Source organism: Bos javanicus, chromosome 7, assembly GCF_032452875.1.
Source record: "Bos javanicus breed banteng chromosome 7, ARS-OSU_banteng_1.0, whole genome shotgun sequence".
Lineage (NCBI taxonomy): Eukaryota > Metazoa > Chordata > Mammalia > Artiodactyla > Bovidae > Bos > Bos javanicus.
In genome coordinates this window covers 37,877,875-38,165,603 of record NC_083874.1, presented here as the reverse complement: position 1 = coordinate 38,165,603, position 287,729 = coordinate 37,877,875, and the positions used below count along the sequence as shown (strand labels likewise).

The following is a 287,729-nucleotide window of genomic DNA, read 5'->3' as shown; positions in this document are numbered from 1 at the left end:
TGTGTGTACTGGTATTCTGAAATGCTGCCAACATATTAACAGTGTTTCTCTCTTGGTGGTAGGATTTGAGTGGTATTTACTCTTCTCTTTGTACCTTTTGCATTGTTTGAACTAGAAGTAACAATGAGGAGTATGCATTGTTTTTATAAAAACAATAAAGTTAAAGTATTTTACATTTATATACATAAGCTAGACACACATAAAACAAATATAGACACAGATATACACACATACACATAACAAAAGATTATAGGAGAAATAGTACTCCAAAATGTTAACAGTGGTTGTCTTTGAATGGTAAAATTATGGGTATTTTTCTTTCCATTTATCTATGTTTTCCATACTTTCTACAATATGCTTGTATTACTTTTACATTAGAGAAATGTTTACTTTCAGAAATATAGTTATAAACTCATGTAATAGCATGGAAATGTGCTCTAACTACAAAATTAAAAGTTAATGCAAGATACAAATGGTACATGAACTATGATTATAACTATATAAAAACACATCTGTTATGTGGCAAGGGCCAAAAGTAAATATGAAAAATAAACTCTTCGATATGGAATCTTTGGTCCAGGAATATTCCAGGGAATTTTCCCATTTATGTAAAGACAAGTTCATATAAATCTAAAGATAAGTGATCTTACAAAGTTCTGTTCTTAAGCTAGTTTCCTTTGGCCTAATGTTTTGGTACCATAAATGGTACCAACAGTGACTTCACAAAAAAAACAACTAGTACTAGTATAACTTAATGACGAACAAATTGGAAGCAAGGCCAATGACATGCTCTGGGTGGTGAATGCCTGACCAACCGCTGCATTTTATGTGGGGATTCCACTCACTATCGTGGTTGTGCTGCTAATACCGACAATAGAATCTGCTGGGTACTCTCTGGCAGTCCAGTGGTTAGGACTTGGCGCTCTCACTGCTGGGGCCCAGATTCAATCCCTACTTGGGATTGAATCCCTGCAAGCCGTGCAGCACGGCCCAAAGACAAAACAAAACAAAAAAATCCTAAAATGTCATTTACTGAACATCTATTATGTCTCAGGGCCCTTATATGCATTATTTCATCCTCATAACGTATGAAGTAGATGATATTATCAACATTTTATACGTGAGAAAATTCATGCATTAAGTTCAGTCATACAGATGGTAAATAGCAGTGCCAGGATTTAAACTTGGGCATCCATGACTTCATCTGCTGTTTTATTGCTAGAATACTAGATTTGGGTGTGGTAAGACAGTATAATTATGAGTGATTTTTTTTTTTTACCCTATTCTTCAAAGTCTTCTAAAACATAATTGTCTTGTTTTCATAATACAGCAATTCAAAAAAGGACAAGTATTACAGATAGTATAGTCTACCTCTTGGTCCAAAATAGAGAAGAAAAATTACTGAGAAAAAAATGATATAAAGATCAAAGAACCTTCAGTCTGCTAATTAACTGCTAACTAACTGCAGTTAGGAGAGATGTAAAATCCTAAAAAGTCAAAGAACCTTCAGTCTGCTAACCAACTGCTAACTAACTGCAGTTAGCAGAGATGTAAAATCCTAAAAAGTCAGTAGTTAATGAGATGAAAATGAAGGCTGAGCCCCAGTGGTGACAAGATAAAGGGGGTTATTTTAGAAGTCACTGCCCTGGGAATGGATTCATGGCAGCTGCAAACACTGTTTGTTGGGCAGTACTGGCAGTGCTGAAGTCTTCAGCTTTGAAAGGCAGGTCCTTGTCTTGAGGAGAACAGGCAGCTTAGAGGATTAAAGTGAACAGGGCATAACCTGAGCACACAAAAAAGACAAAAATCTAACTTTTAACTTGGAATACATGGTAATAAGGGCAGGTGGATGCTAGGAGGGAAAAATCTAAGTGAAAGAGGCAGGAGACAGAATGCTCTCCTGGTGTGCATAGCCTGGAGGACTTAGGCACTCCCGAGTTATAATTATTTGTCAGGACAAAAGCTCAGGGCTAAGAAGCTTCTACAGAGAAAGACTGATATAACCAAAGAAAGGAAGGTTAGGTGAGTAGGACTCTGAGGCTGCATTTCAATGAAGCTGTGTCTACTCTGATATTTTTAAGGGCTCTCAAAAGCAGTTCAACCTCTTCAAGTCTGCGGCCCCAGTGAGCATTTCTGGGAGCACCTGGCATTGGTGCCTTGAGGACGGGAGGGGTCCCGATATAGCACCACTCAGGAAAACCAGTACCTTCCACCTTAGTGGATTGCTGCTTCAGCTTTAAGTTCTTTGCGTGGGTCTTCCCCAGGTAGTGCGACTGGGCCACGACAGGGGAGGAAAAGGTCATGTTACAGATGGGGCAGCACTGGTTCTTGTCTTTGCTTCTGCTGCTCTTCTGGTTAGGAGAAAGAACACAGGTCTGATCACGCCACTGCCCGGCCAGAAAATCTTCACTGGTTCCCCACTGCCCATAGGAGAATGGGCCTTCAAGGCCCTCTTCACACACTGACCCCAACCTACCTTTCTGGATTCTTTCTGAGCTACTTCATCTCATGCTCTACTCACCACTCCCCGTTTTGTTCGCTGCTACTTCCACGTTTTACTTGGGCCGTTCCTACTGCCTAGAATGGTCCTCCTTTCTTTCCTGCCTGGCGTATGTCTGCTTAGCCTTCAAGGCCCGATTAAATATCATCTCTTCTGAGAGACTTTTACTCAAGAAAATTACTCAGTAAAGAATTATCAACCTGCTTTGTGTGATTATTCCAGGAAGAATTAGCTTTATTCTTCCTCTATACTCCTGGAATACATTAAACAGACCTCTATCATACCACGTGCCACCCTAAACTGACAGTGTTGTAGCTTAGGAGACTTTCCTGTGGACTCAAGTTCAACGTCTGGGCAAAGACCGTTAGACTCACGTATGTTTCCTATCCTTAGCACCCTGGGGGAGACTGGCACACAGCAGATGTTCAGGGTTTATTGAACAAGCCCATTGGATATTATTTGATGATTATGACTAGGCTAGAAAACAATGTATTTCAAGCCTATATTAAGGGCTTCCAGGATCTCTTTCAGGTCTGCTCTCTGAATAAAATATTCATTCTAAGATAGGATTTTTCAATTTTGGTACTATTAACACTTGGGGCTGAATAATTCTTTGTTGGATGTGGAGGAGTCTGTGATCTCATTTGAACTACTGGACCACCCCGAGAGTTGAGGGATTGGAGATATAAAGAGGTAAAGTGACTTGCCCAGGGCCACAGAGTTGATACTGTCTTTCTGAATTCCACATCATAAGGAAGGCAACTAGGGGGTTAGTGCAGTGAATGTGGAGAAAGGATGAGCAACGCCCTTCCAAACCTGTGGCCCCTGTGATAGGGAGGCACAGTTTGTAGTGTAAAGTCTAACTCACTGAACATCCACTAGGAATTGTAATTTGACTTTACAATACCCTTACAAGGTAGCAACTATTATCTCTACAGAGAGGTTAAGTGACTTGTCCAAGGTCACCCAACCAGTAAGTTCTAGAGCTAGTATTTGGCCCTAGTCTGCTGACTTATCATCCCATGATATTTGCACAGCCTGCTATGGAACAAAAATAATGGTACACCTGAGGGACTGGGGTTGTTTCAGCATAATTCTCACAGTATTGCTAAGGCAAAAGCAAACATGTTTACATCTTGATCAGAGCAAGAATTTGGAAAAGTGTTCCTTCCACTTGTTTATTCCCAATATTCAAGTGCTAAACTCAGTTCTTTCCATTGGATCTCAAGAACGTAAGCATTCTGGTTTCCTTCCTTTCTCTTCCTGAGTAGGGCATGGACAGTGGTCCTACTCTGACAAACCATTCAACGTAATATATAACAATGGCTCCATTTACTGAGCCCCTACTATGTGCCAGGCTCTGTGTTGGGTGCTTTAATAAACCTTCCTTCATTTTTGTTTGGAAAAATCCTGAAAGGTAGTTGATATTAGCATCCTCATTATTACAGAGGAAGAAATCAAGCCTCAGAAAGGATCAAGACTTGCCCAAGTCACACAACAGGGCCAGGATTTGAAGCCCAGTCAGTCTGACTCAAAGCCCACGCCCTTTCCACCACACCAACCTGCCTGCTGGCTTCATCAGGAAGTGAGTGGTCTCAACATGGCAGCTGGATTACCTGATCTGAGTCTAGCCTCTTCATTTCCCCCTTTAGTGTCTCCATTCCATGGATTGCTAGGTATCTCTTCACTTTGTTGGCATGTTTTTTGCTCTGTAAGAACCCAGGAAAAAGATCAAAGATACCCAAATGCCATTTCATACCTAAGGCACTCAAAAATATCTACTAGATTTTCAGTGGTTCATCCTCACAGAAACTTTTGAGGAGGAGAGGGTAGGGGGAAAATATAGTTTATTGAATTCCTACTTTGTATAACGTACTTAAATGCTGTCCAATCTAATCATAAACATTTATGAGAAAATTATCATCATCTCAATCTTATAGATGAGGTAACTGAGGCTGAAGATAATGAGGTTTCTTGACCAAGAGGAGTAGCAGAGTTGTGATTCAACTACAGGTTTATTTAAAGCATAGACTTTCTACTACACCAAGCTGTAAGGGAAGATATAAGTACAATGATCTTGATTTGGATGGAGAAATGAGACTCAGAAAAATTAAGCAACTCAGTCAAATTAAGACAATCAGTCAAATTAAGACTCAGTCAAAAATTAAGCCAACATGCATGGAGGCAACATCTGGGTGGCTAAGAAGGAATTCACTGTGCAAGCCAGAGAGAAGAGGGGACGTGGCACTGGGTCTAGAAAGTACTAAGGTCCAAGGGCATACCTGATAGTGTGCCAGCTTCTGGGACTCAGAAATGAGCAAGGCGCAGCAAACCTTACACTGGGTGTTGGTGAAGAGACACTGGTTCTTCTGGATCATGTGTTCCACTACAGAGAGAAAAATAAACACTCTGTGAGTTAAAAACCTGCCTCAATAGCACTGTCTTTGAACACTGCCTCAAATGCAGGCACTGAATAATGGAATGCCATGCTATTAAATCTGCCACCCCTCCCCTAAGGGCTTTCATGACTCAGGCTATATTCTTGTGCCACCAAACCTATAACTTACTTTATAATTTTATGTAGGCTAACTTTCTTCACTAAATTCTTTTAAAAAGGAGTCTTTAAATTACAAACTTAAGTAAAAACCAATAAAAATGAATACATTAAAAAAGAAACAATTCTAGCTAGATACTGGTGTGAGAAGCTTGCAGAGCTTCCTAAAAGGAACATCAAGAGAGTGGCAACTGTGAGGAGACGTGTTAAGACATGGTAGCAACCAACTGACACGTCTTCTCAGGTAGAACTGGAAGGACTGAAAGACTTGAAAAGGAAATAATTCTCTTACTGTTCTTGATCTGAAATCAAGATTTTGAAATATCTAAAATTACTCAATATGTCATGTAAGTTCCACACGGCAGGAAACCACAGTATTAACCTGTACTTAATTGTTGCACCTGGAAAACAAGGCCTTACTTTTTGAAGAGGGAGTAAAATCTCACTCCAGACATTTCTATTACCATGGCATTGATAATCTGAGGCAGGGATAAGTCTAGAAAACCATGATGAGATGGCAAATCCATGTTTTTTATCTTCTACTCTGGATCAAAAAGTGGACAAGATTTCCTGGAGGGAACTTTTGGGTGGGGAACTTTTAAGGTTCTTCTCCTGCAAGAACGAAAGCTTATTTATAACAGCCCTTTTGGGAAGAAGGGGTGTTGTCTGGCTATATTTCTGCTCCTTGGAGTCCCTTGTTTATTTCCCCATTTTTCTCCTACAGTGTTTGGTAAATTTTTCTGAAAGACTTTGGCTGCCTCAGCCATTCTCAGAGAAACAAAAGGAAGTGGTTGCGTGAATAGATCTGGGACAGAGCTTTTTAATTTTTATTTATTTATCTTTGGCTGTGCTGGGTCTTCACTGCTGTGCGCGGGCTTTCTCTAGTCACAGCAAGCAGGGGCTACTTGTTGCAGTGTGAAGGCTTCTTATTGCAGTGGCTTCTCTTGTTGCAGAGCACAGGCTCTAGGGTGCATGGGCTTCAGCAGTGGCAGCACATGGGCTCAGTAGTTGTGGCTTCCAGACTCTAGAGCACAGGCTCAATAGTTGTGGCACATGGGCTCAGTTGCTGTGTGGCATGTGGGATCTTCCTGGATCAGGGATTGAACCCGTGTCTCCTGCATTGGCAGGTGGATTCTTTACCACTAAACCACCAGGGAAGCCCCTGAGAGCTTTTTAAAGGGAGGGTGAGAGGCTCCTCAGAATGCAAAGCCCACAAGAGGAAAATGTTACCCAGGGTCCAGGCATCCTCTCCTTGCCTGGAGATGTTGGATTATTTTATTAAAGGAGATGGGGTTTCCTCTCAAGAATATTCAGAATCTGATTCCCAGAGACTAAACAGTCTATGTTTATGTCTTTTATGTCATTTATGACTTTGTATCCCCAATATCTAATAAAATGCATGACCCAGAATGGTCATCATTAAAAAGTCTACAAATAACACATGCTGAATGAGGGTGACTCTCTAGGGACTCTCTTACATTGCTGGTGGGAACGTAAATTGGTACAATCACTACGGAAAACACCATGGAGGTTCTTTAAAAATTGAAAAAAATAGAGTTGCCATATGATCCAGCAATCCCACTCCTGGGTGTATATCCAGACAAAACTATAATTCAAAAAGATACATGTACCTCTATGTTCATAGCAGCACTATTCACAATAGCCAAGACATGGAAACAACCTATATGTCCATCAACAGATGAACAGATAAAGAAGATGTGATACCTACACACAATAGAGTATTACTCAGCCATAAAAAAGAATGAAATAATGTCATATGCAGCAATATGGATGCACCTAGAGATTATCATACTGAGTGAAGTCAGACAGAGAAAGACAAATAACATATATCACTTACATGCAGAATCTCAAAATACGACACAAATGAACCTATCTATGAAACAGAGACAGACTCACGGACATAGAGAACAGACTTGTCATTACCAAGGGGAGGGAGTGGGAGAGGGATGTATTGGGAGTTTGGGATTAGGAGATGCAAACCACTGTATGTCGAATGAATTAAACAAAAAGGTCCTACTGTATAGCACAGGGAACTATATTTAATATCCCATGATAAAACCATAATGGAAAATAATATGAAAAAAATATCACTTTGCTGTACAGCAGAAACGTATTCAATATTATAAATCAGTTACACTTCAACAAATAAATTAATCAAGTCTCTGAGGCACGAATGTCTGGCATATGCAAGAAATGAAGAGAAGGACACTGTGGATACAGTATGGTGAATGAGTGAATAGTGGTAGGAAATGAAGTTGGGAAAAACAGCTTGAGGCCTGCCAGATAATGCTTGAACCAGTATAGGCCTCATAAACCATGATCTGAACTATGGATTTTATTCATAGTGCAATGAGAAGTGATAAGATATGGCTTACGTTTTGAAAAGATTAGTCTGTTCATTGTGTCAGCAGACTGTATGGGAATAGGAACAGAAGCAGGGAGAGCAGGGAGGAGGCTGCTGCAGTCTTCTAGGCAGCACATGACAGAAATCTGGACCAGGTAGGTTGTCAGTGGAGGCGAGGAAAAGTGGATGGATTTGGAATTATGTTCTGGAAGTAGATCTGACATCCACTTTCTCTGACTGGATGGAGAGGGTGAAGTAGGACAGGAGTCAGGGATAACTCCTAGGTTTTGAATTTGAGCAACAAGTAGATGAGAAGTGGAGGAAGACAGTGTTGGAGGGGAAATTAAGACTTTTCCTTCAGCTATATTAAACATGAGTGGTCTAACATACACATGGGTAGAGATATCAAGTAGTCACCTAGAGATGCAAGCCTGGAGTTCAAGGGAAAGGTCAGAGCTGGAGATACAAATTGAGAATCATCAGTGTATTTATCATGTTTAAAGCGGTGGACTAGAAGAGGATGCCTAATGTAGATGGAAAAGCAAAGAGTTCTTGGGATTTTAATATTTATTTATTTATTTTGACTGTGCTGGGTCTCTGTTGCTGTGTGGGTTTTTTCTCCAGGTGCGGAGGGTGCGGGCTTCTCACTGCAGTGGCTTCTCTTATTGCAGAGCACAGGCTCTAGGGTGCACAGGCCTCAGTAGCTGCATCTTGTGGGCTCAGTAGTTGTGGTTCTCAGGCTCTAGAGCACAAGCTCGTTACTTGTGCCATACAGGCACAGTTGCTCTGCAGCATGTGGAATCTTCCTGGATCAGGGATTGAACTAGTGTCTTCGGCACTGGCAGATGGATTCTTTACCTCTGAGTGGACTGGATTCTTTACCAATCCCAGGGAAGCCCCTGGGATTTTGAGTCCTGAACCCCCCAAATTTAGAAGTCAGGCAGAGAAAGTGAAATTGGACATAAAATAAGTAGAAGGTAGAGCTTGCAGCTATAGTAGAGTGAGGAATCATCTTCACCCAGAGCAACTAAAACTGGACAAAGTTGACAGAAACAATCCCTTCAGTGCTCTGGAAACTGATCAAAGGTACTTAACAATCTGGGAAGCAGTTATGCTTGCACAACTGCTGAACTCTGGATGAGAAGAGCAGGGATCTGGGACTGCTCTTATCACCTCCCGCACTCAGTCAGAGCAGAGGTTCTACCAGGAAGAGGCAGGATGTGAGAAGCAACAGCTTCCCCATGAAAGAGGAAATTACTTGAGTTGGAGTGGTACACAATGCCCTGATCTTTTGATAATGTCGGTGCAAGTGATGGTCTCAGAGGCAGGTGAGCAGGAAAGGCCAAAGGCTCTACTATAACCCGAGGTTAGTCATGTCTGTGGCTGAGACTGTGTGGCAGTGGGGACCTAAAAGGGCCTAAGGTGGCTAAATACTCCTGGCCAACTCTGGTAGTTCACATGAACCTAACTGATGCAAAAGAGCCTGACAGAAAATAAAAGTTAGGGCTGACTTTAAAATGGCCTGAACTTTGAATGCCCTTTCCTACATACCCACAGATCCAACTGCAGAGGACTAAGGCCTTACTGACTCCAGGTGTTACTGAATCACTGTCTGACCACTAAGCAACATACAGACATGTGGAAGACATATCATAAAAATGAACCAAAGTGGGAATATTTGCTCTTCAAGTCTTTTTTTTAAATATGGAATGCTTCACGAATTTGTGTGTCATTCTTAAGCAGGGGCCATGCTAATCTTCTCTGTATTGTTCTAATTTTAGTATATGTGCTGCCGAAGCGAGCACTGTTCTTCAAGTCTTAAGCCACTACATAAGCAGTTTTCTTCCAAGCTTGGAGGAAGTCCTAACTATTCCATCATGAAATCACATGGAGAGACCAAGACTACATGAAAAAAAGAGATACCTAGTCAGCCTCCAGAAGTTCCATCCACTATTGTTTCAGCTCTAGCCACCATCTGATTACAATTGCAAAAGGGACCTTGAGTCAGAACTGTCCAGTCAACCCTTTCCTGAATTCCTGACTTACAAAAATCTGCAAGAAGTTCATGAGGCTGGAGGAAGCTAAGGTCCACAGAGGGGAAAAAGACTTACATGAGTTATCAGAATTCTGAGAAGGTGGCCTGAATGTGCATCTCTGTTGGTCAGATACAACTCTAATCCATCTACCACAATTACCACAGGGGACAGGTTTGATACAAGCAATTAGGTGCTTAGAAAATATTGGAAAGACTGAGGTACTAGGCTGAGCCTTCCGGAAATGTCTCCAGGAACAATGCACGCATTACTCTTCCAACATGTGAGATAGTCTCTTAGGCCTGTACCGCAGCCTTGCTGAAGTAAGAAGCTCCATGTCACTGAACAGGCCTCTTAACCTATGAAGCTGGAGAATGGATGGTGGAACACTGATGTGGGAAGACCTTATAGTTTTACAGTTTTTCTTGATAGTACCAATAGTCTCAGGAATGTGATTTTCACCACATTTCTACCTTCCAAATCTTATGAGAAAGCACCTAATTGGTAGGATTTATTTTGTATCTATATTGTAGATAATCAGAAGATGTATGGGGCAGAGGCTGAGAGATCTAGAATGTGAAACAAAGGGCTGATTTTCACAAGGTCATGAAGGAGGGACAGCAAATCTAGTCATATCAACAACTAAATTAAATGTCAATAGTTTAAACAGCCCACTTGAAAGGCATAGATCATTAGAGGATAAAAAAGCAAGAATCATACAATGGAATTTTATTTAACAATAAAAAGGAATAAAGTATTAATACTCACTACAATTTGGCTAAACCTCAAAAACATGCTGAGTGAGAGAAACAAAATGCAAAAGACTATGTACTATATGTTCCATTTATGTGAAAAGTTCGGAGAGGGCAAATTTATAGAGACAGAAAACAGATTAGTGGTTGCCAAGGGCAGGAGGTGAGAGTGGGGATTTAATGTAAAAGAGCACAAAAGAGGGACTTCCCCGGTGGTTCAGTGGCTAAGACTCCACACTCCCAATGCAGGTGCCCCGAGTTTGATCCCTGGTCAGAGAACTAGATCCCACATACCGCAACTAAGAGTTGGCACAGCCAAAAAAAAAAAAAAAAAAGCACAAAGGAACTAATTGGAGTGATGGAAATATTCTAAGTTGGCCTAGGGTTATACAACTCTATACTTTTACTACAAATCATTGAATTGTACAGTTATAATGGGTGAATTTTATGGTGTATAAATTACAACTCAATGAGAAAACAAAAATTATAACTAAGAGAAAACAAAAAACCCAAAGTGAGTAGGACTTGGTTTTATAGGTATCTATCTAGACCTCAAACAAATCCTTGGACAAAGTGAGATCAGAGAAATGAATTGGTCTTTAAGTGATTGTGTGCCCTCACACACACATAAACAGTTCACTTTCCAGAGCACAGCTGCTGTGTTCTCTGCTTCAAGGTCCAGAGCATGCCTGCTCTGTCCCCTGAGGACAAAGGTCACTTCCTCTTTGTGTACCCCCAACTTTTAGACTTTCTTACTGCACCCACTACATTATACTGCAACTGTCTTGGCGTCTGCTTCCGGGACTAGACCACAAGCCCCTCCAGAGCAAGGACAGTATTTTCATCTCTGCAGCTTTGATTTCCAGCCAATCCTGGGAAGAGAGTATTTGTCAAATTAATGAAAGGAAAATTGTAACTGTGTGCCAAACAAGTTTGAAAGTATAAGAATGAGGGAGATAGGAGCCTCATATTAATTTAAGAGTCACACAAGACTAGTTTAACTGGTAGAGTATATATAGGGTATAGGTCTGTCATGTGTACCACCCCAAATTTAAACATATCTTCCTTGGATGTGGTCAAAAATTTCATTTTATCCCATGGCAATCAGTTCACAAGCAATATATTAACTTCCAAGATTAGTCTGCTCAGCAAGCAAACAATTTAGAGAAATCTGATTTCTCTGCAGATTACCTGACAGGATTAGCACAAAAGCCCAGTTTGTGTACTTCTGGGTTAGAGTTAAGCAGCTAGCTCTGCTAAGAACTGTGAAGTGGGTCACAAAACGGGGTCACAGCAGCTCTTTCTATTCTCCTCTTTCTATCTCCATCTTATCCAGGGCCAGGTCAAGTGCAGAGCAAGCTGGGAAGCTCAGAAATGCCCTTCTAGGTGGCCTTATGTATTCCATTCTCAACTTTGGGTCAAGCGTGGGATACAAACAAGAAGCTGGAGCCAAAGAATGCCCTGACCAGCTTCTCAGGCTCCTGGCCCCCATATTAGAAAAAGGACCCAGCTGGTGGAGACAAGAGAAGAGACACCAAAAAACAAAAGAGGTAAGCCAGGACTCAGTCACCAAGTCCAGAAGGAACACTGAGGTAAGGAGGCGGCCTTCTACAGCCCTCGGAAGTGCAGGGCATGAAAAAAGGAGGCAAAAGACACTAGGGATGGGAGAACCTGGAAACTGGGACGATGAAGGGGCTACGAGGCTGGCAGGGAAGGTTCTGGGGGTCTCCGAGATGGCCTAGACGGCAAGCCTAGAGATTCCAGTCCTCGAATTCAGGAAGAGGTGAGCTCTGGTACGTGACGAAGGCGGGGGAAAGAAGCCCACGGCGAGCGTGAGAAGGCCACTGACCATCTGCGCGCGATTCTTGGGGTGCCGCAGCCTGGATTTTTCAGGGGAGCTGGCCCACGGCGCCCGGGCCATAGCGTGGTGCACGAGTCAGGGAGTCCCCTGGCGCCTCGCGCAAGGGGGCGGGCCGAGCGCCAGGGGGTGTGACGGTAGACCTGGGGGCCGGTCCATGTCCCCGCCCCCCGCTTCCGCCACTCCCCGCGAAACTAGCAGGCGGGCGAGGGGCTTCCAGCCTCTGAAGCCCCCGGACTCACCTTCCTCCCTCCCCACTGGTTGCGACCCGGACACTGCTTCCCAGAGGCGGCGCGCCCTCTCGCGGTCGAAGCGCAGCCCATCCGGTTCCCGGCCCTCCCGCTCCTCCGAATTGTTGTACGACCTGGCCCCGCCGCTGTCCGCATTCTCCACCGTGCCCAATGCAGGATACTCCATCTTCCCCGCAAGCTCTAACCGGCCGATAGCTGCTCATGAATCTTGATCTCGCGAGATGTGGCTGGGAAGATGACTTTGCCAAGAAATCTCGCGAGGTTTGGGCACCGCAAGGCTCCTTTGCGACTTTGGCAGGAGCGCTTCTTTCTTGTCGCTGCGGAGCTCGTGCGGTGGATTCGAAAGTCGGTTGTTCCACGGCAGCCCCCTTCTCTGGGGCAGGGCCGTGCGGTCCTTGGCTCAGGGTTCTCACCTTGCTCACGGCCAGCTTTGACACTTCTCATTTTGTTCTCATGAAGGCCCTGTTATATGGGAATATCCTTTTCATTTCACTAGTAGTGCAGCAGAGGCTCAGAACCTAGAAATGATTAACTCACGAGTTTGCTACTAGTAAGTGGCAGAGCTGGGACTCGATTACTTTTATATTAGGTACCATTTGAGTTCCAGGTGCTGACGCCTAGGTCACAACTCTCTCTAAACTCCACTCCAAAGTAACTGTCAAAAGTCAAAATGTAATCTTCCAACCCCACACCTCCTCCTTCCCTAGTCTTTCGGAGCCCCGATCTCTTGCTATGGTATTTGTAATGTCCTTACTGATCCCTTCACTTACCTTTCAGGTATTCCCCAAACAGCAGACCCAGAGATTCTCTTAAAGCAAACCATATCATGATACCCCATGCTTAAATTCTCCAAAACCTTCTCATAATTCTTTTGTAAAAGTCAAAGTCCTTGGTTTAGTCGATAGGGCACTATGCAATATGAATTTTCTTAACCTCCTGACCTTATCACCTACTGTGTTAGCCTCCAACCCCTTCATTCCTGTCCCACTTACCCTGTTCTGGAATGCACTTCCCCCACATATCCTCATGGCTCAGTCTCATTTTTGTGTGCCCCTCCACATACACTTCATATCCTCCTTTACTGCTCTCTTTTTCTCCTTAAAACTTACTATCAGATACAGCATGTACTTCACTTTTTATCTTATTTGTTGTTTGTTTCCCCACTAGAAGGCAAGCCCCAAGAAAGCAGGAATTTTGTCTGTTTTGTTCTCAGTTGAATCTCCACCACTTTGAAATAAAGCCTGAATCCTCATAGATGCATACAAAATATTTGTTGAATAAATGAAACTTTTGATATAAAGTTATTTCAGTCTTATTTATTCAAATGTTTGTTGAGAGTTTTCTATAAGCTACATGTTTTGGGGCATTGGAATACAGTGGTGAACAAGACAGACATAGGAGGGACTTCCCTGGTGGTTCAGTGGTTAAGACTTTGCACCCCTAATGCAGGGGGCTCAGGTTCAATTCCTGGTCAGGGAACTAGATCCCTAGCTGCAACTAAAGAACCACCATGCTGCAATGAATATCTAATATCCCACATGCCACAACTAAGACCTGGTACAGCCAAACAAATAAATTATTAAAAAAAAAAAAAGACAAGGAATCTCTAGTAGAGTGTTTTTTATTCTTGTGAAGGAGAGTGTAATAAGTTAATAGGTAGAGAAAATAAAACAGGAGTATATATTGAGTGAATGATAGGAGAGGAACATTAGTTAGGGTGGTAAGAGAAAGCCTCTGAAGAAATGACAGTTGGCTTAAGACCTGACTGAGGAGAATGGAATGGCTGTGCAAAGAGCTGAGGAAGCGTGATCCAGGCAGAGGAAAGAGTAGGTACAAAGGCCCTGAGGCAGGAGTAAGCTCACTGTTTAGGAGGACAAGAAAATGGACAGTATGACTGTAGTCCAGTGAACAAGGGTGACAGCGATATCAAAGGAGATGGAGGAGGACGTAGAGAAGAGATTTTTGTTGCCTGAGATCACAGAACTCATCAGTTACTCATTTAGCTCTATGAATTTTGAATTCTAGCTCTGTGTCAGGTCTCATGCTAGGCTCTGGAGCTTCCAGTGCAAGAGATGACTGATGTTTGTGCAGTGCTTTATAGTTTATGAAGCACCTTTAACATTAAAATAAAATGATTTTATTTACAGTTGACTTACACATAAAATCTTGGGTTCTGAATCTGTGATGCCTCCAAGGTCTCTTGATCAAATGGGGCAGCAGCCATCAGGGAAGCCTCCAGAGGGGCCGATCCAAGTTATCTTACTCAAGAGTATCATATCAAACAAGGGAAGGCCTGCAGTGGCAGAGGTAGAGGGTCTGAGATTCAGTCTCCCTCTGGACTAAATCTCCCCACACTGTGAGATCACCAGAGGCAGCTTGGTCTTATTGTTGGGGCCTGTGGGAACATTCTCAATATTTCTCATCACCAAAAGTCCATCAATGATTTTTCCAAACACCATGAGCTTCCCATCTAGCCAATCACACTCAGAGCAGGTGATGAAAAGCTGGCAGCCATTTGTACTGGGACCGCTGTTTGTCATGGAAAGCAGGCCTGGAGCTGAGTATCTAAGTTTAAAATTATCATCTGCGAATGGCCCCCAGTAGATACTGGTGACTCAAGTACCATCTCCATTAACAAAATCTCCACCCTGAATCATGAAATCTTTTATGACCCTGTGGAAGGTGCTCCCTTCGTAGCTTATTGGAACCCCATCTTTTCTGAATTCTGTGTAGAACTGCCTAAAATTCTCGGCAGTCTTAGGCACAATGTCTACAAAGAGTTCAGTCTTCATGTGGCCAACTTCCTGGCCGCCAATGCTGTCATCAAAGAATACCATGGGATTGACAGGGCTTGAATTTGCCACTGCCATGGCTCTCACCCAGAAGCAGATGAAGCACCTTTAACATTTAATCGTCAGGGTAGTTCTCTTATGATAGATTCTTATTTGTCAATAAAGGCAGAGAGGTAAAGGTTTTATCAGGGTCACACAGCTGATTAGTGACAGAGCCTAGTCACTCTTGTACTTGAACATACCAGTCCTCAAACTGCAAATCCATGGCTTTTTGCCAATACCAGATGACCTAAAAACCAACGACTGCATGTTACTTATTTATCTTAAAGAGGATTTCTAGATATTTATATTTGCATTTTGCTGCTTGCTAAGTTGCTTTAGTCATGTCTGACTCTGCAACCCTGTGGACTGTAGCCCACCAAGCTCCTCTGTCCATGGGATTTTCCAGGCAAGAATACTAGAGTGGTTTGCCATCTCCATCTCCAGGGGATCTGAATTATTCAGTTAGAAATACCAAGGGATAGAGAGCATCTCTGTTTAAGTCCCAGAACTCAAGCATATGTAATTTAAAAAACACAATGGAACAAATCTTGAGAATGGGATAGTTAAGATGCTTTAGGTTTTTGAAAAACAATCCCCAGTTCCTCACTGTCAATCCAGTTAGATACTCAAAATAATTTCCATTTATTCTCCAATGAATGCTGTCATGATTTGTCTCCTGTGTCGTTACTGACGCAGAGTCCTGAGCCACAGCACTGAGTATCTAAACAGCCGTGTTACCAGTTTTCTGCTTTGTCTCCGTGTAAATGCCTCTAATATTGGTCTAGGCCTGGACTCCTTATTGGGACCCAGCAGTCTAGGTAATGCCTTGTGTTTGTGGGGCTGGCTTTTTTATTTCTTCCCTGTGGAAAATGAGAACCACTTCTCTGCATATCCTACGGTGTACTGTTGCTATGGGAGAAGAACAGTCACAAGGAAATGGCTTTGCCAAGGGATAGGAATTGACCACAGTTCAGCAAATCAGTTGGATAAACACTGATTGTGTACATTCTCAGGCATGTAAACCCACACTACAGAGCTTTTTAATAAAATATGGTTCCTGCTCTCAGGAAGGTTAGACTCTGGAGATGAAAGTATCTACTATATACATAATATCTGAGACTATATGTTAACTGCTATAACGGAAGTGACAGATGTTTTGATTGTGCCCAGTACTTAATTTATAGAGGTGACTGAGTTATGACACAGGAGTTCAATGCCATTGAAAGTTTTATTATGCAGAGTTCCCAAGAGGCACATACAGGGGCCTAAGACCGAAAGTTGGCCAGGAGGCAGAAGGTGTGTGGAGAAAGCTTTGGCCAAAGACTTTATTACAGTTTCCACAAGAAGGAATGGGTGAGGCAAGGAAAGAGGTTGAGTTGGCTACTTTTGAAGAATTTATTTTTCTTTTTTTTAAAAAGAATTTTGTTATTTTAAAATATTTATTTATTTTTATTTTTGGCTGTGCTGGGTCTTAGTTGTGTGTGGGCTTCCTCTAGCTGTGGTGATCGGGGGCTACTCTTTACTTGTGGTGTGTGGGCTTCTCATAGTGGTGGCTTCTCTTGTGGCAGAGCACGGGCTCTTAGGGCACACAGGCTTCAGTAGTTATGGTGCATGAGCTCAGTAGCTGTAGCACACGGGCTTAGTTGCCCTGTGGCACGTGTGATCCTCTCCCATCAGGGATTGAACCCATGTCTCCTGCATTGGCAGGTGGATTCTTAACCACTGGACCATCAGGAAAGTCCCAGTTTGAATAATCTCAACAGGGCTCTGGGTCATACAGGTGATCCCTAGTTTTCTGGTACCTGGCCTGGGTGATTTAGGGCAGTGAGAATATTGGTTTGGTGCATGAGAGTCCATAAAGGAGGTGGTTAGGCATACTGGTTTGGATTGGTTGGTTTGCACAAAAAAGTGTGATTGAAGGCAAGTTGTTTTCTGTCTCTATAAATTAGCAAACCCTGAGAGGGACAGTTCCATCCTGGTCTACAATGCCCAAGACGTCAAAGCATCAATAAAATAAAACAGAAAACAAACAAACAAACATGTCTAGTGTGGATAGGGTGGAACAATGAAGCCACAGTTGTGGGGATCATGATGGTTTCTGGGTTACCCTATATAAGGCAGACACATCTCTAGCTGTTAGAAGTGGCCATAGATTAATTTTTTTTTTAAACAGGATATTAACAAGTGTTATCTCAAACCTGAAAAATTAATCTAAAAAACAGCGTGGGTGTTCCTGAGGGAAATGGTGGAAAAAATCACACTCTGGGAATGATCTTTGCCACAATCCTAATCTATTTCTCAGGCTGGGTCATTTTTATTAGTGTCTTCTGGGAAGCAGTGTCTTCAGCAGATGCCAAATTTTAATTAGTGGCTTTCAAAGGATAGATTGAGGGTATAGTGGAGTTTGCTGATCCTAGATTGGGATTTCCGGACGATTTTGAGAGGAGGAAGATTAGGAAGATTAGGTTTCAAGTAGAGCTGCTCAACTTTTTCAGTGTCATAACCCACTTAGAAAATGAGCATGTCTGTATGGCAAGTTAGCGTAAACAGCTAAGACTGCTGCTTCTCATCACCCTCATGGCAGTCTAGGGATTCTAACCATTTTAAGCTCTACCAAGTCACCCTTTGGGAAGAAGAGGTGGATAGTCAGAGCCATATGAGGGGCAGTGGATGGTCATGATGTTTTGGACCTAGGTGATATCGGAGGCAAGCAGCTGGGTATTAACCTCAATAATCTCTGAGGAAAAAAACAAACCAACAGGCAGTCATTTAAAGCTGTGAGGTTCTCAGCTTGACATCAACTGCTCCATTCTGCTCCCATGACTTATGTGACCTTAAGTAAATTGTTTCACATTTGTAAATCGGCTTCTTCATCTGTAAATGAAAAAATGATAATCATTTTAAATGGTGGTGGTTGTGAAGATTAACGAAAATAATCTCAAACTACCCTGCACATTGCCTGGCACATAATACATGGTAGTTGTTACCGGTTTATTCCAAGACCCACATTTTCCTGTAATTTAACAAATTGATACTACACTGTAGTCTCCATCTCGGTAAGACTATATCACTTCAATCCTGCTTTTCTAGAGCCAGTTTTAGATCCTATAATTCTGAGAACCAGTTTCAGCTAATAGTCTGTACATTTGATTGTGAGTCAGACTGATATAGTCTAGTTAATGTATCTAATGAAATCTAGAAAGGCTTAAAATGATCAATGAAGTTCTGTCATCTCTCTACCAAAGGATTTCCAAGAAATCAGTATGGATCTTGAACTGGCATAGTAGTTTTAGTCACATCAGGTAAGCAGGCTTTATTTAGAGCCTACTACACTATGTGCCAGTGTCTTAGTCCATTTGGGCTGTTATAACAAACTACGATAGATTGAGCAGCTTAAATGACAAACATTTATTTCTTATAGTTCTTGAGGCTGGAATGTCCAAGACTGAAGTGCTGGCAGAGCTGGTGTCAGGTGGGGGCCTTTTTCCTGGTTCATAGATAGTCTGTCCTCACACGGAAGACAGGGTGAGGGAGCTCTCTAGGATCTCTTTTATAAGGGCACTAATCCCATTAATAAGGGTACCATCCTCATCACCTATTCACCTCCCAAAGGGCCCACCTCCAAGTACCATAACAGAGATATTAGGATTTCAACATCATAATTTTGTAAGGACATATACAGTCTGTTTCAGCCAGGCATTGTACTATACCCCCTCACTGACAAAACTTTTGACTCCCCATTGCTTTCAGGACAGAGTTAAAATGGCCCACTGTGGTGTAAGAGGTCCATTATAGTCTGACTCTTTCCCTCTCCACTTCCTTATTCTGGTATTTTCTCAAGCACCTTGTTCATTTCAGTCACTCAGTTGTATCCAATTCTTTGTGAACCCATGGACTGCAGCATTTCAGACCTCCCTGTCCATCACCAACACCCAGAGCATACTCAAACTCATGTCCATTAAGTTGGTGATGCCATCCAACCATCTCATCCTCTGTCATCCCCTTCTCTTCATGCCTTCACTCTTTCCCAGCATCAGGGAGGGTCTTTTCCAATGAGTCAGTTCTTTGCATCAGGCAGCCTAAGTATTGGAGCTTCAGCCTCAGCATCAGTCCTTCCAATGTATATTCAGGACTGATTTCCTTTAGGATGGACTGGTTGGATCTCCTTGCAGTCCAAGAGACTCTCAAGAGTCTTCTCCAACACGACAGTTTAAAAGCATCAATTCTTTGGCGCTCAGCTTTCTTTATAGTCCAACTTTCACATCCATATATGACTATTGGAAAAACCATAGCTTCGACTAGACGGATCTTTGTTGGCAAAGTAATGTCTCTGCTTTTTAATATTCTGTCTAGGTTGGTCATAGCTTTTCTTCCAAGGAGCAAGTGTCTTTTAATTTCATGGCTGTGGTCACCATCTGCAGTGATTTTGGAGCCCCAAAAATAAAGTCTGTCACTGTTTCCTCGTATATTTGCCATGAAGTGATGGGACTGGATGTCATGATCTTAGTTTTTTGACTGTTGAGGTTCTTTTTTTTTTTTTTTTGAAAAACTGATTGACATTTTAATAAAAATTTGCAATCATCTAAGTTGCTCAGTCGTGTCCGACTCTTTGCAACCCCATGGACTATAACCTACCAGGCTCTTCCCATGGGATTTTCCAGGCAAGAGTACTGGAGTGGGTTGCCATTTCCTTCTCCAGAGGATCTTTCCCACCCAGGGATTGAACCCGGGTCTCCCACATTGTAGGCAGACGCTTAACTGTCTGAGCCACCAGGGAAGTCTACAATCATCTCCATGGAGTATATAAAATTTTGCCTTTTGCTTTTCTTACTTATATTCAATTCACATTTTCAGTAAGCTGGTCAGAAAGGACCTAATGTCTTATTCTGGCATGAATTACAGTAGAACCCCTACTTGTGTATGTCTGTATTCAAACATTAATAGGCCTGAATCAAAAAATGCACAAATATGAGTCCCATCATGCCTTCAGATTTGTATCCAATCTCCTGTGAATCTGTATGACCACGATGTATGTACATCATCAATGATTTGTAGATCTGTAACTGTATGCATGTATGTCTGTATATGTGAAGGAGGTTTTCAGGTTTTCTGACTGTTGAGTTTTAAGCCAACTTTTTCACTCTCCTCTTTCACTTTCATTAAGAAACTCTTTAGTTCTTCTTCGCTTTCTGCCATAAGGGTGGTGTCACCTGCATATCTGAGGTTATTGATATTTCTCCCGGCAATCTTGATTCCAGCTTGTGCTTCCTCCAGCCCAGTGTTTCTCATGATGTACTCTGCATAGAAGTTAAGTAAGCAGGATGACAATATACAGCCTTGATGTACTCCGTTTCCTATTTGGAACCAGTCTGTTGTTCCATGTCCAGTTTTAACTGTTGCTTCCTGACCTGCATACAAATTTCTCAAGAGGCAGGGCAGATGGTCTGGTATTCCCATCTCTTTCAGAATTTTCCACAGTTTGTTGTGATCCACACAGTCAAAGGCTTTGGCATAGTCAATAAAGCAGAAATAGATGTTTTTCTGGAACTCTTTTGCTTTTTTGATGATCCAGCGGATGTTAGCAATTTGATCTCTGGATCCTCTGCCTTTTGTAAAACCAACTTGAACATCTGGAGTTTTATGGTTACATACTGTTGAAGCCTGGCTTGGAGAATTTTGAGGATTACTTTATTAGTGTGTGAGATGAGTACAACTGTGTGGTAGTTTGAGCATTCTTTGGCATTGCCTTTATTTGGGATTGGAATGAAGGCTGACCTTTTCCAGTCCTGTGGCCATTGCTGAGTTTTCCAAATTTGCTGGCATATTGAGTGCAGCACTTTCACAGCATCATCTTTCAGGATTTGGAATAGCTCAACTGGAATTCCATCACCTCCACCAGCTTTGTTCATAATGATGCTTCCTGAGGAGGCCCACTTGACTTTGCATTCCAGAATGTCTGACTCTAGGTGAGTGATCACACCATCATGATTATCTGGGTCATGAAGATTATGAATTCTTCTGTGTATTCTTGCCACCTCTTCTGTTAGGTCCACACCATTTCTGTCCTTTATTAAGCCCATCTTTTGCATGAAATGTTCTCTTGGTATCTCTAATGTTCTTGAAGAAATCTCTAGTCTTTCCTATTCTATTGTTTTCCTCTATTTCTTTTCACTGATCACTGAGGAAGGCTTTCTTATCTCTCTTTGCTATTCTTTGGAACTCTGCATTCAAATGGGTATATCTTTCCTTTTCTCCTTTGCTTTTCACTTCTCTTCTTTTCACAGCTATTTGTAAGGCCTCCTCAGACAGCCATTTTGCTTTTTTGCATTTCTTTTTCTTTGGCATGGTCTTGATCCTTGTCTCCTGTACAATGTCACGAAACTCCATACATAGTTCTTCAGGCACTCTGTCTATTAGATCTAATCCCTTGACTCTATTTGTCACTTCCACTATATAATCGTAAGGGATTTGATTTAGGTCATGGACAGGGAGGCTTGGTGTGCTGTGATTCATGGGGTTGCAAAGAGTTGGACACGACTGAGTGACTGAACTGAACTGAACTGAATGATCTAGTGGTTTTCCCTACTTTCTTCAGTTTAAGTCTAACCATAACCCTAAGTACCTTGTGTTCCACCCGTATTGAAAGGACTTCCCCACTGTGGTTTTTTACCCAATTAGGGCATCTTTTCATACTTATTTACCTTAGCACATACTGTTCCTACTGGCTTTAATGCCCTTTCACCACATTACTTTATCCATTCGACATGTTTCTTGAAGTTTTACCTAAAATATCAGCCTCAGTATTACTAACGATGCAGAAAAAAGTTAATGTAGCAAGCCTGAGACTGTTGTTCTCTGAAAGTCCTGCTTTCAAGGTTGGCCTTTGGCTAGCATCTGGGAATTTGGATTTTAGGAGAGTTTCTAACTACCCTAACATATAGCAATGGATCACTGAGCCTAAACCATGCTAGCAATATGGTTTATGCTAAACACCTGCTTTCCTTTTGGGAGTCTGAAATTTTCGTACATGCTCGGCAGAGTGCCTACACTACTAACCTCTGATAAAAGCCATGGATGTCTAGGCTCAGGCAAGTTTCTCTGGTAGACAGCACCTCACAAGTGGGGTTATAGTTTCATTCTGGAGGAACTGATTATGTCCTGTGTGACTCTACTGGGAAGGGACTCTTGGATGTTTATGCTTGGTTTCCTTTGGACTTTTCCCCATGCCCCCTTTCCCTTTGTTGATTATTTTTGTCTTTTGGCTATAATATATCATAGCTATGAGTACAGTTATATACTGAGTCCTCTGAGGCCTTCTAGTGAATCACTGAACCTGGGGACTCCTGACACACCTACTAGATGAAATTCTTAATGTCTCCTCTCTTCCAGGAAGAAGTACACAACTCATTTTCTGCATACTCCTATAACACTTTCTACTGCCCTTTTCTTTATTTACAATATTTTGTTATCATATTTAATACATATAAAATATTACATATAAATTATAAAGAATGAAAATATAATGGACACTCACGAAGTCACCATCCAATCTGAACTAGGATGTTATCTTGTCTCCCCACCTCCTCCTAACTGTTATTTTGAATTTTGTATTTATAATTTCCTTGCTTTAAAAAAATTGCATATATGCTTAGAAAACATAATGTTCAATTTTGTTTGCATTTGAGCTTCATATGCATGGTATCATACAGTTTGTATTTTTTTCTGTGATTGTCCTTTTTCATTCAACATTAAATTTCTGATATCTATGTTGTTGCAAGCAACTATGTTTCATTCATAGTCACTGGGGGACAATATTTTATTGTGTGGATATACCATAATTGCTTTATCTGTTCTACTATTGATGGACATTTGAGATGTTTCCAGTTTTTGCTTTTCAGCAGAGCTACTACTAACATTCTTATAATTAATGCTTGGGGCACTTAGGCAGGAGCATCTTAGGATCCACACTTAGGAGCTGAATTGTCAGGTGGTGGAAGACTCTACACACGGACATCATCAGATGGTCAACAAACACCCAAATCAGATTGATTATATTCTTTGCAGCCAAAGATGGAGAAGCTCTATACAGTCAGCAAAAACAAGACCAGGAGCTGACTGTGGCTCAGACATTGAACTCCTTATTGCCAAATTCAGACTTAAATTGAAGAAAGTAGGGAAAACCACTAGACCATTCAGGTATGACCTAAATCAAATCCTTTATGATTATACAGTTGAAGTGAGAAATAGATTTAAGGGACTAGATCTGACAGACAGAGTACCTGATGAACTATGGATGGAGGTTCATGACATTGTCCAGGAAACAGAGATCAAGACCATTCCCATGGAAAAGAAATGCAAAAAAGCAAAATGGCTGTCTGAAGAGACCTTACAAATAGCTGTGAAAAGAAGAGAAGCGAAAGCAAAGGAGAAACGGAAAGATATTCCCATTTGAACATAGAGTTTCAAAGAATAGCAAGAAGAGATAAGAAAGCCTTCCTCAGTGATCAATGCAAAGAAATAGAGGAAAACAACAGAATGGGAAAGACTAGAGATCTCTTCAAGAAAATTAGAGATACCAAGGGAACATTTCATGCAAAGATGGGCTCGATAAAGGACAGAAATGGTATGGACCTAACAGAAGCAGAAGATATTAAGACCAGGTGGCAAGAATACACAGAAAAACTGTATAAAAAAGATCTTCACGACCCAGATAATCACGATGGTGTGATCACTCACCTAGAGTCAGACATCCTGGAATGTGAAGTCAAGTGGGCCTTAGAAAGCATCACTATGAACAAAGCTAATGGAGGTGATAGAATTCCAGTTGAGCTATTCCAAATCCTGAAAGATAATGCTGTGAAAGTGCTGCACTCAATATGCCAGCAAATTTGGAAAACTCAGCAATGGCCACAGGACTGGAAAAGGTCAGCTTTCATTCCAATCCCAAAGAAAGGCAATGCCAAAGAATGCTCAAACTATCGCACAGTTGTGCTCATCTCACATGCTAGTAAAGTAATGCTCAAAATTCTCCAAGCCAGGCTTCAGCAGTACATGAAATGTGAACTTCCAGATGTTCAAGCTGGTTTTAGAAAAGGCAGAGGAACCAGAGATTAAATTGCTAACATCTGTTGTATCATTAAAAAAGCAAGAGAGTTCCAGAAAAAACATCTATTTCTGCTTAATTTACTATACCAAAGCCTTTGACTGTGTGGATCACAACAAACTGTGGAAAATTCTGAAAGAGGTGGGAATACCAGACCATCTGCCCTGCCTCTTGAGAAATGTGTATGCATGTCAGGAAGCAACTGTTACAACTGGACTTGGAACAACAGACTGGTTCCAAATAGGAAAAGGAGTATGTTAAGGCTGTATATATTTTCACCCTGCTTATTTAACTTATATATAGAGTACATCATGAGAAACGCTGGGCTGAAGAAGCACAAGCTGGAATCAAGATTGCCAGGAGAAATATTGATAACCTCAGATATGCAGATGACACCACCTTTATGGCAGAAAGTGAAGAGGAACTAAAAAGCCTCTTGATGAAAGTGAAAGAGGAGAGTGAAAAAGTTGGCTTAAAGCTCAATCAGAAAACTAAGATCAGGGCATCTGGTCGCATCACTTCATGGGAAATAGATGGGGAAATAGTGTCAGACTTTATTTTTTTGGCCTCAAAATCACTGCGGATGGTAATTGCAGCCATGAAATTAAAAGATGCTTACTCCTTGGAAGGAAAGTTATGACCAACCTAGATAGCACATTAAAAAGCAGAGACATTACTTTGCCAACAAAGGTCCATCTGGTCAAGGTTATGGTTTTTCCAGTGGTCATGTATGGATGTAGGAGTTGGACTGTGAAGAAAGCTGAGCGCCAAAGAATTGATGCTTTTGAACTGTGGTGTTAGAGAAGACTCATGAGAGTCCCTTGGACTGCAAGGAGATCCAACCAGTCCATCCTAAAGGAGATCAGTCATGGGTGTTCATTGGAAGGACTGATGCTAAAGCTGAAACTCCAATATTTTGGCCACCTCATGTGAAGAGTTGACTCATTGGAAAAGACCCTGATGCTGGGAGGGGTTGGGGACAGGAGGAGAAGGGGACGACAGAGGATGAGATGGCTGGATGGCATCATTGACTCAATGGACACGAGTAAACTCCGGGCGTTGGTGATGGACAGGGAGGCCTGGCGTGCTGTAATTCATGGGGTTGCAAAGAGTCGGACATGACTGAGTGACTGAACTGAACTGAACTGAGAGTATGTGAATGATATACTTTATAAGCCAACACCTAATTGCTTTCTAAAGTGAATCAATGTATATTCTCATCAGCAAAGTATAAGGGTTTCCATTGATTTTCATTCTCTACAGCACTTGGTACTAGCCGACTTCTTTATCTCTTGCCAATCTAATTGGTGTAAATGGTATTAAAAGCATGTTAGACCTTTTCATTCTATTCTTTATTTCTCTCTCCTTTTTAAATTCATTAAACATTTATTTAGCATCCTCCATGAACTAGATGGCTTCCCAGGGGTTAAGAGCCCATCTGCCAATGCAGGAGACATAAAGAAATGCAGGTTTGATCCTTGGGTCAGGAAGATTCCCTTGGAGGAGGGCATGGCAACCCACTCCAGTATTCTTGCCTGGAGAATCCCTTGGCCAGAGGAACCTGGTGGGCCACAGTTTATGGGATCACAAAGAGTTAGACACAACTGAAGTGACTTAGAATGCAACCATAAACTAGATACTTTTTAGGTACTAGGGAATTTAATGTCTTTTTTCTTTATATGCTTTTTTTTTGGCTGCACCACATAGTTTGTGGGATCTTAGCTCCCTGACCAAGGATTGAACCCTGGGCCCTGGCAGTAAGAAGGCTGAGTTCTAACCACTGGACTTTCAGGGAATTCCCAATGTCTTTTATTCTAATTTACATTAAAAAAATTAGCAGCAATTGGTTTATTTTCTTTTAAATTAATTAATTAATTAATTCCTTTTTGGTTGCACTGGGTCTTTGCTGCTGTGCACGGGCTTTCTCTAGTTGCCTTAAGTGGAGGCTACCCTCTAGTTGAGGTGCATGGACTTCTCATGGTGGAGGCTTCTCTTGCTGAGAAGCACAGGCTGTGGGGCATGTAAGCTTTAAGCTTTAGTAGCTGTGGCACAGAGGCTCAGTAGTTGTGGCTCACGTGCTTAGTTGCCCTGCAGCACGTGGAATCTTCTCAGATCAGGGATCCAACCTGTGTCCCCTGCATTGGCAGGTGGATTCCTAACCACTGAACCAGCAGGGAAGTCCCTCTAATTTACATTTTTATATACAACTTACTTAAAGTGTATAAATACAAATCTTGAATGAATTTTATATGTAAATACACCTGTATAACCACTGCCTATATTAAGATATAGAACATTCAGAGTCTCAGAATGCTCACTGTCTCATCTTACCCAAAAGAAATTATCTTCAACTCTATTTCTGTGGATTAGTTTCGCCTGATCTTGAACTTTGTATAAATGAGTTGCTTAATTTCCATATATTTAGGGCTTCTTTTGATTTCTTGTTAATTTATTATTTAATTTATTGTGATCAGAGAACATACCGTGTCAGACTTCAGTCTTTTGAAGTCTCTTGAGATCTGTTTTATGGGCCAGCATATTGGTCTATTTGGTGAACATTTCACTTGTATTTAAAAAGAATGTATTTTGCAGTTGATGGGTATGCTGCTGCTAAGTCGCTTCAGTCATGTCTGACTCCGTGCAACCCCAGAGACAGCAGCCCACCAGGCTCCCCCATCCCTGGGATTCTCCAGGCAAGAATACTGGAGTGGGTTGCCATTTCCTTCTCCAATGGATGAAAGTGAAAAGTGAAAGTGAAGTCGCTGAGTCGTGTCTGACCCTGTGCGACCCCATGGACTGCAGCCTACCAGGCTTTTCCATCCATGGGGTTCTCCAGGCAAAAGTACTGGAGTGGGCTGCCATTGCCTTCTCCGGTTGATAGGTATAGTGTTGTGTAAATATTCAATTTTGTCAATATAGTTGATGGTAGGTTCAGATCTTCTGTATCCCTACTGATACTTTACTAGTTCTGTCAATTATTGAGACGTGTGTCTCCGACAATGATTGTGGGTTTGTTTACTTTTTCATTCTGTTATTTTTTGTTTCATATATTTTATTTCTAAAGATGCAATTAAAAGCTTGTATTTTCAGCTATACAGACACTTTTATCAGTGTGAACTTATCTTAAAGTCTATTTTGCCCAATAATAATTTAGCTAAGCCAGCTTTTTTCTGTTTGTATTTGTATGGCGCATCTTTTTTGATCCTGTTCTATTGTGTTCTTTTAACCTTGATGAGCTTATATTTAAAGTGTGTCACTTGTAAATAGCATATAGTTGTATTTTTAAAATCCGGTCTGATAATCTTTATTTTTTATTTAGAGTGTTTTACTTCATTTCCATTTAATTTTGTTATGATATAGTGTGTTTATTTCTACTATTTTGCTGTTTATTTTGTTCTATCTGTTCTTTGTTCCTTCATTCTTTCTCTTTTCTGGCCTTCTTTTGTATTGAACAATGACTTAAAATTTTTTAATATATTTATTTTTGGCTGTGCTGTGTCTTCGCTGCTGCGTGGGCTTTTCTCTAGTTGCAATGAGCGGGAGCTACTCTAGTTGCAGTGCACGAGCTTCTCATTGCGGTGGTTTCTCTTGTTGAAGAGCACAAGCTCCAGGGCATGTGGGCTCAGTAGTTGTGGTACACTGGCCCAGTTGCCCCAGGCATGTGGATTCTTCCTGGACCAGGGATAGAGTCTGTGTCACCTGCATTGGCAGGCAGATTCTTTACCTTTGAGCCACCAGGGAAGCCCTGAACAATGATTTTTATCATTCCACTTTTTAGTCTTTATTTTCATTAATATTTAACTATTTAGATATTTGATTATTATTTGATTACTCTTTTAGTGGCGTGAACTGTGGTGCTGGAGAAGACTCTTGAGAGTCTCTGGGACATCAAGGAGATCAAATTGGTCAATCCTAAAAGAAATCAACTCGGACTATTCATTGGAAGGACTGATGCTGAAGCTGAAGCTCCAATACTTGGGCCACCTGATGCGAAGAGTGGACTCATTAGAAAAGACCTTGATGCTGGGAAAGATTGAAGGCAAAAGAAGGAGGGGATGACAGAGTTTGGATGACATTGCTGACTCAATAGACATGAGTTTGAGCAAACTCTGAGAGATAGTGAAGGACAGAGAAGCCTGGCATACTGCAGTCCATGGGGTAGCAAAGAGTTGGACATGACTTAGTGACTGAACAACAACATCTAGGGATTATAATAAGCATTCTTAACTCACCATGCTGCTGCTGCTGCTGCTAAGTTGCTTCAGTCGTGTCCAACTCTGTGCGACCCCGTAGATGGCAGCCCACCAGGCTCCCCCATCCCTGGGATTCTCCAGGCAAGAATACTGGTGTGGGTTGCCATTTCCTTCTCCAATGCATGAAAGTGGAAAGTGAAAGTGAAGTTGCTCAGTCTTGTCCAACTCTTATCGACCCCATGGACTGCAGCCTACCAGGCTCCTCCGTCCATGGGATTTTCCAGGCAAGAGTACTAGAGTGGGGTGTCATTGCCTTAGTATTTTTCACACTTCTTGAATAATGCTAGAGACTTGAAATAATTTGATTCTAACAATTTTTGCTTTCTATGCTATTGTTTTACAATTAATTAATTAATTTTTGGTTACACCCCACATCATGGGGAACTTCCTTGACCAGGGATCCAATCTGTGCCCCTGCATGGAAAATGTGGAGTCTTAACCATTGGATGACCAGGGAATTCCTATATGTTTCAAAAATATATATAATTATTGAGCTGCCAACAATCAGTTCTTTTTTTGAAAAAAGTTTGTCTATTTATTTTGGAGAAAGAAATGGCAACCCACTCCAGTATTCTTGCCTGGGAGCCTGGTGGGCTACAGTCGATGGGGTCGCAAAGAGTTTTACATGACTGAAGCAACAGCATGGCAGCAGACTATTAGAGTCTGGGTCAGACAGACTCTTGTTTACTGTGGCCTTAGTACCTTGTATTATTCTTCCCTGGTGGGTCAGAGGGTAAAGAATCTGCCTGCAATGCAGGAGACCTGGGTTTGATCCCTGGGTCAGGAAGATCCCCTGGAGAAGGGAATGGCTACACACTCCAGTATTATTGCCTGGAGAATTCCATGGACAGAGGAGTACTAGGGCATATAGTTGGCTTTCAGTTTTTATTGACTGGCTGATGAAAGAAGCAACCAAGTGTCTTGAATGGAGAATCAGGGAGGAGATGTTGATTCTGAGCTTTGGAGGGTGATTACAAATTCTCTACATGAAGGAGAGAAAGTTAGTTTTAGATAATGGGAAAAGTATGTATAACAGAAGGTAAGTTAAGGCATGTATGTGTGACCCTAGGGAATGGGAGCTGGAGCCTAATGTGGAGACTGATAGGAGCAAGACGTAGAAAGTTATGCTGAGAATACTTTGAGAGCTATGCTTGTTCTGTGGGCAGTGATGAGTTATTAAATATTTTTATGCAGAAAAATGATAGGATTGGATTAGTGTTTTAAACATAAAGCTGGTGATAATGCATAAGCTATTGCAATATGGTACCTGGTCTCATCACTTCAGGGCAAATAGAAGGGGAAAAAGTGGAAGCAGCGAAAGATTTTATTTTCTTGGGCTCCCAAATCACAGTGAACAGTGACTGCAGTCATGAAATTAAGACACTTACTCCTTGGAAAGCTGTGATAAACCTAGACATCGTATTAAAAAGCAGAGACATCACTTTGCCAACCAAGGTCTGTATAGTCAAAGCTATGGTTTTTCCAGTAGTCATGTACAGATGTGAGAGCTGGACCATAAAGAAGGCTGAGCACCAAAGAATTAATGCTTTCTAACTGTGGTGTTGGAGAAGACTCTTGAAAGTCCCTTGGATAGCAAGGAGATCAAAACAGTTAGTCCTAAAGGAAATCAGTTCTGAATATTCATTGGAAGAACTGATGCTGAAGCTGAAGCTCCAATAGTTTGGCCACCTGATGTGAAGGGTCAACTTACCGGAAAAGACCCTTATGTAGGCAAAGATTAAGGGCAGAAGGAGAAAGGAGTGACAGCAAATGAGATGGTTGAATGACTGATGTTTTGAACCATCATTCAAAACTCTTTGCGACCCCATCATTTAGCATCACCGATTAAATGAACATGAATCTGAGCAAACTTCAGAGATAATGAAGGACAGGGGAGCTTGACATGCTGCAGCTCATGGGGTCGCAAAGGATCGGACATGACTTAGTGACTGAACAACAGCATGACATGAGAGGGACCTGAACCAAGGCAGAGGCAAAGGAGGGGGTGGATCAAAGTGTCTTTCTGAATTCAAGAGTCCATGACCCATAGAATGTGCCCAGGAGGGTGGTCCAAGAGGCTTCTAGCTTGAGGGAATATGCGCAATAGATAGTATGTAAACCCACTAATACAGATAAGGAATGTATTAGGTGTGCATGTTCAGAGGCAAAGACAAGGAATTTTTGTTTTTCTTCCAACTTTTTTATTGTGGTAAAATACACAGAACATAAAATTTCCTACTGTAACCATTAAATAATATATTTTTATTTGTTTATTTTGGCAGCTCTGTGAGGCTTGGGGGATCTTAGTTTCCCAACTGGGGATCAAACCCAGGCCCTTGGCAGTAAAACATGGAGTCCTAACCACTAGACTGCCAGAGAATTCCCCTATCTTAACCTTTTAAAAAAATATTTGAGAGCAGGGGCGGGCTCCCGGCGGTTGGTTGGAGCGTCGTAGCAGCCGAGAGGTCCGGGAAAGTTTCTTTGGAGGTGCGGCCGGGAGTGGCCATGTCCCACGGCCCCAAGCAGCCCGGCGCGGCCTCCGCGCCGGCGAGCGGCAAGGCTCCAGGACAGCATGGGGGCTTCGTGGTGGCTGTCAAGCCAGAGCGCGGCGAGGGCCCGCGGGCCGGAGAGAAGGGGTCCCATGAAGAGGAGCCGATGAAGAAGCGCGGCTGGCCCAAGGGCAAGAAGCGGAAGAAGAGCCTGCCGAATGGGCCCAAGGCACCTGTCACCGGCTAAGTGCGTTTCCTGAACGAGCGGCGCGAGCAGATCCGGACGCGCCACCCGGACCTGCCCTTTCCCGAGATCACCAAGATGCTGGGCGCCAAGTGGAGCAAGCTGCAGCCGGCGGAGAAACAGCGGTACTTGGACGAGGCTGAACGGGAGAAGCAGCAGTACATGAAGGAGCTGAGGGCCTACCAGCAGTCGGAAGCCTACAAGATGTGTGCGGAGAAGATCCAGGAAAAGATCAAGAAAGAGGATTCCAGCTCTGGGCTCATGAATACCCTTTTGAATGGACACAAGGGTGGGGACTGTGACGGCTTCTCGACTTTCGACGTCCGCATCTTCACTGAAGAGTTCTTGGACCAAAACAAAGCGCGGGAGGCGGAGCTGCGGCGCCTGCGGAAGATGAACGTGGCCTTCGAGGAGCAGAACGCTGTGCTGCAAAAGCACACGCAGAGCATGAGCAGCGCGCGCGAGCGTCTGGAGCAGGAGCTGGCGCTGGAGGAGCGGCGGACGCTGGCGCTGCAGCAGCAGCTCCAGGCGGTGCGCCAAGCGCTCACCGCCAGCTTCGCTTCGCTGCCAGTGCCTGGCACCGGCGAAACGCCCACGCTGAGCACCCTGGACTTCTACATGGCCCGGCTGCACGGCGCCATGGAGAGCGACCCCGCCTTAGCACGACAAGCTCATCGTCCGCATCAAGGAGATCCTGGCCCAGGTCGCCAGTGAGCATCTATGAGGGTGTTGGCCGCCCCACAGATCCAGAGAAGACCAAGCTCTGGTCATGGCCCCTCCCCCAGTTGCACCCCCTGGAGGAGGGGTGGGGGGTTCCATCCTCTGGGGCCAGGCCTGATCCTGCACCTTGGGGGCTCTAGCCCCCCTAAAATTAAATTTCTACAGCATCCCTCTAGCTTTGAATCTCCCCAGGTCCCCATCCCAGAAAACCCACCCCCCATGCACTGTGCAGACTCCCAGGGCCCAGCCAGGCCTGTTGGCCTCACAGGTCACATCACACTACACAGACGTGGGAACACACGAGGGGCAATGTAACTCGGGACAGGAGGAAACCCACAGCCGCTCACAGCTGGTGTGGGGAGAGTTACAAACCCTACACCCACTCCCCGGGACCAGCTCCCAGACCCAGGGCAGAGAAAACCCACATCCAATACACGGGGACTCCTGCCTGGCAGGCGTCACCCTAAGTACCCACACGGGCAGGCACCTTACAGGGACACACTCTCACACTCCTGGCAGAGCCATCTATCTGTCACCCTTGCATTCCTGCACCCCTGAATGGGGGTGCTGGCACCACCCCATGCTCGTTTAGCTGAGGAACCACCGTGGAGGCAGTTGTTTTGCCACCACTCGATCTGGACTTCTTAAATAATAATAATAAAAAAAAAAGGTGGAATTGAATTTCAAAAATATATATATATATTTGATTATTTATTTGGCTGCATAGGGTCAGAGGGAAAGAACCTGCATACAGTGTGGGAGACCTGGGTTCAATTCCTGGGTTGGGAAGATCCCCTGAAGAAGGCAATGGCAACCCACTCCAGTATTCTTGCCTGGAGAATCCCGTGGACTGAGGAGCCTGGCGGGCTATAGTCCAGAGCATAGCAAAGAGTTGGACACAACTGAGCAGCTAACATAGGGTCTCAGTTGTGGCACGTGGAAACTTTGTTCTGGCATGCAGGCTCCTTGTTGTGGCGCAGGGATGCTAGAATGTGTGCAGAGGCTCAGTAGTTGAGGTTCATAGTCTTAGTCCCCCTGCCGTATGTGGGATCTTAGTTCCCTGACCAAGAATTAAACCTAAGTCCCCTGCAACGGAAGGTGGATTCTTAACCACTGGACTACCAGGGAAGTTCCCTTAACCATTTTTAAGTGTCCAGTTCAGTGGCATTGCATACATTCATACTGTGTAATCATTACCACCATCATTTCTAGATCTTTTTTCACTTTGTAAAATGAAAATACACTAAACAATAACCTCCCATTTCCCCCTTCCCCTAACTCCTGGAAACCACCATTATACTTTCTTCTTTACGATTTTGACTACTTTAAGTACCTCATGTAAGTGGGATCATACAGTATTTGTCTTTTTGGGTTTTTTTGGCTTCACTAGGTCTTTGTTGGGGTATGCGAGATCTTTAGTTGTGTCATTTGAACTTCAGTTGCGGCATGTGGGATCTAGTTCCCTGACCAGGGATTGAACCCAGGCTCTCTGCATTCGGAACTCAGATTCTTAGCCACTGGACCACCATGGATGTCCCAGTATTTGTCTTTTAGTATCTGGCTTATTTCACTCAGCAGAATTCTTCAAGGTTCATCTGTGTTGTGGCATATGTCAGGATTTCCTTCCTTTTTAAGAGTCGATAATGTTTCACTGTATGGATGAATTGCAGCACGCCAGGCCTCCCTGTCCATTACCAACTCCCAGAGTCCACCCAAACCCATGTCCATCGAGTCGATGATGCCATCCAACCATCTCATCCTCTGTCGTCCCCTTCTCCTCCTACCCTCAATCTTTCCCAGCATCAGGGTCTTTTCAAGTGAGTCAGCTCTTCGCATCAGATAGCCGAAGTATTGGAGTTTCAGCTTCAACATCAGTCCTTCCAAAGAGCTCCCAGGGCTGATCTCCTTTAAGATGGACTGGTTGGATCTCCTTGCAGTCCAAGGGACTCTCAAGAGTCTTCTCCAACACCACAGTTCAAAAGCATCAATTCTTTGGCGCTCAGCTTTCTTTATAGTCCAACTCTCTCGAATCCATACATGACCACTGGAAAAACCATAGCCTTGACTAGACAGACCTTTGTTGGCAAAGTAATGTCTCTGCTTTTTAATGTGTTGTCTAGGTTGGTCATAACTTTCCTTCCAAGGAGTAAGCGTCTTTTAATTTCATGGCTTCAGTCACCATCTGCAGTGATTTTAGAGCCCCCCCAAATAGTCTCTCACTGTTTCCATTGTTTCCCCATCTATTGGCCATGAAGTGATGGGACCGGATGCCATGATCTTAGTTTTCTGAATGTTGAGCTTTAAGCCAACTTTTTCACTCTCCTCTTTCACTTTCATCAAGAGGCTCTTTAGTTCTTCTTCACTTTCTGCCATAAAGGTGGTGTCATCTGCATATCTGAGGTTATTAGACATCTGTATATCTTTGGTGAAATGCCTATTCAAGACTTTTGCTGGTTTTGGATTGGTGTTGTTTCCGTGTGCTTTTGTCCTTGAGATGTGAGTTTAAAATTCTAGACATTAATTCTTTACCAGATTTCAAAATTTTTCCCCTATTTCATGGGTTGTCTTTTCACTCTCTTGATGGTGTCCTTTCATGCACAAAATTTTTAAATTTTGATTGTCAGTTTAATTTTTGTTGCCTGTGCTTTTGATGTCTTATTAAAGTATCATTGCCAAATATAGGAACATGAAAATTCCCTCTGTGTTGTCTTCCAAGAGTTTTATAGTTTTACCTCTTAAGTTTAGATCTTTGATCAATTTTGAGTTAATTTTTGTATATTGTGTGAGATAAGTGTCTAATTCTAATTGTTCCTACACCATTTATTGAAAATACTGTTCTTTTCCCATTGATGGTCTTTGGACCATCCAACTTTGGTCCCAAGGTTGAACTTTGGGTTCAAATCAATTGATGCTAGATACATGGTTTTATTTTTGGTCACTCAATTCTATTCCATTGATCTGTGTGTTTGCTTTTTTCCTAGTACCAAATTGTCTTTATTATCATTGCTTTGTAATAAATTTGAAATGGGAAAGTGTGTTGTTTTGGCTATTCTTGGTTTTCTGTGCGAATCTTAGTGTTAGCTCATCAATTTCTACAAAGTAGATAGAGATGGTATTGAATCTGTAGATCAGTTTGGGAGTATTGTATATTAACCGTTAGTTCTGATCAGAACATGGGATGTTTTTTCCAGTTATTTAGATCTAGTTTAACTTTTTTTTCAACAGCATTTTGTAGTTCTCAGGGTATAAGTTCTATATGTCTTTTGTTAAAATTTTGCCTAAGTATTTTATTCCTTATGATGGTATCGTAATGCTATTTTTAATTTCATATTTAGATTGTTCATTGCAAATGTATAGAAGTATAATTTATTTTTATTGATCTTTTACAACTTTGCAGAACTTATTTATTAATTCTAATATATTTTTTAGTGGATACCTTAGGAATTCCTATATACAAGTTCATTCCATCTGAAAATGGAGATCATTTTACTCCTTTCTTTTCAATCTAGATATCTTTTATTTCTTTCTAATTGTCTTGGCTAGAACCTCTAAGATAATGTTGATTAGAGGTAGCAAGAGTGAACATTCTTGTCTTGTTCTAAATCTTAGTGGGAAAGCATCTAATTTTTTACTGTTAAGTGTGATGTTAACTGTGGTCTTTTTCATAAAAGTCTATTATGAGGTTAATTCCTTTATATTCCAAGTTTGTTGAGTTTTTTAATCATAAAAAAGTATTGGATGTGATGTCTTATATTACTGATGTGATGTACCATATTAATTGGTTTTCAGATATAAAACCAACCTTGCATTAGTAGAATAAATCCCAGTTGATCATAGTGAGCAAATCTCTTTTTATTAATTAATTATTTTATTTATTTATGTTTGGCTGCACTGGGTCTTTGTTGCTGTGCATGGGCTTTCTCTGGTTGTGGCAAGTGTGGGCCCCTCTCTAGTTGTGATGCACACACTTGTCATTGTGGTGGCTGCTCTCATTGCAGAGCACAGGCTCTCGGTGCAAATGTTCAGTAGTTGCATTGTGCAGTCTCAGTAGTTGTGGCTCACAGGCTTAGTTGCCCTGCAGCATGTGGGACCTTCCCCATTCAGGGATGGAACCTGTGTCCCCTGCACTGGCAGGCAGATTCTTAACTACCAGACCACCAGGGAAGCCTGAACAAATCTTTTTATAAAATGCTAAATTTTGTTGAGGATTATTGTGCGTGCGTGCTTGCTTAGTCACTTCAGTCGTGTCCTACTCTCTGCGACCCCGTGGACCATGGCCCGCAAACTCCTCTCTCCATGGGATTCTCGAGGCAAGAATACTGGAGTGGGTTGCCATTTCCTTCTTCAAGGATTATTGTAACCATATTCATAAGAGATATTGATCAGTAATTTTCTTTTCTTATGATGTCTTTGTTTTTGGCATAAGAGTTATATTGGTCCCATGAAATGACTTGGGAAATATTCTCTCAACTTCTATTTTTTGTTTAAAACTTTTAAAAAATTATTTTATTTTGGTCAAGCTATGTGGCATGAAGGATCTTAGTTCCCTGACCCAGAATTGAGCTTGTGCTCTCTTCAGTGGAAGCATAGAGCCCTAACCACTGAACTGCTAGAGAATTCCTTCTCCTTTTTTTGTGTTCTGTTTTTTAGAATAGTTTTTGAAGAATTGTTATGAATTCTTTATATGTTTGGTAGAATTCAGTGATGAAGCCATCTGAGCCTGGGCTTTTCTCTGTGGGAAGTTTTTAAATTACTATTTCAACCTCTTCACTGACTTAGATAAACTCAGATTGTCTATTTCTTCTTGAGCCAGTTTTGGTAGTTTGTGTCTTTCTGGGAATTTGTCCATTTCATCTAATTTATAGATTTTTGGCCTACAATTCATAGAATTCTTTTATGATTTTTTAAATTTCTCTAAGGTAAATGGTAATGTCCTTTCATTTCTGATACTGGTAATTTAAGTCATCTTTGTTTTTATCTTGGTTAATATTGCTAAATGTATATCAATTGTGTAGATCTTTTTGAAGGATCAGCATTTGGTTTCACTGATTTTCAGTGTTTTTTTTAGTCACTATTTTCATAATGTCTGCTGTATTCTTTATTATTTCCTTTTTTGCTTGCTTTAGGTTTAGAGTACTCTTCTTCCAGTGTGTTGAGGTAGAAGTTTAGGTTACTGATTTGTGATCTCTCTCTTTTTATTCATTTATTTATTTTTGGCCGCGCTAGGTCTTTGTTGCTACGTGTGGGCTTTTTCTAGTTGCCTGAACAGAGACATATTCTCCAGTTGCTGTGTGCAAACCTCTCATTGTGGTGGCTTCCTTTTTTGCAAAGGACGGGCGCAAAGGCACACAGGCTTCAGTAGCCGCGGCTCACAGAGTCTAGAGCAGGGGCTCAGTAGTTGTGGGGCACAGGCTTAGTTGCCCAGAGGCATGTGGAATCTTCCCGGATCAGGGATAGAACCTGTGTCCCCTACACTGGGAGATCAATTCTTTAGCAATGGACCACTAGGGAAGTCCTCTCTCCTTTCTTAATAACTCCATTACAGTTGTAAATTTCCTTCTAAGCACTGCTTTAATTGCATTTAACAAGTTTTGGTATGTTGTGTCTTGATTTTCATTCATCTCAAATAACTTCCTGATTTCCCTTTTGATTTCTTCTTAGACCCATTATTGTCTGGGAGCTCAATGTTTAATTTCCATGTATTTGTGAATTTCCCTTTTTTTTTTTTCCTGCAGTTGATTTCTAATTTCTTTTTATTATAGTGGAAAATATATCTTGAGTTATTTCTAGCCTTTTAGATTTACTGAGGTTTTTTTTTTAAAGGCCTAGTATAATATCTATCCTGGAGACTGTTCCCTGTTCCTTGAGAAGAGTATATATTCTGTTGTTGGAGGGTTTTATAGTTGTTTGTAAGGTCTAATTTTAGTGTTGTTGTTCAAGCTTTATTTTATCTCATTAAATGAGGGTTTGTTTTATCTGTAATTGAAAGTGGTGTATTGGATTCTCCAAATTTGATTGTTGAGTTGTGTATTTCTTCTTTCATTTCTGTCCGTTTTTTGCTTCATGTATTTTGATGATCTGCTCTTAGATGCATTTATGTTTGTAACTGTTATCTTCTGATGTGCTGATATTTTTATCATGATGCTATATCCTTCTGTGTCTCTAGTAAACTCTTTTTGTTTTAAGGTCTGTTTTGTATGATATTATTAATATTATAGCCATTTCAACTTTCTTGTGGTTGCTGGGTTTTTTTTGTTTTTTTTTTTTTTGACTGGGAAAATAACTTTATTTTGTTTGAGGCAGTGGGCAAGGGACCAGTCTCAGAACTTCTGGAACCACTTCATAGTTCCAGCAGCCTTGGTGGCCTTGAGCATGTTGAAGCACACAGTCTTGCTCAGCACTCACCCACTGTGACAGTGTTGCTGATCTGGACGTCCCTGAAGCAGGGGGAAAGGTGCACGGACATGTTCTTATGGTGCTTCTCAAAGTGGTTGTAGTGAAGGTAGTCTCGGCAGATGACAGTTGTCCTCTGCATCTTCATTTCTGTCACCGCACCAGACAGGATCTGCCCTCCAATGGAGACATTACCAGTAAAAGGGCATTGTTTGTCAATGTAGGTGCCTCGATGGCCTCATTTGGAGTCTTGAAGCCCAGTCCAATGTTCTTGTAGTATGGAGGGAGCTTTTCTTGGCCAGTTTCCCCAGGCAGGACCCTCTTCTTATTTGAAAGATGGTCGGTTGCTTTTGGTTCCCATGTTCATCTTCCAAGTTGCCTGAAAAAAGGCCCTGTTTTTCTAAATGCCCTCAGTTGCTCAGTCGTGTCCCTCTGTCTGCGACCCCATGGACTGTAACCTGCCAGGCTCCTCTGTCCGTGGAATTTTCCAGGCAAGAATATTGGAGTGCTGGAATGGGTGGCCATTTCCTTCTCCAGGGAATCTTCCCAACCTAGGGATCCAACTGTGTCTCTTGTGTCTCCTGCGTTGGCAGGCAGATTCTTTACCACTCTGTCACCTGGGAACTCCTTCCTACCCCTTTAAAAAAATATAGACAGTTGGAAATCTATTTTTTAAAAATATTTATTTATTTGGCTGCACCAGGTCTTAGTTGCATCATGTGGGATTTTCGATCTTTGTTGTGGCATGTGAGTTCTCTAGTTGTGGCACTCGGGATCTTTAGTAGTGGCATGCCAAATACACAGTACTGCTTCCCCATTTAAATAGATTTCATAACTCTGCTTGGTTGCCTGGCCCTTGGTATCAAGCCATTCTGTCTCTCTTTTTAAAAAAAATTATTTTTATTATTTTTGGCTGTGCTGGGTCTTCGTTGCTGCATGGTCTTTTTTTCTAGTTCCAGTGTGTGAGCTTCTCATTGCAGTGGCTTTTCTTGTTGTGGTTGCTATCCAACCATCTCATCCTCTGTCGTCTCCTTCTCCTCCTGCCTTCAATCTTTACCAGCATCAGGGTCTTTTCCAATGAGTTGGCTCTTTGCATCAGATGATCAAAGTATTGGAGTTTCAGCTTCAGCATCAGTCCTTCCAATGAATATTCACGACTGATTTCCTTTAGGATGGACTGGTTGGATCTCCTTGCAGTCCAAGGGACTCTCAAGAGTCTTCTCCAACACGACAGTTCAAAAGCATCAATTCTTCGTCGCTCAGCTTTCTTTATAGTCCAACTCTCACATCCATACATGACCACTGGAAAAACCATAGTTTTGACTAGACGGACCTTTGTTGGCAAAGTAATGTCTCTGCTTTTTAACATGATGTCTAGGTTGGTCATAGCTTTTCTTCCAACAAGCAAGCATCTTTTAATTTCATGGCTGCAGTCACCATCTGCAGTGATTTTGGAGCCCCCCAAAATAAAGTCAGCCACTGTTTCCACTGTTTCCCCATGTGTCTGCCATGAAGTGATGGAACCTGGTACCATGATCTTAGTTTTTTGAATGTTAAGCTTTAAGCCAACTTTTTCACTCTCTTCTTTCACTTTGAACAAGAGGCATTAGGTGATTGGTTAGGGCAGTATAGGGTGGCTACTGGGGTGGGCATTTTTACTTCATTTGGAGTCAGGAAGCCTGTTGGTGATGATCGGGGGAGGGGGGGACTTTGGCAATGGTTACAATTGGGTTTAGTCAGTTCTGGAGGTGGCCTTGGTTCTGGGCTCTGTGTCTGTGGCCTTGGTGCAAGGTGTCACAGCTCTGACCTTGGGGCAGGACTCTACATTCCCCCCACCTCTTTATCTGTGGATCAAATCTTTGGCCCTTTAGTACCCTGCTCATGTCTAACTGACTGACTATCCCCATCTTGGGTCATGAGGACCCAGGTCATTGGGGAAAGGGGCAAAGACTGCTCTCTGGCTTCGTTAGAATGGACAGGGGCACTGTGGGGTCTTGGTTCCCAGGGGCATTGTGGGTCCTGGGTCTCAATGCCCACTCTCTTTCAGGGTGCATTTATGGAGGGAGATGAAAGTCCACAAAATGACATAGCAGTTTGTTCTAGCATGTGTCAACTGGCTGATATCCTTATCGTAACAGCATCTGGAAATTCATTTGTTGTTTTTTGAAAGAAATAAACTTAACAAGAAGGTTAAAGATGACCTGAAGATTAATAGAGGTAGAAAAGCTGCCAAGGGGCCCAGAAGAGGGGCTAGCCAAGAGACCAGGACCATACATTCATCTATGATGTTAGTGTTTCTTTAGGTATGAGAAGATGCAAGAACTGGGGCTCATGAAAATACTTACCTGAAAACATCTAACTATCTGAAGTCCTGTCCTGCCCATTTTCCCCAGAGCACAGAGTGCCTCATTCCTGATCTTTATCTTGAACTCCTTTCAAGGGGTATTGAAGGTTGGCAACTGTAGCAGCCCTGATTTAATCTTTGTAGAGGCAGATGGCAAGTGCCAGTTTCTGGTTGGCAAAGCCCCTATGGCCATAAATTTGACCATTATTTAGGGGCATTTTACAACCATTTTATAACTGTTTAGAAATACTCATTCCCAGGTCTGGAGAAGATTTTTCTGATTGGCCACTTAATGTGCTGTTCCTGGACTAGGCAATTCTGGACCATACCTGCCTTGTAGTCTCTTACAGTACAGGAAAATATTCCCTCTTGTTGCTTATTCCTATATTCTAAAATTATATCTTTAGAATCATTGATCTTATATGCAACTATACATCATCATTTTATCAGAGGCTCAGTCACCCATTTAGTAGTGTAAGACACAACAACTTTCTGAAGCAGGCAATATAGAAAACAAACAATATAGCTAGTAGTAATAGTAAGGTCACAAGTAAGACTTGAAGAACTTTTACTAGGCACAGCCCAGTGTATACTTAGATTCCTGACTTTGTCTGTTAAATGACTATCGCCTGTTGTTAATCTTCTGGTTGTAGATCATGGAGCATCTGATCATTATGCAAAGACTGATTATGAAGCTAGGTTTCAGAAAAAAACTTATAATGTCCTTTATTAACTCAGTTAAATATTGTAATGATACAACATAACAGCAAGGAATTATCTCAGAAGTGAGTTTTTGGAAACACATATCTTAATTAATAAAACTAGAATTTAATATTTAGTGAAACATATTTTTTCTAAAATTTTCCCCATTTTTATTAAACACAGACAAGACTAATTTGCTTTTAAAATAAATTTGGTCCATTGACTACAGATGCCATAGACCTAGGTGAATTTTTTTCCCTCTAGAGTTTCCCAAAACCCTCTAGAGGTTTTGAGACTTCTGTATATTTCAGGAGACAGTCTTTTATTTACCTGATAAGACTATTCAGAACCCAAGTGTCTCCAATTTCTGGAGGGACAAGTTAGAGAAAAGAAAATAGAGAAAAGAAAAATGTTTTAATTTTGCCCACAGGTATAAATTACCAAATTGTTTTAAACCATAAGTAGCTTGAGGAGAAGAGCTTCTTTATATCTGAAAATGAAGATCAGAAGCCAATACTGTATCAGACAAAAACTCATGAAAATTTTAATCATATGTGGCAGTTTATTTAATCCCTTGTAATTAATCTTCATTCTATTGTCCTTGCCTGATGATTGAGGTTGATTGTAACAGTGATGGTTTTAAGAAGTTTGTGAAGTTTTTGTTAAGGCTTGTATGATTGTCCCATGAAGTGGGTGCCTTGATCACTGGAGATGGTAGAAAGTATACTCTAAGTGAAAGACACACTTTTAACTTTTTTTTTTCCTTTGTGAAGGCGTTAACCCTGCAGCAAGGAAAGGCTTTAACCCATCAAATAAAAAATGAAGTTTGTCTGGGAGCCAGAAAGCCAAGCGGCTGTCTTGGATTTCCCAGAGCCCTGACTGTTTTATTACAACTATTGTTTACCCATTTTAAATTCCCTGATTTACAAGTAGGCTGTTGCCATGTTACAAGGACATCAAGATGGTAAAAGTCTGACAATGAGGGGTTAATTTTTTGTAGAAGCAGAATGAAATTTATCTTCATAGATCATTTTGAAATAATATTTATTCATTTTTATCAAAGTAACAAAAGGTTTTAAAAACAAATATAAATCATTTAAAGGCAAAGAAATTCACACAGTCTTGTTATCAAAAGTCACATTCATTCCAAAAAAACTGTGTTCTCTTAATAAAAAAGAGAAAACCAAATAAATTCCAGTTTGGTACCAGCTTATATTCACTGTGAAACAATAGTTATTCACTTAGCCAAAGTAACAATCAGTTCAGTTCAGTTCAGTCACTCAATCGTGTCCAACTCTTTGCAACCCCATGAACCGCAGCACGCCAGGCCTCCCTGTCCATCACCAACTCCTGGAGTCCACCCAAACTCATGTCCATTGAGTCTTTGATGCCATCCAACCATCTCATCCTTTGTCATCCCCTTCTACTCCTGCCTCCAATCTTTCCCAGCATCAGGGTCTTTTCAGATGAGTCAGGTGACCAAAGTATTGGAGTTTCAGCTTCAACATCAGTCCTTCCAATGAACACCCAGGACTGATTTCCTTTAGGATGGACTGGTTGGATCTCCTTGCAGTCCAAGGGACTCTCAAGAGTCTTCTCCAACTTCTCCAACAGTTCAAAAGCATCAATTCTTCAGCGCTTAGCTTTCTTTATAGTCCAACTCTCACATCCACACATGACTACTGGAAAAACCATAGCCTTGACTAGACAGACCTTTGTTGACAAAGTAATGTCTCTGCTTTTTAATACGCTGTCTAGGTTGGTCATAACTTTCCTTCCAAGGAGTAAACGTCTTTTAATTTCATGGCTGCAATCACCATCTGCAGTGATTTTGGAGCCCCCAAAAATAAAGTCTGACACTGTTTCCACTGTTTCCCCATCTATTTCCCATGAAGTGATGGGACCAGATGCCATGATCTTCGTTTTCTGAGTGTTGAGCTTTAAGCCAACTTTTTCACTCTCCTCTCTCACTTTTATCAGGAGGCTTTTTAGTTTTTCACTTTCTGCCATAAGGGTGGTGTCATCTGCTATTGCTGCTGCTAATCTGAGGTTATCAATATTTCTCCTGGCAATCTTGATTCCAGCTTGTGCTTCTTCCAGCCCAGCGTTTCTCATGATGTACTCTGCATATAAGTTAAATAAGCAGGCTGACAATATACAGCCTTGATGTACTCCTTTTCCTATTTGGAACCAGTCTGTTGTTCCATGTCCAGTTCTAGCTGTTGCTTCCTGACGGCATATAGGTTTCTCAAGAAGCAGGTCAGGTGGTCTGGTATTCCCATCTCTTTCAAAATTTTCCACAGATTTTTGTGATTCACACAGTCAAAGGTTTTGGCATAGTCAATAAAGCAGAAATAAAAGATTTCAGAGGCAGTTCAACATCTCAGGAAAACTTGTACTATCCACAAAACTCTTTTCTCAGGATCCACTTTTCATAAAACTTTTTTTCACTTTCTGTATTTATCACTTTATTTGTCCATTCAGAGAACAGCCACCTGTAAGTCAGACTTACTTCCTTTTGTCTTAGTAAAATGTAATTCCACTCCTTATACCTTTTTAATAAAAGCACATGTCCTACTTTCCTTAAGCAACCATGAACTGTCCTTTATTTCACCACTCTATAGATCAGTAAACATAAATCACCTAAAGCTCTTATCTCATTTGCATTTTCTTTCCTTAAAAGTTTTTTTATATCAAGACTTTCCTTGTTGACAAATTTGCAATAGATATACTAAGATCTTATTTAGTTTATATTAAATCTAGGCATAATAAAAGTATTATACTTAATGTTGATGATTCTTAGATATGTCCATAATAATTAGATTAACAAACAAACATTAATATTGATACCAGGTATTAATTTAATATTGAATATTTCCCAGTTCATGTGAACCTGAAATTCATTCAGTTTAATTTATCTTGAATTGTTTGTTTTGTAAGCACTTACTTTTCTTTAAGCCAATTAATTTAGAGCTTATTTACAAATTAATTGTAGCAATATTATCAAAAGACAAGGACACACACTGATACCTACATATCCAGACAGACAGACAGAGATCTCATGTTTGAGATTTTAAATGTCCCTTTGCCTTTTTTTTTTTCTTGGCTTAAAGTTCTACTAATTTGCCCAAGTCTGAAGTTTCAAGTAGAGTGAGCTGTGTATTTAAAGGACATGATAAGAGTTAACTTCAGGCTTTTTCCAAGGTGACTTTCTGTTTTTCCAAGGTAGTATGTATCAATCCCAATCTCCTAATTTATCCTTTCTCCCCTTACTCTCTGGTGACTCTAAGTTTGTTTTCTACCTCTGTAACTCTATTTCTGTTTTATAAATATGTTCCTATATACTCTTTTAAAAAATATTCCACATATAAGCAATATCATATGATATGTCTTTCTCTGTCTGACTTCACTCTAGGTCCATCCATGTTGCTGCAAACAGCATTATTTCACTTTTTATGGCCAAGTAATATTCCATTGTATATATGTACCACATCTTTTTTATTCACTCCTCTGTTGATGGACATTTAGGTTGCTTCCATGTCCTGGCTATTATAAATGGTGCTGCAACGAACATTGGGGTGCTTTATCTTTTCAAATTATGGTTTTCTCTAGATACATGCCTAGGAGCAGGATTGGTGGATCATATAGTAGGTCTAATTTTAGTTTTTTAAGGAACTTTCAAACTGTTCTCCATAGTGGCTATACTAAGTCCCAATAGTCTTGTAACTGGATGTTTCATTCTCCTATGACTGAACATTTATTTTCAGTATTTTAAAATTACCAATGAGGGAGTTCCCTGGCAGTCCAGTGGTTAGGACTCAATGCTTCCATTGCAGGGGGCACAGGTTCAATCCCTGGTCAGGGAATTAAGATGCTGCAAGCCATGTGACACAGCCAAAAGAAAACCCCCCAAAATAAAACAAAATCACCAATGGATAAACTTATGTATATGTATTTTTGTATGCCTGAAGGCAGATGTTTCTTTAATCTGATTTATAATATCTAAAAAAATTAAGATTCAAATAGATGAGTATTTGTTAATTATATATATTTGTCGAAAAAAATAGCTTGCTTGCAATTTCAAGCTGTTCTTCAGTTAAACTGAAATGGAAGCTTTAAAAAAGAGAAGGAAAATTTTATTTCTAAATGGAATCAAGAACACTATCTAATGGTGTGTATTCCCTATAAATACAAATATTTCTATTTATAAATAAATAGAAATATAGATTTGAAAGAGCCAAATGGTATAATAAATGCTGAGGCCAAAAAATGAAAAAAAGAGAAATGAAAAGAAAAAAGAGAAGATTACATAATGACTAACCAAGTGCTGTATGCATATACTTGAGACTTTTCCAGCATTTTCTTGGATGCTGTGCACATGTGCTTTGGTACTGTTCTCTTTTGCTATAGTTTTACAGGAGTAGATAATTATATAGCCCTACAATTTTCTTTTTTAAAGAAAAGTAAAGAATTATCAGCTTCCTAATTATTGTGGTTTGAGGAGGTCAATAAATAACATTTCTGTTCTTTGGCCAAGATTGGAATGGATTGAAAGATTAGTGTGTTAACCAAGTGAGCTTGCTTATATTTCAATCCTGAAATGGATGGGCTTGCCATGTCATATGTGTGCATGTGCTAAGTTGCTTCAGTCATGTCTGACTCTTTGTGCAACCCTATGGACTGCAAGCCACCAGGCTCCCCTGTTGATGGAATTCACCAGGCAAGAATACAGGAGTGGGTTGCCATGCCCTCCTCCAGGGGATCTTCCTGACCCAAGGATCAAACCTACATCTCTTCTGCATTTGCAGGCAGATTCTTTACCACTAGTGCCACCTGGGAAGCCCTTGCCATGTTATGGTACATCTAAACAGTCTCAGCTTTTCTTGGTGTATACAGTAGAGGTGAGGGATGGTGTGATGTGCTGAAAAGTTATAGCAGAGAAGAGCAGAAAAAATGTGCTTCATGCAGGTGGGCAGATCTGAGAGAGAGTGAGGAAAGGACTGGGAAAAGCAAGTGCGGTTCCTTCTCTGAAACCTATCAGTCATATAAGTCTGTCCTACTCTGGGAGGTGTGAGGAAGGAGATAGAGAGGGGCCAGGCTTTTTACACTAACTGTAGTATTTCCACGTGGAACATGAGGAGTTGTAAACAAATGATTTTCCTAATGTTAATAAATAACCCACTTTATAAATGACAAGAAATGGCATGAAAAACTTTGGGAAAAAAAAGATCAACACAGAAAGATTAGATCCCTTGATGCAGCAATCATTAAATGGTCTCTAGTGATTGCTTATAAAGAAAGCTGAGCACCGAAGAATTGATGCTTTTGAACTGTGGTGTTGGAGAAGACTCTTGAGAGTCCCTTGGACTGCAAAGAGATCAAACCTGTCCATCCTAAAGGAGATCAGTCCTGAGTGTTCATTGGAAGGACTGATGTTGAAGCTGAAACTCCAGTACTTTGGCCATCTGATGTGAAGAGCTTACTCATTTGAAAAGACCTGGATGCTGGGAAAGATTTAAATACACCTGCTTTCTCCCCAGAAGGCAGGTCATAGTTTCCCAGACTCTAGTCTGCCACCCTCCTCATTTGGTGGCAAATCAATACATTTCTGGAGAAGGAAATGGCAATCCACTCCAGTGTTCTTGTCTGGAGAATCCCAGGGATGGCAGAGCCTGGTGGGCTGCCGTCTGTGGGGTCGCACAGAATCAGACACGACTGAACCAACTTAGCAGCAGCAGCAGCAGCAGGAGGAGGAGAAAGGGATGACAGAGGATGAGATGGTTGGATGACATCACCAACTCAATGTACATGAGTTTGGGTAGGCTCTGGGAGTTGGTGATGGACAGGGAGGTGCCGGGAGCCACCAAGGGAGATCCCACCCATGACAAAGGTCATGCGGAAGAGATCTGACAGGAAAAGGTGGATCAGGCCTCAAGGGACCCCCTGAATCTGCTCGAGCATCTACCCCAAAACCAAAATCTGTCTGTCTTACTATCTTGTGCCTTTCACCAACTCTTCTGACATTAACAGGGGGCTATCCCCAACCACCTTTCTCTGGAAAAAATCAACTTAGGGCTTTAGTTAATAAGTCTCCAGAACATGAAAGGAATATTTCTATTTTAACCCCTCTGTTGGCTTTCTAGTTTGCCTGACAGGTTTATCCATACTCTTGCAATTAACACACATGATTGTTCACAACTCCCCAACCTTGAAAGACACGGGAAGCCAAAACACTCTAAAAGTCCTAATGAGCATAGAGTCCTTTAAGGGATGAAAAATTATTAGAATAGATAGTATTGGTAAGGGGCTTCATTATTGGGCCAATGCTTGCTGCCAAGTGCCCATATCCCTTATCCATTGTGTACCCGGGAGTGCATTGGTTAACATAGTTGGAATGTAAGAAAAACAAGTAGCAGCCTTGGAATTAACCACACCAGACCTTTGAGCTAATTGGTTCTTTCTTTGTTGTGACCCACTGCACCTTTGCTCTGTGAGAATGTAACTTTATTTAGTATTTTCTGAGGCTGGGAGAAATAAAGAAAAAACACTTCAAGGGAAAATAAGTTTTCTGGCTGATCAGCCTTTATCAAAAAAGGGTCATAAAATGTCCACAGGCCTCCAAGGCCAGAAGATAATGTACACAACATTTTTTATGGGAAAGGTGTACAGAAAAAATCCTGGTTTTGATAAAGACAAAACAGATGTAATGTTCGGGCTGACTCTGTATGACTTTGCATCTTTCATTTCCCTCTATGTACAAGTCAAGGTATAAAAGTTCCTTTTGAAAATAAAGTTATGGACCTCGCTCACCGAAGCTTGGTCTCCCTGTGTCGTTCTTTTTTCCTTTTCCCTCCTTTTCTCTCTCTGTTGTTCTTTCAGGATGACTCCTTGGAACACAGGAGCTTTATTGGTTTTCTATGTTAATCAAGGAAGATCAAGCCCTGCTCTCCGCTTTGCTATCCTTATCGCCTAAGCCGTCATCCTGAGGGTACCCCTGGATCCTGCCGGGGTCCAGCCCCAGCAGAGGCTGGCGTGCTAGTCCATGGGTTTGCAAAGATTCAGACGTGACTGAGCTACTGAACTGAACTGAGTGATTGCTTTGTTTGTTTTATAAATATATGGTTTATTTATTTAAAATTATATAGAAGTTGTAAAAATAAAATGAGAACATTACAGATAAATTAAGGTTCTCTTTGTCTGAACACATATTTGGACTTCTAGCTCCCTTTCCAGAAGTAGTCTCTATTTTTGGCTTATTATGTATCCACCCACCCTCCCAGGCCTACGAACATATTTTAAAAAATTATTTATTTATTTATGTTATTTTTGGCTGCTCTAGGTCTTTGTTGCTTTGCTCTGACTTTCTCTAGTTGCAACAAGTGGGGGCTACTCTTCTTGTCGTATGCAGTCTTCTCATAGATGTGGCTTCTTTTATTGCAGAGCACAGGCTCTAGGTGCATGGGCTTTAGTAGTTGCAGCATGCAGGCTCAATAGTTGTGGCTCCTGGGCTCTAGAGCACAGGCTAAGTAGTTGTGGGCTTAGCTGCTCCCCAGCATGTGAGATCTTCCCCGATCAGGGATCAAAATGTGTCTGCTGCATTGGCAGGTGGATTCTTTACCACTGAGCCACAAGGGAAGCCCGCTCGAGTCTTTTTATAACCTAATTTTGGAAATGACATCCCAGCATTTCTCTCATATTATCTGTTTTTTGAAAGAGAGTCATTAAGTGTAGCCCACACTCAAAGGGAAGGAGGAATTCCATAAGAATGTGATTGCCAGGAGGCAGGATGTTTGGGGGCCATCTTAGAGGCTGCACGCCATAGGCTGGCTCTCTTTAGGCTTGCAAGATGGCTGTTAACAACAATTGATAAACATTTTTCTCTGAAGTAAGATGCTTCAAAAGGGCATTTCTGGCCCTATGCTGAAACCTTTTCTGATCTCCCCATTTCCCAATTCAATTCAATCAACAAGTTTTGGGTGTTTATTTTTGGCCAGGCTCTTTACTACTTGCTAGGGTTATATGGACCATATCTTCAGAAAGTCCACAAGTCATATTGTCATGGTGTGTATATACATATTCATCTCTGCTTGTTCCTCTTACCTTAACCCCAGCTTCAAGACTTTTCTTTAAATACACCTGCTTTCTCCCCAGAAGGCAGGTCATAGTTTCCCAGTCTCTAGTCTGCCACCCTCCTCATTTGGTGGCAAATCAATACATTTCTGGAGAAGGCAATGGCAACCCACTCCAGTACTCTTGCCTGGAAAATCCCATGGGAGGAGCCTGGTAGGCTGCAGTCCATGGGGTCGCTAAGAGTCGGACACAACTGAGCGACTTCACTTTCACTTTTCACTTTCATGCATTGGAGAAGGAAATGGCAACCCACTCCAGTGTTCTTGCCTGGAGAATCCCAGGGACGGGGGAGCCTGTGGGCTGCCATCTATGGGGTCATACAGAGTCGGACACGACTGACGTGACTTAGCAGCAGCAGCAGGAACAATACATTTCTTCTTCCTTTATCCTCAAAACCTTGTCCCCATCACTCTCATTTGGTGTGGTGACAAGGACCAAATTTTCAGTAACATATTTATTGACACATTACTATTCAACAACTCTTACGAGCTGTCAAATGTCCATATATATAGTACTCATTTATGAGTCTTATATGTAATATTTTATTATAGAGCATACCATTTTATTCATTCACATCTTATTGTACATTTCCTTTGTTTATATTTTTCACAAGGAAGCGGGCCTGAACATGAACACATCTTCTGCACACTTGTAGACATGAAATTGCTGGGTCATAAAAATGCAGATTTTAAATTTCACCACAGGTGGCTGTTCTTATTTTATGCTTCTACCTTGCATCTTTAAGAGTCTCCACTTCCCAGAGTCCGTTCTTCTCCTGAAATGGTCAGACTTTAATAACATTTACCATCCGGAGATTGTTTTCATTATCTTATGAACAGATAATTTCAGTGTAACTTAAGTTACACGCAAAAACAGGGCCAGACGACGCTTGATGTGGCAGAGAAGACTTTTAAGGTTCCACGGTAGGGTTTCGCGGACTCTGTTACTACTGCTCTTTGGTTTCCCTCAAAGTACTAGCAAATGGTAAAGCAAACGAACAAACTGCGAGACCACTGGGAGGTGCCCAGTCGACTCTTGGAGATGAAATCTGCCTCCCGTTGATGGCGACCCCCCACCTCACACAGTTGGTATGTTCTGTGGCAGCCTCCCCCGCTCAGTACGGGTTGGTTCCGTCCTTGGACGCCCGCGCATGCGCCCGCCCCGAGAGCCCGTCGCAACCCCGCGGTGTTTCAGGTTCGCGCGCGCTCGCCCGCCTCAGATTCCTGACGTGCTGCGGCCGCTCGCGACCAACAGGACTTGAGAGGAGGGGCTCATCCGCGCGGCGCGGACGGTCGGTGAGTACCAGCCGCTTCGGCACACCTCCAGCCGCCTTCTTCCAGCCTCCTCTTCTCCCTCAGTGGGGGCGCGGCCCACTCTTCTCCCGAGCGGAGCCTCTGACTTGGGGTTAGGACCCTCTCGATGCTGAGGCGGGTCTATTCGGACGCCAAGGTGGGCGCCTGCTGACAGGACGGCCCTTCGGGACGCCAGGGTAGGCCGTTAGGACACCGAGGATGGCCCCTCAGGATACTGGGCGCCTCGGGACGCCGGTGGGGCCTCTGGGGACCCCGGATGGTCTTCCTCCCTCGACTGCCGGGCCCGCTCCCCTCAAACCGAGGGTGCGGCCTTCATCCTCCTCGGGTCCCTTTCGGCCCTTCTGGGTCTCCTGCCACCGGCTCCGGTCCCCGCCCACCCCCGAAGGCGTCTTCCTCACGCTGAGCACCCAGGGAGAGGGCTCCGTCTGTGCCGCCTTCTTTCGTGGGGCCTCACAGCCGGGACCTCTCGGAGTCAGGTCGACTGGGTCCCCCACCCACTTTCTCTTCACACTCCCTATCTCCCCCAGGCTACTGTTTTCTGTTGGTTAGTGGTCTAGGTTATTTTGCCCAGAAATTAAGATTTTCCTTGGGAATCCTGATCGTCGTGTACCACTTCCCCCTGGCACAGAAGTAGTATGTTTCCGTTCTGTAGGATGATAGACAGTGTTTCAAGCCTCGTACACATACACATTTGTTGAACGTTCACGACAGTCTTACGCCATAGGTACTCTTACCGTCTTTAACTTATGTGTTAGATAACTGAGGATCAAAGACACACATGGTGTACGCGGTTGAGCTGGTTTTGAATCCAGCCAGCGTGACTCCAGTGTTCTTGTATATAGTCACTGAATATGAATAAGTGAAAGTCTACTGTCTTTATTTTTTCCTGTCAAAGACAGTGCGTTTTAGTTGAAGTAAAAAATGTCTTTTTGAAATCAGATACATTGTGCTTCAATTATCAGCATTCCCATTTTGAATTTAAGAAATTACCAGATGTTTGATTTTGAGTTTCCTAACGTGTAAAAATCATGATAAAAGTGTCCTAAAATCATGAAACCTAGCACATAGAGTTTTGGGGAGGAATAACCTCTATAATGCATTTGAGGTACCTAAAATAGTATCCAGTTCAGTTCAGTGGCTCAGTCGTGTCCGACTCTTTGCAACCCCATGAATTGCAGCACGCCAGGCCTCCCTGGGACCCAGTAAATAACTGTTACTCATTGTGTTTGGATTCTGTTTTTACACACTTGTCTTAAACTGAGGCTGAGTATAAACTGGGAAATAGAGCATCGGGGTGTGTGTGTGTGTAGGCATATAGAGCATCAGTGTGTGTGTGTAGGTGTGCATTTACTTTTTTTTAAATTGGAGAAACAGTAAAGCTCATGTGATCAGTTGATGAAGAGTTTGGTACCAGATTTCTTGAATAGTAGCTTATTTAGAAGTAAGAGTCAGTCAATCAGAGAGTACTGTTAAGGTCCCAGTGCCTCCAGGCTTTCAGAGCAATTTTGACAGGTTTGGTAGGTAGAATGTCAAGATTTTAAATTTTCTTGTCAGTGATTGTTCTTTGCATAGATCAAGATGATGGATGTGTTGAACAAAAATGACAAATAATATCTTACAAATTGGAGATTTTCAAGGACACTACCAACTGTAATGTAACGAGTCTCATTTTTTGGGTCACCTTTCCTGCCTTTGCATTCTTTTAGAGACGTTTTGTTTCTGTTACGATTGAGAAGAGAGTGTTGGTATCTAGACTCTATTTCTTCTTTGTAGACACTTAGTGATAATTCCTTCTGTAGCCTCTATTCAAGTAATTGAAGATAAGCCATTATTTTAGTGATTTTTTTTTTTTCATTTTGAAAGATGGCAACTTAAATAGGAGTTGAATTATGTTAGATTGCTTGTTTAAATTAGCTGAACAGTGACTTCTTTAGGGACTTCCCTGGTGGCTCAGCGGTAAAGAATCCACCTGCAGTTCAGGAGCCGCAGAAGACACGGGTTCAGTCCCTGGGTGGGGAAGATCCCTTAGAGGAGGAAATGGCAACCCACTCCAGTATTCTTGCCTGGAGAATCCCATGGACAGAAGAGTCTGTCAGGTTATAGTCCATGGGGTTGTAAAGAGTTAGACACAACTGAAGCAACTTAGCACACATGCACATGACCTTTTTTACTCTTAGAATTTCCATGGAAATAGTGTGGCTAAATGTCATGAAGCACTGGAATTTTGGAATCTGGCTGTGGGCTGCCTCTAACTTAATGCTTATTGATCCCTTATTTACTATGATTCTTTGAAAACACACTTTGAGCCTGTAGATGGTTCTGTGCTAAGGAGAACAGTTTTTATTTCTTTACATGTCTTTAAGAAATTAGATGTATTTGATGGTGTAGCACCATTGCTATCAGATTTGAACATATTGGTTTCAATAATTAAATGTACAGGAAAAGATGTGTTTCCTGTACATTTAATTATTGAAACCAATATGTTCAAATCTAACAAGATGTTTTCCTAGGGCACTATGATTCCTCCTGTCTGACCCCATACTTATCCCTACTTCCAAGTCCTGTTCAAGCTGTTCTCTTAGATTCAAGTATCACCTCAAGTCTTACTATTCTCCATATAGCAATAGTTTCCTTTGACCTGTAATTTAGCCTTTTGTGCCCTTATATAGCATTCAATAAGTTAAATATATATAATTTAAACATTTTATTGAATTATATTTTATAATTTAAATATATAGCATAAAGTATGCTAAGTCACTTCATTTGTGTCTGACTCTTTGCGATCCTATGGACTGGAACTCACCAGGCTCCTCTGTCCATGGGATTCTCCAGGTAAGAATACTGGAGTGGGTTGCTATTTCCTCCTCCAGGGGATCTTCCTGACCCAGGGATCGAACTCGTGTCTCTTAAATCTCCTGCATTGGCAGGCGGGTTCTTTACCACTAGTGCCACCAATTCATCTAATATTTATGTGTCATACCTTACATCAGAAATCCAAAGATTAAGTCATGGAATATTGGAGTTAGGATTTAGAGTTGAGAGATAGAAATGCAAGTGCCTGCCTTGTGACTTTGGGTAGGTTAGTGTTTTGAACCTATGTTTCCTCATAATAATTATATTTACTTCTTAGGTTTTTATAAGGATTAAATAAAATAGTCATTCAGTCACATTTATTATTAAAAAAGTATTGTTTGCATATAGTGAAGTGAACCAATCTTAATTGTATAGCTCATATGTACATCCATGTAACTGCCACCCAAATCAAGATATGAAACATTTCTGACACCTCAAAAGGATCCCCTGTGCCCCTTTTCATTTAGTACCCTCCAAAGGTAACTAAATCCAAAGGTAACTAGTATTCTGACTTGGTCACCATAACTTAATTTTTTTAAACAGCTTTATTGAGATATAATTCATATACCATAAAATTTACCCACTAAAAGGTACAATTCAGTGGCTTTTAGTATTTTCACAGTTGTATAACCATCACAACAATCAATTTTAGAACATTTCTTCACCCTAAAGAGAAATTCCACACCCCTAATTCATCAGTACCAATCCCCCTGAGCTGTAAGCAATCACTGATCTACTGTCTGTCTGTTTAGATTTACCGGTATGGGTATTTCATGTAAATGGAATCAGACAGTATGTGGTCCTTCTGACTTCTTTTTACTTATCATAATGTTTTCAAACTTCATCTGTGTTGTTGCATGTATCAGTGCTTCATTTCTTTTTATTGCTAGATAATTTTCCATTGTATGGATCTGATATACATTTTATTTATTCCTTCATCTGTTGATGGATATTTGGGTGGTTTCCATTTTGGGGCTGTCATGAGTAATGCTGCTTTGTGAATATTTACGTACAGGTTTTTGTGTGGACATAAACTGTAATTTCTTTCGGCTGTTTATGTAGGAGTGGAATTGCTGGGTTGCATGGTAATTCTAATTTCAACATTTTGAGGAGCTGCTAGACTGTTTTCCAGAGAGTCTTCTCTGTTTTACATATCTATCAGTAGTGTATGCAGGTTTAATTTCTCCACATCCTGGCCTACACTTGTCACTGTTTATCTTTTTGATTATACACCCATTCTGCTGGGTGTAAAGTGGTATCTCATTGTGATTTTGATTTGCATTTCCCTAATGGCTAATCATGTTGAGCATCTTTTTACCCATTTATTTGCTGTCTGTAAATAATCATTAAAGAAATGTGTACTTAGATTCTGTGACTAATTTTTATTGGGTTATTTGCTGTTTTATTTTTGAGTTATAAGACTATCTATGTATATATATTCTAAGTACAACTCCTTAACATATATGTGATTTGTAAGAATTGTCTCCAGTTCTGTGGACTGTCCCTTTGCTTTCTTGATAGTGTCTTTGAAGCACAGAATTTCTTGATTTTTGGTGTCCAGTTTATCTAGTTTTTCTTTTGTTGCTTGTGCTTTTGATGTCATATATAAGAAACCATTATTGAATTCAAGCTTGTAAAAATTTGTCTGTTTTCTTCTATGAGTTTTATAATTCTGGCTTCTACATTTAAGTATTTGATCTGTTTTGAGTTAATTTTTGTATGGTGTGAGGGTAGGGATCAATTTCATTCTTTTGCATCCGACTGTACAGTTTTTCCAGCACCATATATTAGAAAGATGATTCTTTTCCCTATTGAATGGTCTTGGCACTCTTGTTGAAAATAAGTTGACTGTAAACATGACCATATATTTCCAGACTGTCAGTTCTGTTCCATTGATTTGTGCATTCATTCTTAGCTCCAGTGCCACACTGTCTTGATTACTGTACCTTTGTACTAGATTTTGAAATCAGAATGTGTTAGTCCATCAACTTTTTTTTCCCAAGATAGTTTTGTTTCAATTATTATTTTGAATTTCCGTGCCAATTTTAGGATCAACTTGTCAGTTTTCACCAAAAAAATCAACTAGAATTTTATTAGGGATTGCACTGACTGTGTATGTCAATTTGGGAAGTATTGCCATGTTAGTATTGTCTGAGCTGCTGCTGCTGCTGCTAAGTCACTTCAGTATATGTGCTGCCGAAGTGAGCACTGCTAAGTTGCTTCAGTCGTGCCTGACACTGTGCGACCCCATAGACGGCAGACCACCAGGCTCCCCGTCCCTGGGATTCTCCAGGCAAGAATACTGGAGTGGGTTGCCATTTCCTTCTCCAATGCGCGAAAGTGAAGTCACTCAGTCGTGTCCGACTCCCAGCAACTCCATGGACTGCAGCCTACCAGGCTCCTCCGTCCATGGGATTTTCCAGGCAAGAGTTCTGGAGTGGGTTGCCAGTGCCTCCTCCGATTGTCTGAGCTAGTGGAGGTGATGGAATTCCAGCTCAGCTGTTTCAAATCCTAAAAGGTGATGCTGTTAAAATGCTACACTCCTTATACCAGCAAATTTGGAAAACTAAGCAATGGCCACAGTCCTGGAAAAGTTTTCATTCCAATCCCAAAGAAAGCCATGCCAAAGTATGTTCAAACTGCTGTAGAGTTGTGCTTATTTCACATGCTAGCAAGGTAATGCTCAAAATTCTTCAAGCTAGGCTTTAACAGTACGGGAGCTGAGAACTTCCAGGGATACCCGCTGTATCATAGAGAAAGCAAGAGAATTCCAGAAAAACATCTACTTCTGCTTCGTTGACTATGTTAAAGCCTTTATGTGGATTGCAACAAACTGTGGAAAATTCTTAAAGAGATGGGAATACCAGACTACCTTCCTGCCTCCTGCGAAACCTGTATGCGGGTCAAGAAGCAACAGTTAGAACTGGACATAAAACAACAGACTGGTTCAAAATTTAGAGAGGAGTACATCAAGACTGTGTATTGTCACCCTTTTTATTTAACTTCTATGCAGAGTACACCATGTGAAATGTTGGGCTGGATGAATCACAAGCTGGAATCAAGATTTCTGGGAGAAATATCAATAACCTCAGATATGCAGATACTACTACTCTAATGGCAGAAAGTGGAGAGGAACTAAAGAGCCTTTTGATGAGAGTGAAAGAGGAGAGTGAAAAGCTGGCTTAAAACTCAACATTCAAAAGACTAAGACCATGGTATCTGGTCCCATCACTTCATAGCAATTAGATGGGGAAAAAGTGGAAACAATGACAGATTTTATTTTCTTGGCCTCCCAAAACACTACAGACGGTGACTGCAGCCACAAAATTAAAAGACGCTTGCTCCATAGAAGAAAAGCTGTGGCAAATCTAGACAGTGTATTAAAAAGCAGAGATATCACTTTGCTGACAAAAGTCCGTCTAGTCAAAGCACTGGTTTTTCCAGTAGTCATATATGGATGTGAGAGTTGGACCATAAAGAAGGCTGAACACTGAAGAACTGATGCTTTTGAATTGTGGTGCTGGAGAAGACTCTTGATACCCACAGCAAGGATATCAAACCAGTCAATCCTAAAGGAAATTAATCCTGGTTATTCATTGGAAGGACTGATGCTGAAATTGAAGCTCCAATATTTTTGCTGCCTGATGCAAAGAGCCTACTCTTTGGAAAAGACTTTGATGCTGGGAAAGATTGAGGGCAGGAAGAGAAGAGGGTGACAGGATGAAATGGTTGAGTGGCATCATCGACTCAATGGATGTGAGTTTGAGCAAACTCTGGAAGATAGTAAAGGACAGGAAAGCCTGGCATGTTGCAGTCCATAGATTCTCAAAGAGTTGAGCACAACGACTGAACAACAACATTTGTTTCCTAGGCTGTCTTCACTCTTTTTCTTTCTGTTTGCTGTTGTGATTGGGTGAGTTCCAGTGCCCTGTCGTTAAGTGCAGTGATCCTTTTTTTTTCTTGCTTCATCTGGTCTGCTGTTGAACCTTCATGTTATATTTTCCATTTCAGTCATTGTATTCTTCAGCTCTGTGACTTCTATTTGGTGCTTCCTTTTATTTTCTGCCTCTGTTTTGAGATTCTCACTTTGTCCCTCCATTTTTCTCTTGAGCTTGGTGAATATCTTTATATCCATTCTTTTGTACTTTCATCAGGTTAAATCACTTATCTCTGTTTCATTAAGGTCTTTTTTTGAGGTGTTACCTTGTTCTTTCACCTGAAACATATTTGTCTGTTTTTTCATTTTCCCTGACTCTGTGTTGGTTAGATATGCATTAGTTGGTTATGCATTAGATGAAATAGCCACTGTTTAGTTTTGAAAGAGTGACCCTGTGTAGGGGATGAATCTTATCATTCAACTTTGCCTTAGCTCTTGGTTGTCTCTCAAACCTTTGTGAATGTCCAAGCAGCCTACTTTATTTTCAGTGGCCCCCAGTAGTTTAAGATGTGCCAAGACCTGTCAGTATCCCAAAGTGGAAGAACTCTGCTCCTAGATAAAGGCTGATTGGAAGCCAGACTCTTAGGCAGCTGCCTTTAAATTATGCAGATAGGGACTTCCCTGGTGGTCCAGTGGTTAAGAATCTGACTTCCAATGTAGGGGACATTGATTTGATCCTTGGTCAGGGAACCAAGATCTCATATGCTGCAGGACAACTAAGCCTGTGTACCACAACTACTGAGCCTCTGCATTAAAACAAGAGAAGCCCCTGCTACAACTAGAGAAAAGTCCATGTGTCTCAATGAAGAACCTGCACACCACAACGAAAGATCCTATATGTTGCAATGAAGATCCCATGTGCCATAACTAAGAACTGACACAGCCAAATAAATGTTAAAAAAATATGCAGATAGCTACAGTCCTGTGGGATTCTGAACGTAAGCCTTGTTGACCACTAGAATTTGGCAATCTAGAAGTGTCTTCTGGTGGCAACTGCAAAAATCAAGGCATCAGATGAGGGTACAAGCTCTATTCTGCGAGATACTGACAAGCTGGAACAAATCGGAGGAAGAGTGCAAAGATGTCACCCACTAGCCTTTGTCTCTGAATAATATTTCAGCAGGTGCTTAGATGTGTGTTAAGTTAGATGCCTGCTCGTCAGGCCAGTTCTTTATGATAAGCAAATAAACATTTTTCACAGAAAGTTTGGGTGTTTTTCAGTTGGCTTCTGTGCTGGGCTCTTGGTGGTTTTCTGTGTGTGTGAGCCCTTTGAGAACTGTTTCTCAGTTTACTGTAGCCTTGTGGGTTTCATGAATGCAAGTGCTGTCAGGTTTAAAGTTGGATGTATTGGGGGTCATCTCTCAGGTGCGTCTTAAAAGTTGGGCTGCCAGATACAGGGTTCAAACCCTTCACTCCTCAGGGAGAAGATTGGGATTTTGAGTTCCTTCCTGATTGTGGGTCACTACATGAGGGTGTGGGATTTACTTTGAAGTAAATTTTCTCTTGTTTGTCTCATGTGTAGGATTTGCTCAGCTATGGGGTTATGTGTGTATATGTATAATTTTTTATTTCTTCCCTGCAGGAAATTGTTCTGTATATAGCTGTAGATTTGTGGGAGGAAGCGAGTTCAAGATTCTGCAACATCACCATCTTGAACTGGAATTCCAAATTATCCTTTAATAACACAACCTTGATACTGACATTGGTATAACCCACTGACAGATTTCCCCCATTTTACTTATATTCATTTATGCGTTTCTGTGTATGTGTGTTAACTACTACAATTTTATCATTTATGTGTAAGTTCCTGTATTATCCACAACAATCGAGAAATTAAACAGTTCCAACACCACAGGAACCCCTTTTCTAACCAAACCCATGTCCTTCCTGCCCTCTCCTGTCCCTAACCCTTGACAACAATATGCTTGTTTTCTAAAATTTTGTCATTTCACGCATTTTTATAAATGGAATAATATAGAAAATAAAAAAGATTTATATATTTATTTATTTCATTTTTTGGCTGTGGTAGGGTCTTTGTTGTTGCATGCAGGCTTTCTCTAGTTGTGGTGAGCAGGGGCTACTCTTCATTGTCGTGTGTGGACTTCTCACTGAGGCGGCTTCTCTTATTCTGGAGCACAGGCTCTAGGTGCTCTGGCTTCAGTAGTTGCAGCATATGGGTTCTAGAGGGCTGGCTCAGTAGTTGTGGCACACAGGCTTAGTTGCTGTGCAGCATGTGGGATCTTCCTGGACCAAGAATCCAACTGGTGTCCCTCACATTGCAAGGTGGATTCTTAACTCCTGGACCACAAGGGAAGCCCTGTATAACATTTTTGTTGTTCAGTCAGTAAGTCATGTCTGACTATGACCCCATAAACTGGAGCATGCCAAGCTTCCTTGTCCTCCACTATCTCCTGGAGTTTGCTCAAATTTACATCCATTGAGTTAATGATGCTATCTAACCATCTTATCCTCTGTTACCCCCTTCTCCTTTTGCCTTCAGTCTTTTAGGATGGACTTTTTTTGCTCAACACAATTCCCTTAAGAGTCAACCAAGTTGTTGCATGTATCAGTAGTTCATTCTTTTTCTTTCTTTTTAACTTGTTTGCCTTTTTGGCTGTGCTGGGTCTTAGTTGTTGCATGTGGGATCTTCGATCTTTATTGTGACATGTGAACTCTTAGTTGCAGCATGTAGGATCTATTAAGATGGTGAAAAAGTAATTGTGGTTTCACAACCCAATCAAAAAGTGGGAAAAAGACCTAAGCAGACATATCTCCAAAGACATGCTGCTGCTGCTAAGTCGCTTCAGTTGTGTCCAACTCTGTGCTACCCCATAGACGGCAGCCCACCAGGCTCCTCTGTCCCTGGAATTCTCCAGGCAAGAATACTGGAGTGGGTTGCCGTTTCCTTCTCCCATGCATGCATGCATGCGAAGTCGCTTCAGTCGTGTCCGACTCTGTGCAACCCTGTGGATGGCAGCCCACCAGGCTCCTCTGTCCACAGGATTCTCTAGGCAAGAATACTGGAGTGGGTTGCTATTTCTTTCTCCCTCCAAAGACATACAGATGGCTAATAAACACAGATAAAAGATGCTCTATATCACTCATTATTAGAGAGATGCAAGTCAAAACTACAGTGAGATATCACTTCACACTGGTCAGAATGGCTATCATCAAAAAGTCTACAAACAATAAATTCTGGAGAGGGTGTGGAGAAAAGGGAACTCTCTTGCACTGTTGGTAGGAATGTAAATTGATACAGCCACAAAGAAAGACAGTATGGAGATTCCTTAAAAAACTAGGAATAAAACTAGCGTATGACTCAGTAATCCCACTACTAGGCATATACCCTGAGGAAACCAAAGTTGAAAAAGACACATGTACCCCAATGTTCATTGCCTGCAATAGCTAGGACGTGGAGGCAACCTAGATGTCCACTGATAGATGAATGGATAAAGCAGCTGTGATACATATATACAATGGACTATTAGTGATAAAAAGGATCACATTTGAGTCAGTTCTAATGAGATGGATGAACATAGAGTTTATTATACAGAGTGAGGTAAGTCAGAAAGAGGAAAACAGATATCGTATACTAATACATATAAATGGAATCTAGAAAGATGGTACTGATGAAATTATTTGAAGGAGTGGAGATAAGTCTCCACTCTCCAGCAGTGGAGACAACAGACATAGAGAATAGACTTATGGACATGGAGCAGGGGGGAAGGAAGGAGAGGATGGGTTGTATGGAGAGAGTAACATGGAAACATACATTACCATGTGTAAAATAGATATGGTAGCCAGTAGGAATTTGCTGTATAACTCAGAGAAAAACTGGGGCTCTGTAACAACCTAGAGGGGTGGGATGGGAAGGGAGGTGGCAGGGAGGTCCAAGAGGGAGGGGATATATGTACCTATGACTGATTCATGTTGATGTTTGACAGAAACTAACACAATACTGTGAAATAATTATCCTTCAATTAAAAATAAATAAATTTATATAAAATAGGTGCAGTTTTAGATCGTGAATTTTACGTCATTATAACTAGGCTCAAACACATCTTTATTAATCAAAATAGAAACCATTACCGTCAACACATTTTTACCAATGAGAAATAAGTTTTTTATTCCTTTAGCATAAAAATCCTTGCTTTGGGATTTGATGAACTCTTGGAAAGCATTTTCTGCCTCCTGCTGGTTATGGCGGAGAAGGCAATGGCACCCCACTCCAGTACTCTTGCCTGGAAAATCCCATGGACGGCGGAGCCTGGTAGGCTGCAGTCCATGGGATCACTGGGAGTGGGACACAACTGAGTGACTTAACTTTCACTTTTCACTTTCATGCATTGGAGAAGGAAATGGGAACCCACTCCAGTATTCTTGCCTGGAGAATCCCAGGGACCGGGGAGCCTGGTGGGCTTCCGTCTATGGGGTCACACAGAGTCGGCCACGACTGAAGTTATTTAGCAGTGGCAGCAGCAGCTGGTTATGGAAACATTTTCCCTTCAAAAAGTTGTTGAGAAGCTTAAAGAAGTGATCGTTGGTTGGTGAGAGGTCAGATGAATATGGCAGATGACACAAAATTTCGTAGCCTAATTTGTTCAACTTTTGAAGTGTTGGTTGTGGGAAGTGCGATGAGACGTTGTTGTGGAGAAGAATTGGGCCTATTCTGTTGACCAATGCCATCTGCAAGCCTTGAAGTTTTCGGTGCATCTCATCGATTTGCTGAGCATACTTCTCAGATGTAATGGTTTCACCAGGATTCAGAAAGCTGTAGTGGATTAGACAGGCAGCAGACCACCAGACAGTGACCATGACCTCTTTTTTGGTGCAAGTTTGGCTTTGGGAGGTGCTTTGGAGCTTCTTGATCCAGGCACTGAGCTGGTCGTTGCATAAAATCCACTTTTCGTCGCAATCTGATCGAGAAATGATTCATTGTTGTTGCACAGGATAAGAGAAGACAACACTTTAAAATGATAATATTTTTGATGTGTGGTCAATTCACAAGACACCCACTTATCGAGCTTTTTCACCTTTCCAATTTGTGAGGTTGAATTGTTTAGCAGTTTACTGTGGAATTATAAGAGGATCAACTTTGATGATCCTCTTAACTGGTCGTTGTCAACTTCTGAGGGCCAGCCACCGTGCTCCTTATCCTCAAGGCTCTTATTTCCTTTGCAAGACTTCTTGAACCACCACTGCACTGTATGTTTGTTAGCATTTCCTGGGCCAAAAGTGTTGTTGATGTTGTGAGTTGTCTTCACTGCTTTATGACCCATTTTGAACTCGAATAAGAAAGTTGCTTAAATTTACTTTTTGTCTAACATCATTTCAACAGTCTAAAATAAACAGCAGGTAATAATGTCATTAGCAAAAAAACTAAAGTGAAAAATGTGCATTAAAATGATGTTTTACATAACTACATTTATTTAAAAATGTATTCCAATATCAAACAGCAAATTCAGCAATGCAGAACTGCAATTACATTTGCACCAACCTAGTAGTTCCCATTGGAAGCATGGAGTCTTAGCTTCCATGGACCACCAGCGAAGTTATTCATTTTTCTTTTTCATTGCTGAATATGTTCCATAGTATATATATACTAGTTTGTTTAGCCACTCACCTACTGAAGGACTTTGAACTGTTTCCTCGATTTGCTATTACAAATAAAGCTGCTGTGGACATTTGTGTACAAGGTTTTCATGTGAATATAAAATTTTGTTTCTCTGGGATAAATACCCAGGAGTACAGTTATTGGGTTATGTGATAGTTAAGAAACTGCAGAACTCTTTTCAGAGTTGTACCATTTTACATTCCCACCAGCTTTGTATGAGTGATCCAGTTTCCCTGAATATTTGCCTGACTTTGGTGGTGTGACTTTTTAAATTTTATTCATTTTGATGGGTGTGTATTCAATAGTATTATCTCGTGGTTTTAATGGATTCATTTTGAGTTGATTTTGTATAAAGTGTTAGCTTGAGGTTTTCTTTTTTCTTTTTGCCAATGGATTTCTACTTGCTGTAACACCATTTATTGAAAAGACTTTCCCTACTAAATTAGGTTTGAGTATGTTGTGATGGTTTCTGAGTTCTTTTTTCTTCATTGATACATGTCTATTATTCTACCAATTCCACACTATTTTGATTACTGTATTCATATAATAACCCTTAATATGGAATAGTGTGATTCCTCTCACTTTATTCCTTTTTGTCAGGATTGTTTAAGTCTTTCTAGGGCCTGTGCTTTTCCATGTAAATTTTAGAATAAACTTGTCTAAGTCTACAAAAAGATACTGCAGGGATTTTTATAGGAATTATGTTAAATCTAAGATGAATTGGGGCTTAGATGGTGAAGAATCTGCCTGCAGTGTGGGAGACCCGGGTTCGATCCTTGGGTTGGGAAGATCCCCTGGAGAAGGGAATGGCTACCCACTCCAGTATTCTTGCCTGGAGAATTCCACGGACAGAGGAGCCTGGTGGGCTGTAGTCCATGGGATTGCAAAGACTTGGACATGGCTGAGAGACTGCACTAAGATGAATTTGGGATGAATTGACAGCATTATTATGTTGAGTCTTACAATCAATGAGCATGTATGTTCCACTGATTTAGATCTTGATTGGTTTCATTAATTACAAAGAGAAGTTCAGTTCAGTTTAGTCGCTCAGTTGTGTCTGACTCTTTGCAACCCCATGGACTGCAGCACACCAGGCCTCCCTGTCCATCACCAACTCTCGGAGTTAACTCAAACTCAGGTCCATTGAGTTGGTGATGCCATCCAGTCATCTCAAATATTTAGGCATAAATCTAACAAAATATGTACAGGACTTACAAGCTGAAAACTATAAAACACAGCTAGTTTTTTTTTTTTTTAATATTTAAAAATTTTAAGACTAGAAAGTTTGGATAAAGAGAAAAGTATAATTTCACCACTAAATTGTTCTAAATTTTGTATAAGTGATTTATTTAATAAGTATTTGATGATCATCTATTATTTACAGAGAATGTGCTAAGTCCTAGAGCTAGACCTATCCTTGTCTGTCTGAAACCTACAAATCTATTGGAAAAGACAGGTATTGCCTTAAAAAATCGCAAACATAAATATATAGTTACAGCTGTGATTACTTTGAGGGAAAGCTAATGCGTTGAGCATATGTGGTAAGAGATTTGATCAAGTTTGGCGGTCAAGGAAGACTTCTCTGAGATCATAGTTCAGCTGAGATCTCAAGGCTGAGAAGGAGTAAACTGGGTGAACCTAGTGTTGGAGGGAATCTTTCATGCAGAAGAAGTGTGTGGGAAGGCTTTGTGGCAGAAAAGTAGTATGGATGTAGCTTAAGAACTGAGGGAGTGGTTAGAGCAAGAGAAATCTGGCAGGAGGTCAGATAATACAGGGAATACCATGTAGACCATATTAAGAGAAAAATGTCTTAAATATGAAACAGTGAGATAATGAAGTTTTAAATAGTGGAATATTTTTTATTTTGTTTGTTTTGGCCTTGCCATGTGGATTGTGGGACCTTATTTCCCTGTCCAGGGATTGAACCTTCCCCTTCAGCAGTGAAAGTGTGGAGTCCTAACCCTGCTAGACTGCCAAGGAATTCCTAAATTGTGGAATAATTTAGTATTTGCAATTTTAAAAGGTGAAAGCTTCAGTGTGTAGAGCAAATTGGACAGGGGGTGGAGCAAGAGTGAAAGTAAGGGACCTAGTTAAGATATTGTCCACATGCAAGTTGCTGGTACTTTGGAACTAGGGTTGTAGTGAAAATGGACCATGAACTTCCAGATTTTCAAGTTGGATTTAGAAAAGGCAGAGGAACCAGAGATCAAATTGCCAACATCCATTGGCTCATTGAAAAAGTAAGAGAGTTCCAAAAAAACATCTACTTCTGCTTTATTGACTACACCAAAGCCTTTGACTGTGTGGATCACAACATACTATGGAAAATCCTTAAAGAGATGAGAATACCAGACCACCTTCCCTGCCTCCAGAGAAATTTGTATTCAGGTCAAGAAGCAACAGTTAGAACTGGACGTGGAACAACAGACTGGTTCCAAATTGGGAAAGGAGTATGTATATGTTATGTATGTATGTATATTGAGTTATGTATGTTATGTATATTGAGTATGTATATTGGGAAAGACTGTATATTGTTACCCTGCTTAATTAACTTACATGCAGAGTACTTAATGCAAAATGCTGGGCTGGATGAAGCACAAGCTAGAATCAAGATTGCTGGGAGAAATATCAATAACCTCAGATATGCAGGTGACACCACCCTTATGGCAGAAAGCGAAGAAGAACTAAAGAACCTCTTGATGAAAGTGAAAGAGGAGAGTGAAAAAGTTGGCTTTAAGCTCAACATTCAAAAAACTAAGACCATGGTATCCGGTTCCATCACTTCATGGCAAATAGAAACAATGAGAGACTGTACTTTTTGGTCTCCAAAATCACTGCAGATGGTAATTACAGCCATGAAATTAAAAGATGCTTTTTTCTCAGAAGAAAAGTTATGACAAACCTAGACAGCATATTAAAAAGCAGAGACATTACTTTGCCCATAAAGGTCCGCTTAGTCAAAGCTATGGTTTTTCCAGGAGTCATATATGGATGTGAGAGTTGGACTATAAAGAAAGCTGAGCACCGAAGAATGATACTTTTGAACTGTGGTGTTGGAGAAGACTCTTGAGAGTCCCTTAGACTGCAAGGAGATCCAACCAGTCCATCCTAAAGGAGATCAGTCCTGAATATTCATTGGAAGGACTGATGCTGAAGCTGAAGCTCCTGTACTTTGGCCACCTGATGTGAAGAGCTGACTCATTGGAAAAGACCCCGATGCTGGGAAAGATTAAAGGTGGGAGGATGAGACGACAGAAGATGAGATGGTTGGATGGCATCACTGACTTGTGGACATGAATTTGAGCAAGCTCCAGGAGTTGGTGATGAACAGGGAAGCCTGGTGTGCTGCAGTCCATGGGGTCGCAAAGAGTCAGACACAACTGAGTGACTGAATTGGAAATGGACAGACATGGATAAGTTAAAGAGAAATATAGGAGATGAAATCAGTAAGGCATGAGGATTAATTGAATGTGAAAAATGAGTGAAAGAGAATCAAAGATGATGTCTTAGTTCTGCATGGGATGGAACCTGAGTACTGGCTTTCAAGCTTGCCCCAGCGTTTACTGTCCTCAGGGGCTCTCAGATTCTGCTGTGTATGCACAGCGTCCTGCTGCCAGGTTTATGGAGGACACTTGGGTCTGCTGTGGTGTTTGCGTGTATGTACACAACCAGTCCATTCTGAAGGAGATCAGCCCTGGGATTTCTTTGGAGGGAATGATGCTGAAGCTGAAACTCCAGTAGTTTGGCCACCTCATGCGAAGAGTTGACTCATTGGAAAAGACTCTGATGCTGGGAGGGGTTGGGGGCAGGAGGAGAAGGGGACGACAGAGGATGAGATGGCTGGATGGCATCACCGACTTGATGGACATGAGTCTGAGTGAACTCTGGGCGTTGGTGATGGACAGGGAGGCCTGGCGTGCTGCAATTCATGGGTTGCAAAGAGTCGGACACGACTGAGCGACTGAACTGAACTGAACTGAACACAACCTTTCATCAGTCTGGGATATTTGGAGACTTTATGAATCCTCTTATGGCTGTCTGTCTTCTTGGAATTTCCTGATAAATCTTCGATTCATTCTCTGGTTTGTTGCTTGCCTCATATAGGACCCAACCACAGGGTATTAGCCACTAAGATAGACTAAAAATGTTCCTACCTAGTGAGTCCCCACCAGCTGTGAAAGTGAAATTGTTGATATTCATGTCCTTCCTTTCCTTGGTTGGTGAATCTAAGGGCGGGGGATATATGGGACATATCAAGCTCTTGGTATGAAGTGCAGAGATTCATGGTGTTCTTACTGAAAGTTAAGTAGTTTTCATGAATAAATATTTTTAATTTTGTTATATTCAGTTAGTTTCCAAGCTGAAATTTGTCAGCTTTTTAAGTTTCTTTTTGAGAAAAGATTTATTAACCTCTTTATTGTCATGACAAGTAGTCATGGGATTTCTTTGGAGGGAATGATGATTGAATTTTGATGATGATGAATCAAGTCTGTGATTGAATTTTGGTCAGAGTATCTACCTGTGTAACCACCTCCTTAATCAAGATACAGCACACTTATTTCAAGAGGTACCTTTATGCCTTTTACCAGCCATTTTTCTCCCTCCCCCATTCTGGCCTGAGGCAGTTACTTGTCTGGGTTTTCTTTTTTTTTTTTTTCACTGTTGATTTATTAGTCTTTTCTAGAATTTCAAACACAGTTATACCTCAAATACTGTGGTTCAGTTCCAGACCACTGCAGTAAATCAAAATAAAGTGAGTCAAGTGATTTTTTTTGTTTCCCAGTGCATATAAAAGTTATGTTTACACTCTACTGTAGTCTGTTAAGCTTGCAGAGTCTAAAAAAATAATTTGTTGTTGTTCAATTGCTTAGTCGTGTCTGACTCTTTGCGACCCCATGGACTGCAGCACACCAGGCTTCTCTGTCCTTCATTATCATCTGGAGTTTGCTCAAGCTCATGTCCATTGGATCCATCACCAATTGGTGATGCCATTCAACCATCTCATCCTCTGTTGTCCCCTTCTCTTTCTGCCCTCAATCTTTCCCAGCATCAGGGTCTTTTCCAGTGAGCTCTTTATATCAGGTGGCCAGAGTATTAGAGCTTCAGCTTCAGTATCAGTCCTTCCAGTGAATATTATGGGTTGACTTCCTTTAGGATTGATTGGTTTGATCTCCTTGCTGTCCAAGGAACTCTCAAGAGTCTTCTCTAGCACCACAGTTCAAAAGCATCAATTCTTTGGCTCTTAGCCTTCTTTATGGTCCAACTCTCACATCCATATAATGTATATATTTAATTAACGGGGAACTTTACCCAATACTCTGTAACGGCTTATATGGAAAAGGAATCTTAAGAGTGGATATATGTATAACTGATTAATTTTGCTGTACACTTGAAGCTATTAATAACAAAATTTATAAATTGACTATAATGAAAATGAAAAAGAAAACTTGATAAAAATTGCTGTCATCTGAATCTTCATTGAGTTATAGTAGTAACATAAAAAAATCACTCATCAAAAAAAAGAAAAAGAAAAATGAAAAAAAATCATTGAAAGTGGGTCACCTTGATAAATATAAAGAAAAAGTTTGAAATGTTGCAAGAATTACCAAAATGTGACATAGAGATACAAAGTGAGGAAAATGCTGTTGAGAGTCTTGCTCCACACACGATTGCCACAAACATTCAGTTTGTAAAAAAATGCAGTATCTGCAAAGTGCAAAAAATGAGGTATGCCTGTAAATGGAATCATATAGTATGTACTTATTTGTGTCTTGCTTCCTTTGCTCACCATAATGTTTTATGTAGTTTAATTGGTGAAGTAGTTTTCTATGGTATGGATAGACCACAATTTGTTTATCCATTCCCCTATTGGTGGCTATTTGGGCTGTTTAGAGATTTCGTCTATTATGAATAGGGTTACTATGAACGTGACTATTTCTTTTGGGTAAATACTTGAAATGGCTAGGTCATATAGTAGGTGTATGTTTTACTTTTTAAGAAAGTACCAAACTGTCTTTTCAGAGTGGTTGTACCACTTTATATTCCTAACAGCAATGTATTAGAGTTCTAGCTGCTCCTGTATTCTTATCAATGCCTGATCTTTTTAGTCTTTTAAATTTTAGCCATGCTAGTGGATGTATAGTGGTGTCTCATTTTATTTTTTCCTTATCAATTTTATTGCAAAATGATTTATGTGTAATAAACTGCATCTATTTGAAGCGTATAGTTTGATGAAATTTTCAAGTTGTATACACTTGTGAAACTGCTGCCAAAATCATGATACAGTAGGTTCCCATCACCCTCAAAAGCTTCCTCATGCTCTCTTCTGTCCTTCTCTTCTTACATTCCTGAACCTTAGTAACCAGTGATTTACTTTTTGTCACTATAGGTTAGGTTACATTTTATATAAATGGAATAATACAACCTTTACTCTTTGTGACTGGCTTATTTCTTTGGCTGTGCTGGGTCTTACTTGCTGTGTTTGAACTTAGTTGCAGGATGTGGGACCTAGTTCTCTGACCAGGGATTGAACCCGGGTCCCCTCCTTTGGGAGCATGGAGTCTTAACCACTGGACCACCAGGGAAATTTTTCATTCAGCAAAATGATTTTGAGGTTCACTTGTATTTTTGCCTGTGTCCTTTTTATTGCTGAGTAATGTTCTGTTGTATGAATAAATCACGATTTGTTTATTCATCTGTTGTTGGACATTTGGGTCATCTCGTGGGCTTCCCTGGTAGCTCAGAGGGTAAAGTGCCTGCCTGCAACGTGGGAGACCTGGGTTCAATCCCTGGGTTGGGAAGATCCCCTGGAGAAGGAAATGGCAACGCACTCCTGTACTCTTGCCTGGAAAATTCCATGGATGGAGGAGCTTCAGTCCATGGAATCGCAGAGTCGCACACGACTGAGCAACTTCACTTCTTAGTGCTTGACACTGTATGAAAAGCTTCTGTGAACATTACAAGTCTTTATGTGGTGATATGTTTTTGTTTCTGTTGAGTAAATAGTAGTGAGCAGAATGACTGGCCTGTATAGTCGTATACATTAAATTTTAAGAAACTGCCAGATAGTTTTCCAAAGTGGCTTATAACATTGTACATTTCCATTGGCAGTGTATGAGAGATCCATGTATTCCTTATTTCTGCCCACATTAGTGTTTTTAGTATTTTTAATTGTAACCATTATAATGGATGTGTAGTGTTATGTCATTGTGGCTTTAATTTCTATTTTGATAACTAATGATGCAGAGCGTCTTTTTCTGTTTGTTTTGCTTATTGGCTATGAGTGCATTTGCTTTTGTGTCCATATCTTGCTCATTTAAAAAATTGGTTTGTCTTTTTATTATTGCATTATGAGAGTTATTTGGGCTTCCCTGGTGGCTCCAGTTGGTAAAGAATCCGCCTGCAGTGCAGGAGACCCCCTGTAATGCAGGAGACCTGGGTTTGATCCCTGGGTTGGGGAAATACCCTGGAGAAGGAAATGGCAACCCACTCCAGTATTCTTGCCTGAGAAATCCCATGTACGGAGGGGCCTGGTGAGCTACAGTTAATGGGGTTGCAAGGTTGGACACGACTTAGCAACTAAACCATCACCACCATAAGAGTTCTTTATATATTGTGACTATGAGTCTTTTGCAAGATATATGCATTGCAAATATTTTCTCCCATTTTATGACTTGTCTTTTTGTTTTCTTATTGGTGTCTTTTGAAGAACATAAGTTTTAAGTTTCATTGAAGCCTAGTTTGTCAGTTTTTAAAAATTCTGTGTCTTTTACTCTTTGTATCCTGAGAAATCTTTGTTACTCAGGTCACAAAAATTTTACCTTTCAGTATTAGACGGCATGCAGACATTAAAAAAAACCCCAAAATGTAAAAAGGTGAAATAGTCATAATTCTTTTTTTATATATATATTTTATTTTATTTTTAACTTTACAATATTGTATTGGTTTTGCCATATATCAACATGAATCTGCCACAGGTATACACATGTTCCCCATCCTGAAGCCTCCTCCCTCCTCCCTCCCCGTACCAAGTCATAATTCTTAAACACAAAAATACTAGGAGACTGGTTATGCACATCAATTTAAATCTTCAGGTTGTTTCTGAAAATGAAGGGGTTTAGCTAGATCATTGGTAGTTCTAAACTCTTTTGGATTTTGAGCTCCTCTGAGAGTTGGATGAAAGCTATAAGAATTTTTCCCAGGGAGCATACAAAAACAAGACAGTTTTACACACAGTTTCAGGAGATTGTCAATCCCTTGAAGCCTAACCATAGGTCCTTTAAGGGCTTGTGGATTGGTTAAGAACCCTTAGTGAGCAGTTCTTTTCTTTAAGTATTTATCTAAGATTTATCTCTTTAATTTGCCAGATTCCATTATACTTTCCCCTCAGATGTCTTAGCTGTTTCTTTCTTGGTCTCCAAAAATATTTGTTTTGTTTTTCTTTGGGTAGTTTTCATTATGGCGGTAACAGACCTAAGTCTAAAAGGAGGGATAGAGCGAGTGGTTAAAACTGAAAACTTTAGTGATTTTAGTAATTTATATTAGAATATGGCACCATTTATACAAAGTTTTGTTGTGTGTGTGTTTTTTTAAATATCTGTTACAGTTTGGTGTTTGAAGAATTGCTCCCCCAACTGCAGGATTATCATTAAAATTAATTCATTTTACTTTAGGAAGTAAAAATGTGTCTAAAAATTTGTCTAAATAGTGTTATAGGTTAAATCCTTCCACATATTCATGTTTGTTAAATTTTTTTCCTTGCAAATTGACAGTTCATGTCTCGTTATCTAATGGGATGTTAATATTTTGTGTCAGTTTGTACTTTTTAAATATAATCAATAGCTTTTTTCATGTATTCTATAAATATTTCTCTAATTTTATTGTTGCTATATGTATTTAAATATATATAGACTCAAAAGTTTAGGTGGTGGGCGCCTGGACTGGTCCCTAGCTGAGCCACCGCCCGGCTGGCTGGTCCCTGAGGCGGCTGGCGGGGTGGGGGTGCCAGGCGTGCGGCCTTTCGCCATGTACACCTTTGTGGTGCGCGATGGGAACAGCAGCGTCTATGCCAATGAGGTGTTCTGGCTGCTGCTCGCCACAGGCCACTGGAAGCGGCTGCAATGGGATAACCCCAGGTTCAGCCTGATGCTGGAAGAAAGAAACCGGCTGCCCTTCAGGAGACTGGATCGTGAGCCTGGCTGATGCACTTGGTGGATTACTACAGAGGGGCCGACAAACTGTGTCGCAAAGCATCTTTAGTGAAGCTCATCAAAACCAGCCCAGAACAGGCTGAGCCCTGCACATGGTTCCGCGAGTCCTATGTGATTTATCCAACCAACCTTAAGACCCTAGTTGCTCCAGCTCAGAATGGAATCCATCCACTGCTCCGTAGTTCAAGGACAGACGACAGAGAATTTTTCCTGACTTAATAAAACAGAAAGAAAGAGGAGGGAGAGGGCAACGCTTGGATTGCAGAGTCATCAGCCGGAGCCAAAGGTGAAGGCATACTCATCTTCTCAGAAGCTACAGAACTGTTGGATTTCATAGACAACCAAGGCCAGATGCACGTGATCCAGAAATACCTGGAGCTCCCGCTGTTCCTGGAAGCCTGGTCATCGCAAGTTTGACATCCGAGGCTGGGTCTTGGTGGACTGTCAGTTTAATATCTACCTCTATAGTGAGGGTGTCCTGCAGACTGCTTCAGAACCGTTTCAGGTGGATTATTTCCAAGATAAAACCAGCCACTTGACTAATCACTGCATTCAAAAGGAGTACTCAGAGAACTATGGGAAGTATGAAGAAGGGGAACGCAATGTTCTTTGAGGAATTCAATCAGTACCTAACAAGTGCTTTGAACATCACCCTGGAAAGTAGTATCTTACTACAAATCAAAGGTATCATAGAGTTACCCAGTCCTTTCTCTTTCTGTTAAATGTCTCTTGATGGAGCTTTGGGAGTTTGTGCCTTTCAAGGAATTGTTCCATTTCAGTTGTCGAGTTTAAGGACAAAAATTATTTGTTATATCCCTGTATTATCCTTTTAATATCTATATAATCTGTAATGATGAAACTTTTTAAAATCCTTATGCTTAATCCTTCTGTTACCTTATATTGGTAATTTATATCTTCTCTCTTTCACTTGGGCAGATTGGTTAGAGGCTTATCAGTTTTATTAATCTCTTCTAAAGGTCAGCTTTTGGCTTTATAGATTTTCTCTGTCATTATTGTTTTCAATTTCTTCATGTTCTTTATTATTTTTATTCTTCTCCTTTTGAGGGGCTTGCTTTTCTTTTCTTTTTCTGGTTTCCTTAAAGTATAAGGTCAGGTCACTGATTTGAGATATTTAGTTTTTGAAAAAAATACAAGCATTTAAGGCCTTCAGCTTTTCTATAAGAACTTCTTAGCTGCATCCCACAGATTTTGCTTTTGTGTTTTTGTTTTCATTTTATTAAAATACTTTCTAGTTTCCCTTGTGGAAAAAAAAAGTTTATATGTAGCTTAAATTGTTAGAGAAATGTAAATCAGAACCATGATGAGGTATTACTTCATACCGGTCAGAATGACTAGCGAAAAGTCTACATATAACAAATGCTGGAGAGGGTGTGGAGGAAAGGGAACCCTTCTACTCTGTCAGTGGGAGTGTAAATTGGTGCAGCCACTATGGAAAACAGTATGGAAGTTCCTTAAATAAAAGTAGGCCTGCCATATGATCCAGTAACCCCACTCTTAGGCATATATCCAGAAAAGATGAAAACTCTTAATTTGAGAAGATACAGATACCCTAGTGTTCATAACAGCACTATTTACAGTAGCCAAGACGTGGAAACAACCCAGGTGCCAATCTGGTTGGTTGGTTTAAGAAGAAGATGTGCTGGTGGAGGAGTGGAAGCTGGGGGAGGGGGTGAGCATGCATGCATGTGTGTGTGTCTGTGTATAAATAAAATGGAGTATTACCCATAAGAATAAATGAAATAATGCCATTTTCAGCAACATGAATGGACTTAGAGATTATCATGCTAAGTGAAGTCAGATAAAGACAAAATATTATATAATAACACATATATGGAGTCTAGAAAATAATACAAGTGAATCTATATATAAAACAGAAACAGACTCACAGACATAGTAAACAAACTTATGGTTACCAAAGGGGAAAGGATAAATTAGGGGTAGGGGATTAACAGATATGAACTGCTATACATAAAATAGAGAAGCAGCAAAGATTTACTGTATATCACAGGGAACAACAATATTTGATATCTTGTAATAACCTGTAAGGGAAAATAATCTGAAAAAATAACTGAATCACTTTGCTGTATGCCTAGAACCAACACAGTATTGTAGGTCATCTATACTACAATAAAAAATTTATGTGTAGTTTAATATTTTCATCATTCTGTGTGATTTCTTCTATTTCTTCAAGACTTAAGTCATTTAAAAATAAACATTAAGAATAGAAAAGAAATTTGTGTTTAGCTTCTATTCTTAAGATAGGGAATGATATTATGAGTGACTAGATTGGAAGAGTTTGAGTGTGTCCTTTATTACTACCCTCCCTTACTACTCAGGTTGTCCAGATGTTTTTTGACAATGAGATGTGACACTTCTCTTAGGAGTAATTGAATGATTAAACAATTTGAGAAGTTTGTAACACGTTCTTTTAAAATCAGTATTTAAGTCAGTGAGTCTCTGCTTTGGTTATAATAGAAAATCATCTGGAAAGTTTTTTTTTTTTTTTTTAATTTAGGTAGATTGCTGCTGCTGCTGCTGCTGCTAAGTCGCTTTAGTCGTGTCCGACACTGTGCGACCCCAGACGGCAGCCCACCAGGCTCCCCGTCCCTAAAATTCTCCAGGCAAGAACACTGGAGTGGGTTGCCATTTCCTTCTCCAGTGCATGAAAGTGAAAAGTGAAAGTGAAGTCGCTCAGTCATGTCCGACTCTCAGCGACCCCACGGACTGCAGCCCACCAGGCTCCTCTGTCCATGGGATTTTCCAGGCAGGTAGATTTCATAGAATGTAAAATCCAGCAGTCATCTGTTTAAAGTGTATAATGGCTTTTTGTACATTCAAAATGTTGTGCAACTACCACTATGTTCTTTTTTTTTTTTTTTTTTGGCTTTGCTAGGTCTTTGTTGCTGTGTGCAGGCTTTCTCTAGCTGTGGCAAGCAGGGGTTATTCTTCATTGTGGTGCGCGGTCTTCTCATTGTGGTGGCTTCTTTTGTAGTAGAGCACGTGCTCTAGGTGCGTGGGCTCAGTAGTTGTGGTTTGCAGGCTCTAGAGTACTGGCTCAGTAGTTGTGGTGCACAGGCTTAGTTGCCTCAGAACCTGTGGAATCTTCCCAGGCCAGGGATTGAAACTGTGTCCCCTGCATTAGCAGGTGAATTCCCTGGACCACCAGGGAATTCCACTTTCTAATTCTGGACATTTTCATCACCCCAAAAAGAAACCCAAGGCCATTAAGTAGTTACTCTGTATTTCTGTCTCCTCAAACCTCTAGTTATCTTAATCTGCTTTCTGTCTCTGTAGATTAGTCCATTCAGGATGTTTCATATAGACAGAATCATACAATTTGTAGGCTTTTGTGTCTGGCTGCTTTCACTTAATGTGTTTTCAAGGTTTATCCATTTTGTAGCATGTATTAGTACTTTGTTTCTTTTTAAGGCTGACCAACATTCCATTGTATGGATGGATGTACCACATTTTGTGTATCCATTCATCATTTGGATTATTTCTGTTTTTGGCTATTATGATTAATGATGTTAAGAACATTTAAATGCAAGTCTTTGTTTGAATACTTGTTTTTAACTTTCTTGGATGTTTACTTGGAAGTAGAATTACTAGATGTATTTTAATTTCTTGAAAAATTGCCAAGCTGTTTTCCACAGCAGCTGCAGAATTTTATATTCACACTATGAATGAATGAAAGTTTTAATTTCTTTGCATCCTTGCCAATGTTTGCTGTTTTCTCTAAGAAAAAAATGCAACTTTATTGAGATATAATTCACTTATCATATAATCCATCCACTTAAAGCATACAGTTGAAATGAAGAAATAGAACTGCTGTATGATTCAGCAGTTTTACCTCTGAGTATTTACTCAAAGAAAACAAAACACTGATTTGAAAAGATATATGCATACCAGTGTTAATTACAGCATTATTAACAAAAACCCAAGAAACCCTTTTGCTATTGACTTGCAAGAGTTCTTTATTCTGTATACAATTTCTTTATTACATAGATGCTTTACAGTTACTTTTCTCATTCTTTATTTTTTTTTAAACTTGCCTTAATATTGTGGTTTGGAGCACAAGGTTTTTAATAAGATGAAGCCCTGTTTATTTTTTCTTTCGTTGCTTATGCTTTTGATAATATATTTAATAAACTCACCTATCCGAGATTACAAAGCTTTATGCTTATGTTCTGCCTTAGAATTTTATAGATTTTGCTCTTTCATTCAGGTCTTTGATCTGTTTCATGCAATTCTTTATTATGTGAGGTAGAGGTCCAATTTCATTCTTTTTGCATTTGGATATCTAGTTGTTAGAGTACCGTTTATTGGAAAGACTTATACTTTGTTCATTGAATTACCTTGGTACTTTTGTTGAAAGCAATTGACAGTAAATGTGTGGATGTTTTCTGAACTGCCTGGTCTTCTGTTCCATTGATCTTTATTTTTATTCTTGTGCCAGTGCCACACCGTCTTGATAATATAGCTTTGTAGCAAGTTTTGAAATTGAGATGTGTGAGTCCTTCAGCTTTGTTCTTTTTTTCAAGATTGTTTTGGCTGTTCTGGGACCTCTGTTTTTCCTCTGTTTTGCATTTCCTCTGTGAATTTTAGGATCAACTTGTCTATGTCAACAAAAAAGCCAGTAGGAATTTTATTAGGAATTATGTTGTATCTCTAGAGCAGTTTGGGAAATATTGCTGTCTTAACAGTGTCAAGTCTTCTAATTCATGAACATGGGATGTCTTTGCATTTATCTTTTGTATCTTCCAGCAGTAGTTTTTGGTTGCAAACCTTGCACTTTTGTTAAATTTTGTTAAGAATTTTTTTTATTTTTGGTGCTATTAAAATAGAATTTGAAAATTTAATTTTTGGATTATTTATTGCGTATAGATAGCTGTTCAGTTGATTTCTGTATATTAACCTTGTATCCAGCAATCTTACTGAACTTGTTCATTAGTTGTAATGGTTTTTTAGTGGATTTCTTAGGTTATTTTTAAATTCAAGATCATGTCATCTACAAAAGGCAGTAGTTTTACTTCTTCTTTTCCCATTTGGATTTTTTATTTCTTCTTATTCCATAATCGGCCTGTTTAGAACCTGTAGTATAATGTTCAGTAGAAATGATGAATGCAGACATGCTTGTTTTATTCCTATCCTAAGAGGAAAGTATTCAGTCTTTTACCTTTAAGTAGTTATGACCAACCTAGATAGCATATTCAAAAGCAGAGACATTACTTTGCCAACAAAGTTTCGTCTAGTCAAGGCTATGGTTTTTCCTGTGGTCATGTATGGATGTGAGAGTTGGACTGTGAAGAAAGCTGAGTGCCGAAGAATCGATGCTTTTGAACTGTGGTGTTGGAGAAGACTCTTAGAGTCCCTTGGACTGCAAGGAGATCCAACCAGTCCATTCTGAAGGAGATCAGCCCTGGGATTTCTTTGGAAGGAATGATGCTAAAGCTGCAACTCCAGGACTTTGACCACCTCATGCGAAGAGTTGACTCACTGGAAAAGACTCTGATGCTGGGAGGGATTGGGGGCAGGAGGAGAAGGGGACGGCAGAGGATGAGATGGCTGGATGGCATTACTGACTCGATGGACGTGAGTCTGTGTGAACTCCGGGAGTTGGTGATGGACAGGGAGGCCTGGCGTGCTGCGATTCATGGGGTCGCAAAGAGTTGGACACGACTGAGCGACTGATCTGATCTGATGATTATTTGCAGTGGATTTTTTAAAAAAGATGTCCTTTATTGGGTTGAGGCATTGATATTAAAAAAGAAAAAAGCTTTTAGATGAATAATAATACGCAGTTAGAGAACCAGTTATTTAAGTTAATGTTTAAGGAACTATGATAAATTATTATATTATTCCTATTGAAAAGTCATTAAAAAATGAGGATTTATATATATATTTTTTCCTTTATAGGAAAAATACAAATTTTAATTAGTAGAAGAGTTCAGAAATCCAATTTTACTTCTGTTAGATAGATATCTTTTTCTTTTATATGACCAAAAGATAAATAGCATCTAGAAAACTTATACTTTAAGCAAATTATTTTTCCTTTTGCTGCTGCTGCTGCTAAGTTGCTTCAGTCGTGTCTGACTGTGCGACCCCATAGACGGAAGCCCACCAGGCTCCCCGGTCCCTGGGATTCTCCAGGTAAGAATACTGGAGTGGGTTGCCATTTCCTTCTCCAATGCATGCATGCATGCTAAGTCGCTTCAGTCATGTCCGACTCTGTGCGACCCTATGGACAGCAGCCCACCAGGCTCCTTTGTCCATGGGATTCTCTAGGCAAGAATTCTGGAGTGGGTTGCCATTTCCTTCTCCAATTTTTTTTTTCCTTCTATTTCAGACAAAAGGATGCCACGGAGAAAGAAAAAAGTTAAAGAAGCCTCTGAAGCTCAGAACCTGGAGAAGAAAGATGTAGAAACTACCGGTTCTGTCAATGTGAAGAAGAAGCGTAGACTTGAGGATGCATACATTGTGATATCTGATAGTGATGGAGAGGTTAGTATTCTAAAGAGTAGAGCTCTAGGTCTCAAACTAGGCCTCCGTATCTGTGACTGGTTTGTTTGTGAGACTGAATTTTAATGACATCTTGCCAGACCATGCAGCTTTTACTCAGCTTCGTAAATGGAATTAAAAATTACTTAGAAGAAAGTAGTCATACAATTTGGCTGAGGATGGATGATAGCTCCTGAGTTTTATAATGTATTAACTGACGGTGATATTTTAAAACCATTTGAATAAATCAAATGGGAAAATTTTCATATGTCTATAAAGTGAGAGAAAGACAGCTTTATAAGTTTCTAGATATACTCTGTCCAGTGTGGTAGCAGCTAGCCACCTGTAGCTATTTAAATTTAAATTAATTAAAATTAAATAAAAGGAAAAATCAGTTCATCTCTTGGACTAGTCACATCTAGTGTCTGCTGTGTTATCGCAAGTATAGAACATTTCCCTTCATTATAGAAAGCTTTGTTGGATAGAGCTGTAATAGATTTTAAATCTTTCCTTTGATCTGTGTTTCCATTTTTTTATTGGAAGTTTCTGCCTGTTTGTAGGTCACATCCAGTAAGGCAGTGTAGTAAGTCACTGTGTTTTCATCTAAGTTTACCTCTCACTCTTCTTATCTTCTATCTCATTTGATGGTAGAACCACTCATTTGCCTCAGGTTATAAAGCTCAGAATTGTCTCTGACTCTTCCTTTTAAATTGAATTGCATTTGTGGCTGCCTTCTTTCACTTGATGTATGTTTTCAAGGTTCATCCATATTGTAGCATATAACAGTACTTAATCCCTGTTACAAAATTTTTATGTATTTATTTTTGGCTGAGCTGGGTCTTGCTGCACACGGGCTTTCTCTAGTTGAGGTAAGTAGGGGCTACTTTCTAGTTGTAGTGCAGGGCTTCTTATTGCTGTACCTTCTCTTGTTGCAGAGCACACAGGCTTTAGGGCGTGCAGGCTCAGTAGTTGTGGGCAGGGGATTAGTTGCCCTACTGCATGTGAAATCTTCCCAGATCAAGGATTGAACCTGTGTCCTCTGTGATAGCAGGCAGATTCTCAACCTCTGGACTACCAGGGAAGTCCTCTTCATGCCTTTTTCCCCCTACAGTGACTGCACCATTTTACATTCCCATCAGCAATATCCTGGGATTCCAGTTTCTCTACATTCTTGGTAACACTTGTTATTTTTAAATGTTTAATTTTTATATCACCCTAGTGAATGTGTAGTGGTTTCTCATTGTGGTTTTGACTTGCCTTTCCCTAATGGCTAATGAACTTGTGCATCTTTTTTGTACTTATTAGCCATTTGTATAGCTTCTTTGAAGAGATGTCTGTTCAAGTTCTCTGTTCTTGCACTTATACCTTGCACTTTTTGTTGTTGAGTGGTTAAGTTTTCTTTTTCTATTTTGCATATTAAACCTCTTATCAGATACATTATTTGCAAATATATTCTTCCATGCTAGCAGATGTCTTTTCACTTTCTTGATAATGTTCTTTGATGCACAACAGTTTTAAATATTGAAAAAGTCCAAGTTACCTTTTTTTTCTCCCTTTGGTTATTTAATGCTTTTGGTGTTGTAGCTAAAGAATTATTACCAAATCTAAAGTCATGAAGTTGATCCCTAAGAGTTTTCTAATTTTAGCTCTTACAGTTTGGTCTTTGTTCCATTTTGAAATAATTTTTGTGTATGGTATGAGATGGCGTGTGTGTGTGTGTGTATATGTAGTGGTAAAATATACATAACATAATTTAGGATTTTAACCATTTTTAGATTATATATATTCACATACATATTGTTGTTGAATGGTGAAAGTTGCTCAGTCGTGTCCAACTCTTTGCGACCCCATTGACTCTACAGTCCATGGAATTCACCAGGCCAGAATACCAGAGTGGGTAGCCTGGGGATCTTCCGAACCCAGGTCTCCCACATTGCAAGCAGATTTTTTACCAACTGAGCTATCAGAGAAGCCCTAAACATGTTTCTGCCTGTTTTCAAACCGGGGACCTTTTGTGTATAAGGTGAATGTGATAATCGCTACACTACAGAAATGCCCGTTGAATTGTAGGGGTTCTTTATATATTGTGGACAGTTAGCGCCTTGTCAGATATATGATTTGCACATATTTTCTCCCATTCCATAGGTTGCCTTTGTACTCTGTTAATAGTTTTTTTATGCAGAGTAGTTTTAAATTTAGTCCAGTTTATCTGGTTTTTGTATTACTGCGTGTGCTTTGGCGTCACATCCAAAAAGTCATGTGAAATCTTCCATGTCATGAAGCTTTTCCCCAATGTTTTCTTCTGTGTGTGCTCAGTCATGTCCAACTCTTTGTGATTCCATGCATTATGGCTGCCAGGCTCTGCTGTCCATGGAATTTTTCAGGCAAGAATACTGGAGTGGGTTCCCATTTCCTTCCCCATATTTTCTTCTAAGAGTTTTAAAATTTTAAGTGTTATATTTAGGTCTTTGAATGATTTTGCGTTATTAGCTTTCGTGTATGGTATAAAATAGGGATCTGACTTCTTTTTTGCTTGTGCATATCCAGATTTTCCAGCACCATTTGTTGGTATTTTAACTTTTAACCTAGGTATTTGTTTATATTTTATTTGGATTTCTTGTAGGTAGCACACGGTTTGAGGTTTCTAATTTTATACAGTCTGAGAATCTCTTTTTTAAATAGATGTGGTTAGATTATTTATCTGTAATAAAGTTACTGAGGTACTTTAAAAGGTACCATCCAACTGATTGTTTTTGCATTGGTTCTTTGTTTTCTTCCCATTCTTGTTGATTTAATTTTATTTTTGCATTATATAGAAAATTGCTTTATTGAATAAATTAAATGTATAGAGAAAGATATACACTCAAGTTATCTTGCTTCTCCATTCTATACACCCTATTCCACATCCTTTACACCACTGATAACCAATTTCATTGATTTTTTTTTTTATTCTTACAGCATTGCTTTAAAGCAAAAATAAGCCCATTCATGTTTTTTCTCTCTCTCTTTAAATATTTATTTATTTGGCAGTTCAGTTCAGTCGCTCAGTCGTGACCGACTCTTTGCGACCCCATGAATCACAGCACACCAGGCCTCCCTGTCCATCACCAGTTCCCAGAGTTCACTTAGACTCATGACTGTCGAGCCAGTGATGCCATCCAGCCATCTCATCCTCTGTCATCCCCTTCTCTTCCTGCCCTCAATCCCTCCCTGCATCAGGGTCTTTTCCAATGAGTCAACTCTTCACATGAGGTGGCCAAAGTATTGGAGTTGCAGCTTTAGCATCAGTCCTTCCAATGAACACCCAGGACTGATCTCCTTTAGAATGGACTGGTTGCATCTCCTTGCAGTCCAAGGGACTAAAGAGTCTTCTCCAACACCACAGTTCAAATCAATTCTTCGGTGCTCAGCTTTCTTCACAGTCCAACTCTCACATCCATACATGACCACTGGAAAAACCATAGCCTTGACTAGATGGACCTTTGTTGGCAAAGTAATGTCTCTGCTTTTGAATATGCTCTCTACGTTGGTCATAACTTTCCTTCCAAGGAGTAAGTGTCTTTTAATTTCATGGCTGCAGTCACCATCTGCAGTGATTTTGGAGCCCCCCAAAATAAAGTCTGACACTGTTTTCACTATTTCCCCATCTATTTCCCATGAAGTGATGGGACCGGATGGCTTGATCTTAGTTTTCTGAATGTTGTACTGCATCTTAGTTGTGGCACATGGGATTTTCGATCTTTGTTGTGACTTGAGGGATCTAGTTCCCTGACCAGGGATCAAACCCAGGCCCCTGGTACTGGGAGCACAGAGTCTTAGCCACTGGACTCCAGGGAAGTCCCCATTCATGTTTTCTTAATTCTGCTTCTTTTTATGTGAAATGTTGCATATCTATTTGCATCTTGTTCTTTTCTCAGAACAGTGTATGTTGTAGCTTATTCCTTTCATTTTCTCATTGTTTTCTTGTATTTCTTTAGTGGCTGTTTCAGATTTTTACTTGAATCTGTTTTCCTTTGGAGACCCCCTCCCCCACCTTTTTTTAAAAGGGAACCCTCTTGCATTGTTGGTGGGAATGTAAATGGATACAACTACTATGGAGAACAGTGTGGAGCATTCCAGATCAGCAGCAGCATGCAGAGTCTTAGTTGAGGCATGCACCAGGGATCAAACCTGGGCCCCCTGCATTGGGAACTCAGAGTCCTAGCTCCTGGACCACTGGGGAAGTCCCCATTTTTCTTTTTTGAGATGGTTTTATCTATTTTCAGTTTTGGTTTTATCAAGTTTCAATTTATTTGTTCCTTTTCTTGTTGGTTTATGGTTTGAGTTTTCTGATTCTAGGCTTTTCTTAATCTGTAGATGATTCTTTAAAATTTGTTTGGGATGTGTTAATTTCCTTTTCTGGGATAAACTTAAATGTTTTATTTACATTTTCTCTTTCTGTTTTATAGTTGCTTGGTTTGAAATTTCTTTTTTTATTCTTATATTTACTGGACAAAAGCTTCCCTTTTGTCTTTTTAGTGTACTTCATTTTAGTTTTTTTTATGGATGGTATTGTTGATATTAGAAGAGAGGTTGGCATGTTTATTTTTTTTCTTCAGGACCTGTCATTTTTTTCCTCCTTTCTTTTTCTTTTATGAAATCTGAGGGGGTACCATCTCTTTTTTGTGTATCTTCCTCTTTTCCATTGGTAGTACGTCTTTGAGGTTGCCACTTTTGTTCCTCTCACTTTCAAGCCCTTTAAGATATAGCTGATTATGTGAAATACCAGGTCTTGGACCATTGTTTGGTCTTAGTGTCAGACATTCTAATTTTGAAGGTGGTTTTGTCTGTGTTCTTAAGTTTTTCATTTCTTTTTCTTATTTTTCATATAGTCTCTTAAGCCTTCTCTTTCTTTGTTCTGTTTATTCATAGACTTGCAATAGCACTGTTAGAATTTGCTGTTTCTCTGCTCACTGGTTATTTGAATTCTGTGGTATGTTTTGTCTCCTAATAATGTTGAAGGCATTGGTCATAGGTGGTGTTATTTCTGGTCCTTATTGCATGCTAAGTTGCTTCAGTCGTGTCCAACTCTTTGTAACCCCATGGATTGTAGTCCATCAGGCTTCTCCGTCCATGGGATTTTCCAGGCAAGAATACTGGAGTGGGTTGCCATTTCCTCTTCCAGGGAATCTTCCTGACCCAGGGATGGAATCCAGGTCTCCTGCGCCTCCTGCATTGGCAGGCAGGTTCTTTACCACTAGTGCCACCTGGGAAGCCCTGTTGGTTTTGTGTTTTTTTCTGGGAAGATATATGGAGAGAGTCAATTTAGGTAGGTGGCTCAGTGGTAAAGAATCCAGTGCAGGAGATGCAGGGTAGATTCCTGGGTTGGGAAGATCTCCTGAAAGAGGAAATGGCAACTCACTCCGGTATTCTTGTCTGGAAAATCTCATAGACAGAGGAGCCTGGCTGGCTACAGTCCACAGGGTCACAAAGAGTCAGACACAGCTAAGTGACTGAGCATGCACACACAATTACTGTTATCTTCTAGATCTTTCATTTTCGGCCATTCTGGATCACTTTGTTATAACCCAGTCTCATAGCGTTGAGTTTAATTTTTTGTTATATTAATTTTATTTCTTTTTCTATATTCTTTGATTTTTGACTCTGCTTTTGGCATATATTTTGGTATGTCTTTTTTTAGAGTTTATATAAATGCTTTTCATAGTTCCTTCCTTTTTTTTTTAATTTAGCTTTCTGTAGTCTGGTTTGTCGGTTGTAAATAGTATCCTTTGACTTTCACTTATAGTGCATGCAGTAGAAAATGAACTTATTTTACTTTCCATTTCTGATTTCTCTCATTTATTAGGTGTGTCATTTCTGCATATAACATTTACATGTTTTCTTCTATTCTTATCTCTACTTTTGTTTTAGTCTTAGTTCTAAAATTAAATATGTTAAATATTTACTATCAATTCTTTTGGTTTTTTCTAATCATTTTTTAGTTGAATAGTGCTTGATTTTTACTAGATTTGTCAAGTAGGTCTTGTGACTATATTATTTCCTAAGTTATGTTTTTGATACTATTTTTCTGTAGTCTTGATATCTGAAAGACTGCTTAATAGGATCCAACGTCCTTGGTTTAAAATTTTCTTTTTTCCCTTGAGTTTCTTTAAAATGCTGCCTTCTTGATTTTTGCTTTGTATGTTATGTTTGGTAAGTCTGATTTATTTTCCTTTTTTTGTTAAGTGACTAGTCCTTTTTGTTAGTCTGAATGCTAAAAATTTTTCTTCAAGGTGAGATAGGTATATTATGTGTATGTGTTAGGAAACTGATTGGTCAGAGTGAACTTTCAATATGTCAGTTCAGTTCAATTGCTCCGTCATGTCCGACTCTTTGAAACCCCATGGACTGTAGCTTGTCAAGCTTCCCTTTCCATCACCAACTCCCAGAGCTTGCTCAAACTCATGTCCATTGAGTCGGTGATGCCATCGAACCATCTCATCCTCTGCCTTTTTTCCCTTGTAAATTTTATTTATTATAATCTTAATGTCAGTTTGTTTCATTGTTTGTTTTCTTCTTCAGAGATCCCAGTTATATATTTATGGGATCATCTTTGCCTGTATTCTTTTTTTTTTTTCATTTTTAATGACATTTATTGTTTTTATCTTAATTTTACAAGCAATACCTGTTGATTGTGGACAGAAACACGTAAAAGCGTAAACTAAAAAATCACAACCACCCATAATCCCCACCCTGTAGAGATGACCACCATTAGCATTTTGATGCATTTTCTCCTCGTCCCACCCCACACACACTGTAATTGAAGTATAATTTACCCACAACACTATATTAGTTCCAGATGCACAGAATAGTGATTTGCATCCATTTTATCCAACCTATGGTACTTGTTTCCTCACAATAAATATTTTATGAAATGTTTTCATTTTTACCATTGGTATAGATTAAAAAAAGATACCTATATAATTGTTGTGAATTGCATTTCCATATACATACAAGCTCTTTGTGGTATGTTTTTCTGTGAAGTGTCTTAACATATTTTTTGCCTGTGGGAGGCTGCTTTGTGTTGATTTGTAAGAGCTCTTTATATATAAGGAAAATTAGACCTTTATCTAATAAATATGTTACATACTTTTCCCTGATTGTTCTGTTGCTTTTTAAAGTACTGATTTAAAAGAAGTGAGTATGCACTGGGCTTAAACTTTATTACTGACTTTGAAACATTGAATCGAGCTTTCTCTGAACTTGGGTGCATACTTGCTGGTATTTTACAGATGGGTCAGTTTTTGTATGAGCTTGAATATGATATAATTATATCTGTATATTACAGTTTTTTATTTTTATTGGTTCTGAATCTACATTTTTCTTTTTCTACCGTAAAGATCTTTTTCTGATGTTTTCTTTGAACATTTACAAAGAATGTTACAAAACATTTACAAAAACACTGATTCTTTAGAGGTTTAGTGGCCTCTGTTAGCTGTAGAGGAAGGTAGAAAGAGTACTACTTTTAATGCCAATCAACCTGTTCATGTTTCTTGTTTTGCAACAGGAGCCAAAGGAGGAAAATGGATTGCAGAAAACGAAGGCAAAACAGTCAAATAGAGCAAAGTGTTTGGCTAAAAGAAAAATTGCACGTATGTTTTCATTTTTGTGTTGAGAATGGTTTGGAAGTTTCAGCAGTCATAGAATTGACACTAGTTTCTTCATTAAGAAAAGGTTTCTCTGAATAAGAATGTGTGTGGTTCTTGGTAATTCAGGATTCCATTAAAATTTGTGGGATCACAGTTACCTAGAGTGTATACAATTGATTATTAAAGGCAGCGTGTTGAAATTAAGAATGTGCCATTTCAGAGTTAGGCACACTTGGTTTTGAACCCTTCCTTCCACTTACTGTGTGGACTTTAGGCAAGCCACTACAGCCTACTGCTGTTACCTCATCAATAAAATGAAGATAACACGTAGAAAATCACTTAGTGAAAAAAAAAAAAAAGAAAATCACTTAGTGGCTCCAATAATGGTGTTACTGTTTTGATCACTAAAATTCTAAGTGTCTGCTCTACTCTCAGCACTTTATTCTGGTCATCAGATGTGTAAGGTTTTTTTTTTCTCCCCTTTACAAAGTACTTCTCCAACTCTTTGGACACTGGGTACCCTACAGTTTATGGAAATATGACACTGTCAGATCCCACAAGCTAAAGGCTTAGTTCTGTGTGAGTTCCCCTTCTTTTAGATGACAATTGCAAGTCCAGGTTGTTACCTGTGCTTCTGATCCACTGGCTATAAATCAGAGGTTCTTGTGACCCCTTTTTTGTGTTCAATTAATTTGCCAAAATGGCTCTCAGAATTTAGGGAAACAGTTTACTTATTAGATGACTGGTTTATTATAGAGGATATAACTCAGTAACAGCCAGATTGACTTCCTTTGTGGCTCAGACTGTAAAGTGTCTGCCTACAATGCAGGAGACCCTGGTTCAATCCCTGGGTCGGGAAGATCCACTGGAGAAGGAAATGGCAACCCACTCCAGTATTCTTGCCTGGAGAATCCTGTGGACTAAAGAGCCTGGTAGTCTACAATCCATGGGATCGCAAAGAGTTGGACATGACTGAGCAACTTCACTTTCACTTTTATTATAAAGGATGTAACTCAGTAACAACAAGATTGAAGATATAGGGCAAGATATAGGAGACCTGGGACCTCCTTGACCTACCCAGGTATGTCACCTTCTCGGTCCCTGTACATGTTCACCAACCTGGAGGCTCACCAAACATTATAGTTCAGGTTTTTTATGAAGGCTTCATTATACAGGTATGATTGATTAAATCATTGTTCATTGGTGATTGGTCCAACTTCCAGCCAGTCGCTCTTCCTTCCCTGGAGGTTGGGGAGTTGGAATAAAAGTTCTAATCCTCTAGTAGCTTGGTTGGTTTCCCTGGCAACCAGCCCCCATCCTTAGGGGCTTTCCAAAAGTAAGTTCATTAATAGAATCTCCGGTGTGCCTAAAAGGGAATTGTTATTAATAACAAAAGATATCTTTATTGCTCTTTTCATTTAGGAAATTCCAGTTGTTAGGAGCTGTTAGGAGTTGTTAAGAAATTCCAGGATTATTAGAAGCTCTGTGTCAGGTGCCAAGATTCAGTATATATTATTATAAATCACAATATCACAAAAATTATTTATTGTAAGGTTTTTCTCTTCTGACTTTGTTACTCAATTGTGAAGTTATTTAATAATGACTGTATTTTTGCATTTTAATATCATGTGAGATGTTTACGTATTTCAGTGAACTTGTTAAAAAGTATGTTAACTAGCTGAGATTATTATAAAACATTGAAGATAAAGCAGAATTTTTTTCACTATTAATTTGAATTTAGGTGATTTAAAGTATAATTCTCAGCCTTATAAAATTAACCATAATTGTTGTTGTTGCTAAATCATTGTGGTATATCTAGAGGTGGCTGTCACTGTGATCTCCATGAGGCAGCAGTGAGCAGTGGCGTGAAGTAAGATCTTAATTCCCTGCCCAGGAACTGAACCTGGGCAACATGGATAAAAACCAGGAGTCCAGACCAGCAAAGGCTAGAGGCTATTTTTTTTCCTGGATCTTTGTACCCAGTGAAAGATGCATTTATCATGGAGACAAAGACTGTTTTTTTAAATCCAGGTATAAAGTTTATTATTAGAGACATAGCATAAGAACAAGTGGGAGGAGCACACAGAGAAACAGTTTGTTAAGATAGAAGCAAGGCAGAGATGCACCTGGAGAGAAGGGGTGTGGGTGTCCCCCATAGTGAGGAGCACAGAAAATAGGCTGTTAAGTCATTTATATAGGACAGTTCTTCCTAGTCTTCTTTAGCCAATTATCTAGTTTCTTTTTCCACACCTGACCTGTCCTAACCCTCCCCTGGGTGTGTACAGACCTTTCAGTTAAAATGGATCCCACCGAAAAGGCTTATGGAAGGGGGTGGCAAGGCTTACTTTGGTCTGGCGTCCCCTGCCCTTTTGACCTCATGAAGGATTTTTGCGTATGCATAGTGTCTCCTTTGCCCTAAAGATGGGGGAGTGTGTGACCTCTTAATCTTTTAACAGGTTTTAGTCCCACTCTGTCCCTGCCCTAAAACTGCCCAATGTCCAGTTATTTACCCTGTTCTTATTGGTTTTTATATTGAGGTATAGATCTTGAAATATAAATAGGAGTCCAGTCATAAATATGTAGTCCTGGAGCCCATTTGTCTCTTACTTCAAGAAATGTAAATAGGGGCTGGTAATGAATGACCGGCCCTAGGAGATATGAACAGGAGGCCAGTTGTAGATTGCTGACCTGGGGCTCATCTATCTCCTGCCTCAACTATGATTGTGTATTAGTCACTCAGTTGTGTCTGACACTTTGTGATCTCATGGACTGTAGCCCACCAGGCTCCTCTGTCCATGGGATTCTCCAGGCAGGAATACTGGAGTGGATTGCCATGCCTTTCTCCAGGGGTCGAACGCAGGTCTCTTAAATCTGCCTTGACAGGTGAGTTCTTTACCACTGGTGTTACCTAGTAGCTCAGACAGTAAAGAAGCTTTATGTGTAGTAGGTTTTAAAGTCAGGTAGCATCAGTCCTCCTGCTTTGTTCCTTTCCTTCAATATTGTGTTGACTATTCCAGATCTTTTGCCCTTTCCATATAAACTTTTGTTTTTTTCATTTTGAATGTCTTAATTTATATTAGTCAATAAAATATGTAAAGATTTAAGTGGGCAGACAATTCCCATCATCTTAATAAAGATGTTTCCTTTGGAAAAGAAATTAGATTGAAATAGTTGTTATTACTTTTTATCTGAGCCTGGATAAAAGATTTATTTCTGACAAAGGAGTGAGAGAGGTCTCCACATACACAAAAAGGACTGTGATAAGGGAGACAGAAAATACAGCTTTTTTCCTGAGATGATTTAGAGGGCAGAACTAGGACACAGACCACAGGAAGATGATTTTGTTTTAAGAAAGAATTGTCTACTAGCTGAGCTGTCCAAAGATAGGGTGGGCCACTTGGCCAGGTAGGCAGAAAGCTGGCCTGGATGACTTTTAAGATTCTTTCCAGCTCTGATATTATATGAGGCTCTAATTAAGTATAGAAGGGGAAAAAAAAATAGACCACACTTTTTAAACAGAATATCACAATTCTGGGGGCAAAAGTTGCTGCTGATGGTTTTCTGTTGGCTGACAAATGAACATTGCCTATGGAATGTGGAAGAGACACATTCTTAGTAGTGAAAATTAGGTTTACTCTGGGCCAGACTGGAATCAGCTTCTTTTTACATGCAAAATCTTAAAAAAAAAATTCAACCATATACTTGGCGTATAGTGGGGGCTTTATAAATATTTGTTGAACATTAAGAACTGGTAGCTCTATTTAAGATTATCCCCCATTTTAGAGAAGAAGAAACAGGCTGAGACCAATTAAGTGACTTTTGTAAGATTAGCCAACCACTAAGTGGGTGAGTCTTTGTTCAAACAAGGACTATTAATCATCATACTCAGGTTCAGTGAATGAAAGTAAGTATTTGATATGAGTTTATCTCAAGCTGACATGTATGTGTGTGTGGACCTGATGGAGGCAGAGCAGTGGTCAGTGCCTTTGTCTGAGACCACATTTCTCTTGGGAGACAAACTCCAGAGAGCATGTACCAGGACCGGCCAGCTCTCCAGATGACCATACCTTCTTCTGACGTAATTGCTCAACTTAATCCAAATCGTTTCATTGATGTCTTAGCAAAAGCAGTATTTTCATTTCAGTCCAATGTTTAGTTTGGTGGGTTGGGGGTGTGGGGCTGCACTGGTTGGAGTAGGTGGTTTGCTTTTGTTGTTGTTGATTAGTTGTTCTGTTGTATCTGACTTTTTGTGACCCCATGGACTGTAGCCCGTCAGGCTCCTCTGTCCATGGATTACCCAGGCATGAGCACTGGAGTGGGTTGCCATTTCCTTCTCTCCATATAAACTTTAGAATGAGTTTTTTTGTATCTACAAAATTACTGGAATTTTTATTTCGATTATATTGAATCTACAGATCAGGTTTGTAAAATTGGTATCTTGACATTATATAAGTCTTTCTATTCCATGACATGGAATCCCTTTAGTTAGTTAATTTTTACTTGATTTTGTTAATCAGAGTTTTATAGCTTTCCTCATATAGATCTTGTACGTTATTTTATTACCAGTGTAAATGGTATTGTTTTAAATTTCAAATTCATGTGTGCATGTAGTGCCTGACTCTTTGCAACCCCTGGACTATAGCCCACCAGGCTCCTCTGTCAATGGAATTTTCTAGGCAAGAACATTAGAATGGGTTGCCATTTCCTATACGGGGGATCTTTCTGACTCAGAGATTGAACCTGTGTCTATTGCATCTGCTGCAGTGGCAGATGTATTCTTTACCATTGCACCACCTGGAAAGCATCAGATTTCAAATTACACTTGTTCATTTCTGGTATACGGAATGTGATTGACTACTATTCTTGTATATCATAACCTTAGTATAATTACTTCTAGGAATTTTGTTGATTCTGTTGGATTTTCTACTTAGATGATAGTGTGATTTGTGAACAAAGACAGTTTTACTTTTTCCCTTCCTTGTCTGTATGCCTTTTATTTCCTTTTCTTGTCTTATCACGTTAGCTGGTATGTCCAGTACAATGTTGAAAAGGAGTGATGAGAGGGCCATCGTAGCCTTTTTCCTATTTATAATGGGAATGCTTTGAGTTTTTTCCTTTTAGTATGATGTTAGCTATATGTTTTTCTTTATAGATTCAGTTCAGTTCAGTTCAGTTGCTCAGTCGTGTCCGACTCTTTGCAACCCCATGAATTGCAGCACGCCAGGCCTCTCTGTCCATCACCAACTCCCGGAGTTCACTGAGACTCACATCCATCAAGTCAGGGATGCCATCCAGCCGTCTTATCTTCTGCCATTCCCTTCTCCTACTGCCCCCAATCCCTCCCAGCATCAGAGTCTTTTCCAATGAGTCAACTCTTCACCTGAGGTGGCCAAAGTACTGGAGTTGCAGCTTTAGCATCATTCCTTCCAAAGAAATCCCAAGGCTGATCTCCTTCAGAATGGACTGGTTGGATCTCCTTGCAGTCCAAGGAACTCTCAAGAGTCTTTTCCAACACCACAGTTCAAAAGCATCAATTCTTCGGTGCTCAGCCTTCTTCACAGTCCAGCTCTCACATCCATACATGACCACAGGAAAAACCATAGCCTTGACTAGATGGACCTTTGTTGGCAAAGTAATGTCTCTGCTTTTGAATATGCTATCTAGGTTGGTCATAACGTTCCTTCCAAGGAGTAAGCGTCTTTTAATTTCATGGCTGCAGTCACCATCTGCAGTGATTTTGGAGCCCCCAAAAATAAAGTCTGACACTGTTTCCACTGTTTCCCCATCTATTTCCCATGAAGTGATGGGACCAGATGCCATGATCTTCGTTTTCTGAACGTTGAGCTTTAAGCCAACTTTTTCACTCTCCACTTTCACCTTCATCAAGAGGCTTTTTAGTTCCTCTTCGCTTTCTGCCATAAGGGTGGTGTCATCTGCATATCTGAGGTTATTGATATTTCTCTCGGCAATCTTGATTCCAGCTTGTGTTTCTTCCAGTCCAGCATTTCTCATGATGTACTCTGCATATAAGTTAAATAAGCAGGGTGACAATATACAGCCTTGACGAACTCCTTTTCCTATTTGGAACCAGTCTGTTGTTCCATGTCCAGTTCTAACTGTTGCTTCCTGACCTGCATATAGGTTTCTCAAGAGGCAGGTCAGGTGGTCTGGTATTCCCATCTCTTTCAGAATTTTCCACAGTTTATTGTGATCCACACAGTCAAAGGCTTTGGCATAGTCAATAAAGCAGAAATAGATATTTTTCTGGAACTCTCTTGCTTTTTCCATGATCCAGCAGATGTTGTTAATTTGATCTCTGGTTCCTCTGCCTTTTCTAAAACCATTATTCTCCATCAAATTGAGAAAATTCTGTATTCCTAATTTATCGAGAGGTTTTATCATGGATGAGTGATTTTATTCGCTGCTTTTTCTGAATCTATTGAATATGATCATATGATTTTTCTTTTTCATTCTGTTTATGCATTGCATTATGTTGATTAATTTTTGAATGTTGAACTAGCGTGCACATCTGGGATAAATTCCATTTGGTCATGGTGTATAATTCTTTTTATGTATTGTTAGGTTCAATTTGCTAATATTTTGTTAAGTTTTGCATCTGTGTTCATGAGATATATTGGTCTGTACTTTTCTTGTAACATTTTTGTCTAGTTTTAGTGTTAGGGTTAATGTGGTCACATGGAATAACTTACGTAGTATTCCCTGTGCTTCTATACTCTGAAACAGATTGTAGAGAATTTGTATAATTTCTTCCTTAAATGTTTGGTAGAATTTATTAGTGAATCCACCTGGGCCTGTTGCTTTTTGTTGTGCAAGGTTAATTATGAATTCTATTTCTTTAATAGGTATAGTCAGACTGTCTTTTTTTTTTTTTTAATGTGAGTGTTGGCAGATTGTGTCTTTCAAGAAAATTGATCTGTTCCGTTGAGGTTATCAATTTGTGGACATAAAGTTGTTCATGCTGCTGCTGCTGCTAGGTCGCTTCAGTTGTGTCCAACTCTGTGTGACCCCAGAGATGGCAGCCCACGAGGCTCCCCTGTTCCTGGGATTCTCCAGGGAAGAACACTGGAGTGGGTTGCCATTTCCTTCTCCAATGCATGAAAGTGAAAAGTGGAAGTGAAGTTGCTCAGTTGTGTCCAACTCCTAGTGACCCCATGGACTGCAGCCTACTAGGCTCCTCCATCCATGGGATTTGCCAGACAAGAGTACTGGAGTGGGTTGCCATTGCCTTCTCCGAAAGTTGTTCATAGTATTCCTTTATTATTCTTTTAATCTCCAAGAGGTCTGTAGTGATGTCCCCTCTTTCATTTCTGATACTAGAAATTTATGTCCTCTCTTTGTTTAGTCAGCCTAGCTAGTGGTTCATCAATGTTATTGATTAAAAAAAAATACATCAGTTTTTGTTTTGGTTCATTTTCTCTATTCACTTCTCAATTTCCATTTCATTGATTTCTGCTGTAGTTTTTATTATTTTTTCTTCTGCTTACTTTGTATTTAATTTGCTCTCTCTCGTTTTATTTATTTATTTTTTCTGGTTCCCTAAGGTTAGATGATTGATTTTAGATCTTTTTTCCCAGTGTATGCACTCAATGCTATAAATCCCCTCTAAGCATTGCTTTTGCTGCATCCCAGAAATTTTGATAAGTTGTGTTTTCATTTTCATTTGATTCAAAGTATTTTTATATTTCTCTTGAGATTTCTTCTTTGAGCCATGAGTTATTTAAGGTATGTTGCTTAATCTCCATTTATTTTGAGATTTTCCTGTTATTTTTCTAATTGATTTCTAGTTTAACTTCATTGTGGTCTGAGAGCAGACATTGCATGATTTCTCTTGCTTTAAATTTGTTAAGGTACCATGCCTGGTACGTTGTGGGAGTGACAGAGTCCTGTTTGTGGGAGGAGGCGGAGGACGCAAAGCAAACCGGTGAATCTATAAAGAAACCAGCCTCATAGGAGAGGGACGGGAGGAGCCCAACAGTGAGGTGTGTGGGCTCAAGAACCATGTCTGAGCGGGAGTACTTTAATCGGAAAAGTTATGAATTGGAAAACAGCTTCTGGTTAACTAGGTTCACTTAACTGAAGGGCTCTGGCTTCAAAGGCCTCTAAGATGTCCTGCAGAAATTGCTGGAGTCCTTACAGGAGAACCATTTCCAAGAAGAACAGTTTCTTGTAGCAGATATGCCAAGACTTAGCATTGGGATGGACACTTGTGTCTTTCCTCTGAGGCATGGCAGTCTTCCCTTGGTTCAAACTGCAGATTACATTTAGCCCATGGTCGCTGACCCTTATATGATGGGCAGGATAGCCTGTGCCAATGTCCTTAGTGACCTCTGTGTCATGTGGGGCACAGAATGTGACAACATGCTGATGCTTCTTGGAATCAGTCATAAAATGACCAACAGGGAAAGGGATAAAGTAATGCACCTAAATATACAGGGTTTTAAAGATGCAGCAGAGGAGGTGGGAACGTCTATAATGGGTGGCCAAACAGAGCTAAACCTCTGGATTGCTAAACCCATGGGTTGTTGTGGATACAACTGTCTGCCATCCCAACGGATTTATCATGCCAGATAATGCAGTGCTGGGTGTGCTTGTGCTGACAAAACGTTTGGGGATGCAAGTGATCATGGCCATGCACCAGTGGCTGGACATTCCTGAGAAATGGAATAAAATCAAGCTAGTGATTCCCCAGGAGGATGTGGAGCTGGAGTACCAGGAGGCAATGATGAACATGGCCAGGCTCAACAGGACAGTGTCAGGACTCATGTGTACATTAAATGCCCATGCGGCCACCAACATCACAGGCTTTGGGATTCTGGGCCACGCACAGAACCTGGCCAAACAGCAGAGAAACAAGGTGTCCTTTGTGATTCATAACCTTCCTATCCTGGCCAAGATGGCAGCTGTGAGCAAGGCCTGTGGAAACGTGTTTGGCCTTATGCATGGGACCTGTCCGGAGATGTCAAGAGGCCTCCTGATCTGTTTACTTTGTGAGCAAGTAGCTCAGTTCTCTGCAAAGATAAAGTCCCCCAAATACGGAGAAGCTCTATACAGTCAGCAAAAACAAGACCAGGAGCTGACTGTGGCTCAGACCATGAATTCCTTATTGCCAAATTCAGACTTAAATTGAAGAAAGTAGGGAACACCACTAGACCATTCAGGTATGACCCGAATCAAATCCCTTATGATTATACAGTGGAAGTGAGAAATAGATTTAAGGGACTAGATCTGATAGATAGAGTGCCTGATGAACTATGGAATGAGGTTTGTGACATTGTACAGGAGACAGAGATCAAGACCATCCCAATGGAAAAGAAATGCAAAAAAGCAAAATGGCTGTCTGGGGAGGCCTTACAAATAGCTGTGAAAAGAAGAGAAGTGAAAAGCAAAGGAGAAAAGGAAAGATATAAACATCTGAATGCAGAGTTCCAAAGAATAGCAAGAAGAGATAAGAAAACCTTTTCAGCAATCAATGCAAAGAAATAGAGGAAAACAACAGAATGGGAAAGACTAGAGATCTCTTCAAGAAAATCAGAGATACCAAAGGAATATTTCATGCAAAGATGGGCTCGATAAAGGACAGAAATGGTATGGATCTAACAGAAGCAGAAGATATTAAGAAGAGGTGGCAAGAATACACAGAAAAACTGTACAAAAAAGATCTTCACGACCCAGATAATCACGATGGTGTGACCACTGGCCTAGAGCCAGACGTCCTGGAATGTGAAGTCAAGTGGGCCTTAGAAAGCATCACTATGAACAAAGCTAGTGGAGGTGATAGAATTCCAGTTGAGCTCTTTCAAATCCTGAAAGATGATGCTGTGAAAGTGCTGCACTCAATATGCCAGCAAATTTGGAAAACTCAGCAGTGGCCACAGGACTGGAAAAGGTCAGTTTTCATTCCAGTCCCAAAGAAAAGCAATGCCAAAGAATGCTCAAACTACCACACAATTGCACTCATCTCACACACTAGCAAAGTAATGCTCAAAATTCTCCAAGCCAGGCTTCAGCAATACATGAACTGTGAACTTCCAGATGTTCAAGCTGGTTTTAGAAAAGGCAGAGGAACCAGAGATCAAATTGCCAACATCTGCTGAATCATGGAAAAAGCAAGAGAGTTCCAGAAAAACATGTATTTCTGCCTTATTGACTATGCCAAAGCCTTTGACTGTGTGGATCACAATAAACTGTGGAAAATTCTGAAAGAGATGGGAATGCCAGACCACCTGACCTGCCTCTTGAGAAACCTATATGCAGGTCAGGAAGCAACAGTTAGAACTGGACATGGAACAACAGACTGGTTCCAGATCTGGAAAGGAGTACGTCAAGGCTGTATATTGTCACCCTGCTTATTTAAATTATATGCAGAGTACATCATGAGAAACACTGGGCTGGAAGAAGCACAAGCTGGAATCAAGATTGCCGGGAGAAATATCAATAACCTCAGATATGCAGATGACACCACCCTTATGGCAGAAAGCGAAGAGGAACTAAAAAACCTCTTGATGAAAGTGAAAGTGGAGAGTGAAAAAGTTGGCTTAAAGCTCAACATTCAGAAAACGAAGATCATGGCATCTGGTCCCATCACTTCATGGGAAATAGATGGGGAAACAGTGGAAACAGTGTCAGACTTTATTTTTGGGGGCTCCAAAATCACTGCAGATGGTGACGGCAGCCATGAAATTAAAAGACGCTTACTCCTTGGAAGGAACGTTATGACCAACCTAGATAGCATATTCAAAAGCAGAGACATTACTTTTGTCAACAAAGGTCCGTCTAGTCAAGGCTATGGTTTTTCCTGTGGTCATGTATGGATGTGAGAGTTGGACTGTGAAGAAGGCTGAACGCCAAAGAATTGATGCTTTTGAACTGTGGTGTTGGAGAAGACTCTTGAGAGTCCCTTGGACTGCAAGGAGATCCAACCAGTCCATTCTGAAGGAGATCAGCCCTGGGATTTCTTTGGAAGGAATGATGCTAAAGCTGCAACTCCAGTACTTTGGCCACCTCAGGTGAAGAGTTGACTCATTGAAAAGACTCTGATGCTCGTAGGGATTGGGGGCAGGAGGAGAAGGGAATGGCAGAGGATGAGACAGCTGGATGGCATCCCTGACTTGATGGATGTGAGTCTCAGTGAACTCCGGGAGTTGGTGATGAACAGGGAGGCCTGGCATGCTGCGATTCATGGGGTCACAAGGAGTCTGACACGACTGAGTGACTGATCTGATCTGATCTGATCTGAAATACGGTGAAGGCCAACAGGTATGCATTGAGATTATGGAGAAGGGCAACCACACAGCCAGGATCATAGACAAACCCCAGATCAGTGAGGTTCCGTTGCAGTTGCCCACCCAGAATGTGAACCCCACACCTGGTGCCACCTCTTAATCTAGGCTGAAGCAGCTATGTGATTTTGTTTTAAATAGCTATTTCTTTTATTGTCATTTAAATTAAAGACTATGAACAAAGAAAGAATAAGAAAAATAAAAGTTTTTACTTTGTCTTCAATTATTCCTTCTTTGGTATTCTTTCTTTGTTAATGTAGATCTGAGTCTGACCTAGATAATATTCCTTCTGTCTAAAGAACATCTTTCAACAATATTTTACTCTACTTTCCTATTGCTTGAATGGTTTCTGAGAAGTCGGATGTAACTCTTATCTTTGGTGCTGTATAGGTAAGATGTTTTTTCCCTATGGCTTTTGTCAGCACTTTATCTTAGATTTTCAGCAGTTTGAAAACTATATGCCTTGGTATAGTTTTGGGGGTGCATTTTTGCTGGTTGTTTTTTTTTTTTTTAATTGAAGGATAATGGCTTTACAGTGTTGTGCTGGTCTTTACCGTACATCAACATGAATCGGTCATATTTTTATGACTTGATAAAAAGTCTTGAGTCTGTCCCTACCATTCCACCGCAATAGGTTATCACAGAGCACTAGGCTGGGCTCCCTGTGTTATAGAGCTGCTTCCTGCTAGTACCTGTTTACACTTGATAGTGTATAAAGGGGTAGGCTACCCACTCCTGTATTCATGGGCTTCCCTGGTGGCTCACACGGTAAAGAATCTGCCTGCAATGTGTGAGGCCAGGGTTCCGTTCCTGGGTTGGGAAGATCCCTTGGAGGAGGGCATGGCAACCCACTCCAGTATTCTCACCTGGAGAATCCCCATGGACAGAGGAGCTGGGCAGTCAATAGTCCATGGGGTTGCAAAGAGTTGGACAGGACTGTGTGAATAAGCATAGTGTATATATGTCAGTGATACTTTCTCAATTTGTCCTACCCTCTCTGTCCCCCTCTGTGTCTACCAGACTATTCTCTGTGTCTGCATAGAGAATAAATAAAAAGGTTCATCAGTACTATTTTTTAGATTCCTTATGTATGTGTTAATAATATACAGTATTAGTTTTTCTCTTTCTGACTTACTTCACTCTGTGTAACACGCTCTAGGTTCGTCCACCTCATTACACCTGACTCAAATTCATTACTTCTTATGGCTGAGTATTATGCCATTGTATATATATGCCACAACTTGTTTATCTATTCATCTGTTGATGGACATCTAGGTTGCTTCCCTGTCCTGGCTATTGTCAATAGTGCTGCAGTGAAGACTGGGGTGCTTGTGTCTTTTTGAATTGTGGTTTTCTCAGAGTATTTGCCCAGTAGTGGGATCGCTGGGTCATATAGTAGTTTTATTACTAGTTTGTTAAGGAATCTCCATACTGTTCTCCATAGTGGCTGTATCAATTTACATTCCCACCAAGAGGGCAGTAGGGTTCCCTTTTATCCACATCCTCTCCAGCATTTATTTTTGTAGTTTTTTTGTTGATGGTCATTCTGACTGGTATGAAGTGATACCTCATTGTAGTTTTGATTTGCATTTCTCTAAGTGATGTTGAGCAATTTTTTCATGTGTTTATTAGCTATCTGTATGTCTTCTTTGAAGAAATATCTGTTTCTGCTGCTCATTTTTTGATTGGGCTGTTCATTTTTTGATATTGAGCTGTATGAGTTGCATATATATTTTGGAGATTAATCCTTTGTCAGTTGCTTCATTTGCAGTTATTTTCTCCCATTCTGAGGGTTGTCTTTTAAAATTGTTTAATCTTTCCTTTCTTGTGCAAAAGCTTTTAATTTTAATTAGGTCTCATTGGTTATTTTTGTTTTTATTTCCATTACTCTAGGAGGTAGGTCAAATAGGATCTTGCTATAATTTGTGTTGAAGACTATACTGCCTATGTTTTCCTCTGAGAACTTTATAGTTTCTGGCCTTACATTTAAATCTTTGATCCATTTTGAGTTTATTTTGTGTATGATATTAGGAAGTGTTCTAGTTTCATTCTTTTACATGTAGCTGTCCAGTTTTCCCAGCACCACTTATTGAAGAGACTGTCTTTTCTCCATTGTATATATTCCTGCTTCCTTTGTCAAAGATAAGGTGCCCATAGGTGTGTGGGTTTATCTCTGGGCTTTTTATCTTGTTCCATTGGTCTATATTTCTGCTTTTGTGCCAATAGCATACTGTATTGATGACTGTAGCTTTGTAGTATAGTCTGAAGGCAGGAAAGTTGATTTCTCCAGGTATGTTTTTCTCAAGACTGCTTTGGCTGTTTGGGGTCTTTTGTGTTTCCATACAGATTGTGAAATTTTCTGTTCTAGTTCTGTGAAAAATGTAATTGGTAGTTGGATAGGGATTGCATTGAATCTGTAGATTGCTTTGGGTAGTGTTATCGTAATATTAATTCTTCCAATCCAAGAACATGTTATATCTCTCTATTTGTTTGTGTCATATTTGATTTCTTTCATCATGTCTTATAGTTTTATGCATAGAGGTCTTTTGTCTCTTTAGGTAAGTTTACTCTTAGGTATTTTATTCTTTTTGTTGCAGTAGTTAATGGAATTGTTTAATTTCTCTTTCTTATTTTTTATTGTTAGTGTATAGGAATGCAAGGGATTTCTGTGTGTTTGATATCTTGTGACTTTACTGTATTCATTGATTAGCTCTAGTAATTTTCTGGTGGCGTCTTTAGGGTTTTCTATGTATAATAGCATGTCATCTGCAAATAGTGAGAGTTTTACTTTAACTTCTCCAATCCAGATGTTTTTTATTTATTTTTCTGATTGTTGTTACTGGGACTTCCAAAACTATATTGAATAATAATGGTGAGAGTGATTACCCTTGTCTTGTTCCTGATTTTAGTGAAAATACTTTTAGTTTTTGAACAGTGAGAATGTTTTCTGTGGATTTGTTGTATATGGCCTTTATTATGTTTAGGTAGGTTCCTTCTGTGCCTACTTTCTGGAGAGTTTTTAATTATAAATGAGTGTTGAATTTTGTCAAAAGCTTTCTCTGTATCTATTGAGATGATGGTATACTTTTTATCTTTCAGTTTGTTAATATGGTATATCACATTGACTTGTGTATATTGGAGAAGCCCCGGGATAAACCCCACTTGATCATGGTGTATGATCCTTTTAATATGTTGTTGGGTTCTGTTTGCTAAAATTTTGTTTTGAATTTTTTCATCTGTGTTCGTCAGTGATATTGGCCTGTAATTGTCCTTTTTTGTAATGTCTTCATCTGGTTTTGGTATCAGGGTGATGGTGGCCTTATAGAATGAGTTTGGGAGTTTCTCTTCCTCTACAGTGTTCTGGAAGAATTTGAGGAGGATAGATGTTAACTCTTCTCTAAATGTTCAGTAGAATTCACCTGTGAAGCCATCTGGTCTGGTCCTGGGCTTTTGTTTGTTGGAAGATTTTTGATTGTAGTTTTGATTTCAGTGCCTGTGATTGGTCTGTTCATATTTCCTGTTTCTTCCTGGTTCAGTCTTGGAAGGTTATACTTTTCTAAGAATTTGTCCATTTCTTCCAGATTGTCCATTTTATTGACATACATTGCTCCAAAGTCTACAGTCTCAGGCTGATAGCAGGTATTTAATCTGCTGCACCTGTAGCTGCAAGAGTGCCTTCCCTTCCTCTTTGTTCACATAGTCCCTGGAGCTTAGCTTTGGTTTTGGTCCCACCTCTGTTGAAGCTTCAATACTTTGGCCACCTGATGAGAAGAACCAATCCATTGGAAAAGACCTTGGTGCTGGGAAAGATTGAAGGCAAAAGGAGAAGGGGCAACAGAGTATGAGATGGTTAGATAACATCACTGACTCAATGGACATGAATTTGAGCAAACTCCAGGATATAGTGGAGGACAGAGGAGCCTGGCATGCTACAGTCCATGGATTCACAAAGAGTCAGACACAACTTAGTGACTGAATACCAGTAACAGCTGCTTGTAGGCAACCCTCTGGTGTCTGTTCCCTGCCAAGACAAGAGGGGGTGAAAATAGCATCTTATTATGGCTCATCTCTCAGTCAGGCTGGGGAGATGGAGGGGTATGGCAGACACTATTGGGGTGTGTGGGGAGTACCTGCTTCAGCAGAGGCCTGTGAGAAGTTGCTATAGTCTGAGGTGGTTCATACACTCCCCTAGGGCCAGACATCCTAGAATGTGAAGCCAAGTGGGCCTTAGGAAGCATCACTACAAACAAAGCTAGTGGAGGTGATGGAATTCCAGTTGAGCTATTTCAAATCCTGAAAGATGACGCTGTGAAAGTGCTGCACTCAACATGCCAGCAAATTTGGAAAACTCAGCAGTGGCCACAGGACTGGAAAAGGTCAGTTTTCATTCCAGTCCCAAAGAAAGGTAATGCCAAAGAATGCTCAAACTACCGCACAGTTGCACTCATCTCACACGCTAGTAAAGCAATGCTTAAAATTCTCCAAGCCAGGCTTCAGCAATACGTGAACCGTGAACTTCCTGATGTTCAAGCTGGTTTTAGAAAAGGCAGAGGAACCAGAGATCAAATTGCCAACATCCGCTGGATCATCAAAAAAGCAAGAGAGTTCCAGAAAAACATCTATTTCTGCTTTATTGACTATTCCAAAGCCTTTGACTGTGTGGATCACAATAAACTGTGGAAAATTCTGAAAGAGATGGGAATGCCAGACCACCTGACCTGCCTCTTGAGAAACCTATATGCAGGTCAGGAAGCAACAGTTAGAACTGGACATGGAACAACAGACTGGTTCCAGATCTGGAAAGGAGTACGTCAAGGCTGTATATTGTCACCCTGCTTATTTAAATTATATGCAGAGTACATCATGAGAAACACTGGGCTGGAAGAAGCACAAGCTGGAATCAAGATTGCCGGGAGAAATATCAATAACCTCAGATATGCAGATGACACCACCCTCATGGCAGAAAGTGAAGAGAAACTAAAGAGCCTCTTGATGAAAGTGAAAGAGGAGAGTGAAAAAGTTGGCTTAAAGCTCAACATTCAGAAAACAAAGATCATGGCATCTGGTCCCATCACTTCATGGGAAATAGATTGGGGAAACAGTGGAAACAGTGGCTGACTTTATTTTTCTGGGCTCCAAAATCACTGTGGTGATTGCAGCCATGAAATTAAAAGACGCTTACTCCTTGGAAGGAAAGTTATGACCAACCTAGACAGCATGTTGAAAGGCAGAGACATTACTTTGTCAACAATGGTCCGTCTAGTCAAGGCTATGGTTTTTCCAGTGGTCATGTATGGATGTAGGAGTTGGACTATAAAGAAAGCTGAGTGCCAAAGAATTGATGCTTTTGAATTGTGGTGTTGGAGAAGACTCTTGAGAGTCCCTTGGACTGCAAGGAGATCCAATCAGTCTATCGTAAAGGAGATCAGTCCTGGGTGTTCATTGGAAGGACTGATGTTGAAGCTGAAACTCCAATACTTCGGCCACCTGATGCGAAGAGCTGACTCACTTGAAAAGACCCTGATTCTGGGAAAGATTGAAGGCAGGAGGAGAACGGGACGACAGAGGATGAAATGATTAGATGACATCACCGACTTGATGAACATGAGCTTGGGTGGAATCTGGGAGTTGGTGATGGACAGAGAGGCCTGGTGTGGTGCGGTTCATGCGGTTGCAAAGAATTGGACACGACTGAGTGACTGAACTTAACTGAACTGAATTGAAGGATAGTTGGTCCCTGGTTGTGTGTCCCTTGTTAGAGCCAAGCCACATAAGCCCACAGGAAAGTGTGGACTGTGACCTCTGCCTGCTGACAGCTTGGTCGCAGCTGCTACCTTGGGGTTGGGACCGCAGCCACAGTTTGTTCCCTGCCTATTGCACTTGCCCTGGCTTTGACGGTGGCCAGTTGGCCTGAGTGCCTCTCTCTGGGATCATAAGTTGCATTTGCAGCTCGTGCCACCTCTGGCACTTGTGCCGGCTTTGGTGGTGGCTGGCCAGCGTATCTGCCTCCAGGGTCTCAGTCCATAGCTGGGGCTTGTCGCACCTATGGCACTCTTGAAGGCTGGGTCCTGTTGTCAGTGAGTGCACAGTTTTTGGGGATCCCCATAGCAGTGATCTCCTGTCTCTCTGTCAGGCCTAACTCCCTGGACTCCATCAGTTGTGTTATACTAGCCACTTCAGAGTATCTTCACAGCAGTCAATCCCAGTCCTCTCCCTAGGGTCCAGCCCCCAAAGCCCTCTACCCAGCCCATACTGGCTGCAGCAGGGCATGCCAACAGCATCTTGGTTGGTAAGTGCTGGTCAGCAACAATCTCTGTGGTGATTTCTTTCCATTTTGCCTTCTGAGCACATGTTGCTGCATTCCCTTCTGGGGTTCCAAAGCTCTTCTCCAACCCTGCAGTGAGGGGGTTTCCAAGTGTGCAGAAACTTTTTCTTCTTCATGGCTCCCTCCCCAAGGTGTAGGTCTCCATCCCAAATCCTTTGTCTCTTTTTTCTCTTACAACTTTTCTCCTACCTCATTCTGTGGAGATTGGTTTGCCTTTTTGGAAGTCTGGGGTCTTGCCAGCTTTCAGAAGGTGTTCTGTAGGAGCTGTTCCATACACAGATATGTTTTTGACGTATTTGTGGGGAGGAAGGTGCCCTCCTTATTTTACTCTTCTGTCTTGCGGGATCTCCTGGTTTAGTGTTCCTTAAGCTTCCTGGATCTGTAGTTTAGTATCTGACCTTAATTTGGGGAAATTCTGAGTCATTATTATTTCACATAATTCTTTCGCTTCTATTTTTCTCATCCTTCTGGCAGTTGCATTATGTTTTTATTACTCTTTTTGTAGTTGTTCCACAGTCCTTGAATATTGTCTTATCCTTTTCAGTCTTTGTTCTCTTTATGTTTTAGTTTTGGTGGTTTCAATTAACATGTCTTCAAGCTCAGGTTCTTTTTTAAAGGTGTGTACAGTCTACTGATAAACCCATCCAAAGCATTCTTCATTTCTGTTACAGTGTTTTTAATCTTTAGTATTTCTTTTTGTTTCTTTCTTAGGATTTCTATCTCTCTATTTACATTTCCCATCTGACCTTGTTTGTGCTCTAATTTATCCTTTAAAGCCCTTATATTAATCATAATTGTTTTAAAGTCTAGCCTGATAATTCCAGGGTTAGCACCATGTCTGATTCTGATGCATAGTCTATCTTTTCAAATCGTAGTTTTTGCCTTTTAGTGTGACTTGTAATGTTTTTTTGATAGCTAGACACGATGTACCAGGTAAAAGAAACTACTCTAAATAGGCCTTTAGTAATGTGGTATTAGGTGTGGCTAATAAGGGAAGTATCTGTAGTTCCCTGATTGTGAAGTGAAAGTCTCTCAGTTGTGTCCGACTCTGTCCATGGGATTTCCCAGGCAAGAATACTGGAGTGGGTTGCCATTTCCTTCTCCAGGGGATCTTCCTGATTCAGGGATCCATCCCGGGTCTCCTGTCTTGGAGGCAGATTCCTTACTATCTGAGCCACCAGGGAAGTTCCCTAATTAGTTCTCACTATTTCAGTCTGTGAACTTCACAAGTGTTTCTAACTTTTTCCTCCCTCTTTAGGTGGGAGAGGATGGCTAGAGTACCTTGGAGTTTGGTATGTCCCTTCTCACATAACAGTTATACTGTTAGCCTAGACTGATTACTTAGTTTCTCCTAGGGCAAGCCTTGCTGGAAAGAACAGAGTGCCCTGATAAATTTCAAAATAGCTCCTCCCCTCTACTGTCTTTGGGACATTTAAGAGGAAGTTTCTCTTATATTTATTGTGAGAACCTGGTGGGCCCCCTTTTCCCTGGAATTTTTAACTTCCAGACTTGTCCACACCAAGCCTCCAGCAATTTGTCCCTTACAGTTCAGGTTTTCTTGGCCCTGATTTCTGTGTTGTTTTTACTCTTGAATCTCTGCTCTGATAAGCCATGACCCCCTGTATTCCCTTGTTTCTCTCTCTGTCTTGGGGGCAGCAATGTGCCTTGTGCCCTCCTTTCTCACAGATCCAGGAAGAGTTGTTGATTTTTTCAGTTGGTTTATTAATAGCTTTTTACTCTTTAGGACAAAGCGGTGACTTACTTCCAGGTTTCTTACATGTGGAATCAGAAGTTGGTTCTATAATTTCCATTATATTTTCATATGGCTTTTATAGACTTTTATCATTTTTATATATCTTCATGATTAGTATTTTGATAACATATGAGTCTCTTGAGTTAACATGCCTTATATAACTTAACAGTGGCTTTGTTTTTAGGAAACTTAAGTCAGTCACCTTGTAGGTTATAGTGTGTGTGTGTGTGTGTGTTTGTTTGTGTATTACCCGCTCAGTCCTGTCCAACTCTTTGTGACCCCGTGGACTGTAGCCTGCTGTGCTCCTCTGTCCATGGGATTCTCTAGGCAAGAATACTGGAGTGGGTTGCTATTTATTTCTCCACAGGATCGTCCCAACCCAGGGATTGAACCCAGATCTCCTGCATTGCATTCTTATACCACTGAGCCACCAAGGAAGCCCAGGTTCTAGTGTAATGAACATCTTTTTGTGTATAACACAGTTTTTCTTTTCAGTGATTGTTCAGGATAAACTCCCAGAAGTGGTATCACTTTGTTTGAGAATGTACATCTATACAGGTGCCTACACAGTGTCTTGATGCTTTCAAAAGTGTTTTATAAACTTGTAACTGGCAACGTGTAGATATATTAAGTTTATCACAGTTGCAGAGCTATGTCTGTTTTGCAAAAAAAAGTTCTTAGGAAAAGATTTGGGCAGGAAGATAATTTATCTTTTGTTGTTGCATGAAATGTGCTATGTCAGAACATTTGTTCTGTTCTCTCGGTTTACTTACTTATTTAGGCTGTGCTGGGTCTTCATTGCAGTGCATGGGCTTCTGTAATTTTGTTGTATGGACTCTAGAGCACGCAGGCTCAGTGGTTGTGGCACATGGAGTTGTTGCCCTGTGGCGTGTGGGATCTTACTTCCCCAACCAGGGATCAAACCCCCATTTCCTGCATAGGAAGGTGAATTCTTAACCATTGGACCACAGGAAGCCCCTCAACCTTTTTAAATAACCACAACTTTTACAGGTTATATCTGTTTTTGTGTTCTGGATTGTTTGGATTGTTAACAGCCTGTTTACACATCTCAGTGGGCCAACCTCAGTGTTGCTGCTGCTGCTGCTAAGTCGTTTTAGTTGTGTCTGACTCTGTGCGACCCCATAGACAGCAGCCCACCAGGCTCCGCAGTCCCTGGGATTCTCCAGGCAAGAACACTGGAGTGGGTTGCCATTTCCTTCTCCAATGCATGAAAGTGAAAAGTGAAAGTGAAGTCGCTCAGTCGTGTCCAATTCTTAGCAACCCCTGGACTGCAGCCTTCCAGGCTCCTCCACCCATGGGATTTTCCAGGCAAGAGTACTGGAGTGAGGTGCCGTTGCCTTCTCTGAACCTGAATGTTGGGAGATCATAAATTTTGAAGAACATAATCAGAATCATTTGATAAGCTAGTTGAGCCAATTCAGTTAGAGATTCTAATGTTGACACTTGCTGACATTTCCTCCTGGCTGGAATTCCAGTTTGTTTCTCCCTTTCTTCTAATGGTTGGGTTCTTATATTGTAGAGAGGTTAGGTAAAATATGTCCTAGTCAGTAGTGATGTTTATTAGACTTTAGTCTCAGATCATGGTTATATAAAAACTAAGAGTCAGTAACTAGTGAATAAGAATGTCCTTTTAATTCTGATTGTGGTTAGAGTAAATATGTAGTGGTGGCTTTGTCAGATTATGTGCTTGTATGTTATTGTTTGTTGTTCACTTGCTAGTTGTATCTGACTCTTTTGTGACCCCATGGACTGTAGCCCGACAGGCTCCTGTGTCCTTGGGATCTTCCAGGCAAGAATCCTGGAGTGGGTTGCTATTTCCTTCTCTAGGGCATCTTCTTGACCCAGGAATCAAACCTGCATTTCCTGCATTGGCAGGAGGATTCTTTACCACTGAGCCACCTGGGAAGACAGGTGTTATTGTTAGTGAAAAACAAAAATCTGAAGTTTTGGATTTCTTTAAATAAAATGTAATAACAGTAAATAATTTGTTAATTGAGAGTAATAATAAACAGTTATTAGACACTTGTTATGTGCCAGGTACTATTCTAAATATTTTTCATGTATTATTTAACCATCGTAACAGACTTAAATACTATCATCTCTGTTTTTCTTGTGTGTGAAGTAAAACAAGTATTATTAAATCATAGTATTTATATGAGAATTCTAATGTTAAGAGTATGTTTATATTTACTCTAGATATATGGTCATGCGGATTAAAAGACACAAAGAAAAAAAAGGGAGGGAGATTATCACAGACTAGCACCAGTATCCAGGTTTAGAGGATAAATAACCTGCTCAAAATTTTACAATTAAAAAAGCATGCAATCAAGAATTAAACCCAGGTAGTCTGGCTGTGGGGGCTTCCCTGGTAGCTCAGATGGTAAGGAATGTGCCTGCAATGTGGGAGACCTGGGTTTGATCCCTGGGTTGGGAAGATCCCCTGGAGAAGAGAACGGCAACCCACTCCAATAGAATTGCCTGGAGAATTCCATGGATAGAGGAGCCTGGCAGGCTACATACAGTCCTTGGGGTCGCAAAGAGTCAGACGTGACTGAGGGACTTTCATTTCCTTCCTCAGTCTGGCTGTGGAGTTTCCTGTCTATGTAGTTGAGAACAGAATCCTTACTAAGTTCTTATTTTCATGTTAATGTAATAGCAAAGCCTGCATCTCTCCAGAATCTTTAGGAAATATGTTGTTCAGTCCTTTAGTCGTGTTTGACTCTTTGTGACCTCATGGACTGCAGCACACCATACTTCCCTGTCCCTCACCATCTCCTGAAGTTTGCCCAAGTTCATGTCCATTGTATCAGTGATGCCATCCAGCCATCTCATTATCTGACTCCTTCTTCTTCTGCCCTCTGTCTTTCCCAGCATCTGGGACTTTTCCAATGAGTCTTCTATTTGCATCAGGTGACCAAAATACTGGAGCTTCAACTTCAGCATTAGTCCTTCTAATGAGTACTCAGGGTTGATTTCCTTTAAGATTAACTGGTTTGATCTCCTTGCTGTCCAAGGGACTCTTAATTAGGGAATACAAGATATTTTAAAAGACTGAATATTACAAAGAACTCATTTTGCATTATTACATGGTTTTCCTTCTCTTAAATTGAACACAGAGGATATAATCAACATCAATATTTTCTTGATGACTTAGTGACTTCATTAAGAATGAATAATCATGTTGTAAGAATGTCAGTCTTTTCCATTTTATCCATTCTATTGATATATAGTGGTAGCTCATTTTAACTAGCCTTTTCCTCATGATTAATGATCTTTTCTTATGCTTAATGATTATTCCAAAATTTTCAGATCTGTTGTTCATTATTGATAAAATTAGATGGCTTGTTTTCTTACTATGAAGTATAGGTATTTCATATACTTTGGATACAAGTCTTTTGTCAGATTATATATATTGTGAATATGTTCTCCCATTTTGTGACTTACCTTTTTCTTTTCTTTCTTTTTTACTTAAAATTTTTTTTAATTAAAAACTATTTTTGTACTTTTTATTTTTGTAACAAAGAGAAGTTTTATATTTACTTTTTTCTTTCTGTGTCATATGTAAACAAAATTTGACTATCCCTCAGTTACAAAGATTTTCACCTGTGTTTTCTTCTAGGATTTTTATAGTTTTAGCTTTTATATCTAGATATGTATTCCATTTTGAGTTAATTTTTGTCTATAGTGTGAGATAAGGGTTAAGGTTTCATTTTTTTTTCCTTATGGATATCCTGTTGTTCTGGTACCATTTGTTGAAAAGGCTTGTTGGTAGAAATCAATTGAAAAAAATTTGTGCATCTATTTCTGAATTTTTTATTACATTACGTTTAATGAACTTGTTTGGATTTTCGTTGGGATTGTGTTGAATCAATTTGGGGAGACTTGATATCTTATTTTCTGAATTATGTTGCTATTATTTTTTCTTTAGTTTTTGTTAGAATTCACCAGTGATGAATATCAGATGGCTTTGGATTTTCTTTATGGAGAGGTTTTTAGTTACAGATTCATATTCTTTAGTAGGTATAAGGCTGTTCAGATACTCTTTTTCTTCTGTGTCAGTTTTCGTAATTTATGTTTTTCAGTGATTTTTTTTTTGTTTGTTTTGTTTCAGTTAAGTCAGTGTTTCTCAGTCCTTTTTTCATTACTGTTCCCTGAAGGATCCTTTTTAGGCTTTTTTTTTCCTAGCCACCACTGTCCCCGTGAAATTTTAATGCCATCAGTTCAGTTCAGTTCAGTTGCTAAGTCGTGTCCGACTCTTTGCGACCCCATGAATCACAGCATGCCAGGCCTCCCTGTCCATCACCAACTCCTGGAGTTCACTCAGACTCACGTCCATCGAGTCAGTGATGCCATCCAGCCATCTCATCCTCTGTTGTCATCTTCTCCTCCTGCCCCCAATCCCTCCCAGCATCAGAGTCTTTTCCAGTGAGTCAACTCTTCGCATGAGGTGGCCAAAGTACTGGAGTTTCAGCTTTAGCATCAGTCCTTCCAAAGAAATCCCAGGGCTGATCTCCTTCAGAATGGACTGGTTGGATCTCCTTGCAGTCTAAGGGACTCTCAAGAGTCTTCTCCAACACGACAGTTCAAAAGCATCAATTCTTCAGCACTCAGCTTTCTTCACAGTCCAACTCTCACATCCATACATGACCACAGGAAAAACCATAGCCTTGACTAGACGAACCTTTGTTGGCAAAATAATGTCTCTGCTTTTGAATATGCTATCTAGGTTGGTCATAACTTTCCTTCCAAGGAGTAAGCGTCTTAGATAATGCTATATATCCTATTTATGTACCAACTTATACACCTGTGTTTTATATATAAAGAAAGTTAAGATTTCTTGGACTTCCAAGAACCAATTTTTGTCCACTTGGAGATGATATCATGCCAGTTGAGAATGCATGTTTGTTTGTCAAATTTATTGGCATAAAATTGTCCATGGTATTCTGTTGTTCTTTTCATGATTGTAGAATCTGTAGTGATATATCCCCTCTTATTCCTGTATTGTTAACTTACATGTTTTCTTTTTCTTCTTGATCAGTCTAATCAGAGATTTATAAATTTTATTGACCTTTTCATGGAACCAAGTTTTGTTATTAATTTTTATTTTCTGTGTTGTATTCAATCTTCTATTTCATTGATATCTGCTCTTTATATTACTTTCTTCTTACTTTGGGTTAATTTTGCTCTTCATTGTTTAGCTTATTAAAGAAAAGCTTAGATCTCTGATTTTAAATTTTTCTTCTTTTTTATATGATCATGTAAAGCTATTCATATCCCTGTAAACATTGCATTATGTACTTCCATAGATTTTGATTAGGAAAAAAAAGTCTGGAAAGTATTCTTCAGGGAATAGTAATGAAAAAAGGACTGAGAAATACTGACTTAATTGAACAAATTAAAAAAATCACTGAAAAACATAATTTATGAAAACTGACACAGAAAACAGAGAACATCTGAATAGCCGTATATCTATTAAAGAATTTGAATTTATAGTTAAAAAACCTCTCTATAAAGAAAATCTAAGGCCATCTGACATTCATTCACTGGTTAATTCTGATCTGTTTTCATTCTCATTAAGATCACTTTAAATTTATTTGGGTGCATTTTTTTATTTTGGGAATTTAATCTTAGGGGTCCCTTATCCTTACTGATTTTATTTTACATTTTAAAAACAGGTTTAACATTTACCCGATTAAGTCAAAGATATAGCAAAAGGTATAGTCCAAGAAATGTCACTCCCTCCCTTATCCCTCCCACTTTGTACCCAACTACCTGTATATAACCATTTGAATTAGTTTCTAGTTCATCTTTCTTGTATCACTCTTGGCAAAAATTAGCATACTATATAATCTTTTGTGTTTTGCTTCTTTTTTTTAGCTTGATACTGTATCTTTACAATCATTCTATTCCTAGAGCATAGATACCTTCCTTATTCTTTTTACAGTTTTATGTATGAATACCAAAATTTATTCAAGCAGTGTCCTGTGATGGTCATTACGTGGATTCCATTGTTTTGCAAATTCAAACAATGCTGCAGTGAAAAATGTAGTACATATTTGGTTTTGTTGTCATTGTTCAGTCGCTAAGTTGTGTCCAACTATTTGCAGCCCTATAGACTACAGCATGCCAGGCTCCTGTGTCCTTCACTGTCTCCTGGAGTTTGCTCAAATTCATGTCCATTGAACTGGTGATGCTGTCTAACCGTCTCATCCTCTGTCACCCTCTTCTGCTTTTGCCTTCAATCTTTCCCAGCATCAAAGTCTTTTTCAATGAGTTGGCTCTTCACATCAGGTGGCCAAAATATTGGAGCTTCAGCTTTAGCATCAGTCCTTCCATGAATATTCAGGGTTGATTTCCTTTAGGATTGACTGGTTTGGCCTCTTTGCAGTTCAGAGGACTCTCAAGAGTCTTCTCCAGCACCAAAATTTGAAAGCATCAGTTCTTCGGTGCTCAGCCTTCTTTATGGTCCAACTCTCACATCTGTACATGACTGCTGAAGCAGGCTGGTTGCTCTACAGGTTACGGTTCTTGCCTCTGGCATGAGGGGTCCCAGACGAGCCCCAAGATGAAAGGTTGTTGCTAGGCCATGGAAGACGTTGGGATTCTTGGCCTCCAGAGGAGAGGAATTCAATCTGGGGCCAGTGACAAAGCTTGATCACTCAGAACTTTTGCGTGATAAAGTTTTATTAAAGTATGAAAGAGATGGATAAAGCTTCTGACATAGACATCAGAAGGGGGCAGAAAGAGTGCCCCCCTGCTAGCCTTTAGCAGTATGTTATATACCTATCAGCCAGCTGTTAATTAGAGAAAGGAGATGTCTCAGAGTGGTACTAGCCCTCTCACCCACAACATGCATGTTGAGATAATATTGGCACCAGGTGAGTCATCCTGGGCCATAAAACGATTGACATGAATCTTGAAGAAAGGCAGGTTTGCACATAAATATATAGTTTCATTAACATAGATTAAGAAAATAGTGTATGAGTAAAACATACAGGTTTGTTAAGCCCTTCAGTTCAGTTGCTCAGTCGTGTCCAACTCTTTGCGACCCCATGAATCGCAGCACGCCAGGCCTCCCTGTCCATCACCAACTCCCGGAGTTCACTCAGACTCACGTCCATCGAATCAGTGATGCCATCCAGCCATCTCATCCTCTGTCGTCCCCTTCTCCTCCTGCCCCCAATCCCTCCCAGCATCAGAGTCTTTTCCAGTGAGTCAACTCTTCGCATGAGGTGGCCAAAGTACTGGAATTTCAGGTTTAGCATCATTCCTTCCAAAGAAATCCCAGGGCTGATCTCCTTCAGAATGGACTGGTTGGATCTCCTTGCAGTCCAAGGGACTCTAAGAGTCTTCTCCAACACCACAGTTCAAAAGCATCAGTTCTTCAGCACTCAGCTTTCTTCACAGTCCAACTCTCACATCCATACATGACCACTGGAAAAACCATAGCCTTGACTAGATGGACCTTGTTGGCAAAGTAATGTCTCTGCTTTTCAATATGCTGTCTAGGTTGGTCATAACTTTTCTTCCAAGGAGCAAGCGTCTTTTAATTTCATGGCTGCAGTCAACCATCTGCAGTGATTTTGGAGCCCCCAAAAATAAAGTCTGACACTGTTGCCACTGTTTCCCCATCTATTTGCCATAAAGTGATGGGACCAGATGCCATGATCTTAGTTTTCTGAATGTTGAGTTTTAAGCCAACTTTTTCACTCTCCTCTTTCACTTTCATCAAGAGGCTCTTTAGTTCCTCTTCACTTTCTGCCATAAGGGTGGTGTCATCTGCATATCTGAGGTTATTGATATTTCTCCCGGCAGTCTTGATTCCAGCTTGTGCTTTTTCCAGCCCAGCATTTCTCATGATGTACTCTGCATATAACTTAAATAAGCAGGGTGACAATATACAGCCTTGACGTACTCCTTTCCAGATTTGGAACCAGTCTGTTGTTCCATGTCCAGTACTAACTGTTGCTTCCTGACCTGCATATAGGTTTCTCAAGAGGCAGGTCAGATGGTCTGGTATTCCCATCTCTTTCAGAATTTTCCACAGTTTATTGTGATCCACATAGTCAAAGGCTTTGGCATAGTCAATAAAGCAGAAATAGATGTTTTTCTGGAACTCTCTTGCTTTTTTGATGATCCAGCGGATGTTGGCAATTTGATCTCTGGTTCCTCTGCCTTTTCTAAAACCAGCTTGAACATCAGGAAGTTCACGGTTCACGTATTGCTGAAGCCTGACCTGGAGAATTTTGAGCATTACTTTACTACCGTGTGAGATGAGTGCAATTGTGTGGTAGTTTGAGCATTCTTTGGCATTGCCTTTGTTTGGGATTGGAATGAAAACTGACCTTTTCCAGTCCTGTGGCCACTGCTGAGTTTTCCAAATTTGACATCTTTTTTGGGTGTTGTAGGTCTTCATAAAGGTCTTGTAGGTCTTCATAGAACTGTTCAACTTCAGCATTATTGGTTGGGACATAGACTTGGATTACTGTGATACTGAATGGTTTGCCTTGGAAACGAACAGAGATCATTCTGTCATTTTTGAGATTGCATCCAAGTACTGCATTTCGTACTCTTTTGTTGACCATGATGGCTACTCCATTTCTTCTGAGGGATTCCTGCATGCAGTAGTAGATATAACATGGGGTTCTCAAGGCAAGAATACTGAAGTGGTTTGCCATTCCCTTCTCCAGTGGACCACATTCTGTCAGACCTCTCCACCATGACCCGCCTGTCTTGGGTGGCCCCACGGGCATGGCTTATTTTCATTGAGTTAGACAAGGCTGTGGTCCTAGTGTGATCTGAGTCTTAAGCAGAACAGACTTCAAGAGAGACAGAGTCTAGTGTAAATACATAGTTCATTAACATAGCTTAAGAAAACTATTTCCATAAGAAAAACGCATTGGTTAGCTCAAGGTTTGAGAAAAGTTAAGTTCAAGTGGAACCAGGTGTCATCATGGCAACACAGAATTTTAAGGAAAACCTTTTAAATTTGTATAGAGAAGGGTAAAAAATCTGACACTTGTGGTTTGTTTCCTCCTGCTGCTTAAAAAATAGATAAAAAATGTCTAAGACTTGCAGCCTATTTCCTCCATTTGGAGACCCTTGGCCTTCCTGCCTGGAAAAACCATAGCTTTGACTGCAGACCTTTGTCAGCAAAGTGATGTCTTTGTTTTTTAAATATGCTGTCTTGTGTATATTTATTTTTTTTTTAATTGAAAATATATCGTTAGAGTACATTGCTCGAATTGGGATTGCTGGGTCATATGTGTAGTTTGTTAGTCACTGCCAGAATCTTGTCCATAAGCATTATACAAAATGGCAATATTCTTTTTTATATTTATTGGCTAGAATAATTTTCTTTTGAAGTATTTTTTTTTAATTTATTTATTTTTAATTGGAGGATAATTGCTTTACAATGTTGTATTGGTTTTGCCATACATCAGCATGAATCAGCCACAGGTATGCATATGTCCTCTCCCTTTGGAACCTCCCTCCCATCTCCCCCCCCCCCCCCCCCGCCAACACCCCCCGGCATCCCACCTCTCTAGGTTGTCACAGAGCACTGGGTCGAGCTCCCTGCATCATATAGCATATTCCCAATGGTTATCTGTTTTACATATGGTAATGTGTATGTTTCAATGCTACTCTCAATTCGTTCTACCCTCTCCTTCCCTCACTGTGTCTAACAAGTCTTTTCTCTATGTCTGCATCTCTATTGCTGCTCTACAAATAGGTTAATCAGTACCATTTTTCTAGATTCCATATGTATGTGTTAATATAGAATATTTGTTTTTATTTTGCTGACATACTTCATCCTGCATAACAGGCTCTAGGTTCATCCACCTCACTACAACTGACTTTGTTCCTTTTTATGGCTGTATAATACTCAATTATATATAGGTGAGAGTGAAAGTCACTCAGTTGTGTCCAACTCTTTGTGACTCCATGGACTATAAAGTCCATGGGATTCCCCAGGCCAGAAAACTGGAGTGGTTAACCATTTCCTTCTCCAGGGGATCTTCCCAATCCAGGGATCAAACCCATGTCTCCCGCATTGCAGGCAGATTCTTTACCAGCTGAGTCACAAGGGAAGCCCGTTATATATATATATACCACACACACATATATACCACAACTTTATCCATTCATCTGTCGATGGACATCTAGGTTGCTTTTGTGTCCTGGCTATTGCAAATAGTGTTGCAATGAACATTGGGGTACATGTGCCTTTTAGAATGATTTTTCTCAGGGTATATGCCCAGTTGTGGGATTGCTGGGTAGTATGGTAGTTTTATTCCTAGTTTATTGGGGAATCTCCATACTGTTCTTCGTAGTGGCTGTATCAATTTACATTCCCACCAACAGTGCAAGAGGGTTCCCTTTTCTCCACACCATCTTACAACTCTTTAAAGAAAAGCTTCTTTTCATCTATTTGGTTATCTAGTAGTATAGCTTATATTGGAAGAATAGGACAAAAGCTTGATTCTCTATCCTTTTTTTTTTCCAGTTTTCAAAATAATTGATTCATTGTTGATTGAATAACATATTGTTAACATTCTTCAACAGTGACTAGTTTTTTTTAAGTACTATTATGAACTTATAGATTTAAACTTATTTGTGTGTTAGTCACTCAGTTGTGTCTAACTCTTTGTGACCCCATAGACTGTAGCCTTCCAAGCTCCTCTGTCCATGGAATTCTCCAGGGAAGAATACTGGAGTGGGTTGCCAATTCCCTTCTCCAGTTAAACTTATTTAGTATGTTTTAATTCATTGTATTCATTATCCTTGTTGATGTTCAGTGGTCTCATTTTTGGCCATTGAGAACCTTTTTAAGTTGGGTCTTAAGTTCTTTTGATATGACCCGAGTAGTATCTGGTAGATTCTTTGCTCATAAATATGACAGATATTCTAATTCATCTTCTATTAATATGTTTCATTCTCCAGACTTGCAGTCAACTATTCCTCTCCAGGGTACCCCAGTTGCTTTTAATGGGAAATGCTGTTTGCAGATGACACTCTGGTCTTTAGAGATGTTCTTTTCTATTGGATAAATCAGAAGATTCTGAAAAGTAAAATTACTCTGGCTTGATGTTGAGCATAAAGCAAATATGTGTCAGTATGAAGTGATAGGTATTGAAAAACCCTGGATTGGGAGTTAGTTCCTCTTATTCATTCACCAGATATTACCTGTCAGGAGCCAGGTACTCTTCTCTTGTGCTGAAGATACAACAGTGAAGAAAAGTAGGCAGAAACTCTGCCTTCATAGGAGCTCACAGTTTCGTTAATCCTGGACTCTTATAGCTGCTGCTACTGATTTTTACCTGTACCTTACCTTTTGGAGCTTTCCTTATTCACAAAATTGTACTAAGTGGTCTTTAGTGTCTTCTCTTGAAAAGTTTAATAATTCTGTTTCTTGTGTACACACTTATTTAATGTTTGTAGTGTCACTGTCTCTCTTTTCCCTGTCTTCTTACAGAAATGACAGAAGAAGAACAGTTTGCTCTGGCTCTCAAAATGAGTGAACAGGAAGCTAGGGAGGTGAACAGCCAGGAGGCGGAAGAAGAAGAGCTCTTGAGGAAAGCCATTGCGGAGAGTCTGAATGTAAATATGCTATGTTGAAAAAATTTGTGAGGATTGATCAGCAGTATTTTATTTCTGCAGTGTCATGGCTAATTAGGAACTAGCTGTAGTAAGTAGTTCATAGGGTTTTCAGTTGACAAATATTTCCCATTATCATTTTTAAAATCTGTGTCAAATTGTGAACTCAATTTAGTGTTTTGTTAATTCTATATGGAAGAGTTTTCTACATCACAAATTTTCAGTTCATGTCTTAAGAGAACCATAGTATTTGGCAGCTTCTGAAAAGAGTTACTGAGTAACAAGAATCCAGAAGAGAGCAAGATAAGGTGTTACTTTCCCTGTATTGTGGGGAGAACAAAGGGAATGAGAACTAGAGGTGGGTTATGAAGGGACAGAATGAGCAGTATTAAAAATTTTCAAATAATATTACATTGTGATTTGAATATGTGTAATTGAAGTTATTTTAAATGTGAAAGATATTTGCCAGTGGCAGATCCTGAGCCATCCTTTATGCCATTCACTTTTCTATATTAGAAAAAGGTCTAGTATAGTGATCTAATACAGTGCTTTGTACATAGTAGGCATGCAGTACACATTGTGGAATTTATTTGAATTGGGCATCTACTTTTTGGAGAAGAGAATCACTTAGGGACAGTGGACTCCTCTTTTTTGTTCTTCCTATGACCCTTCATGTATAGCTATCTTAATAATAAACCTGGTCTGGTGTGGGATCACTTGTTTCAGAGTTGCCGGCCTTCTGATGCTTCTGCTACCAGATCTCGACCTCTGGCCACTGGACCATCTTCACAGTCCCACCAACAGAAAACCACAGACTCTGGGACCACTGAAGGCATGTCTCCCTGTTCTGGCTCCTTCTTCTCATCAAGCATAACCATATCAGAGGGATATCATGCTGAGAGTAGATATACAGAAATGTCCAGAATCCCTTTGGTGGTATTAGAGAGGTTAAGTCAGATAGTAGTTGAGATCTAACTAATATCCAGCATACTTTTATCTCCCAGGAGAAGCCAACTTTTGGTTAAACCCAAAGAAGAGCCTTTTTTACCCACATTATGCAATTCTTGATAAGTGATAACTTACCAAACCCTCTTAATAAAAAATGGTTTGTCCTTAGCCCTACTTTTTCTCAAATACCTACAGGCATATGGCAGCTGGTACCTCCATCACTGTTTAAAGGCTCACATATCAGTCAGGGAAACGAGTCTGAGGAAAGAGAGGAGCCTTGGGACCACACTGAAAACACTGAAGAGGAGCCGGTCTCTGGCAGCTCAGGAAGCTGGGACCAATCAAGCCAGCCAGTGTTTGAGAATGAGAACGTTAAATGTTTTGACAGATGTACTGGCCACTTGGCTGAGCACACACAGTGTGGGAAGCCACAGGAAAGTACTGGGAGGGGTTGTGCTTTTCACAAAGCTGCCCAGGGTAGGGGGGACACATCTAGGCACTGTCTGCCTACCCCAGCAGATGCCAAAGGTCTCCAGGACATTGGGGGCACTGTGCACTACTTCTGGGGTATTCCATTCTGCCCTGATGGAGTAGACCCTAACCAATATACCAAGGTCATTCTCTGCCAGTTGGAGGTTTATCAAAAGAGCCTGAAAATGACTCAGAGGCAGCTCTTAAAAAAAAAAGGTTTTGGGGAACCAGTGTTACCTAGACCTCCTTCTCTGATCCAGAATGAATGTGGCCAAGGAGATCAGGCTAGTGAAAAAAATGAAGGCATCTCAGAAGATGTGGGAGATGAAGACAAAGAGGAGAGGCAGGAGTCTAGGGCATCTGTCTGGCACTCAAAAACCAAGGATTTCCAAGAAAGTCCAATTAAAAGCTTGAAAGAGAAACTTTTGTTGGAGGAAGAACCAACAACCAGTCATGGTCAGGTAAGGGTCAGTGATGCTGTGATTAAGGATGATTTATTCACAGATTAAACAAGGATTATTTTAGCTGTTTTTTGTGTGTGTTGCCCTCTCCTCTTGACTTTTAAAGTAACACATATATGCTCACTCTGAAAAGTTAGGAAAGTACAGAAGAGTGTAAAGAAGAAAAAAATTGATCATAATACCAGCACCAAGAGGCAATCATTATTATTTTTATGCATATAGTTATTTTTTCTTTTAAATTTTTCAACAAAATGAAGACTTTTCTGTATAAACTTTGTTCCTTTCTCCTACTTAATAGCTTATCTTAGATCTTTTCCTATTCCTTATGCATTCGTGAAAACATTATTGTATCAGATGTATGTATCAGTTTATTTTTTGTTTTAAAATATGTATTTCTAAAAAGTTAAGTTTTTGAATAGGTAGTAATGTTCAACTGACTCAAAATTCAAAAAGATATAAATAAAGTTTGTCTTCTATCCCCATCCCCAGCCAACCAGTTCCCCTTCCTTGAGTCAGCATTTATTACTGTTTGCTAGTACATCCTTCTGAGGATTTCATGTGGTGCAAACAATGTGTATAGATACTTTTCCCCACCTTTTATACAGCTGATAGCATACTCTTCATTATTCTGTACCTTGCTTTTTTCATTTACTGTCTCTATGGGATCATTCCATAACAGTACATAAAGAATTTCTTTTCTTTTGGAGGGAGAATGTGTAATACACTATGTTTGAATGAGTTTATTGTATCTAATGTTCCTATTGGTGGACATTTAGGTTGTTTCCAAAATATTACTATTACAAACACTACTGCAGTGATTATTAATTTTTTTTTTTAATTGGAGGAGGATTATTACTTTTGTGCATAAGATGTTTCATCTACATGGGAAATTTTATAGGGTAACTTGTTGATGTAATTGGTAGATCAAAGTATATATGTGTTTACAATTTGATAGCTGTTTCTAAATTGCCTTCTGTAGAGGTTGTATGAGTAGCAGCTGTTCCCCATACCCATACTAGTACCGTATTGTCAGGACTTCTTGATCTTTGCCAGTCTGAGGATAAAACACACTAGTATCACAGTACAGTCTTAATTTTCACTTTCCTCATGTGTGCTTGAGACCCATTTGTATTTCCTTTTTTGTCTGTTTACCTCTTATGGGCATTTTTCTTTTGTATCAGTCTTTTTCTTAGTGGTTTATAGACATCCTTTATGTATTAGGGGAAGTGGTCCTCTGTGATAGGAAGTGCAGGTAGTTTTCCAGTTGACTTTTTTACCTTACATAATCATGTGTTTCTGATTTTTGCTTGAGATTTTCAGTAATTTACTGAAAATGATTCCCTATTTGGGCACATTTGCCTTTTAAGTCTTTTTCTGAGATACCTAGATTATATTATATAGATATATATTTGTATATATGGTAGGTTAAACTTATATTCTGTTTTTTCTCTGAGTATTAACAATCATATAATTACAAATTCTTTATAAACTATAATTTTCAAGGGTATAGAATATTTTATTACTGTACTACTTTGTGTTGCTGTTATTGGACTCTGAGTTTTTGGTTTTGTTTTACAGTTATGCTATTTTTTTTTTTTGTCTCTTTTAAGGGTTCAAGAAATGGTAGTGATAAGAAATTGCATTGTGTAGAGAGCATGGATTTGGAGTTTGAATTTTTATTTTAGTGTTTTAGTAACTGCCTTTGAGAAGGCCATTTAACTTCTGAATCTCAGTTTTAAAATATCTATAAAACGAAATTAGTTATTCGTATCTTTCAATAGTTTTAATGAATAAAGTGAATTATGTAAAATGTCTAGTTATAATACTTAGGAGATAATAGCCACTCAATAAATGGTAGTTTTCTCTAAGGGATCAGAAGGTTATTGATTGAAAATATATATGGGAATTTTTCTTACCTAGCAGCCTTCTTCATCCATGTTCTAGAAAGATAGCTGTGTGGAAAGATAAAGCATTTTTCTTAACAGTTCTTCCAGTGATTTGCCTCTCTTCCAAAGGAAAGTTAAGTTATGCTTATGATAACATTTTGTTTATCCATTGTGATTCAGAGATGCTTCTTAAAAGAATAATTAAGTCCACAGAGTGAATATTTAATATTTTACTGTAATTCAAGTTGTTAGCTTGAAAGATCCCAGGGGCTGGAGTTTTAGAACATAGACTTGTGTCAGGTTCTGAGGTTTTAAACCAGTGCCTTTAGAATAGGCTGGAAGTGATTAGAACCTAATAGCTGGCTTTTTAGTTGAAGTTCTCAAACTTCATGAACAGGCCACCAAATACTACACGTAGTATTATTATTTGGTACTATTTGGCTACAAGAAACCAAATCAAGCTAGCTTAATTAAAAAGAGGACTCGATCATAAAAAAGATAGGTTCTCATAAATTCTCAAACAGAATGGTAAACCAAGCCTAGATAAGGTACTAGGTTTAGAAAATTCATCCCTGGCTCATAGTTATATCTGCTTCATTTTTCTCCCTGCAAACTGGCTTCCTTTGCTTCTCTGATATACATGGTAGATGGAAGACATTGATCCCATAGTTCCCAAAGGTAAATACAAGTTACAGGAGATTTATTCTCTCCAAATTTCAACTTCAAACTTCTAGGAAATGACTTACAGCCCATATGGAGTTAGTAATCCTCCCCAGCCCAGTTGTCTGTGGCCCAAAGGGGCTGTGATCCAAATTGTACAAATGGCTATGAGCCCACTGCTATACTACCATTCAAGGGGGGTGAGGAACAGTCCTCAGTAAAAGGAGATCAGGTAGACAACCTAGTAAATACTCAGTTTAGTCATTAACATTAATTTTAGAAATCACTTAGAACTTGAAAAATGCCCAAAAGCATAAAGAACAAAGTTGAAAGTATCCACAGTCTTACGATCCAGTGATGTATTCCTTCATCTTTTTTCTATACCTATTTTTTCTATAGTTTAGATCATATTACTATATTTTTATATATTAACTTAACATACAAACATTTTCTGATGTATGTAATTTCTTAAAATTACTTAAGATCTCGTTTTTAATGGCTGCTTATGAGTTTACCATAATATTTAAATTATTTTCCTGTTGATGGATATTTCAGTTGTGGCAAACATCTAAGTAAAACTTTTATTTATTTAATTACACTAATTTGTGTCTTTAGGGATAGGGAACCAGAAAGATACTGGGTTAAAGAGTTATGAATGTAGAAAAGAAGACCTACTGTTTACTGCTAAATTGCTTTTAAGAAAGGTTGTTCAAATTTGTACTGTTTCCTTCCAGCAGTGTATGAAAATGCCTAGTTCAAAAAAAAGAAAAAAAAAAAACAAAGAAAATGCCTAGTTCACTGCAGTCTTGCCAATGTAGAATAGTATCTTTAAAAAACAAAGAGAAATTAATATCCTAATTCTATCAGCAAACAATGAAAATCTTGCAATTGTAATTTCACATCTTGGTCTTTTGCTTTCAGGAACTGGGTAGAAAGAGTTTATGTGCCTGTTAAACATTTTCAATGGCTTTGTATCACCGACTGAATGCACATGAGTTTGAGCAAACTCTGGGAGATAGTGAAGGACAGGGAAGCCTAGTGTGCTGCAGCCCATGATGTTGCAAAGAGTTGGATGTGACTTGGTGACTGAACAACAGCATGACTTTGCTGGAACTGCCCATATTTGAGACTCCTTGGTTAATAGAGATAGCAGGAGTCCCAGAAATAAGGACTCAGAGAAACATTCATCTTGGGGCAGATTATTTAGTCTATACGAAGGTTGCAAAAACTTTGTATAGACTAAGCAATTTGAATCAGATGATAACTGGTTTCTGGCATCACTGCAATTATAGAGAAGATTTTAATGAAGATGGAGGGGTCATCTAAATGGCTTTACAGCAGGGAGAAGAAGGGTAGTATATTGATGTGGTCACTACTTTTCAGGGTCTGATCTTTGATTTTTAGTCCAGGTACTGGGATTTCTTTCCTAGGTTGTGTGAGAATGTGAGAACTAACTTTGACTAACCAAGTATCAAGTTGGTATGTATACCAAATCTCTGTTACTTTATTGTGGAAGAGAGACATTTTCATTGACCAGAATACAAATACACCATCATACCTTTTTCAAGGATGAAGGATCTGGAAGGCTGAAATAATCATCAGAAAATGGAAATTTTAAGGTGTAGTTTACCTAGGCTATGGAAAGACCTAATAAGCTACTGGTGCCTGACAGCAGAGGACATTTCTATGGTGATCAGATGATGTGTATGTCTATTTGCTTTCACTTGCAGATCACGGTTTTGAAGCCACTGCTTGATTCTGGGTCTTTGGATTTTTCTTTTTTATTTGTTGCAAACTATCCATTTCCATTAGCATATTTGTTCATGCGGAGTACAATGTCTTGATTAGGCCACAGCTTCCTTAGTGAAAGTTACATTCCTGTCATGTTTCTCTGTTCATTTTGATTAGCCGTGAATAGTCTAATCAAATTTTGTTTGCTTGTTTTGCTGTCTTATTTTCATATTCTGGAAGAACCTTACTTTGCCTCTGTGTTTATATCACTGCCTTTGAGGTATAAGTTTAGAAATTAAAAATGATTTATTGAAATAAAGACAGTTTTGAGATTCTGTATTGACATGGTTAGGAAGAAGATCATTTGGAGTCAGAAAGGTCCAAGCTTTGAACAACTTTGAACACTTTGAACAACTCCATGATTTTGGGAAGATAATTTAACCTGTTGAAGTTTCACGTTCCTCATTTTAAAAATAATTTAATAGCTTCTACTTCAGAAGGTTCTTGTGAGGATTAAAGGATAACACATGTAAAGTGATTAGCATAGGCCTGACACATAATAGGTGTAACAATAATTAAAAAAAAAATTACACTGGCAAAGGTCGAGATGTGCTTTAGCCTAACGTAGAGGTGGCAGTATCTCATAACTTGTTGGTTAGTGCCTTATTTGTTTCTGAAGCCTGAGTCTTGATTGGCTAGTCATTCTAATAAAGTAAAATTCTATTGAATGGACACCAGGTGTCAGTATTTACCTTTTGGTGTTTTTTTTTTTTTTTAGATAACAGGAACAAAACTGTTTTGTCACCACTGAGTTCAAACAAATAGATAAAGTATTTATTACTGTTGTATTTTAGTCCTTTGGACGGTTTTGTTCAACCCTCCTTTTTCATGATGACTACATTCCCAATCATTGTACAGCTTTATCTTCTCTTTGACTGAGGACTCATCTAGGCTGTTCTTGTTTGTTAGTATATTTCATCATTTACTTGAGAGATAGAGAGGTGCCTAACTTGTTTAGGTTATTTATATTCTGTTAGAAGGCCCTGAAAATTTCAGCATTATATCTGTTGGAAGAAGCTTCACAGCCCAGGTACTTCCTCAGAAGTACCCCTAAGTCAGCAGTAGCTGCTTTTCCCACACTTTTCCATGCACGTACATTTAACGAGTTAACATTTGCACCAACTCTATTAATAGTCAAAGAAAATAAGTTTTTCCTTACCCGATCCCTATTTGTTGTGTTTCTTAAAAGATATCTTTTGTAGCTAAATATTAACCATAGTGGCAAATTCATAGCAAAAGGAATCTTTATAACCTTTTCTTTTGGATAGCCTATGTTATGTCTTGGTTCTACCAAGAGATACTTCTTTCCACTGAGAGCTGAACTTTTCTCTGTATTTCTTCCTTCCACAACAAAAGCTTCATAATTGCTTTTCTGAAATCATAATTCATTTCACTCGCTAATATTTATATGCCTTGTGTTTTACACAGTGCATTGTATATATTATCTTGTTTAATTCTCACAATAAGTGTGAAGCAGGTTTTAATACTATTTTAAGATGAGGAAACAGGTTGAAATGTTACTTATCCAGGATTAAAAGTTAATAGGTGATTCACCTGTGATTTAAATTCTACAGTGTTCTGATTCCACAGAATATGTTCTTTTTACTTAAAATCACTGACTTTTGTAAAATGTTTTATTCTTATTACTATGTGCTAAGTGTTAATGTTGAACAATTACTATTTCTTTTTAAAGGAAGAAAAACCAGTTCATCTGTGCCTATATATTTAGGATTTTACATCTTTCTTTACAGTCTTCCCAAGGACTCTTTGTTGAAGAAACTTCTGAAGAAGGAACTTCTGTACCTGCCTCACAAAGGTAAGATAAATATTATTGTGGATCTGAATTCTCCTCTGATAGTACCAGAAGAAAAGATAGCCACATGAGTGAGACTGTATAGGAACAGCTTTCCCAGGGACCTTTTAGCTCTTTTATACACACAGCCAAAGAGAAATCGTTATCTTCCAGTTCTCAAATATGCATCTCATAGAAGCCTAGTGAATTAGGGTGGAAGAGATCTTAGAGGTTTACTTGTCTAACACAACTATCTTGGCACAAATTCCATCTACACTATTCCTGAAAAGCAGTCACATCCTGCTACTGTCTTAACGACACTCGCTTCCTATGCCAATAACAAGGCTCTGTAATGATTTCTTTACGGTCCTTGTCCTTTCTCCCTTTGTTCCTTATGCTTATGCTTATTTATCCACATATCTGAACCATATACATCTTTTAAAAAGACTTAAGATTTACATCCTCTTTGAAGCCTTTATATTATTCAGGCCACCCAGAATCAGTATCACCCTCACTCCATGTCCAGTGTCACTTTTAATATGATTTTATCTCATCTTTTCCTTAAATGGCTGTATTTGTATTACCTTCTCAGTTATTCTTGATGGATGGATTGATTGATGGGGTTACCTTCTTAAATCTTCCTACTTTAATAATATGTAAAGGTTTATTTCATGCAAAGATGGGCTCAATAAAGGACAGAAATGGTATGGACCTAACAGAAGCAGAAGATATTAAGAAGAGGTGGCAAGAATACACAGAAGAACTGTACAAAAAGATCTTCACGACCCAGATAATCATGAAGGTGTGATCACTCACACTCATCTAGAGCCGGACATCCTGGAATGTGAAGTCAGGTAGGCCTTAGGAAGCATCACTATGACGAACAAAGCTGGTGGAGGTGATGGAATTCCAGTTGAGTTATTTCAAATCCTAAAAGATGATGCTGTGAAAGTGCTGCACTCAATATGTCAGCAAATTTTGAAAACTCAGCAGTGGCCCCAGGACTGGAAAAGGTCAGTTTTTATTCCAATCCCAAAGAAAGGCAATGCGAAAGAATGCTCAAACTACCGCACAGTTGTACTCATCTCACACGCTAGCAAAGTAATGCTCAAAATTCTCCAAGCCAGGCTTCAGCAGTATGTGAACCGTGAACTTCCAGATGTTCAAGCTGGTTTTAGAAAAGGCAGAGGAACCAGAGATCAAATTGCCAACATCAGTTGGATCATGGAAAAAGCAAGAGAGTTCCAGAAAAACATCTACTTCTGCTTTATTGACTATGCCAAAGCCTTTGACTGTGTGGATCACAATAAACTGGAAAATTCTGAAAGAGATGGGAATACCAGACCACCTGATCTGCCTTTTGAGAAACCTATATGCAGGTCAGGAGGCAACAGTTAGAACTGGACATGGAACAACAGACTGGTTCCAAATCTGGAAAGGAGTACGTCAAGGCTGTATATTGTCACCCTGCTTATTTAACTTATATGCAGAGTACATCATGAGAAATGCTGGGCTGGAGGAAGCACAAGCTGGAATCAAGATTGCCGGGAGAAATATCAGTAACCTCAGATATGCAGATGACACCACCCTTATGGCAGAAAGTGAAGAAGAACTAAAGAGCCTCTTGATGAAGGTGAAAGAGGAGAGTGAAAAAGTTGGCTTAAAGCTCAACATTCAGAAAACTAAGATCATGGCATCTGGTCCCATCACTTCATGGCAAATAGATGGGGAAACAGCGGCTGACTTTATTTTTCTGGGCTCCAAAATCACTGCGGATGGTGATTAGAGCCGTGAAATTAAAAGACACTTGCTCCTTGGAAGGAAAGTTATGACCAACCTAGACAGCATATTAAAAAGCAGAGACATTACTTTGCCAACAAAGGTTCGTCTAGTCAAGGCTATCGGAGAAGGCAGTGGCATCCCTCTCCAGTACTCTTGCCTGGAAAATCCCATGGATGGAGGAGCCTGGTAGGCTGCATTCCATGGGGTCGCTAAGTCGGGCATGATTGAGCGACTTCACTTTCACTTTTCACTTTCCTGCATTGGAGAAGGAAATGGCAACCCACTCCAGTATTCTTGCCTGGAGAATCCCAGGGACAGAGGAGCCTGTTGGGCTGCCGTCTGTGGGGTCGCACAGAGTTGGACACAACTGAAGTGACTTAGCAAAAGCAGTAGTCAAGGCTATGGTTTTTCCAGTGGTCATGTATGGATGTGAGAGTTGGACTATAAAGAAAGCTGAGCTCTGAAGAATTGATGCTTTTGAACTGTGGTGTTGGAGAAGACTCTTGAGAGTCCCTTGGACTGCAAGGAGATCCAACCAGTCCATCCTAAAGGAGATCAGTCCTGGGTGTTCATTGGAGGGACTGATGTTGAAGCTGAAACTCCAATACTTGGAGTTTCCGCCACCTGATGCGGAGAGCTGACTCATTTGAAAAGACTCTGATGCTGGGAAAGATTGTGGGCAGGAGGAGAAGGGGACGACAGAGGATGAGATGGCTGGATGGCATCACCGACGCAATGCACATGGGTGGACTCCGGGAGTTGGTGATGGACAGGGAGGCCTGGTGTGCTGCGGTTCATGGGGTCGCAAAAGAGTCAGACACGACTGAGCAACTGAACTGAACTGAACTGAAAGGTTGATTGGTTATAAACTGCATTAATTAGGTCAGACATCCAGTTACTTTTCTCTTTTATCATTAGTTGACCTTTAGGGATTATTCAAGAATTTAATTTTGTGTTAACTGACTGTCATCTCCCAAACAATAGTTGAGGCCCAGCTGTCATTTGCTATTACTTAAGTTGATGTTCTTAGGCTTTTGGTTAAGTTGATAGTACTGGGTGTTTCTTCCTGAGCTAAAGAATGTGACTTTGGTTTGATTCTCCTGCTGTTAAGACAGTTTTGGAAGTGGTTTTAACCGGAGTAGGCCTTCTGCTTCCTGCAGGCCTCTCTGCTTTGTTGTGGTGAGCCTTCTGCAGAGCAGATGTAGGTTTTAATAAATGATTATACGCTTTGTCACCAGGAGAGAGTTGGAATTACAGGCAATGTGGTTTGACTTCAAATTGATTAGCCCATTTAATAAATGTCAGCAAATTGTTTTGTGATGGACCCTTTGAATAGAGCTCTAATATTACATACAGAATAAACTGTATCTGGCTTAGGTTTATAACAAATGCTCTGAGATGTTTTATTTAGAGGGAGTAATCACTTGTGGTTTCTTATCAGGATTTAGTTATTTATCATGAATCAGCGGTGGTTATTCTCTCTTCTCTGTGGTTCTTGGTTGTTGTGAGGATTTGTTTTTTTAAGCATTCTCTTGCATACTTGATTAAACTAATTGTAAAGCTCTGTGAAGCATAAGGGGGCTAGCTCAGATGCTCAGATCTCTTAGCCATGTGCTCCTATGTCAGGAAGAGATTGCACTCCATGAGCAGTCAGACTAAACCGAAATATTGGAAGAGGGTAGACTTTTATAATTATGTTTTCCTCAGAAGAGATACTCAACTTGGTTGGACAGATTTTTGCTGTAGGCAGTTTGGAATTGTATCTTGTTTTTGTTGCATGTAGAGCCACATCTTGAGATAAATAGGAAATTTAACTGCAAGGTGAGGGAAAAGCTATTGTGTCAGAAGAATCTTCATATCTTCTCTTATGAGTTTACAAAACTCTAGCTTTCAGAACGCTGAGATGGAGACTGTAAAACACTTTTGACATCCTTATATTGGAGTAGACTTTTTTTTTTGGTCTTCTGTGGTTCCATGGAGAGTCCTTACCCTTCAACCTTCCTTTGTGAAGACTCCAAAAGGGGATTCTTTTCATTCAGTGATTTCACTGAAACCAAAGTTGTAAGCATATTTATTTTCCCTATTTTGGATGTGGGGTTTTCACTGCTGATTCCTTGCTTCCCTGTTGTGCTTTTGTGGTATTGGACAGCAGGTATCAGATTACCTGTGGCTTTGTGAAAGACTAACCATTGCTTTTGGTCCTGTGTTCTGATTTATTTTACTGGGAATTCACTTGGGGTTTGATTCTTTTTTCAGCATTGCTGCTTTGACCAGTAAGAGAAGTTCAGCCTTTATGCCAAAGAGTTCTGTGGAGGAAATCACTGTGTGTCCTGGTAAGTACCCCACTGTGTTTTTACTAGTTTCTGGTCCCTACTTTTTTGTGTCTATTAATTTTTCTGACTTTTCCAACCCACTCTTAGGAGGTTTATGTGTGATTGATGTGTGTATGTGTTCATACAACACATATATATATACATACACTTATTTTGATGGACATTGGCTCTGCATCTCACATTTTCTCTTCTTAGAGATAGTTTGAAATTAACATGGCTCTTTTGTCTGCTTGTTTACTTACTGGTGTCATCAGAGATGGCAGCAAAGCCTTTGGAGCGTTTAACTCTACATTCAGAGCCAAGAGGACTTTGGTTTGGTTTATGGCTTTTCAAAGTGGGTTGTCCTCAAATTTGCATGTCATTAAGCAGTTTTTCTCACTGAGGCTTTTACTGGTTAGTTTTACATTGCCATTCATGGAGTCCATTGCATAGGGAGTTCAGAAATTGAATTTTGTGCACAGTTCTGTCATTGACTTATTTTTAATCTCCAAATAGATACTTAACCTGGTTAAGTATACTTTGCTTTTGTTAATAATAATGATGAAAATACACATGTACTTTGTTTAAGGTTTGAGAAGATGTTAATTGAAAGTTGCATATGAAAAGGTTTTGATATACAAAATAATTTAAAATGAACTAAGATATCCATTATCTAAGTGAACTCTTCAGTTGAATCATTGTATTATGTGAAGAATTATTTTGTGATATGAATCACTACTTTCTAAGGAATTTGTTTTAGCTTAAATATATATATATATATATATATATTGTATATTTGGCTTTTCTTAAAAATGAGGGCTAATATATACATTATCAGTAGCCTCATTCACGTGAGTAACTTCCTCCTAACGTTTAAACTCTTTGGACAGCGAGAATTGGACAAATGTTACCTTAAGTCATATTTAGTTTTTCCTGAGGTTGCATATAACCTGTTAGTGTCAGAGAGACTCGTAGTTTTCTTTTTGGTTCCTTTCAAGTTTTTTCCCACAGAGACTCATACTTAATTTACACATTAGTCTAGGAAAGTCCTGCCAAAGTTTAAACATTTGGCAGCATATTGTAAAAGTCTTTCTTTACTTATTTTTAAAGTTTAACTGTGTCATTTTTGTTGAAAGTGGTTTCTTTATTATTTGAAGTTTATGTGGATTATTGTCTAATGATGGCACTACCAAGTGCCATGATTTTGGCAGAAGCTCTCAGGAATATGGTGTCATTTTTGTGGAAAAATAGCATTACTCCCTCTCCATGTAGGCCTGTTGACCTATGTCATCCAGAGGGACGCAGTAAGTTAAGGATGATGGCATGTGACATCACCCTGGGATCTTGCAAGAGGAACCTGCAAATACAATAATATTGAAATCCCTAATGAGAGGAAAGTTAATGAGGAAAAAGCAAGCCCTTCATCACTGTGGTTATATAACTTTTGTGATCATGATTTGCTGTCATTAACCTGCTAATTAACTCCAACTGTTTGTTGATATAAGCCACTTCTAAATGAGTTAGGTAAAAGGTTTCCCTAACATTATTGTTCTTTTTGCTAAGAAAGTATAACTACTTCTCCATGGAGCTAGACTCCTGAGTCTCTCTAATTTAGTGACTTAAAGACTTAAAACGTAAGACACCATAAAACTCCTAGAAGAGATCATAGGCAAAGTATTCTCTGATATAAAATATATTAATGCTTTCTTAGGTCAGCCCTCCAAGGCAATAGAAATAAAAACAAAAATAAACAAATGGGACCTAATAAAACTTACAAGCTCTAACATAGTAAAGAAAACCATAAACAAAGCAAAAGATAACCAATTGAGTGGGAGAAAATATTTGCAAATGATACAACTGACAAGGATTTAATTTCCAAAATAGACAAATAGTTCATATACCTCAACAACAAAAAACAAACAACCTAATCAAAAAATGGGCAGGAGACCTAAATAGACATTTTTCCAAAGATGAAATACAGATGGCCAACAGGCACATGAAAACATACTCAACATTGCTAATTATTAGAGAAATGCAAATCAAAACTGCAGTGAGGTACCATTGACCTCACACTGGTCAGAATGGCCATCATTAAAAAGTCTACAAATAACAAAATGCCGGAGAGGGTTCAGAGAAAAGGGAACCCTCCTACACTGTTGGTGGGAATGTAAGTTAGTACAACCATAATGGAAAACAGTATGGAGTTTCCTCAAAAAACTAATAATTACCATATGATTCAGCAGTCCCATTCCTGGGCATATATTCAGACAAAATTATTGATATAATTAAAAAAAAACACAGCACTGTTCATAGCAGCACTGTTTGCAATAGCCAAGACATGGAAGCACCCTAAATGTCTATCAGCAGATGAATAGAGAAAGAAGATGTGGTGTATATGTGTATACATACATGCACACACATACACACAATGGAATATTACTCAGCCACAAAAAAAAGAATGACATAATGCCATTTGCAGCAACACAGATGAAAGTAGAGATTATCATAGTAAGTGATGTCTGAGTTAGAAAGAAAGATAAATACTGTATGGTATCACTTATATGTGGATCTAAAATATGACACAAATAAACCTACCTATGAAATAGAAACAGACTCACAGACCTAGAGAACAAACTTTTGGTTGCCAAGAGGGAGTGGGAGAAGGAAGAGTAGGAGTCTTGGGTTAACAAATGCAAACTGTTATATACAGAATGGATAAACAATAAGGTTCTTCTGTATAGCACATAGAACTATATTTCATTTCCTGTGATAAACCATAATGGAAAAGAATGTAAAAAGACATGTATATTATGTATAGGAGAAGGCAATGGCACCGCACTCCAGTACTCTTGCCTGGGAAATCCCATGGACGGAGGAGCCTGGTGGGCTGCAGTCTATGGGGTCGCAAAGAGTCAGACACAACTGAGCGACTTCACTTTCACTTTTCACTTTCATGCACTGGAGAAGAAAATGGCACCCACTCCAGTATTGTTGCCTGGAGAATCCCAGGGATGGGAGCCTGGTGGGCTGCCGTCTATGGGGTCGCACAAATCAACTATACTTCAATAAAAATAAGATATATAATTTAGAAGCTATGTATAAAAATTTGTCCTAAATGAGTGAAACACAGATTGAGTATAGTAGTCCATCTTACCTATTTTGTTTTGTCTCATATTGCTTACAGTTCCTGGGGTCTGATACTCAAATTATAACGTCATGTTAGTGAAGAAGCAGGATTAGAACATCATGCCCACATTGTGCATGATGCTAACATTATTTATTTCTATGAAGCTAATGTCCTCTTAATTTGTCACCCTCATTGAATACATAGTTAAATGTTTCAGCCATTTACAGAAAGCTTAATGAAGGACTTTTATTGTTACAGTAGTGCAAGCAGTGAGCAGCTCTTTTATTTTCTAACAGATTAAATGTCATTTTTGAAAATATCTCTCAGGAAAGCTTGATAGAGAAGATTTTGAAGTTTATATACTATAAGTCTTTTTCCAACAAGGTGGTGAAATCTGTGTGTGTAACCAGTTTCCAAAAAGTTATGATGTATTAAAATATGATTAACACTAGAAATGTATATAATCATTCTTTGATGATTGAGAAACTACCTCAGTACCTTTTAAGTATACTATTAGCCCAGCATTGGCCACTTATTGTATTTGTGAAGCACAGAAATACCAGTTAGATGTATAGTGTGTATAGTGTAGATAACAGAAAACTTATTGGATTGTGTTCCTCTGATAAGTTTCCTTTCTGGACTTACTGTCATCTTTTGAAATATTGTTTCTGTTCTTATATCAAGTGATAGATGTCTAGACCAGAGGTTGACAAACTTTTTCTATTAAGTTGGTACAAATGTAATTGTGGTTTCAGACTGTGAATTTTAAATCATTATCACTAGGCTCAAACACATCTTTATTAATCAAAATAGGAACTGTTACAATCAACACATTTTGCCAACTAGAAATAAGTTTGTTTATTCCTGTAGCATAAAAATCTGTGTTTTGGGATTCGATGAACTCTTAGCGTTTTCTGCCTCCTGCTGGTTGTGAAAGCACTTTCCCTGTAAAAAGGTATCGAGATGGTTGAAGAAGTCGTAGTCATTGGCGAAAAAAAAAAATCAGGTGAATATAGATGAGGGGAAACTTTGTACCCCAATTTGTTCAACTTTTGAAGCATTGGTTGTACAATGTGCAATTGGGTGTTGTACAGAAAAAAAGCCCTTTCTTTTGACCAATGCTGGCTGTGGGCATTGCTGTTTTTGGTGCATCTCATTGATATGCTGAGCATACTTCTCAGATGTAATGGTTTGGCTGGGATTCAGAAAGTTGTAGTGAATCAGACAGGCAGCAGACCACCAGTGACCATGACCTTTATTGGTGCAGGTTTGACTTAGGGAAATGCTTTGGATCTTCTCGGTCCAGCCTCTGAGCTGGTTGTCTCCAGTTGTCATATAAAATCCACTTTTGGTCACATGTCACAAGCTGATCTAAAAAATGGTTCATTTTTGTTACATAGAATAAGAGAAGATGACACTTCAAAATGACGATTGTTTTGACTTGTGGTCAGCTCAAGAGGCACCCACTTTCTGAGCTTTTTCACCTTTCCAATTTGCTTCAAATGCCAATTGATCATAGAACGGTCGACATTTTCTTTGGCAACTTCTCGTGGAGTTGAAAGAGGATGGGCTTCAGTGATTGCTCTCAGTTGGTCATGGTCACCTTCTGTTGGCTGGCCACTATGCTTGTCTTCAAGGCTCTTGTCTTCTTTGCAAATCTTCTTGAACAGCCACTGCACTCTACGTTCATTAGCAGTTCCTGGGCCAAATGTGTTGCTGATGTTGCAAGTTGTCTCTGCTGCTTTACTACCCATTTTGAACTTGAATAAGAAAATTGCTCAAATTTGCTTTTTGTCTAACATCATTTCCCTAGTCTAAAATAAATACAAAATAAACAGCAAGTAATAAGTCATTAGCAAAAAAACATAAAATGAGAAATGCACATTCAGTTCAGTCGCTCAGTTGTGTCCAAGTCTTTGTGACCCCATGAATTGCAGCACGCCAGGCCTCCCTGTCCATCACCAACTCCGGGAGTTTACCAAACTAATGTCCATTGAGTCAGTGATGCCATCCAGCCATCTCATCCTCTGTCGTCCCCTTCTCCTCCTGCCCCCAGTCTCTCCCAGCATCAGGGTCTTTTCCAATGAGTCAGCTCTTCGCATGAGGTGGCCAAAGTGTTGGAGTTTCAGCTTCAGCATCAGTCCTTCCAGTGAACAGGACTGATTTCCTTCAGAATGGACTGGTTGGATCTCCTTGCAGTCCAAGGGACTCTCAAGAGTCTTCTCCAATACCATGATGTATAACATAGCTGCATTTATTTAAGAATGTATTCTAATAACAAACAGCAAATTTCAACAGTACAAAACCAAAATTACTTTTGCACCAACCGAATATAAAAAGACTAGATAATAAATATTTTAGGCTTTGTGGGCCATACAAAGTACTTGAAATTACTCTGCTATTTTAACTTGAAAGCATTCAAACAGTATAAAGAAGAATGAATGTGGCTGTGTGCCATTAAAACTTTATTTTCAAAAACAGGCAACTGGCTCTATTTGACCCATGAACTAGTTGCAGATCCTTGAACCAGAGCGTGAGGGGTCCCCATCTTACTGGCTTGGCCAAAAAGTTCCTTCAGTTTTAAAAGTAAAAATAAAAGACACATTTTTTATTTTCACCAAGAACTTTATAGAACAGTGTATTCATTGTTTCGTTCCACTACCTTCTGCCATTTTCCAGGCAACTTCATAATTCCATTTTCCCAAAACTTATTATTTTATTTTTTAGCAAAGAACTGCTCCAGGTGCCTTTTACAGTCTTCCAGAGAAAAGAAATTTTTTCCATTAAGAGAATTTTGTAGAGACCAAAATAAACGTACATCTGAAGATACAGCTTTTGGCAAATACAGCAGAATGAACTTCCTAGCCAGGATATAGCAGGTTTTGCCTGGTCATCAAAGAAACATGCATCATGCATTATCTTGATGGAAGATTATGTATTTTCTTTTGACTAATTCTGGATCCTTTTCATTGAGTGCTGCTTTCAGTTGGTCTAATTGGGAGTAGTACTTGTTGGAATTAATCATTTAGCTTTCCAGAAGGACCTTATAAAAGAGGGCTCCCTTCCAATCCCATTATATATACAGCATCACCTTCATTGGATGATCAGCCTTTGGTGTGGTTGGTGATGGTTCTTCTCACTTGCCCTATGATCTCTTCCATTCCACATCATTGTACAGTATGCACTTTTCACTGCCTGTCACAACTTGCTTTAAAAAACAGAATGTTTTTGTTGCATTTAAGTAGAGAATTGCATATGGAAGTATGGTCAAGAATGCTTTTTCTGCTTAATTTATGTGGCACCCAAACATCAAAGCTATTAACATAACCAAACTGGTGCAAATTTTTTTCAACACTTGATTTGGATATTTTGAGTATATCGGCTTTCTCCTGTGTGGTTAATGTTGATTATTCTCAGTTAATGTCTTGATTTGATTGTTGTCAACTTTAACTGGTTGACCTGACTGTGGAGCATTGTCCAGCGAGAAATCTTCTGCACAAAATTTTGCAAACCGCTTTTGACACATTCGATCAGTCACAGCACCTTCACCATATTCTGCACAAATCTTTTTTTGTTTCAGGTGCATTTTTACCTTTCTTGAAGTGATAAAGCATGATATGCCGATAATGTTGTTTTTTTCTTTCCATCTACAGTACTAAAATGGCTACACAAAATCCACCAGTTTTGATAGGTTTTTTAAAAAATGCATGCTGATATAACAGCTGTCACAATACAATCTAATAAAATTGTTTCAAATGAAGTTAAAGACAACCAAGTGCTATTAGAGCCATTGTATGGAAAAAAAGAGAAAGCTTTTGGCCAACCCAATACTTCTTATTGCTAGTAGCCTATACAGTGCCTGGAACTTCTTTCATAAATATGTATTGCATTAATGTTGAATTAATAGATGCTGCTTAAAGAATAATTAAAGAAAGGCATATCTTTGAGAGTGTATTTGTATTTCTGCTCCCAGTTTTTATATCTTCTCTAATCATCCCTTTAGCCTCATAATTAGCATTGGCAATTTTTTTTTTTTAAATGTGTAAATATACTTTAAAGCCAGAACTGTGCTGGAAAAGAAGACAAATGGATTAACAGATGAATGAATAAACAAATTGTGTTATAGCCATACAGTGGAATACTATTAGGCAGTAAAAAGGAATGAACTACTGATATATGTAACAACATGAATGCTTCTCAAACACATGCTAAAAGAAAGAAATCAGACACAGAACATGACACACCGTGTTATTTCATTTATATGACTTTCTAGAAAAGGCAAAACTGTAGGAACATAAAATAGATTGATCATTGCAAGGAGCCAAGTGGGAGGGGGATTGACTGCAAAGGGGTACATAAGAACTTTTGAGGGTGCTTGAAATATTTTATATCTTGATTGTGGTTATGTGATATAAAGATACCATGTATACATTGTATGCATTTGTCAAAACTTACTATATACTGAAAATTGGTGAATTCTGTTGTATATAAATTATGCCTCAGTAAAGTTCTTTTTTTAAAAATGGAGACCACTGTTAAAATTTTTTTCTAATTTATTTAGTTTTGACTGTGCTGAGTTTTCGTTGCTGTGTGGGCTTTTTCTGTATTGTGGTGAGTGGGGGCTACTCTCTAGTTGTGTGGGTTTCTCATTGCTCTGGCTGCTCTTGTTGTGGAGCACAGGATCTATAGAGTGCAGGGCTTCAGCAGCTGTGGCATGTGGGCTCAGTAGTTGCAGCTCCCGGGGTCTAGAGCACAGGCTCTATACTTGTGGCATCTGGACTTAGTTGTTCCGTGGTGTGTGGAATCTTCCCAGACCAGGGATCCAACCCATGTCTACTGCTTTAGCATCTGGATTCTTTACCACTGAGCCACCAGGGAAGCCCTCAGTAAAGTTTTAAGAAGAAACAAGCTTGATTTATATTGCCACTGCAGTATTATCATACTCTAAGCTTAAGGAAATAAGTGTTTTCTTTTAACTATGAAAATACAAAATGAAAATTAATGAAGTTTTGATTTTTTAAATTGCAGAGACACAGCTAAGTTCTCCTGAAACTTTTGACCTTGAAAAAGAAGGCTTTCCAGATGGCAGAGAGACCCTGGATGAAGTAAGAATAATGGCAGATAAGGAGGTGAATATTACTTTTAATTTTTCTCAGTGTTTTCTTTCTACTGGTCGTCCTGTCTCTGATGCAGTGTTGACCTTGGATGAAGAGATTTAAGTGACAGTGGGTTAGGTTTTTATCTTAGATTCTTAAAAGTGAGTTCAGCACTATTTCTAAATATAACAGTAGTTCCATTTCTTCAGTATTTTAATATGCTTTATTATGTCTAGTACAGATGGGAAAATGGAGATTTAGGATGTTTGAGTAATGTTGACTTAAAAAATAGTCACAACCTAGAAGCTGAGAGTTATGTTTTATTTGGTGGGAATTTTTAGAGGGGAGGAGTCAGGTTATATAGAAGCTCTTAACAAGGAGCAGGTAATCTAAACATCAAAAGATTATTGTTAATTAAGGAAAACCAAATGTCTCAAGTTAAGGAATTTAATAATGCTTTTCTTAGTGTGGGAAGATGCAAGAGTCTGGGCTTACTGAAATCATTCCTTTCATATGCATCTTAGCTGTCTGGGGCCAGTGCTCACCATGGGATGAGCTCCTGATAGCAGGCATTGTTCTTCCTGGGCTCATAAATTTACATTTGGAGGGCCAGAATCCCGGATGGCTATGACATTCTTGTTTATTGATGTGACAGGAAATACTCCATTTCATAGTAATTTGCTCAAATTCAAACTGCTAATAATGATAGTATCAGAATTTGAACATAGATTTGTCTTCAAAGACCTGGAGCATTTTCCATTATGTAAGTAACAGAGATGAACAGTCTTGGAAAAAGTTGCCACCTTTATATTATGACCTAACTTTCAGCCAGGGAGGCTTGGCGTGCTGCAATTCATGGGGTTGCAAAGAGTTGGACACAACTGAGCGACTGAACTGACTGAACTTTCAGCCCTAATTTTGAGATGTGATCAGAAATGCAAAATCTGGATAGCAGCATGATAAAATAAGTCAATTTGTATTTATACTAGTACCTTTCTTAAGTTCACATATCTGACATTAACCATAAGGCTATTGATACAAGTTCATACGCCTGATTAAGATTCAGTGCATATTTTTTCATGTTGAATCTGACAAAACAATTTTAAATATCAATAACTCTTTTAAAAAATTCAGACCTTTAAAATCTGTTGTGAAAAATAGCCTGAGACTTAAACTAGTTTTTCATGAAAATAAATTTTTTGGTTACACATGTGCATACGTTTTATTGTGAGCAATTCTCTTATTCTGAGCTTCATTCTCTTATTCCTTTTTATACTCTACATTTTTTGGAAAACAATTTTTGCCTTAGAAGTTATTAATAGATCCCCTTCCTAGTTTCTGTACTGCAGGTAACTGACTGGAAATCCTGCTTTCATGACTTGTGCACACTTTTGGTTCCCTGGAACCTGATCTGTCACAACTGATAGACCGAGATTCCCTCATGCCTGTAGTGTTAGTTTCCTAACACCTTTTGGTGAGGAGCTCCCTGCCTAACAGCTGCTGAAGTTGGATCCTGCTACATAGTGTCAAAATGGCCTCAGGTTCTTTTCCTAGGGAGAAACTATAACCTTCTCAATAGGGATGGGGGAACAGAGTGTTGTTAACATAGTTATCTTAACATGCAGAAGAAGCTCTGCAAGCCTTTAGCTAATCAAGGCTGATTTCTTAAGCATCCATGACTGTGGAGGAAACAAGTCTTTGGGCGAAGACCAAGAACCCTATTTAAAAGTTAGGTATGTCTGCAGCACTACACATCAAGTGGATGGAATTGTATGGTCTTTTTCACATCTAATGTCCTCTTTTTGGTGTTGCTGTCTGCTAATATCTGTGGATGCTCTAAATAGTCTTAGAAGTTAACATTAAAAGAAGTTGGAGAGCCTCAGCCGCCAGCCCGGCCTGTGGGATCTCTGAAGCCGCCGGCTCACCAGAGACACCATGTACGGGCTTCTGTCAACCGTGATGGCCAGAGCCGCGACCACCGCGGGCTGCGCCTGGGGCTGTGGGTGGCGTGCGGCTCATCAGCGCGCTGGGCTGCCGCCCCTCGGCCCCGGGTGGGTCGGGGGCCTCGGACTGGGGCTGGGGCTGGCACTTGGGGTTAAGCTGGCCGGCGGGCTGAGGGGCGCATCCCCCGCGCCACCTGCCGCGGCCCCCGACCCTGAGGCGCTGCCTCAGGCCGAGCCGCTGCAGGCACAGGAACAGCCCCTCGCCACGTGGTCTCCGCAGACCCCGGCGCCGCCGCAAGCCAGGCACTTCGCCAGAGCCATCGACAGCAGCCGCGACCTCCTGCACAGGATCAAGGATGAGGTGGGCGCACCGGACATCGTAGTTGGAGTCTCTGTAGATGGAAAAGAAGTCTGGTCAGAAGGTTTAGGTTATGCTGACATTGAGAACCGTGTACCATGCAAGCCAGAGACAGTTATGAGAATTGCCAGTATCAGCAAAAGCCTCACCATGGTTGCTATTGCCAAACTGTGGGAAGCAGGGAAACTGGATCTTGATATTCCAGTACAACATTATGTTCCTGAATTCCCCGAAAAAGAATATGAAGGTGAAAAGGTGTCTGTCACAACAAGATTATTGATTTCCCATTTAAGAGGAATTCGTCATTATGAAAAGGACATGAAAAAGGTGAAAGAAGAGAAAGCTTATAAAGCCTTAAAGATGATGAAAGGGATGATGGAATCTGACCAAGAAAAAGAGTTAAAAGAAAAAGGAGGCAAAAGTAACGAAAAGAATGACTTTGCTAAAGCTAAGGTAGAGCAAGATAATGAAACCAAAGGCCGAAATTCAAAACCTTGCAAGAAAAAGAATGATTTTGAACAAGGTGAATTATATTTGAAAGAAAAATTTGAAAATTCAATTGAATCTCTAAGATTATTTAAAAATGACCCTTTGTTCTTCAAACCTGGTAGTCAGTTTTTGTATTCAACTTTTGGCTATACCCTACTGGCAGCCATAGTAGAAAGAGCTTCAGGATATAAATATTTGGACTATATGCAGAAAATATTCCATGACTTGGACATGCTGACAACTGTGCAGGAGGAAAATGAGCCAGTGATTTACAATAGAGCAAGATTTTATGTTTACAATAAAAAGAAACGCCTTGTCAACACACCTTACGTGGATAACTCCTATAAATGGGCTGGTGGTGGATTTCTGTCTACAGTGGGTGACCTTCTGAAATTTGGGAATGCGATGCTGTATGGTTACCAAGTCGGGCTGTTTAAGAACGCAAATGAAAATCTTTTACCTGGATATCTTAAACCGGAAACAATGCTGATGATTTGGACACCAGTCCCTAACACAGAGATGTCTTGGGATAAAGAGGGTAAATATGCAATGGCCTGGGGCATGGTGGAAAAGAAGCAGACATAAGGTTCTTGCAGGAAGCAGCGGCATTATGCCTCTCACACTGGAGGCGCAGTGGGTGCCAGTAGTGTCCTGCTGGTCCTTCCTGAAGAACTGGACGCAGAAGCGCTAAATAACAAGGTCCCCCCAAGAGGAATAGTTGTTTCTATCATATGTAACATGCAGTCTGTTGGCCTCAACAGCACTGCTTTAAAGATTGCTCTGGAATTTGATAAAGACAGATCAGACGTACCTTAACATCACAAGTGCAAAACAAGCTGTTATGGTTTTATTTTTGTTTGTTGGTTTTTGTTTTGTTTTGAAACATTGAAGTCCCAAAATACATGCAATTTTAAAGAATAAATTTGTAATAGAGTATAACTGAATGCAGAGAATTATGTACCTCTAATTGCTTACTTTTGTAATTGTCTTTTATTGGAGGATGAGTTCTTTATACTCAGGGAAGTAACTATATTTTTACTTTTTGAAAAAAGTGTTAACTCTTGAAATAAAATATTCTGATAAAAGTGTACTTTCAAAAAAAAAAAAAAGAAGTTGGAGATGCTGTAGTTTTTAAGTTATTGCACAATCACTAGCTACAAGTCACTAGAAAGATAGAATCTGGGCATTTTGTGTGTACAATGATAGTATTACAAAGGGTGTGGACTCTTGCCCTTGGAATCTGTGTATAGGGTCATTTACCCCAAAATTTCTTGTTTATTGTGCAAGGAGCTTGAGTATTGGAACTAGAAGACATGACTTTGAATTCCAACCCTATCACCTTGGTCAAATTAATTGCTTTGTTCATTTATTTGGCAGATATTATAGTTTGTGTACTGTGTGCCAGTCACTGTTTTGGAGTCGTGAGATATAGGTAAATAAAAAAAAACAACTCCTGCCCTCAAAGGGACACACAAACAGATAATTATAATGTCTGACAAATGTAATGTTAGAAAATGCCTGGGGCATTAGGGGAGGGCATTAGAGGAATGCCCTAATGGAGAGGAATGCTTTTCTGAATTTTAGTTTTTCATTTATAAAATGTAGACAGAAATAGCCTATTTTATTGGGTTGCTCTGATGATGAAATTAGATAAAGAATATGAAACATAGCAGGGATTTGGCACAAGTAGAAGTATGCATGTGGAACTGCTTTGTAATACATTGTGGCTGCTCAGTGATATTAGCTTACAAATGACACAGAATTGCTTGACAGTATTTGAGGTATTTAGAATACCCTTGCCAGAACTGTAGTCCCTCTTGATTTGATTTCCTGCAGTGGTAAGGTTGTTTTGGAAATAATATTTTTGGAATATCTTGCTTGAGTGGGGGTCTCAGATATTTGTACTCAGAAGTCTGTTAACTGTAGGCTTTATTCAGACTCAGATACTGCTGACCCTTAAACAACAAGGGGGTTAGGGGTGCTGACTTTTCGTGCAGTTGAAAACCTGTGTACAACTTGTAGTGGGCCCTTGGTGTCTGTATTTTCTCCCTAACACAGCCAACTGCAGTCTTAGAACTGTAGTATTTACTGTTGAAAAATATTTGTATATTAGTGGACATGCACAACTGTAGTCAGTTTAGTCAGTTGGTTAAGTAAACTGTGTTAAATAGACTGTGTCTAAGATAAAAGGGGCGATAAACACTTTCCTAAACTATGTATAAATCTTATGGGGAATGGATAAGGGAGTTGGTGACTGTAGGACATACTCTCATTTTCATTGGATCCATTTCTTGAGATGAAGTTTCTTTTCAGGCCAGCCTTTAATAGATCATGATTTGGTATACAAGTACCTGTTTTGAGAAAATACACATATAGTATTTTAAAAGCAGCAGAAGCAGCTCTGCAGAGACCCAGTCCCTGATTGCATAGTCCTCACAAAAGCTTCTTGGCTTGTATTTTTTTTTCCTTTTGAGGCTCCTCCATTGTAGCTAATATTTAAATAGACATTTCTAATGGTGCTGGGAAAAAACTTAGGTAAACATAAAAATGTTTAGAAACCTTCTGGATTGCCTATAAATGTGATTGGAAGTGGTCTTGTATTCACAATAAAACAATAATAGATCAGCTTCTCCCTCTTGAATACTATAATAATAGTTGAAGGTACCTTTTCTGTAGTTTATAGAGCTGGTGATAGAATACAAAGGAGTATAGTACTGGATGTGAATACAAGTATCATTCATGTCATATAACTTTTCTATGCGTATGTGTGTTAGTCGCTTAGTTGTGTCCGACACTTTGCGACTCTATGGACTGCAGCCCTCCAGGGTCTTCTATCCATGGAATTCTCCAGGCAAGAATACTGGAGTGGGTTGCCATTTCCTTCTTCAGTTTCTGTGCTTAGTGAACTTTAGAATGCCAAGTAACTGCTCAACTGCCACTTAATTTTCAAGACTATTTGCAAATTATAGGGTATATTGATTTTTCTTCCTTCTGCTCAAATGGCTTTGCACTTACAGGACAACTTTTCCTTATACAAAGGAACCTGTGTTTGTGAGAATCTCAGTGACTAAGATAGGAATAAAAAGCACCTAGAACTTTTAGAGAAGGCAGTGGGAACCTACTCCAGTACTCTTGCCTGGAAAATCCCATGGGCGGAGGAGCCTGGTAGGCTGGAGTCCATGGGGTCGCTAAGAGTCGGACACAACTGAGCAACTTCACTTTCACTTTTCACTTTCATGCACTGGAAAAGAAAATGGCAACCCACTCCAGTGTTCTTGCCTGGAGAATCCCAGGGACGGGGGAGCCTGGTGGGCTGCCATCTCTGGGGTCGCACAGAGTCGGACACGACTGAAGCAACTTAGCAGCAGCAGCAGCAGCAGCACTTTTAGACCCACTTGACTTACCCCACATCCTAGAGAAGAATAATTTTAGAACCAGAGTGTCTCCCAATACCTGGCAGAGTCAGCTTCCAGAAACAAAGTGGGTGGGGAGTGCTTTTTGTTTTTGTCATACTATGGTGAAATACTGAGAGTTTGGATGTTACCATAGGCCTGGGTTTGAGTCCACATTGTCCACTTAGTCATTTTGTGATCAGCAGATTACTTTGCCTTTTCAAGCCTTAATTTCCTCTTGTATAATACTGGAGTGAGTGATACTTCTGACAATTAGGTTGTTGTGAGGTATGGATATGGAAAATGGTTGGTCAAGCCTGGCATAGTACAGGAACTCAACCACTCTTGGTTCCTTTCTTATCTTTCTTCTCCCCCTCCCCCACCTTCCCCCCCTCCCTGCCAACTTTCTAAGTAAAAAGCAGGTATGTGTTGAAAACAACATTTTCTGAAAGTTGTAGAAATTGTTTTACTTGGTATTTATTTAGATGGCCTGTTTCCCTCTCTGCTGGGTTACATTCACGGGTGGTAAATTTTAGGGGTGGCCTAAACTTAAGAGACTAAAAAGGAAAAAAAAAAAACAAAAAACACCCAGTTTTCTCAGAGCTCAAATTATCTATCCACTGCAGTTTTGATCTCATTTTGTTCTTGTATCAGAAAAGGGTTTATTTTGTTTCCTATAGTAAAGCATAATGATGGCCTAGTTGCTCCTTGCTTTTAAATGGAAGCAGTGTCTATGCAGGATAGTTTCACATTGATTGGATAGGACATGCTGTCCTTTGAAGCAAGTGTTAGGCAGTAGTGCTGCAGTGCTCACGCATACTGTTGAATTAATCACTGCAGAGTTCTTGGCTCTGACCTGTAAAGGTAAAATAAAACTGTCTCTGAGAGATACTGGGAACTGTAGGAAAAATGATGACTACAAAACATTGAAAAGGGAGTAAGAATGGCTTTGTCAGAATTGTTTTAATGATTGCCTTCAGGCCTTAAATGTTTGGGTCTTAGTTGTGTTTCCTCTTTCAACGCAAAAGAAACAAATAAAACATAAGAGATGGTTTGTCTTAATGGTATAAGCTGAGGCCTAGATTCTTAATTTAAATTTTAGTTGTGTTGCTTGAGCTCTTTTTTTTTTCCCCTCACGTCTGATGTCCGAAGTTACTTACAATGATCACAGTTCTTTTTGTGTGTTTGTGGAATTAATTCTTTTTTTTTTCTTTCAGTTTCATTGAGATATGATTAGTATATAGCTCCGTTTTGGAGAAGGAAATGGCAACCCACTCCAGTATTCTTGCCTTGAGGATCTGTGGACAGAGGAGCCTGGTGGGCTGCTGTCCATAGGGTTGCACAGAGTCAGACACGACTGAAATGACTTAGCATGCATGCATGCATTGAAGAAGGAAATGGAAACCCACTCCAGTATTCTTGCCTGGAGAATCCCAGGGACAGAGGAGCCTGGTGGGCTGCCGTCTATGGGGTCTCACAGAGTCGGACACGACTGAAGTGACTTAGCAGCAGCAGCATAGCGCTGTTTAAGGAGTACAGTATAATGATTTAACTTACATGCATAGTTAAATGATTATCACAATAAGTTTAGTGAACACCTGTAATCTCATATAGATATAAAATTAAAGAAATAGAAAATTTTTTTCCTTGTGATGAGAACTCTTAGGATTTACTCTAGCAACTTTCCAATATATAACATACAGCAATGTTAATTATATTATTACATTGTAAATTACACCCTAAATACTTAATCTTACAATTAGGAGTTTATACCTTTTGACTGCCTTCATAATTCTTTTGTGAGATTGAAAAACTATCTTTAAGATGCTGTTGCTAATACAAATTGAAACATAGCATACTGACTTAATGAGGATAGCACCTTGCAGTGGGATAGAGAGGAATGCTGTCAGATTTTGGAGCCCAGTAATTTCTGGTTTGAATTTCAGCTCTGCCACTTTGTTCTGTAACTTTGGGCAAGTTGCTTTACTGTTTTAGATAATACTTTTCTTAAGTGTAAAAAGAATGTTGTAATCTTTACAAGATTACCATGAGTTTTAAACGAGCAATATTACATGCAGAATGCTTAGCACACAGTAGGCAGACACTGAATGAGTATTAACTATGTTAGTGTATCTCCCAATCTACTGTCCAGAATTTGGCAAAATGATTGGTATCATTGAAAGTAATTTAAAAAACGGGATGGAGCCTCTTGAAGTTCTTTTTGGGAAAAGATACTTTGTAAAGCTAATACAATTGCTATTTGTCATGTTCTTTAGGTTCTTCAAGTTGATAACAAGAAAGATGCTGAGAAAGAAATATCTACTTCTATCTTCTCATCTAGTGCCCAGGTATCCTGCCCACTCTGTGACCAACGCTTCCCACCCACAAAGATTGAGCGACATGCCATGTATTGCAATGGGCTGATGGGGCAAGATACAGGTAAAGCCACTCTTTTCTTGAACTACATGGTAATTTTGTAATCCTATACAGTACACTGCAACAGACAACTCTTCTTCAGTATTTAAGTTGTTGATTTTTTCTATTTAGCTAAGTCTCTAGTGCTTTTGACATTCTTTACTACGTTGGCTGGCATGCTATTTTGTTGCACATACCTCAGGACAAGGGGATGGAAAAAAATCTTTCATCTTTTAATGTTTCAAACTTACTCTTTGTTTTAGGCCGTCCATTTTATATTAGGCAGGCCAAAGATCAAGGTGATCTCATGGACCTTGAATTTCACGTGGTATACAAATACTGAAACTCCTATGAAACTTGAGGAAATAAGTTCTAGAGTTGCCTGTTTTTCATTCAAAATAAGTCTCTTGTCGGGGGTGTGTGTAAATTTTACCTAAAGACAGTTACAGCTGAAAAATATCCCTAGATTCTATTCCTCTCCTATATGTCTCTGATGCATCACCCTGGAGCTTTTGGTTATCTCTCAAAGAGTACACCAGACGCCTTGGTTTGGGTACAGCATGAGATATTGGCCAAGAGAATCTGTTTGTTCATCACAGCCCTTGAAATAACCACCCCTGATCTTGCCTTTCTAAACTCTAAATATGATAGAATCTGCACAGCTCTCTGTGGTCTAAGTATAATAGAATCTGCATACCTCTCCGTGGTCTAACATGTTGAATGTTACCATCCATTAGAAGATTAGAAATGTTGCAACAGTTTTCTCAGTTCTACTTGGTTCCCATCACTTGGAGATGTTTAATCTGAAATTGTATAATTGTGAGGTATGGGAAAGAAAGACACATGTTATTTAACTTTTCTGATGTTATACACTTCTCATTAATTAAATAAGGAAGTACCTAAACTTATAATTTAAATAAATTTGTTGATTTTTCTAATTGTAAAGTAGTACCTGTTCATTTTTAGTACAAATAATAATAATAGTGTACATTTATTGAGTACTTGAAATGAGTCAAGCACTATTTACATAAATGGGACCATGCCATATATAATTCTGTAGTTTGCTTTTTTTTTATTTAGCAGTAAATTTAGATCTTTCTGTGTACAGATATATTTTTTACATAGTTGAGATCTGACTGTATGTAAAATTCTCTTTTGTTTTTTCTACTTATAGCATTAAAGTTTTCCCATGTCACTAAAAGTTAGGTGTAAAAATATTTTTAATATTATATTAAAATATTTAATATAATATTCTGTAATGCAAAGTGCCTTAATTTACTTGTCGTATATTTAGAAAGCTTCATGTTGCCATGTTATACTTACATGACACTGAACTTTTTATGCCAAAAATTGTTGCTATATTTTGGGGTTATTTTTTAAGGATATATTTTTAGTTTGGTTGGTAATGAGAAAAAGATGGGCTCCACAGTCCAGTCAGTCTGAGACTGAGTCCTACCTCTGTCACTTACTACTCTGTGACCATGTGCTAGTTTCTATTCATGCATCTGTCAACCAATAGAAATGACCTTACTTGGTTTTTATGAGGTTAAATGAGGTATTTTAAGTAAAGCGTTCAGTACAGTGCCTAACACATAGTAAGTGCTTAAGAACTTTGAGCTGCTATTATTGTTCCCAGTAGTGGAATTACTAGGTCAGATATTTTGTCATGATTTTTAAGGATTTTTATGAATAACACTGTAGTCTTTTAAATACTCTGAAAGTTGAAGACCTAAATCTGGTCAACTCCTTTAATTGAAGAGCACTGTAGGATTAGGATTTTAGATGCAGTTTTACTTTGATATAACTCTTTAGTTTGATTTTTAGTAGAGAGTTTTAGTGACTGAAAGAGTTCTAAGGCTGGACCTTTGGTGACCAGAGAAGGGAGAGACTGTTTTGTCTATCTCACTGAACATGCTTACCCAACTGGTATTAGTTACTGAGTCAACACCCCACTCAGCACTGAGGTTCAGAAATAAACGAGTTTGAGAAACTGAATCTCCGTTGAGCTCTACGAATAGATGAATTTCTTCCAGTCATAATTAAAAGGTAAAAAGTAGTATTGAGTAGACTTTAGTGACATCTCCTAGACAGAACACTGATAGTTTGTGCTTAAACAGGAAGCTTTGGTATTCATCTTTGTCAGATATCTTTCAGCTTTATGATACTTGCTTTTAATCTTTTTCTTCCTTATGGGGTGTGGTGGGGCAACTCATAACACCAGATACTTGATTCAGGCTTGTTTATAAGTTTTCTCAAACCTAATGCAGATGTATACCACCAGAATCAGGTTATTCTCATTGAACTTGTTGAGAAGCTGACACCATCAGGTAGGCAAAGTAGACTGAGACTTGGATTGTTATCCGTTCAGGAAGTCTTTCAAGTTCTCAAATCCACTGGGCCAGTGATCCTGTGTATTGCTGCTCAGTTGGATTTACACTCTGGGTCTTGAGGATTTTTTCAAACATTATAGATTTAAGTGTATTTTCCAATATATTTGGAAGCTCTTATACTCTTGACACTGTATGTCTTGTAGCTCTAATCCAAATGTCTCAGACCTCCATCCAAAGATGTCTGCAGTATCCCAAATGACAGTCATACTTTTTTTGAGGAAATTCATTTTAAAAATTAGTTCAGGGACTTCCTTGGTGATCCAGTGGTTAAAAGACTGTGGTTCCACAGCAGGGGGCACAGGCTCAATCCTGGGTCAGGGATCCTGCATGTCACATTGCACAGGCTCCCTGCCTCCCCAAAGGAAAAATCCAAAAGTATGATGAAGACATGTTAGAATACCGCAAACTTCTTTTCAACACCAGCTTGTTTACCTAGAACCAGAAATTTATTTTTATTATACTACCTATTGCCTACCTACTTTAATTCATCCAAATACTTAATAGAAACACCTTTTTTTAAAATGATGCTTGACCTTGTGTGGGTTACTAAAGAAGTTTAAGACAAGGTTTCTGTCAGTAAGGAGCTTATTATAGTGTCATTGGGGTGGAGAAGGCAGTGGCACCCCACTCCATTTCTTGCCTGGAAAATCCCATGGACGGAGGAGCCTGGTGGGCTGCAGTCCGTGGGGTCGCTAAGAGTCGGACACGACTGAGTGACTTCCCTTTCACTTTTCACTTTCATGCATTGGAGAAGGAAATGGCAACCCACTCCAGTATTCTTGCCTGGACAATCCCAGGGACGGGGAGCCTGGTAGGCTGCCATCTATGGGGTTGTACAGAGTCAGACATGACTGAATCAACTTAGCAGCAGCAGCAGTGTCATTGGGGAGATAAGCATTAACCTAAGAAATTAATTATAAGATGGCACAAAGTGAATATGTGTACCCTGACAGTAAGTGCACCAGGAAAAAGGAGAGCTGCAATGAACAAGGATGATATTGCCAGAGAATAGTGGGCTTAGCCTCAGCTGGATAGGTTTGGACAAACCCATAGGAGAGCAGGGGGCCCTTTATCCTCCTATGGGTTAGATAAGGTAGGAAGCAAGGGAAACGGCCACTAAATAGCAGCTTCCTCTTAATCTTCCTAGTAATGTTAGCTTACCTAAATTACCCTTTCTGGTGACATTATTTAGGCCTTACAGGAAAATTTGGATCAAGGAGTCCTCACAAAAAATGTCGCTCTCGCTGCTTATTCCTCTGCTTTCCTGGGGACTGAGCTTGCCAGCTCTAAGGTGGGGTACGGGAAGTATATTAGATGAATTATGTGAAACATGTACTAGTGTGACTGGCATATAGTAGGTCTTAAGTGAATTTGCTGTCATTTGGTTTCTCTGCCAGCTTGCCTGTCCTGTCTTCCTTGCGATGTACTGTAGTGTTTGTTCTGGTTCCTCTCAGCCTTATGACTGAAGAGAGAGGGCTGTCCTCAGCCTAATATTTTAATCTTTGGTGAACGGAAGCCTCTCCTACAATGGAGGGGAAAGAGTTTTACACATTACCTCAGGATGAGAGACCATTAGCCAAATGCCTAAGGGTATGGAATAAGAGAGGACTTTTTTTCCAGAGCTAAGGATCCAGCTTTCCTCTTCTTCCTGTTTTTCCCTGAATCTGATCCTAGACATGCTTGGTTTGGCTGTGTAAAAGAAATAGTAATTAGAGTCATTTACATGAAGTATCTACCATTTATGCCTGTTACCGTGCAGCACAATAACAATTATGCATATCATTAAATATGTGTCTGATTAACTTTGCTGTAAGTTTTATTTGATTATAATACTACACTCTGGTTGAGTTGGCTCAGTCTGCTCAGTTTGTTGCTCAATGACATGGCTGTCTATTCACAGCTGTGGAAAAATTAGAGTGTTCTTTAAAGGCATTGTTTGAAGAGAGATGATTTGTTAAATCAGTCTAAACTGTGACAGAAGCAGGTTGCCTTTACATTTGCTTTCTGGAGAATGTCTTTGAGATAATTTTTTCCTTTTTGTAATTTTATTTATTTTATTTTCGGCTGTGCTGGGTCTTTGTTGCTGTGCAAGCTTTTCTCTAGCTACAGAGTGCGGGGGCTACACTCTAGTTATGGTGTGCAGGCTTTTCATTGCAGTGGCTTTTCTTGTTGCAGAGCATGAGCTTTAGGGTATGCAGGGTTCAGTAGTTGTGGTACATGGGCTCAGTAGTTGTGGCTCCAAGGCTCTAGAGCACAGGCTCAGTAGTTGTGGCATATGGGCTTAGTTGCACCCCACCATGTAGAATCTTCCTGAATCAGGGATTGAACCTGTGTCTCCTGCATTGGCAGGCAGGTTTTTTTTTTTTTTTTTTTTTTTTACCACTGAGCCATCATTGGCTTGTTTTATTAAACATGTAGGAAAAAAAAGGTATTCATTTACTCATCCAATAAATACTTATTAAATGCCTACTATTAATACATGGCAGGTATAGTCAACAGAATATACAAAGTCCATGTTGTCAGAGATGTATTCTAGTAGTAGACTACTTCAGTGAACAAACATATAATACGTCTGAGAGAAAGAAAGTGAAAGTGTTAGTCATTCAGTTGTGTCTGACTCTGTGACCCCCTGGAGAGTAGCTGTCCAGGCTCCTCTATCCATGGAATTCTCCAGGCAAGAATACTGGAGTGGGTTGCTATTACCTTCTCCAGGGGATCTTCCCAACCCAGAGATTGAACTCAGGTCTCCTGCATTGCAGGCAGATTCTTTAATGTTTGAGCTACCCAAGAAGCCCCCTATAATATGTCATGTTGATAAGTATTTTAGAGAAAGAAATCAAAAGAAGAGAGGAATAGAGAGTACTGAGGACAGGAGGTGGCAGTTTAAAATAGGTGGTGTAGAAGTTTATGTTGGGAAGGTGACATTTGAACAGAGGCCCGAGTGAGGGAATGAGGTAGGAGAATTTTAAGTGGAGAGGAGAGAGTGGGAACAGTACAGGCAGTGGGAACAGTAAGTTCAGAGACCCTGAGGTGTGAACAGCCTTGGTGTGTATGGGGAATGACAGAGAAGCCAGTGTGGCTGGAGTAGAGTGAAGGAGAGATTAACAAAACCAGAGAGATAACTGGGGAGGGGACAAGTGAACAGATCACGTAGAACTCGTAGGTCATTAGTGAGGAACTTGAACTTTTAAATAAGGAAACATTGGAGGGATTTGAGCAAAAAAAAAAAATGAATTAATATTTGAACAAAGGTTCACTCTGGATGCTGTATGAATAGATTGTTGATTGACAAGGGTAGAAGCTATGAGAACAGCCAGTGTTTTATTTTTGGTAATATGATATAGTGAGAGAAACATGGGCTTGGAACTAGGTAGATCTGAACTTAAATTGCAGCTGTAATACTGGTCAGCTGGGTAATATTTGTCAAATTACCTTACTCTTTGAGGATCAGGTTCCTTATTTGTAAAATTAGTCTAGCATCATTAGTATTGTCATGAGAATCAGAAATACTTTTATAAAGTACCCAGCACTGTGTCTGGATTGTTTTAGATATTCAATAAATGGTAGCTGCTATTATTGTTCAATATTTCAGCTAGAGCTAAAAGAAGGATGAAAGACAGGGAAATGCATTAGGGCCAAAGTGCTAAGAATAAGTTAGTGAGAAATAGATCCTAGTGGAGTTAGGAAAGCTGAAGGCATTAACTATACTCTTTGGGCCTAGATACAGAGGTGTGAATACTGCTAGGAGTGAATTTTCTCTTCATGGATATTTCATGGAAACATAATGGTGGGTAAGTGCATGGATTGTTGTTCAGTTGCTCCGTCATGTCTGATTCTTTGTGATCCCATGGACTGCAGCACGCGAGGCTTCTCTGCCCTTCACCGTCTGCCAGAACTTGCTCAAACTCATGTCCATTGAGTTGGTGATGCCATCCAGCCATCTTGTCCTGGGTCATCCCCTTCTCCTGCCTTCAGTCTTTCCCAGCATCAGGGTCTTTTCTAATGAATCAGCTCTTTGCATCAGGCCAAAGTATTGGATCTTCAGCTTCAGCATCAGTCCTTCCAATCGAATATTCAGGATTGATTTCCTACTGGTTTGATCTCCTTGCAGTCCAGAGGACTCTCAAGACTCTTGTCCAACACCACAGTTCAAAAGCATCAATTCTTCAGTGCTCAGCTTTCTTTATAGTCCAACTCTCACATCCATACATGAGTACTAGAAAAACCATAGCTTTGACTATACGGGTGGAGGTAAGAATCCTTAATAGAGATTTGCCTGAGAACTATCAGAGAAATACTGAGACCTAGAATAGGTTTCGGAGAAGGCAATGGCACCCCACTCCAGTACTCTTGCCTGGAAAATCCCATGGACAGAGGAGCCTGGTAGGCTGCAGTCCATGGGGTCGCTACGAGTCGGACACGACTGAGCGACTTCACTTTCACTTTCACTTTCATGCATTGGAGGAGATGGCAGCCCACTCCAGTGTTCTTGCCTGGAGAATCCCAGGGGCGGGAGAGCCTGGTGGGCTGCCGTCTTTGGGGTTGCACAGAGTCGGACACGACTGAAGCAACTTAGCAGCAGCAGCAGCAGAATAGGTTTGATGTGGGTGACTCAGCAAAAATCAGAAGACCTGAACGTCTCTAGGTAAAACATTTCTTAAATTGAACAGAGTTGACTTTTTCAGTTTTATATATGTGTATTTGCCTACCTGAATGTAATTTGTACTCCCATTCAGTCTTCTCACTTGTATTAATGTGGCTTTTGTATCTAGGAGGATTAAGTATATCACTGTTGACAACTAACTATAGAGGTGTTAATAATACATGTCAGTAGTTAGGTGTATTGTTAGGAAGTAGCTTAAGTTTAGTAGAAATAGCATGAATTATGGAAACACACTGACCTGTGGGGAGATATACATATCCAAAGTGAGATTATAGTACTGTTGGGTAGATAAGACATACACATGAATAACTGTAATGCAAGATCAAAACTACTAAGGGGCATAAAGATAAATTCTGTGGTGTTTCAGAAGAAATGTGATTAGAGATTTAGAAGAAAGGTATTAATGTAAAACAGCAGGCAAAAATCAAATCATATAAATAGGAAAACATGAAAGGTGTACAAAAGAGCACACAATTCAGTGTGGTTGTAATATGGACATAATGAAAATAAATAGTAAGCAGTTGGAGAATGACAAATGTAACTTGAATTATATGAGTTAATATAGAACAAGGGTTTTTTTCAACCTGTAAAAAATTATCAATGTGTTTACTCCAGTGTAGTATATAGGACTCTTTTGGGTGCAAGTGTTGGAAATACAATTCAAGTGAAAAGTGAAAGTGTTGGTCACTCGGTTATGTCTGACTCTTTGCAACCCCATGAACGGTAGCCTGCTAGGCTCTCCTCTGTCCATGGAATTCTCCAGGCAAGAATACTTGAGTCGGTAGCCATTCCCTTCTTTCAGAGGATCTTCCCAACGCAGGAATCAAACCCAAGTCTCCTTCATTGCAGACAAATTCATTAGCATATGAGCCACCAGGGAAGCCCTGGTAATCTTAAGCAAAAAAGAGAATGTAGTTTGCATAATAATTGGGAAACCTGGGATAGGCTTCAGGCTGAGCCAGATCTGGGAGCTGAGATGATGTTTCTCTGTCTTTTGACTCTACTTTTCTCTATTCAACAGATAGACTTTGTTGTTGTTAAGGGACAGGCAAAGTGTCTGCCAGTAGCCATAGAGTTTTAGCCTTTAATGGGAAAAAAGGAGTTCTTTCTCCTGAGGCCATAAATCAATCTAAGAAAGACTCTGATGGTCTTTATTTAAGTAACCACCCCTGGTTTAGTTACTATTATCAAGTGAATGGTTATGTATCATTTATTAATATGTCAGAACAAGTAACGGAAAACCCTGTTAGTATCTATCAGAAAATTTTATCAATTCTGATAACAGAAAACACCATATTAATTAATGTAATTAAGTGAGTTTAACATGTAAGTTTTCTTTTTCTTACATAACAAGATATCTGGAGTGAGGTAGTGGCCCAGTGACATAATGAGGACCAAAGCTTTTCTGTTTCAGCTCTACAGTCCTTGACTTGTAGGTTCTTGACTTATGGTTTCAAGATGGCTGTTCTATCTCTAGACCTTAAATCTATGTTCCAGGTAAGAAGAAAGGATAAAGGAGCATGACTGTAGGTTGTAATTACAGCGGTCTATTAACTCATTCCTATAATAATCTCATGGAATTGAGTTTATTCCAAATTGTGGAAAAATTAGGTCAGTTATAAATTTAGTGTTTGTTCATGTCCTTTATCTGTGTTTATGTGTCTTTGAAGTTAGTCATTGATTAATTTGCTGTTAATGAAGTTTTGTGTTAGGTGCTGGGAGTGTTCACGGGTGATAAGGTGATAAGTGCTCACAGAGCTGATTGAACCTTAAATTTGTATTCAGGAAATTCACAGTCCAGTGAGGCAGACAGGCTTGGACATGACTAAATATGATACAAATTAGTTGAAATGCTAAAATAGAGGCACTAATATCAGGTGTGTGTTTTTAACCACCCCCCCCTTTATTGAAAATGTGCATCTAAAATAGCAATAAGCCTTGTTAGGTGTAAATTGTCTGAGTTTCTGATTTTTTCTTTAAACCACACTACAAAAAGTAAAATTACTGGATTATATGTATAAAGTTTTAAGACTGTTTTCAGAAGATTCTACTAGTTTAAATTCTCATTGGCAGCAAATAACAATTTTCCTTTCACCACACCATTACAAATACTGAGAAATGGTACGTTTTCTTTTTTTATTTCTTAAAGCATGGTATATTCATTAGATAATCAGTGATATTTCATTATATTTTATATTTCTTTGATTAGTACTGTTGAATTTGTTTCTTTTTTTAAAAAGCCAACTTGTATTCTTTGAAAAATTGTTATCTGAACTTTCCCAAGTATCTATTGGGTTCTTAATATTTTTCTTATCAATTTATGTAAGTTCTTTAGAATGGTATTTGTCTTTTGCTTCAAAGGTGCTTTCCAGGTTTTTACTACCCACCCATCAGTTCTTACCAAGTTTACAAATTTGTGCAGCCTGGCACAGCACCCCCTTCTTGTGTTTAAACAGTCAGAGCTTTTATTTCTTTTTTTTTAATATAAATTTATTTAAATTGGAGGTTAATTACTTTACAATATTGTATTGGTTTTGCCATACATCAACATGAATCTGCCACAGGTATACATGTGTTCCCCATCCTGAATCCCCGTCCCACCTCCCTCCCCGTACCATCCCAGCAGAGGCAGGGCTGATCCTGTAGAAAGATCCCTAATCTTTGGCACTGGTATGGAGAAAAGAGTATTGGAATCCATACAATTAGGGAGAGGGCTTCAAGAAGAAATTGTAAAAAATGCATTGCTGCTGATAGTGGGAGAAGGAACCTGAGAGGTAGGAAGAGATGGTGGTCTAGTACAGAGGTCAGTACGAGCTGGAAGTAATACATCTAAAGTAGATTTGTCTTTGATAGACTTGACTCCAGACTGTTAAGTGTTTCTGTAGAGGCCATCATCTTATTTGAACACCTACTGACATAGAAATACATCATAACTTTTAGCCACTGGATGAACCCTTAGACCAAGTACCTCCATTCCAGATTTGTGATGTTCCATTGCTTGTAACTCTCTCTTATGCAACTCTCTCCTCTTGTATGAATAATGTAACAAAACTGTGTGGTCCTGTCGCATTCCTCCATGCTTGTCATCTGAATTGTCTTCTGATAATTTTTGTTCCCCCTTTCTGTAGAACATTTCCTTGTATGATGTGGCATGTGAAATGGCAGTGTCACTGCAATCCATGTCTGCTTTAGTCCTCAGTGTCTTCACTCTTCCCATTTTGTTCCTCTAAACCTTGACTTTGTCTTTGTTTTAGTTATCCCTACTCATTGTGACTTGCTGCTAAAGAGCCAGACATCAGGATTTCTTTTAGCATGTTTTTTTGTTCTAGATGTGCTTATTCCTTCCTTGAAAAAATAAAATAGCTCTTATTAACACCTGAATAATACCCAAAGCACTATGTGTTGAAGGAATATTAACAGCTAAAAACTACTTGAGAGAAGTTCTCTCACTTCATGATTTAGTCACACATTTTATTCAGGCATCTAGAGCATTTTAAGAAAGAAGAAAGTTCAAGAAATTAATATTAGGTGAGTTATCTCCATTATAATTTTCATAGAACCACAGTCAGGACTATAATTATCTTCAGTTCAGTTCAGTTCAGTCTCTCAGTTGTGTCCGACTCTTTGCGACCCCATGAACTGCAGCACGCCAGGCCTCCCTGTCCATCACCAACTCCCGGAGTTCACTCAGACTCATGTCCATTGAGTCGGTGATGCCATCAAGCCATCTCATCCTCTGTCGTCCCCTTCTCCTCCTGCCCCTAATCCCTCCCAGCATCAGAGTCTTTTCCAATGAGTCAGCTCTTCGCATGAGGTGGCCAAAGTATTGGAGTTTCAGCTTTAGCATCAGTCCTTCCAGTGAACACCCAGGACTAATCTCCTTTAGAATGGACTGGTTGGATCTCCTTGCAGTCCAAGGGACTCTTAGAGGTTAACTATTTTTGTTATTTCCATTTTATCCATGAGGAATCTGGTATTAGAGAGGTTTAGTTCTTGTCCAGCATCAGATAGTTAAGCAACAGAGTCAGAGTCCAAACCCAAGTCTGCCTGACTCCGGAGCTAGCATTTTCCTTCACTGCACTGCTATTTTCTCTCTGCCTTTCTGTGTGTAGAGATGGAGACACACAGTCGGGGAAAGTATCGAGGAGAGCATATAAGCCTCAGTTTTAGGAAGGCAGAGTGCAATCCTTCACCCTTGAATGCAAGCATGAAATCTGATCTCATCAGAATTGACCTTGTCAGCTTTTCAGTTACCTAGAAGAAACTGCTTGATGGATTCAGACTATTTTCTGGTGAACAGAGTTGATATGACATAGGTCATCTCTGAAAACATGTGTGCAAAGTCAAAGGAACAGATGAACTATCAGAATTACTTCTGGTGGTGGCTATGGAGATTGACCATTCACAGACTTGTTACTAAGGAATTTTCTAATGGCCTAATATAAAGGGAGCACTTGATAGCAAGATAGATTTGTTTTCCCATTAAGTAAAAGGGTTTAATTTGTCAAGTCTTTATAAATCATACCCAGTACAGCTACCATTTATGAGCATCTGCTATATACCAGAAACTGCCCTTTTCGTATATTCTGTTTTAATTCTCACAACAATCTTTTGTAGTAGGAAATGAAGGCTTGATGGGAAAATAATTTCCCCAAGGTCACATCCATGATAAGTGTCAAGAACTCAGATATGCAACCAGCTTTAATTCAAAAGCTTGTACTCCAGAGAATCATCCAGAAATATTCAGATTTTTAAAAAAATTTAAGATTACTGAATACAGTATGATAGTCAACATTTTGTTTTAAGAATTTATAGTAAAACTGTGGTTTTATAGAATAACAAAGTAATAATAACAATTTTGAGACTGAAGTCTTCTTGCTACTAGGAGTGGGTAGAGACAGACGATGGAATCAGGAAGAAGCACAGTTAGCTAATCAGTGTTGATAACAGTGTATTTCTTAAGTTGGGTGATTAATTTGCATATATATTCTTTTGTACATACTATGAAAACATTTTAAAGAGCTTGTATGTTTTTATTATGCTCCATTGTCATCCATTTCACTTTTGTAGGAACCTTGATAAAGCTAGCCACTAGTAAAATTCAGAGAAATTTATTTCATAGGGAGGTTTTTCTCCATATGAAGCTCATTGAGTATTATCTTAATTTAGGCTCTGGATTAGATTTATAATCTAATTATAATTAATTATAATTTATATAAGTATATATAAATATATAATTTATAATTAAATTATAATTTAGCCACTGGGTTAGGTTGTCATTAATAGTTTTTAACCACCTCTTTGGGTTTTTTCCAGGTTCTTTTATTGGTGCCACATGTCTTTCATACCAGTTTCTTAAAAAGACAATGGCCAGTTTAACTTTGATTATTGTCTTGCAAAAGGACTTTGTGTGTGCATGTTTATATTAATTACAAGAACATTTCAGACATAAAAATGGAAGGAATATTAGTGCCTTGAAACCCCCATGCGCTGCCCAGTCATCAACTCATGGTCACTGTTTCATCTGACAGACTTTTCTTAAAGAGACACGTAGAAAATATTTTAGATTTCACACGCCTTATGGGCTCTGTCACAGCTTCTCAGCTCTGCCGTTATAGTATGAAAGCAACCATAGACAATATGTAAGTGAATGGGCTTCCCAGGTAGCAGTAGTGGTAAAGAACCAACCTGCCAGAGCAGGAGACATAAAGATGTGGGTTTGATCCCTGGGTTGGGAAAATCCCCTGGAGGGGGGCATGGCAACCCACTCCAGTATTCTTGCCTGGAAAAATCCCTTGGACAAAGGAGCCTGATGGGATATTGTCCATAGGGTCACACAGAGTTGGACATGACTGAAGCAACTTAGCATGCACGCACAAGATGGCTTTGTTCCAATTAAAGTTTATTTATAAAAATAGGTAATCAGACCATAATTGGAATGTCCCTGTTCTTCCGCATTGGCTTTTCTCAGTGTGTTTTGTAGATCATTAGAGTTCTGGGGATTTGGGGTAACAGCGGGTAGGCCAGCGCTAATATTGTTGTTATAGTCCACCTTCACTACCCATTCATCCAGAGCTCTACTTTTATGTATTTTATTTATAGGGTCTGGAATGAGGTTTTATTTGGAAACAGGATTCTCTTGTTTAGAAAAAAATGTTGAAATTCATGAGTATATAACATATTCCTGGTCTTTATAATGACACCTACTATTACTACTGCTTTGTGCTAGGCACTGTGAACTTGCGTGCTTATCTTTATCTCACCTGATCTTTGCAGCAACCTTGCAAATTACATTGTATCACCCCCAGGGAGAAGTAAGTAACTGTCAAAATTTACTGAACTAGTAAGTTGGATTATTTGACTTTTTATTATCCAGATGGGATTTTCTATATGTCCTAAATTCCAGTCATTTGTAAATAGTATGTTGTACAGATATTTTCTTCTAGTCTGACTTGCCTATTCATTTTCTTATAGGTGTCTTGATGAGTGGAACTTTTAAGATGGAGTCTAATTTATTAATTTTTTTTCTTTTATGGTTATTCTCTTCAGGCTTATGATATGTCTTGAATTGATTTTTGTGTATGGTTGCAGTAAGGGTTGAGGTTTATTTATTACATATGCATATCTAGTTATTCCAGGCCTTTTTGTTGAAAAGACTTCCCTTTCTCATTGGATTACCTTGGTGCTTTTGTAGATGATCAAATGACTAAGTAAGTAAGGCTTGTGTTTGGGTTCTGTTATATTTGTAGTACCCCAGATATCTTGATTATAATAGTTTCATAGAAAGTCTTGACATCAGCTAGCAAAAGTTTGCTTTGTTCTTTTTAAAGACTACTGTGGACATTCTAGGCTTTTGCATTTCCATAGAGATTTAAAAGCCAACTTATACATTACTTTAGTTCAGTTAAGTTCAATTGCTCAGTTGTGTCTGACTCTTTGCGACCCCATGGACTGCAGTACGCCAGGCCTCCCTGTCCACCACCAACTCCCGGAGTTTACTCAAAGTCATGTCCATTGAGTCGGTGATGCCATCCAACCATCTCATCCTCTGTTATCCCCTTCTCCTCCTGCCTTCAATCTTTCCCAGCATCAGGGTCTTTTCAAATGAGTCAGCTCTTTGCATCAGGTGGCCAAAATACTGGAGTTTCAGCTTCAACATCAGTCCTTCCAGTGAACATTCAGGGCTGATTTCCTTTAGGATGGACTGGTTTGATCTCCTTGCGGTCCCAGAGACTCTCAAGAGTCTTTTCCAACACCACAGTTCAAAAGCATCAATTCTTCGGCGCTCAGCTTTCCTTATAGTCCAACTCTCACATCCATACGTAACTACTGGAAAAACACTTGACTAGACAGACCTTTGTTGGCAAAGTAATGTCTTTGCTTTTTAATATGCTGTCTAGGTTGGTCGTAACTTTCCTTCCAAGGAGTAAGCGTCTTTTAATTTCATGGCTGCAGTCACCATCTGCAGTGATTTTGGAGCCCAAGAAAATGAAGTCTGACACCGTTTTCACCATTTCTCCATGTATTTGCCATGAAGTGATGGGACCAGATGCCATGATCTTCGTTTTCTGAACGTTGAGCTTTAAGCCAACTTTTTCACTCTCCTCTTTCACCTTCATCAAGAGGCTCTTTAGTTCTTCTTCACTTTCTCCCATAAGGGTGGTGTCATCTGTATATCTGAGGTTACTGATATTTCTCCCAGCAGTCTTGATTCCAGCTTGTGCTTCATCCAGCCCAGCGTTTCTCGTGATGTACTCTGCATAGAAGTTAAATAAGCAGGATGACAGTTTACAGCCTTGACGTACTCCTTTTCCTATTTGGAACCAGTCTGTTGTTCCATGTCCAGTTCTAACTGTTGCTTCCTGACCTTCATATAGGTTTCTCAAGAGGCAGGTCAGATGGTCTGGTATTCCCATCTCTTTCAGAATTTTCCACAGTTTATTATGATCCACACAGTCAAAGGCTTTGGCATAGTCAATAAAGCAGAAATAGATGTTTTTCTGGAACTCTCTTGCTTTTTCCATGATCCTGCGGATGTTGGCAATTTGATCTCTGGTTCCTCTACCTTTTCTAAAACCAGCTTGAACATCTGGAAGTTCATGGTTCACGTACTGTTGAAGCTTGACTTGGAGAATTTTGAGCGTTACTTTGCTAGTGTGTGAGATGAATGCAATTGTGTGGTAGTTTGAGCATTCTTTGGCATTGCCTTTCTTCGGGATTGGAATGAAAACTGACCTTTTCCAGTCCTGTGGCCACTGCTGAGTGGCGCTAAGTTAGTTTCCAGCTTTGTTTCTGGTAATGTTCTGTTTCTTGAAGTGTATTTTATCTGACAGAACAACTGTTTCTGGTAATGTTCTGTTTCTTGAAGTGTATTTTATCTGATAGAACAACTAGACAATTCTAGCCATTTCAGCTCTTTTATGCCTGCTGCTTGCCTAGTGTATGTTTTTCTGGACGTTTACTTTTAACGTGAAAGTGAAAGTTGCTCAGTCGTGTCCAACTCTTTGCTACCCCGTGAACTGTATATGTATAGTCCATGGAATTCTCCAAGCCAGAATACTGGAGTGGGTAGCCATTCCCTTCTCCAGGGGATCTTCCCAACCCAGGGATCAAACCCAGGTCTCCCACATCGCAGTGGATTCTTTACCAGTTGAGCCACCAGGAAAGCTCACTTTTAACATGAAAAAATATATATACATATATTTTTAAAGTATGTGTCTTGTAGACACTGTATCGTTGAGTCATGCTTTTTACCCATTCTGACACTAATTTTTAATTGGAAAATTAATTGTTTAATTATGTGATTAGATTTAGGTCTACCATTTTGTTTTTAAATTTTTGTCTCTTTTGTTTTTTTTCTTATTTTTTATCTTCTTTTGATTATTGGAATTATAAAATTACTTTTTTTCACTTTTATTTTTTAAAGCTATAACTATTTTTAGTGGCTACTCTTGGCAGAAGGTAGTCTTCCACAGTCTGCTTAGAGTTAATACCACTTTATGAAGAGTATAGAAATCTTATAACTATAAAAGTCCATTTACTACCTTACCCTTTCTCTTATGCTGTAGTTGTCATATATCTACATATATTATAAATCCTGTAAAACAATGTTACAGTTTTTTGCTGTGGATTGTAAAGAAATTAAGAGGAAAATGATCTTTTCTAGATATTTACCATTTTTTATATTCTTCAGTTCTTGATGATCCCTTTCAGTCTGAAGAATTGCCTTTAGTATTTCTTACAGTGTGGACCTGCTGGCAACAAACTTCCATAATAATTGCTTAATAATTTATTTATCTGGAAAATGTATTGATTTCACCATCATTCTTTTTTTTTTAAGTTTATATATTTTAAAATTCTGTTTGTCTGACTTTTAACTCTTTTACTTATTTTTTAATCTTTGCCTTAACCATTGCATTGTTAAGATAAATTAATAAGCAAATGCTATTTTATTAATATAACTAGTATGAAATTTAAAATGTGACTTTTTTCCAAAAGTTAATGTTGAGCTTGGTTTTCAAAGAGAACCAGTCAGATCAGAATTCATCTTTTAACTCCATATCTAGCTCTTCTTTCTGATTTTCTTAGTTCTATTAATATTATATTAGTTTTTTCAGTCATTGGAGTTCAACTTCTTATGATCAATATCTTTTGAATTATCAAATGCTGCCATTTTTTTTTTCAAGTACTACATCTCTGACATCCATTTAGGATTCATCTGCATTTCTGAAATCCTGTTCATAGGGCACTGTTCTGTTCAAATATCATCAATTGAGTTCTATATGATTTAACTCCAAAACACTCAATCCAACAAATATGTTTGAGGGCCTTGTCATCATTCATGAAGGAAGTCTTCACTGAATATAGAATTTGGGGTTGATAGGTTTTTCCCTTTTAGCAACTAAAGGTTTTGTTCCACTATCTTCTAGCTTCCATAGCTTCTGATAAGAAGTCATTCAAATGGTTGTACCCCTCTAAATTGAAAACAAGTCACATTTTCCTGATTCTCCTTGTATGTCAAATAGGGATTGTATCCTGGAACTTGTGAATTTACATTGTGGGTGTTCTAGCATGTGTTTTATATCTCAGAAAAGTATTTTGTTTCATTAGACAGTTCACTGGATTAGAATCAACTACACACTCTTGTGTGGAGAAGCAGTTCAAATCTCAGTTTGGTTATTTATCCTTAACTGCAGTCTGTTTATTTCATGAATGGTTCTAGAGTCAGCCAGAGACCTGGGCAGAGCTTCTTCACAGAATACGGAATTTGTCCTCTCTGGCTTTTCCTTCTAGGATATTACTCACTTTGGATTTGTCTCATGTTTTCTTATGATTAAATTTATGTTAAAATCTTTTGGGCAGGAATGATAACAAAGAGAATGTTATATTCCTCTAAGTGCATCATGTCTTTTTCAGCTTGGACTGCTCCAACAAAGTACCATAGATTGAGTGATTTATATACAACTGGTTGTTGGATGGCAACAACAATGGTTGGATGGCATCACTGACTCAATGGACATGATTTTGGGCCGGCTCTGGGAGTTGGTGATGGACAGGGAAGCCTGGCGGGCTGCAATTCATGGGGTTGCAAAGAGTCAGACACGACTGAGCAACTGAACTGAACTGACAGATACAACCAAAATTTATTTCTCACGGTTCTGGAGGTTGGAAGTCTGTGATCATTGTGCCAGAATGCTTGGGTTCTGGTGAGAGCCCTCTTATGCGTTGCAGACATCTGCGTCTTGCTGTGTCCTCAGGTGGCGGAAGGAGAGAGCTCTGGTCTCTTCAGTGCCTTATAGTAGCACTAATTCTATTCACACAGGCTCACCCTCTCAACCTAATCACTACCCGAAGGTCCCATATTCTAATACCATCACATTGGGCATTAGGATTTCAATATATGAGTATTGCTGCTGCTGCTGCTAAGTTGCTTCAGTCTTGTCCGACTCTGTGCGACCCCATGGACGGCAGCCCACCAGGTTCCCCTGTCCCTGGGATTCTCCAGGCAAGAACACTGGAGTGGATTGCCATTTCCTTCTCCAATGCTTGAAAGTGAAAAGTGAAAGTGAAGTTGCTCAGTTCTGTCCAACTTTTAGTGACCCCATGGACTTCAGTCTACCAGGCTCCTCCGTCCATGGGATTTTCCAGGCAAGAGTACTGGAGTGCCATTGCCTTCTCCAACATGAGTACTAGGGGAACACAAATGTTCCCTCTGTAACATATTACATCAGGGAGCAAATGATATCAGTTTTGTTACTGGAGTTGTTAAATTTGATCCTCTTTCTAAGGTAGTGTCTGCCAGATCTCCTTCCACAAAGTATCTTTTTATTTTGTAATCAGTATGTCATCTGTGGGATAATATATTCTGAGGCTGTATAAATAGCCTATTCCCAAACAGACATTCACCCATGGTTTTAGCATCCAATGGTGAATCTTGCTTAAATTAATTGTTGCTATAATAGTAAGTGGTGGTTTGTTTTTTTTTTTGTATTCCTGCCATTCTTCTATAAGAGAAACTTTCCCCTTTCCCATTGAAAGTGAAAGTATTAGTCGCTCAGTTGTGTCTGACTCTGACTCTATGGACTGTAACCTGCCAGGCTCCTCTGTCCATGGAAGAATGGACAAGGCAAGAATTCTGAAGTGGGTTGCCATCTCGTTCTCCAGGGGATCCTCCTGACCTAGGAATCAAACCCGGGCCTCCTGCACGCAGGCAGATTCTTTACCAGCTGAGCCAGCAGGGAAGCCCCATTAATTTTTAAAAAATACGATATGAATTCATTTTTTAAAATTTAATGTGTCATAATTCTTTCTAGCAGCTTTTCAAATTGTTCCAGATTTGACCAGTGAAAGTCCTTTCAGGTGCCTTGTATAACCTTTTGTCATGTGCCCGTCAGTTTTACTTTCTACTAAAAGAAGTTACAATGTTGTTTTGACTTTTCCTATGTCAGCTGTGGAATTTGCCATTTATCCAGGAGTTCCACTCTTAGTCATTATGCTATTTTGCCTCCTAACAATTTTTTTTAAGCAATACATCTTCATTATAGAAGATTTAAGTGGAAAAAAATTTGTTTAATTGAAGTGGTGTTGGTTTATAACACTGGAAAATTTTACTCAGATAAATCTCATCCATGATTTGGCCCAGTCCAAGATGACAGAGGATGAGATGGTTGGATGGCATCACCAACTTGATGGACATGTGTCTGAGCAAGCTCTGGGAGCTGATTATGGACAGGGTAGCCTGGCGTGCTGCAGTCTGTGGGGTTGCAAAGAGTCGGACATGACTGAGCAACTGAACTGACTTGACCGAAGCCATTGTTAAGTTTGATGTGTATCTTTTCCTTTTTTGTTTTTATTTACAGGCATACCTTGTTTTACTGCACTGTCTTTTAGTGTGTGTGTGTGTGTGTGTGTGTGTGTATGTTTACAAATAAAATATTTGTGGTAGTCCTTTGCCAACCAAGACTGTCAGCACCATTTCTCCAACAGCTTTTGCTCACTTCATGTCTCTGTGTCACATATTGGTAGTTCTTACAATATTTCAAATTTTTTCGTTCTTCTGTTTGTTATGGTGATCTGTGATCAGTGATATTTAATGTTACTACTGTAACTCACTGAAGGCTCAGAAAATGATTAGCACTTTTCAGCAATAAAGTTTTTTTTTTAATAGTATAGTTGCTTTACACTACTGTGTCAGTTTCTGTTGTACAGTGAAGTGAATCAGCCATATGTATACATATATACCCGGCAATAAAGTATTTTTAATTAAGGTATGTACATTATTTTTTTTAGACATGATGCTATTATATGCTTAAAATGCTACAATATAAGAATCTGCTGTATAGCACAGGGAACTCTACTCAGTACTCTGTGATGGCCTATATGGGAAAAGAATCTAAAAAAAGAATGGAGATATATATATATCTGATTCACTTTGCTCAACACCTGAAACTAACACAACATTGTAAATCGACTATATTCCAATAAAATTTAAAAAAAGAGAGTGCTTTGTTGGTGGCTCAGTGGTAAAGAATTCACCTGCCAATGTAGGAGACATGGGTTCGATCCCTGATCAAACTCTCTGTAACTAGAGAAAAGCCTGCACAGTAACCAAGACCCAGCACAGCCAAAAATAAAATTATTTTTAAAAATTTAAGAAGATTATAGTATAGTATAGATATAATTTTCATATGCATTGGGAAATCAGAAAATATATGCGACTTGCTTTATTGCAGTATTTGCTGCTTTGCACTTGTCTAGAACTGAACCTACAATATCTATTGTATGCCGGTAATTAGCTTTGAACAGCAGGTTTATTTTGAGACCATTTAAAAATTTTTATTGTTTAGCAGTATTATGAATCCCTATGAACTCATTTTCTAGCTTCAACAGTTATCAACATATGACCAGTCTTTTTTTTATATATAACATTCCTCCCATCCACCTCCCACTAGATTTTTTGAAGCAATTTTCAGACAGATTATCTATAAATATTGTAATACTAAAAGATAAAGACTATTTTAAAAAAAAATACAGCCACAGCACCATTTTCATACCAGTCAACATCTCCCTTTCCTCAGTCTTATAATTTTTTTTTAATGGTTTGTTCAAATCAGGGTCCAAACAAGGTTCATGTATTACATTTGGTTGATGTCTTGCAAGTTTCTTTCTTTCCTTTTTATTATTATTAATTCATTTGGCTGTGCTGGGTCTTAGTTATGGCATGTGGGATCTTTAGCTGCAGCATGTGGGATTCCTGACCAGGGATCAACCTGGGCCTTGCATTGGGAGCACCGAGTCCTAGCTGCTGAACCACTGGAGAAGTCCCAGTGTCTTTCAATTTTCTTTTAGTCTCTGTATCCTCTTCTCTTTGTTTTCTTTATAGTTTGTTAAAGAGATTGGCTTTTTGTCTTTCAGAATTTCCCTCCTAAATTTTGCTGATTGTATGCTTATTGTCACTTTTAACATGGTCTTCTGTTCTGAACTATATTTTCTGGAAGCTTCTATTTTGATTTGAGGCTTGATCAGATTCCATTTAGATTTAAAAAATTTTTTTGTTGTTGTCAGCCTCGCTCTTCGTTGCTGCGTGCAGACTTTCTCTAGTTGGCTGTGAGCAGGGGCTTCATTCTTTTGCAGTGTTGGTGGCTTCTCTTGTTGCGAAGCACAGGCTCTAAGCACATGGGCTACAGTAGTTGCAGCACATTGCGTCATGTGGGATCTTTCATTGCAATTCTGAGACTCTCTAGTTGCGGTGCTTAGGCCCAGTAGTTGGGCCTGGGGCTTACTTGCTCTGCTGCTGCTGCTAAGTTGCTTCAGTCGTGTCCGACTCTGTGCGACCCCATAGACGGCAGCCCACCAGGCTTCCCCGTCCCTTGGATTCTCCAGGCAAGAACACTGGAGTGGGACATGTCAAATCTTAGTTCCTCGACCAGGGATCTGGCAGGTGTCCGCTGCATTGCAAGGTGGATTCTTAACCACTGGACCACCAGGAAAGTTCCTAGATTTTCTTTTTTAACAAGAGTATTTCATAGGTGGTGTATTATATCATTGTGAGATACGTACTGTCTGGTTATCTTTCTTTTATAATGTTAAGATTGATCAGTGGGATCAGCCTAATCCATCCATTTGAAAGCGTATTCAACTAAGAGTCACTGATGATCATTGCCCAGATCCATTATTTCATTAAGGGTATCTCTCAATATTTAAATAATTTTTTAAATTATAAAAGGAATATATGCTCATTGAAAAAAATTGACAACATAGAAGGATAATCATCCAAAACTAATCATCCCCTAATCTCCTTGCTGCAATTACAGTTAATATTTTGGCTTATTTCCTTTCAGCCTTTATTTTTAGATTTCTGCATAGTATTTCATTCTGTATTTGAACACTGGGTTGTTTAAATTTTTCATTGTTATAGAAATGCTTTGATAGAACATCTTTGTCTTATGATTTTGTCTAAATTCAAGTGATTTCCTCAGAGTAGATTCCCACATTTTAATTCATGGATCAGAACATGTGAATTATGATTAAATTCCTTATGAAAGTGAAAGTGTTAGTGGCTCAGTCATGTCTAATTCTTTGCGACCCTATGGACTATAGTATGCCAGGCTCCTCTGTCCATGGAATTCTCCAGGCACAAGTCCTAGAGTGGGTAGCCATTCTTTTCTCCAGGGTCTCTTCCTGACCCAGAGATTGAACCTGGTTCTCCTGCATTGCAGGCAGAATCTTTACATATTGTTAAATTGCTTAAATAAAAATGCCAACTATTAAAGAAAAAGATTGTCCTATAAATATACACATATACTAGTAGGGATTACACAAGTGATTGCTTTTCTAAGACCTCCAAATTATTTAATACCTCATAGATTGAAGAATTTTATTCATAAAAATATAATGGTGTAGACCCTTTATTTCTATATTCTAAGTAGGAATTGTGTGGTTTAAGACACAGAATTAATTCTGTTCTGAGAATTAATTCTTTCCTTTAAGTCTCAGGGTGGTGGGGTCACTGCCAAGCATATTTTTATATGAGTATTTTTGTCTTATATGGAAAAATGTTGAAACGATGCAGGGGTTAGCTACAGCAGCACTGAAGATTAAGGTCATTTGCTCAACATTCAAGTGTACTTTTTTGAGAAAGGCAAGCTTATCTCTTAAATGAAAAGTGCTACAACTTGAGTAGGGACAGAATGCCTATGTGCCTTCTCCACAACAAAGAGGGCAGTTTGGTATTGTGGTGCTGGCTTTGGACTCTTAACAGACTTGGAATCGTATCCAGGTATTTGCCAAATTAAAGCCTCTGAGCCTTTATTTGTTCATTTGTTCCTTGTACCCAGTGATGCCTGCCTTTTTTTTTTAGTGTTGCTTTATTTAGGAAGTATCAACATAGTCATTAGGATTTTTTAGTTATGAACTATCACTAGTAGAATAAGACTATTAAGCCTAGTATCTGAGAGAACATGAATTTGCGTATTGAATGGAATGAGGCAGATAGGGTCTTTTTATTTCAAGAGTATTTATTTCACATCAAACTCTAGAGACATTTTCATCTAAGTTACAGAAATATTCTGTTGTTTTTAAAGCCAAGAAAAGATTCCACTGAACTTGAGAATAAGAAACTAATTGATTGATTAAATATACATTTATATCTTGTGTCAATTTTATGCCAAGAATATGGAATACTGAAGTGATTGAGAGTTGACTGGGGGAAATAAATAGGTAAAGCAATAATTAGAATGTTGTGTGGAAAATGCTGTGATACATGCCCATAGAGTTCTGTTCAAGTGTGGAGATTGTGGCATTCTTGGGTTAGGGAAGGGCTTCCTGGGTACTGCCAACTGGCAATCCGGGGCCTAAATTATTCTTGGAATAGTATTTTTGGAAGACAGACTAGAGGAATTGAGATTAGAGATAAGGAGACAAGTAATGAAGCAGTGTCATGGGAACGGACAGATTTTGAGAATCTCTTGGTGAGATAATCAGTCAAACTTTGTGACTGAGGGTCAGGATGAATGAAGGCAGCTTTGACTTAGGTTTTTGGCTAAGCCTACTTAGCCAATTCAATGGGAGAAAAAGTCTTTTCAAGAAATGGTGCTGCCATACACAAAACAAATTAAGGTCAAATGAATGTAAGCTCAAATGAATTAGAAACCTAAATGTGAAACTGGACACTATGAAAGTCCTAGAGGAAAACATAGGCAAAACACTGTCTGACATACATCACAGCAGTATCTTGTTTGATCCAACTCCCAGAATAGTGGAAATAAAAATAAACAAATGGGATCTCCTTAAACTCAAAAGCTTTTGTGCAGCAAAGGAAATGATAAAACAAAAATCCAACTCACAGACTGAGAGAAAATATTTGCAAATGATGTGACTGACAAGGGGTTAGTCTCAAGTCTACACAAAATTTGTGAAGCTGAACATCATCAAAACAAACAACCCAATCAAAAAATAGGCAAAAGACCTAAATAGACATTTTTCCAAAGAAGACCAGGATGGCCAAAAGACACATGAAAAGATATTTAGCATCACTAATTATTAGAGACATGTAAATCAAAACTACAATCAGATACCACCTTATACCAGTGAAAATGGCTATCATAAAAAAATCCACAAATACTAGAGAGGGTGTAGAGAGAAGTGACAGTTTCAGGTGTACACCAAAGGGATTCAGTCATACATACACATGTATCCATTCTCCCCCCAAATTCCCCTCCTATCCAGGCTGCTACATGACATTGAGCAGTTACCTGTACTATACAGTAGGTCCTTGCTGGTTATCCATTTTAAATACAGCAGTGTGTACCCATCCATCCTAAACTCCCTAACTATCCTGTCCCCCCTGCACTATTGGTAGGAATGCAAATTGACATAGCCACTATGGAGAACAATATGGAGATTCCTTAAAAAACTGAAAATAGAGCTACCATATGACCCTGCAATCCCACTTGTGGGTCTATATGGTCTGAAAGGATACATGCACTCTGCAGTGTTCCTTGAAGCACTGTTCTGTGAGCCAAGACATAGAAACAACCTAAATGTCCATTGAGAGAGGAATATTTGAATAAAGAAGATGTAGTACAGAGACACAATGGAATATTACTCAGCCGTCAAAAACAATGTCATTTGCAGGAACATGGATGGACCTAAAGATTGTTATTCTGAATAAAGTCAGACAAGGAAGTGGAAACATCATATGACATCTTATATATGCAGAGTCTAAAAAGACATGATACAAATAAACTTATTTAGAAGGCAGACTCACGGACTTAGAAAAAGAACTTATAGTTGCTGAAGGTAAGAATGGGGGATGGGATAGTTAAGGAGTTTGGGATAGAGGGGTACACATTGCTATATTTAAAATGGATAACCAGCAAGGACCTGTATGACTGAATCCCTTTGGTGTCCACCTGAAACTGTCACAACATTGTTAATCAGCTATACTTCAATACAAAATAAAAAATTAAAAAAAGAAATGGCACTGGGACAACTTAATATCTGCATGTGAAGAAAGAAGTTGAACCTCACACCATCTATAAAATATGGATTGAAGACCTAAATGTAAGGGTTGAAATTATAAAACTCTCTTAAGGGTAAATTTCATGATCTTAGATTTTGGCAGTGGATTTTTAGATATGACACCAAAAGCACAAGCAACAAAAGAAAAAATAGATTAAATTTTCAAAATATAAACTATTTTGCATCAAAGAACACTATCAAGAAAGTGAAAAGGAAATTTACAGAATGGGAGAAAATATTTGTGAATCATATATCTGATAAAGAGTCTAGATTTCAGAATATATACAGCATTCTTACCACTCAACATCAAAAAGGACTCAATTAAAAGACATTGTCTCCTAAAAATATATACAAATGGCTAGCAAACACTTGAAAAGATGATCAACCTTATTAGTCATTAAGAAAATGTGAGTCAAAACCATGAGATACCACTTCATCCTCACTAGAATGGCTATTTAAAAAAATGAAAATAGCAAATGTTGGTAAAAATATGGAGAAATTGGAACCCCAGTACACTGTTGGGAGTGTAAAATGGTGCAACTGCTGTGGGGAAAAAAAGGAATGAAGTACTGTCACATGCCACAATATGGATAAACCTTGAAAACATATGTTAAGTGAAAGAAGTCAGTCACAAAAGCCCACATATTGTATGATTCCGTTTATCAGACATGCCCAGAATAGGCAAATCCATAGAGACAGAAAGCAAATTCGTGGTTGCCTAGGGCTGGGAGTTTGGGGGAAAAGGAGAATGGCTGCTAATGGGAGCTAGTTTCTTTTTTAGTTAATGAAAATATTAAAATAGGTAGTGATGATAATTATACAACTCTGTGAATATACTCAGAATATACTATGTAATTTTATCCCAATAAAGGTGTTATGTTGAAACAAATATAATTGTTTCATATTTATGTAATTGCTGGAGAAGACTCTTGAGAGTCCCTTGGACTGCAAGGAGATCCAACCAGTCAATCCTAAAAGAAATCAATCCTGAATATTCATTGGAAGGACTGATGCTGAAGCTGAAACTCTAATACTTTGGCCACCTGATGTGAAGAACCAACCCACTAGAAGAGACCCTGATGCTGGGAAAGATTGAAGGCAAAAGGAGAAGAGGGTAGCAGATGATGAGATGGTTAGCATCAGCTACTCAATGGACATGAAGTTGAGTAAACTCTGGGAGATAGTGAAGGACAGGGAAGCCTGGCATACTGTAGTCCATGGGGTTGCAAAGAGTTGGACATAACATATCTATTGAACAACAATGACAACAACATTGAAACAAAATAGAATAGTGACAGCAGAGTCAGGATGAATATTGAAAGTTTGAGGATAGCATAGAAGTTGTGAAATAATTTCTGACAGTAGAACATGTAGAATATGTAGAACCACACTGAGGTGCTGGCCACAATGAGGTGCTGCTTGAGGTTTTGGGTCTTAAATATAACATGAGCATAGTCAGCACAGTTGTGCTGCTTAGGTAGGGACACATAATAGGTGGTGAATTAGAATTAACCAGAATTGGGTTTTGCGAGGCAGTACAGTAGAAATAAGTTGAGAAAATATTCAGAGGGATAGTTGGTATGATCACCATGAGATCTAAGTTAGGTAAGAAGGAAAGTGAGGATGTGACAGGATGATGGACAACGAAAAGGTGATAGCCTGGAATTAGATGTTCTAGTGGGGCTGAAGGATTATTAGAATTAGAGTATTAGAAGGAGTGAGCTGGAAAAGATAGGTGGTGGTGGTCTTGAAACTGGCGTGATCATTATTGACAGGCTCAATCAGAGTTCCTCACTGGAACCACAGAATACAGAAAATGAATGGAATGTTTTCCTTACTTCTCCCAAGGATGGTACATAACTGATTGGTACTATTCTAAATGCAGAGGACAGAGGTTAATGCATTACATGCAATGGATGCCTGAAGGCATTATGCTTACTTCTCTCTCCCAGTCCCACTTGAGCAAAGCTAAAATCTCATCCATGGGAGCTGATAGCAAAAAGGTCAAGGAAGTAAGAGGACAGATACTGAATTGAACCATAGCTAACCTAAGGTTGAACTACAAAAAACTGCAACTTGCATATTCTTCAGCTAATATATAGGCATTAAAATCATCAAGAATGATGGCAAGAGGGGCAAAAACAAAGTAAGTCATCTGTTAAAATGTTCAGTGAATGGCCAGGAAAGTGGGTGGGGTGGGTGATGAGGGGGATAGTAGATGACTTCTTCAAGGTGGAGTAGCAAGGGCAACAGAATGGTTTGTGCTTCAAAAGAGGTTTTTCCAGTAGTCTGGAAGCAACAGTGAGGAGTAAGAGGGTATCTACTCCACCTCCGGGTCAGTGGTACTGAGTTGTAAGGAAGAAGAAACAGCCAGTACTTTAGAGGGTACAGGGAGAAACAGTACCTTCAGAGGACAGCCATCTTTTAGTTACAGCAAGAAGATGAAGAGTACTTTCACAAAGAAGGTTAAGAACATCAAGGAATTTTTTTTTGATTACTGACCCAAATTCCAGAGGGCAGTTATTGTGAGAGCAGTAGTGGGAGACTGAGTCATATTAGAAAAGTGTGCCCAGATGACAGATTAGAGTCATGTGGGAATGAGAATCTAAGTGATGAGAGAAGCCATGGGAAGCTTGAATTTCTCAGGGTGTCCAAGGTAAGCAAGTTTGAGGCAATAAAGGGTTAGTCCTGGTTATCTCTTAAAGGAGAAGTGCTAGCCAGTGGAACTGTCTATAGTGACAGAAATGTTCTGTAACAGTAGGACCAAACACGGTAGCCATAAGTCGCATGTGGTTATTGAACACTTGAAATTTAACTCATGTGATTGATTAGCTAAATTTTAAATTACATTTAATTCTAATTGAGATTTAAATTTAAATAGCCACATGTCTCAAAATGGTAGATAATGGTCAGTTCTTTTGATAGCCTTTGTGTTGGGTCTAGTCTCTTAGGAAAGGCTGCCGGCAGTGAAGCAGGCAACATGCAAGTGGAACAGGCCTTTCCTTTTTCCTCTAACATTTCACTAAGAAAGTGCTAAGTTGGAGGACAGTCAGCCGTAACAGGAACATAAACAATTCTGTGGCCTCCCATTATTTTCTGCTGATGTGGTTTTGAGGCTGAGGGAGATAAACTGAGACTAACTTCTGTCATTCTGCCAAATCTCTCTTCTTTGTACGTATATACGTTTAACTCAAGGAGCCATTGTCTTTATTGTTTACAGTTCAAGGTCTTATGTTTTTATTTTTGATTGCCTGTCTGCTTTGGATTTTGAAAATAAATGTGCTGATGCTTACATATATCAATAACCTCAGATATGCAGATGACAGCACCCTTATGGCAGAAAGTGAAGAGGAACTCAAAAGCCTCTTGATGAAAGTGAAAGTGGAGAGTGAAAAAGTTGGCTTAAAGCTCAACATTCAGAAAACGAAGATCATGGCATCCCGTCCCATCACTTCATGGGAAATAGATGGGGAAACAGTGGAAATAGTTTTTATTTTTTTGGGCTCCAAAATCACTGCAGATGGTGACTGCAGCCATGAAATTAAAAGACGCTTACTCCTTGGAAGGAAAGTTATGACCAACCTAGATAGCATATTGAAAAGCAGAGACATTACTTTGCCAACAAAGGTTCGTCTAGTCAAGGCTATGGTTTTTCCTGTGGTCATGTATGGATGTGAGAGTTGGACTGTGAAGAAGGCTGAGCGCCGAAGAACTGATGGTTTTGAACTGTGGTGTTGGAGAAGACTCTTAGAGTCCCTTGGACTGCAAGGAGATCCAACCAGTCCATTCTGAAGGAGATCAGTCCTGGGATTTCTTTGGAAGGACTGATGCTAAACCTGAAATTCCAGTACTTTGGCCACCTCATGCGAAGAGTTGACTCATTGGAAAAGACTCTGATGCTGGGAGGGATTGGGGGCAAGAGGAGAAGATGACGACAGAGGATGAGATGGCTGGATGGCATCACTGACTCGATGGACGTGAGTCTGAGTGAACTCCGGGCGTTGGTGATGGACAGGGAGGCCTGGCGTGCTGCAATTCATGGTCGCAAAGAGTCGGACACGACTGAGCGACTGATCTGATCTGATGCTTACATAGTATTGGTAATTGTTCTGTGATGCTTTGGTTATTTCATTTTATTTGTACAAATTAGAATGGGAAACACTTAAGAGTAAAACCTAATCCAGTAGGCTGGTAGGTGTTGATTTAAAGATGGGCTTACATCTTTGGATACAACTAAGAAATAAATATGGAAGACTAATAACAAGAATTACATAGTAATAAACAACTATATGCAGAGTAGATCATGAGAAACACTGGGCTGGAAGAAGCACAAGCTGGAATCAAGATTGCCGGGAGAAATATTAATAACCTCAGATATGCAGATGACACCACATTGGCAGAAAGTAAAGAGGAACTAAAAAGCCTCTTGAGGAAAGTGAAAGAGGAGAGTGAAAAAGTTGGCTTAAAGCTCAACATTCAGAAAACTAAGATCATGGCATCTGGTCCCATCACTTCATGGGAAATAGATGGGGAACCAGTGGAAACAGTGTCAGACTTTATTTTTTTGGGCTCCAAAGTCACTGCAGATGGTGATTACAGCCATAAAATTAAAAGACGCTTACTTCTTGGAAGGAAAGTTATGACCAACCTAGATAGCATGTTGAAAAGCAGAGACATTACTTTGCCAACAAAGGTTCGTCTAGTCAAAGCTATGGTTTTTCCTGTGGTCATGTATGGATGTGAGAGTTGGACTCTGAAGAAAGCTGAGCGCTGAAGAATTGATGGTTTTGAACTGTGGTGTTGGAGAAGACTCTTAAGAGTCCCTTGGACTGCAAGGAGATCCAACCAGTCCATTCTGAAGGAGATCAGCCCTGGGATTTCTTTGGAAGGACTGATGCTAAAGCTGAAACTCCAGTACTTTGGCCACCTCATGCAAAGAGTTGACTCATTGGAAAAGACTCTGATGCTGGGAGGGATTGGGGGCAGGAGGAAAAGGGGACGACAGAGGGTGAGATGGCTGGATGGCATCACTGACTTGATGGACGTGAGTCTGAGTGAACTCCGGGAGTTGGTGATGGACAGGGAGGCCTGGTGTGCTGCAATTCATGGGGTCGCAAAGAGTCGGACACGACTGAGTGACTGAACTGAACTGAACATCACCTGAGTGCTTTCTGTGCGCAAACACTCTTAAACTTATTTGGATTATTTGACGTGAGCCTTACCAAAACCCAAGGGGATAGATGCTTATTATCATGTCACTTTGTGGGTAAGTCAGCTGATACTCGGAGAGCTTAGGTAACTTACGGAAGGCAACACAACTAGTAGAATCCAAACTTGGGGATGGATTTATCCAACTATAAAGTTGATGCATGTTATTTCATTGTGTGTCACTGCTTCTTTGTATCTTGACAGTGCCAAGTCAAGTCCCAAGTACAGTTTTCTAGGGTGTTTTCCATCCAGTGGTTTATAAAGACCTGAGTTAATGGTTGTAGGTTTATGGGTGGCTCTCTCAGCTCTCAGTGATATTCCTCCTTTCTGTTTTGCTTACCTTGCCTAGGTAGTTGTTCTCCTGGAGTTGTCCTCAGACTCCATTGTTCCCTTTTGAAATTTTTGGCTATTGTCACCAGCAACTGAGTTTTTGGATTTAAGTTTCATATTGAATTCTCATCCTGCAGCTAGTTGAAATGGCTCTCTCAGCACTCATAAACCAGAGTAGGAGATTATTTTAGAGCAACTTACCACCTTTCTGCTCCTTTGTAGGGGTGGTAGTTTTCAAAGGAAAAATGTAGCTGCAAGGCCCGGTCCAAGTCTTCTCTGATTGTAACATTTAATATAGAATTAGCATATAATTCTCAGCCATCTGCCAAATCTCTTTTCCACCTGCCCATTTATCATTTTTTGTCTTCCCATCCTTTGCCATCTTATTTCCCAGGAGAGGCAGCCTGCTCTTAGAGAAGAACATATATTTCTTTAAAGTCAGACTCATATTTTATTCTTGGTGCCATGTTTCTTTGTTGTTTTTAGCTTTGTGATCTTGGTCAGTTTATTTCATCATATATAAAATACAAATAGTGATATGTGCCTTGCAGGACTGTTGTAAAGATTAACAATTATGTTTATTAAGTCCCTGGTACAGAAAAGGTTCTCATAAAATAAGAGTCCTTTTTCCCCATGAATCCCTTGCTATGACTTAAATTGACAAATATTTATTAGCATGTAATCTTTGCTAGACTGTGTTGCAGATGGTAAAGAGATCAAATCAAAATCTGGAATCTCTGGATTCAGAAGTTCTTGTGATATAGAAAAACGACTGACAAAAAACAGAAACATGCTATTTACAGAGGTATAAATTAATATTCAGAGAGCTTCTCTGGTGGCTCAGGCAGTAAAGAATATGCCTGCAACGCATAAAACCTGAGTTCAATCCCTGCATTGGGAAAATCCCCTGGAGAAGGGAATTGCAACCCACTCCAGTGTTCTTCCTTGGAGAATTCCATGGACAGAGGAGCCTGGTGGATTACAGTCCATGGGTTTGCAAAGAGTCGGACATGACTGAGTGACTTAACATCTTCACCTTCATATTAATATAAAGTTCTGTAGACAATTAGTTTCTTTCCTAGCCATGCTTTTGAAGTGATTTCTAAGTATTTCTTTTGGAAAAATACTTGATAGTCAAGATGGGGAACAAATAGAGAAGGGGTGGCAAACACTTATAGGTTTATGTAGTCTGAAATGCCAATCTTCTAAGAATTGATTTCAGCAAGGCACTTGATAAAATCTCTCAAAGTCCTTGTACATAAGTTGGAGAAATGTGGGTTAGCTGATAGAATAGGAGGTGGGTTTTGTAGGTGGTTATACAACTATGTCCAGGATGTTTTTCTCCTGCAGTACTTTATTTTTACTTATAAAATCTCTGAGTTGGAGGGAACTTAGAAATAGATCATCTAGTCTAATTTGTGCCTAAGTCCTCACTATAAGATGGTCTCTTTTTCTCCCTTTGAAGAGAAAAGGGAGAAACTTTAAAAAATTTCTTTTAATTTTCTAACTGGAAGTTTGTACTTCTTAATCACCCTCGCCTAATTCCCCCGTCCATGCCCCCTGCCCCCTGCTGCCCACCCCTGGCAACTCCCTATTTGTTCTTTGTTTCCGTGACTCAGTTTCTGTTTTGTTGTATTTGTTTGTTTTACTTTTTAGATTCTACATATAGGTGAAATCATGTAGTGCTTGTCTTTCTCTGTCTGACTTACGTCACTTAGCATAATACACTCTAGGTCCATCCATGTTGTTGCAAATGGCAAGGGCTTTTTTTTTTTTTTAAATGTCTGAATAATACTCTGTTGACACACATATCACCTCTTCTCTATCCATTCATCTGTTACACTTACGTTGCTTCCATATCTTGGTTATTGTAAATAATGCTGCAGTGACCATAGGGATACATACATTTTTGAATTAGAGTTTTCATTTTTTTCAGGTAAATGCATACTTTTTAAAATTTTTAATTCAGTAGTATAGAAAACTGTATAGTGAAAAATATGCCTACTGCCTATTCTAGTCCCCTGGTCTCCCTGTCATCCTCCCCAGAGACAAGATATTATTAATAGTTGCTTCTGTATATGATCATGTTTTATTATACATATCTCTTTAATGTATTACAGTGATTTTAGTGTATGTGCTGTCTCCCTTAGTAAATTGTGAGCTCCTTAAGAGAAAGGACCATGCCTCATAATTTCCTGTTATCTCCCCAAGTTACTCACACATTAAAGATTCTCAATAAATATTTGCTTGATTAAGTATTTAAAGGAAATTTGGACTAGGAGAAGATAGGCTCCTCTGGTAACATGCCACGGTTTTCTGTGTCCTTGGCCTAATCATTTACAACCATTTTTCCCCAGTGACTTGGATGAAGATGTAGAAAGCATGCTTGTCATATATGCAGATGAAGCAGAGCTGGAACAGAGAGCTAGTATAACATCAGATGACAGAATCAAGACTTCAGATGATCTCAACAGACTGCAATGTGCAACTGAAAAGAACAGGGATAAATATAAAGCCCTGTTGAAGGGGAAAAATACCCAACAGTTTAGTTACCCAAACATAGAATTAGGAGACCTGTCTTGATGGCATTTTGAAGATGACTTGGGAGGAAGGGGGATATATCTTAATTGCCTTTAAGTTCAGTTTAAGCCAGTAGAATATCAGGATTGTCACAGCCTTGGCTGAATTAGTCTGGATGAGGTAGCTTGTGGTTCTTGTGTTCTCTTTACTGGTCAGATTGCTTGTTGGAATATTGGATCTGTTTTGGGGTGCCACACATATGGAAGACTTAACAGATTGGGGTATATGTAGAGGTTAACTCGAAAGATAAAACATGGCTATAAGAATCAGACAGATCTAGACTATGTCCTGGGTTGTTCTTCCTAGTTGTGATAGCTTGGCAAAGTCAATTCCTCTGAGTTTATTTTTGTACCTTTAAAATAGGACAGAATAATAATACCCGTCTGGAGGATCATTAAAAGGATTAGAGCTACCCTAGGCCCTCAAAAGGATCTGTATTCCAAGTCTTATTACAGATTGGCTTAATGACTAGATATAGTACCTGTTTTAAAGGTTACAAGTAATGCAGCTTGTTCCGTGTTCAAAGAACTGACTTGTGGAAAAGGGGGTAAACGTATCCATACAGCCTGTAAATGCAGATTGAGCGGGAAATGTTGTGTAGCAGTAGAATGGGTTTCTCTAGGAGGAAGTGAATTCTCCTCAGTAATTGGACATAGTCAGGTTGAGACCGTATAATCACTTGTCAGGGATACTTTTAGAGGCATTTTTATGAGTGGTAGGTTGGACTAGAAGGGTAGGTAGACTATGGCCAGCCCGAGCCAAATATAGTCAGACATCTGTTTTTGTAAATGAAGTTTTAAAATGGTGAAGAATCTGACTGCAATGCCAGAGACCTGGGTTTGATTCTGAGTTGGGAAGATCCCCTGGAGAAGGACATGGCAACCCAGTCCAGTATTCTTGCCTGGAGAATCCCATGGACAGAGAAGCCTGATGGGAAGCCTATAGTCCATAGCGTTCCAAAAGAGTCGGACATGACTGCAGTTACTTAGCACACACCACACCCCATTATAATGTTGTTTATGGCTGCCTTCCTACTATAGGAACGCTCATGCCCAGTTGAGTAGTTGTAACAGAGACCATATGGCCTTCCAAACCTAAACTACTTACTGTCTGATCCTGTACAGAAAAAATTTGCTAACCTCTGGTTTAGGTAAATGCTTCCACAACCTAAATTATTTTGTGAACTGATAACCTTTCTAAATCTTCTATCATGGGAATTTCAAGTGTCAAGAGGGACAAAGGCAAGGTTTGGAGTGAGATGTTCATAATTCTTGTTAACTGCAAGGAATGAAGACTGAAAAACAGTTGGTTAATTAACTTCCAAAACCCTTTAAGAGAATGTGCTTTTGTAAACATACCTTTTGGTATGAGAAAAGAATTTGTATGCCACCTGGGCTAAAGCTGTTTATATTCACTAGAATTAGGAGGATGTGGTGGTCCTAGTGTAGTGGAAAAGACTTGTGTTAACTGTTCTGAGCTCTGCTTTTCTCACTGGTAAATGGAACCCTTTCCAGTGTTTTATAAAGATTGGAGCTAATGTGGGTACTCAGATGTAGCTGTCATTGCTATGTATCAAAAAGCATCTTATTGGAGCATATATCACACCAGACAGAATTTTCATTGGGAAAGTATAAATCCTTCCCCTGAGTGCTGCAAGTTGGGGTAGTACACAGAAACTTTTCTAATGGCAAATAGAGGGAAAATAGATCTCATTGCAAAGATGGTAATACCTTGCAGGTGGCAGTTTCAGTCCATGTTATGTAAGTAATATTCTCTATAGAAGAAAGGCAGAGGTTTCCTAGTCACCTCTCCCATTTGGAACAGAATTTTAAACTTTTCTACTTCCAATACATTTTATATTTACAGTCTACTGCCAGCTAACAGATTTTCTTCTTTTTGTTGTTGTTGTTTTAATTTCTTGTCTTTCTTTTTTTGTTGAAAGTGTTGACTCGGAGTCAAAGAGAGGCCTTGAACAGACGTGACAGTGTGACAACTGCTCAGACTTCCCTAGACATTGACAAGTAAGTAGGTGCATTGTGTTTACAGAGCTCTTGCTTAACAAACCATTGCTTAGACCAAATGAGAGACCAGTTCCTCTCTTACCCTGGGTTTCTTTGACCAGGCAATCAAATCGTTGCTTTTTTAACGCCTGAATTTCGTAGTATTCTCAGTTTGTGTCAGTATTGGTGGCCTCTTGTGACCCTTTTTGTTACTCTGAAAAGACCCTGCCACCCACTCCACTTCCACATTGCTCTGAGCTTTCTGTTTTCTTTGAATTTGCGTTTTGGTGTTTGGTGCTTTGGGGAAGCAGTGAGCTATTTTGCAATGTAATGGTGCAGAAGTTGAGTTGCAAGAAGTTGGGCAATATTGAAGACTTCCTTGGGTTGTGGGTTGCAGCTTGACTAAGAATGCACATTCGTTCCCAGTGGAGGCAGAGGCAAGGGGAGGTCAGGTATAAGTGCTACCTCCTAAAAGTAAAAATATCACCACCAATACATTAGAGCAGTTAGTAATTAGAAACATTTTTCTTTGAAACACAGATCCTGTCTTAGACTCTAAATTTCATAGCTGCCTTCCTTAATCCAATTGAGCAGAGCTGATCCACTTCCTTTTTTTAGAATCCTACCATCATGCAGATATTCTAGGACTGTATTCATCACACTATTGCACTAATCTTTTTTCTTTGATTTTTGACATTTCTGTCTCCCTGGCTAGGCTGTGAGTTATAATATTTGAAGACAGATACTTGCCTTCATTCATGTTTATATCCCCAGCATCTAATAGAATGTGTGTGAGACAGCAATAACAGTAATACCTCTTTGTTGAGCTTTTAATATTATGTGCCGGCCACTGTGCTGAGTGCTTTATTTACTTTATAACTATCACAGTTGTTGATATGGTAGTATTTTTTTTAAATAGATATAGAAACTGAAGGGAAATTATAGGTAACTGGTTAAGATTATGTGGCCAGAACTGGCAAAGTCTACCTGACTCAAAAACTTACGCTGCTTTTACAGTGCTGCTTCTCTCATGAACGTAGGGTATTAATAATGCTTTTTACATTAATGGATAAACCTTGAAAGGTACACTAGTCTAACTTTTCTCATAAAGCAGAGTTTCACTTGTAGTCTCTCTGATGATTAATTACTTGAGAGACTTATTCCTCTTATTTTAAAGACCTCTCAGAGAAACTTTTCTTAAAGGCAGTCTAAATCTTTCTATAGTAACTGAGTAGCAACAGCAAGAAGTTTTGGAAGGTTTTCTTTAGCTTCGTAAAACTAAGATGATCTTATGAGTCAGGCAGACCTGGCTTCTGACAATTACTAGCTATAGGACATTGGGGAGATTAGTACCTTCCTAACCAGGCCAAGGAATTAATTGAGAAATTGTGTTTAAAGGACCATGCACCAGTTCTCACCACAGAGAAAATACTTCATGAATGTTCATTTTCTTCCTTTGTCTCCAGTGATTCCATTTTCACTGATGCCCAATAAACTTTACCTCAAGACATAATTTCCTCTCTTTACACAAAGTCGTTATAAAAAGATAAAAATAGCTATATATATGAAGTTATGCAAAAGCCTCTGGCAGAGCCACATGGTTTTAGTAACTTCCTAGCTCTAGAATTGAGGAAGGCAGCATATAGACAGACTTGATTTACTAATCAGACAAGTTCACCCTCCCTGGTAGAAATGTCATTTTTGATTTAATGCTCTTGGTGTTCCCTTTTCTGTCTAAATTTTTAACTTCCCTTTGAAAAAACTATTACACTTAATTTGAGAAGAGTTTGACAGAATATTTTATGTCTGGAGAGCAATCAGCATTGTTTGAGTTAGTTAGAAGAGCTTATTTCATTATCATCCTACTACTGCAACAGCAGGATACAAAGAAACAGCCAGGGAAAACCACTAATCACTCAGTCCTTTGGATTGGCATTGGGTTCATTTTATTGATGATCCTGCTGAGAGCAGCGATTCTGCTTTGGTTGACATTTCTCCTCCATAGAATAACTTTAAGATGTAAAAACACAATTTAAGATGTATCTAGGAGCATAGAGGCAAAAGCAAATCTTTTTTTTTTTTTTAAACCACTTTTTCTCCATTTTTTTCTGATTGGCTAGGGATGAGAAGTGTTACCTCTGTAAATCCCTTGTTCCACTCAGAGAGTACCAGTGTCATGTAGAGTCCTGTCTCCAGCTTGCAAGAGGTGACCAAGGAGATGAGCCTGAAGAGAGTGAGAGAGTATGCACAGCTGTGGGGAGGAAGCGTCCACAGTGGCTGAGGAACCTAAAGGTATGTATAGAGTGTTTTAGGAAAGGTTCCCTAGTTCTTCACATTTCTGTTTGGGGCTTTCTTTCTCCCCTTCCTCCCTCTTTCCTTTTCTTCTGTTTATCTTGAAACTAGATTTGTGCTTTTTAAAATTATTTTTTCTTTTAATTAAAAAGTAATATATACTCAAGTAGTATACACTTAATATAGAAAATACAGGAAGTTAAAAAAATATGAAGAATCAGGGGGAATTATCACCCATAATTTAGTTACTCAAAGATGACATCTTTTAGTATTTTGGCCTATTTTTTTTCCAGTCTTTTTTTTCCTATGCATTTTTAATTAATTGTATATGTACATACACAGTTATTGTAGCATAACAAACTTCCTAAGTATATTTTTAAACTGTTTCTGAAATTACTCTTAATGTTTGTATCACACAGTCAGTTAACCATTCTCATATTATTGGACATTCAGATTGTTTCCAGTTCTTTTGTATTATACGCTATGTTTAAAGCATTAATTAGTCTTTGCATTATTTCCATAGTATAGATTTCCTGAAGTGGAGCTTTTAGGGCAATGAATCTAAACATTTTAAAATCTCTTGAAACGTATTGCCAAATGACTTTCCAGAAAGTATATTCTAGTCATACCCCCACTGCCAGGAACATATTCACGATCAACTCTGCTGAACGCCTCATTGTACCTAGCCTTATTAGGAAGTTGTGGAATCTGGCCCTGGTCACTGGGAAGATGTGCTTTCTGGCCTTTGATTAGAAAACTGGAAGAACAAGTCTTGGCTTTGAAATTAAAGATAAAGCAGCAGCTCCATATTCTAGACTTACTGACATAGCAATCATTGCACACCAAGATGGAGAAGCCATATGTCATGAAGGGAAAAAGGGACCCCTGTATGAATGGGGTGATTTTTGAGGTTGTAATTTGGAATTGAGGCTTATGGGTATGTGTTTATACCACAGAGCTAGTTTTTTCTCTGGCATCACTGTCTCTAAAAGCTAACTTGAAACTTGTTATTTTCTGTTTTAAATCTCTCCAAATCTATCATAGGTCAAAGGTTACTATAGAATAAACCACAATCACAGAAAACTAATCAAACTCATCACATGGACCACAGCCATGTCTAACTCAATGAAACTATGAGCCATGCCATGTAGGGCCACCCAAGATGGATGGGTCATGGTGGAGAGTTCTGAGAAAATGTGGTCCACTGGAGAGGGGAATGGCAAACCACTTCAGTATTTTTGCCATGAACAGTATGAAAAGGCAAAAAGGTATGACACTGAAATATGCACTCCCCAGGTTGGTAGGTACCCCATATGCTACTGGAGAAGAGTGGAGAAATAACTCCAGAAAGAGTGAAGAGATGGAGCCAAAGTGAAAACGCTCAGTTGTGGATGTTACTGGTGATGGAAGTAAAGTCCGATGCTGTAAAGAGCACTCTCCTTGGAAGAAAAGCCATGATCGACTTAGACAGCATATTAAAAAGCAGAGACATTTTGCCAACAAAAGTCCATCTAGTCAAAGCTGTGGTTTTTCCAGTAGTCATGTATAGATGTGAGAGTTGGACTATAAAGAAAGCTGAGTGCCGAAGAATTGATACTTTTGAACTGTGATGTTGGAAAAGACTCTTGAGAGTCGCTTGACTGCAAGGAGATCAAGCCAGTCAATCCTAAAGGAAATCAGTCCTGAATATTCATTGAAACGACTGATGCTGAAGCTGAAACTTCAATACTTTGGCTACCTGATGTGAAGAACTGACTCATTGGAAAAGACCCTGATGCTGGGAAAGATTGAAGGCAGGAGAGGGGGTTGACAGAGGATGAGATGGTTGGATGATAGCACCAATTCAATGGACATGAGTTTGAGCAAGCTCCAGGAGTTGGTGATGGACAGGGAAGCCTGGCAGGCTACAGTCCATGGGGTCACAAAGAGTCGAACACAACTGAGTGACTGAACTAAACTGAACTGAGAATAATTTGCCCTGAGTCTGGTATCCATTCCTGGATATATTCTTGGCATAAAGATGCATCTATTAATCATGTTTGCTTTTTTACTGTGTAAAAGTGATAAGTCACTCAGTCGTGTTGGACTCTTTGAGACAGCGTGGACTGTAGCCTGCCAGGCTGCTCTGTCCATGAAATCCTCCAGGCAAGAATTCTGGCATGGGTTGCCATTTCTTTCTCCAGGGGATCTTCTGACCCAGAGTTCGAACCCAGGTCTCCTGCATTCAGGCAGATTCTTTACCACCTGACCCAGCAGGGAAGCCCTTTTGTTTTTTTTTTAATTGTGTACCCTCCTTTATTAGAAAGCAAAAGACTTCCATTCAGCTGTGTCCCCACACCTCTTCTCTCCTGGAGATATCTATGATCTAGGCTAAGGAAGTTGTATTTTAGGCTCTCTGTGTAACCTTTTCATCTCTTTTTCTCTGACACAGGATAAAGGCCAAAATGAAGGCCGTCTCCTCCGTCTCTTGGAACAGTCTGAGTACAAGACTGCAGGTGAGGCCCTCAGGACCAGTTTTGTGAGCTTCTGCCTATGGCCTTCCAGTAAACACAGCCACTACCAACTCTTTTACTACAGTTTTTACTAGAGTTATGAGGGTGCACATTTGACCTAATCAGCTGGCCTTTGAGACTTGATCTAGATCATCTCTCCCTAAGGAAGATTAAATACTCTGTCTTATTTATCATGTGTTTTATTTCAGCTTTTATAAAGCTTGAGCTTTCTACTGCCTGTTGAACTGGGGAAAAAACATTTCCAAATCATAGGGCAATGGCACAAGCCCTAAACACCTTTTACACTGAAAACCAGACATTACTGTCTTCTCCTAATGTTTTGTGCATTATTCATGTTACCCTTAGCCTAGTGTCTCAACCTATCCTCCTGAGAGTCTGTAGCATTGCATAGAGTTAGTAATACCAACTTCATAGATTGAAAGGATTATATCTAGTAAAGGTCCACATATATTCCCTGGTGTAAATAGGCTCTTGATAAATGTTAGCTGCTATTAGTATTATTGTTCTTGTTGTTGATAGTTGCTTTTGTTAAAATTTACTAGACGTAGATGAAAGAGGAAGTTTTGCTTAGGTCTGAGGAGATTTGCTTGCCATCTAGTTCTGATAGTTCATTCCTACCAAGTAAATCTGTTGTGTCTTCTGATGACTATAAAAAGGCTGCCTCTCTGAGCCCCATAGCCTACTGCCTTTAGGTTAGCAGATTATAGATCTGCAGGTAGCATATTTTCATTGGCAACTCGTTGTTCCTCAAGTCCAGATTTGAAGTAGGTTTGTTCAGTGGTTATTCATTCAAAAGTGTTCACCTCTGTACTTCTGCAGCTAAGCCTATTGGATGCTAATGCTCATATTCCATTGGTCTGGGTATTGGAGATCTAGCTACCTGGATAAACCTGATGAAGAACAGTGCCCAGAACATATGAAGCACAGGAACAGTGAAAAGTATTATGATTGTAACGCTGCTAAAAAAATTATTACTTTTTCTCTCCTATCACAGATGCAGAGATAAAGACCAAGTTTTCAGAAACAGGAGCCTTCAGGTGAATTGGGGTGTGCATTGAAGTGTGGCTGTCAGCAGTTCTAGAAAAGTATAGGCCTGGTCCTGTATTCTCTGTATAATGTGGTATTCAAACAGTTGAAGTAGAGAGCTGTGGAGCTGTGTGACCATTCTTGATATAACTCTGTGACCCTCATATGTCTAGGCTAAGAATTGGATGACTATCTCCGTTCATTCATGGTGTTAATATAAGCACAGAAAAAGCCGTCTTACTCTTTTTTGCCTGTCTATCCCCACCCAGCCCTCATCTTTTGACTTAGAAGTCAAACAATTTGGGAATTTGGGTCTGAATCCTGATTTCCTCACTGCCCGACTGTGTGGCTTTGGGTGTATGATTTACCCAGTGTCCTCGTCTGTGAAAGCGAAATGACAGTACTTATCTGATTGAAGTATTCCAAAGATTATGTGAGCTAGTAGTATATGTAAATACCCCTGAAACACATACTTATTGCTTATTAGTAGGTGTATCGTGAATTCTGACGTTTTTTTCTCCTCTTTAGGGTGTCTTCACCAGGGCTAGAAGAAGCAGGCTGCAGCAGAGAGATGCAGAGTTCCCTTACACATCTCGATTCAAATGAGTCTCCCATCAAGTCTTTTGTTTCTGTTTCAGAAGCCACAGATTGCTTAGTGGACTTTAAAAAGCAGCTTACTGTCCGGCCACATAGCCAGACACAAACCAAAGCAGGTAGAGGAAGAAGGAGGAAATCCTGAATTTCTAGGGTCTGAAGGTTGATCAAATCATTAGCAATAGAAGTCTGCCATGTTTATTAAGCCTTAGTGGCCTGCAGTTCATTGTTAAGGAAGTTTTGCCCCTACAGTTTCTACTACCAGCATCTACTCAGCATTCTGGTTTTTATGTTTTCTATGAGCTATACAGACAACTGTGTGTGTAGTGTTTTGTTTTATAACAATCTGTTTGAATTCAAGTATAGTTAAAAAGAAAATTTAAATATATTTATCTATGTTTGTATGAAGTCTTATTTCAATAAGATGGAGAGTTTCCTTTTTGTCTCTGTGTTGCAGGGCTTGGGGAGGGGTGTTTTAATTATGGAGCTAGTTCTCAGACTCATAAATTGCATGTTTTGGAATTCCATTACTGGTCTCTGACATACTGCCTATATTCACTGAATATGTAGTGTAAAGTTTTACTGTTTGGACCTTCTCTGACATCATTCTGGAAGATGCCAAGGGATTGAATGCTACTTTTGTTCTGCTGTCCTTACTGTTCAGTGACTTGTCACTTCATCTTGCTGCCTCACCCAGTTAAGAATTCTCAGCCAGAGCATAGCACCTTTGAAGGAATATGTCCAGTCATTCTTTCCAGGAATTTGTAAATGAACTCTCAAATTATTAATTTCTATACAATTATTTTTTCTTCCTGGATTAACCAGTGGGGATGCTGTGCATATTCATCTGCTAAAGCTGAGATTGCTTCTGTTGCCATCAGAGGTCATAGCAGCAACAGGAAGTAACTTCTATTTCAGTACATCAGTAGAGGAATGCATGTTCTCAACCTCGTTGCTCAGGATCTTCCAGTGAAGAACAGAGCTGTGGTCTGTCCTCAGTGCACAGGCTTTTAATGCACTGTTTCCTGCCTAGCTGCGTTTGCATATAAGCTCTTAGAGTTAGAAGAAGGCAGGATGGCAGGCTCACTCTGTTTCTTCCATGCCGTGGTGTTGGATGGCACTGACATTGTGGCCAGCGTCACATAATTGCTGTTATTTTTTGACATTTGCTATGGTTCAGGCAACGTGTGTGCCTTTGTTTAATCCTCACAGCAACATTATAAGGTAGGTATTATCCCCCCCAATTTTTGGATGAGGAAACAAAGGCTTATATTAAAAAATCAAAAAATACTTTTTGTCCTTGGCAGTGAGACTACAGTGCTCTGCCTCTTCAGTCCTAACAAAAATGCTAGTATTGATTATTTTCTCATTTTCCTTCTAATGAGAAGTAGTTTATCAGTTACGTCCCATCACTTTAACTTTCACTAGTTTTCTTTCTCAGTAAATGGCAGTTTATTGGAGGTAAAGTTCTATAAATGGGGTTAATATGTTTATCTCTCTGCCTGGAGATAAGAATAGGGAAAGGGCTGATTCTGGAAAGGGAATTATTTAACTTATAGTTGAGCAGTCTCCCTAGAACATGGATCAGCGGCAAATTGTTGGAGGAGGGTGTAGATCAGCAGGACTACTACTGATAGGCTTATTTGTTAACTAATGTGGAATCAGGAGAAAACAACCATCTCCCTAGGCCCTCCCACCTCTATCTTTGGTAAAGGCTGCTTGCTCATTTGTCTTATTCTCCCAATACTGGTGGTCCTGTGTGAGGGACCTTAGTGAAGAGACAAAGTCAGTGGAAAGAGTATGACATCAACTTGAAACTTTGGCCACCTGATGCGAAGAACTGACTTATTTGAAAAGACCCTGATGCTGGGAAAGATTGAAGGTGGGAGGAGAAGGGGACAACAGAAGATGAGATGGGTGGATGCCATCACTGACTCAATGGACATGAGTTTGAGTAGACTCTGGGAGTTGGTGATAGACAGGGAAGCCTGGCATGGTGCAGTTCATGGGGTCACAAAGAGTCGAACACCACTGAGCAACTGAACTGAACTGAATCTGAACCTCTGCTTCTGATACAAGTTAACATCTATGAGACCTAGTTTCCTTTTCTATAAATTGGGGGAAAGCTTACAGGGTTCTAAAGAGTAAGATAATGTATATAAAAGCACAGTATCTATCTCTTAGAAGGTGAGTGAATGGCAGTAGTTGTTATTTCAATGTGATGCTAGTTTTGTATGTCTTAAGTAGTGTCACGGTGAGAGGTGGAAAAGCCAGAGAGGTGATGTGCAGATGTGAGAGGATACAGTTTGATGACCTTAGTTCCATCAAGTACCAGCCTTCCACAGCAAACTCAGGTGTCTAGAGCTTGCCTCAGGCCATCAGGTTTTGGGGTTTTGTTTCTTGTTTTTCTTTTACTTCTTAAAGATGGGAGGCAGCTGTTCTGCTAGTGTTGCCAACTCTAGGAGCTGGGAAACTCCATGAACTTCACAAGGCATTGTGATGAATGGGGAAGGAGAAGGTAACTTTTCTATTAGGCATGGTGATTGTGTTATTTCACTTCATCCTTATAACAGCCCTCTAGCCGAGGCTGTGCCTTGCCCATTATCCCTGGGCACTCATTGTTCTACTGCATACCCACAGGGTCCTATTGCAAGGACCTGCAACTCTCTGCCTTAGCACTTCTCTAGACAAGTGTGCGGCAGAGCTGGGAGTGCCAGAAAGTGAGGGCCTCTGAGGCAGCCCTCAACCAGTGAAAATGGAATTTGGAGGATAAATTCCCCAGCTTCCTCACCTCACTTAGGTTCATTCTACACGTCTCCCAGAGTTCCCTCAGGGCTTGAACCTCAGGAGCTCTCAGCTCAGCAGTAGCTTAATTATGTATGCTCTGTTGACTTCCTTCCCTTCCTATCTCATTTCCAGCTCCCCTGTCAGTGCTTCCTGGATCAGGGCTGGGACTAAGGTGAGGGACCTGCACTCTTTAGTTCATGTAAAGGAAGAGTTGACACTAGTATGAACTTGAAAGGGTTTCTCCATATTTTGTAGCTAGGCACTTCACATGCATTGCCCTAATCCTAACCCTGGCCTGGATTGCTTCCCAATTAAACTACACTCAAATTAGGTCCACTTCTGGAGGAACCTGTCCTAAGGCATTATTATTAGTCTTTATGTTTTATACATAGAAAACAGGCTCAGCGAAGTGCAAAAACTCACTTTGTCATACAACTGGTAAATGAGATGGGATTCAAACCCAGGTCTATCTGACACCAGTGCTGATTCTCTCTACTATTCCATACTACTTCCTAACCCCACTTGAGTCACAAAATCCAATGGGAATTTTAAGCTTGGATGGGCCCATTCTCACCTGTGAGGCAGAGCAGCTTTGGCCCTCAGTTGATCTAGAAGATGGGAATTGGGGTGAGGGAAAGGCAGGTAGTAAGTAGATGGTAGTACCAGTGGGAAGATGGAAGAATGTATAAACCCTGAGTGGGAAGGCTGCTGAAGCCATCTGTACCTGGAAGGCAAGAAGAGGTTACTTATTTCCTCTCAGTTTCAAAAGCCCTGTACTATTGAGGTTGTGGGAGAGTTCTTCAATTTAAGAAAAATTAACTGATACCTCTTCCCTGGTGGCTCAGATGGTAAAGAATTCACCTGCAATGCAGGAGACCCAGGTTCAATCCCTGGGTTGGGAAGATCCCCTGGAGAAGGAAATGGCAACCCACTCTAGTGTTCTTGCCTTGGAAATCCCATGGGCAGAGGAGCCTGGTGGGCTACAGTCCATGAGGTTGCAAAGAGTCAGATACAATTGGGCAACTTCACCTTCAGTTTTCATCTCATGTTAGATCTAGAACAGGGGCTCCAAAGATAAGAATCATTCTTTGAGAGTCCACAGTGCAGTGGGGGAAGGCAAACAGATTCTATTGATAGATTGTAGTCAATGCAATGATACAGGGAGATCAAGACACTATGGGATCAATAGGCTGCTACTCAGCTGGGATCAGGGCCAGGAGGAGCTTTTCTAGGAAGGCTCCCAGCATTGTTGTTGTCATGTATGGATGTGAGAGTTGGACTGTGAAGGCTGAGCACCGAAGAATTGATGCTTTTGAACTATGGTGTTGGAGAAGACTCTTGAGAGTCCCTTGGACTGCAAGGAGATCCAACCAGTCCATTCTAAAGGAGATCAGCCCTGGGATTTCTTTGGAAGGAATGATGCTAAAGCTGAAACTCCAGTACTTTGGCCACCTCATGCGGAGAGTTGACTCATTGGAAAAGACACCGATGCTGGAGGGATTGGGGGCAGGAGGAGAAGGGGACGACAGAGGATGAGACGGCTGGATGGCATCACTGACTCGATGGACGTTGAGTCTGAGTGAACCCTGGGAGTTGGTGATGGACAGGGAGGCCTGGCATGCTGCGATTCATGGGGTCGCAGAGTTGGACATGATTGAGCGACTGAACTGATCTAAACTGAACTGAAGGTGTAATTTAAAGAATGAGGAAAAGTTAAGTGGGAAAGCTGGATGGGGCAAAGAGGGAGTCAATCCAGACAGATCAGCATGAACAAAACACTTAACAGTAAAGAGCAGCTTGATGGGTATAGGAGAGCTGGAGTAAAAGGGCATGGGGGGAAAGGCAGGAAGCTTGTTTGGGCCTGAGGGCCTGTGTGCCTGGCCATGGGGCACTGTCAGCTGTGAGAAGCAAACCTGGGAGCAGCTCAGAACAGGGATGGCCTGGCTCTCATCCCAGCTATGGTACCTGGGCTACAGCCCACCTTTACCCCAGCTAACTGCCTCTCCTCTTTCCTTAGTTTCTCCTGAACAGCTGGAGATTGGCGCTTAGGGTCTGTGAGGAGTCTTGTCAGGACTTGTCCTTCCCCTCGTTGTTCAATGGTCATCTGGTGTCTGAAGAGAACTGCTGATCCCTGCTATGCCTCTGCTACAGTCAGGGCTGTCATAGTAGTTCATAGACCCCAAGCCCAGGCTGCTTCCTACCTGCATAGGCTCTGACATAGGCCTTCTTTGACACTCTGCCTAGGGTACTGGGACCCCTGCTGCTGGGGAAATAGACATGGGACTTCCAGAAACATAGACAAAGAGCCCTGGCATTGCTTGTCAGGGGTGTATCACTCAGGTTCAGGAGACAGCAAACTGTCAGCATGAATCACAGCTGGGCCTTTGGCATTCAGTTCTATGTTCTCTCCTAACTAAACAAAGTTGAGAGAGACGAGCCCCAGGCTAGGCAGGCTGCTATGTTGTGAATGATGGCCACTCTGTCCTCCCCACCCCCATTCCCAATTTTCCTGCCTTTAGAGCTTATCTGCCTGATTGCTGCCCACTGAACTGTGCAGAGGGGCTGATGTCTGGCATGTTTCCAGGTCCAGTCATGCCCCAGACTGATAGAACAGGTATCATCCATGGTCTCCATCCTGGTGTCGTGTGTAGGCCGAGTACTGTTTATGGTTAATGTTAAGGTTACTGCTGATGAGGTAGCTGGAAGTTTTAAAGTATCTGCTCACCAATTTTGAGGGAAATTGGTGCAATACGTCTAGTTAACCATGGTGGGTATCTCAGTCCATTTGGCTTGCTATTAAATAGTACCACAGACTGAGTGGCTTATAAACAATGGAAATGTATTTCTCACAGTTCTGGCAGCTAGACGTCTAAGATCAATGTGCCTACATGGTCAGATGAAGGCCCTCTTCCAGGTTGCAGACCACCCACTTCTTGTATCTTCACATGGCAGAAGAGGCAAGGGAGCTCTCAGTGACTTATGATGAGAAGACTGGTCCCATTCATTAGGGTTTCACCCTTAGGACCTAATCACTGCCCAAAGACCCCACTTCCTAATACCATCACCTTCAGCATGAGGCTTTCAACATAAGCATTAGGTTGGTGGGGGTGGGGGACAAAACTATTTAGACCACAACACTGGGCACAGTGATATCCCAGCTTTCTGCACATTCCAGAAGACTAGTTCAGGGAAAACCAGCTGGCTGGCCCACAGCTCCACTGCAGCTTGAGATTCCTCTTCCCCTTCTGGTAGAGAAGCCCTACAGTGTGAACCTACTGTTAACCTCTTGGCCTATAGACTAAAGGCTAAACTCCAGTCTGGCTGCCTCTCATCCCACCATATATCCTCACCTACATGTGTCATCTTGAGGTCCTTGGAGCTGCACCCCAATTCCATGAAGTTGCCTTGTGCTCCGTGATTTTGTACATGTTCTCTTTGTCAAGGACACACTCCCACTCTTCCTTCAGGGCTCAGCTTCCTCAACCTCTGCCCACTCTGGGGCAGGGTTAGTCTCTTCCTCTTGTACTCCCACATTGCCTCGTGTTCATTTAGTAAGTCCTTCCATGTTTTGGAAAATTGTCCATTGAATTGCGTATTTCCCAGACTAGTTTCCTCTAGTTCCTTTCCAGGGGTGAGCCACCACCTCAGAACTCAGACTTGGAGTGCCTGTAAAATGGATGGAGCTTCCCAGCATTGCAGAGGGGATATCCTAGGGCTCTTGACTCAGTTCAGAACTCTCAACTTCCTGTGGTGATCTTGCTTAAATTTGCACCATGGTCCTGCCTAACCCAGCCTCCGCTTAAGACAGATTCAGAGGGAAGTGCACCTTCCTAAATTAGCTGGTGTTTAATGAGAGGGTGGGGCTTGGTAACTAACTCATATCACTGGTGAGTTTCACTTTGGAGTGCAAACCAGGCCAGTGGATGTCAATGAGAAAGAAGAGCTCAGATCTAAGGAGAGTGACCAACTGCTGCTTCTCCCAGGTAAGATTCTCCTGTAATTACTGCCAACCTCAGTTCCAGCCCCTTGCCCTCATCTCTCCTACTTAGGCCATCCTGGATGAGTGGAGGCTGGAAAGACTAAGTTGGCTCTTCTTTGATGGGAACCAGTGGTGGTTCCCATCTTCGGTAGAGGTCCCTGGCATACCTTTCAGAAGGAAGGCCCGTTTGATGTAGCTGATTCAGCTGAATAATGCCAACAGGCCCCTAGTTATTCAAACATGAGAACCTAGGCTGGGTTCAGGGATCTAGTGATGTGAGAGGCATGTCCCTCACCATAGGGACTCTCAGCTAGAAGGGACACAAATGAATGCATTTACCAGAAGTGTAAACACGGGTTACTTGAGGGAAGCTTTATAGTCTCTGACGTGTAGAAGTGCTGAATAAATATTGAATAGAAGAAGGAATGAATAAGAGAGTGAATGAATGAATGAATGAATGATCTAGCTGGGCCTCAAAAGGAGAGTGAAATCTTACCATGTCTGTATCCCTAGGCCTTCCTCTCCCAAAGATAATTGCCTTATTTACCCCATTTTATCCTCAAAAGAGACCTCTAACATATGTGGAACATATGTTTGACAGATTTGAGAGAGTAGGTATATGTAACTTTGGGGAGATTTGTTGGAAACTGATTTCTTGGTTCTGTGAATAAGAAAAAACTCCCCATCTCTCAATTTTTCTAGCTGCTATGCAAGTTTTACTGGCAGCTGCTTAGGCCAAGCTCTGTGCTGGGCACTGAAGAAATAATGACTCAGACACAGCAATTCCAGGGAAGGCTGTGAACAAAAGCTGAACAGCCAGAGATAGGACAAAGCTCATAGTGTGTCTGGAATATGAAGGGGAGGAGCAAGAGAGGAAGCTTGGGTTGAGGACAATGTCAGGGGCCTGCAATGCCACAATAAAGCGTTGGGGACTTGTTTTTTCTGCAGTAGAAACCATCACAGTGTACAGGTCATCTTCTTTTCTTAGGGGTGATGGAACTGGGGGATCACATGATAAAGTCTATTTTTGCAGTCACTCTGGGTGACATGTTTGTTGTGGGTAGGGTGGGGAGGAAGACACACAGGAGCAAGAGTTATCAATTAGGAGACTTGGAATAGTCAGATGAGTAGGTCTAGGACAGTGTGGGAACTGGGAGATGGGGACGCACAAGAGAGCTCTTTCCACTCTCAGCTTTTTCAGCCTGAGAAATGATTGCATGGAGGAATTGAAGGTCAGGGATGTATAGAGGCAACATGCATGCCTCCAGCCAAGGTGAAGGACAGGAGAAGAATTTCATGGGGAAAAGTGGAGAAGAAAATTAATGTGACTTTGACCATTGAGTTTGAGGAGCCTTCTCCAGCATCCAGAGATGCTAACAGACCATTGGAATTTGGCTCAGAACAGGGGTAGATTTGAGAACCTTCACACAGAGGTTTTAATCAAACCTTGGGGATGAGTGAGAAAAAGAGGAAGCATTGGAGAAGCAGGCTATGGCCAAAAACTTGAGAGCTCCATTGTTTAAGAGGAGTTACTGATGAAGACTTTGAGAGACTCAGGAAGGAGGCCAGGAAAGACTGATGGGCACAGCCAAGGGAGAAGAGAACTTTGCAGTGAAGAGAATTCTCATGGCTTTGCGTGCCTGAGAGGACAAAAGGGTGGGGACTGAGGAAAAGGCTGGAATTGGGCAGTCAGGAGATCATGGGTGACAATAGGAAGGGCAAATTCATGGATGTGTTGGGAGTGGCAGGTGGGTAGAGGTTGCGATGGTGGGAAGGCAACTTTCCCAAAGTTTACCTGTTATAGGAGAGGGCCAGATGCCTTCTGCCCATCTCGGGCCCTCCACTGCACCACCCCAAATGGCACTTGAATCATTGAAGTCTTCTTTGGAAACTTCCTGGTCCCCTTTTAATTCATATCCAGATGAAAAAAAAAAGGCCTTGAGATGGAGAGGGTCTTCCCAGGTGGCGCTAGTGGTAAAGAACACCCCTGTCAGTGCAAGAGATATTAATCCCTGGGTCAAGAAGATCCCCTGGAGGAGGGTGTGGCAACCCACTCCAGTTTTCTTGCCAGGAGAATCCCATGGACAGAGGAGCCTGGCAGGCTAGAGTCAGACACGACTGAGGCAACTTGGCATGCACGCATGAGATGGAGAGACCTGGTGCGGCTGCTCTGTGGAGAGCTGTGTCCTCAACTTTGAGCACAGGGCTCTTTCAGGTCAGCATCATCCCACCTTCTGAAGCCCACCATGTTGTTTGTGTTGTACATCACAGTTCCCAAAGCATTTTCCCTATTGTCATTCTATTTAACTCTGGTGACAACCTTGCAAAGGTGATACTATCGTCTCCTGTTTTTACACATAAAGAAACTGAAATGCAAAGTCATACATGCCCAAAGTCATAGCACTAGTGGAACCCTTTTCTGAAGTGTAGATCCGTCCCTGTCCCCATCTCTCTTCGGCATGAAATTCACTCAACTTGGCATGGAGATGCCAAGCCAGCCTGCTTGCTTCTGCAGCAGATCTTAACCCGCTCCCCACTTAACTCACACCCTTTGTTCCAAACCTCTAGCACATCCCTGAACTCCCCAATGCAGCAGCAAGTCCACCTCTGTCACTGCCTGTGTCGATCATACTGTGATTATTGGTAAAGCTGTGAAGTCCCTGAGGGTGTGGCCTAGGTCTGCTTCATCTGTACATCAGCATGTGGCACAGTAGACATTGTTGTTGTTTAGTCACTAAGTTGTATCTGACTCTGTGCTCCATGGACTGTAGCCCACCAGGCTCCTGTGTCCATGGGATTTCCCAGGCAAGAATACTAGAATGGGTTGCCTTTTCCTTCTCCAGGGGATCTTTCCAACCCAGGGATCAAACTTGTGTCTCCTGCATTTGCAGGCAGATTCTTCACCACTAAGCCACCAGGGAAGCCACGGTAGACATTAGGGACTGGTAAATGTGAATAAATGACAGAATGAATGAATGGCATTGGGATGAGAATCAGCCTTGCCAGTGCTCTCTCGCTGTACATGCTCTGGAAAATGAGGGCCTTCTGGTTGATTTACTAAAGGATCTTTGATGGTCAGAGATTCTGAGCTCTGCCCACATCTTCCTTCCTGGTCCCTTTCAAAAGGAAGAAAGTTAAGGGTCTTCATCACAGCCTCTGAGGCTCATCACAGACGGTGGAGTATGTGGTTCATCTGAGCTATCCCTTTTCTCCCATAGGAGGCCACCCCTCACCATTGTGGAACCACATGGACTCCATTGGGTCTCTAGGGTTGCAACAAGGGGAAGGAGCCCCCAGATGCCCCCAAGAAGGCTTGCCTTGCCCCTCAAACAGCTCTGAGATGGTAAGTTCAACACTAGGTCCCTGTCTCATGCCTCTTCAAACAGGAGCGGCCCCACCACAGAGCCATGCGCTCACACCCATGCAGCCCTTTCCAGTGTACTGAGCCTTTCATATCTGATCTAGTAACTTCCTCTTTCAAGACCCCTCACCATTGAGAGGTGGGGGTGATCTTTTCCTCTAACAGATAAGGATGAAGGGGCTTAGAGAGGTGACGTGCTTTGAGTTTAAGGCATGACAGGAGCTTGAGCTGAGGTGTTTCAGCTCCAAATGTATCACTTTTGGCACCTTGGGTTGTCTCAGTCTAGAAAGGACCCTCCAGGGTTTTTCTGGTAGAAAGCTTAAGGCCCTTTCTTTCCTCACTTCTCTAGTCATTTCTGTACATCTCTTTCCCCTCAACATGGCCACTGCAGTCAGGCACACAGAGATGATTTCAGTGCTGAACTCAATTTGGAGGTTATTGTGGTCCATATACCTTAGGTTAGCTCAGAGTGAGTTTCTCTTTTTCCTGTTATCTTGACCAAGATTTAGAAGCCCTTCCCTACCACACCCTTGAGCAGGAAACACTTGGGTAAGTCATTTCATATCTCTTCATCTTTGTTTCTTCATCAGTGCAATGGAGGAAAATAAAGTCTAATCCCCCAACCCTGGTGGATTCAGTGAGCTGTTGGAGATAAAGGAACTGCACAGAGGAGACATTCATGAAGGGGTTCTTGAATTGTTCCCTGCAGTTCCTTTAGTTTCCCAGCCCATTCTGACATCTGCTGGATTTGGCTTATTGCCCACACTGTGAGGGTAACACACTGCATTTCATGCCCCCACTTCACCCTTGTCCAACCTCTGCCCCAGACCCTGCTGTTAACAGTTCCTCTATGCACAGCCCGTAACTGGACCCTAGAAGGGAGCAGGGACTCTGCTGCAGAGTCTGCCCTGCTGGGCTTGCTCTAGGGCCTACCACCGCTTCCTCTCTTACTTCACACCACTCTCTTGAGACTTGTACACTGGTCCTACACCAATCCTGCTCAACTGAGCACACCTGCAGTTTAAAGACAGTACTCTTTGGCTTTGGGGAAACTTCACATGCAGCCAAACATCCTGTGGCCTTGGGTCCCCACTCAGCACCATAGGCCTCAGTCTCAGCTCCCCTTCCCATAGTGATCTAAGAACCATATAGTGTTGGAGCCCAGCGCCACCTCTGTCCCTTTCGTGTCCGTTCCCTCAGGACTCTTTGTCTCCAGAAGGGACATGGAGTCAGGCTCCTCAGGCTGGTTGTAACTTGTACTCTGAGAAAAGGGAACCACGTTGAGCATGTCCTGTAGACCAGCTACTGTCTCACCTCTTCACATCTACTGTCTTCTCAGTTCTCTCACATTACTGAGAAGGGGGTGCTATTTTTATTCCTGCTTGACAGAGGAGAGGTGAGGTGATGGACCCAGACTGACCAACACAGCAAGTTGGTCAAAGAGTCCAGCATTGAAGTCACATAAAATCCACCTTCACTCTTCTGGCTGAGGCTCTCCCCACTCTTCTTGGGGGAGGTTGAGGGGGGAGACTCCAGTAGCTTCTCCTGGCTGCTGCATGCCCACCAGCACTGGCCAGGGAGTATTATTATTCTCCTGATGTTGCATAAGAGGTAAGTCTAATTATGTCAGAGAGAAGTTTGACTTCCCCAGGGCCACATTGCCAGGACTTGCCTGGTAGCTCAGAAGTTAAAGAATCTGCCTGCATTGCGGGAGAACCGGGTTTGATCCCTGGGTTGGGAAGATCCCCTAGAGAAGGAAATAGCTACCCACTCTATTATCCTTGCCTGGAGAATTCCATGGGCAGAGCAGCCTGGTGTGCTACACTCCAACCCCATGGGGTCTCAAAGAGTTGGACATGACTGAGTGACTAACACTTTCACATTGCTAGGAAGTGGCAGGGCAAGGACTCAGATGTAAGCTTTCTCACCCCAAGTTCTTGATGATGGAGTTTCTTCATCAGCTTTGGGTTCTTTTCAGTGTTTTTTACAAGGCTTCACATTTATTTGGAAACATCTCTGTAGTCAGAGAGGTCTGGATTCAAGTCCCACTCTTTCCCTTACTACTTGGATTAGGCAGATGACTGGCCTTCTCTGAACCTCAGTTTCCTCATTTGTGACATAGTAATAGACTCTCCTAGCATGCCTGGCTGCTGGAAGCAATAACATGAATACGAAACTGAACATCTGGCACTCCAGTTAGAATCCTTTGCTTCTGTAGGGGTCTGTTTCCCATTCTCTTCCTAAAGCAGGGGTGGGACTGAGTTGCTTCTATCTCCCTCATTGGGCAGCCTCCCCCTCCCTGGCTCTCCCTGCCTTCTTATCCAGGTGCCTGAGTGGTACTTTTCAGATATAGGCCCAGTGTGGGGCAGCAGGTCATAAGAATTCTATTCCTATGAGATGGGTGGTGGGGGTCTAGGAGAGTGGAATCAGGGCCTGGGGCCCTCCGAAAAACTCAAGGAGACTGCTGAGGCCTCTTGGAATGACAGTCCAGAGGGTTATCCAGGGGAGGTTCCCACACAGACTTGAGGTACTGGAGCTTTTCTTAAGCTCCACTGAGCTTCTGTGGAGAAGAACCTGGTGTCCCATCCTCTGCTTTCCCTGCCTGCCTGCCCCTCCCTTCACTCTGATCTACTCCTGGCCCAGGCTTCCCCCACATCCATCCCCTTTACTCTAAAGAAAATCCCTTTGTGTTCTTCCTCCAAATCTTCAAATGGCTCATTCCTTTCCTTCATTTAGGTCACTTCCACAGGGAAACCTTTCCTGACCAATATCCAAAAATACCTCTTCCTCCCCTGGTCACCCCTGAACTTCTATTTCTGCCTTTCTTTTCTACCATTACTACCAGAACTGTGTTATGTGTTTCTGTGCTTATTTTCTGCCCCCTACACGAATCTGAGTTCCACAAGAGCAGGCTCAGCCGGTTGTGCAATATATGGTGCTTAGAATAGTGCTGGGTACGTATTAGGGGCTCAGTCAGTGTCTGTGGGAAGGATGGCCAAACTGTGGGCGGACTGTCCTCCACGGTGTGGCCCCCAAACTCTCCTGGGCCGGTCTTGCCCAGGTGCCACAATGGAGTGTATCAGAAGAGGGAAGCCCCTGAACCTGAAGTGCACTCACACATTTGTTCATCCAACAATGCACTGAGCAGCTTGGCTCTGGGTACTGGGGAACCAGAGCCAATCAGTAGTGGGGTGATAGGGGAGAAGCCTCACCATCCCTGAATTCAAAGAAGTGGAGAGAGAGCTGACAAGGAGCCATGTGGGAATAGAGCAGGAGGAAGTGTGTGGGTCTTCCCTCCAGAGAGGAGCCGAGAGTGTAGGAGCTGGTGCAGGCTGTGAACAGTGGGAAAGCCACAGGTGTGTGAAGAGGTGAGGAGGGGGACTGGACAGTTGCTGGGAGAGCAGCAAGGCTCACGGGGCTCAAGCAGGGCTCAGGTCAGCCCCTAGGAAAGCTGGTCTGAGTTAGAAGGGAGGTGTGAGCTGGGCCAGGCTGGCCTCTGTCTTGGTTGGAGTTGGGGAATATGGCTAGGCCAACAGGCCACCTGTCCAGATGTCTGCATGTTTCTCCTCAGGTACAGGAGTGCCTACAGCAGTTCAAGGTGACAGGGGCGCAGCTGCGACAGATTCAAACCAGCCTCCTGGGCTCCATGGAGCAGGCGCTGAGGGGGCAAGTAGGCCCTGCCCCTGCTGTCCGGATGCTGCCCACATATGTGGGGTCTACCCCACATGGCACTGGTGGGTGGCACAGACTAAGATGGGTGGCCAGGACTGCAGAGAGGGTTCTGATCTGGGAGAGAGGTGGGTGGAGGGAGGTGGGGTGTTTTCCTTACCCCTTGCTCCATCTCTAAGGTCCCTTGATGAGCCTACACAGGGCTTAGGAATGTTTCTGGGAGGTGGAGGGCTTGGTCTCACCAGCTGCATGCCTTTCTGTGACCTGCTTGCCCACAGAGAAAGGGGACTTCGTGGTGCTGGAGCTGGGGGCCACAGGGGCCTCACTGCGTGTTCTATGGGTGACCCTAACGGGCATCGAGGGGCACAAGGTGGAGCCCCGGAGCCAGGAGTTTGTGATCCCCCAGGAAGTGATGCTGGGTCCTGGTCAGCAGGTGAGCACTCAGTGCATAGGCTCCGGGCCTGGCTGGGCAGCTGGGGCTCTAGTGGGCAGAGTTAAGCCCCCAACCCCATCCCACAGCTCTTTGACTTTGCCGCCCGCTGCCTGTCTGAGTTCCTGGATGTGCTGCCCGTGGACAATCAGGGTCTGCAGCTTGGGTTCAGCTTCTCCTTCCCTTGTCACCAGACAGGCCTGGACAAGGTGAGGCAGAGTGGCTACAGGGACAGTGGGTGGAGGGGCTGCAGGGCCGTGAAGGTCATTGGATTGACCTGACTTTCCTGCCTCCAGAGCACCCTCATTTCCTGGACCAAAGGTTTTAAGTGCAGTGATGTGGAAGGCCAGGATGTGGTCCAGTTACTACGAGACGCCATCCAGAGGCAGGGAGTGAGTAGAGGCAGGGGAGCAAATAGGGCTGTGTCTTGGGTTCTGGGGGGGCCTGCTTTCTGTTAAAAGGATATCCTGTTGGTATCCTTTATCCACTTAACCCTGGGGTAAATACTGCTACCATTCTTATTTTATGGGCTTCCCTGGTAGCTCAGCTGGGATTCTAAACCCAGGAGAATCCAGGAGACCCCAGTTCGATTCCTGGGTGGGGAAGATCTGCTGGAGAAGGGATAGGCTACCTACTCCAGTATTCTTGGGCTTCTCTGATGGCTCAGATGGTAAAGAATCTGCTGCAATGTGGGAGACCAGGGTTCGATCCCTGGGTTGGGAAGATCCCCTGAAGGAGGGTACAATAACCCACTCCAGTATTCTTGCCTGGAGAATCCCCATGGACAGAGGAAGCTGGCTGGTGAGCTACAGTCCATGGGGTTGCAAAGAGTCGACACAACTGAGTGACTAAGCACACAACACATTCTCATTTTATAGGTGAGGAGACTGAGACTAAGAAGGGTCAAATAAACATTGAGGACTATAGGAGAAACAGATGAAAAGACTTGACCCTGTCCTCAAGGACCTTGCAAGCCTAGTGGGGACAGCATCCCAATAAACAATTGTCCCTGTTGAGAAGGTGGTTCTGATGACTCTGGGAGCATGGGGAAGGGCGCACTGTGGCCTGAGCAGAGGCCTGAAGGAGAAGTTTGCCAGGTGCATAAGCTGTGGCTGGGGAGGAAGCTCTAATTTCAGTGAAGGGCATTTTCAGAAGTCTGAGTGGCTAAGAAAGGCTGTTCTGGATCCACTGGACTCGCCACCATGGGTGCTATGTGAGTAGCTAGAAGTCAGGACTGAGAGGAGCAGGCTTGGGAAGATAGGCTGGGACCAGGGCGAGCAAGTGAGGTGTGTACAGCACAGCCTTCAAGGTGACATACTTGCTTACCCTTGTCCTGGTCTTGTGAGGAGCACTGGGGTTCCAGAAGTAGTGGCTGAGGCTGATAGCCTCTGGGGCCTCCAGGGCCTGAGACAGGGGCAGAGGAGCCAAGCAGCAGGGGTAAGAGGGAAGAAAATCCTTTATAGGGTGGGAGGGTCTCCAGCATACATGGCACAAATGGGTGGGGCAGGTAGACACACCTTTGGGGGACCCTGCATGTCTCCATCAAATCCGGGGCCCCAGCCCCACCCATTCCCCGGGCTCCCCAACCTCTGTCCTCTGTGTTGCCCAGGCCTACAGCATTGATGTTGTTGCTGTGGTGAATGACACCGTGGGCACCATGATGGGCTGTGAGCCAGGGGTCGGGCCGTGTGAAGTTGGGCTGGTCGTAGGTAAGTCACGCGGGCGTTTGTGATAGTGGATGGAGGGCCTGGATGCCTGGTGGGCAGGTCCTGATGGGGCTGTCCCTGCCAGACACCGGCACCAATGCGTGTTACATGGAGGAGGCAAGGCACGTGGCAGTGCTGGACGAAGACCGGGGCCGCGTCTGCATCAGCATCGAGTGGGGCTCCTTCAGTGACGAGGGGGCCCTGGGGCCAGTGCAGACCATCTTCGACCACACCCTGGACCATGAGTCACTGAACCCGGGTGCCCAGAGGTGGCCTAACCTTCTCTCTCGGTCCTACAACTGCTTTGCTCCACTCCCGCTCTGCTGTTCCTGTATTCTAGTCTTTAGGCCCGCGCCTCCCGTTCCCCACTTGCATCCTAGGGGGCCTTGGCCAGTCTCAAAGAAGGAATGGCTCAAGGTTCTACAATGCAGAGTTTTCAACTCTTATTCCTGACTCTGGCCAGCTCCGACAGGGGTTAGGGGTTGGGAGTAGTCAAACAAAGGGACTCCTACCTTCCTTGGGTCCTTCCAGGAGCCCCCTTGAACTTCATCTAAGCCAGATGGGGTAGTGTGGTCTGGGTAAACACCCAACTATCTCTGAGGAGGCCATTTGCTTCTGGACCCTTCAGTCAAGGACCCCAAAGAAAATGAGCTCTCTTTGGGAGTTCTTGGAGGTGGGGGTAGGAGGGCTGAGGGCTTAGGAAAGGCTCTGGCCAGCCATCCTTCCTGCCTATAGGTTTGAGAAGATGATTGGGGGGCTGTACCTGGGTGAGCTGGTGCGGCTGGTGCTGGTTCACCTGGCCCAGCGTGGGGTCCTCTTTGGTGGCCACACCTCCCCCGTCCTGCGAAGCCAAGGCAGCATCCTCCTGGAACACGTGGCTGAGATGGAGGAGTAAGTGCGGCAGGCAAGGGGGCTGTGACAAAGGGACTCCTGGCTTGGGAGTTGCGGGGGTGGTTTTCCCCTGAGGGAGCCGTGCATGGAGCTTTGGTGGGGGCAGGGAGTTTCTGGCCTCCTTGAGCCCCAAAGCAACACCCTGTCCCCGCTAGTCCCTCTGCTGGGGCAGCCCGTGTGCACGCTGTCCTGCAGGACTTGGGCCTGAACCCGAAGGCCTCAGATGCTGAGTGGGTGCAGTGTGTGTGCATGGCTGTGTGCACGCGGGCCGCCCAGCTCTGCGCTGCTGCTCTGGCCGCTGTCCTCTCCCGCCTCCAGCACAGCCGGGAGCAGCAGGCTCTTCAGATTGCTGTGGCCACCGGAGGCCGAGTGTTTGAGCGACACCCCAGGTACTTGGAATACAGCATGAACCTGTGTGAACAGGTCACCAGAGCATGCGTGTGTGTGTGATACCAGAGGGCACTCTGGTACCACAGGTGCAAGGCAGTGGGTGTGAATGGCTCCCTAGCAGAATAAAGATGGACGGAGGGGTTAAGGGAGGCCAGAAGAGGTCAAAGGAGAGAAAGAGGGTTCTCTTGGGTGTGCAAGGGAGGGGATCGCAGGTGCACTGGGTGCATGGCTGGTGCATAGATGGGTTTAGAACTGAACTGATTTGAAATGAGGGAGCCCAGGGTTTCAGCATGCTGTGGGGGTCAGGGCCAGGTGCCAAGCCAGGGCGCACCTGCTGTGTGTCTCTGTAGGTTTCTCAGTGTCCTACGGGAGACAGTGATGCTTCTGGCCCCCAACTGCGATGTCTCCTTCATCCCCTCTGTGGACGGGGGTGGCCGGGGCGTGGCAATGGTGACTGCTGTGGCTGCCCGCCTGGCTGCCCACCGGCGCCTGTTGGAGGAGACCTTGGCACCATTCCGGTTGACCCGGGAGCAGCTGGCAGAAGTGCAGGCACAGATGCGAGAGGCCATGGCCAAGGGGCTCCAAGGGGAAGCCTCCTCCCTCCGCATGCTGCCCACTTATGTGCGGGCCACGCCTGATGGCAGCGGTAAGGACCCAGCCTGAATGTGGAGCAGGGACACGGGCTCCCGGGGGTCACAACATGTGTGGGGCTGGAGCCTCCAGCTCCATCCTAGTGCTGAGGGTCTCTGCCTCACAGAGCGTGGGGACTTCCTGGCCCTGGACCTGGGGGGCACCAACTTTCGAGTCCTCCTGGTGCGTGTGACCACGGGAGGTGTGCAGATCTCCAGCCAGATCTATTCCATCCCGGAGTGCGTGGCCCAGGGCTCTGGACAGCAGGTACCTACAGCCTGGAGCTGATGTCAGGGGCCAGGGATGGGCCTAGTGGCCTGCTCCCTGACTTGCTCCTACCCCGCAGCTCTTTGACCATATTGTGGACTGCATTGTGGACTTCCAGCAGAAGCAGGGCCTGAGTGGGCAGAGTCTCCCCCTGGGTTTCACCTTCTCCTTCCCGTGCAGGCAGATGGGCCTGGACCAGGTGAGAAAGGTGGGGTCTGAGGAAGCCATCCTCAGGGGCTTTCCGCTAACATGCTTTTCATGGAGTGGGCAGGAGGTCCAGAGGGGGCTTTCTGGGCTGGGGAGAGGACCAGCTGGAGGCACTGCAGGGCTGTGCCTTGAACCTAGCCTCAGTTTTCCCAGATGTGGCATGCTCAGGTGGAAGGGATATGGTAAAATGGCCTGGAATACAGGGCCATGGAAAGACATGGGATGGAGAAGGACATAGTTATCCTAGAGGCTGCTAGTGGGCAGGAGAGTGGAGTCAGTGTTAGGTCTGGGCACCTGGGAGCAGTGTAGGCCCCCAGGCTGAAGGCAGAGTTTGTTCTGTCTCTCAAAGTGGCTTGTGGTTGCATGGTTTATACAAACAAAGCTAGTGGAGGTGATGGAATTCCAGTTGAGCTATTTCAAATCCTGAAAAATGAGCTATTTCAAATCCTGAAAAATGATGCTGTGAAAGTGCTGCACTCAATATGCCAGCAAATTTGGAAAACTCAGCAGTGGCCACAGGACTGGAAAAGGTCAGTTTTCATCCCAATCCCAAAGAAAGCCAAGGCCAAAGAATGCTCAAACTACTGCATAATTGCACTCATCTCACATACTAGTAAAGTGATGCTCAAAATTCTCCAAGCCAGGCTTCAGCAATACATGAACTGTGAACTTCCAGATGTTCAAGCTGGTTTTAGAAAAGGCAGAGGAACCAGAGATAAAATTTCCAACATCCACTGGATCATGGAAAAAGCAAGAGAGTTCCAGAAAAACATCTATTTCTGCTTTATTGACTATGCCAAAGCCTTTGACTGTGTGGATCACAATAAACTGTGGAAAATTCTGAAAGAGATGGGAATACCAGGCCACCTGACCTGCCTCTTGAGAAACCTGTATGCAGGTCAGGAAGCAATAGTTAGAACTGGACATGGAATAACAGACTGGTTCCAAATAGGAAAAGGAGTATGTCAAGGCTGTATATTGTCACCCTGCTTATTTAACTTATATGCAGAGTACATCATGAGAAACGCTGGGCTGGAAGAAGCACAAGCTGGAATCAAGATTGCCAGGAGAAATATCAATAACCTCAGATATGCAGATGACACCACCCTTATGGCAGAAAGTGAAGAGGAACTAAAGAGCCTCTTGATGAAAGTGAAAGAGGAGAGTGAAAAAGTTGACTTAAAGCTCAACATTCAGAAAATGAAGATCATGGTATCTGGTCCCATCACTTCATGGGAAATAGATGGGGAAACAGTGTCAGACTTTATTTTTTTCGGCTCCAAAATCACTGCAGATGGTGATTGCAGCCATGAAATTAAAAGACGCTTACTCCTTGAAAGAAAAGTTATGACCAACCTAGAGAGCATATTGAAAAGCAGAGACATTACTTTGCCAACAAGGTCCATCTAGTCAAGGCTATGGTTTTTCCAGTGGTCATGTATGGATGTGAGAGTTGGACTATAAAGAAAGCTGAGCTCTGAAGAATTGATGGTTTTGAACTGTGGTGTTGGAGAAGACTCTTGAGAGTCCCTTGGACTGCAAGGAGATCCAACCAGACCATTCTAAAGGAAATCAGTCCTGGGTGTTCATTGGAAGGACTGATGCTAAAGCTGAAACTCCAGTACTTTGGCTACCTCATGCGAAGAGTTGACTCATTGGAAAAGACCCTGACGCTGGGAGGGATTGGGGGCAGGAGGAGAAGGGGACGACAGGAGATGAGATGGCTGGATGGACATGAGTTTGAGCAAACTCCTGGAGTTGGTGATAGACAGGGAGGCCTGGCGTGCTGTGACTCATGGGGTCACAAAGAGTCGGACATGACTGAGTGACTAAACTGAACTGATCCCATTCCCAGCCTTGCTGATGTTAGCCTGGCTCAGGGTGAGGTGCCTGGTTGGGGTTGGCAGAGGGGCAGGCACAGGTTTAGACGCAATACCTCCACATCCTTCATCAGGAATGCTAGGCTTCTCATGCATACCCTAAGGGCTGCAATGGATACAGCTCCTCCCAGACCTCTGATCCAAGTTCCTAGGAGTCTTCTCAACACCCCCAACTTCTGCGAAAAAGCTCCTCTGATGAGGAGCTTGCTGGCCCTGAAGGTGCCCACCAGGTTCTTCCACACCTGTGCTCTCTGGAAAGTTCTGCCTCCTCTACTCCAACCAGCCTTCCTGTGGTTTTCACTTGCTCTCTGCTCCTGCTCTGACCTCTCAGACATGGACCTCTGTACTCCAATTTCCTTTGGATCGTGCAGCAGGCAGTGTCTCTCTACTGGTCTGTCTGTCTCTCTGCAGTGTCTCCCTCCAGTCTAAGCATCCTGGCACCTTTTTATTATTCCTTGTAAGGTGAGAGAGAACGGCTTTCCAGGTGGCCTAGTGGTAAACAATCTGCCTACAATGCCAGAGACAAGGGTTTGATCCCTGGGTTGGGAAGATCCCCTGGAGAAGGAAATAGCCACTCCAGTATTCTTGCCTAGAGAATCCCATTCTTGCCTGGAGAGGAGCCTGGGCTATAGTCCATGGGGTCTCGAAACAGTCGGACACAACTTAACAACAACAATAACAAAAGGTGTGAGAAGCAGGTGGACTCTGTGTGCAAAGTCAGGCATGCAGGAAACGCGGTCCTATTAGTTTTCTATAACAGAACTCAATTTCTATGTTAAGCCAACATTCTTTTCAGGAGTGAAAACTTAATCAATTCAGGGACCCCCTTATCCAGGCAGGGGCCCCTCCTTTGCTGTATAGAATGTGAAAACAAGCTGGGAGTTTGGGGAGACATCTAGGTGCCAGCTATTTGGACTCCCCCTCTTGCTGTCTTGGGTCTTGACATCTCCCTTGACACCTTACCTTCCTCTCCATGGAAGGAGGTCAGAGGCCATTATCCAAATCCCTTCTGTTTCCTCCCCTCCCCTACAGCGGCAGGCCCAGGGTGGAGGGCTTAGGACATCTTTCTCAGAAAGCCATCCGGAACCTGGCTCTGACTCCTGCCCACCTCACCTTCCCCAGACCAGGGGGTCTTCCTTATATCTGGGAGCAGGGAAACTTTGCTGTTACTCACCAGCTGGCTCTCCCTCTCACCTACTCTTTCTTTCTGGTTTCTGTTTTTGAGACAATGAGCCCAGACCACTCTAGCTGTGGTTCTATAGGAAAAGGAATAAAAGGAAACTACTGGGAGAAATGTCAGTTAATATTTCTAAAATCTCCTGCCCCAAAGATTCCCAGATCTGCTCTTCATGCTTCTACTTGGGCAGAGCAGTCATTTCTCCTAATGGTGTTAGAATAGTTCCCCCGTCCCCATCCCACCCAGAGGAAGCACAATAGGAAAAAAACAGTTCCAAGTACAGCCAGGCCACCATTACTAAGTCCACAGTTTAAGGCCAGTTTCTCACGGGGAATTGCTGTGTCCCCTCCTGTCCTGCTCAGGTGTCTGTTTCTGGCTCTTCCATTCACCCCTCATTTGTAGCTGAAACATGCGTGTGAACCTCCCATTGACTCAGCTCTGTCCCAGCTCAGAATTTCTCCCTCTCAGGTGGCTCTTGCTAGTTGTTTCTGTAGGAGCAGACTCTGCTGTCATTTAGACCTCTCTCTGTCCTTCCCTTTCTCAACACATAGCACTCATTCTGTTCATTCCTAACCCGATTACAAAGGACCATTCCTTCTGAGCAGATGTCTTAAAATGGCCAGACCTTCAGACCATCTCAGCATTCTGGCACTAAAAATAGAAGGTGTAGGTTGGATGGTTATTAATAGGCTTCTTCACACTGGAGAGTTGAGAGGGGGCAGAGGGCAAGGCCCTTAGCCATATGGGTAGAGTAGGACAGCCTCCCACTGGGGAGGGAATCCTATACACTGTATTCTGATGGGATACAGGCTTTGGGGAGGCAAAGTGAGATTCCAAGGGGCCTCCAGCTTCCTGCCTCCCCTTGGTTCCATCCCAGGGCATCCTCCTGAACTGGACAAAGGGTTTCAATGCATCTGACTGCGAGGGCCAAGACGTTGTGTGTCTGCTGCGGGAAGCCATCAGGCGCCGACAGGTAAGGAGTCTGTCTCCAGGGCTGCTTTGGTGCAACAGGCCTTGAAGGGAGCGAGGGGTCTCCGTCTGCCTGCTGGGGGGCCCTCTGCAGTAGAGACCTCTGGGTCTGGTGCTGGTTGCTGTGACAACCGCGTTGCCCAGCAACTAGAGGCATCCTTTTTTTGTGCAGGCAGTGGAGCTGAATGTGGTTGCCATTGTCAATGACACGGTGGGGACCATGATGTCCTGTGGCTACGAGGACCCCCATTGCGAGGTCGGCCTCATCGTCGGTGAGGAGGGCCCTGCCTTTTGTGCCTCTACTGCCTGATGCTAATTTACTGCCTCCTGTTGATTCCTCAGGTCGGACGTTCCCCTCACCTTGGGGATGTGGCATCATTCCAACCTGAGCCCATGGGACCCTGGAACACTATTGGGTTGAGAGACTGGAGCTTGGGTGTCTAGTCCAGCTCAACTGCTGACTCATAGTCATTTAAGCTCTCTGAATCTCAGTTTGTTTATCTGTTAAATGAATGTGAGCTTTGGAATGTTACAGATTTGAGTAGAAACACTAGCTCTGTCAGGCTTCCTGGGTAGCTCAGCTGGTAAAGAATCCTGCAATGCAGGAGACCCCAGTTTGATTCCTAGGTCAGGAAGTTCCCCTGGAGAAGGGATAGGCTACCCACTCCAGTATTCTTGGGCTTCCCTGGTGGCTCAGACAGTAAAGAATCCACCTGCAATACAGGAGACAAGGGTTCGATCCCTGGGTTGGGAAGATCCCCTGGAGGAGGGCATGGCAACCTACTCCAGTATTCTTGCCTGGAGAATCCCCATGGGCAGAGGAGCCTGGCTGACTATAGTCCATGGTGTCACAAAGTCAGACATGACTGAGCAACTAAGCACAGCACAGCACACTAGCTCTGTCACTTACCCCTGTATGACTTTGGGCAAATCGCCAAAGCCTCAGTTGGATCTCTAAGGTGGAGATGATAACATAACAATGCCTGTCTGAAGGCATGATGAGGATGAAATGAGAGGGGACAAAGTGTAGCAAGACACACACAGTATTTGGAATGCAGTGGACCCCAGGGGTGGGGGTGTACAGAGAATGAGTTGAGATGGTCCTTTGAGAAGTCCAAGATTCTAAATCTTTATTAAGCTCCTCTCCTCTGGCCAGTTGGAAGCTGGATATAGGGACAGAAAGACATTAAGAAGGGGAAAATATCTGCCTTCTCAGAACTGACTGTTTAGTGGGGATTGAGTCCAGAAGAGCACCTGGACATCAGAGAGAGCTGAACCCAACTCTAAGTGCCAGGGCAATGAAGCCAAGATCAGAAAAGAAGCGGTCCCAACATGAGCAAGACTTGAAAAGAAAGCCTTGAAAAAAGGGATTGACTAGATGGAGGAGGAGGGCTCTCATAGTTCCTTGGACATCTGTCTTAGCGCAGGGGGTATGTGGCAGCCTCGCAGGAGACTGGGAGCTTCTTGATCATAGTGCCTGGCACTGGGAGGTGCCAGAGAGAGGTGGCCCAGATTGCTGTGTGGATAAGTAACTGGATGGAGGAGTTCCAGGGGCCAAGATACCTGCTTAGAGTTGACCGTGTGTTGGGGAGAGGAAGGAAATACCTTTACCCAGCGTATGCCCTCTCTCTGTAAGCTTCTTGGCGTCAAGTTTACATCTAAATGTCATGTTCCCTCTGTGGTTTTTCCTAACTTTTGAGGCAGGAAGACTCACCTGTGCTTGGGCATCCCATGATGCTGTTCTTTGCACCTCTGTTTGGGCAGCATCACAGCTGGCTGCTCATTGCCCAGGCTCTGGCCACTATGGGGCTCCTCCTCATATCTCATTTTTATGTCCCTGGCTCCTGGCTCAGCACCTGCTATTTGACTAAAGACCTGGAAGGCCAGTCCAAGAAGGTGTGGGCCTCTCACCTGTGTGACTGCGGGGCTGTCACACATCTCCCAGGAGATGACATGACAGGCATTTGGGGAGCACCCTGAGGCAGCATGGGAGATGGACTGATGGTGGTGCTGGTAGGGGAAGTAGTGGAGGCCCAGGGGGCTTGGTGGTGGCAGGGTCTGCAGAAGGGATGTGAGAAAAGGGAGGAAAGAGGACTGACCTGGCCCTGGAACAGGCCAATGAGCATGTGGAGATGGAGAGGTAGGAAATGAGTGCAAATGTTGCCATCTCAGTGGGAGGGGCTCAGAGGGATCCTGTGGGCATCAGTCAATGCAGACACCCCATCTGGCTCCTCTGCAGGAACAGGAACCAATGTCTGCTACATGGAGGAGCTCCGGAATGTGGCAAGTGTGGATGGGGACTCAGGCCAGATGTGCATCAACACGGAGTGGGGCGCCTTTGGGGATGATGGCTCTCTCAGCATGCTCAGCACCCGTTTTGATGCCAGTGTGGACCAGGCATCCATCAATCCCGGCAAGCAGAGGTATGGGTTGGGCCAGGCAGGTGTGACTGGTGGTGGCCGGCACTGGTTGATATGGCTGGTGGCTGGTGGTGGCTGGGGCTGGGGCCTTAGCCCTGTGGGCACACACACATGTTCATGCAGGTTTGAGAAGATGATCAGTGGCATGTACCTGGGAGAGATCGTCCGCCACATCCTCTTGCATCTGACTAGCCTTGGAGTTCTCTTCCGGGGCCAGCAGACCCAGCGCCTTCAGACCAGGGACATCTTCAAGACCAAGTTTCTCTCTGAGATTGAAAGGTGCTGAGGCCTATATTATGTCCCTCCACCTCCCAAAGGACTCTTTCCTGAGGTGGAATGCTGGTTGGAGGGAGGTCCACCCCAGAGGACGGAAAAGTCATGAGAGGGGGTACTCATGCAGGACCCTGCCCCTCTGTTCTCTCCTGTTCCCAGTGATAGCCTGGCCCTGAGGCAGGTCCGAGCCATCCTGGAGGATCTGGGGCTGCCCCTGACCTCAGACGATGCTCTGATGGTCCTGGAGGTGTGCCAGGCTGTGTCCCAGAGGGCTGCCCAGCTTTGTGGGGCAGGCGTGGCTGCCGTGGTGGAGAAGATTCGTGAGAACCGGGGCCTGGAAGAGCTGACCATATCCGTGGGGGTGGATGGGACCCTCTACAAGCTGCACCCTCAGTGAGTCTGGGTGGTGGGCTGGGCACGGGAGCCACGGCCAAGTGGGACTGGACTGACCTAGGCTCACGTTGGCCTCTCCCCCTCACAGCTTCTCCAGCCTGGTGGCAGCCACGGTGCGGAAGCTGGCCCCTCGCTGTGTGGTCACCTTCCTGCAGTCAGAGGATGGGTCTGGCAAAGGTGCAGCCCTGGTCACTGCTGTTGCCTGCCGCCTTGCCCAGAGGACCCGTATCTGAAGAAGTCTCCAGCAACCAGCTCTGTTGGTCCAGGGCTGGGACCCTGTCTGTCCCCAAGCCAGGCCCAGACACCCAGGACTTTCCAGAATAGTCATGTGTGACCCCTGCTGGGGAGACCCTTAGCTTTCCCCGAGAGAAGTAGCACTTGGGTTAGCAATATATATATATAATTTATTTACATTCACGTCCGCTAAAATCCCTACGTGCCCTGGCGGCCGGGCAAGGCTGTGTACATAAGGCCAAGTGTAAGTGCACGAATGCACTTAAAACAGAGTCAGGGCACAAACTTCACACCACAGGCCCCACATGGGGCACCTGCCAGCCCCAGGAAAGGGCACGCCACGGCACGCACACTTGCCATTGTCCAGCCCGGGACTCCCATTGCATATTCACATGCCCTGTTGGGCAGGGCTCCTCGTGGCTGGGGGCAGGAGAGGGAGAACAGGGAGGAGCCGTTGGGTGTCCCTGGGTAGGTGGGAGAAGGGCAGCATGTGAGAGGCAGGTGTGGATTGACACCGGGCATGAGAGACGTGAGCAGCCTCTGGGTGTACGGCATGAGATGTGTGTCAGGGGGACACAGGTGATAGCACACAGGACATGCGTGGGCACATGGCCGTGTGGTGGTTGTGTGCCTGAATGCAGGGGCCGCCCCCTGTTCAGCTGTGGCCTTCAGTCCCGAAGGCTTGGAGCCGAGCCCCTCAGATGTGCCCCTACCCAGCAGGCACGGAAATGTTTGCATAAGATCCAGCTCAGGCAGGAGCTCTGGGACCACGTCCCGAGCCCATGGCATGCGTGCCTGCCCGTGTGTATGCGGCCCCCTGGCCGGGGCAGGAGGAGAGGTAACATCACACGCACAGACACACACACCAGTGGGCTGGGCCCAGCCTGGGCTCCAGGCGCCATCCACCCTGGGACCTGGAGGCCTGGGCAGAGTGAGAGCAGGTGGCAGTGCCAGCCTGGCCGGGCAGGCCATGGAGGGGAGGGAGTGCGGGCAGGGTCTGAAAGGGCCAGTGATAGGGGACAGCGTCCGCCAGGAGGGGGCCTGTCCGCGCAGCTCTCCCCGGTGGTGGGGAAGGGCCTTGTCTTGGCTTCTGCCTGTTCCTGGCGGGCGCCAAAGCTGGTGAGAGTGTAGGCATTGTGGGCCTCGCCGGCCTCAGCACTCGGCCTCTGACACTGTGAAGAGACCGGCATCTGGCTGGCCCAGTCCGGCCACTGCTGCTGCCAGCTGGCTGAGGTTGCCGTTGGGGAAGTGCCGTGCCTCCCACAGGTTGAGGATCATGGCTGTGGGGCTGGGCTTGGAGGCAAAGAAGCTGAGATGGCTGCAGAAGGGAGGGGAGTGCTTCAGCAGCCTGGCCTCACCAGGGGCTGCCGCCTCCACCCTCCTAGACCACCTGAGGACAGGGCCTCCCTTCGGTCAGCCAAGGGGAAGCCCCAGCTGCTGGGGCTGGACCACAGGCCCCACCATGTGTCTTGTCCACCCACCCTCGCTGCTCCTCATCCCCGCCCAAGCTGGGCTGCAGGTGGCCTTCATATCCCCTCCCTGCCCACCTCCCACCCACCTGTCCAGGTGGAGTTTCTGGGCCAGAGTCCGCCAGTCGGCACCCCGACTGCAGGGCGGGTCCAGGCTGGTAATGATCTTCTGCCGAATGAGGAAGGGGATCTTGAAGGCACTGGGGCCCACTAGGGCTGGGACCCCCCCTTCACTCTCCAGGACCAGCAGCTCAGAGAATCTCGTGTCCTGGAGATGGGGAAGGATGGAGGTACCTGTTAGAACTTGCCCAGCCCAGCCCACGTGCTGGGTGGGAGACGCTTGGACCATCCCAGGGCACACATAGGTACCTACCATGGGCCAGGTTCCTGCTCCCTGGAGTGTGGAGGTGCAGCGATCTGCTCACAGTCACACAGCCAGTGAGGGGAGGAGCCTCTGACCCCATTCTCCTTCCCCCTCCACCCCTCCCTAGTCACCCCTGCCAGCCTCTGCTGACCACTGAACTCTCTGCTCTCCTCGCTTTGTCTCTACCCACCACTCTGCTTCCTCACTGTTGCCTCATCCACCTCGCACTCATCCTTCTGAGCCCCAAACAAGCCCCTCCTCTCACGGAAGTCCTCCAGGGCCCCCAGACCAGCTCTGCCTCCCCCTCCCGTCCTGTGGCTCCCTACCCTCTTCCAACCCCTCCCCAAGCCCCACAGTCTCTGTCTACCTCTGACTACATGTGCATCTACACCTCCCTCCTCGGGACACTTGGAGGAAGTGCCACGTGGTTTCTAGGAGGTGGGCTTGGGGGGCCGGGTAGGCCCAGAGTGGGGAGCAGATTATGCAGTGCAGCCCACCTTGGTGATGTTGAAGTTGACATTGAAGCTCTGCCCATCGCCCTCCACCTGCCACACCCACACCTTGCAGGCCAGGTCGCTGGTGCTGGGGCTGACACGCTCCAGGGTGAAAGTGCAGTGCAGGTACTGCTGTGTGCCATTCCAGATGTGATAAAAGGGGATCTCCTGGGGGCAGGGGGGTTACAGAGAGGTGGTGTCAGGGGAGCCGGGCTTGCCCAAGCCCGGCTCCCAGCACCCCGAGTGTCCTCACCTGGTAGCTGACGAGGAGCTTGCTCTTCCACAGGGAGCTGGGCACATCGTGGATGGACAAGCGCAGGTTGTGGTAGCTATCCTTGAAGTGCAGGACGCGGGGCTCCTGGATCAGCTGTCCTCCCAGTTGTTTCTCCAGCTGTACCACCTCCTGCAGTGCCCCAGGTGTCAGCCAAGCCCACAGGGGCGCCCTCTCTACTGCCCCCCTCCCAGGGCCAGGGGCGGTCAGCCCTCCGGCCCAGCCTCTGTGTGGCAGGTACCTTGAGTGCGTCGTGGGTGTCGTGTAGGCAGTAGACTCGGATGTTGTACTCGAGTGAGGTGCAGGCCACTGGGGCGAACAGAAGCAGCTTGAGGCGCTTGGCGGCAGCCACGCTGAGGGCCTCTCCCACCAGGGCGAAGCGGCCCAGCTGCTCCGTGAAGACGTAGCAGGCGCCGGCCTCTAGCTGGCAGTAGTAGAGGTGACAGGGTGCCTCCTCACCCAGGTGCAGCACGTCCTGTGGGCAGGGCCCGACGGGTCAGGTCGTGGCCGGCTGCAGCCTGAGGACCCGGTGGGTAACCTCCCGGCCAGCTGCCTCTAAGGAGTGGCCAGAGACTGGGGAGGGCGCAGGGCCCAGGGGCCAGGCAGGAAGGCGGACTCCACCGAGCCTGGGGGGATGGGGGAGGCTTCGGGCTCACCTCCCAGCTGCCTTCGCAGGACTGCTTTTTGAGGCGCAGGCTCCAGCTCTCGGGGCTGGGCTCCCCACAGTGGTCCATGGTGAGGATGACGGGCCGCGTGAGCAGGACTCCAGGGGGCCCACAGCTAACGATGGGACTCAGCAGGGTCTGACAGCCAGCTAGGGGCAACCTCAAGTGGGGAAATATGGGTGGGAAGGGAAAGGCGTCAGGGGGACAATCTTGGGAGCCTGAGGAGAGGACTGTGGAATTGAGTGGCACTTAGGGACGCCCCCACCCCTTACCCTGCCCTCCCTTGGGCCAGGCCAGAGCAGACCCCACCTTAGGTGGGGGAGAGGGCAGGGGCACCAGGGTGACAGCAGGCAGGGCTTGGACCCACCCAGCCCCATCAGCAAGGCCCATGCCCACACCTCACGTCTTCTGGCTTGTGCAGTGTGAGGTAGATCTCGTAGATCTTTCCTCGGGGTATGGCGTCCGGGGGGATGAGGAGGCTGATGCCTGTGACAGAGGAGGGGCCAGAGCTTATTAGGGCTGCAGAGCCACCAAACGCCCACTCTGCCAGCCCCGCCCTAAGCCTCCCTCTGAGGACTGGTGCCAGCCTGGCCTGGGAACAGAGGTGCCAGTGGGACTGCCAGGCTGGCCAGTGGGCACAAAGCTGAAGGAACTCATGTGGGCAATGCATACCTAGTTAGCCTGGGTACAGAAACTTCTGGATGCTGTACCTCCCACCCTCATCACCCACTTAAAACCTGCCCTGCCTCCAGGATAAGCCCAGCTCCTGATAGTTAAGGCCCTTGGCCCTGGGCCTAGCCTGCCCTGCACACTTGCTGTTCTGAAGCCACCCCCATAGCTGTGCCTCTGGGCGCTCCATCCTCCTGGTCTCCCCGAGCTCCTCTCCTCCCCCTCAGCTCGACCACTTCTGGGCAGGTACCTCAGCTCTGTTGGTCTGTGCTGGGCAGTGGCCCCCTGTGGGTGGGGCTGGGCCCTTTAACAACCCTGCCTGCTTTGGCAGCCCTCTCTAGTTTGGATCCCATTGCACACGCGTCCTGTCTGGCTGATTCACCTTTGTCCCAGTGTCTAAAGGGGCAGCATCTGAAAGCATCTGCTGGGGCCCAGGAGGGAGAGTGAAGCCAGAAGTGGTGGATTTGTGGCTCCTGCCCACTTCATGCTCCTGTGCTGCCTCCTGGTGCAGCTGCCAGGGTGGTGACAGACAGTCTGAGTGACCCACGTGTGAGTGCTCTGTGGCAGGGTATGCTCAGGCAGGTACTTATTCAGCGAATGCAAACGCTGAGGGAAAACCATGAGCCCTGCTCTCACGGAGCGCTCAGCCCACAGGGAAACAGGTAAGTGGATGGCAGCAAAGGGTGCTGGGTGTTGGGTGAGAGCAGAGAGGCGCAGAGCCCCCCGGCCACCACCCTGCTGGGAAGTGAGGGGCAGATGGTCACTGAGCACCCACTGGGTGCCTGCCCTTTTCTAAGATCTTGACAAGGACCATCCCCTAGCAGCCCCCCTGAAGGAGACCATGAAGCAGAGAGAGAGAGGGAGAGCTGCCAGACCAGAAGGGGAAGTAGCAGTTAGGCCAGTGGATGGGGGCAGAGAGGCCGTGTGTGCGAAGGGCAGCCCAGTGTATTTGGGTTCATGAAAGGACAACGAGGCTACCAAGTGCAGGAGAAGCGTGTAGGGGAGGGGAGGCCCCAAGGAACGAGTCCTTGTGCTTCTGTCATTCGGGCTTTGAGTGGAAACTCCAGAAAGGGACATGGTCAAGTCTGGCTCCTATGAGTAAATGCTTGCAGCTGTGAACCAGACGAGAGGCAGGTGTGGTGGCCTAGGCCAGGAGAGGCCGCAGGAAAGACAGGCAGAAGGAGGCAGGCACAGTGGAGAAGAAAGAAGGATGCGATCAGTACATGAATGAAGCTGGGGTGGAGGTGAAGGGAGAAAAGTGAGGAAGAGCAGGAGGTCAAGGTGACTCCCAGTTTCTGTCTTGAGCAACTCGACTGCGCTGTCCCTGAGGTAGGGAACACGGGGAGGGAGGAGGTTCTGGGGGAGGGTGGGAGACGGTGCTGTTTTAGGCACGAGGAACCTGAGGTGCTGTGAGACATACAGATGGAGCTGCCCAGGAGGCAGCTGGGTGTGCGGTTCCGTCACCCAGGAGAACCGCGGCTGGGGATGGGGGAGTGGGAGTGATCTACACAGACACGGTGACTGAGGCCGTGGAGAGGGTGAGATCTGCGGAGAGGGCCCTGGGAGGGGGCGCTGGGAAACACCTGCATTTAGGGAGCAGGCTCCAGAAGCAGCTGCAGGGGGACGAGGAGGTCTGGGCCATGCAGGGTCACTGAAACTGAGGAAATAAAAGATGTCAGGGTGGGAGCGGGCAGTCACACCAGGCACCGTGGCTCTTTCTCAGATGTCCTAGGGGTTTCTGTGAGGTGCTGGGTGGAAAAGCCCCTGTCCGGATGTTTTTCCTCTGCTCTCTCTCCACTAGTTCCCCCAGCTCCCTGGGGCCTAGGGCCCAGCACACACAGGCTGGCTGGCTATGCAGATGAATGGACAGTAATACTGTGTCCTTGGGCAACAGACGGGAGACAGCCCTGGCCTCCGTCTCAGTGCCAATCCCAGAGACTGGATCCTTACCAGTACTCTGTCCTCTTTCCTTGCTGGGCTGGCCCAGCTCTCACGGTGAGGCTGAGAGGCACTGGAGGAACGTCAAGGCTGTCCCACCCTCCTCCAGGAGGGACTCATGTTAGTCTTGCCTCCTAGAGCTCCCTGGGGGCAACCCAGGGGTGTTACCCACCTGTATTAGGGATCATCAGCCGGCCCCCGAGGAAGTTGAAGGTCCCATAGGCCATGTTGCTGGTGCCGCGGGGCAGGGAGCGGAAGTAGTTCTGGGTGGAGAGGCGGGAGACGAAGTCCTCCGCCTCCGAGGTGGGCGAGCTGTGGTGCAGCGTGTGGCGGCCGCTGCCCAGTGGGCTGAGCAGGTGCCCGTTGGTGAGCTGGAACTTGGGGCTGGGCCCATCTTGCCGGGGACACAGACTGCCCTGGTAGGTGGTGGTGGTGGTGCTGAGGTCTGGCTGGATGGTGAGCAGATGGGGACTGTCTGCAAGGATCAAGATGGACTCAGAGTGGCACAGGGGCTGGGGGGTGGTGGGGGCAGCCCAGTGTGGGCGACTCTTGGCGTGGAGGCCCCGGCATGAGTGCGGGGGGCGGGGGCACCCCACCTGCTTTGCTGGGCTTGATGCTGACGGGCTGGAAGCCTGAGGTGAGGATGGACGAGTCAGCCACGTCCGAGTCCAATCCCTCCTTCTTGCGGCAGTACACAAGAATGAGGACGAGCAGCAGCAAGAGGAGGCACACGGCCACAGCTATGAGGCCCACATAGAGGGCCACGTCCTCTGGGCCGGAAGCAGCTGTGGGAGAGAGTGCAGCCTTGAGAGGGGTAGAGGGCAGGAGGCCAGAAAGGAGAGGCGAGCAGTCTACACTGCAGGGGCATGGGGCCTCCGCTCCTTGGGCATCAGCGCCGGGGGTGGCAGCAAGCGGCATGAAATATCAGCGCGCATGCATTCCAGTCCTGCATCTGCCACCACCTCACTGTGTCACTCTGGGCAGACGGCATGCCTCACCGGCTCAATTCATAGTGAAGCTGCTGCTGACAGAGAATGGAGGCGGGGAAGAGCCACTTTCCCGGCTAAACTGGTTCTTCTGGGGCCATGGGGCCAGGGGCAGCTGAGACTGAGGGTGAGCGCCTAGGATCCCTCAAGCAGGGAATCTGCTTTCTGGGGCAGGGGGTGGGGGTGGGGGATTCTGCCAATCTGATTCCTGGCCAACCCCTGGACCTGGAGCAGGGATGCTGGGCTCTTCTCTTCTGCCTGCTCCCCACCTCCCCCATCCCCTCCCCACCCTCCACCCCGCCACCCCGGCCTGGGGCAGGGCTAAGGAGAGAGTGATTGACTGCCCGGAGGAGGCGATATTGATTTTAGAAGGGTTTTGCATAATGAAAGAAATGTCCATCAGAAAGGAATTGACACAGATAATTAGGTTTTTAATTGAAAGAATGGGGGAGGGTGTGTTCTAGAGAAAAAAAATCCAACAGAGATCTTTAATTGTTAGTTATGGCCTTGTAATTAACAGGCCTCACAAGCCTGGTGTCCCCACAGGACTTGTATGTGCACTTGGGGGACGGGGCAGAGGTAAAACTGTAGGAGAGGATGGGAAGGGGTTTGGGAGACGATCCCAGAGGCTCGGTGTGCATGGTAAAACCACCGACATATGCAAGTTTCAGGGCAGGTGTGGGAAGTATTGGGGTGTATGTGGGCACATGTTGGGTGTGTTAGGGATGGGGGTGTCCCCCAGAGGTCCTGAGCTTTGAATAGGAGGTGCAGCCTGTGGCAGGGGACTGACTCCCTGAGCCATCACTGCCCCAGGGCGGGCAGGGCCAATCCTGGCAAACTCAAGAGGGCTCCTGGGTGGAAAGGACTCACTGTGCACACAGAGGTCGCTGGTACAATTGCGGGTATCCAGGTCAGTGCCTTGGCACTCCTCGCCTCCATTGCGGGGCGCGGGGTCTGAGCACTCACGGCTCCGCCAGTGGGTACAGTCGAGCCCACAGGCCGACCATTTGCTCCATGGGCTCCAGCTGCCATCCACTAGATATGAGACAGACACGGACAGAGAGGAGATGGCACGGTCAGCCCAGGGAGCTATAGCCCAGGCTGTCTGCCAGCGTGGCCCTGCTGGGCAGCCAGACCTGGTGCAACGCCAGGGCCAGGGCCAAGCCTGCCAGTCTGCAAGCCCTCTGGTGTCCAGCGGGCCTGGATGACGCATGCTAATGACAGGAGGCACAATGACGCTGGGCCTGCTCGGCTCTCCCACACCAGGGGCCGTCCTGGCCCTGGGGCAGTGAGGGCCCTCGGTCGCACGATGACCCCTTGATCCCAGGCGCGGGTGGCTCTACAGTACCAGGCTGGGCCCTGCCCCACATGGACTGTCCCTGTCCCGACAGTACCTCGGACTCTGTGACTCGGCCCCTCCGCTGAGGCTGAGTCTGCACACAGACTGAGCCCTGCCTCTGATCACACTGAACCCCATCCTGGCCTTGGACTGAACCTGGCCCTGCGTGTGGGTGGGTGGGATGGAGCCAATGGGGAGCAGGCTGGTGGGCACGATGGAGCCAGGGCACGGAGATGGCGTGGTGAAGAGCGATGCGGGAGGTGGCGGCCGCTGGTACCTGGGCACAGGGTGGCGCAGGCTGTTTTCTGGACATTCTGCCCCTCACAGAAGGCACCCCCGTTGAGAGGCGCCGGGTTGGTGCAGCTCCGGCTCCTTTTCTGCCAGCCGCGCCCACAGCTGGCGCTGCAGACAGACCACTCAGTCCACGTCGACCACCCACCGTTCACTGGCCGGACAGAGAAGGACTGGGTCAGGGAGCGGGGGCTTCCTTGGACATTCTGGCCCAGGGGCCAGAGCAGGACAGAGGGGCTGTGAGCTGGAAGTGGGCAGGCTGCAGCTGGGCTGAGAGAAAAGCCCTGGAGGGGAGGCCACGCTTCTGCCCTTCTGCCCCCTGGGGCCTGGCAGCGCTTGCTCCACAGCCCCTTTCCCGGTGGGCACTGCAGGCACTCAGGAGAGCCAACCCTAGCTGCAGCTCCCACATGGTCCTCCAACCCAAACCCCAGCCTTTTATGGGGTGACTCCCGCACCCTTCCTTCTGTCTCCTCCTGGGGGTGCCCGGGTCACTCTGCTTCCACCCTGGGGTCTGTCGCATTTTTAGACTTCCATCTTGTCCCTTCATCTCCTCCTGCACCATGTCCCCTGACCACAGGTAAGCCAAGGGATGGTCCAGCCACCAATAACACCTCTGTCCAGACAGGCCCTTCCACTCCTGAACAGCCACAGCCAGCCCTTTCCCCATCCTTCCCCATCAGGCCACAGCTCGGTCGGCCCGGTCCTGGCTCTTCAGGGAGCCAGCCACGTGTGGTTGCCACAAAGGCACCCCAGCGCCTTGCCTATGCCCGGAGCCCTTCCACCCTGCCAGCACCGGGGCCCACCATAGACGATGACAGCAGCGGAGGCGCTGCGGCGACGAGCCACGATGTTCTTGGCCACGCAGGTGTAGTTGGCCGTGTCAGCCAGGCGGGCCTGTCGCACCACCAGACTGTGCTCCCGCGTGATGTACACATTGGGGTCCATGGATGGGTCCACAAGGTCCTCGTTCCGGAGCCACTCCACCTGGGGGAGGGAGCCATGCCACTGCACCGCCTGACTGTGCTGGCCCTGCCTGGAGCGAGCGTGGCCCCTGGGTGGGGGGGATCAGCCTGGAGGGCTGGGCAGGGCAGGCTGAGACCTGGGAGCACTGCCCACCTGGAGTGGTACTGCCCACCTGGAGTGGCACTGCAGCCCCGCTCACCTCGGCTGGGGGGATGCCCTCCGGTGGGCGGCAGGGCAGCACGATGCCCTGCTCCAGCGACACCTCCTTGGCCAATGGTTCCTGCTCAAAGTTCTTCCGCAAATCTGGGGGCAGAACAGAAGCGTCTCCCTGGCTGAGTGCCTCACACTGGGTCAGCCTGGCTGACCCTGTCCGCTGGTCCTGCAGAGACCATGGCACAGGCCAGGAAGAAGCGTCCAGTGCCCGAGGGGAACATAGGGGGTGGCTGGGCGGCATCCGTAAGCACTCCCTCCAGCTGTCAAGGCAGGACCTGAGGATTTCTTATGGGACCTCCTCCCGGGTGACACCCTGAGGCCCCTCCGCCCCGGACTCACAGGCAATGCGGATATAGGCCTTCTGACTCTTGGTGGTGCCCGAGGAGCTCCACGCCACGCACTGGCACCAGAACTCCTCCAGCCCGAACACCTTCTCCACCTGCTGCCTCGACACATTGATGCGGACCTCCATGGAGGGCAGTCCTGAGAGGGGAGGGGCGGGGAGCAAGGGCGTGTCTCGCGCATCGTCCTCATGGTCCAGTCCCCTGCAGGGTCCCGGCGCCACCACAGACACTCCCTCTGCTGAGCAGGGGAGCTGGCAGACACTGCGGGCAGTCCTCTGCCTGAAGAAGGGGCTCCCGGGGAAGTCCCTTTGTATCTCCTGAAAGTCAGGAGTGGGTACTTGGTCACCCAAGGCCTATCTCCCTGGAGTCAAAAAAGTCAGGAAGGGGGTTTCCTGCTATTTCAGAGACAAAGTCACAGAGGAACCTGGGGCAATGGAGGCTGACCTCTAAAGGACACCAGGCAGAAGGGGTGAGGCACACAGTCCAGCCCTGGGGGCCTTTGTGGGTAAAAACAAAAGGTAAGGAGGGATCTAGGGTTTCTCTGGTGACTCAGATGGTAAAGGATCTGCATGCAATGCTGGAGATCTGGGTTCGATTCCTGGGTCAGGAAGATCCGCTGGAGAAGGAAATGGCTACCCACTCCAGTTTTCTTGCCTGGAGAATGGGCAGAGGAGCCTGCTGCTGCTAAGTCTCTTCAGTCGTGCGACTCTGTGTGACCCCATAGACGGCAGCCCACTAGGCTTCCCTGTCCAGGAGTAGGTTGCCATTTCCTTCTCCAATGCATGAAAGTGAAAAGTAAAAGAAGTCGCTCAGTCGTGTCCGACTCTTCGAGACCCCATGGACTGCAGCCTACCAGGCTCCTCCGTCCAAGGGATATTCTAGGCCAGAGTACTGGAGTGGGGTGCCTTGCCTTCTCCAATTCATGGAGTCACAGAGAGTCGGACACGACTGAGTGACTAACACTTTCACTTTCACGGAGTTATCTGGCTGGCCTCCTGGGGTTAGTAGGTAGATCCTGATGTGTGATGATATAATAACAGCTATTAACAAGATAATGACAGTGATTATGTAGTATGATAATAGACCCCTGGGGCTTAGACAGTGTTTCCAGAGTGCTGGCTTATCTTCTCCAGTCTGCTCCCTTGGAGGTATTTGCTCCCATTCTGTGGATGAGGAAACAGAGGCTCATAGAGGCAGTGACTTGCCAGAGGTGCCCAGGGCTGCCTGCTGTGTGAGTCCAGAATGTGTTCAGGGTTCATGGGAGTGGGGGCGTGGGGTGCTAGGGGTGCCCCTCGTACCAGGACAAACGCTGGTGATGGGGAGAGACAGCCCACAGAGGGGAAGCTGGCCTGTGATGGGTGTCTGGGACCTTCTTTATCCTGTATGGACTGGGCCCGAAGGATCCCTTCTCAAGGGTGGACACAGTACCCAGCCTCCACACACCTGCCACACCCAGAACCAGCTGTGGGATGTCTTGGGAGTGTCCAGGCCTCTGAGGACCCAGAAGGGAGGGGGGACCCCAGCCTTCCTCCAGTCCCCTGGCCCTTAGCTGAAACTAGTGTCCCCAGGAGTGAGAAAAGACTGTTTGTTTCCAATTCCTCCTCCTCCTGACCCCAATTTCCCTCGGGTCACTGGCTTATCAGAAAGAGGGAGAGAGGCTGGTGCTTCCATTGTTAACAGAGAAATTCAATTAGGGCTGCCTTGCAGGAGGAGCAGCAGCCCAGCTGAGCAGGCAAGCCAGGAGGCTGTTTTCTGTCTTAATTTCTCTAACGTGTCTTTCCCTGACCCTTGCCCAGACCCCTCCTCATGAGTCTCTCCAGCTCCCATACAGGTCCCAGATTTTTCTATCAGTCACCTTTGTCCCCTTACACCGTGAATTCTCACAGGAGATGGGTGGGTCATCTCTGGCTGAGGTCACTATCATTGGAGATCCCTCCATTCTGGGCACCGTCTGCCCCACACTAAGGCGATGGATGTGAACGTCCTTAGGGGTGGGGTGAGGGCTGAACTGAGAAAGGGTCCCTCACAGGGTCTGTGTATAGGACAGGGGCCCTGGGCACCAGCTATCTGTCAAGCATCTGAGAAGGAGCTGTGCACCTACTTGGGGGCAGAGACAGGGTCCTCCCTCTCAGCCTCGGGTTAGTGGTGGGAGACTTGCAGAACATTCTGAACCGGGTGCTTTTCCTCTCTCGGGTGGACAGGTTTATGGAAGCACTGCTCAGTCTCCCAGGGAGGTGGGGGGAGCTCACGCGCCACCCAGGCAGCTTAGCTCAGGGAGAACAGCACTAAATTTAAAGTGCTCCTATTTCTTCCTCCCTGTCTCCTCCCTCTCCTGTCCTGCCACCTCCTCCTCTCCTTCTTGCTGCCACAAATGAGGGCCAAGTTTGTCCACGAGCTCTAGATCCAGGCAGCGCCCTTGAGCCCCACAAGCTCTGGGGGTGGGGGAGACCCGAGCCGGCTGGGCCTTGAAGTGAGGGGCTGTGCCCTCCCAGCTGCAGGTTGCCGAGCAGCCGGGCTCCCAGGAGCAGTTTCTGGGCACGGCTGTGTCTGCACCTGCCTGGTAAATGGGAACAGATGCCAGCCTGGGGGAGGGCGGCAGGAAGGTGGGGGTCCCTGCTGGCTCAGGCCCGGGATCATGTCGGGTATGTGCAGGCATGTGAGGGCTTGGGTATGTGGGGAGGCCCTGGTATGTGCATGCTGAGTGTTTCTGGAAGGTGGAGGGGTGGGGGTGGGGGCCTCTGAGGCCAAGCGAGTGCGTAGGATACCTTCTTACCAAACTGCTTTTCATAATCAGTTGGTTTGTTTAACACACAATAAATTATATTATACTCCCAGACCAGAGTCCAGTACTTGGTAAATTTCCAACTTTTACACTATCAGTGGGTTTGGGTTTAAGAGTTTTTAGGCTTTGGTCCCTTCTCCCTGGTCCCTGGATGGGGAATGGGGGCAAGCAAAGGGGAGACCAGATACTCTCTCCTGGGGTGTCCACTCAGCCATCCCCACCCCCATGCAGGGCTCCAGATTTGGGCTGATCTCTGCCTCTGTCATGTCTGCCTGACCACAGCATGCCTGGGTCAGGGTATTGGGTTTGTGTGTACCATGGGTGCCACCCACTGCCTGGGCATCCATTTGTGGGTGAGGGAAACCTATCTCTTTGCCTCAGAGCACTCAGCGGCTTTGGGTTAAGAAGTCAATAAGATCAAAGAAAATTCAAGTGGGCTGGCCATGGGAGGCCTGAGGTTGGAGGCTCAGAGCAGGAGGGGACCCTGGTGGCCATGGGTGGGATGTATCTCTGTGAGCTCTGCTCTCCGCCTGGCTTGAAGGGAGCAAGGCCAGCAGAGCCTCACTGCTTTGCAGGCAAGAGCCTGGGTCTCGCCCAAGCTGTGGATACCAGACCTCATGATGGCAGGAGACAAGGAAGGGTATATGTGGGAAGCCTGGAAGGGCAGGTTGTGAGCAGTTGGGGGCTGGCCTGGAGACATCCCAAGAGGTTCCAGGACAGGCCCTCAAGGCTGCAGGGAGACAGGCTATGGTGATTTCCTCTTCCTCGCCTGTTCCTTCCCTGGGGGACCTACCTCAGCAGCAGGAGGACTCTTGATGCTGCAAAGTGAGGCTGGGCCCTGGGCATGGGGCAGGAAGATAGGGAAGACCTGGAGCCGGGCTCTAATTGGGTATGAGAAATCTCACAGCTGCCCCCAGCAACGGAAACTGAGGCCCATGGGGGAAGGGGACCGACCTGCCAAAGAGGCCATGTACCCTATCCATTCCCTTCCCGAGGGTAGGAAGCAGATCTGGATCACTGGCACCAAGAGACTTGCGGGCTAAATTCTTAGCCCCTCACCCAGACCTGGCACATGGCAGGTACTCCGTTGACACCTGAGGACTGCAAGAAGGCTGCTGCCAGCAGCAGGTGTGTGTAAGGCCAGGACAAGGTAGGCTCAGGGACTTGGCTAGGGGCTCATGCTGAAGACCAGCCCCGCTGACCCTGCTAGGGTAGGATGGCATGTGACCTCTATGGACCAAAAGACCTGTTTGGAGTCCTGGATGAGTCAGAGCATCTGTAACACGACAGACTGGCTCTGAGGACTAAATCACATGCTGCCTAGACTCAGGGCTTGTCTGCTCACACCTGCATTCTTGTGTAAGCTTCCGTGTTCACCAGGGCAGGGCCCCGTCCCCTGGCCTCCCTCTGCCCAACCCTACCTCCCACAGTGCAATGTGGCTGCAGCTTCCTTGTCCCGCTGACCACCCCCTCCACCCCCACTTCTGCTGCCCCAGGCCTGGGCTTCTGGCCAGCCTGCTGTGCCCTGCATTTGTCCTTTGACCTGCTAGGCATTCCAGGTGGTTTTAAGACTGGGGATGGATGGCAGCCCTCACTCCAGAAGTCCGTCCTGGGCTGCCTGGTTTCTTCTGCCTGGAGCATGGGCCACGGCCCTGGGCCTTGGTCTCCTGCCTACTCTTGGCATCACTGTGAGTTGTTCTGGGTGCCCTCTGCTGGCCCTATGACTCAGACCTCACTCAAGTAGCCAAATCCAGCACAGGGTCCGTGTGCTGTGTATCTCAGGCTGGCTGAGCCTAGGTGGGAAGGGGCTCCGGGCTTAACCTGAGGACTCAGCATGTGTGGGCGGCTCCATGGAGCATCAAGGCGAAGTGAAGTCACTCAGTTGTGTCCAACTCTTTGCAACTCCATGGACTATAGCCCGCCAGGCTCCTCTGTCCATGGAATTCTCCAGGCAAGAATACTGGAGTGGGTAGCTGTTCCCTTCTCCAGGGGATCTTCCGGACCCAGAGATCGAACCCAGGTCTCCCGCATTGCAGACAGATTCTTTACTGTCTGAGCCACCAGGGAAGGGGGCCAGAAATGAGCTTAACTGGAGTCCAGTTAGTGAGGAGGAGAGGCTGTTGTCAGCTTCACTGGGCCTGTTCTCGGAGCACAGGTTCCCAAACAATGGCTCTCTGGCCCCATCCCCAGGGCTGGAGGAGGGAAATGAAGGGGCTCACAGAAGGAGCACTTCTTGGGTCTGCCTCTCCTGTCGGCCTTCCACATGGGCCCCGAGCGTCACCCGCAGCACCGGTCATGTCACTCGGTAGCTTGAAATCCCACAGCACTGTGACCTCACTTCAGAGCTGAATGGGGGAGGCTCCTGGGTGGCCCCAGTGCCCCCGGCGCCCACTCCATCCCCTTCCCGCTGAGCCCTGACATGCCTATCTGCCTCCAGGCCTTTGCTGGCGCTGTATCCTTTCCTAGGTCGCCTGGGACACCCTTTCCCTCTTCTTGCCCTGACCAGGGTTACACGTCTCTGCCCCGAAGAGCCCACCCCAGGCAGCCCTAGCTCCCAGGACTCATAGAGAGGTCACTGTGCCGCCCACCCTCTCTGCGGGGTTGTATCTCCAGCTGGGGAGTGGTTGCTTAGGGAGTGAGTGCACCAACAAACCATCATGGAATTGAGGTCTGTGAGCTCTTCTGTCATCTGGGACCCACTCTTTCCAAGCCTTTCTCTGCTGGCACCACTCACCAGGCAACCAACCCCTCAGATGGAGCGGCCAGGACCTGCCCCACCATCCACAGCTCCCTGGGATATTTTGGTGGTGAGGCCTCCCTTTTACCCACCAAGTGATGAAGTCTGGTGAAGGTAGGCCTCCCAGAGAAGGCCTTGGTGTGTACACAGGGGTCCTGCCCACACAGAGCTGGTTAGTTTCACCCTGGCCTCTGCTCTTTGGTGGGCAGCAGGGCCCCATCTCTGAGCCTCCACTGCCTCAGGGGCTGAGATGCCCCCCGCAAGCCCCCTCCCCCACCACGTCCCTCTTCCCTTGCCCCTTCCTGGCCTTACCGCTGCTCCCATCCGTGCTGCGCTCAATCACGTGGTCCACCTGGCGTACCCACTCCCCGTTGCACTTGAAGAAGATCTGCGTGGCGGGCGTGGCCTTGCACACCAGCAGCACCGGCTTGTTCTTGACTATGTACACATCCTCGGGCTCCACCAGGAAGTGGGGAAGCAGGTCTGGGTTGGAGCCGGGCACCGGGTTGGGCACCGGGTTGGCCATCGTGGCACTCTGCTGGGCACCTGTGGTAGGAGCAAACAGGGCCGGTGAGTCGGGGGGTGGGGTCTGCTGGACTTGGGGGCCCTCCTGGTGCCACCTGCCTGCTCAGGGGCCAGGGCCAGGCCATGAGGAGACACCTGTGGGGCCAGGCTCTGCCGCTTCCAGTCCAGTGACCTGGGCTGCTTAAGTGGGCCCCTCACCAACCCTCAGTGTAAAACGGGAGAAGCAGCAGCCCTCCCCACCTCTCCAACCCACACCCGCCCCCCACTTATGAAGACCTGTGGAGACCTGAAACGAGACAAAGGCAAAAATGCCAGCCTGTGGCGATTGTCAGGGCTCATTACTCCTCTGGTAGAAGTTCAGGGATCTGGGGAGGTGCCAGGGGAGAGCTGGAGGAGGCAGAGGGCCCCGGCAGCCAGGGCTTAGGGGTCAGGAGTCCCTTCCTCTGGTGCCGGGCTGCCTGGGGGGCTGCTTCTGGCTTGCTCCCCATTCCTGGCCCCTGCACTTAGTAGGAGCTGAGAAAATAGCACGTGAATGAAGCGGGGAGAGGCTGTGGCAGGTTTGGATGTGAAGGGGCGCTGGTTGCCGTGCGACAGGTGAGGCCCCTGTAGTGGGGAGGGGCGAATCTGGGTGAGCCTGGGCTGCTGGGTGGGTGGGTCTCAGGCAGGGTGGGAGCCAGGAAGGCGTGTCTGGGAGCCTGAGCCTAAAGTCTCACTCTTTAAGGAGAACTGAACATGGGTTTCCTTCTAATTTTAACTGAAAACCACAGCTATCCCACAAGTCATTTGTTGCTAATTACACAGGTAATTGGCTCTGAGGCTTTGGTGGAAGTAAAACCCTCAGCAGTCTGCTCCCACAACAGGACCCGGGGAGGGTGGGGAGGGGTCGGGGGCAGAGTAGCCTCAGCCTCCACACCCACCAGACAAGCTCCCTGACGGCCGGGCCTCTCTCTCGGGGCTGCAGTCACTTCCCCCAACATACACTCCCAACCAACAGGGGCCTCTGGGCATATGGAAGGAAATGCTTCAGAGACCCTGCTAGGGTGACCTTGGGTGAGTTACCCCTTCTGTGGAGGTCCTGACTGCCCAACGCAGGTCGGGAGGTGCCTCCCGCAGTGGCTTCCCAGCTCCACTACCCTCCTCACCTGCAGCCCAAAACCCGTGGAGGGCTTCTAATGGGTGGCCTGGCTCTTTGGGCCCAGGGGGCATCCACACTGCTTTTTCTCTCTTGCTGGAACAGGGACCCTCTCTTTCCGAGGAGGGATCCCCTCCACTCAAGACTGTGATTTTGGGGAGGGGATCTGTGCCTGGTCTGTAGGCGTCAAGGGGGTGAGCTGGGAAAGTCTGCAGAGGCTGAGAAACCTGCTGTGACTGCAGGTAACCCCCACTCCCCCAACCCCAGGCTGTTTCTCTGCCTGCAAACTGGGGTTTGTGTGTGTGTTAGTCACTCAGTCATGTCCGACTCTGCAACCCCATGGACTATAGCCTACCAGACTCCTTTGTCCATGGGATTCTTCAGGCAAGAACACTAGAGTGGGTTGCCATACCTTCCTCTGGGGGATCTTCCTGACCCAGGGATCGAACCTGGATCTCCTGCACTGCAGACTGATTGTTTACTGTCGGAGCCACCAGCAAAGCAGGGTACGGTACCCAGTTCTTTGGGCTCGTGAGGGGGAAAGGACAAAGGCACAGTGCTTGGTCGATGTCAGTTGCTATCCGCACCCAGAGCTTTTACACGACAGTGGCCAAGGGCTCCAGTTCCCTCCCAGCAATCTCTTCAGGGATGAGGACTGACGAGGAAACTGAGGCACAGAGCTTGCCCCCAGTGTCTGCAGCAGTGGGCTCATCCACCTCTATCCCCAGCCTGTCCCCATGCCTTCGTGCACTTTGTGCTACACTGCAGTGAAGGCTAAGCCGCCTGAAACCACAGTTGCAGCTGGAAAGACACACTCCTTTGGTCCTGCCCCCACCCACTCCTGAAAAACCTCCATGGGGCTTGGCCAGTCTGCAGGTGTGTTTTAGGGTGAGGGAGGTGGGGGATGCTGGCAAATGGGAGGAGCCCTCCAGATACTTTACAGATGTGGAGTCTGAGGCCTGAGGGAGAAGTCACTTACCCTGTCCCCCAGGTTCAGCCTTGGGCTCTGGGGGGCCACATCCTGACCCTTTGATGTAACATTCATTTGTCACTCAGCAGCCCTGACCCAGGCGGCAGGCTCAGCCAGGGTGAGGCTGAGTTGCGCTCTGGTTTCCCAAGGTCTGGAGGGTGAATAGGAGGAGGGACCCCGAGGAGGGGTGCTGTGGGTCAGGAGCCTCTCTAGATGCCTACTGGGGAAGCCAGAGTATCTCTGCAGACCCCCGGGCCACACAGAGCAGAGCCCATGGAGGTGGGAGGCAGGAACCACAGGCTCCAGAAGAGACCTGAGCAGCAGCTTCTGGGCCTGCCCATGCCCCGCCTTGCACAGGCTCGATGTGATGGCCCAGGTCTGCCTACTGGCTCAGAGCTGGGTGGGCAAGGGTCCTGGCTGGGGAAGGAGCATGGCCCCCCAGCTTCCCTATCGATCACTGCACCAAGCACTACTCACGTCAGCCGCCCGCTGAACCCAGCACAATCCCTCATGTCTGCATTTAACTGCTAATGAAAAATAAATGTACTGTGACCAATAAGGGACATAGCTCACTTCTCCCGGGCCTCTGCCACGCCATGTGGGCACGGTCTCCCCTCCCCACCCCCTGGTGGGGCATTTATTAGGTGGACCCAGGGGCCCCCTCTAGGCTGCATTATGCCCTCTGGCAAGGACACTGTAAGGCCATGGGTGGGGTTAAATTCAGCCCTCTTGGGGCTGCTGGAAGCTTCCTGGGTGGTCAGAGCTGGTTTCCCCTCTGTGTGGCCCCAGAGTGCACTATGTGACCTCCACCCTTGTGGTCAGCACTTGTGATCTGCCTTCCCCCCTCACCGTCCCAGTTAGGTCTCTCTCCTGGACTAAAGCCGGGTAAGAGCCGTGGGTCTCTCCCTCTCCACATTGCAGGCCACCAGCACGAGTGATCTTTGCCTTTGACATGAAACCCTGTATTTGCTCAGGGTCATATGCTATATGATGCCTTCAAAAGGGCATGGCTTCACGTGCCAGCCTGGATGGGAGCAGAGTTTGGGGGAGAATGGCTACATGTATATGTGCGGCTGAGTCCCTTCACTGTTCACCTGAAACCATCACAACATTGTTAACCGGCTATACCCCAGAACAAAATGTATGTTTTGGTGTTAAAAAATAAACAAAAAAAGACATGACTCCACTCCCTACTGCAGCCTTCCTCCTTTGCTGGCACTCTCCTACCTTTTCCTCAGGGCCAATTCAATTCACTTCTTCTGAAAGAGGACTCCCCGACCTGGCCGACTTCCCTGCTTCGCCTCTAGGACCCATCCTCACTGGAGCTGTTATCCCAGGAGAAGCAAGTGTGTGGCCGAGGCCTCTGTCCCCACTCCCAGCCTGTCCTTCTCTGGTCCCTGTCGCCCAGCTCAGCCTGCCTACTGCCAGGGAGGGCGAGTGGGGATTAGGATTTGGGTACCCACTTCTGCTCCCTTCTGGCTGTGAGCATGGGAGGAAGGCTTTCCCAATGCAGATGCTGGGGCTGTGGGACAGCAGGCAGGGGCAGGGCCCGCCAGCCTCACCCTGCAGCTCTCCAGGAACTCCACCTGCCACACCCTGGCCAGGCCTCTCCTATTTGCCCAACCACCCTCTCAGAGTTCAGTTGGAAGACTTCTTTTACTAGTGGATTCCTGATGGGCTCTTGGTTGCTGAGAACTGCAAATGGGGCTTTACCAATGATCAGGCCTTGAAGTAGGAACCCGGCTTCCAGTGAGCCCTGGGGCTGGCCGGCTGGCCCCCACGCAACTCAGGAGGGCTACCTGTCATTGGCCCAGGCAAGACCTGGGCTCCTGTCTGAGCGAGTTCACGGTCCAGTGGAGGAGGCAGCATGCCCAGTCCTGAATGTGGCACCTACCCTGGTGTGAGGCTCAGGGGACAGTGTGGTCACAGGAGCAAGTCGATGAAGAGTATGGAGCCAAGAAGGCATCCTGGAGGAGGTGGCTTTTTGGCTGTGACTTGATGTCTGGGTGGGGGAGTTCCCAGATGGACCTCATAGGGCCGGCCCACTATGGCCCATTCCACTGAAGGCCTCCCCATCCAACCCTCTACAGCCATCCTGCCTCCCACCACACATTCCTCAGGGGGGAGATCTCTGCATTGCCCTGCACACAGCACCCCAGAGGCTTCCCACTGCCCTCCCAACAAACTCCAAGGACATACGCCTGTCCCCTCTCTGACTCACCTCCTACTAGTCTTCCCTGCACTCCCTCTGCTCTGGCCATGCTGCTGGGCTCCCGGTCCTCACACAAGCCCAGCTGTGTCTTGCCTGACAGTTCCTGCTGTCTCCTTCTCCTAAAATCCTTCTCCTCCTGGCCCGGGCACTCTGGGCTCTGCTCAGACCTTCACAGAGGAACTGCCCCAAGTGCTCTTCCCTCGGTGCCCTTATACCCACACTTTCTGAATTAGCACCCCTATAACCTGCTTCTTTGGGATTGTCTTGATCACTGCCTCCTGTACAGTGTTACAAACTTCCATCCATAGTTTTTCAGGCACTCTGTCTACCAGATCTAATCCCGTTAATCTATTCATCACCTCCACTGCATAATCATAAGGGATTTAAGTTGTACCTGAATGGCCAAGTGGATATCTCTACTTTCTTTAATTTAAGTCTGAATTTTACAAAAAGATGTTCATGATCTGAGCCACAGTCAGCCCCAGGTCTTGTTTTTGTTGACTGTATAGAATTTCTCCATCTTTGGCTGCAAAGAACATAGTCAGTCTGATTTTGGTACTGACCATCTGGTGATGTCCATGTGTAGAGCCATTTCTTGGGTTTTGGAAAAGAGTGTTTGCTATGACCAATGTGTTCTTTTAACGTTGTATAGGAGGCAGTGACCAAAAACATCCCAAAGAAAACAAAATGCAAGAAGGTAAAGTGGTGTCTCAGGAAGTTTTATAAATAGGTGAGGAAAGAAGAGAAGTGAAAGGCAAGGGAGAAAGGCAAAGATGTACCCATCTGAATGCAGAGTTGCAAAGAATAGCAAGGAGAGATAAGAAGGCCTTTCACATGAACAATGCAAAGAAATAGAGGAAAACAATAGAATGGGAAAGACTAGAGATCTCTTTAAGAAAATTGGAGATATCAAGGGAACACTTCACGCAAAGATGGGCATGATAAAGGACAAAAACAGTGAAGACCTAAAAAAAGCAGAAGAGATTAACAAGAGGTGACAAGAATACACAGAAGAACTATATCAGGAAAAGGTCTTAAAGACCTCATAACCACAGTGGTGTGGTCATTCACCCAGAGCCAGACATCCTGGAGTGTGAAGTCAAGTAGGCCTTAGGAAGCATCACTATGAACAAAGCTAGTGGAGCTGATGGAACTCCAGTTGAGCTACTTAAGCTCCTAAAAGATGATGCTGTTAAAGTGCTGCACTACATATGTCAGTAAATTTGGAAAACTCAGCAGTGGCCACAGGACTGAGGTCAGTTTTCATGACAATCCCAAAGAAGGGCAATCCCAAAACTGTTCGAACTACCACACGGTTGTGCTCATTTCACATACTAACAAGGTTATGCTCAAAATCCTTCAATTTAGGCTTCAACAGTATATGAACCGAGAACTTCCAGATGTTCTCGGACTTAGAAAAGGCAGAGGAACCAGAGATCAAATTGTCAACATTCATTGGATCATGGAGAAAGGATGGAAATTCCAGAAAAACATCTATTTCTGCTTCATTGACTATGTTAGAGCCTTTGACTATGTGAATCCCAACAAACTGTGGAAAATTCTGAAACAGATGGGAGGACCAGACCACCTTACCTGTCTCCCAAGAAACCTGTATGCAGGTCAAGAAGTAACTGTTAGAACTGGACATAGAACAAGGGACTGGTTCCAAATTGGGAAAGGAGTATGACAAGGCTGTGTACTGTCACCCTGATTATTTAACTTATATGCAGAGTTCGTGCATGGTACATCATGCAAAATGCCAGGCTGGATGAATCACAAGCTGAAATCAAGATTGCTGGGAGAAATATGAATAACCTCAGATATGTAGATCACACCACCTAATGGCAGAAAGTGAAGAGGAACTAAAGTCTGTTGATGAGGGTGAAAGAGGAGAGTGAAAAAGGTGGCTTGAAACTCAACATTCAAAAAACTAAGATCATGGCATCTGGTCCCATCACTTTATGACAGATAGATGGGGAAAGAATGGAAACAATGACAGACTTTATTTTCTTGGGCTCCAAAATCACTGGGGATGGTGACTGCAGCCATGAAATTAAAAGATGCTTGCTCCTTGGAAAGCTGTGACAAACCTAAATAGTGTATTAATAAGAGACAACACTTTGCCGACAAAGAGCCATCTAGTCAAAGCTATGGTTTTTCAGTAGTCATGTATGAATGTGAGAGTTGGACCATAAAGAAGCCTGACTGCCAAGGAATTAACGCTTTTGAAATGTGGTTCTGGAGAAGACTCTTGAGAGTCCCTTGGACTGCAAGGAGATCAAACTAGTGAATCCTAAAAGAAATCAACCCTGAATATTCATTGGAAGGACTGATGCTGAAGTTGAAGCTCCAGTACTTTGGCTACCTGATACAAAGAGCCGACTCATTGAAAAAGACCCTGATGCCAGGAAAGATTGAAAGCAGAAGGAGAAGGGGACGACAGAGGATGAGATGGCTGGATGGCATCACCGACTCAATGGACATGAGTTTGAGTGAACTCCAGGAGTTGGTGATGGACAGGGAGGCCTGGTGTGCTGCAGACCACGGGGTCGCAAAGAGTCAGACACGACTGAGTGACTGAACTGACTCAGTGGACATAAACTTGAGCAAACTTGGAGATAGTGAAGGACAGAGGAGCCTTGCATGCTGTAGTCCATGGGGTTGCAGAGTCAGACATGACTTAAGAGATTGAACAATTACCTGCTTCAGAACCCTCAGCAACTTACAGAATCCTTTATTTCTGGAGTGTTTGTTGAGTGACTGAATGACTGCCCCCCTTTTCCCCCTTGAACTTCAGATTTGCCTAAGGATGTCCCCCTTAACTCTTGTTCTGCAGGGAGACCCAGAGAGAGCTCAGAGTGGCCCACAGGCAGAGATGTGGGTAGGGAGATGGCTCTGCACTCCAACCTGCCCCCGCCACACCCCAACATCCTGCTGCTCTGACGCTGAGCCTCCCTTTTCTCACCAGCAGCCTGGGATGATAAGACCTACTCGTGTAACTCTGAGGCCCAGGGTGTGTGTGAAAGTGCTTTCAAGTGTTTTATTTTTAAAAGCACCACGAAACTATGAGGTGTGATTAATCAAGCTATTAATGAACTCGTATTTACTGAGCAAGGACTCAGTCCCACGGAGCAGGGTGGGAGGGCTGGGGGCAGGGTGTCATCTGGCCTCACTCAGCTGGGAGCTGTGGATGGTCCAGTCTTGGTCCACAACTTGCTCCTGTTTAACCTCCCAACAGCCAGGCCTGCGTCAATGGTGAGGGGGAGGGGCAGCAAGCCCCTGCTTTTGCCACTTCCCTGAGAAATGTCCTGGGTGTGGAGATGGGTGGAGGAAGGAGAGGGGGCTAGGGGCCTGGCAGCCTCTGTCTTTCTCTTCCTGGCTGTTCACCCAGCACTGTACCCCCCTCCCCCACCCCAACTGTGCTCCCAGTCTCTCTAGCCTGGAGACATGCATTTGGTAGGTCCGCTGGGGGCCTGGCTGTCCTGCTCCACAGGCCCGGGTGGGGAGAGGAGAGTCCACAGGATGGTGCGCCACACACTTTGCCTGGCATTCAAGGCTCTACTGGCCCAGGGCCTGAGCTGCCACCTGGCCTCGCCTCCAGGGCCTCTCTTCAAGTGTGTAGGTTGGCATCTTGACCCTTTGCAGTTGTGCAAAGTGTTAGTTGCTCAGTCATGTCTGACTCTTTGGAACCGCATGGACTGTAGCCTGCCAGGCTTCTCTGTCCATGGAATTCTCCAGGCAAGAATACTAGAGTGGGGAGCTGTTCCCATCTCCAGGGAAATCTTCCCAATGCAGGCGCATATCCTGGCTGGGGCCTTGTCTCCCTCCCCTGTCTGGCTGATAGTGTCTGATTTTCTGCAGGAAATGCCTGGCCCTCCCCCAACTCCATCCATATGGCCATTCGGTCTGGGTGGGCTGACATCACCTCTGGTCCCAGAGGTAGGTATGTGGCACCAACTGGTGCCCAGATGGGCAGGTCACCCCACTGCAAAAGATGGGACTTTGGGATTTGGTTTGGGATGCTGGGAAGAGAGAATCTCTCTGCTGGACCAGTCCCGCTGGTCCTGCCGGCCATAGGAGGCCAAGCGAATGGGAGGCCGTCCATGGGTCTGAAGCAGAGGCTTGGAGAATGGAGGGAAGAAAGGAGATCGACTCCTCACTCTGTGGGAAGCCTGGGGTCTCAAGAAGCCGCAAGGCAGAGCCTGGATTCCTTTCTCTGCCTGAGGCCAGTTGGAGTGAGGATCCTTTCATTGCTTTGATCCAGTCCCCACCTGCTCTCTGCCTGGGTGACTTCTACTTGTCCTTCTAGATCTGCTCAAATACCCCCTCCTCCAGGAAGCCTTCCCTGACCCCTAGACAGAGCTGGCCGCACCTCCCCCGGGCTCCCACAGGCCCTGGTTGAACTCACCTTGGTACCTCCCACACCATGTGGTCACCCTTTATGAATCTGTCTCCCTACTCAGACAGTAGGTGCCTTGAGGGCAGGGACTGAATGGTGACATTACCCTAACCCTTAAGCATCCCCCAGAGCCTGGCCAGGGACTGACACACACCAAGTGTCCGGTGAGCGCTTGTTAAATGAATGTTGACTATGATTCCCTTGACAGGGAGCACAGCCCAGAAAGGAGGGCTGAAAGACGGGGACACGCACTCAGCTTTGTCTGGAAGCTAGCTCTGCTTACTTTCCAAACAGTCAATTCTAGAACCCCCCTGTGGTGGACTGTGGGGAGGTGGGCCAGGGGACAGCGGAGAAGCTGTAGTTCAGGGTCCAGAGGAGACAGAGGGGCGGGAGCCATGGCCACAGTGGTGGGGAGCGTGCGGAGGGGGTGCAGACACACACGGGAACAGGGATTTGTGCTCTCCTGCCCATCTGCACCCCTGCAGCCAGGGACGCCCTCGCGAGTTATTATTTTTTAAATGTGGGCAATTTTATGATGAGGGAGCTTCACTCAGAGGCTCTGATAAGCAGGGGTGAAGTTAGCATTTGCTGTTGAAGAAACACACACAGCGGCGGGGTGGAGGGATGGTGGGTGGGAGGCCATGAAGAGACAGATCTGGGGGCTTCATGAAGGACTCTGAGCTTCCAGGTGGCAACTCAGAGCCTTGGACCTGCCTGGAGGTGACGATGAGGTGCCGTGAGGCCAAGCAAGGTGGGGCCGCGCCCTGGTATTTTTCTAAATCCAACATGCAAAAACCTCGCTCTGTCCACCAGCTGCTTCCAGGGCTCACTGCCTGCTGCAGACCCCTGTGCCGTCCCCTGCTTCTTGAGCTTCGGTTTCCTCATTTGGGGCAAATAGTGCTGACCCAGCCCCAGGACAAGGTGGGTCAGGAACACCACCCCTGGGGCCTCCAGGTGTGCCCCAGGGCTGTTCTTCTTTCCCTTCCCGGCCCTGTGGTCTTTCCTTCAATCTTCTGTCTCCCTGGCTGTGGCTCCAAACATCACAGGACTTCCCGGATGGCAGGGATGGTCCTGAGCTCAGGCTCTTCTGCCCCGGCGTGTGGTCAGTGAACGAGGGGACGCACGACTGCAGGCCCTCTTGTCAGAGAGCATGCCGGAGGTGGCAGACTGGAGCGACAGCCCCTCGCCGTGTCCCTCAGAAGGAAGGGCTGATCCCCTAACCCTTGCTCTCACATATGTGTGAGTAGCACTGTGGTTTCTATGGTAATGCATGTGTGAAAGTGTCACAGAGACAGCAGCCACCTTGCCAAGACTGGAGGAAAGTCACTCAGCTTCCCAGCGGGCTCCAGGGGCCTGATCACAAGGACAGACACAGGCATCATGGGGAGGACAGGCAGACAGGCTGAACTGCAAAGAACAAGGCAGTTGGGGCTAGGCATGGTGCCACCTCATGGCTCAGAGGACAGTCACCCCGCGTGGGGTGGGTGACTGGATCATTCTGCCCACCAGCTGTCGCAGACCAGGCTTGAACCTCTGGCAGCTGCCCTCAGGTGCCTTCCAGCCCCTCCTTGTTTCACAGACAAGAAACGTGAAGCTCAGGACTTGTCTAAGGTCACATAGCCACAGAAGGAGGGCCTGCTCTTCACACCCACTGACCCAGGCCAGGCCTAGGGAAAGAGTTATGGACCTTTCTTGGAGCCAGACCTGGCCCCCCCATCACACCACCCCTTGCTCAGTTGGCTGACACACTGACCCTTCTCTGCTTCCTAAACCCTCCAAGCTCACCCCTCCCCAGGGCCTTTGCATAGCTCTTTCCTCTGCCTGCAACACACTGCCCCCTGCTCTACCACAGGGCCCTCCTCTAATCCCTCAGGTCTCATCTTCAACTTTACTTCCTCTAGGAGGCCATCCTTGACTGCTGCATCTGAGGTGGTTGTTTTTCAGACACTCAGTCGCGTCCGACTCTTTGCAACCCCACGGACTGCAGCATACCAGGCTTCCCCGTCCATCACCAACACCCAGAATTTACTCAAACTGATGTCCACTGAGTTGGTGATGCTATCCAACTATTTCATCCTGTCATTCCCTTCTCTTTCTGCCTTCAATCTTTCCCAGCATCTGGGTCTTTTCTAATGAGTTGGCTCTTTGCATCAGGTGGCCAAAGTATTGGAGCTTCAGCTTCAGCATCAGTCCTTCCAATGAATATTCAGGGTTGGTTTCTTTTAGGATTCACTAGTTTGATCTCCTTGCAGTCCAAGGGACTCTCAAGAGTCTTCTCCAGCACCACAACTCAAAAGCATCAATTCCTTTGGCATTAAGCCTTCTTTATGGTCCAACTTTCACATCCAAACATGACTGCTGGAAAAACAGAGCTTTGACTAGACAGACCTTTGTCGGCAAAGTGATGTTTCTGCTTTTAAATATGCTGTATAGGTTTGTCACAGCTTTCCTTCCAAGGAACAAGCGTCTTTTAATTTCATGTCTGTGGTAGGCCCTTTGTTATTTTTGGCTGCACCATGCAGCTTGAAGACTCTTAGTTCCCTGATCAGGGATTGAACCCACACCTCCTGTAATGGAAGTGTGGCGTATTAACCACTGGATCGCCAGGGAAGTCCTTCAGGTAGGCCCTCTAAGCCAGCCCCTCGGCCCTTCCCCGGTCTATTTTCCTCATAGCACCCACCACTATCTGAAATAGTGTACTTGCTTGCTGCTTTTTGTCTAGGTCTCCTTCCCCTGAAAGGTGTCATGACAATGGAGACCACACTTGTCTTGTTCACAGCTACGGTCCCAGGCCTGGCACACAGGTGGCGTTTGATAAACACATGCTGAATGCACGAATGAAAAAACTCTGTCTTCCAACTTTGGTCCAGAGCATTGCTAAGAGCCCCTAAACCCACCCATGAGGGGACTTAGAAACTATCAGGTGCCTGGGGAGAGAGTGCTTGAAGGGGGGATAGACCTCCAGGGAGCCCCTCCCAGGGCCCCTTCTGGCCGCAGGGTCTTGCTTTGGACCAGAGAAATAGTTAATAAAGCTGAGGCCTAAATAAGCATTTGATTAACAAACGATAAAATAGCTATTGTGTCCCTGAATTAAGCTGTAATTGTGGCTGATAATTGGCTGGTTAGAATTTAATAAGCTGCAATTAAATAGAATGGAATCCAGGGTAATTATGTGGTCGCACAGCCCAGAGAGAACCAGGGAAGGAAGGCTTTTCCCTGCTTTGGAATCTTCTGCCAGTGCCATGTGTGTGGCTGTGGGTGTGCTTCTGGCGATGGTGATTGTGGCGGGGTGTGTGTGTGCAAGGCAGGCCTCCTCTACCTTTCACCTGGCAGAGGTGGGCAGGTGGGTGCATGCCCAGGCCCTCACCAGTGCTTGGCGGCGGGAGATAGTCATCTGAGCCCCGTCAGGGCCCGTTGCAGCTCCAGCTGGAAGAGACATAAAAGGCTCCCTGGCAAGTGTTTCCTGCGAGGTGGGAGGCCATGGGAGGGTGGCCAGGAGGGCACGGGGAACATGAGGGAGGCAGGCAGGTGGGGAGAGGGTCTGCCTGTCTTCCTAGTGAGAAAACTGGGGCTCAGATAGGGCAAGAACTTGCTCAAGGTCACACAGCCATCAGCGGCTGAGCTGGACCAGATTCTCAGGTTGGATCAAGAGTGATTCCGACTGGCCAGGAGGCTGGAAGGTGCTCCCCTCTCCCTGCAGCCCCTACCGGCTCCCTAGGCACCCCACCTCCATCCGTGTCCTTCACCAAGGAAACACACGGGCCAAGTAAGGAGGGTGTGACTGCGTCTCAAGTGCACCCTTAAGACAAACTGTGCCCCCTGCTCCCATTTCCCTCTCCTGTGGCGGGCCTGCCCACCCGAGCTCCCCGGGTACTCAGTGGGACACTGCTACCTCTGCCCCCAGCCCAGGAATAGCCCCCTCAAATCCGAGGAGATGATGAACGGCATCGCCGAGCCTCCGTTTATGACCCTATCAGCATTTTTACAATGTTGCCGGCAATTAATTTAATTAAAGACCCTGTCCTGGATATGGTGGGGTTTCATATCTCACTGGTTTAATGTGAGCCCCGCCTGAGTGGGGGCCAGGAGGGCATCCAGGGCTCAGCTCAGGGTGCCCAGGGTGGGACAGTGCACCCCCAGATGGAGCTCAGAGATGAGACAGGGCACCACCCAGTGATCTGCCCTAGGCTGGTGGGACACACCGCCCACAACCACAGCCAGCACCAGCACACGCACGCAGGCTCTTACACATACACACACACGTGCACACACGTTCACTCTCACACACACCTTACATGGTCACACCGTAGTAGCAGTGGTGAACTTCACATGGATTTTCTTATTTAGTTCTCATGACAATTCTAGGAGCCAAACTATTCTAAAGCTCTAATTTCCAGGCGAGAAAACTGAGGCAGGGACAAGGGAAGCACACGCTGAGTGATGGATTCCCATACAGTGCCCCACGCCCTCGACCAGGCCACACTGATTCAGCAAGTGCATCGGACTCGAGCCTCACAGCAGTGCCCCAGGCAGACTCCTGCTCCTGCCCTGTGGGGCAGCCAGCAGCCACAGCCCCGCCTGGGAAGTCCTGGGCATAGAGCACACCAGCACTGCCCACTGTCCTCTGGCCTAAATCTAGCCAGGTGGCTGATGCCCTCGCTAGGATGGTGACCCAGTGGCCAGGCCATCCTGTGACCCCATTCTCAGCAGGGACCCGAAAACCCATGCCAGATCCAGCTCCTATTGGCAGGGGTGGTAGGTGGACGCAAGCCCAGCTCCTCCTTTGACCCTTGTCCATGCAGCCGCTTGGCTGTGCTCTGCCCTCTCCCGGGGCCCCCTTTCTCCATAGATCCCCACCCCCACAACCTCCTGCTCTCCAATGGGGCCCCTCACTCCCCCTCACAGCCGAGCTGCATGCTGACATCTCCCCTGCCTCTGGATGCCCCCTCAACCTCACACTGGGCATGTCCCTAGCTGGGTTTGGTGGGTCCCCCAAACCTGCTCGCAGAGACTGTGCTCAGCTGGCAGGGACACAGCGGGGCTGTCAGGCCTTCTTGTGCCTTCACAGTCCACCATTCTAGCTTCCCCCAACCTCTCTACTACCCACTCCCTCCTTTCTTGCACTTTGGGACTACCCCCACCCCCAGCCCCTGAAACCTGTCTTTAGGTGACCATCTCCTGGCTTTGTCAACAATGCCAACACAGCGCTATTTCTAGAAAGAAAATCTGATCCTGCCCTTCAAGCCCCTGCAACAGCTCCCACTGATCACAGGGTAAAGGTGGGTTCCCCAAACAGCCCCCCATTCCCCCTGCACACCCAGTGTAGCAGCCTCAACTCTGGCACCAACCCACAGCCTACCTCCCTTGTCACTTGCAAGCTCAGGAGTGTATCTACCAGCGATGGGCCCAGGGTATGGGCTCCCTGAGGGCAGGAGCCGGGCCAGTCCCCACTCTGCCTTTACCTGGCTGTGTGGCCCTGGGTAAGTCACTGCCCTCTCTGGGCCCCAGAAGGAATGGGACGGCATCAGGGGTGGCAAACTCAGTGCTTCAGGGGCTGATGAAGCCCAGGAGAAGTGGAAAGTGAAGATGCCTGTCCCAGGGGCCAGCTCAGCTCAGCCAACCGCTGCCACATGGTAGACCAGCCCAGGAGGTGCTGCGGGTTTTTTTTTTTTTTCTTTCAAGAGAAGCTAGAAATCATTTTTATGTGAAATTTCCTGTTTTAAAATGTTGACAACTAATTTAAACATTTAGACACTGTGTGGGCCAAACAAGTTGGCAGGCCAAAGCCAGATTGGACAATGCCCAAGGTCTCCTTTGACTGTACAGAGCTAAGAACTGGGGTCACAGCAGGGTCAGGGGGAGCCCCCTGTCTGTGCCCACTCTGCCTTCCTGGCTTCCTCCCTCTCCTGCTCTTCCCACCTTGCCAGCACCCACCCTATCATTCTGTCTTCGCCTTGGGACCCCTCTTCATCAAGGTCTCCCGAAGGAGGTTTCTCTGGGGCCTGGTAGAGGCTGGAGGGGTCATTCATTTATCACCCTAGGGTTATCACAAGGGTCACCCTCAGCTAAGGCCTGAAGGCTCTGCTCTCTCCCAGAGCCTGGGGGTCTGAGAACCAGCAGGAAGCTGCTTCCTGGTAGGGATGGTGGTGGGTTAGGGGCTACCCCACCTTGCCTGCCTTTGCTCTGGGCCTCAGATCCTGAGAGAGGAACTGAGAGAAGTTTGCTGGAGATGAGGTCACAGGCAGGTCAGGGGTGGGCACTCCATAGAGAAAATCTCTGCTACGATCCCCCAGATCTAGGCTGGCAGGAACTCAGGCCCGGCTATGGCCTTAGAACTAGGAAGAGGGTTTAGATCGCACCCATCAAACCCCAACAAGACAGTAATGAGCCCTCACCCCATTTTAATTACCCGCTGTCCAAATAATTACCAGCTTGTTTATTTCACTTAATGGCAGCCGGACTTTTTTTCTCCTGATATTGATTTCATGTTTTCCTGGTTTGTTCATTATCTTTCCTGCCCCTTTAATGGGCTTGGAAGTCTTGCCACTGGAGGAGAGGGGGCTGGAGGAAGTGGGGTGGAGGAAGAAGAGGTGCCCTGGGCCTTGCTGTGCAGCCTGACGTGAGCTACTGCCCTCTCTGGGCCTTGAGTCCCAGAATCACAGACCCCTGCATGCCCTCCTCTCCTTGATGTAACCAGGGTGGAACATTTGAAAACGAAAGAAAGGAGGGAGAGGGCAGCAGGAGAGAAGCAAGTGTACTCCCTCCCAAGGGAGCCCTACAGGATGGGCAGAGACTCAGACAAGCCGGAGGCTTGGAGGAGCACGGACAAGGGAGGGGGCAGTGAGGGGACGCTACAGACAGAACGAAGTGGGCAGTGGGTACTCCTGGAGACCAGCCTGGAGGAGGCTGCCGTGTGGAGGGCCACTGGCCGGTGGGGGAGCAGAGGGGCTGGTGCGTGGCCTCCTTACCCCTGCGTCCCCCAGCTCTGATGGTGGGGGGAACAGGGGCGTCTACCTTCAAGAAATCCAGCCCCTCCGGGCCCTGACCTCCATCCTTGGCCTCTGCCTCACCTACCTGCCACTGTCATGGCAACATGGGTGATGCTCTGATGTCATCCGGGCTGTGAAAGAACCACTCATTTCTCTGATGTGGGGGGCGGACAGCAAGGAGAGATGAGGGTGAAGGGGGAGAGGAGGGCCAGGGCTTCTTTGGGTGAATATTTAGAGCCTCTTGAAGGGGTCATTAGCTCTTAATAAATCACTAATAATTGCATGAATATTTAAATCTTAAAAAAAAAAATACAGTAGGCCCAGTGAGTTTCCCTGTGTGGGTATTTATTGCTATCAGCCTGGAATATATAAAAGTTGGTATTGGTCTGACTGAACTGCTGTTATCGCCACAGCTAAACGGGTAATTGGGAGTGAGAGACGCTATCAGCGGATATAAATTACATACAGTAAACCGAGGGCATTAACTGAGGGTTTATTATCAATTATCTCTGCGCTCGTTCCCCTTAAAACGAACTTTAAGTATATTAATGAGAAAATTTACAGGTCTTAATGAATTGAAGGAAATGAGTGGGTGCCAAGGGCCCCCACATTTCCGCCCCCATGCAGTGCTCTCTCTGGGACCCCCAGTGGCCTGTTTTTGGGCGGGGGGTCCTCCCCACAAGGGAAGCCCTGGAGGGAGGGCTCTTGGGTTAGCCGGCCAGGTCACAGACACTTGCTTTCCTGCCGGGACCAGCGGGGACAGCCGGTCAGTCTCTGAGGCTGGCGATGGGGTAGTTTCACCCGGGCAGCCTTTCTTCCAACAAGACCCCTCCAGGGCCTGATCCTGGCTGTTGGATGTGGAGATTCAGATGGGGCCTGACTTCAGCGAGCCGTGGATGAGGCCGACCTTCATCTCCGCCCAAACCAGAAGGCAGGCATCGCCGTCAGAGCACCACAAACGGATGGTGAGGGGCTGGGAGGCCAAGAGGGAATGCGAGTCTGGGTGGGGCTGCGGGTGCCTCGTGGAAGCTCGGCAGGCAGGGCATTTGGGTAGCATCTGTGTCCACCCTGCTCCGGAACACATCCGCCCCCTTTTGATACGCCAGCTCACTTCAAGGTCAGTGCAACCTCTTTCTGGGCCAGTTCACCACCCAGCAGCCTTGGCTCCCTCCAGGACTTCCCTCCAGGGCTGTGCTGCTCTCGCTGCCCGTCCTCAGCCTCTCCTGCCAGGCCCTGAGTAGCAACCTGAATTTTCCACGAAGGGCAAAACCCAGGTCCCTCTCTCATGAGCTTACCCATGGGAGACAGGCGCTGGCCTGATACCAGGGGCACAAGTCCAAGGTTACAACCAGTAGTCAGAGAAACACTGGTGGCAAGAGAGCACATAACTTGGTGGGGGAGTGCTGATCCGAGGTGTCCAAGAGGACTTCCCAGAGGTGGTGTCACTGAGCTATGTAAAATGCCTTGAAGACCCGAGGGTGGCCAAGGATGCTTGCTCCTCTCTATCAAAGCCAAGAAAACCATTTGTTTAACTCTTCTGCCCCCTTGCAGCCTAGGTCCCTTCACTTTCCCCCTCCTTGGGGCCCCCATTCTGCTCTCCCTCCTGCTTATTCCTAACTCAGCCCTACAGTCGGGCTCTCACCTCACTTCTCCCCTTTGCCAAGGAACCCCTCTGAGTCAAGAGCTCCTCTTGGCCTCCACCTTGAGGGCTCGGCCCAGGCTCCTCCCTCCCTCCTGTTCCTCTCATCTGTGTGCTCCTTGTTCCTGGAGAATAGCAGGCTTCAACAAGGATGTCGGAGCAGAAGACTCCGAAATCCCATGGCAGGACCTTCAGGCTTGTCTCTGCAGGATGCTTCCTCCCAGCCATCCTGTGTGGCCTCACCAACGGCCCGCTCCCCTCACAAACAGCACTGTCACTGCCCTGGCTGGGCACCTGGCTGGGGGAGCAACAGGAGTAAGGAGTTTGAGGCAGGACGTATCTGGTGACAGCATGGATGGGATGAGAAAGGGTGTGAATCTACACCAGGACCCTGAACTTGGGAAAGCCAGGAAGGTTCTGGAGCAGGGCTGATGGGATCAGAGACGAGGAGAGAGATGGCTCTGTTGGGGAGAGGGAGGGGAGTGAAGGCCGTCACCAGTGGGCAGGGAGCTGTCTGCCTTGGAACAGGTTGCTGGAGCGCAGCAGTGGATATGAAAAGCCTCTGGGGGGTGGGGGACCAGGGTAAGAAGAGTCACCATCCTGGCTGGGAGGGAGGCGGGTGGGGAGCAGAGACGAGTCTGTCATTTCCTGCCTGGTTGAGTGGGTAGATGGTGATGCAGCCAGGCATACACAACTAGAGAAGCCTTGGCCTGCTACTCACACTTGGGGGTGGGGTTGGGGGGGAGGCAAGATCGGTGCCCTCTGGAAAGGTGGGGCTCCTCCCACAAGCTGAGAGAGCCACAGGCCCACCTTGTGCAGACACAAGTGTGTGATGACGGCTGGCTGCTGGGGCCCTGGGGTGGGGGTCCATGGCTGGACTGAGCTGGCCCTGTGACTCCCCGTGAGCAGGGCCGCCTGGGGCTGGGCTGCTGGGCCTCTGTCTCCCAAATGGAACAACAGGAGGCCAGGCTGGCTTTCTGAGGCTGCAGACCGCAGGTCCGCGGGCCGCTAGGTGTGTCCTATAGGTTGAAATCAACTTTTGGAGATTAGGGATTTTCACACCAACACAGGTATCTATCCCCATTGATCGGAAGCCAGGGCCACACAAGGCCTTCGTGTCCAGGAGCCACCACTGGCAACACTCTTCAAGCATGGCACAGCTCACCACAGCCCCCTGTGGGCCCATCCACGCACTACCCTGGCCTGCTAGAACTAGGGGGTGTCCACATTTGGCTCAGGTCATCCCCAGCCTCCCGCCTAGCTCAGTCTGGACACTGCTACCCCCTCACACACACCTCACCCAGCAAAGCCCGGTGGCCTGAGGGACCCCAATGTGTCTCCAGGACATAATAAGGCCTGAGGGCTCTGATCTCTCTGCTGAGACACTGCCTTCAGCTTGGACCTTCATTTAGTTACACCTTTATTTAAAAGGTGCTTTTACTCCCCCAAACACCTCCCCACTGGCTTCGCTCTCCAGCTCTCCACCTTGTTTCCACGCCTCCGGGCCCCTCTCCCTCCCCGCTGTCTCCTGCCTCTGTAAATAATCCTCTCCTCTGTGCCTATAATTAGCCCCAAGTAGAATAATTCATAACAAACTTTATTTCTTGTGGCATCTTTCTTGCTAACGTGTCACTGAGTACCCCGCAGGATCAGCAGGAGGGAAACCAGACTCAGGAAACAGCTGAGTGCCGGCTCCGAGCTCCCCGCTCGGCTGTCCACACCCACAGGAGCCAGGTCTGCAGGAAAGACCTGGCTCATCCTCTGCCAACCTAAGCAGGCAGGTGGGTGCTGGGGCACAGTCAGGGTGGATTCAGAACATGGATGACCGATCCGGACACTCTCCCCTGGGTGATCCTAATTGTAACAGTAATCATAATAATAGCAGCTCACAGTTGTATAGTGTTTATTATGCCCCCGGCTCTGCTTTTAAAGAGCAGTGATGTCTTTTTATTTTGACACACAAAGTAAAATGCACCCCCTTTAAATCTACAGTCTGGTGACTTCTGACAAATGTATCCAACACCACAATCAAGAGAGAACAGCATCGTCCCCCAAACATCCCCCAAGCCCCTTTGCTATCAGTCCCTCTACCAACCTCAGTAACCACTGATCTGCTTTCTGTCGCAAGAGTTCTGCCTTTTCTAGAATCTCATAGAAATGGAATCATACAGTATGTAGGCTTTTGTGTCTGGTTTCTTTCCCTTAGCACAATGCCTTTGAGGTTCATCGACATTGTTATCTGAATCGGGGGTTGGTTCCTTTTGATTGCTGAGCAGTATTCCATTGTATGAATGGACTGTGGCTTGTTTATCCATTCACTGGAGCTGTTTCTAGATTTCAGGGATGACAAAGCTGCCTTTGGCAGACACGTCTTCACTTCTCACAGGAGTGGGATTACAAAGGCAAATGGAAAGTGTGTGTTTAACTTGATAAGAAATTCTTTTTGTTACATACATTCTACATGTTTAGATATAACATCTCAATTTTCTCAACAACTTTTGAGTTAGGTATTATCATTATACTCATTTCAGAGGTGAAAACCTGAAGCTCAGAGAGGTGAAGTAACTTGCCAAGGGCATGCTTTCCATTTGCCTTTGCAGTCCCACTCCCATGAGAAGTGAAGATGTGTCCATCAAAGGCAGCTTTGTCATTCCCGAAATCTAGAAACAGCTCTGGTGAACGGATAAACAAGTTGCAGTCCATCTGTACCATGGAATAGTGCTCGGCAATCAAAGGGAACCAATCACCGATTCAGATGACAACGTTGATGGCAGAACCAGAAGTCTGGCTCTAGAGTCTGTGCCCTAAGGCACTGGCTATACTGCCGCTCAGAGCTTTCCTGGGCTCAGCCCTGGGCAAGGTCTGGGATGGTGGGCAGATCTCTGACCTGGGAACTGAAGGCCAGAATCTGAGTCCCAGCTCCCTCTCTGGCTAGTAGAGTGCCCACACAAGTCGCTCTGACCCTGGCTGATCCGTGTCTACAAGTGGCACCCACGGTTGCCTGCGTCACTGAGAGCTCTGTGGTTCGAAGGAAATAAGCTGGAGCAGACATTTGGCGCCCCCTACAGCTCCAGGTCTGTGATAATGACCATGCTGTCCTGACCCCAGAACATTCCAAGTTTAGCAGAAGGGACAAGAATGGTTCCTGACATACCCACTGCCTGCCATGACTTCAACACGTGACCAAGTCACACTGCGTCGATCCAATGCCTAGTTGTTCATCTTCCTCTGCTATAGACTGAAAGTGATCTCTCAAAATTTATGTGTTGAAATCCTAACCCCCAGTGTGATGATATTAGTAGGTGGGCCTTTTGAGGTGATTAGGTCATGAGGGTGGAGGCCTCATGAATGGGATTAATGTCCTTATAAAAGAGACTTCAGAATATTATTCCCTAGCCCCTTCCACCATGTGAGGACACAGAAAGAAGATGCTGTCTGTGAACCAGGAAACAAGCTCTTGTGTTGTGCTGTGCTCACTCAGTCGTGTCTGACTCTTTGTGACCCCATGGAATGTAGCTCGCCAGGCTCCTCCATCCATGGGGATTCTCCAGGCAAGAATACTGGAGTGGGTTGCCACGCCTTCCTTCAGGGAATCTTCCCAGCCCAGGGATCGAAGCCAGGTCTCCTGCATTGCAGGCAGATTCTTTACCAGCCGAGCCACCAGGGAAGCTACCAGGCACCAAATCTGCCAGTGCCTTGATCTTGGACGGCCCAGCCTCCAGAACTGTGAGAAATAAACTTCTGTTGACAAGCCATCCATGGTTTGGTATTTTGTTACAGCAGCCCAAACGGACTGAGATGCCCTCTGTCTGGCGGACAGAGATTTCCAGTGAGGAAACCAAAGCCAGAGTGAGGAAACCAGAGGGCAGCAGCTATCCCTTCCTCAGTCCTCAAGGGCAGTGGGGGCACCCAAGAAGAGGGCAAAAATGGAGACACAGGAAGCTCTCCCCAGTCCCACCCCCACCTGCCTTGCAAGGTTGTCAATGTGGGGTCACCTGGGCAGGTCTCTCCATCATCTGGTTCCATTTGTCTCACTGAAGAATGAGATTTCTCTGAAGTTGGCTTGGATGTAATGCATCCCCTGAAAGCATTAGTCACTCAGTTGTGTCTCTTTGCAATCCCAAAGATGGTAGCCCACTAGGCTCTTCTGTCCATGGGATTCTCCAGGCAAGAATACTGGAGTGGGCTGCCCTTTCCTTCTCCAGGGGATCTTCCCAACCCAGGGGATCAAACTGGGGTCTCCTGCATTGCAGGTAGATTCTTTACCATCGGAGACACCAAGAAAGCCCTAGTATATTCCCAGGGTCAGTGATTTAGAAGATGATCATCAGGCAGGCCTGGGACACGAAGCCTCCCTCTTGTTCTGCCCACTAGCTGTCTCTAGGGAGTGCTCACAGGGGACAGAGAATCCCCACTAGTCCCTCACATGAGCCCTCAGCCACCCTGAGCTCTGCTCCAGACCATCAGCTTCTGGGCAGGGTGAGGATCCCTGTCAAACAGAGAAAGAGATCAGGAGATGTGGCTACCCCCCTGCTGAGCCCAACTTTTCATTAAAACAGGAACACGGAAGGGAAAACTGCTGATGTGTTACCCCACTGAGGGAAGCTGCAAGGCTCAGTGGTGAATGAATAATGGCTCTGTCCCCTCTCCAGACTCACAGCCCAGCCCTTGTCACTACACCCGCTCACACTTACCCATCCCACCCTATGCCTCTGAGTGTCTTCCCTCTCTGACACTCAGCTCTGGTCTCCTCTGTTTTAAACCAGCAAGCTCTTTACAAGCGCTTCCTCTCCCTCAACAACTCTCTCACCCCCGCAAGGCCAGAGATACCTGAAGAAGGTTAACACTTCAAAGAGGAGGCAGTGAAGCCATCGTGGGAAAAGGAACCCAGGGTGCTGCCTGCCTCCTAGTGTCTGCTCTCTTGGGACCCCACTGGCCATCCCCCAAGTGCCACTACTCTCAGGCAAGTCTGCCTTCCTCATGCATGTCCCCTGCTTTCTTGTCACATTTGGACTGGCCCTGCCAGGGCAGTTCAGGGGCTAAGAGTAGACTACTTGCAGACTGGGCAAGTCCAAATTTTTGCTAGGGGTGAAGACATGGGACAGCTCAAGCTGTGGCACCTGGGACAGCCTATGCTGTCCAACCAGCCGGCCCTCCCCAGCCAGCTGGAAGCTCAGCAATGCTGTTATCTCACCCCATTGAGCCAATGTGACAGCAGCCATCCATCACCCAGCTCCAGCAGACGTGCCCTAGGAAGCATGTCCATTTCCCTCAGTACCTGCAGATCAGGGAATGGTGAGCAGATAGAAGGGAGAGGTAAGCACAGTGCTGGGAGGGATCAGAAGAGGTAGACGTGACTCCCCAAAGGAAGAGACAGGAGTGGTGTTGGGAAGGCAGGGGCACTTGAGAAGGTCCTTGAAGGTGGCACAGAGTATCTATCGGTAGATGGATTAAATAGGTGCAAAATCACAAAAGCAGAAAAAATAGCATGCTCAATAACTGGACACCTATTACCTGCCCTTCCAGCTTCCATCTTCCCCGTTTCCCCAATAGCAGCTCCATTTCTTTGAGGATCTCCTGCTGACCCATATTCAGTCATGTGGTTTTTGGGGAAATGACTCCCCCTTCACAGTTGTGGAAGTAGGCCTTGATTGGCTTAAACCGATTGTCTTTTCTTCCCTGGCTGGGGAATGATTTGGGAGAGGCATGGGAGCTGGTCAATGAAGTTTTTTCCTAAATGGTGTGGGGCAAGGATGCAGGGGCTGGGCTGCTGCACCCATTCTGTTACCAGATAGGGAGAGTATGGAGTTGTTGGGGACTGCCCTGAGGAGGCCAAGGATATCGCCAACACCAGAGAAGGCAGAGCAGAGAAACGGAGAGAGTAGTTCCAAAGTGACATTGCTTGAGTCAATGGACCAAACCTTGCCCGAGGTCAGCCATACTTCTGGGTTTTCCAGTTACAAGAGTCAGTAACATCCACTGACTGTTTAGGTCTTGAGTTGAGTTTTCTGTCATGTTATAATCAAAAGATTCTTAACTGAGACTCCAGTTTGGTTGGAGTATAGGAAGCATAAAAAGAGAGTAAATGATAGAACTGGCAAGATGGATCAGGAACATTTTACCAATGGATTGAATGACAGGTTTATTTCCATAGGCACTGGAGACTCATGGGGCCCAAGTAGATCACACTGGGTTCCCAGATCCTAAAGTACCCTCTGAATTGGCCTCACAAATCCCTATTTCCTACCTCTCCAGCCCCCTTCCACCATAGTTAAGCCGCAGAATCAGGTTTGTAAGAAGCATAATCTGTTCATCCTCCACAGCCACCTTTCCTGGGACAAGCTCTGGGGACGTCAGTGGAAGCCTATGGTGTGGGGAGTCCTCACCTGGGAGAATGGAGGATCCACAGGGAAAATGTTCACTTCATCCTCTAATGTGTTGCCAGCATCTAAAACTGGCACACAGTAGGTAGGTGCCCAATGAATCTTGGCAAATGGATCAATGATTTCTCTGGAGATGGCAGAGGAGGGTAGCAGAGGCTGGAGAGGCAGGCTCCGAAAGCCAGCCAAGAAACCGCACGGGACTGTCCATGGTGCTGAAATCCTTGCTGCACCCAGGACCGCTATCCGTGGTGCTAAAACAGAGCTCACAGCTAGCTTACTTGGTCCATCCATAGTGACTTGGAAAGAGCTCAAAGAATCTTAGGAACCACAGTGAGGAAGAAGACTCCATAGTCTTGCCTCCCCATGCTAATCCTAGTCCCCCAAGACCTTCTGCACAAGATAGATAACCTGGCACAGACCCAAGAAGGCCTGTTCCTTGATGGTGACCCTGTCCACAGTGCAGATATCAGTCCATCCTAATGTGCCCAAGCTCTCCAGGGATGTGGGTCCCTGAAGGGTTTGAACATCAGCCTCTATTCAGCCAGCCTCTGCTGGGGACCCAGGGAGAGGAAGCCAGGCAGAGACGGACTCTGGGAAGGCAGCCGGGGAGAGAAGCTGCAATGCCAACAGCATTAACTGGAAGGTCTGGCAGGAGACTCTAGTCCTCACTGGCTCATGGGCACTGCCAGGCAAGGCACCTGTGCTAGGAGACAGTACACAGAGGAGGATGGTGGGTACTGTGTGATGACAGGTGAGATGGCAGGGACAAGCTAGAGACACAGGTCAGCACTGAGAATGAAATTCTGGGAGTGGGGCTAAGGAACTCATGGGATGGAGTTTATAGGGGGTGTGGAACAGTAATGGGGGTGTTGGACTGGGGAGGAAGTAAAGGGAGTTTCAGAACAGAGGTGGACTGGTGAGAGAGGAACAAGCTAGTCCTAAACACAGACTCTCTCCCTCCTTCTCTCTCATACATACAGGGACAGTATTGTTAGATCTGGCCCAGGCATTTGGCTCTGCTGGGGACTTTCTCTCTGACATCATCCCCACAGTGCAGAGACCTCCTAACATTCTAATTTTGCCCAAGAACTACACTGATTCTGCTATCCATGAACCTATCTAAACCCTTCTGGAAGCAATTTGTATTTCCAGCCTGTATCACCTCTAGGGAAAATGATTTTCAAAGTTTATTCCCTGCTGAGTGCAGCCGGATTTCCTGTTATCAGTTTTAAACTTCCCTCTCTTGCGTTTTGGTGGGGGGTGAGGAATGGAGAGGGGTTCATTCTTTCAGGCTGGGATTTACTGAAGGAGCTGTATTCTCTCCTCTATGCCCTTTCTGATTTTATAGATTTCGACCATATTCCCTCTTAGCCTCTCTCTGTACACTGAAGGTGTCCCAGGTGGGCTAGAATGATTTTATATGACAGTTTCCTTCTCATCACAACTCTCTCAATAACAACCACTCACAGTTGCACTGAACTTACAGTTACCTACACATCATCAACTGGGTGAGATCTCAGTCTCTCCCACTCTGTGAAGGAGGCCCCCAGGGGTCATTACCTGCATTTCACAGGTGTACAAACTGAGGGTCAAGGAAAGAAATAAATTTCCCAGACTATGTGAGTCTGTACTAAAACCCAGGGTCCCCTCAGTCTTGGGCTGGTGCTCCCCTAAGAAGACAGGACCACAAGTACACAGAGTGCTGGATGCACATATACCTCACTCATGTGTTGGGGGTAGAGAATATTTTTGGCTCACTTCAAATTCCCTTCCCAACCATATCCAGGCTTCTATTGCCCTTCTGGGTCCCTCTTTAGGAAAGATGCTTCAAATACCCTCCACTAGACACCATCCACATCATTTTCCCCAAACAGAAATTTGCTGGCCATTCTCTGCCCAGCCTGTTGCCTGTCAAGATGAGTTTCCTAAAGCTTATCCCTCATCAGCCTGGCATGTTACTTCTACCCAGGAGAGTTTAGATTTAACTGCAAACTTGGTGATTTCACTGTACACATTCTCTTCCAGATCTTTTATTTAAATGTTAAAAAAAAAGATTAGCTCCAATTCTTGGCTGAGCTGCATGTTACACTTTTCTATCCAGAAGACTGTTTTTTCATTCGGACCTTTTGTTTCCCTTCTTTGTCAGCTTTTTATCAGTGATAAAACAGTTGCTTCAAATTCCAGATGAATCCGGTTTTTAGACACACTTATTGTGGATCTCACACTCCAGAACACTTAGGATACATGCAACTGGAGAACACACACACACACACACACACACACACACTGTTTATCATGGCACCTACACTGATGCTGGTGCCTCTACACCTAGGCTCAGGCTCAGAAGTATCTACCCTGCCCCCACATACTTCCCTGCACACTCACGAGCACACCTGCACATTGAGGAGAAACTTGGCGCTGCTCTTTGAGAAACCCAGTGATTTCATATGTTTGACAGGAGGGAAGGGGATGGAGCCAGGCAGGGAAATGCCAGCACAGAAGAGAAATGGATCAGAGGCCCTGGAGCATCTGGAAATGTTGGGAGGGGATCAGGGAATTTCCTGAAATTTGGACCAGGGTGCTTAGAGAATCCTGGATGAAGACGTCTTTCAGCCACAGGCAGGGCACCCAGCTGCCTCCACCTGGGAGCGGTCTTGTGAGTCTCATACACTGAGCATGCAGTGGACCAGGCAGGCAGCCACCGTTCACACTGAGAAGAGCAGGCAGCCCCTGAATTGGCCTTGTGGAACAGGCCTCCCTGCATTCCAAGCATGCATGAAGGCACCTTCACCCATGGGTACACACTTGTTCAATCACATCAATGCTGATGTCCAGGTATGCAAACCAACCCTGGCCACAGGCACCATTCCCAGGCTCACATGAGGCACAAGAACATCTGTCACTCTAACCAAGCCACCCTGAGATCACCTCTCTCCCTGGTCACAGTGCCTGAAGAGTGCAAGCGTGGCCCACAGTACCAGGCGGGGACTTGGAACTACTCAATGTTTTCATGAGAAGTGGCTGCCACCTGAAATCCCCAACGGGTGATAATTCCCAGCCTAGAGAGTCATGTGAGCACCAACCAAGGCCCAGAGCACCTCCATCGACCTCCCACACTGCACTGTCTTGGAACTGTAGCCTGTCACAGGGTGGGCCCAGCCTGCCAGCCACTCTGGCCCCACTACAGGAATGGAGCACACCGAGGTGGTCCCCGCTGGGGCCCTCATAGTGCCCATGTGGCTCCTCAGAGAACTGGGAGGGACACTGGCAAATTGAATTATATTTAGAGAACCATCTCCCAGCACCTGGGAACAGCTTCTCCTGCGGAGGGGAGGGTGCGGGAGCTCAGACTCATGCAGGGGTGTAGGCAGAGGGCAAGAGGCTGGGAGGCACTCACATGCCGGGATAGATATGTCTCTAAGTGGGCAGAGCCCTGTTCCCCTCTGCCTCTGTGCTGCTGCTTGGGAGTTCTGAAGTCAAATCCCTCTTGCTCTCTTTTTCGTCCTTTCCTGGCATTTTTCTTCCCCTCAGGGTCCTCTGAGGAGAAGGCTCCATAGAAAGATCTTTAAATGAATGGCCCCTCCTGGGCTCTGGGGAATATATTAGAGTTCTGAAGAGATGGCCAAAACGGGGGAAGTAATCCAGGGAAGACAGGGAGACATATCGGGCAGGATGGCCTGCTAATGCCAGCCATGCATCTCGGCAGGGCTGGGGAGCTGTGGGTCACTTCTCATAGGCAGTCAGGACAGGGCCTGAGAGAAGGAGGGGGGGTACCCATTATCCCAGCTCCTTCTTTGTTCTCCTCTGCACTCCCAACAACGTGCAATTATTTCATTTCTTCATTTGTTCACTGGCTCGTGGCCCATCCCCTCCACCAGAACATTGGCTCTGGGAGGGTGTGGGTACGGCTCCACCCTACTTCCCAGCATCTCCGGGGTCTGGATCAGACCCGCCCCCACCCCCTAGTGGAGGTGATGCTCAACAATCATTCATTGAAGACATGAGTTGAGAAATGAACAAATGAGTGGGTGAGTGGACGAATCAATGAGCAAATTCACCCAGGGCAGATTTGCACTCAGCCTGCACCTGAACCTATCTGGAGACGAAGCCAGGCCCCTGATTGCCCAGAGTAAGCCCCACTCAAGTCCACGGGAAAGACCTGAAAACTCTCTCGAGTTGGGCTCCCTCCTACTCAGCTGTCCCTGCTGCTCCCTGGGCCTTAACCAACTACGTGTCCTCCAGGCGGGAGTGGCCACCGCTTGTGCCATCCCGTGCTTGGCGCCAGGCAGAGAAGAGAAGATCTACAGAAGCATGAGTCTCCGCAGAGAGACTTTGCTGCTCCTTACTGCTCCTCTCACCCCTCCTCTGTCCAGGCAGTGACAAGCCCTACCCGTCTACCTTCACTGTGGCTGGAACTCTCTGCCGAGTCTGGGGTGCAGGGCTGGTCAGCCCTCATCTGGACTGTCTTGGTACTGGGCTTTGCTCCCTCACCCACTGATCTGCCACCGGGCCACCATGATCCTTCTAAAGCCTGATCACGTGGTTTCCTGGATTTAAAGTCTCCAGCAGCTTCCCCACTATCTCTGGGATGGCTGGAGGAGACTCCTCAGTGTAGCATGGGGGGCCTTGCATAATGTGGACTCAACTCCTCTTCACAACCTCAACTTCTGCCACTATCACCATGGCAACAGCAAGGCCAGCAGCTAACAGGTCCAAGCTCTCATCACACACTCTGCCCTGAGCTGCACACATGGCATTTGACCCTCTCACGATAGCATCATATAGGATAGGCGATTGCTGTCCCCATTGTACAGATGGGAAAGTGAGGTGTAACGAAAGCAGCCAAGTGACTTGCTCCAGGTTGAATGGCAATGTTACAACAAGAATTATTATTAGAGCTAAAACGTCTGGAGCCTGAACTCTATTCCTGGCGCTGTTCCAAGCATTCCACAACTGCTACTCCACATAGTTTTCAGACCAGCCCTCTGAAATCAGACTGCCAGCCAAACACTTGACTTGTCCATACCTCAGTTTCCATGGCTGTGAAATGGGGAGCATCATGACAGTACCCCCTCAGAGGTCTGTTGTGAAGCTTCGATGAGACAATATGTGAAGATGTTTAGCACAAAACAGGCTGGTTTCTGAGCAGTGCTGTGCCACAGCGTGCTTTGGGAAGATGCAGGCACAGCAGTGGGGCTGGGCTGGGTGAGGGCAGGATGGGGGAGGACCTCTGCCAGGCGGTGGCAGTCAGCCTCTGGGGGTCTTGGGGGGCGGAGGAGGAAAAGGTGCAAGATTTCAGGGTTGTGGGGAGGGCTAGTTCTGGGCAGCACAGGAGTCCAAGATGGTACCCAGGGCACTGATCTCACGTGGCTGGAAGATATTTTAGGGAGACAGGCCCATGTGCCCACCCTGGCCCATCACTGGCATGGCTTCCAGGAAGTGGAAAGAGAGGCCGACCCAAGGTTCGCCCTCCAGGGGATGCAGCCCCCAGGACACGCTTGAGCACTCCTGGGCTTTGATGCAAGGACCCCTGCTGTGTCTCAGTAGAAGGTGATGGACAACACCCTGGCATTGGAGACCCAGCCCCAGGGATGGGGAGAAGGGGCCTCAGGGGGACTCCATACCAGCTGACTGGAGTTGCCAGCTGCAGTCCCATAAATCGCACCCTGGCCCAGGCTGGCAGTCCATTAACATGAAAGATTTTATCGCATTTTACAACCTCCCTGTCTTGTACGGCGACAGCAGGTAATTAAAACAATAATTGTTTTCTGATGTTGCTTCTGCTGAACGATAAAAGCTTCCAGTTATTTTCCTTTCACTGGGGTGGGTGGGGGAGGGGTCTGCTGATCTAGGGGTATGGAGGTGGGGTGCAGGGCCACAGAAGTTTGGGAGGTGCACATGGGGGATGAAGGGTCCCCTGTGTGACCCCCGGAGTGAAGCCTGCAGGAGTCTGATTTCCACTTGGCCAGGCTCTGAGCATGTCCTGTCACACACACAGGCCAGTGTTCATGCCCAGACCCAGCTGCCCCGGGAGTTGCTCTGGAGAACGCCACCCTGCTTGGAAGCCCCTGGGAGGGAAGGAAAGCATCCCTGGTCAAGAAGACAGGCAGAAGCTGGGTCCCTGGAGGAGCTGGTCTGTCCATAGCCCTAGGGAACCCTCAGTGGCTCCCATTCCCTCGGAGAGGGAGGCACGGACAGGCTCTCAAGAGTGGGGATGATGAGGAAGTCGGGGGTCAGAGACTCATGGGTACCAGCCCTAGTGCTGATGAACTTGTACCTCCCAGTTGCCTGGAAGCCCAGCACAGCAGAGGTGACTTGCCTGAGAGGGCTGGTGTCTTTCAAGTCCCATAGAGAGCTTGACTCAAGGGTAACAGGATGCACAGTACAGTGAGGGGTCTTTTGTGCCCCCTGAACTCTCTATCCTCCACCTTCCCATCCTTCCATCCGTCCACCCACCCATTTACCCAGCCCTTCATTTGTCCACCCATCTGTCCTCTCTCCTGCCTGTCTGTCTGTCCATCTGACACATACTGACCTTCTACTTAGTGCCAGCATCACTCCAGGCTCACGGGACACAGTGAGCAGCAGGCGGGCCACAGTCCCTGGAGAATCTTATGTCCTAACATAAGGGTGGAAGTAGAAAAGAAGTACACAAGCCAATAAAGAGGGTCCTCCAATGCAGATAAGTGCCGCAAAAAGCTAAGCCGGTGGCAGGCTGCTACTTGAAGTTAGGTCCTGAGACTTGCCCCTTCCTTGCCACCACCAGCCTCATACCCAGGAAACCCAAGGTGGGTGTGGGTGGGTGTGGGACATGACTGGTGTGATCTCTGCTTGTATCTATGAATGACGTCACACCTGGGGGCTCCCCCACCCTCCCCCCACAACAGCCCCCTAGGCCTGCAGTCAACACTCTAATGCTTTAAAACAAATACTTCTTAATCACTAAAAATTGAAATGATTTCATGTGAAAATGTTAATGTATTCGGAATCACAGCCACGCACTGCGTCTGACAAATTAGCACCCAGCCCGCCGCATTGTTTGTAGCTACATTTATCCCCGTGACGAGACACACACACAAAACGGAGCACGGGGCGGCAAGGGCAGCTCCCCACTGGGGGCGTGTGTAGAGGAAGAAGGGAGGGGTGGGGGGAGATGGAGCACGGGAGGGCAGGGAGAGGCCTGGCCCTTCCCCGGCAGCCCGCCTGACCCGCTGCAGGGCCAAGTGCCCCCCCCAGCTGTCCCAACCCCCGCCTTGCCCTTTGAGGCCAGTCCTGGGCCATGTAACCCACACCAGGCAGGGTTGGCTGGCCTGGAGGCAGCCTGATGAACATAAACATGAATTCAGGCTACTGGCAAAGCTGGGCACCAGGAGAGGAGAAAAACAATTTTTGCAAGAATTTAATGATTTCAAAAATAAGCATAAGTATGTGGAAAACTGGAACCCTCATGCACTGCTGGTAGAAACACAAAATGGTGCAGTTGCTGAGAAAACAGTCTGGTGATTCCTCAGGAAATTAGACCTAGAATTACCATATGACCCAGCAAATTCCACTCCTGGGTATATACCCAAGAGAACTAAAAGCGGGTGTTTAAACAAATACTTGCACACAAATGTTCAGAGCAGCATTATTCACAAGAGCCCCAACACTGGAAACAACCCAAATGTCCATCAGCCAATGATAATGGATAAACGAAATGCCATCTCTCCATACAATGGAACATTAATTAGTCATAAAAAGAAATGAAGCACTAATACATGCTACAACCTGCATGAACCTCAAAATCATGCTAAGTCAGAGAAGCCAGATAGTAAAGGACACACGTCGTATGATTCCATTCTCATGAAATACCCGGAATAGACTAATCTGTAGTGACAGAAAGCAAGCTGGGGTTCGCTAGGGGCTGGGGAGGGGGGGAACGGGGAGTGACAGCTAATGGGGTCTCCCCTGGGGCTGACACAAATGTTTTGGAATTAGATAGAAGTGACGGCTGCATAACATTGTGAACGTACTAAATTGTGCACTTTAAAATGCCTAATTTTACGTTATATGAATTTTACCTCGATTCTCTATATAATAAAGTACTCAAGAAGGGTGTGATTCTCAACCGCATTGGACTTCCCTAGCTCATTTTAGAGAGTCATATCTGATACTGGGCGGCAGTGGGGACTGCAGGCCTTGAGACAGCAAGGCGCTGTGAAGGGACCTGTCCTACTTTCTCCCCACATCCTCCGTCCTCCCCACCCTCACCCGGCTCCTGCTCTCTATTCTAAGGCCTTGGGTCTAGCACCAATGCAGCCCAGGCCCAGGTCATCCTCCCTATTTCTCAAATGAGGCAGAGGGTGGGCCCTCTGAACTAAGAGCAGCCTGGGACTCAGGTCTCCTGACTCCCAGTCCAGGGTGATGTGCAATCAGCCCAGGCCTGGGCTCTCTTGATCTGCCTTCAGAGGGACTTTAATCACTCAATTCCTCTGACTGCACCTTTTGGGAAGCTGAGGGGGCACATGGCATAAATGAGCACAGAGACAAGTCCCACTTCCTCTCCACCCAGCTCCACACTTCCCTGTGCCCGGACCACAGTGCACCTCCACAAATCATGCTCTTCCCAGCTTTGGGGCGCTGCCCACATGGCTGGCTCTTTCTTGTCATTAGGGTCTCAGCTCACAGATCACCTCCTTGGAGAGGCCTGACCATCCAGGCTAATATGCCAGCCAACACACCTGCATCTAGCTCACCCAGGGTCATGGGTCACATGGCCCTCTCTGCCTGCCTTCCGAATCCTGGAAAGCATTCCGCATTACTTGAGTCTGTCTACTTTTTATGAGCGTGGTAATGGAACTCGCCTTGCTCAGTCGGTATCTGTAGGTCCGCAGTAGGTCCACATCACTGCTTCCTTAAGGACTGATGTGTTCGCATCTTCACTCAGCCCTGTCCCCAGTCCATCCTCTCAGCTTTCCTCAAAAGCTCCCTGGGGCCCTCAGCCTTCTGCCCAACCCCCAGCACAGATCTGTGCTCACAGGGGCTGGCGCTGGGACCTGGCCTGCGGTGGCTGCATGTGACTCAGGCAGTCACTTCCCCTCTGAGGCTGCCTGCAGAAAGCTGTGTGCAAGAACCTTGCAAGCGTTGAGCAATCTCAACCATCCAGCCAGCCCCTGCTCCCTGTGCCCAGGCTCCTGCACTGAAGCCCTCAAGGATCCCTTTCTGGCTTCTAATGTCCTTCTCTTGAAGCTCTTCAGATTCCAAGTGGCCATTATTCCCTGCCCACCAGACTTGTCCCTTTCTCTAAGCCTGGTTCATGCTTCTGGGCACAGGAACTCAGGCACCAATTTCTGGTGCCACTTGCTCATGAGCATGCGCACGCACGCCTTCCAGGCCTCGTCTGCAGGAGCTTTCCCTGCAGCCCTCCTCGCAGCTGCCACCCTGTCCTCAAAACTCCTCCCTGGACTCCTGGGCTCTCTTAGTGGCCTCCTTCGGCTTTCTCAGAATCACTCTGCCAATCCTCCATTTCCATCTCAGCTGCAACCATTCCCCAATCACCCCTTACAACAGGACTCAAGCTCACAGTGACCAGCTCCTTCTGAATGGGCCTTGCATCTCCACTTCCTGCCATCCATGCCCCTCAAAGCACCCATCCCAGGTTTTCCATAAGCTTTTAGCCTCTTTCACCTGACTAGCTGCTGCCACCTCTATTGAACAGGTGAAATCTAAGGCCCCCAAAACAGGCTCTAGAGTCGGAAGGGAGAGGAGGAAGGCTTCCGCACATCTTCTTGGTGTTGTGCTGGGGTGAGAATGCAGTCTCAGGGTGCCTGCAAGCGGGGCTGCATAAGACAGGGGTGTACACCAGTCAAGGAGGTAGCCAGGTCCCAGCCCCTGCCCACCCAGGAAAATGGGCTCAGTGCCCAGATCCAACTTTTCAAGGGGATCCCCAAATCTGGACTTGTATATGAACTTACTATTGTCTAGAATGTTCTGTCTGCCATGTGAGGTTGCCATGCCCTGCACACTGCCACCCAGCCATCTCTGGGTGGGTACTTTGTCCCCATTGTCATATCTTCCTCCCGAGACCTGGTGCTAGGGTCCCTTTCAGGTACAGGGCATTGAAATCCAGCCAAGCTGGCATAAGCCTAAAGCAGGAAGCTTTTGGCTCAAGTGCTGGGAAGGCTGAGGTGGGAAGCTTACAGGACTGAGGGAAAAGCTGTGGGCTCCTGAGTCTCTGGGGCCACCAGACAGCTCCCTCTCCTGCCTGTCTCTCTGTGTTGGCCATAGTTCCCTCTGCAGCCAGGCTCTCTCCCTATAAGGGGGAAATGGCTGCCACTGGTCCAACATCTCTGTCTGCATCTTCACAGCTGCTGATCCCAGAGGGAAAAAGGAGGGCTCCTCCACTGCCAGGTGGGAAAAACCACGGGAAGGATCCTGATTGGCTTAGGCCAGGTCCCAGGGCCACTATGGACCACTCACCGTGCCTAAGATCTCCACTAGGATTTGCCAGCCTGGTCAGGTGTTTTCTAGGAGGAGGGTGGGGCCCCCTGATTGACAGTCCCACCAGGACCCCTCCAAGGTGTTGGAGGTCACCTAGAGAAGAGTGCTATGCCAGTGACGTGTGTTGAATAGTCAAAACAATGAGCACCAAAGAAACAACAAAATTCCACGAGGTGAGGTCATCCCTCCAGAGAGCCCAGTTCCCAAAGGTAAGGTGCTTCTCAAGGCCAACCAGTAACAGTGGGGCTGAGGGTGGAGGCCAAGTCAGTTCCAAAGTCCACCCTTTCCCCTTTACCATGCGACCTCACCAGGGCCACCTGCAACCATTCCACAGTCTCCCTGACAGTTCCAACAGAGTCTGTTTCAATAGCCCCACCAATGGGGAGCCCCCTGCCTGCCAAGGCCACAGTTGTCACTGCTCATTAGGAAGGTCTTTCTCAGCCTCTCATGTCTGACCTGCGGGTCTTGACCCTACCCTCTAAGGCTATACAGAACAAAGCAAATCCACTTTTCCCTCCTGCCTTCAGTGCCTTGAATTACACAGGACCGCCCCATCATTGCCCTGACCTTTTGAAGACCTCTCTCCCAGGACATGATTTTGTCTGTCCCTCGGTTATCCATTGGATCTGCCAGCCCTGACCACCCCGGTTACACTTTCTTTGCTTCACCTGACTAGAACCAGTTTCTGTTACTTGTGGCCAAAGTCCCTGAGTGATGTCCACGCTCTAGGCAGGGCCTGGCAGGGTGAAGCTCACAGCTCTGTAAAGCCTCTTGCAGCTTCTCCCCTGTTGAGGCTCCCCGTCCTGGTTCTGCTTCTGACATCACTTTCCCAGGCTTGAAAGCTCTGAATCATGTTTGCCTCATTCCCATCCCTCACCCCCTACATGCAACATCCAGAGGCTCCTCCCTTCAAATGTCTCCCACATCCATCTCTCTGACTCCATCCCCACTGCCTGATCCCTGAGAAGGGAGGCCTCGTCATTTCTTGCCTGGATGACCGCTGCAGCCTCCTGGCTGGTCTCCTTGCCTCCAGCCTCTCTCTGCTCTCATCCATCCTCCATGTGCTGCCAGATTAATCTTCCTTAAACACTGCTCACTGCCTGTCACTCCCCAGCTCAACGATGTAGCCGGCCCTGTCGCTCACTGGTCCCCCACAGGCACCGTCTGCTTCAGCCAGGCTGCGCCTCCTGGCTCCCCTGTACACACGCTGTCACCAGGGAACGCCTGTGTGCTCTTTCCCCTCCCTTCCCTGTCTGGCCAGCGCTACCAACACTAAGGTCTCAGGCAGAGTCCCTCTCCTCCTCTGGCCTTGGGACACCCACAGCTGGGAACAGAGGAAGTGGTGTGGCCAGGGCCAGCCCTGAAGCCACAATCTAGTCTGCAGGTCAGCAGATGGGTTGTCCTTGCCTGGCCTGGCTGGGCTCTTGAATGTTGCTGTAACCCCCACCACCTCTCTGCTCTGCATGTCCTGGGAACCCACCCTGGCTTCCAGGCTGTTCAGGAGTCATACCTGGTCAAGCCCTCTGGATGAGACATCTCGCACTACATCAACCTTCCTTCTCAGGCCCCCTCATGAATGCCCATCACCCCTCAATGAGCACCTTTCCAAGATTCTAGATCTGCAGGGTCCTGCCCTGATGCTCCCTGCCACTGTTGTCAACCAAGAACCTGCTCCCCCCACCACTTAAGTGGGTGTCACAGAGGGGGCCAAGAGTGAGTATCCCCATCGCTGTCCACAGAGCATCGGCAGCAGCTCCCATTTATAGAGCATTTAGCCTGAGTCTGGCATTGGGCTAAGTGTTTCAAACAGAATAACTCATTTAATCCTCACAACCTTACGAAGTAGAAGCCTTTCATTATCCAGAGTTTCTAGATGAGAAAATCGAGGCACAGAGAGCTGAAATCACCTATCTAAGGTCACCCAGTTTAGGATTCTGTTTCAGAGCCCTGACTCTTAACCGTCTAGTGCCTGACATCCCATCCCACAGTCCACTGAAGAGCTGGGGAGGTCAATGGATCCAGCAGGGAGGGGCCCAAAGAGCCACTGTCACTCTCTTTTTGTGACCACTTCTTCAGAGGGCTGGGGTGACCAGGGGAAAGCAGTGTGCTGAAGCCAGCTCATCCTGGCTTAGGAGAGCCTGTTGTTAAAATTTCTGGAATTTTGCAAGCTGGTCAACATCACATTGGTAGCTTGAAATAGGCCATCGTGGGAGTATTTACACCATAGAAATTGGCAGCTCTGTCCTGCACTTCCCGGAGAGCCAACTGTTAAACATTCATCGGCACATTACTGCTGGGGAGGGGAAGCTGACCACCCTCCGAAGGGCATCCTAGCCTATGGGTGCCAGGCTTCAGGCAACTCACCCCAAAGACAAGCCCCCTCAGTGGAGCCAGGAGTCTTAAAAGCACGGGGTCTTGAGAGGACTGGGTGGGTCTCAAAGATGGGCCTCTGGCTGTGTTATCCCAAAAGATGTGAAGGAAAGCTCTCTCAGAAAGTGGTATATTCTAACCAAACATGCCCAACATGGAAAGCTGGCCACCAACTAAGGACAGTGCCACTGATGAGAGGCATGGAATGGAGAACCAAGCTGGGAAGCCTAAGCTCAGGTCCCGCAGAGGTTTGTGGGAAGTGCCAACACAACTTGGGGCAGGAGGGGCTTGGAGGAGGAGGCCCAAGAAAGGGTGGGCCTTCTGACTGGTTGGGAGGTGCTGGAAGGCCCGCCTCTCCACCCCACCTGAGGACACTGAAGTGGAGAGGCAGGATAAACACTAGTAAGAAAGCACTGAAGGCAAGAGGTGAGATCAGGACAGGCTTAGTGACTGCTGTGAAGGAGCTCAGGTCTCTAGGTCCTAATAAACCACACCCCAGGTCCAGGCACAGGCCTGGGGCAGTCATGGGGCAGATGAGTTGACTGTGGCCGAAGAAACAAGAAAGCTGTATTTGGTGGATCCGTCAGTTATGTTCTTTGACCGCAAGCAACAGAAATCGCTTCTTACAAATTTAAGCAAAAAGGGGGAAGTTCTAGTGAGAAACTAGGTTGCTGAGAGAAGGGGAAAGAGGCTTAAAAAAGAAGGCTCTGAAGCAGGAAAGGAACCAGGATAGGAAATCACCAACCTGCCTTACCTGGGCCCTGCTTTCAAGATGAAGGGGCCTGTTGAATACTGACCATGTGTGTACCAAGGGAGAGGTCAGAGGGTCCCGATGGGGCTAGGAATGGAAGCTGGACAGATACAAACCCAACAACAATTGTCCACTGCAACGGCCCCATCCTGGTGAACCCAATGCAGACCCCAGGCACGGTTCTGGTAGTGCATCTGAGCCAGCTTCACATGACCAAGGACACTGGGAAACAAGCTGGGACCCCCAAAGACCTGTCACACCAGACCAGCTTCCCTTATCATAGAGTTACTACTCTGATAGGTTAGGCTCAGACTGGAGACAGTGTGCCCGGACTTCAGCCAGGTACCTGATAAAATATCTCAAGATCAGCAAATGTAGATGCACAAACCAGGTAATAACACATTAAGTGAAAGTGACGTCGCTCAGTCGTGTCCGACTCTTTGCGACCCCATGGACTGTAGCCTATCAGGCTCCTCCGTCCATGGGATTTTCCAGGCAAGAGTGTTGGAGCAGATTGCCATTTCCTTCTCCAGGGGATCTTCCTGACCCAGGAATCAAACCTGGGTCTCCTGCATTGCAGGCAGATGCTTTACCGTCTGAGCCACACATTAAAGGGAACGCAGAATCTTTGGAATGGCCAGCATTGTTTTCTAACACAGCCGATTAAATGACTAATGTTGCTCCACAGTTGGGTCTTTACCTTTGAGCCTCAGGCTGTGCCCTTTGAGCTAGTCAGAATTTCTATTAAATACTTGGATAAAAGGCACTGATAGCATATCTGAGGATTGTGTGCCCATCCCTTCTCCCTGAACAAGAAGCTTCGAGTGGTGGCAAACAGCCTTGGTAAGAGGACAGCGACATAGGTGGCTTGGGCCCAAGCTAACCTGCACGACCATAACCACTGGCTGTGGGGACTGGCTCATTCTGAGAGCATTTGAGTTGGAACAATGAGAGACCAGGACGTTTGTTGGATGGCTAAGGGAAGAGAGATTCTCTATCTTTTCCTGGATTAGGCCTGCAAGGATGTAGCTCTGGTAATTCCTGGCAGCTACCTTGGGACTGTGAGAGGAAAGGTTTTTGGAGAGTGGCAGCAACACTTCCCTCTCCTGCCAGAGCAGAGATGAGGGGTGAAACCTGGTCACACATTTTCCCTGGATCCAACCATGCCTGAAGCCAGAACTACCCCTGGCCTTTCAGTTACACGTGGCAAAAAAATCCTTCCCTGCTCCCTTTTTTTTCTTAAGCCATTTGGGTTGGATTTTCCAATATTTGCAACAGACACACTTAGTATCCTATGACAGTCTGTGCCAGGGCATTGTGTCACAGTGCGATGCCCTCCTGGGACTGATATCCAGAGAAGCTAACAAAGACGTTGGGGATAGAGAAGGGGACTTGGAACCTGCTACATGAGGAACAGCTGAGTGAAAAGGAGGTGCCTGACCTGAGAAAGGGCAGATGGGGCCTTGTATTAAGTAAATGAAAAGGGAGAATCCACCCACTGTGGCCCCAGAAGAAAAAGTCAAGAACTATCTGGGGGAGCTTCCCACAAAAGATTCCATCTTATGTAAGAAAGTTGTTTTGAACAGTCCCAGCCACCCTGTGTGTGTGTGGCCCCAGCTAAGTTGGAAAGCTGACCCCCAGGGATTTTTATAATTAAAATCCTGTGGCCTGGACATCCCAGCCCAGGTTTAGAAAGAGCCTGTACCCTGGTGGCAGGGGGGTATGAAGAGGCAGGATGTAGGGGGAAAATGGGCTCTGGGAGACAGGGGATTAGGGCTTCCCAGGTGGAGCAAGTGGTAAAGAACCTGCCTGCCAATACAGGAGACCTAAGAGACGCAGGTTCGATCCTTGGGCTGGGAAGATCCCCTGGAGGAGGGCGTGGCTATCCACTTAAGTATTCTTGGCCTGGAGAATACCATGGACAGAGGAGCCTGGCTGGCTACAGTTTATAGGATCACAAAAAGTCAGACAGGACTGAAGAGACTTAGCACACACGCAGACTTCAGATTAGCCCAAGATCATGCAAAGAAGCAAGGTCCTGTGACTCTCCAGTGGGCTTTTAAGTCCATGGGACACCAGACAAGGCCCTGACAGTAAATGGACATACGGGACTCTGTTCTGTTCCCTGCTGGTGTGGGCGGGGGAGGTGCGGCCAAGCAGTAACAAAGTCCCAGCTCTGCCATTTCTCTAAGGCTCAATGTTCTCATCTAACAAATGGGACTAACCTCACCTACCTCCTGGGTTGTCCTGCGGTTCTGATCACAAGATGCCGGTAGAGTCCAACACTGGACACGGTTGCCACCATCACCAAGGTAATTATGACCATAGATGTGACAGTTTCAGGTACCGAAGCCTCCTCCTATTCCCGCCCCAGGCTTCAAATCCTCTTAGCAGAAGGAGGAGGTATCCCAACCCCATCCTGAAACCCCAGGCCTGTCTAGTAAGGCAACGCGGGACCTCGGGAAGCCGTGCCCTCCCACACCTGGAAAATGAGACGAACCCCAGCGGCGCACGCCTACGGGAGGTGCTCCAGCAATCTCCTCCTCTCCGCCGCGAGGTCAGCCGAGGGGGCTCTGGAAGCGCTACCCGCACCAGACCGCCAGAGGGGCCCACCGCCCGGCCACGTCTCCGGTGATCCGGGGGCAGGCGGCGGGGGTGAGAGCTACAGCCGGGCGAGGGCGGGAACCGAGGAGCCGCAGAGGCCGCCTTGCTGCCGTGCCCGGAGGCTGGACGCCTGCTCCCCGGGCGGCAGCCGAGCGCTCAGCCAGGAACTTGTTAACAGGCCCCGAACAAAGAGCCGCTAATCCGGCGGGCGGCCGCGGGCGGGCTGGCGGGCGGAGGGATCCCGCCCCTTACCCGCGCGGCCGCCGAGTTTACCGCGCACTCATTACCCCGCGCCGGGCGGAGGCGGCGACCGGGGCCCAGGCGGTGGAGCTGGACGCGTGGTGCCCCTTCTCCCAGAATGGCCCGGGGGCGCGCCCCTCCCCAGGGCCCGGGCCGGCGCCGCGGCTAATTGCTAATCCCTGGGCTCGGGTTCCCATTGGCTCGGGCACCTGCCGCCCCCGGCCGCTCACGTGCCCCGCAGCTCGCCCGCCCAGCCGGAGGCTTGCCGCTAGTCCCGGACCCCCGCCCGCCGAGCTATCCCGGACAACGTGGTGGGGGTTGTTTGGAAAGAGGGGAAGGCTCCGGTCACGCTGGGACGATACGGAATCATTCCTACCTGACAGTGCCCGTCATCCCCCTTTTTTATTTTGGTGGGGGAAGGGGAGAGAAGGGCTGGAAAGATGCGGATATGGGAAAAACCAACAGCCCCTCAACTCCATCTGGTCTGTGCTCCAGTAAGGAGGGGGTAGGGTCTAAATCGGGGTGTATCTCCCTGCAGGCTCTGGGCTGGATCTGCTGGGGTGGGGCACGGAGAGTCACATCTGCCATCCTGGCTGGAGAGGTCTACGGTAGGGGTGGGTTACAGGGGCCAGAGCTCCCTCTCCAAGGATCAGTCTAGAATGACTGCCCCTCCCCAGACCTCAGCCAGGCATTCGCCTGGAGCTCAAGGTGACCCCGAGCCTTCCAGAGGGACACAGCTCTGACATCTTGGCGTGGGGAGGGGCCTGAATCTGGGGGACTCACCCATCAGGACACTGGCCCTTGGTGCTCTCACTGTGGACAGGCAGGGAGTTGAGTCCCCTCCCCCATCTAAGTGGGACCTCAAATATGCCCTTTGTGGCCTACTCTGGGGAGCAGCTGCCACTTAGGCCTCTCCTGATGGCCATGAATCTCCCTGTCTCCTCCATCTCAAACAGGGCTGGGATGGCCCAGCCAATGACCAGTCTCCCTCTGGAGAGAGGGAGAGGCAGGGGACTTCTGATCACCAACCTACCCCTGTCATCCCTCAAAGGGGGCAGAGAAAAGACACCAGGCCAGCCCCCCATCCCCAGGCCTTTGACCTCTTTCTGGACCCCTAGCTGCATCCTCTCCCACAAAGTGGGAGGGCTCCCCCACTCTGTAGGAGAGGAGAGGAAGGAACAGTGCCCTTTGCCATATCCGTCACCTCGATTGCTCACATTTTTTGAGCACCTCCTGTATGCCAGGATGGACATGCATCGATCTGCCTAATCCACACAAGGACCCTGTGAATTAGGTCCTTTTATAATATTTTGGCTGATTCCCAGGTGGCGCTAGTGGTGAAGAACCCGCCTGCTAATGCAAGAGACATAAGAGACGCGGGTTCGATCCCTGGATGGGGAAGATCCCCTGGAGGAGGAAATGGCAGCCCACTCAGCCTGGAGAATCTCATGGACAGAGGAGCCTGGCGGGCTGCAGTCCTCGAGGTCACACAGAGTTGGACCACGACTGAAGCAGCTTAGCACGCATGCACACATGATATTTTAGAGACATGAAATGAAGGAGTACAGGGAGGAGCTACATCCACGGCCAGGACTAGGGTGAGGCAGAGGGTGTCGAGAGCACAGATGTAAGGAAGTCTTTGCTCTCAGGATCAGCCCTGCACTTGCATGACATAAATCTTGCACCCTAGGCCCCTCCCTTGCCTCACCCTCGTTGGAGCCCTGGTCCAAACCCAGACCCCAGAGCCTGCCAACTCAACCACCCTACCACCTCCTACGCATGCCTGGGGTTCTGGCTCCCAGGGGGTCAAAGGCTGTCTGCAGCATCTTCTATCAGTCCCCAGGAAGTGGGTAGGCCTCAGGCGCTGGCACGCTGACCTTCTGGGGATCCTGCGAAGGCCTGTTTTTGCCACTGGGGGGTGTTCAACCAGCCAAACAGGACCTGGCTTCCTTGCCAGGGCACTGGAACTCCCAGCTCCCACCTCTATGTCACAGTCACCTTCGGCCCTGCTGCAACAGCCACCTGGTCCCAAGGCAACACAGGCAGCTGCTGCCAGCGTGGTTGGTGGCTTTGGCAGGTGCTGGGCAGATGTGAACAGTTCCTGGGGGAACCTGCTGCTGAGTGTACAGTCTATCTCAGGCTCACGAGGCAGCCTCTCTGGGCATAGCCCCCAGTAGTTATCCAGCCCAGCCCATTAGCATACAGAGGAAGACAGCCCAGAGAGGTTAAGTGGTTTGTTCAGGGTCACACAGTAATCCAATGGCAGAGTCTGAACCAGAATTGAATTGCATCTCGGGTGCCCACCCCTGCTTTGCTGCCATGTTCTGTGTGTCAGAGCTGGTCACCACAGATCCAGGACAAACTGGGCCCAAATGATCATCTTCACAGAATCTCCAAAGTTCTTTTCACCCTGGGGGGACTGGGGTTTGAATCAAGTGTCTGAAGCAGGTGCCCTGCGAGGGGTGGTATGAGTATAGATGAGGTGGGGTGGGTAGGAGGCTTCTTCCAACTAGAAGCAATGACTTCTCCTAGGGGCAGCAAGAAGTGAAACAGTTTATAGAGATGGTCTTCTCCCTTATATATGATGTTGGAGCCTGACACAGCTTAAGACCCCACCCTGTCCTAACTCACTTCCCTTCAAATGCCAGGGAAAATGGAGGAAGGAGGCACACAGGTACCTGCTCCATGTTGGGGTCCACCTGGGCACTCAGTGTCGCCCATCAACTCGTTACTCTAACCCCAGAGAGCAGAGGTGACCCTATTCTCCAAAGGTGGGAACAGGCTGGGGAAAAAATTTTTTCTCATCCAAGGTCAGGTGGCTTAGACTGAAACCTGGCCTGTCCTGTCTGCCTCCAAAGCCCTGCCTTTTCCATTCTACCTTACAGGCTCCCCAGAGGCAGGAAAGGAAGTAAAAGTAAAGTCGTTCAGCCGTGTGCGACTCTTTGCAAACCTATGGACTGTAGCATGTCAGGCTCCTCCATCCATGGGATTTTCCAGGCAAGAATACTGAGTGGGTTGCCATTTCCTTCTCCAGGGGATCTTCCTGACCCAGGGATGGAACTCGGGTCTCCCACATTGCAGGCAGACTCTTTACCATCTGAGCCACCACGGAATCACAGGAGGACCCTTCAATGCCACTCTCTTGGGAGCAGACAAAGGGAATGGAGAGCTGGGTCAGCAGAATTGACTGCAGGAAGCTGGGTGCCCATCTGGGTGGTGAGGAGGGTTGGGGCCCAGGGGTTGGGCTCTGCTGGGTCTGGGAATTGGGAGCCCTGCTTGGTGCTCAATGAACCTCCAGTCTTGGTGTCAACGCCAGCCCTGAGCATCGGAGTGGGGCCTGAGGAAGAGGCCACTCAGACAGATGGTCAGGGTCAGGATGGGTACTATCAGAGGGGGGTGCCCCTCAGCCCCACCTTCCAGGGGCTAGAGTCTGCAGGTCTGGGGTCCAGAATTACATTATTCGCAAGAGAAGACACCCACCTGGGAACATCTGTGCCTGGGAGGGCTGGGGCAGGCAAGGTTCCTGTTCCACAGACACTGGTGCACCTGTGTGAGGGACCCACAACACAGAGGCTCCAGGGAGCTGGTTTGCCATCTGTGTGGGGGCGTCAGCTAGCTGGTCCTGGCCCTGGACAGGAGCCATTGCCGGCCTCCCTGGAGCAGGGCAGTCTGTGTTTAGGCACAAGGATTGATGTGGGGGGCGGGGCGGATGAGGAGAGCTGCGAAGGAACAGAGCAAACTTCTCCCCACTCCCCAGCCACAGCGCCCACCCCACCGTCCCCTTGTCTAGCCAGAGAACTCAAACTCAAGCAGAGGAAATAAAAAGAGAAATAAGCATTTGACTGGCTGTGACTCGGAGCATGTTGGGGGCTGAGAACAGGGTCATAGCGCCATTGACAACGGCAATACTTGTGGGAAGCCCTGGCACGAGTGAGGAGGTGCCCCCCTGCCCCAGATGCTGCCCCAGGCCACTCCAGGGCTGAAGAGTCAGAACCTCTGTCCTGGAGCCCACTTGGAGCTTACCAGTGGGCCGTGGCCCCCTCATGGGTATGAGGAGGCAGGGCTGGATTGAACCTGGAGGCTGAGATGATCACAGCACAGTGGGGACTGGCAGCAGCAGCGAAGGCTTGGCCTGGCCCTGACCAGAATTTGAGGATGTTGGGGTATAGGATGGGGATCGTGGCTGGCTGGCTGGGGGAGGGGGCACCACGTTTTGCAAGGCATGGGAAGTACAGTGGGTGGAAGCCAGAGCTTGTCTGGGAGTGTGGATGGCTAGAGTCAGGGAGGACACCTAACCTGCCAACATGTCCGCCCAGGGATGTGTGTGCTGCAGGTGTTTCCCTAAGGGCTCCTGGGCTCGGGGTTCAGACTTTCCCTGCTGCCACTGGGGTGCCACAGAAGGCGTTCTCGTGCATTCGAGCCTGGGCACCAGCCGCATCAGTCTAGGTGGAGGATGCAGAAGAGGGAGGGAGTGAGGGGTGGCCACGGCACCAGCCCAGGTGAGAAAGGTGAGGGGGAAGGGCTGGGTGGGGAGGGACAAAGGAGGAGAGGGACATGAGCAAAGTCACAAGTAGGGCTGAGCTGGAGGACCTGGTGATAGATTAGACATGAAGCGTGAAGGAGAAGGTTAGAGCCAAGAGAGACTCGAAGGTTTCCTGCCCCAGGCTGGGGGAAAGGGGGAGGGGGCCTGGGAGGACGGACTGCAGGAGAGGGTTGGCCTGGAAAGAGCAGGTCTGGCATGTGCACGAAACAATATTTGTGTGTGTGTGTGTGTGTGCGCGCGTGCGCATGTGTGCGCACATGCATGTGCATGTGTGTGCATGCATGCGTGTGCGTGTGCACGTGTGTGTGTGTGTGCCTGTACACTTGTTCTCAGGAGGCAGCCAAGCCCAGCACTAGGGCCCTTGCCTGGAGAAATCCCTCATACCTGGCTCAGGACAGCTTCTGCCTCAGACTTCATGGCTTCAGTCTGCAGGTCTGGGGCCCAGAGCAGCGCAAGACAAGAGAAAGGGTTGTAAGACAGGGGAGTCCGGGCCCCTGTGCATGCATGCTAAGTCACTTCAGTCACATCCAACTCTTTGTGATCCCATGGACTGTAGCCCACCAGGCTCCTCTGTCCATGGGTATTCTCCAGGCAAGAATACTGGAGTGGGTTGCCATGCCCTTCTCCAGGGGATCTTCCCCACCCAGGAATCAAACCTGTGTTTCTCATATCTCCTGCACTGGCAGGTGAGTTCTTTACCACTAGCGCTACCTGGGAAGTCCCCTGGCCCCTGGCTGAGGCCAAAGTTGGCTGCTCCTAGGAACCAGGTCCGTCAGTGCCTCTAGGTTGGGGGTCTGGTACCTGTATCAGTGCCAGTCCCCAGGCTCCTAAAGGAAGTTCCTCCCAGCACAGGGCAGGAAAAGCAGGAGGGCCAGAGGACCAGCCCTCTCCTATGGGTGCCTGGTGGGCTGCCAAAGAGCAGACCCCCCCTCCCAAGGCATGGTGAGTGACAGCAGGGTATCTCTTAGCCCTGAAGAATGAAGACCCCCTCCCAGCAACCAATGACCCCAGCTGATGGGGGGTGGAAAGTGGGTCCGGATCAACCCTGTAGGTGGGAGAGGGGCTGAGGAGGTGACCACGGCTCTGGGATGCCCCCAGCCCCCCCCTTTCAGGAGGTCCAGTTCCCTGTGGGCCCCTCCCCTCAGGAGTTCAGAGATCTGAGACCAGAAGGCCAGCAGGTGTGTGCAGCCCACAGGGGCGGGGAGGCAGGTACCAGCTGTGTGAGCGGGTATGAAAGGGAAAAGCCTGTGAGACAGGTGGTTTCTGCATGTGGGGGCACAGAGAGGACCTGCCTGGGTGAGTGCCAAGGGACAGGCTTTAGACAGAGGGTGGGCACCTGGCCTGGGGAGCAGGAGGCTCCGATCCTGCTGGCCCCCCGGCGCCCCCTGCAGCCTGGCTGGCTGTCCCTCCCTCAGACCCATTTTTCACTGGCTGCTGTTGCCAAGGAGCTGAATGGGCGATGCGGGAGGAGCCAGGGTCAGCGCAGGGCCAGCCTGCTGGGCACATGTGCCCAGAACCTGCGGGGGCCAGCAGTAAAGGGGCCCCAAATGACAAGAAGGACCCCATGCCCTTCAGCAGCCCCTCACACAGGCCTGAGGGCTGATGCCGGAGGCAGGCTCTGCTCCAGGGCAGCCCTGCGGCACTGGTGCCCACCCGCCAGCGCCCTGGGCAACCTTGCATGAGGTCCCAACAGGTGCCCCACGGCCCTGGGATGCGGTACCTGGACTCTGTGTCCTGAGGGATCCACGCAGCACCCCCTGGGGCTGCGGCACCCGGACTCACCAGTACCCATCACCCTCTCGTCTACATATGCTCACCTGTGCCACTGCTCACAACCGTCACACACGTGCAGCGGGCCTGCCACCACACACGCTCATCTGGCCACACACATACCCGGGCTGCACACATCGCCAGCCCCCGTCATCGCCAGGCCACACATGCCAGCCCAGAGCCCTCACACGTGCTCACGGGGGCGACATGCAGATATGACCACGCAACCTTCCCGCATGCATCAGACTCAGTAAACAAGCCCTGGGCCCCTACTGGGTATCTAGCAACACCTCCCCCATGCGCGGGGCATGAACACCCCCCAGCTCACCACGGTCAGTGGCTCAACCCGTGCCCCCTGAGCGATGCACACATACGCCTAACACGCACGTGTGTGCAACAGGAACACACACCCAGTGGCAGTGCAATCTCCCAGATGCGGAGGGGAGGTCATGGGCAGAGGGGTTTGTTAAAGTGAGGATTCAGTGGGGGGATACTGGGGGGATGGAAAAGGAGAGTGGATGGGTGAGGGAGGGAAGACTGTGGGGGCAGGGTGGGGAGGGCGGCTAGCCAGTGGATACAGGATGCACTACACAGAGACCCTTGAAGGAAACGGACATCGGCCTCAATCATCAGGCTGCTTTCCGAGCTTTCACTCATTCCTCTTCAGTCAGTCTGGCTTCCTTTCTCAGGAACCCCAGTGTTCCCTTCTGACACCCCTGGGATTGACAATGGCCTGGCCAAGCTCAGAGGCAGCCCCCAGGGTCTCAGGGCTGCAAGAATCAAGATTTGCTATGGCAAGCTCCATGCCCCCCTGATCACACAAATGACCCCCTCCCGTCCACATAGGTGCTCAGCTCTGCTAAGTGCAGGGGGGCGGGCAGCCATCAGGAGGCCCCAACAACTCAGCCTAGGTGGAAGGAAGCTTGGGGAGAGCAGACAAAGGATGCAGGGGAACTCCTCCCACCCCCAGGAGTGGGCTGAGGGCGGAGTTATGGGGCAGGTGAGGGTGGCCAAAGGGACACGAGGGGAGGGAGAAGGCTTGTGCCAGAGAAACAGAGTGGGGAGAGCGGTAGAGCTTCCACGCACACAACTCTGGACCCTATGCACCAGGAGGGCCAGGAGCCACAGTGCCGGGGCCCGGGGCCCGGGGCCCTGGTGCTTCCACTGTGCGGGACTGCAAGGGCTCGGGGGCTGGTGTATGCGCCTCCACGCCTGAGTGTGCGCGTGTGCGAGAGTGTGTGGCGGGGACAGAGGAGGACACTGTGTTCCGGACGTGGACAGCGGCCAGGTGCCAAGCTGGGAATTGTGAGTAGCTGTTTGGGGCAGACGCTGCCGGGAAACGGTATCTTAAACCCCGTCCTCAATTTCCTGGGCACTTGGGATGTGGTCAAAACCCTCTCACCGGCTAACCGGCCAAGCCAGACTCCCCGGGGCTTTGACCTAAACCCCCAGCCCTGCGCTGGGGCCGGGCAACCAGCAAACTTCCCCCGCCTAGAGGCGTGGGGCGTCTACACTCGCCAGCCCCACGCGCTGACAGCTGCTCCTGGACTTGGCAGAACCCAGGCTTCCGGGGAAGCGCGCGGGGAAGCTGCGCAGCAGCGACAGGCGGCCCCCGCGTCCCGCCTCGCAAAGTTTGGCCTCGGGGGGCTCCCAAACCGGTCCGGCAGCGCGGGTTAGGGACCCCTAGAGCAATGAGCATTCGCGCGCACGGTCCCCCGCAAACCTCCCCAGAGCGCGCGCGTGACTCACCCGAACCGCGGAGCCAGGCGGCGAGGACTATGCCCAGGAGCGCTGGCCACAGGCCGGACAGGACGGCCATGGCCGCGGTCAGGCGGGCGGGCCGGGCGCGGGGCCCCGCGGACAGGAGGACGCCTTTCAGCGCCTCAGCCCAGAGCCCCGGCCCCGGGCACCCCCGGGGCCCATGCCAGCGGACTGCGCTGCCTCCCGGCGGCCGGCTGCGGGGCGCACGCGGCGCGTGCCTCCCTTGGGCACCGGGAGCGCAGCAATGCAGCCGGGGCGGAGCGCAGCGCCAGCCGCGCCGCGCACAGAGCCAGCCGCCGCGCGGAGCCCGCAGCCGGGGAGCGGGCCGGCGGGCGCCGCAAAACCCGGACTGGAGCAACGGAACTGGGCGGCGTCAGGGCGGGGCGGGGGAAGGAAGGAGGGGCCCAGAAGCCCCGCGCCGCGCGAACGGGCCACCCCCAGCTCTGGGGATCCCTCTCGGCGTTGCCCGAGGCTCCCCCAGGGAGGGGCTGGGGTGGTGGGCGGGAGGCCTCCCACCTCCCTGTGCGATCTCCAGGGACCGGCCAAAAGTCTGAAACCCGGAGTGGATCGATTCTCCGGATCCGGGTTCTCCCGGGCCCACCAGCCAGCGCACAGGTGGCCCGGGAGGGGCCCAAGGCTGCAGCGATCCCGGCGCGGCGCCAGGCTGCAGACAGCGGCCAGGGACAGCGGTGCCCGGCGGCGGTTCCGCGCAGCCCTCTACCCCCACCTCACCCTACTCCGCACCTCCCGGTCGCGCTCCGAGGCTTTCAGCGTGTTGCTGTACGCCACCCAGCCCGCGGCTCGGACAGGGGACTGCGGGAAGCTCCCGGACCCTGGCCCGTGCGCAGAGGTACACGGGTAGGACAGACTAGGGGCCACCCGCAGTCCCAGCCACAGAACCAGGTGGGCCTCAGAGTGATCCTAGGTTTCTCTAACCCCACGGCACCGTTTACCTAAAGAAAACAACGCTAGGACGCAGCGCAATCAACAAGACTTGCAGTGTTTGCGCCCGCAGCGCGCACCTCGCAGGAGACGTGGGCGTGAAGGAACCACTGGGTTTTGGGAGCTAGAGAGATCTGGGGTAGAGTCTAGGGGCCTCCGTCTTCTAGCTCTGTGACCTTGGGCAAGTCACGGTGTCTCCCGGAGCCTCCAGCAACGACCGCCGCTGGAGCCTCCTGTTCCCCACCCCCATACCCTAATCGGGTTTAAATAAACAGAGGGTTGCCTTGAAGGAGAAAGGAAATGACGGACGCGCACCATGTGCACAAGGAGAGTGGTTAGAAAAAGAAGATCCTACTCTGTGTCGGGAGGAGAATGAGAAGGGTAAGGGCAGGGTCGCAAACTAAAATGCCTATAGTCGATGGGCATTCTAAAAGGCTAGTCGATGATACATACTCGATTGATGCTGCACGCTGGGCGACATAAGAATGGTCTTCGCTTCCACAAAGAGATACGAGCTCTCCTATATTTCTTGAAACACGAGGCCCTCTCTCGGTCTGTCTTTTGTTTCCCACTTTTGAGAGAGAAGGGTTGTGAGAAATGTTTTGCTTTCCTCTTACCTCTGCTGTGAAAAACACAGACAGTGTCCAGTTAGGTATCTGTAGATGCTGGGCTTCAGTGCCAAGGAGGCCAGGGCAGCGCTGGGGACTGGGCACAGGGTCCCATCTCCAGGCACAGCTGGTTCTTTTCCAGGTGCCAGGTTGAGAGGGTGGGGCCCAACGGGGCCACATCTTCCAAATTTTCAGTACAAGCCATTGTATATGAAGTTTTTTTTATTAAAAAATTTTAACTAAAAATTAAAAAAATTTGATTTCATGTGACCCCAGATGAAAATGTCCACAAATATCCACCAGCTCTGGGTTTTGAACTCTGCTTTGGGGTTTGCTTGTGCATAGACTGTGCCAGGTGGCCCTGATCTACCCAACAGGACTGTGTGTGTGAGTTGTGGGGAGCAGTGTGCCCAGGCTGCTCCCTCTGACACTATACCTCATCCCACTTTCAGGGAAGAAATGGGTGAGAGAGGTGAAACAATAGCAGAATCTTCATTTTCAGCCCCCATTATGGGAAGATAATTGGGGACTAGGATTTGGGTACTGGAGGGAAGTAGTTGAGGATGAAAGACTGGGATTGGGGCTAGGGTATAAGATGATGTTCTTTTTTTTTTTTTTTTTTTAAGATGATGTTCTAATGGTGTGTGCTAGACTGCTATGTCTATTACATTTGGTTTGATCCTCACAAGGAATCCTATTAAATAAACATTATTATACCTATTTTATAGATGAGGCCATTGAGGCTTGGGGGAGGAAAGAACCCTATGCCCAGGGCCAATCTTATTCAATGATTGTGAGGTTAGCTGAGATGACTCTGTGCAAGGTTTGATTTCAATGTCCATGCCCCTTAAATTTCATCCTGCAGTTTTTGCTTTGGGATGAGAACTTAGGAAAGGGTCTCTTTCTCTATTCAGTTTAGTTGTTGTGGTCATTTCTCTGGCCCCCTCTCTTCAGCTGGAATAAGATGGTGTGTGTAGCAGTCATGATAGACTAGGTTGTGTTGTAGTAACCATCCCCAAGTTTCTGTGGCTTAAGTCAACAAAGATTTATTTCTCATGGGTCCATTGCTCCAGATCTTCTTCACTTAAGGACTGGGGCTGAAAAAGCAGCCACTCTCCCATGAGGAAGAGGAAATGAGAGCTCTGGAGGTACACCCTTCTCCCAATCAGTGGCTCAGTCTAGAAAGGACGTCACTTCCACTCAATATTCAATGGCCAGAACTATGGCCCCACTCAAGAGGATAAGAAAGTGCATACCTACCACACGCCTGGAAGGCAGGTACTGAAATACATGCACAGCAGCAGTGGCGATGGCCACAGCCTCCAGCCCCAGCACAACCCTCCCCTTGCCTACTCTGCAACTCTGTGTGGGCCCTGGCCATGGTGGCCTCCCTTCTGTTTCTCCAGCATCCAGGCTCATACCACCTCCATCCCTTCCTGTTTGCTTTCCTGTGCCCAGATCTTCACATGCATAGTTCCTTTTAGTCACTCAGGTCAGCTGTCCTCTTCCAAGTGGTACTCAGGGCCATGTCAGGAAAAGGAGTAGGAATACCCTTGTGGAGACGGGCGAGTAGACATCTCACCTGAATTCTATGTAAGAATCTAGTTTGGAGGGCTGCCAGGAAGGGCTCATCTCAGACCCAAAGCTTGATGGCCAGATAAGAGGGCACCTGATACCTCCAACCTGATTTACTCTTGAGCATCAGACTCCAAGAGAAGGAGGAGCTAGATCCTTCCTGGGGGGACCCTCCTGCAAGTGTCTGTAGCCCCTTGCAATATCCCACTGACAGGGCAACTGCTCTGCTAGACAGAAATGTCTCTTCTCAAGGGAGCAGGAATCTGCCCCTCATTGGGTTCATCTTCTGGGGCCATGTCAAGCATGTCTGCCACTTCTTTTCTTCAGAAGACTTACTTCTTTGACTTTGGAGCACAAAGTCTGGGTCTACCCTGGATTCTCTCTCTCCAGTTCTGCTGTTACAGGCACCCTTAACACATTGCCCCCCTACCCCGCCCCTTGCTGGAGTTCTCCAGTGGGAACACTTCTCTGAAGCCATCTCCTGAAGTGAGATGGCATATCTCCTGGCCACATGGCCTTGTGCATGCATGAGTAGGGTCCCAGTCAGCTTTGATCAGTGACATCCTACTGTTAATGCCCACCAGACTGAGGGACCTCAGAGTTCATGGCGAGACCATTGCTGACTTGAAGATGTGCCAGAAGCTCCTGTGATGGGGATTAAAATGGAAATCTCCAATCCCTGCTCCTTCCCCATCCTGACTCAGGGGAGGTGTCTAGGAATCCACACTTTTACCAAGCCCCCACCATCCCCTACCAGTTTTTTTTTTCTTACTGGTGCCAGTGGTCTGAAAACCTCTCTTTGAGGAACACTGCCCTAGGTCTTTGCCATGGGTGCTGCCAACAACAGGTTGTTACCCATCTACCCTGGGTTGCTGGTTTTCTGAATTTAAATTCAGAAACTTCAATTCATCCCAGTCCTATTCCACTGTATTACATCTAATCCCTCTCTCCCACATGGAGCCCTCTCAGGATATGGAGGATGTAGGGCAGGGGGCCTGCTGTTTTCTTCAGCTTCCTGTCATCACCAGATGAGTCTGGGAAGTTGTATATGCTTTCAATCAAGTTGTAACTAAACAGGTGGCTCAGAGCAGGACCAAGGACAGCTCAGTGGCTCTCTATATGCTGCCTACAAGTTGCAGTGGGACAATAAGTCAGCTTCTTTTTCATCCACTTGGGAAACTTCTGATCACTTCATCCTTTAGCTCACATATAACTGCCACAGCCACAGAATAAATGGAAATACCCTGCATAGCCAAAGACTCGTGAGCCCCCTGCTTTGCTCTGATCTACTAGGCCAATAACCCAATCAAACAGGAAATTAGTTTGGCAGGAAGGACTTGTTCTTGGTGGCCCCAGATTGGCTCTTGATGGTCCCTGCCATGATTCCAGCATTCATATCTGCCCACTGCTCAGCATTTAGTTTCTGTCTTCTGGAAGCAGTATCTTCCTCTCTTTCCTTTGAGGGAGCACGCCTCCCTACCGTCAGTGCATGAGATTCATGTGGGGGTACCCTACCCCATTTCCAGAGGATGGCACATGTTTCAGGATGCACAGCATCCACTATTCCCTAAACTATGTGATTCATTCGAGGATGAACATGTGACCCAAGTCAAGCCTCTAAGGCTCATTTCTAGGACTTTTGTTGGGACTAAGGAGAGAAAGAATTTCTTCTTGCTGGACTTGAAGAAGGAAAGAGGTGATCTTAGGGCTTCCATCCTGTGAGGAGCACGTGCCCGAGACTAAAGCTTGGGCAAAGAAGAGCAGAACCTGGAGAAGAGAGAAGGGCTGAAGCCTGGTTCTTCATTCAAATCCCCTAGACCCAGCTGCTCCTGAAGCTACCAGACACACACTTGTTTTTCCGGGTTTTGTTGTTGTTGTTGTTGCTAAAGCCCACTTGGGTTTCTATCATTTTTTTATTTGGAAGAATGACACAGAATCATCCTTTATAAAAATCTGTTCTAGAGCCTTGCCTAGGATAGGGAAAGTATTTATTAGTGCCTAGTGTTTGCATGGCTCAGTGTTACCCATTGGGGGAAACTGCAGCCTGTGGGAGAAGACATAGCATTAGGCTGTAGTGAGAGCTCAGCTATAAGACAAATGAATGTGTTGGGGTTAAGAGTGTAGAGAGACTAGAAACAAACCTCTTCACAGGACCCCCAGCAATAACTGGACCAGTCCCTTCTGCACATAGAATCCCAACATCCACCCATTCCCTGAGCCCAGAACACACACACACACACACACACACACACACACACACACACAGCATACCCTTTTAGAGTGTTTCAGTTTATATCTGCTCAAGTAAACCAATTCATCCCTGCACTTTCCTGCTCATTGGTACAGAGCACTGTGCAATTTAACAAAGGTATCTTCCTGGTTCTTCACTAAGCAGATTTTCTTTTAGAATTCTGTCTTAATTCTCTCAGGTCATTATAACATCATTATCCTTGGTGGCTCAGATAGTAAAGAATCTGCCTGCAATTCAGGAGACCTGAGTTTGATCCCTGGGTTGGGAAGATCCCCTGGAGGAGGGCATGGCAACCCACCCCAGTATTCTTACCTGGAGAATCCCATGGACAGAGGAGCCTGGTGGGCTGCATCCATAGGGTCACACAGAGTCAGACATGACTGAAGTGACTTAGCACAGCACAGCATATAACAAAACACCATACAATATCCACTCAATCTCTGCTTCTAACACAAATGGACTTTCCACATGCTACCCACACAGATGCACACAATCAATAATATAATCAATCAATACTGAATCAATATTGAGAACAATCAATAAAAAACACATATTATCTCTGTGTATTTACATATGTAAAAATACTGCCAGATATCTCCACTTCTTTCATGCACAGACTATTTTTTGTGTCCAGGCTCCATGCAGTCCCATGCTACTGAGAATTTTGTTCCTGGGCCCCTCCTATGCCTCTGCTCAAGAAGTGAGGCCTTATCACCATGAAGTCTTCAGGACCAAGGCCAGCGCCTGACATTTCTTGAGATACCCTTTGCCCAGCACAGGACTAAGCTCCTTACCTGATTAATCTTATGGATTCTCACAGCCCCTTAGGACACAGATGGTGTTATAACCCCCACTGTGTGGACACAAAAACTAAGGCACAGAGAAGGGATGTACTTGCCTAAAGCCACTCAGCTTGTAAGGGATGGGACAATGATTTAAACTCAGACTCTGCTCTAAAAATGTTTGTTGAGTGACTGAAAGAATGTTCAGTCTAACAAACGGTTTTATTAGACACATGCTCCTATGATATATGTGCTACCACACACACACACACACACACACAATCAGAAACACACAACCAGAGATAACCTTTCCAGCTCCACGAACTCTATGGCATCTGCAACTCAGACATTTCCCTGGCTACATGGCCCCCATCTCTAATGTTCCCCACTGGGCGCTCTCAGGCAGGTTTGAAGGTGAGGTGTTCCCTGATGAGGGGCCAGGGTGAAAAGGAGGGGATGGGGGAATCATCAGGAAGGGGCAGGGGGAGCTGAGGAGGAGGAGGACGGGATTGGACCAAGTGGAAACCTGGCACCATGCCCTCTGCAGATGACCTGATGAGCATTTTGCAGAGTTAATTTCATTAGCGTCTCTGGGAGATGAACAATTAGCAAGATGCTCTGATGCCTTTAAAAGCTTAAGAGAGGGAGAAGGATGCCTTTCTGGCTTCCCCATCTGACCGCAGTGTCCCTCCCTCCCCGTATTTTCGCTGTGGCTCCCTCCATCTCCATCTTCATCTCCCATCCACTCTCACTCCACCTTCCCCTCTCCTGCCATCACGGAATCACTTATACTCCCCACCACCCCTCCCTGCTCCTCAGCCACCACGATGGCCCTTCCCTCCCTCTTCTAGGCTCCCATCTGCCCCTTGGCAGCCCCACGTTGGACCACTGCCCACAGAGCATCAATTGGTCCCCTGTGTTCTGATCACTCAGACACCGAGGGCTGATGCTTGGCACTTTTCCAGTCTTGCAAAGAGCTTTCCTTTGGCACCCACAAAAGGCAGGGTCAGGTAGAAAGTCTCTGTTTTTTTTTTCCTACTGATTTTGCTACCAGCTCTTTGGCAATCCCCAGAGGAGGTTACATCAATGACAACTTGGAGCTCCCATTACAATCCCGGGGCTGGTGGGTGTGCAGGGCTGGAGTAACTTTCTGCCTCCTCCTTGGGACTGGGAGGAGGTTGGGGGGGGTCCTTGGAGAGAGACCCAGGTCAGTGTGGCTCTAGTGCACAGATGGAAAAGGGGGCTCCAGACACTTAGGTTAGTGTTTGTTTCAGCCTCCAATTACACACTTCTTGTGTTGGGATCACACTCCTCATTGTGACTTCTCCAAGTCCTGGTCAGTTGGAGGGGTCCTGGTCCAGTGACCAGACTCCCCTGAGTCTCTTTGAAGTTCCTTGGGGCAGCTCTGCCATAGTGAGGCCCTGCCAGCCAGGGCCCAGCCTTTGTGAGTTGATTCCAAGTTCTCTAGGACTAGGTAGGGGCTCCAGACAGATCCTGTCCTCTCAGCTCAGGTGATCTCTGGTAGTTCTATTTCCCTTCCACCTCAGAGCCCTCCCTTTGTCAGGGCATCGGGAGGCACCCTGGGAGCTTGCTAAAACCCAGATTTCTGGACTCCCTCCGTGGCTTACTATGGGTTCTCAGTGAGGGGGAGGGGCCAGGGATCTGCATTTTAAGAGATTTCCATCTGGGCCCACTAGACTGAGAACCATGGCACGTGATGTCAGGGGTTGTAGGCCTCTGGAGCCAGAAACTCTCGCTCTAGATCATGGATTCTCATCAGGGGCAGTATCACTCCAGGGGTGATACTCAAAGAATTGGTTCTTTGGGGGTGGAGGTGGGTGAAAACATCTGACTCTTTCTCTATATAAAGCACAGATCTATATACAGTACATCAACAGATAGACAGGGTATCATGGTATTACAATTTCAGAGAGGGGGCGATTAGGAAAAAAAATGTAGAGGCTCCTTATGGGGGTGAGAGTGAAAAATAGGTTGAGAAACACTGTTTACTACTGAAAGGTCCTAAGAAGCATGAGAGCATGACACAAAACTGACCCTCCATACGGGGACACAAGCATACACACAGCTGGTTGCACATACACACACACACTCAGATTTGCGTACGTCAGCACACTCTGCACAGAGCGCATCCAGAGGCTTCTGCTCACACATATGCAGATACACACACTCGCATCCTCACCCTCCCACACAGACACCAGGAGCTCCAATAACACTGCATTAGTGAAGAGGAGACTAGGTTAGGATTTTAATAAGCCCTTAAATAAATAAATATATAAACCCCCTTTACCGGGGCCTCTGTGCTTCTTATTAATGTGACATCCTTGGCCTCACGCTTCTTGAGAACAGAGTTGTCTCCATGTGTGGGCGTGTTTCTGAGGTGCTGTGTGTTCTGCGCATGGCTGTGAAGGAGCTTGCCTGTGACTGGGTGTTGTGTACAGGTGTTTGTGAGGTGTGTGCTGGGGCGGAGTGTTGTGAGCAACAGGTTAGAAAGGAGTGTGTGTGTGTACACTTGGGGGTGACTCTGGGGTTCTTAGCCAGACACTGGCCAATTTTCTTGGAGCCTGGGCTCCAAATTCTCTCTGTTCATCATTGTTTTGCTTACTTTTGTCAATGCACAGTGTGCGCTCCATAACCATGTGCTGAATAAGTGAGTGAATAAATGAATGTAATTACAAAGCATCTTGAGCTCTGGCCTCTGAATTAAACTTCATAAGTTGCCCCATGTCCTCGGTCTCACCATGCCCATTTTACAGATGAGAAAACTGAGCCCGGGGCATTGAAGGCAGCATGCTGCACCATCACTGTTAAGTAAGTGGTAGTTTATTACAAGTCTTCTGCTTCCCAGGCTTTACTCAGTGCCCATTGCTACCCTACAGGCCCTAGGGAGATCCAAGTAGGCTGGCCCAGAATCACTTCCAAAAGGGCTGCTGAAGAGGTGGCCGTGTTGGAACCCAACATCTTCCTGAGAGGTTCCTGACAACCCCCCTCCACTTTTCCCTCTGCTCCTCCCTGGTACCACCAGACCCCTGGCCCTCACAGCCTGTGGTCCCAGTCCCTGGAGGGCCAGCTGAAACTAGGCAGAGCAGATGGGCGATGCTCACCCAGCGAGGCAATTCTGACTCAGTCCCTCGGGGGTTGGTACATACTGTGTGCCAAGGTTAATTAAACTGGTAATTAGAAGGAGAGATGCTTAATCTACCCGGTTAATAAAATAACCCCCTTGTACGAGCACGTGCATGCAGTTGCTTGGCTGGGCGGAAGCGGAGAGGCTGCAGCCCTGGTGTTATGGGATCAGTGGAGTGGAATGCTCCCTGCTCCCTTGGGCACTGTCCTCCCGCCCTCTCTGCTCCCCGAGTCCTAGAACCAACTCCTGGGTCTGCCTCTGTCACCTTGGGGTGGGATCTTGGAGGGAGCTGTGAGGAAGGTCAGGTGTAGGGAGGCAGCCAGGGTACCCTGTCCT

At 44.6% G+C, this 287,729-nt stretch overlaps 5 protein-coding genes, 2 non-coding genes and 5 pseudogenes across 16 annotated transcripts in view; 7 read left to right on the top strand and 5 right to left on the bottom strand.

The window, feature by feature from the left end:
- ZNF346 (zinc finger protein 346) overlaps positions 1-12,548 on the bottom strand; it is a 23,921-nt gene extending 11,373 nt beyond the window's left edge. Inside the window, exons 1-4 of one of the 4 annotated variants that reach the window (XM_061423046.1) lie at positions 12,305-12,546; positions 4,783-4,886; positions 4,117-4,209; positions 2,207-2,351 (exon numbers count right to left, since the gene is read on the bottom strand). In XM_061423046.1, coding sequence (XP_061279030.1) covers positions 2,207-2,351; positions 4,117-4,209; positions 4,783-4,886; positions 12,305-12,479 — 517 coding nt within the window. In that variant the 5' untranslated portion in view covers positions 12,480-12,546. Of the gene's footprint in view, positions 1-2,206; positions 2,352-4,116; positions 4,210-4,782; positions 4,887-12,304 lie in introns of all 4 variants that reach the window. The other 3 variants (XM_061423047.1, XM_061423048.1, XM_061423049.1) reach the window with 3 other exon arrangements.
- LOC133252264 (U6 spliceosomal RNA) lies at positions 9,118-9,224 on the bottom strand. Its single transcript, XR_009737876.1, has one exon. It is a non-coding gene; the product is annotated as a U6 spliceosomal RNA (small nuclear RNA).
- A 1,171-nt stretch (positions 12,549-13,719) lies between the features above and the next one.
- Positions 13,720-13,792, top strand: TRNAR-CCU (transfer RNA arginine (anticodon CCU)). The gene has a single exon. It is a non-coding gene; the product is annotated as a tRNA-Arg (tRNA).
- Positions 13,793-14,614: 822 nt separating this feature from the next.
- On the bottom strand, positions 14,615-15,197 carry LOC133252000 (peptidyl-prolyl cis-trans isomerase H-like; annotated as a pseudogene).
- A 15,713-nt stretch (positions 15,198-30,910) lies between these two features.
- Positions 30,911-31,960, top strand: LOC133251067 (SWI/SNF-related matrix-associated actin-dependent regulator of chromatin subfamily E member 1-related-like; annotated as a pseudogene).
- A 6,238-nt stretch (positions 31,961-38,198) lies between these two features.
- Positions 38,199-40,704, bottom strand: LOC133252087 (small ribosomal subunit protein uS17-like; annotated as a pseudogene).
- Positions 40,705-50,681: 9,977 nt separating this feature from the next.
- On the top strand, positions 50,682-188,527 carry UIMC1 (ubiquitin interaction motif containing 1). Of its 6 annotated transcripts, none has more exons than XM_061423041.1 (15): positions 50,682-50,820; positions 78,819-78,973; positions 86,517-86,601; positions 117,474-117,598; positions 118,322-118,421; positions 118,733-119,475; positions 125,564-125,628; positions 129,643-129,719; positions 137,854-137,954; positions 146,380-146,542; positions 181,653-181,731; positions 183,873-184,002; positions 186,434-186,497; positions 187,510-187,552; positions 188,070-188,527. In XM_061423041.1, exons 2-15 carry the CDS (start codon positions 78,827-78,829, stop codon positions 188,278-188,280), a joined length of 2,133 nt encoding a protein of 710 aa, XP_061279025.1. In that variant the 5' UTR covers positions 50,682-50,820; positions 78,819-78,826; the 3' UTR covers positions 188,281-188,527. The 6 variants fall into 6 exon arrangements, with proteins under 6 accessions (XP_061279025.1, XP_061279022.1, XP_061279026.1 ...); XM_061423038.1 differs by having other exon boundaries at positions 50,683-50,820; positions 183,831-184,002; XM_061423040.1 differs by lacking the exon at positions 50,682-50,820 and adding an exon at positions 50,827-50,974 and having other exon boundaries at positions 183,831-184,002.
- LOC133251065 (tubulin--tyrosine ligase-like) lies at positions 72,250-74,981 on the top strand (annotated as a pseudogene).
- Positions 93,021-110,394, top strand: LOC133251066 (selenide, water dikinase 1-like; annotated as a pseudogene).
- LOC133251064 (serine beta-lactamase-like protein LACTB, mitochondrial) lies at positions 137,970-141,801 on the top strand. Its single transcript, XM_061423044.1, is given in 1 exon segment — positions 137,970-141,801. A coding segment is annotated over 1 exon segment (1,671 nt). The 5' UTR covers positions 137,970-139,856; the 3' UTR covers positions 141,528-141,801.
- A 3,317-nt stretch (positions 188,528-191,844) lies between the features above and the next one.
- HK3 (hexokinase 3) lies at positions 191,845-213,977 on the top strand. Its single transcript, XM_061423035.1, has 19 exons — positions 191,845-194,905; positions 198,120-198,244; positions 201,834-201,996; positions 202,210-202,364; positions 202,451-202,570; positions 202,658-202,753; positions 203,971-204,070; positions 204,153-204,336; positions 204,803-204,958; positions 205,114-205,347; positions 205,699-205,994; positions 206,106-206,245; positions 206,325-206,444; positions 210,387-210,482; positions 210,651-210,750; positions 212,718-212,901; positions 213,022-213,177; positions 213,331-213,564; positions 213,653-213,977. Exons 2-19 carry the CDS (start codon positions 198,149-198,151, stop codon positions 213,795-213,797), a joined length of 2,775 nt encoding a protein of 924 aa, XP_061279019.1. The 5' UTR covers positions 191,845-194,905; positions 198,120-198,148; the 3' UTR covers positions 213,798-213,977.
- Positions 213,948-278,409, bottom strand: UNC5A (unc-5 netrin receptor A). 2 transcript variants are annotated; one of them, XM_061423036.1, is made up of 16 exons: positions 278,079-278,261; positions 229,636-229,869; positions 223,800-223,943; positions 223,447-223,550; positions 223,088-223,268; positions 222,271-222,438; positions 221,525-221,689; positions 220,265-220,453; positions 219,841-220,143; positions 217,460-217,547; positions 217,053-217,221; positions 216,638-216,871; positions 216,379-216,528; positions 216,129-216,293; positions 215,357-215,535; positions 213,948-215,116 (listed from the first exon to the last, which is right to left on the bottom strand). In XM_061423036.1, the coding sequence occupies exons 1-16, from the start codon at positions 278,146-278,148 to the stop codon at positions 214,951-214,953; spliced, it is 2,709 nt and encodes a 902-aa protein (XP_061279020.1). In that variant the 5' UTR covers positions 278,149-278,261; the 3' UTR covers positions 213,948-214,950. The 2 variants fall into 2 exon arrangements, with proteins under 2 accessions (XP_061279020.1, XP_061279021.1); XM_061423037.1 differs by lacking the exon at positions 222,271-222,438 and having other exon boundaries at positions 278,079-278,409.
- Positions 278,410-287,729: the final 9,320 nt, after the last annotated feature.

What these genes read in the sequence shown, in the direction of transcription:
- HK3 (XM_061423035.1), top strand. Translation starts at nt 198,149, where the DNA reads ATGGACTCCATTGGGTCTCTAGGGTTGCAACAAGGGGAAGGAGCCCCC. An exon ending in ACCAGACAGGCCTGGACAAG is followed by an intron (nt 202,571 to 202,657) that starts GTGAGGCAGAGT and finishes TCCTGCCTCCAG; the next exon opens with AGCACCCTCATTTCCTGGAC. An exon ending in CTCTACAAGCTGCACCCTCA is followed by an intron (nt 213,565 to 213,652) that starts GTGAGTCTGGGT and finishes TCCCCCTCACAG; the next exon opens with CTTCTCCAGCCTGGTGGCAG.
- UNC5A (XM_061423036.1), bottom strand. Translation starts at nt 278,148, where the DNA reads ATGGCCGTCCTGTCCGGCCTGTGGCCAGCGCTCCTGGGCATAGTCCTC. An exon ending in AGGGCATCCCCCCAGCCGAG is followed by an intron (nt 223,269 to 223,446) that starts GTGAGCGGGGCT and finishes TCCCTCCCCCAG; the next exon opens with GTGGAGTGGCTCCGGAACGA. An exon ending in ACACCCACGACGCACTCAAG is followed by an intron (nt 216,529 to 216,637) that starts GTACCTGCCACA and finishes GGGGCACTGCAG; the next exon opens with GAGGTGGTACAGCTGGAGAA.
- UIMC1 (XM_061423038.1), top strand. Translation starts at nt 78,827, where the DNA reads ATGCCACGGAGAAAGAAAAAAGTTAAAGAAGCCTCTGAAGCTCAGAAC. An exon ending in CCATTGCGGAGAGTCTGAAT is followed by an intron (nt 117,599 to 118,321) that starts GTAAATATGCTA and finishes CACTTGTTTCAG; the next exon opens with AGTTGCCGGCCTTCTGATGC. An exon ending in GTCTGAGTACAAGACTGCAG is followed by an intron (nt 186,498 to 187,509) that starts GTGAGGCCCTCA and finishes CTCCTATCACAG; the next exon opens with ATGCAGAGATAAAGACCAAG.